Source organism: Sminthopsis crassicaudata, chromosome X (genome assembly GCF_048593235.1).
Source record: "Sminthopsis crassicaudata isolate SCR6 chromosome X, ASM4859323v1, whole genome shotgun sequence".
NCBI lineage: Eukaryota > Metazoa > Chordata > Mammalia > Dasyuromorphia > Dasyuridae > Sminthopsis > Sminthopsis crassicaudata.
In genome coordinates this window covers 21,566,721-21,812,396 of record NC_133623.1, presented here as the reverse complement: position 1 = coordinate 21,812,396, position 245,676 = coordinate 21,566,721, and the positions used below count along the sequence as shown (strand labels likewise).

At 42.3% G+C, this 245,676-nt stretch overlaps 3 protein-coding genes across 24 annotated transcripts; 2 read left to right on the top strand and 1 right to left on the bottom strand.

The window, feature by feature from the left end:
• The first annotated feature begins 23,075 nt into the window (after positions 1-23,075).
• On the top strand, positions 23,076-46,445 carry LOC141548477 (putative ATP-dependent RNA helicase DDX53). Of its 10 annotated transcripts, none has more exons than XM_074277389.1 (3): positions 23,076-23,109; positions 28,275-28,371; positions 42,869-46,445. In XM_074277389.1, the coding sequence occupies exon 3, from the start codon at positions 42,970-42,972 to the stop codon at positions 46,162-46,164; it is 3,195 nt and encodes a 1,064-aa protein (XP_074133490.1). In that variant the 5' UTR covers positions 23,076-23,109; positions 28,275-28,371; positions 42,869-42,969; the 3' UTR covers positions 46,165-46,445. The 10 variants fall into 10 exon arrangements, with proteins under 10 accessions (XP_074133490.1, XP_074133487.1, XP_074133492.1 ...); XM_074277386.1 differs by lacking the exon at positions 23,076-23,109 and adding an exon at positions 25,018-25,086; XM_074277391.1 differs by lacking the exon at positions 23,076-23,109 and adding an exon at positions 25,018-25,086 and having other exon boundaries at positions 42,866-46,445.
• Positions 46,446-53,019: 6,574 nt separating this feature from the next.
• ZNF711 (zinc finger protein 711) lies at positions 53,020-164,205 on the top strand. 13 transcript variants are annotated; one of them, XM_074277901.1, is made up of 15 exons: positions 53,020-53,172; positions 55,020-55,125; positions 63,328-63,516; positions 66,586-66,673; positions 97,897-97,979; positions 99,328-99,430; positions 132,285-132,390; positions 143,699-144,211; positions 151,829-151,987; positions 155,097-155,246; positions 157,359-157,414; positions 157,521-157,602; positions 158,799-158,843; positions 162,054-162,191; positions 162,825-164,205. In XM_074277901.1, exons 1-15 carry the CDS (start codon positions 53,082-53,084, stop codon positions 164,000-164,002), a joined length of 3,087 nt encoding a protein of 1,028 aa, XP_074134002.1. In that variant the 5' UTR covers positions 53,020-53,081; the 3' UTR covers positions 164,003-164,205. The 13 variants fall into 13 exon arrangements, with proteins under 13 accessions (XP_074134002.1, XP_074134001.1, XP_074133992.1 ...); XM_074277895.1 differs by lacking the exons at positions 53,020-53,172; positions 55,020-55,125; positions 63,328-63,516; ... (4 more) ...; positions 157,521-157,602; positions 158,799-158,843 and adding exons at positions 127,567-127,587; positions 141,894-142,164; positions 142,373-142,531; XM_074277896.1 differs by lacking the exons at positions 53,020-53,172; positions 55,020-55,125; positions 63,328-63,516; ... (4 more) ...; positions 157,521-157,602; positions 158,799-158,843 and adding exons at positions 127,917-127,935; positions 141,894-142,164; positions 142,373-142,531.
• A 2,677-nt stretch (positions 164,206-166,882) lies between these two features.
• Positions 166,883-220,197, bottom strand: POF1B (POF1B actin binding protein). The gene is made up of 17 exons (XM_074277902.1): positions 220,046-220,197; positions 219,549-219,909; positions 202,168-202,242; positions 199,536-199,616; positions 193,118-193,219; positions 187,969-188,151; positions 185,555-185,688; positions 183,703-183,730; positions 182,065-182,139; positions 181,057-181,149; positions 171,957-172,070; positions 171,173-171,325; positions 170,835-170,954; positions 170,405-170,533; positions 170,010-170,095; positions 169,443-169,560; positions 166,883-168,423 (listed from the first exon to the last, which is right to left on the bottom strand). Exons 2-17 carry the CDS (start codon positions 219,858-219,860, stop codon positions 168,418-168,420), a joined length of 1,809 nt encoding a protein of 602 aa, XP_074134003.1. The 5' UTR covers positions 219,861-219,909; positions 220,046-220,197; the 3' UTR covers positions 166,883-168,417.
• Positions 220,198-245,676: the final 25,479 nt, after the last annotated feature.

The following is a 245,676-nucleotide window of genomic DNA, read 5'->3' as shown; positions in this document are numbered from 1 at the left end:
TCTTTTCCGACTTGCAACCCATGAAAAGCATAATTCAGATGGATTTATAAAACCTTCAGCCACTACTAGTTTATAGGCTGGTGGGATAGAGGACTTGGGTTAAAATCCCAATTCTTCTGATGGTATCATTTGGTACACCCCTTAGGCTACCTAGGTATCATTCTGTGTCAAATCAGGAGGTTGGCATAGAGGTTTTGTAGTTTGTACTTCCATAGTTCAGAGGGTCCAATTGTCACCCTAGCCCCCTCCTGTGCTCCTCAGTAAGTAATTGATGCTTTCCATGGCATCATGGTGGTCTTGTACCACATAAATGGGGTAATTTCAGTGGCTTCCGAGGGCCTTCCCACCTCTGCTAGTCTAATGTTTGGTGGTAGAATATACTGGGGTTTGAGTTCCAGTTTTTCCAATAGTATCATTACATATGTACCTTAGATTGACTAGGTTTTCTCCTCTGTCAATTCAGCAGGTTGACCTACAGGAGAGATAATGTATTCTGAACCTCTGTAGTACAGAGAGCAAGGGTCCCAATCTCAGCCCACCCTTTTCCTGTGCTCTTGAGTAAATCAGTACCATTTTTCAGAGCCTCATTTCCATCCTTGATCCCATAAAAGGGATAACCCAGATGGCTTTACTCGGCCTTCCAAACTCTGCCAATCTACAGACTGCTGGTACAAAAGTCTCACTGAAATCCCAATACTTGCAAAGGTATCATTAGGTGGATTCCTTAGGTTTCCTAGGTTTTCTCCTCTGTCAAATCAGGAGGTTGGCACAGAGGACAGTTTTTTTGTAGTCTACAATTCAGTAGTTCACAAACAGAGGGTCCAATTTCCACCCTAGCTTCTGGCTCTGTTCTTTCCCTCCCATAACCAATAAAAGGGAAAACCCTGAGAGCTTCTGAGGGCTTTTCCACCTCTGCTAGTCCTAGGTTTGTGATATGGGGGACTGGGGTTCAAATCCCAGTTGTCCCAATATAATCATTATATGTCTCCTTTAAAGGACCCAAAGGAAACTTTTTGTAGTCTGTAGTTGTGTAGTACAGAGGCCGGGGTACCCAATGCCAGCCAGGAACTCCTGCTGTGCTCTTCAGTAACTGCCACATTTCAGGGGCCCACTTCCCTCTTGTACCCCATCAGAGGGATAACCCCACTGGCTTCCAAGGACCTTCCCTCCTCTGCTTAGCTACACTGTGGTGGGGTAGGGGAGTGAGGTTGAAATCCCAGCTTCTCCAAGGGTGTCATTAAGTCCTTCCTTTAGGCTAGCCTGGTTTCCTCCTCTGCCAAGGGCAGTGGGTGTAGGGCCCACCACGCTTAAATTTGACCCTTCTCGCTTCCCTGTCACCCTTCTTGGTGGGCAGTGTGGGTAGCGGCCATCACTCTTAGCCCTGAACCTTCTCCTCGCCCTGTTACTTTGACAGACTGCCAGTGGGGAACTGATTGGGCCCCTGCTCTTCTTCCCCGGGCCCTGCCTGACCCCCACCTTTACTGGGTGGCTTTGCTTTCACCCCCCATAGCGCCTGGGACCCGGTTTCCCTGGCAGCTGGCCGAGGAAGGGCTGGCTTTTGGGTACCCAGGGGGAGGAGGAAGATGGAGAGGAAGAAATGGAGAAAAGGAGGTGTAGAGGGAGGGAGAGGGAGAACTGCCTGAGTAGAGGAGGTGGGCGGGGCTAAGAGTTCTGGAGGATAGAACTCTGCAGTAGCCCCGCCTCAACGTCACCCCTCCCCACGTTCTATCCCTGCCTGCAGTCACAAAGGCCGTCGCTAGGAGGCGCCGTTTGTTTAGCTTGCCCCCAACAGAGCCAGGGGCAGAAAGGCTTGGTGCTGGGAGGGAGAAGGGGGCGCACAGCTCCTTCCGGGTCCACCACCGCTCCTACAAAGCCATTGTCAAGGTAATTTGGGGGCCCCCCTCAGGAACAGGTCCAGATTGTACACAGCCGCAGACTGTCTCTTCAGCTTGCAACTCGAATCCTGCCACTGGGGCTTTTCCACTTTAGTTTTCCTCCGCTCCAGTGTTGGTCTCAAGTTTTTGGTTCGCCTCAAAGGACTCATAAGTTCTAGGAGTTTGGGGGTTCCGAGGCAGGTTGCCCAAATCCCCACCAATCCCCCTGCTGTGCTCTTTAGGAAGTAACCAGCACTTTTCGGGATCTCATTTCCCTGTGGTACCCCATAAAAGGGATAACCCCGATGGTTCCTCAGACCCTTCCCACCTCTGCTAGTCTACAGTTTGTTTCAGGGGCTTCAGGTCCAAATCCAGTTTATCCAATGGTATCGTTAGATCCGTTCCTTAGTCTTCCTAGTTTTCCTCCTTTCTCAAGGCTACAGGGGCAGGGAGCTTGGGTGAAGGGGAGGGGAAACATCACTGTTTCCTCTGAACCCATTCCCGTCCTCCTAACTTCTTTCTCACTCTGAAAGATTGGCAGGTGGAAACTGATTGGTCCCTGTTCTTCTTCCCCGGGCCCTGCCTGACTCCCACCTTTACTGGGTGGCTTTGCTTTCACCCCCCATAGCGCCTGGGACCCGGTTTCCCTGGCAGCTGGCCGAGGAAGGGCTGGCTTTTGGGTACCCAGGGGGAGGAGGAAGATGGAGAGGAAGAAATGGAGAAAAGGAGGTGTAGAGGGAGGGAGAGGGTGAGGGAGAACTGCCTGAGTAGAGGAGGTGGGCGGGGCTAACAGTTCTGGAGGATAGAACTGCAGTAGCCCCGCCTCAACGTCACCCCTCCCCACGTTCTATCCCTGCCTGCAGTCACAAAGGCCGTCGCTAGGAGGCGCCGTTTGTTTAGCTTGCCCCCAACAGAGCCAGGGGCAGAAAGGCTTGGTGCTGGGAGGGAGAAGGGGGCGCACAGCTCCTTCCGGGTCCACCACCGCTCCTACAAAGCCATTGTCAAGGTAATTTGGGGGCCCCCCTCAGGAACAGGTCCAGATTGTACACAGCCGCAGACTGTCTCTTCAGCTTGCAACTCGAATCCTGCCACTGGGGCTTTTCCACTTTAGTTTTCCTCCGCTCCAGTGTTGGTCTCAAGTTTTTGGTTCGCCTCAAAGGACTCATAAGTTCTAGGAGTTTGGGGGTTCCGAGGCAGGTTGCCCAAATCCCCACCAATCCCCCTGCTGTGCTCTTTAGGAAGTAACCAGCACTTTTCAGGATCTCATTTCCCTGTGGTACCCCATAAAAGGCATAACCCCGATGGTTCCTCGGGCCCTTCCCACCTCTGCTAGTCTACACTTTCCTAGTCCGGGGCTTCAGGTCCAAATCCAGTTTATCCAATGGTATCGCTAGATCCGTTCCTTACAGTACTAAGGTTTCCTTCTTTCTCAAGGGCAGGGGGCCTGGGGGCCATCACTCTTAGGCCTGAACCTTCTCCTCGCCCTGTCACTTTGACAGACTGGCAGTGGGGAACTGATTGGGTCCCTGCTCTTCTTCCCCGGGCCCTGCCTGACCCCACCTTTACTGGGGTTGGCTTTGCTTTCACCCCCCATATCGCCTGGGACCCGGTTTCCCTGGCAGCTGGCAGAGGAAGGGGCTGGCTTTTGGGTACCCAGGGGGAGGAGGAAGAGGGATGGAAAACCCTAGTTAGAGGGAACCTGTAGTGGAGGGGGGCAGGGGGGAGTGAGTGTTCTATAGGGGAGGCAAACAGGGATGGAGGGAAGGAGGGGGAGGGGTAATGGAATGAGGTGGGGAACTGCCTGAGTAGAGGAGGTGGGCGGGGCTAACAGTTCTGGAGGACAGTACACTGATGTAGCCCCGCCTCAACGTCACCACTCCCCACGTTCTGTCCCTGCCTGCAGTCACAAAGGCCGTCGCTAGGAGGCGCCATTTGTTTAGCTTGCCCCCAACAGAGCCAGGGGCACAACTGTTTGGTGCTGGGAGGGAGAAGGGGGCGCTCAGCTCCTCCCCCCCCATCCTCGCTCTCAGAGAGCCATTGTTGAGGTAATTAGGGGCCCCCCTCAGGATCCTGAAAGGGAGGCCAGACAAGTTCCAAACACACGCACCTTCAGCTGGCACCTTCCACTCCCTTCCATTAGGGGCTTTTCCCCTCTACTTTTCCTCAGTCCCTGTGGTGGTCCAAAGGCCAGCCCAGTCTCCCCTGTGTGCTCTTGATTAAAGGCCTGGTGCTTTTCAGGGCCTCATTTCCCTCGGGTGCCCAATAAAGGGGATGACCCCAAGAGCTTCTGAGCCCTTCCAAACTTTGCTAGTCTACAGGGTGGTGGTACAGGGCCCCCTGGTTCCAGTCAAATCCCAGCTCCTCCGGTGGTATCATGAGGTATGTCCCAAGGTGTCATTAGGTGTGTCCCTTAGGCTACCTTGGTTGCCTCCTTTGTCATATCAGGAGGTTGGCCTAGAGGACAGTTTTTGTTGTCTGTACTTCTGTAAAACAGAGGCCAGCTCCAAATCCTCAGCCACCTGAGCAGTTTAGTAACTGGCGATTTTCAGAGCCTCATTTCCTTCTTGTACTCAATAAAAAGGATATCCCCAATGGCTTCTGTGGCCCTTGCAACCTCTGTCAGTCTACGGATTGGTGGTATGAAGACCTCAGACTGTGAAATCGCAGTACTTCTAATAGTATCAATAGGTACATCCCTTAGGTTTCCTGCGTTTACTCCTCTGTCAAATAGAGAAGTTTAGCTAGAAGAGTTTTTTAGGCTAGTTCTGTAATAAAGGGTCCAGGGATCCAAATCTCAGCCCACCCTCCTACTGTGCTCTTGAGAAAATAACTACCACTTTTCAGGGCCTTATTTCCCAATACCCAATAAAAGGAATAACTCTGATCTCTTCCTGAGGGCCAGTCCACCTCTACTAGTCAGTAAGTTTGTGGTATAGGGGATTGAAGTTCAAATCCTAGTTCTTCCAGTGGTATCATTAGATACTTCCTTTACGTTCCTAGGTTTCCTCTTCTGTCAAATCAGGAGATTGGCATAGAGGGCATTTGTATAGTCTGTAGTTCTGTAGTACACAGTCAAAAGGTCCAATTTCCACACTAGCCTCCTGCTGTGTTCCTGAGTTCGTAACTGGCCCTTTTCAGAGCCTCATTGCCCTCTTATTCCCCATAAAAAGGATAGACCTGAAGGCTTCTGTGGCCCTTCCATCATTGGTAGTTTAGAGCACTCAGTTTCAAATCCCAGGTCTTCCAATAGTATCATGAGCTATGTCCCTTACGCTTCCATGGTTTCTTCCTCTGTCAAATCAGGAGGTTGGTGGAGAGGGCAGTTCTTGTGGTATGTAATTCGGCAGTACACATTCAGAAGGCCCAGTTTCCACCCTAGCCTCCTGCTGTGCTCTTCTTGGTGCTTTTTAGAGCCTCATTTCCTCCTTGTACCCAATAGGGATATTCCTGATGTCTCCTGAGGGCCTTCCTGCCTCTGCTACTATACAGGTTGGTGATATATGGGCCCAGGTTCAGAGCCCAGCTATTCCAAGGGTGTCATAAAATATGTCCCTTAGGCTACCTAGGTATCATCCTGTGTCAAATCAGAAGGTTGGCGGAGTCCACTGGCCCAAATTCCAGGCCATCCTACTCCTATGCTCTTGAGTAAGTAACTGCCACTTTTCAGGGCCTCATTTCCCTCTTGAACCTCATAAAAGGAATAATCCTGATGACTTCTGTGGCCTTTCCAAACTCTGCCAGTCTATATATTGGTGGTATGGAGGCCTCGAATAGAAACCCTAGTACTTCCAATGGTATCTGTAAGAACATCCCTTAGGTTATCTAGCTTTCCTTCTCTGTGAAATAGGGAGGTTTAGCTGTGGGACATTTGTGTAACCTTGTTCTGCAATAGAGAGTCCGGGGGTCCCAATCCCAGCCTTCCTGCTGTGCTCTTAAGTAACTGCTGTTTTTCAAGGGCTCATTTCCCTCTCGTATCCCATAAAAGGTTAACCCAAAGGCCTCTGTGGCCCTTCCAACCACTGCCAGTCTATAGATTGATGGTACAGAGGCCTTGGATACAAATCCCACCTCCAGTGTTATCAATAGGGGCATCCCTTAGGTTGGTTACCTAGATTTCCTTTTCTATCAAATAGGGAGGTTTGGCTACAGGACATTTGTGTAGGCTTGTTCTGTAATAGGTCGGAGGTCCAAATCCCACCCCAGACCTCCTGCTGTGCTCTTTAAGTAAATAACTACCGTGTTTTCAGGGCCTCATTTCCCTCTTGTACCCATAAAAGGGATAACCCTGATGTCTCCCAAGGGCCTTCCCACCTCTGCTATTCTATAGGTTGGAGGTATGTGGGCCTCTAGTTAAAAGCCCAGCTGTTCCAAGGGTATCATAAAATAAGCTACCTAGGTATCATGGTGTCACATCAGGAAGTTGGTGTAGGGCACAGATTTTGTAGTCTATAGTTCTATTGTATAGAGACTGTGGACCCAAATTCCAGGCTGTCCTGCTCCTGTGCACTTAAGTAACTGCCACTTTTTAAGGCCTTATTTCCCTCTTGTTCCCCACAAAAGGGATAATATGCTGATAGCTTCTATGGCCCTTCCAAACTCTGCCAGTGTATAGATTGGTGGTACAGAGGCCTCGTATTCATTTCCCAGTAATTCTAGTGGTATCAATAGGTACATTCCTTAGGTAACCTAGGTTTCCTCCAATGTCAAATCAAGAGTTTGGCGTAGATGGCAGTTTTTGTCATCTGCAATACAGTAGTACACAGTCGGAGGGTTCAGTTTCCATACTAGTCTCCTGCTGTGATCTTCAGTAAGTAACTGGTGTTTTTCAGGGCCTCATTTCCCTTTTGGACTCTACAAAACGGGATAACCCTGAAGGATTCTGTGGCCTTTGCAACCATTGCCAGTCTACAAATTGGTGGTGCAGAGGCCTCGTATTCCAATCCCAGTACTTCCAGTAGTATCATCAGTTACTTCCCTTGGGTAATCTAGGTTTGCTCCTCTCAAATGGCGAGGTTTGACTAGAGAACAGTTTTGTAGGATAGTTCTGTAATAGAGAGGCCAGGGGTCCCAATCCCAGCCTGTCATCCTCCTGTGCTCTTGAATAAATTGTGAGTTTTCAGGACCTTATTTCCCTCCTGTATCAGATAAAAGGGATAACACTGTTAGGTCCTGAGGGCCTTTCCACTTCTGATAGGTTTGTCCATAGGTTTGTAGTATCAGACACTGGAGTTCAAATCTCAGCTTTTCTAATTGTATCATTAGGTACTTCCCTTAGATTTGTAGGTTTTCTGCTCTGTCAAATCAGGACGTTGGCATAGAGAGCATTTGTGTAGACTTGTACTATAATAAGAGAAGCCCAGGCCTCTTGCTGTGCTCTTGAGTAAATAACTACCACTTTTTTAGGACTTTATTTGCCTCCAACCCAATAAAAGAAATAACCCTGATAACTCCTGAGGGCCGTTCCATAGGTTTGTGGTATAAGGGACCGGGGTTCAAACCCCAGCTGTTCCAGTTGTATCGAAACTCTTTCATCCCTTAGGTTACCATGCTTTCCACCTCTGTCAAAGCAGGAGTTTGGCACAGAAGACAGTTTTTGTGCTCAGTAGTTCTGTAGTTCAGATGTCTAAGTCCCACCAGACCCCCTTACTATGGTCTTCAGTAGGAATGGGCAATTTTCAAGGCTTCTTTTCTAACTTTTAACTTGTGGAAGGGATCACCATAATGGGTTCTTAAAGCCTTTGACTGCTACTTGTCTACAGGCTGGTGGTAGAGAGAACTGATGGTCATGTCCCAGTTTTTGCAAGGGTCTCATAAGGTACATGCCTTAAGCTCCCTAGTTTACTCCTCAGTCAAAGCAGGAGGTTGGCCTAGAGGTTTTGTAGTCTCTAGTTATGAACTAGAGAGGCCAGGGGTCCAAATCCCAGCCCACCCTCCTGCTATGCTCTTCAGTATGCAACTGGTGCTTCTCAGGGCCTTTTTCCCTCCCATAACCAATAAAAGGGAAAACCCTGAGAGCTTCTGAGGGCTTTTCCACTTCTGCTAGTCCTAAGTTTGTGATATGGGGGACTGGGGTTCAAATCCCAGTTGTCCCAATATAATCATTATATGTCTCCTTTAAAGGACCCAAAGGAAACTTTTTGTAGTCTGTAGTTGTGTAGTACAGAGGCCGGGGTACCCAATGCCAGCCAGGAACTCCTGCTGTGCTCTTCAGTAACTGCCACATTTCAGGGGCCCACTTCCCTCTTGTACCCCATCAGAGGGATAACCCCACTGGCTTCCAAGGACCTTCCCTCCTCTGCTTAGCTACACTGTGGTGGGGTAGGGGAGTGAGGTTGAAATCCCAGCTTCTCCAAGGGTGTCATTAAGTCCTTCCTTTAGGCTAGCCAGGTTTCCTCCTCTGCCAAGGGCAGTGGGTGTAGGAGCCATCATGTTTCATCTGAACCTTTTCCCCTCTTCCTGACTTGGAAGAGTGGGCAATGGGGGTTAGCAGCCATCACTGTTGACTCTGGATCATCCCTCATCCTCTATTATGTTTAGTAGGGGCCATCAGCCTCAGCTCTGGATCTTCCCCCAACTTCTCTTGTTTGTTAGAGAGCAGTGAGGGCTGAGTGTCATTGTTACTCCTGAAGGTCCTTCCCTCATTGTCACTTTGTGGGGTGTGCAGTGGGGATAGCGGCCACCACGCTTAAATTTGACCCTTCTCGCTTCCCTGTCACCCTTCTTGGTGGGCAGTGTGGGTAGCGGCCATCACTCTTAGGCCTGAACCTTCTCCTTGCCCTGTCACTTTGACAGACTGGCAGTGGGGAACTGATTGGGCCCCTGCTCTTCTTCCCCGGGCCCTGCCTGACCCCCACCTTTACTGGGGTTAGCTTTGCTTTCACCCACTGTAGCACCTGGGACCCGGTTTCCCTGGCAGCTGGCCGAGGAAGGGCAGGCTTTAGGGTACCACAGGGGAGGGAAGAAGGATGGAGAAACCTGAGTCAGAGGGAACCTGTAGGGGAGGGGGAGGGGCAGTGTTGAGTATGGGAGGAGAAGAGGAGCCATGGAGGGAAGGAGGGGGAGGGGCAATGGATGAGGTGGGGGAGAACTGCCAGAGTAGAGGAGGTGGGCGGGGCTAAGAGTTCTGGAGGATAAAACACTGATGTAGCTCCGCCTCAACGTCACCCCTCCCCACGTTCTGTCGCTGCCTGCAGTCACAAAGGCCGTCGCTAGGAGGCGCCGTTTGTTTAGCTTGCCCCCAACAGAGCCAGGGGCAGAACTGCTTGGTGCTGGGAGGGAGAAGGGGGCGCACAGCTCCTTCCGGGTCCACCACCGCTCCTACAAAGCCATTGTCAAGGTAATTTGGGGGTCCCCTCAGGAACAGGTCCAGATTGTACACAGCCGCAGACTGTCTCTTCAGCTTGCCACTCGAATCCTGCCACTGGGGCTTGTCCACTTTAGTTTTCCTCCGCTCCAGTGTTGGTCTCAAGTTTTTAGTTTACCTTAAAGGAATGAGAAGTTCTAGGAGTTTGGGGGCTATGGTTCAGAGGCAGGGTGTCCAAATCCCTGCCAGGTCCCCTTCTGTGCTCTTTGGGTAGTAAGCGGCACTTTTCAGGATCTCATTTCCCTGTGGTACCCCATAAAAGGGATAACCCCGATGGTTCCTCGGGCCCTTCCCACCTCTGCTAGTCTACACTTTCATAGTCCGGGGCTTCAGGTCCAAATCCAGTTTATGCAATGGTATCGCTAGATCCATTCCTTACAGTACTAAGTTTTCCTTCTTTCTCAAGGGCAGGGGGCCTGGGGGACATCAGTGTTTCCTCTGAACCTATTCCCATCCTCCTAACTTCTTTTTCACTCTGAGAGATTGGCAGGTGGGAACTGATTGGGTCGCCCCTTGTGTTCCCCTGGGCCTGCCTGACCCCACCCCTTTACTGGGTTTGGTTTGCTTTCACCCAGGATAGTCTGGCATTTATTTTCCCTGGCAGCTGGCAGAGGAAGGGGCTGGCTTTTGGGTACCCAGGGGGGGGGGAGGAAGAGGGATGGAGAAACCCGAGTCAGAAGGAACTTTGTGTGAGGGGCGGCATCAGTATGGGAGGAAAGAAATGGAGAAAGGTAGGTCCTGAAAGAAGGGGGGAGAGGACCACTGCCTGACAACTGGAAATGGGCGGGGCTAACAGTTCTGGAGGATAGAACCCTGCAGTAGCCCCGCCTCAACGTAATCCCTCCCCACATTCTGTCCCTGCCTGCAGTCACAAAGGCCGTCGCTAGGAGGCGCCGTTTGTTTAGCTTGCCCCCAACAGAGCCAGGGGCAGAACTTTTTGATTCTGGCAGGGACAAGGGAGATGCGCAACTCCCTCCAGGTCCGCCATTACCCAAGAGCCATTTTCGAGGTAATTTGCCCCCCCCCCCCCCCGGAAGGAAAGAGTGAGGCTGACAGGTTGAAAAAGGCATGTAGACTGTGCCCCTTCAGCCTGCGCCTTTGCAATTCCCTTTCACTGGGGGCTTCTCCGCTCTAGTTTTCTTCTGCTCCAGTGATGGTACAAAGGGGAAGGTTCACCTTAAAGGCCTTACAATTTCTAGGATTTGGGCGGCTGTGGTTCAAAGGTCAGGGTCCAAAGGCCAGCCCAGTCTCCCCTGCTGTGCTCTTGATTAAAGGCCTGGTGCTTTTCAGGGCCTCATTTCCCTCGGGTGCCCAATAAAGGGGATGACCCCAAGGGCTTCTGAGCCCTTCCAAACTTTTCTAGTCTACAGGGTGGTGGTACAGGGCCCTCAGGTTCCAGTCAAATCCCAGCTCCTCCCGTGGTATCATGAGGTATATCCCTTATGCTACCGAGGGTTCTTCCTCTTTCAGATTAGGATGTTGGCCTAGAGGATAGTTTTTTGTAGTCTGTTATTCTGTAGTACCGAGACCAGGGGCCCACATCCCTGCCCTGCCTCCTGCTATACTGTTGAATAAGTGCTTTTTAGGCCATATTTACCTCTTTAATACACTAAAAGGGATAACGCAAGGGCTTCTGAGCCCTTCTGAACCTTGCTAGTCTACAGATTGGTGGCACAGGGCCCTCAGGTTCCAGTCAAGTCCCAGCTCCTCCCGTGGTATCATGACGTCCATCCCTTCAGCTTCCTAGGGTTCTTCCTCTGTCACATCAGGGGGTTTTTGTAATTGGTAATTCTGTGGAACACAGGTCCTTGGTCCACCTCCTGCCCTACCGTAAGGCATAACCGCTATGCCTTCTGAGGGCCTTCCCCTCTCTGCTAGGCTACAGTTGATGATATGCAGATGTCAAATTCAAATGAAATCAAAGTTTATCCACAGGTATCATTAGGTCTGTCCCTTGGGCTACCTTGGTTTCCTCCTCTGTCATATCAGGAGGTTGGCCTAGAGGATATTTTTGTTGCCTGTACTTCTGTAAAACAGAGGCCGGCTCCAAATCCTCAGCCACCTGTGCAATTTAGTAACTAACTGGCGCTTTTCAGAGCCTCATTTCCCTCTTGTATCTAATAGAAGAGATAATCCAAAGGCTTCTGATGGCCTTCCTTCTCCTGGTAGTGTATAAGTTCATGGTATAGGAACTGGGGTTCACATCCCAGTACTTCCAATGATGTAATTTTGTACATACCTTTGGCTTCCTAGGTATTATCTTATGTCACACCAGGAACTTGACATACAGGACAGGTTTTGTAGTTTGTAGCTCTGTAGTTTACTCAGGAGGTCTAATTGTCAATCTACCCCATCCTGTGCTCTTGAGTAAGTAACTGATGCTTTCCATGGTATAATTTTTATCTTGTACCACATCAAAGAGATAATTCCAATGGCTTCTGAGGGCCTTCCCACCTCTGCTAGTTTAATGTTTGGTGGTATAATATACTGTGGTTCAAATCCCAAATCTTCCAATGGTATCATTAGCTGTGTCCCTTATCCTGACTAGGTTTTGCCCCCTGTCAATTCAGCGGGTTGACCTAGAGGAGAGAGAATGTATTCTGAGCCTCTGTAGTACAGAGAGCAAGAGTCCGAATCCCAGCCCAGGCCTCCTGCGGTGCAGTTGGAGTAAGTAATTGGCTCTTTTCTGGGTCATGTTTCCTTTTATACAATAAAAGGGAGAACCCCATGACTTCTGAGAACCACCCAACCTGTGCCCATTTCTAGATTGCTGGTACACAGGCCTCGGATTGAAATCCCAGTTCTTCCAGTGGTATCATTAGGTACGTCCCATAGATTACCTCTTTCAAATCAGAAGGTTGGCAAAGTAGACGGTTTTGTAGTCTGTAGTTCTCTAATACAGAGTTGGAGGGCCCAGTTTCCACCCCAGTCTCCTGCTGTGTTCTTGAATTAGTAACTGGTGCTTTTCAGGGGCTCATTTCCTTCTTGTACCCCATAAAAGGAATAACCTGAAGGCTTCTGTGGCCCTTCCCACCTCTGCCAGTCTGTGGATTGGAGGTACTAAGGCCTCAGATTGGAATCCCACTACTTCTAAAGGTATCAATAGGTATGTCCCTTATGTTACTTAGGTTTTCTCCTCTGTCAGATTGGGAAGTTAGTGTAGAACACAGTTTTTGTAGTAATTAGTAGTAATTTTGTAGTAATACAGAGGCTGGGGGTCCAAATCCCAGCCTGGACCTCCTGCTGTGCTCTTCAGTAAGTAACTGCCACTTTTCAGTGGTTCATTTTCCTCTTGTACCCCATAAACATGTATAACCCCCATGGCTTTTGAGGCCCTTCACCTCTCTGCTAATCTACAGGTTAGTGGTACAGAGGCCTTGGATTGAAATCCTAGTACACCCAATGGTGGTATTAGGTCTGTCCCTCTGACTACCTTGTTTTCCTCCTCTGTCACATCAGGAGTTTGGTGTACAGTTTTTGTAGCATTTAGTTCTTTTATATAGAGGCTGGGGGTCCAAATCCCAGCACAACCTTCTACTGTGCTCTTCATTAAGCAAAAAAGTGGTGCTTTTCAGGGCCTCTTTTCAGACTTGTTTGTATGAAGGGGATAATCTGATGGGTTCTTGAGACCATCAACCATTCTTCAGACTGGTGGTCCAAATGATATCATTACATCTGTCCCTTAGTCTTCTTTGGTTTCCTCCACTATCACAATAGGAGATTGGCCAAGAGGACAGATTTTGTAGTCTGTAGTTCTTTAGTACAGAGACCAAGAGTCCCAATCCCAGCCCAGGCCTCCTGCTGTGTTCTTCAGTAACTGGTGATTTTCAGTGGTTCATTTCCCTCTTGTACCCAATAAAAGGGATAATGCCAATGGCTTCTGTGGGCCTCCAACCTCTGCCAGGCTACAGATTGGTAGTACAGTGGCCTCGGATTCAAATCCCACTTCGGCCAGTGGTAGCATTACATCTGTCCCTTAGGTTTCCTAGGTTTCTTCCTCTGTCAACTCAGGAGTTGGGTTTAAGGACAGTTTATGTAGCCTATAGTTCTGTAATACAGCAGCCGTTGGTCCAAATCCCAACCCAGGCCTCCTGTTGTGCCCTTAAGTGAGTGAGTGGTGCTATTCAGGGCCTCATTTCCCATTCCAAATAAAATGTATAATAACAATGGCTTCTGAGGGCTTTCCCACCTCTCATAGCCTATAAATTCTTGTTATAGGGCACTGGCATTTAAATCCCAGTATATCCAATGATATCATAAGTTACATTTCTTAGGCTACCTAGGTTTCTTCCTCTGTCAAATCAAGAGGTTGGCCTAGAGAACAGTCTGTAGTAAGGAGGCCAAGTGCCCAAATTCCAGGCCATGCTGCTCCTGTGCTCTTGAGTAAGTAAGTGCTGCTTTTCAGGGGCTCATTTCTCTCTTGGGATAACCCTGATGACTTTTGTGGGCCTTCTGACCTCTGCCAGTATATATATTGATGGTACAGAGGCCTCAGATAGAAATTCCACTACTTCCAATGGTATCAGTAGGTACATTCCTTAGGTTACCTAGGTTGTTCCTCTGTCTTATGGGAAGGTTGTGCAAAAATACAGTTTTTGTAGCCTATAATTCTGTAATACAGAGACCAAGGGTCCAAATCCCAGCTGTTCTTGAGTAAGTAACTGGTGTTTTTCAGGGTCTGAATTCCCTCTTGTGTCCCATAAAAAGGGATGACCCCTATGACTTCTAAGAGCCTTCCCCCCTCTGCTTGAATTCAGGTTGGTGGTATACAGACTTTGGGTTCAAATCAAATCCCAGTTTATCCAAAGGTATTGTTAAGTCTGTCTCTTAGACTACCTTAGTTTTCCTGCTCTGTCAAAGGAGGATGGCCTAATCCCTGTGCAGCTACCTGTGCAATTTAGTAACTAACTGGTACTTTCCAGAGCCTCTTTTACCCAATATATGTATATATGTGTGTGTGTGTGTGTATATACATATATGTATATACATATGTATATGTGTATATATATATATGTATTTGTATATGTACCCAATAAAATGGATAAACTTGATAGCTTCTGAGAGCCTTTCCACCTCTGCTAGTCCATAGCTTTGTGCTATAAGGAACTGATTCAAGTCCCAGTTTTTCCCATGGTCTCATTAGGTACCTCCTTTAAACTACATAAAGGACAGCTTTTGTGGCATGTGTTCTATAATAAAGAGGTCATGACATTCAAAGCTCAGCCCAGTATCCTGCTATCCCCTTGAATTAGAAAACTGGTTCTTTTCAGAGCTTTATTTCTGCTTTTTGCCTCATAAAAAGGTATAACCCCTATGGCTTCTGAGGGCCTTCCCCCCCCTCTACTAAGTTTGGTGGTACACAGACTTCGAGTTCAAATCCCAGTTTCTACACTGGTATCATTAGGTCTGTCCCTTAGGTTACCTTGGTTTTCTGCTCTGTCAAATCAAGAGGCTGGCCTACAGGACAGTTTTTTAGTTTGTAGTAAGGAGATGGGGAATCCAAATTCCAGGTCATCCTACTCCTATGCTCTTAAATAAGTATCATTTTTCAGGGGCTCATTTCCATCTTGAACTCTATAAAAGGGATAACAGATGGCTTTTATGGCCCTTCCAACTTCTGCCAGTCTATATGTTGGTGGTACAGAGGCCTCAGATTGAAATCCCAGTACTTCCCGTGGTATCAGTAGGTACACACCCCTTAGGTTACCAAGGTTTCTTCCTCTCTCAAGTAGGGAGGTTTGACTACAGGACAGTTTTTAGTCTAATTCTATAATAGAGAGTCCAGGGATCCCAATCATAGCCCACCCTCCTGCTGTGCTCTTGAGCCAATAACTACCCCTTTTTCAGGGCCTTATTTCCCTCCTATACCCAATAAAAGGGATAATCCTGATTTCTGAGGGCCTTGACATCATTGCTAGTCCATAGGTTTGTGGCATAGGGGACTGCAGTTCAAATCCCAGTTTTTCCCATGGTATCGTTATATACCTGCCTTAAACTATCTAAAGACTGCTTTTGTAGTATGTACTTGGGTAATAAAGAGGCCTTGGGTCCAGAGCTCGGCCCAGCCTCCTGCTGTGCTCTTGAATAAGTAAACTGGCCCTTTTCAGGGCCTTATTTCAGTCCTGTACTCCATAAAAGGGAAATTCCCAGTGGCTTCTCTGAGCCTTCTCACCTATGCAAGTCTACAAGTTGATGGATGGTACAGATCCATCCAGTTCAAATCAAATCCCAGTTCTGCCAGTGATATCATTAGGTCTGTCCCTTAGGCTACCTAGATTTCTTCCTTTCTCAAATCAGGAGGATCAGCTAATGTACAGTTTTTATAGTCTGTAGTTCTGTAGTAGAGAGACCCAAGGGTCCAAATCCCAGCCTGGGCCTCCTGCTATGCTCTTGAATAAGTAACTGGTGCTTTTTAGGGCTTCATTTCCTTCTTGTACCCCATAAAATGGGATAAGCCCTATATCTTCTGAGGGATTTCCCACCTCTGCTAGTCTGCAGGTTGGTGGTACACAGACCTAGGGTTCCAATCACATCCCAGTTTATTCAAAGGTATCATTAGGGCTGTCCCTTAGGCTACTTTGGTTTCCTGCTCTGTCAAATCGGTAGGGTGGCCTAGAGGATAGTTTTTGTTGTCTGTAATTCTATAAAACAGAGGTTGGGGGTTCCAAATCCTGAGCCACCTGTGCAATTTAGTAACTAACTGGCACTTTTCAAAGCCTCATTTCTCTCTTGTTCCCACTAAAAGGGAAAATCTGAAATCTTCTGAAGGCCTTCCTAATTCTACTCTTGTATAAGTTTGTGGTATAGGGGCCTGTGAGTCAAATCACAGTTCTTCCAATGGTATCCTTTGGTACATCTTCTTGGCTTCTTAAGTATCATCTCAAATCAGAAGGTTGGTGTAGAGGACAATTTTTGTAGTTTCTAGTTCTGTAGTTCAGAATCGGAGGGCCCAATTTCTACTCTACCCTCATGCTATGCTCTTCAGTTACTAACTGCCACTTTTCAAGGTCTCATTTCCCTCATGTATCCATAAAAGAGATAACCCTGATGTCTCCTTAGGACCTTCCCACCTCTGCTACTCTGCAGGTTGGTGGTATAGGGGACTCAGGTTCAAATCCCAGTACTTACAAAATTATCACTAGGTACATCACTTAGATTACCTAGGTTTCCTCCTCTGCCAAATATGGAGGTTTGACTAGAGGACATTTTTCTTAGCTCTGTAATGGAGCGACCTGGGTTCCCAATCACAGCCCACCCTCCTGCTGTGCTCTTGAGCAAATAACTACCACTTTTCAGGGCCTTATTTTCCTCCTATACTCAATAAAAGGGATAACCCAGATAATTTCTGAGATTCTTTCCACCTCTGCTAGTCCATAGATTTGTAGTATAGGGACCTCAGTTTCAAATACCAGCTCTTCCAATGGTATCATTAGGTAGTCCCTTAGGTATTATTGGTTTTCTCAAAAACTCTGTCAAATCAGGAGGATGGCAAAAAGGACAGTTTTTGTAGTCTGTAATTCAGTAATACAGAGCTGGAGGGTCCAATTTCCACACTAGCCTCCTACTGTGTTCTTGAATTAGTAACCAGCACTTTTCTCAGCCTCATTTCCTTCTTATACCTAATAAAAGGGATAACCCTGATGTATTCTGAGGGCCTTCCTATCTCTGCTACTCAGCAGGTTGGTGGTATAGGGACCTTGGGTTCCAATAGTATCATGAGGTATAACCGTTAGGCAACCTAGCTATCATCCTGTGTGAAATCAGGATATTGGCCAACAGGGCAGATTTTGTAATCTGCATTTCTATTTTACAGAGGGAAGGATCCAAATTCCAGGCCATCCTACTCCTTTGATATTGAGTTAAGTAATTGCCACTTTTCAGGGGCTCGTTTCCCTCTTTTACCCCATAAAAGGAATGGCTCTGATGACTTCTGTGGGCCTTCTGACATCTGCTAGTCTATAGGTTCACAGTATAGGAGAGTGCAGTTCAAATCCCATTTCTTCCAACGACATTATTAGGTATGTCACGGAGGCTACCTAGGTTTCCTCCTCTGTCAAATTGGGAGGTTGGCGAAGAGGACAGTTTTTTAGTCTACATGTGGTGAGGAGGCTGGGTGTCCAAATCCCCACCAAGCCCCCTGCTGTGCTCTTTGGGAAGTAACCGGCACTTTTTGGGATCTCATTTCCCTGTGGTACCCCATAAAAGGGATAACCCCGATGGTTCCTCGGGCCCTTCCCACCTCTGCTAGTCTACACTTTTGTAGTCCAGGGGCTTCAGGTCCAAATCCAGTTTATCCAATGGTATCGCTAGATCCATTCCTTACAGTACTGTTTTCCTTCTTTCTCAAGGGCAGGGGAACTGGGGGACATCACTGTTTCCTCTGAACCTTCCCCCTTCCATCTCACTTCTTCCTTTGACAGACTGGCAGAGGGGGAGCTGATTGGGTCCCTGCCCTTCTGCCCCTGTGCAACCCATTTTCCTTGCCCCCTTGCCAAGGCTTTTGGGTAACAGGAGGAGGAAGGAAGAAATAGATAAGCCAGAGTCAGATGGAACTTTGGTGGGGGCGGGGGGGGGGAGGCGTTTTAGTCGGGAGCAAAGGAAGAAATGGAGAGAGGGGGAAAAAGAACTGCCTGAGTAGAGGTGGCCGGGGCTAACAGTTCTGGAGGATAGAACCCTGCCTCAACGTCACCCCTCCCCAAGTTCTGTCCCTGCCTGCAGTCACAAAGGCCGTCACTAGGAGGCGCCGTTTGTTTAGCTTGCCCCCACCAGAGCCAGGGGCAGAAGTGTTTAGTGCTGGGAGGGAGAAGGGGGCGCACAGCTTCCTCCGGGTCCACCACCTCTCCTACAAAGCCATTGTCAAGGTAATTTGGGGTCCCCCCTCAGCAACCTGACAGGGAGGCCTGACAGATTGCACACAGGTGCAGACTCTGTCCCTTCAGCTTGCAACTCGAATTCCCTGCCACTCAGGGCTTTTCCTCTCTGGTTTTTCTTCAGCCCCAGAGGTGGTCCAAAGTCCTAGGTTCGCCTTAAAGTTTAACTTAAAATTTATTGGAGTTTGGGGGCTATGGTTCAGAGGCAGGGTGTCCAAATCCCTGCCAGGTCCCCTGCTGTGCTCTTTGGGAAGTAAGTGGCACTTTTCGGGATCTCATTTCCCTGTGGTACCCCATAAAAGGGATAACCCCGAAGGTTCCTCAGACCCTTCCCACCTCTGCTAGTCTACACTTTTGTAGTCCAGGGGCTTCAGGTCCAAATCCAGTTTATGCAATGGTATCGCTAGATCCATTCCTTACAGTACTAAGTTTTCCTTCTTTCTCAAGGGCAGGGGGCCTGGGGGACATCAGTGTTTCCTCTGAACCTGCCCCCTTCCATCTCACTTCCTTCTCCCTTTGACAGACTGGCAGAGGGGGAGCTGATTGGGTCCCTGCCCTTCTGCCCCTGTGTGACCGATTTTCCTTGTCCCCTTGCCAAGGCTTTTGGGTAACAGGAGGAGGAAGGAAGAAATAGATAAGCCAGAGTCAGATGGAACTTTGGTGGTGGTGGTGGTGGCGTTTTAGTAGGGAGCAAAGGAAGAAATGGAGAGAAGGGGAGAAAGAACTGCCTGAGTAGAGGGGGTGGGCGGGGCTAACAGTTCTGGAGGATAGAACTCTGCAGTAGCCCCGCCTCAACGTCACCACTCCCCACGTTCTGTCCCTGCCTGCAGTCACAAAGGCCGTCGCTAGGAGGCGCCGTTTGTTTAGCTTGCCCCCAACAGAGCCAGGGGAAGAACTGCTTGGTGCTGGGAGGGAGAAGGGGGCGCACAGCTCCTTCCGGGTCCACCACCGCTCCTACAAAGCCATTGTCAAGGTAATTTGGGGGCCCCCCTCAGGAACAGGTACAGATTGTACACAGCCACAGACTATGTCCCCTTTGCTTGCGCCTTGGCACTTAAGTCCATTGGGGACTTTGCTCCTCTAGTTTTTTGTTACTGTGTCGGTCCAAGTTTTAGGTTTACCTTAAAGGAATGAGAAGTTCTAGGAGTTTGGGGGGCTATGGTTCAGAGGCAGGGTGTCCAAATCCCTGCCAGGTCCCCTGCTGTGCTCTTTGGGAAGTAACCGGCACTTTTTGGGATCTCATTTCCCTGTGGTACCCCATAAAAGGGATAACCCCGATGGTTCCTCGGGCCCTTCCCACCTCTGCTAGTCTACACTTTCCTAGTCCGGGGTTTCAGGTCCAAATCCAGTTTATGCAACGGTATCGCTAGATCCGTTCCTTAGGCTTCCTAGTTTTTCTTCTTTCTCAAGGGCAGGGGACCTGGGGGACATCACTCTTAGGCCTGAACCTTCTCCTCGCCCTGTCACTTTGACAGACTGGCAGTGGGGAACTGATTGGGCCCCTGCTCTTCTTCCCCGGGCCCTACCTGACCCCACCTTTACTGGGGTTGGCTTTGCTTTCACCCCCCATAGCGCCTGGGACCCGGTTTCCCTGGCAGCTGGCAGAGGAAGGGGCTGGCTTTTGGGTACCCAGGGGGAGGAGGAAGAGGGATGGAAAACCCTAGTTAGAGGGAACCTGTAGTGGAGGGGGGCAGGGGGGAGTGAGTGTTCTATAGGGGAGGCAAACAGGGATGGAGGGAAGGAGGGGGAGGGGCAGTAGAATGAGGTGGGGGAGAACTGCCTGACAACTGGAAATGGGCGGGGCTAACAGTTCTGGAGGGTAGAACCCTGCAGTAGCCCCGCCTCAACGTAATCCCTCCCCACATTCTGTCCCTGCCTGCAGTCACAAAGGCCGTCGCTAGGAGGCGCCGTTTGTTTAGCTTGCCCCCAACAGAGCCAGGGGCAGAACTTTTTGATTCTGGCAGGGACAAGGGAGATGCGCAACTCCCTCCAGGTCCGCCATTACCCAAGAGCCATTTTCGAGGTAATTTGCCCCCCCCCCCCCAGGAAGGAAAGAGTGAGGCTGACAGGTTGAAAAAGGCATGTAGACTGTGCCCCTTCAGCCTGCGCCTTTGCAATTCCCTTTCACTGGGGGCTTCTCCGCTCTAGTTTTCTTCTGCTCCAGTGATGGTACAAAGGGGAAGGTTCACCTTAAAGGCCTTACAATTTCTAGGATTTGGGCGGCTGTGGTTCAAAGGTCAGGGTCCAAAGGCCAGCCCAGTCTCCCCTGCTGTGCTCTTGATTAAAGGCCTGGTGCTTTTCAGGGCCTCATTTCCCTCGGGTGCCCAATAAAGGGGATGACCCCAAGGGCTTCTGAGCCCTTCCAAACTTTTCTAGTCTACAGGGTGGTGGTACAGGGCCCTCAGGTTCCAGTCAAATCCCAGCTCCTCCCGTGGTATCATGAGGTATGTCCCTTATGCTACTGAGGGTTCTTCCTCTTTCAGATTAGGATGTTGGCCTAGAGGATAGTTTTTTGTAGTCTGTTATTCTGTAGTACCGAGACCAGGGGCCCACATCCCTGCCCTGCCTCCTGCTATACTGTTGAATAAGTGCTTTTTAGGCCATATTTACCTCTTTAATACACTAAAAGGGATAACGCAAGGGCTTCTGAGCCCTTCTGAACCTTGCTAGTCTACAGATTGGTGGCACAGGGGAGTGGGGTTCAAATCTAAATTCCTCCAATTGTTTCACTAGGTACATCACTTTGGTTACCTAGGTTTCCTCTGTCAAATCAGGAGGTTGGTGTAGACCACAGTTTTTGTAGTCTGTAGTTCTGTAATATAGAAGCTGTGGGTCCAAATCTCTGCACAGCCTCCTCCTGTGCTCTTTAGTAAGGAAATGGCTCTTTACAGGGCCTTTTTTTTTAAAACTTTTTGTCCCATAAAAGGGAATACCCCAATAGGTTCTTTGGACCTTAGACCACTGCTAGTCTAAAGGCTGATGGTACAGAGGACTGGCGTTCAAGTCCCAGTTCTTCAAATACCATCATTAGATCTGTCCCTTACGCTTCTTTGGTTTCCTCCACTATCAAATCACAAGGTTGGCTAAGAGAACAGATTTTGTAGTCTTGTAGGCCTGTAATACGGAGGCTGCGGGTCCAAATTCCAGGCCATCCTCCTCCTGTATTTGTAACTGCTGTTTACAGGGGACCGTTTCACTCTTGTTCCCATAAAAGGGATAGCCCTGTGGCTTCTGTAGTCCTTCCAACCTCTGCCAGTGTATAGATTGCTAGTACAGAAGCCTAAGATTGAAATCCCAGCACTTCCAATGATATCAACAGGTACATCCCTTAGGGTTACCCAGGTTTCCTCCTCTCAAAAGTCAGGAGGTTGGTGTAGAAGACAATTTTTGTAGTCTGTAGTTCTTTAATACAGAGGCTGGGGGTCCAAATACCAGAATAGACTCCTCCTGTGCTCTTCAATAAGAAACTTGTGCATTTCAAGGACTCTTTCCCATAAAAGTGATAATCTGATGGGTACTTCGGACCTTCAACCACTTGTAGACTACAGGCTGGTGCTGCAGGCGTTCCAGTCCCAGTTCTCTGAATGGAATCATATGATCTGTCTCTTAGGCTTCCTTGGTTTCCTCCTCTATCAAATAAGGATGTTGTGCTACAGAAAGTGGATACTGGGTTCCAAATTCAAGGTCATCTTGCTCCTGTACACTTAAGTAACTGCCACTTTTCAGGGGCTCATTTCCCTCTTGTTCCCTATAAAAGAGATAACCCCTGTGGCTTCTGTGGGCCTTCCAGCCTCTTTTAGTCTACAGATTGCTGGAATGGAGGCCTCGGATTGGAATCCCAGTACTTCCATCATTATAAATAGGTACATCCCCTGGGTTACCCAGTTTTTCTCCTCTCTCAAATAGGGAGATTCAGCTACAGTATCACTTTTGTAGGCCAGTTTTGTCACAGAGGCCACTGATGCAAGTCCCAGCACACCCACCTGCTATGCTTTTGATTAAAAACTTACTGATTTTTTAGGGCCTTATTTCCCTCTTGTAACCAATAAAAGGCATAACCTTGAGGATTTGAGGGATTTTCCACTTCTGCTAGTCTATAGGTTTGTAGTATAGGGAACTGAGGTTCAAATCCCAGTTTTTCCCATGGCCTCATTAGGTTCCTTCCTTAAACTACCTAAAGGACAGCTTTTGTGGTATGTAGCTCTGTATTAAAGAGGCCCTGGATCCAAAGCTCAGCCCAGTTTCCTGCTGTGCTATTGAACAAGGAAACTTCTGCTTTTAGAGACCTCATTTTCCTTTTTTACCTCATAAAAATGACAACCCTGATTGCTTATGAGAGCCTTCTTACCTCAGCTAGTCAGATTTGTAGTCCAAGTACAAATCCTAGTTCTTCCAATGTTGATATTAGATCCGTGCTTTAGGTGACCTAGGTTTCCTCCTTGGTGAAGGGCAGTGGGGCTGAAAGCCATCAGTGTTTCCTCTGAACCTCCTCATTTCTTTCTCACTCAGAGATTGGCAGTGGGGGAACCGATTGGGTGCCTCTTCTTCTTCCCCTGTGCCTGCCTTACCCACCCCTTTACTGGGTTTGATTTTGCTTTCACCCACCATTGAGCTGCTTTTGGGTAACCAAGAGGAGGAGTGGGAAGAGGAAGAGAGATGAAGCCAGAGTTAGAGGGAACTGCTGATGGGAAAGCCTTTGGGTAGGAAGGGAAAGGAAGAAATGGAGAAAGGGAGGTCTGGAAGGAGGGGGAGAACTGCCTGAGTAGAACAGGAAGGGGGGGCTAACAGTTGTGGAAGATAGAATACTGCTGTAGCTCCCCCTCAACATAACCCCTCCCTCATTATGAATCTGCCTGCAGTCACAAAGGCCATCGCTAGGAGATGCCATTTGTTTAGCTTGCCCCCAACAGAGGCAGGGGCAGAAGTGTTTAGTACTGGGAAGGAGAAGGGGGCACACAGCTCCCTTCGGGTCCACCACCGCTCCTACAAAGCCATTGTCAAGGTAATTTGGGGGCCCCCCTCAGGAACAGGTACAGATTGTACACAGCCGCAGACTATGTCCCCTTTGCTTGCGCCTTGGCACTTAAGTCCATTGGGGACTTTGCTCCTCTAGTTTTTTGTTACTGTGTCGGTCCAAGTTTTAGGTTTACCTTAAAGGAATGAGAAGTTCTAGGAGTTTGGGGGGCTATGGTTCAGAGGCAGGGTGTCCAAATCCCTGCCAGGTCCCCTGCTGTGCTCTTTGGGAAGTAAGCGGCACTTTTCGGGATCTCATTTCCCTGTGGTACCCCATAAAAGGGATAACCCCGATGGTTCCTCGGGCCCTTCCCACCTCTGCTAGTCTACACTTTCCTAGTCCGGGGCTTCAGGTCCAAATCCAGTTTATCCGATGGTATCGTTAAATCTCTTTCTTAGGCTGCTTAGTTTTTCTTCTTTCTCAAGGTAAGGTCTGGGGGCCTGGGGGAGATTATTTTACTGTGAACCTGATCCCTTCCATCTCACTTCCTTCTCACTTTAACAAATTGGCAGTGGAGGAACTGATTGGGTCCCTCCTCTTCTTCCTCTGGTCCTGCCTGACCAGTCCTTTATTCGGTTTGATTTTGATTTCACCCACCATAGAGCCTGGGACCCAATTTCCCTGCCCCCCTTGCTGAGGCTTTTGGGTAACTAGGAGGAGATGAAGCCCGAGTCAGGGAACTTTGGTTGAGGAGGGGTATTTCAGTAGGGAGGACAGGAAGAAGAGAGAAAAGTTCTGGAGGGAGAGCTGCCTTAATAGTCTGGTGGGCGGTGCTAAGAGTTCTGGAGGCTAGAACCCTGCTGTGGCTCCCCCTCAATGTAACCCCTCCCTTGTTATGTCACTGCCTGCAGTCACAAAGGCCGTCACTAGGAGGCGCCGTTTGTTTACCTTGCCCCCACCAGAGCCAGGGGCAGAAGTGTTTAGTACTGGGAGGGAGAAGGGGGCGCACAGCTTCCTCCGGGTCCACCACCTCTCCTACAAAGCCATTGTCAAGGTAATTTGGGGTCCCCCCTCAGCAACCTGACAGGGAGGCCTGACAGATTGCACACAGGTGCAGACTCTGTCCCTTCAGCTTGCAACTCGAATTCCCTGCCACCCAGGGCTTTTCCTCTCTGGTTTTTCTTCAGCCCCAGAGGTGGTCCAAAGTCCTAGGTTCGCCTTAAAGTTTAACTTAAAATTTATTGGAGTTTGGGGGCTATGGTTCAGAGGCAGGGTGTCCAAATCCCCACCAAACCCCCTGCTGTTCTCTTTAGGAAGTAAGCGGCACTTTTCGGGATCTCATTTCCCTGTGGTACCCCATAAAAGGGATAACCCCGAAGGTTCCTCAGACCCTTCCCACCTCTGCTAGTCTATACTTTCCTAGTCCGGGGTTTCAGGTCCAAATCCAGTTTATGCAATGGTATCGCTAGATCCATTCCTTACAGTACTGTTTTCCTTCTTTCTCAAGGGCAGGGGGCCTGGGGGACATCAGTGTTTCCTCTGAACCTGCCCCCTTCCATCTCACTTCTCCCTTTGACAGACTGGCAGAGGGGGAACTGTTGGGTCCCTGCCCTTCTGCCCCTGTGTGACCGATTTTCCTTGCCCCCTTGCCAAGGCTTTTGGGTAACAGGAGGAAGGAAGAAATAGATAAGCCAGAGTCAGATGGAACTTTGGTGGGGGCGGGGAGGGGGGCGTTTTAGTAGGGAGCAAAGGAAATGGAGAGAAGGGGAGAAAGAACTGCCTGAGTAGAGGGGGTGGGCGGGGCTAACAGTTCTGGAGGATAGAACACTGATGTAGCTCCGCCTCAACGTCACGCCTCCCCACGTTCTGTCCCTGCCTGCAGTCACAAAGGCCGTCGCTAGGAGGCGCCGTTTGTTTAGCTTGCCCCCAACAGAGCCAGGGGCAGAACTGCTTGGTGCTGGGAGGGAGAAGGGGGCGCACAGCTCCTTCCGGGTCCACCACCGCTCCTACAAAGCCATTGTCAAGGTAATTTGGGGGCCCCCCTCAGGAACAGGTACAGATTGTACACAGCCACAGACTATGTCCCCTTTGCTTGCGCCTTGGCACTTAAGTCCATTGGGGACTTTGCTCCTCTAGTTTTTTGTTACTGTGTCGGTCCAAGTTTTAGGTTTACCTTAAAGGAATGAGAAGTTCTAGGAGTTTGGGGGGCTATGGTTCAGAGGCAGGGTGTCCAAATCCCTGCCAGGTCCCCTGCTGTGCTCTTTGGGAAGTAAGCGGCACTTTTCGGGATCTCATTTCCCTGTGGTACCCCATAAAAGGGATAACCCCGATGGTTCCTCAGGCCCTTCCCACTTCTGCTAGTCTACACTTTGCTAGTCCGGGGTTTCAGGTCCAAATCCAGTTTATGCAATGGTATCACTAGATCCATTCCTTACAGTACTAAGTTTTCCTTCTTTCTCAAGGGCAGGGGGCCTGGGGGACATCAGTGTTTCCTCTGAACCTGCCCCCTTCCATCTCACTTCTTCCTTTGACAGACTGGCAGAGGGGGAGCTGATTGGGTCCCTGCCCTTCTGCCCCTGTGCAACCCATTTTCCTTGCCCCCTTGCCAAGGCTTTTGGGTAACAGGAGGAGGAAGGAAGAAATAGATAAGCCACAGTCAGATGGAACTTTGGTGGGGGCGGGGGGGGGCGTTTTAGTAGGGAGCAAAGGAAATGGAGAGAAGGGGAGAAAACTGCCTGAGTAGAGGAGGTGGGCGGGGCTAACAGTTCTGGAGGACAGAACACTGATGTAGCTCCGCCTCAACGTCACCCCTCCCCACATTCTGTCGCTGCCTGCAGTCACAAAGGCCGTCGCTAGGAGGCGCCGTTTGTTTAGCTTGCCCCCAACAGAGCCAGGGGCAGAACTGCTTGGTGCTGGGAGGGAGAAGGGGGCGCACAGCTCCTTCCGGGTCCACCACCGCTCCTAAAAAGCCATTGTCAAGGTAATTTGGGGGCCCCCCTCAGGAACAGGTACAGATTGTACACAGCCACAGACTATGTCCCCTTTGCTTGCGCCTTGGCACTTAAGTCCATTGGGGACTTTGCTCCTCTAGTTTTTTGTTACTGTGTCGGTCCAAGTCTTAGGTTTACCTTAAAGGAATGAGAAGTTCTAGGAGTTTGGGGGGCTATGGTTCAGAGGCAGGGTGTCCAAATCCCTGCCAGGTCCCCTGCTGTGCTCTTTGGGAAGTAACCGGCACTTTTTGGGATCTCATTTCCCTGTGGTACCCCATAAAAGGGATAACCCCGATGGTTCCTCGGGCCCTTCCCACCTCTGCTAGTCTACACTTTGCTAGTCCGGGGTTTCAGGTCCAAATCCAGTTTATGCAACGGTATCGCTAGATCCGTTCCTTAGGCTTCCTAGTTTTTCTTCTTTCTCAAGGGCAGGGGACCTGGGGGACATCACTCTTAGGCCTGAACCTTCTCCTCGCCCTGTCACTTTGACAGACTGGCAGTGGGGAACTGATTGGGCCCCTGCTCTTCTTCCCCGGGCCCTGCCTGACCCCACCTTTACTGGGGGTGGCTTTGCTTTCACCCCCCATAGCGCCTGGGACCCGGTTTCCCTGGCAGCTGGCAGAGGAAGGGCTGGCTTTTGGGTACCCAGAGGGAGGAGGAGAGAGAGGGATGGAGAAATCCAAGTCAGAGGGAACCTGTAGGGGAGGGGGAGGAGCAGTGTTGAGTATGGGAGGAGAAGAGGAGGGATGGGAGGGAAGGAGGGGGAGGGGCAGTAGAATGAGATGGGAGAGAACTGCCTGAGTAGAGGAGGTGGGCGGGACTAACAGTTCTGGAGGATAGAACTCTGCAGTAGCCCCGCCTCAACGTCACCCCTCCCCACGTTCTGTGGCTGCCTGCAGTCACAAAGGCCGTCGCTAGGAGGCGCCGTTTGTTTAGCTTGCCCCCAACAGAGCCAGGGGCAGAACTGTTTGGTGTTGGGAGGGAGAAGGGAGGGTCGCAGCTCTTCCCCCCCATCATTGCTCTCAGAGAGCCATTGTTGAGGTAATTAGGGGCTCCCCTCAGGATCCTGAAAGGGAGGCCAGACAAGTTCCAAACACTCGCACCTTCAGCTGGCACCTTCCACTCCCTTCCAAGGGTCTAAATCCCAGCTTGGGCCTCCTGCTGTGCCCTTGAGAAAGTCACTACTGTTTTTTTAGGGCTTTATTTGCCTTCAACCCAATAAAAGGGATAACTGTGATCTCTTCTGAGGACTGTTCCTCCTCTGCTTATTCTGTAGGTTTGTGACATAGGGGACTGGGGTTCAAACAGCAACTCTTGCAATGGTATCATTAGGTATCTCCCTTAGGCCACCTTGGTTTCCTCCTCTGACAAAGTTGGTGTAGAGGACAGTTGTCTGTAGTACTCTACAACAGAGGCCGGGGGTCCAAATCCCAACACAGCCTCCCACTGTGCTCTTGAGTAAGCAACTAGCATTTTTCCAGGACCTCCCTTTCCTCTTAACACCCCATAAAAGGGATAAACCCAATGGCTTCTAAAGACTTTCCCACCTCTGCTAGTCTACAAGTTGATGGGAAAGGGCCTCAGGTTCAAATCCCAGTTTGATCAACTGTGCATCCCTCAAACTGTCAAATCAGGAGGTTGGCCCAGAGCATAGTATTTGTAGTTAGTTATGTGGTTCTTTAATACAGAAGCTGGGGATCCAAATCCCAGAATAGCTGCCTCCTGTACTCTTCAGTAAGCAACTGATGCTTTGCAGGGCCTCTTTTCCGACTTGCAACCCATGAAAAGCATAATTCAGATGGATTTATAAAACCTTCAGCCACTACTAGTTTATAGGCTGGTGGGATAGAGGACTTGGGTTAAATTCCCAATTCTTCTGATGGTATCATTTGGTACACCCCTTAGGCTACCTAGGTATCATTCTGTGTCAAATCAGGAGGTTGGCATAGAGGTTTTGTAGTTTGTACTTCCATAGTTCAGAGGGTCCAATTGTCACCCTAGCCCCCTCCTGTGCTCCTCAGTAAGTAATTGATGCTTTCCATGGCATCATGGTGGTCTTGTACCACATAAATGGGGTAATTTCAGTGGCTTCCGAGGGCCTTCCCACCTCTGCTAGTCTAATGTTTGGTGGTAGAATATACTGGGGTTTGAGTTCCAGTTTTTCCAATAGTATCATTACATATGTACCTTAGATTGACTAGGTTTTCTCCTCTATCAATTCAGCAGGTTGACCTAGAGGAGAGATAATGTATTCTGAACCTCTGTAGTACAGAGAGCAAGGGTCCGAATCCCAGCCCAGGCCTCCTGCGGTGCAATTGGAGTAAGTAACTGGCCCTTTTCAGGGCCATATTTCCCTCTTTTATACAATAAAAGGGATAACTCCGATGGGTTCTGAAGGCCTTCCAACCTCTGCCACTACAAATTGGTGGTTTGGAGGCCTTGGAGTTAAATCCCAGTTCTTCCAGTGGTATCATTAGGTACATCCCTTAGGTTACCTAGTTTTCCTCCTCTGTCAAATAGGGAGGTTGGCGTAGAGGACAGTTTTTGTAGTCTTTAGTTCTGTAATACAGAGCCTGGGGGGTCCAAATCCCAGCATAGCCTCCTTCTATGCTCTTCAATAAGCAACTGGTATTGTTCAGGGCCTCTTTTCTGACTTATTTCCCATGAAAGGGATATCCCGGTGGGTGGTTAGGACCTTCAACCACTGCTAGTCTATGAGCTCATGGTACAGAGCGCTAGTGTTCAAGTCCCAATTGTTCAAATACCATCATTAAATCTGTCCCTTAGGCTTCCTTGGTTTCCTGCACTATCAAATCAGGAGGCTGGCCAAGATGATGAGATTTTGTACTATGTAGTTCTGTAGCACAGAGACCGAGTCCCAGCCCCAGCCTCCTGCTGTGCTCTTGAGTAAGTAACTGCTGCTTTTCAGGGCCTCATTTTCCCCTTGTACTCATAAAAGGGATAAAACACAAAGGCTTCTGTGGCCTTTGCAACCACTGCCAGTCTACAGATTAGTGGTACAGAGGCCTCGTATTCCAATCCAAATAACTTCCAGTAGTATCAGTAGGTACTTCCCTTGGGTAACCTAGGTATCCTCCTCTCTCAAATGGGGAGGCTTGACTAGAGAACATTTTTGTAGGCTAGTTCTGTAATAAAGAGGCCAGGGGTCCCAATCCCAGCCCTAGGCCTCATGCTGTGCTCTTTGAGTAAATCAGTAGTACTGCCTTTTCAGGGGCTCATTTCCCTCTTGTATCCCATAAAAGGGATAGCCCCGAAGGCTTCTGTGGCTCTTCCATTATCTGCCAGTCTACAGATTGGTGGTTTAGGGCACTCGTTATTTCAAATCCAAGTTCTTCCAAAAGTATCATTAGGTAGGTACCTTAGGTGACCTAGGTTTCCTCCTCTGTCAAATCAGGAGGTTGGTGGAGAGGGCAGTTTTTGTGGTCTGTAGTGCTGTACAGAGGCCGGCATCTAAATCCCTCCAGAGCTTCCTATCATGCCCTTTGGGAAATAAGTTCCTGCTTTTGAAACCTTCATTTCCCTCTTGTACCCCATAAAAACCCTTGGTAGTCTAAAAGTTTGTTGTACACAGATTTTGGCTTCAAATAAATCCCAATTTATACACTGGCATCATTAGGAATGTCCTTTGGGCTACCTTGGTTTCCTGCCCTGTCGAATCAGGAGGTTGGCCTAGAGGAGAGTTTTTGTAGTCTGTAGCTTTGTAAAACACGGGGGGGGGTCCAAATCCTTGTCCAGCCACCTGAGCAATTTAGTGACTAATTGACGCTTTTCAGAGCCTCATTTCCTTCTTAAACCCAATAAAAGGGATAACTAGAAGGCTTCTGAGGGCCTTCCTCAGGTTTTGTAGTTGGTATTACTGTAGTACACAGCCCAAGGGCCCGAATCCCAGGGATTGGGCCTCCTCCTGTGCTCTTGAATAAGTAACAGCTACTTTTCAGGGGCTCATTTTCCTCTCCTACCCCATAAAAGTTGTAAAACCCAAAGGCTTCTGTGGCTTTTCCAACCTCTGTCAGTCTACAGATTGTTGATACAGAGGCCTCAAATTCAAATCACAGTACTTCCAGTACACCAATAGGTACATCCCTTAGGTTTCCTCCTCTCTCAAATAGGGAGTTTTGTCTAGAGGACCACTTTTCTAGGATAGTTCTGTAATAGAGAGGCCGGGGGTCTGAATCTCAGCCCACCCTTTTCCTGTGCTCTTGAGTAAATCAGTACCATTTTTCAGAGCCTCATTTCCATCCTTGATCCCATAAAAGGGATAACCCAGATGGCTTTACTCGGCCTTCCAAACTCTGCCAATCTACAGACTGCTGGTACAAAAGTCTCACTGAAATCCCAATACTTGCAAAGGTATCATTAGGTGGATTCCTTAGGTTTCCTAGGTTTTCTCCTCTGTCAAATCAGGAGGTTGGCACAGAGGACAGTTTTTTTGTAGTCTACAATTCAGTAGTTCACAGAGGGTCCAATTTCCACCCTAGCTTCTGGCTCTGTTCTTTCCCTCCCATAACCAATAAAAGGGAAAACCCTGAGAGCTTCTGAGGGCTTTTCCACCTCTGCTAGTCCTAAGTTTGTGATATGGGGGACTGGGGTTCAAATCCCAGTTGTCCCAATATAATCATTATATGTCTCCTTTAAAGGACCCAAAGGAAACTTTTTGTAGTCTGTAGTTGTGTAGTACAGAGGCCGGGGTACCCAATGCCAGCCAGGAACTCCTGCTGTGCTCTTCAGTAACTGCCACATTTCAGGGGCCCACTTCCCTCTTGTACCCCATCAGAGGGATAACCCCACTGGCTTCCAAGGACCTTCCCTCCTCTGCTTAGCTACACTGTGGTGGGGTAGGGGAGTGAGGTTGAAAATCCCAGCTTCTCCAAGGGTGTCATTAAGTCCTTCCTTTAGGCTAGCCAGGTTTCCTCCTCTGCCAAGGGCAGTGGGTGTAGGAGCCATCATGTTTCATCTGAACCTTTTCCCCTCTTCCTGACTTGGAAGAGTGGGCAATGGGGGTTAGCAGCCATCACTGTTGGCTCTGGATCATCCCTCATCCTCTATTATGTTTAGTAGGGGCCATCAGCCTCAGCTCTGGATCTTCCCCCAACTTCTCTTGTTTGTTAGAGAGCAGTGAGGGCTGAGTGTCATTGTTACTCCTGAAGGTCCTTCCCTCATTGTCACTTTGTGGGGTGTGCAGTGGGGATAGCGGCCACCACGCTTAAATTTGACCCTTCTCGCTTCCCTGTCACCCTTCTTGGTGGGCAGTGTGGGTAGCGGCCATCACTCTTAGCCCTGAACCTTCTCCTCGCCCTGTTACTTTGACAGACTGCCAGTGGGGAACTGATTGGGCCCCTGCTCTTCTTCCCCGGGCCCTGCCTGACCCCCACCTTTACTGGGTGGCTTTGCTTTCACCCCCCATAGCGCCTGGGACCCGGTTTCCCTGGCAGCTGGCCGAGGAAGGGCTGGCTTTTGGGTACCCAGGGGGAGGAGGAAGATGGAGAGGAAGAAATGGAGAAAAGGAGGTGTAGAGGGAGGGAGAGGGAGAACTGCCAGAGTAGAGGAGGTGGGCGGGGCTAAGAGTTCTGGAGGATAGAACTCTGCAGTAGCCCCGCCTCAACGTCACCCCTCCCCACGTTCTATCCCTGCCTGCAGTCACAAAGGCCCTCACTAGGAGGCGCCGTTTGTTTAGCTTGCCCCCAAGAGAGCCAGGGGCAGAAGTGTTTAGTACTGGGAGGGAGAAGGGGGCGCTCAGCTCCCTCCGGGTCCACCGCCGCTCCTACAAAGCCATAGTCAAGGTAATTTGGGGGCCCCCCTCAGCAACCCGACAGGGAGGCCTGACATTGTACACAGGTGCAGACTCTGTCCCTTCAGCTTGCAACTCGAATCCTGCCACTGGGGCTTTTCCACTTTAGTTTTCCTCCGCTCCAGTGTTGGTCTCAAGTTTTTGGTTCGCCTCAAAGGACTCATAAGTTCTAGGAGTTTGGGGGTTCCGAGGCAGGTTGCCCAAATCCCCACCAATCCCCCTGCTGTGCTCTTTGGGAAGTAACCGGCACTTTTCGGGATCTCATTTCCCTGTGGTACCCCATAAAAGGGATGACCCCGATAGTTCCTCGGGCCCTTCCCACCTCTGCTAGTCTACAGTTTGTTTCAGGGGCTTCAGGTCCAAATCCAGTTTATCCAATGGTATCGTTAGATCCATTCCTTAGTCTTCCTAGTTTTCCTCCTTTCTCAAGGCTACAGGGGCAGGGAGCTTGGGTGAAGGGGAGGGGAAACATCACTGTTTCCTCTGAACCCATTCCCGTCCTCCTAACTTCTTTCTCACTCTGAAAGATTGGCAGGTGGAAACTGATTGGTCCCTGTTCTTCTTCCCCGGGCCCTGCCTGACCCCCACCTTTACTGGGGGTGGCTTTGCTTTTACCCCCCATAGCGTCTGGGACCCGGTTTCCCTGGCAGCTGGCCAAGGAAGGACTGGCTTTGGGTACCCAGGGGGAGGAGGAAGATGGAGAGGAAGAAATGGAGAGAGAAAAGGAGGTGTAGAGGGAGGGAGAGGGAGAACTGCCTGAGTAGAGGAGGTGGGCGGGGCTAACAGTTCTGGAGGATAGAACTGCAGTAGCTCCGCCTCAACGTCACCCCTCCCCACGTTCTGTCCCTGCCTGCAGTCACAAAGGCCGTCGCTAGGAGGCGCCGTTTGTTTAGCTTGCCCCCAACAGAGCCAGGGGCAGAAAGGCTTGGTGCTGGGAGGGAGAAGGGGGCGCACAGCTCCTTCCGGGTCCACCACCGCTCCTACAAAGCCATTGTCAAGGTAATTTGGGGGCCCCCCTCAGGAACAGGTCCAGATTGTACACAGCCGCAGACTGTCTCTTCAGCTTGCAACTCGAATCCTGCCACTGGGGCTTTTCCACTTTAGTTTTCCTCCGCTCCAGTGTTGGTCTCAAGTTTTTGGTTCGCCTCAAAGGACTCATAAGTTCTAGGAGTTTGGGGGTTCCGAGGCAGGTTGCCCAAATCCCCACCAATCCCCCTGCTGTGCTCTTTAGGAAGTAACCAGCACTTTTCGGGATCTCATTTCCCTGTGGTACCCCATAAAAAGCATAACCCCGATGGTTCCTCAGACCCTTCCCACCTCTGCTAGTCTACAGTTTGTTTCAGGGGCTTCAGGTCCAAATCCATTTTATCCAATGGTATCGCTAGATTCATTCCTTACAGTACTAAGTTTTCCTTCTTTCTCAAGGGCAGGGGGCCTGGGGGCCATCACTCTTAGGCCTGAACCTTCTCCTCGCCCTGTCACTTTCAGACTGGCAGTGGGGAACTGATTGGGCCCCTGCTCTTCTTCCCCGGGCCCTGCCTGACCCCACCTTTACTGGGGTTGGCTTTGCTTTCACCCCCCATAGCGCCTGGGACCCAGTTTCCCTGGCAGCTGACCCAGGAAGGAGCTGGCTTTTGGGTACCCCAGGGCAGGAGGAAGAAGGACGGAAAACCCGAGTTAGAGGGAACCTGTAGTGGAGGGGGGCAGGGGGGAGTGAGTGTTCTATAGGGGAGGCAAACAGGGATGGAGGGAAGGAGGGGGAGGGGTAATGGAATGAGGTGGGGAACTGCCTGAGTAGTTGAGGTGGGCGGGGCTAACAGTTCTGGAGGACAGAACACTGATGTAGCTCCGCCTCAACATAACCCCTCCCCACGTTCTGTCCCTGCCTGCAGTCACAAAGGCCGTCACTAGGAGGCGCCGTTTGTTTAGCTTGCCCCCAACAGAGCCAGGGGCAGAACTGCTTGGTGTGCTGGGAGGGAGAAGGGGGCGCACAGCTCCTTCCGGGTCCACCACCGCTCCTAAAAAGCCATTGTCAAGGTAATTTGGGGGCCCCCCTCAGGAACGGGTAGAGATTGTACACAGCCACAGACTATGTCCCTTTTGCTTGCGCGTTGGCACTTAAGTCCATTGGGGACTTTGCTCCTCTAGTTTTTTGTTACTGTGTCGGTCCAAGTCTTAGGTTTACCTTAAAGGAATGAGAAGTTCTAGGAGTTTGGGGGGCTATGGTTCAGAGGCAGGGTGTCCAAATCCCTGCCAGGTCCCCTGCTGTGCTCTTTGGGAAGTAAGTGGCACTTTTCGGGATCTCATTTCCCTGTGGTACCCCATAAAAGGGATAACCCCGATGGTTCCTCGGGCCCTTCCCACCTCTGCTAGTCTATACTTTGCTAGTCCGGGGTTTCAGGTCCAAATCCAGTTTATACAATGGTATCGCTAGATCCATTCCTTACAGTACTAAGTTTTCCTTCTTTCTCAAGGGCAGGGGGCCTGGGGGACATCACTGTTTCCTCTGAACCTTCCCCCTTCCATCTCACTTCTCCCTTTGACAGACTGGCAGAGGGGGAGCTGATTGGGTCCCTGCCCTTCTGCCCCTGTGTGACCGATTTTCCTTGCCCCCTTGCCAAGGCTTTTGGGTAACAGGAGGAGGAAGGAAGAAATAGATAAGCCAGAGTCAGATGGAACTTTGGTGGGGGCGGGGGGGGGGCGTTTTTGTAGGGAGCAAAGGAAATGGAGAGAAGGGGAGAAAGAACTGCCTGAGTAGAGGTGGGCGGGGCTTACAGTTCTGGAGGATAGAACTCTGCAGTAGCCCCGCCTCAACATAACCCCTCCCCACGTTCTGTCCCTGCCTGCAGTCACAAAGGCCGTCGCTAGGAGGCGCCGTTTGTTTAGCTTGCCCCCAACAGAGCCAGGGGCAGAACTGCTTGGTGCTGGGAGGGAGAAGGGGGCGCACAGCTCCCTCCGGGTCCACCACCGCTCCTACAAAGCCATTGTCAAGGTAATTTGGGGGCCCCCCTCAGCAACCCGACAAGGAGACCCCATAATTTGTACAGTACGCATTCTCTGTCCCTTCAGCTTGGGCCTTTGCATTCTCTTTGGAGGGGATTTTCTCATCAGTACCAGTGTTGATCCAAAGTTCTAAGTTCGTCTTAAAGGCCTTAAAATTTCTAGAAGTTTTGGATCCTTAGGTTCAGAAGCCATGAGTCCAAATCCCAGCCCACCATCTGCTGTGCTCTTGAGTAATTATTTGGAGCTTTTTCAAGCCCTTATTTACCTCTTGAATACCCCATGAAAAGGAATAATCCCCATGTCTTCTGAGAAACTTTCTACCTGTGCCAGTTTATGTATTGGTGGTATAAAGGCCTCATTTTCAAATCCCAGTTCTTCCCATAGTATCATTGGCTTCCTTTCTTAGTGTACCTAGACTTCCTCATTTATCAAATCAGGAGGTTTGCCTAGAGAGATTTTGTAGTGTTTAGTTCAGTACTATGGAATCCACAGAAGGTCCAAATCCTAGCCCAGCCTCCTCCTGTGCTCTTGGGCAGGTGACTGGTGCATTTTAAGAACCCTCTTCCTCTTGTACCCAATCAGAAGAATATCCCAGCTAGCTTTACAGACTTTCCCACCTCTGCTTAGTCTATAGGGAGTGGGGTTCAAATCCCAGTTCTTCCAATGGCATTATTTGTAGGTCCTATAGGCTACCTATGTTTCCTCTGTCAAATCAGGAGGTTGGCCTAGAAGACAGTTTTTGGAATAGTCTTTTGTTCTATAGTACAGATGGGTGGAAATCCCAGTCCGCTGTCCTAAGTAACTGATGCTTTTCAGGACCTCATTTCCTTCTTGTACACAAGAAAACAGATAACCTCTCTGGCTCTGAGGCCCTTCCCACATCTGTTAGTCTACTATTTGTGGTACAGGTGACTTGGGGTCAAATCCCATTTCTTCCGAAGGTATTGTTTGGTATGTCCTTTAGGTTTCCTAGGTTTCCTCCTCTTGTCAAATCAGCATTTGAACCTGGAGGAGAGGACAGTATTTGTATTCTGTATTTTTGTAGTACAGAGGCTGGGGGTTTAAATCCCAGCCCAGCTACTTACTGGCTAACTTTAAGTTAGTCACTCTTTGAACTCTGTAAAGTCTCCTTTGCAAAATTGGGACTGGGAGGGGGGAAGAGAAGAGGTGCTAAAAGCCTTCTAAAGGCCCTCTCAGCTCTATTACTTTGTGATTCTGTGGTACAAATAACTTGAGATGGCTTTCCATTGATACATAACTTGTCTCTGTAAATTAAGCATTAGTCTGGATTCCTTGTAGATCCTACCTAGTGTGTGATTCTGATGTACAGGAGATATGATTTCAGATCTGAGTTCTACTTAATGCCTTGTTTGAACTTGAATAAATCACCAAACCTCAGTGTAACCCCTTTGTAAACTGGGTGGTTGGGGCATGGAGCAGGGATGGCACAGATGATTTGTAAGAAACCTCCCAGATCTATTAATGATTCAGTGATTTCGAATTTGCATTAAATCTTAGCTTGATCATTCTCTACTTCACCTTGGGTAAATCATGTAACCTCTCATAACAGGATTAGTTTCCTCCTCTAGAACAGGATCAGGTTGCTTCTACAAAATCTCTACATCCCTTCTAGTTCTTTCATTCTAGGATCCTGCGAAAAAATATTTGTGTAGTCTCACAGGTGGTTTTATGAACCAGTACTGCCACTATTGTATCTTAAAACAAAAATTCATATAGGTCTGACAACTTGTAATTACTAATAGGGGTTGAGATGAACGGCTGAAACAGGCACACAGCTAGCTTTTCAGGATAGTACGTTAGTAAGGGGGATAGGTATTTGGGGTATGTTGCTTTCTAGCAGAAGAGCCTCATAAATATGATCTTTAAGAATAGTTGGAGGAGCTCAAGACTCATGGTCCTTGGTACTTCTTGGGAGCTTTGGGGAATACATTAGCCTCATTTGAGCAGGTTTTCAATTTCTTCCTGGGCTGTCATCAGAATCAAATCAGACAGTTTCTATAAGTACCAACTTAGAGCCCTTGAAATGATACTACATTATTTATTCTAACCACCTATTTAATAGTATTTATTTATATAGTATATAGCATATATTTAATATATTATACTTAGTTAATATATATGTTTAGTATAAATTAATATATTCAATTTAAGTATTTATATTTATCCCAAATATGTTTTTACCCTATCCATGTGAATTTAAATGTACTCTAGTAGAAGTGCACATTCATTCTTATAAGTACTTATTCTGGCAACTGGTCCTGATATTAGAAACTCTATGAAGCAGAAACATCATTTTCTGTGTTGTGTACATGCTCCCACTTTAACCCAACCATGTCATATATTGAAGCTGTTCAGTAACTGCAATGTTGTTTAATGGTGATAAATGCTCCTTAGATTTAAAGGGAAAAAAAAGAAAAAAGAAAACAGAAGATACCATTCTTGGCCACAAGATGGTGGCATTATTATGTGTTAGCTACTCAAATCTCCCTACTCATTAAAAAACAAAAACAAAAACAAAAAACTAAAGTTGAGTCTTCTATGCAGTGACATATATTCAGTTCTCTAGGCCTAAAGCTGAAAACTAAAGTTGAGACTACTCTGAAGTGACTTTCATATATATTCTCATTTCTCTGGACCCTAAAGCTGAACTCTGGTAATATCATGTCATTGAAGTAGAAGTTAGTGGCTAATTTGGCTGCAGAACACTAAGGAGCTTGAGATATGGATGCGAGCTAGTCTAGTTACTGACAGTCTACTAATTCTAGCTTCCATTTCAAGGGAAATGTTTCATTTCTTAGGTAACAATCCTTTTTACCTAAAGTGCTATCTATTCATAAGACTGTCTTGTTAATATTTCAGTCTCAGATCTCATACATGCAAAGCTGAGGATATGAATATACCCTTCAATCTGGGGAATATTGTAGTAAATAGAAGAAAATAAGCCTATTTTCATATAACCACATTAAATTACTGTATCTCCTGATTATTGATTTTTGTGGTTGATACTTCATCTAGAATATTAAAAACAAAATTCAGTATCACATTGATATTTTCTCATAGAGCTCCAGAACTTAGCAGAACCCAATTTGGGAAGAAGTTTATATGAGAAAATGTTTGGTTTGATTTCTAAATCTTACTCCTTTTCAGTCTCATTTTCCACAATAGTTATCATAACTAAAGATAAGATTTTTGTGTAAAATAGATGGTTATTGAATATAAACCAAGAACATATTCTAAAAACTATTGCTTCAAAAGTTTGTTATTCCTCTTCCTGCAGCTCTATCAGATTTAGCCACCACCAGGTAGGTACCACTTGTATGGGGCTGTTTGCTAAGGGGCTGAAGAGGTGGCCTGGGCCTAAACAGATGAAATCACAGCCCGTTGTGATACTGAAACATGGCTCCCAATACTGCTGACTTCAAGCCTGAAGCTACTGGGCCCAGAATCTGGTATCTTGAATTGTGATTTGAATTTGATTCCATTAAGTGAATACTAACATCATGAAAACTAGACAGCTCTCACCCCAGCTTTAAAATCAAGTATGTTTTTTTGGTAAAATCGTGAGCCAGGGTGGTGAGACCAAGGTCTGTGGGATGATCTTCCATATTTACCCTGGGTATATATATATATATATCTTGTATGTATTTTAATAGTTTGTATGCTGTTCCCCTCCCTGCCCCCCTCTCCCCCATTCGACTGTGAGCTGCTTAGAGAGGGACCTTGTTTTTGCCCTTTTTGGTATCATCCTAAGCTTAGCCTAGTGCCCACCACACAGTAAATATTTCATAAAGACTTACTGACTGACTGACCACTTGACACTGTTCAAAGAAACCTAACTTTTGAGTGTGTTGCATATTGATACTTGGGAAAAACTCTAACACACGTTTCTGCAAATACCTAGTGAGGAATGTAGGCTGAACCTTTCCTTCTGTTAAAAATGTCAATTACAACCTAATTCCATGCTTTTTCTTAACGAGGATCCAAGGAAATTGACAGGAAGCTGTTCTCAAAAGGGTCTTGGAGACCACTATGATGATTTGGCTAATTTTAAGATTTTGGCCATTTTACTTTCATTAATTTTTCATCACCTAAGCCAATTTTTTTTGCCCCTTACAAACTTTTCCTTTAACTCAAATAAATCAGATATTATAAGGAAAGTTTCATTGTTGAGAATTGATTATACATGTAAACCACCAGCAACAAACCAATTTCCCTTCCTCTCTTTACTTAAATTTGAACTGACTGTATGTGATTAAGCCCTAGAGATACAAAGAAAAAAATGCTAACAATCTCTGTGCTCGAACTTTAACCTGTTACTGAGAGAAGCTATATCCATAAAGATTGCACAAAGCAAACAGAAGTATATTAAGAGAGGGAAGCATTTAAGGAAGTGCTCATTGAAAGCAATCAGGGATGCCCAGAAATTAGAATAAGGGCATCAATTCCAGGAATGAGGAAGAGCCCAGGCAAATGTATTCAGAATCTGGAATGTGGCATGTCAGTTCACAAGCCTTTAGTGCCTGGCAGGTATTGCCATGAGTGATAGGCACAGAAACCTGCCCTCAAAGAGCTCACATTCTAACGGGGGAGACAATGGACACATACATTGGAATATACAAAACTGTAACCCTGGTGGGGGAGGCGTCAGATTCTGGTAGAACCAGGAAACGGCCCCATTGTTAAATGAGTCTTGAAGGAAACTTGGGATACTAAGAGGTAGAGGAGGAGGTGCATTCCCAGGCTAGCTCATACAAGGGTATGGAGATGGGAAATGAAGTGTCTTCTGTGAGGGAGAACTGTAAGCCAATGTTGCTGGGTAAAGTATAGGGAGGGAGAAGCAAAGTGAAAGAAAACTAGAAAGGAAAGGGATCAGGTTTTAGAGCTTTAAATGCCCAACATACATTATTAGATGCTGGTCATAAGCATCATTAGCATTTGAACTGGGGAAGGTGTAACATGAGACCCTTTTGGTGGCTGTCTAGCAGATAGATTAGTGTGGGGCGGGTCATGGGCTGGCAGCTATTTTGATGGTCTATGCCAGCAATGATGTCCTGGCCGGGAAGTTCGGGGGGGGGGGAGGGGGAAGAAGGGTGGAGAGAGATGAGTTGAAGAGGAGTCCCATACCCAAAATGGTCTAAAGGCCAAAATTAACATATGGTTCCTAATTGAACATGGAGATTAAGTACAAGTCAGGAGTCAAGGATGATTTAGGTTCTAAACTTGGGTGACTAGAAGGATGATGGTGGCCTCAACAATTATGGAGGTGTTCAGAATTGTGGGTTTAAGAGGAAGATAACAAGGAACAAGCATGTAGGCCATTTTGGTTGCAAAGGGGAGTGTATGAAGACTTAAGATGAAGTCAACCTAGAATGATAGACTGGAGTGCTGATCCAAATTCACTTCTCTTGGAGTCCCACTTGTGTGATTTTTCTACAGTGTAACACTGTCTTCTTTCTTTGATTATGATAGTCAGAAAACACAATCAGTTATCCCTACTGGTCATGCTTTTTAATAGAGTTGGAGAGGACCAGGAAGGTTGTCTAGTTTTACCCATTTTTGAATACACATCTTCTGTAAAATACCCATTAACTAGCTTCTGCTTGGAGATCTCCAATGAAATAGCATCCAGTGCCTCCTAAGGGACCTCATTCCACTCTTTATTCTAGTTCTTAGAAAGACTATATTTGCCTCTTTACAGTCTGCCTTCTGGGATCAAGCAGAAATCTAGTCCCTTTCCATATGGTAGACCTTCAGATATTTGGAGTCAGCTATCATGTCTTTTCCAAATAGGAAAGATTTTGGATGATTTTGATGTCTTTTCAATATTTAAGTGACACCAAAGTCATGAAGTAAACCATAACAATCTCCCTGGAGATCCCCTGTCTTGTCCCAGAGAGAACACCGACTTTGGGATCAGATTCCAGCCCTGTTATACCTGTTTGACCTTGGGCAAGTTATACAAGCTGGACCTCTGGACCTTAGTTATCAAACGAAGGGGTTGGGCTAGATGTTCAGTCTCACGCCTTCCAACTTGACCTTTGGGAGATAGACCTTTAGAGGCCAAATAATGAAGGGTGCTGTAGGAACAAATAAGTACATTTAGAGAAAAGCAATGTATTGTAAATTCAAAATGAGGGAAAATGCTCTTAACAAAATATGGCAGATAAGAATTGATTAATCCACCAATAGAATCTGAATCAGCAACACAGTTCTTGTAGCTTTGAAGTTATCTTATCATCACATATGTATATCGGGAAATCTGAGTAATAGTGTACTATGACATAACTGTCAGGACAGCTGATAATGGGCAATGTGCCCCACCTACACTAGTTGAGCTCTGATTGAAGTACCATATTCTGCACAGTTGGCAGACAGGGCTAAGAGGTTTTTAAATATCAGGCATTTAATGGGGAAAGGGAAAAAGGAATGTTAGCAAATTGTGTTCAAGCACAGAACAAGTTAAGGTAGTAAACATATGGTTCCTACATTCCCTAAAGACAGAACTATACCTTATGAGACTTCATAGATTTTTCTCAGTTGGAAGGAAAGTCAGAGTTCAACTAAGCTAGTCTGAACAAGCTGAGCTGAACAAGAGTTCCTCTCAAAAACTTCCTCATCCATTAGTCCATCAGCCTTTGCTTGAAGATCTCTAGGAATAGGAAACCTACTACTTTTCTTCTTGGACTGCCAAAGAGAGACACTCCTACTGAGCTTTGAAGTTCACTAAAACCCCTTTTTTCATAGACTGCTGGCTTAGCCATTCTTAACCCATCTTGCACTTGTCCAGTTAGCTTTTATAACTTAAGGGAAAGAAAGACTTTACATTGATCCAAGTTTCATCTACACTGATAATCAGTGATTTCTTCAAGCTTATCAAAATTTGATTGCAGACTTTTGGATGACAAATAACTGTTTTCTGCACATTTGACATGCATCAATATGTCTTTAATTCAAATCATTGATAAAAAATATTTAGCATTAAGTTCAAGGACAGATCTCTGGAGCACTCTTATTAGACACTACCTTCCAAGTTCATATCAGAACATTACTAATTGTTTATTTGGTTTTGGCAGTCCATCCAGTTGGAAAAGAAAAAACAAGGAAAATAAGAGTTGAACAGCTCCATACTTCCCTATATCAGGTTTCCTAGCCCTGTCCTTTCCTAAGTAGACTTGCCATTCTTTGATCTGTTTCTAAATTGTTAAAGTTTTTTGTTTTGCTTTTTCCCTGTCAGCCTCTGCTCATCTTGAGCTTTAGCAAACCTATACTTCAAGAATTTTGTCCTGCTAGAAGATTCATTGTGTTAGCTGCCCTTGCATCTTTAGTCCATACCTTTTCAAACTCTTTAGTTGCTTGATGAGTTCCCTGAGTAGCCTCATTGGCCTCTGTAGATAATGTCCTTTTTCTTATCAAAATAAGACCTTTTGGGACCTGCTCATCCCTCCTAAGTGACTTTCACTTCAGTGTGTGTTCATGGGATCCTATCTACCTTTTCTCTGAATGCTTTGAAATCTGTCCTTCTCAAATCTCAGGTGCTTAAGGGGTTATTCCCAGCTTTCCTATCCTCTATCAGAAATGGTTTCCATCATGTCACCTCCGCAACCAGTTCCTTTGCGTTGGGCTCCTCTTGGGTCATGCTGATGCTAAATTCAGTCATTATCAAGTTCTGGACTCGAGTTATGACACCAGCATCAAATAACTGTCAGAATAACTTTTTGTGTGAATATATTCAGATAAATCTAAAGTCAAATGCTTTGCCCTTATATTTTCTTGTGAAAATTATCTATGAATCACAAATATTTGACTGGTCTAAAAAGGTGCAATAATGTAATAGTGCTTTATGGGCTAAATATCTTTATGATATTTAGCTGCTAACTGAGGTTATCTTTGTTACTTTTAATTTTCAAGCAATTTTCTTTAGGGAAGTCATAGCTGGTTCTATCTGTCTCATCTTCCCTTTTTTACCTCTTTTACTTTTAAGCAGTTTTGCAATATGAAGATGCGAAGAGTTCACCACTGGATGGACCTCGTGCTGTCACCACTTATGAGTCCGTAACAGAGCATCCACGGCCTCAGGTGGCCACTATGGAATCCGATAGTGGCGGTGTCTCGCATCCTGTGCCAGCTCCAGGATCCCAGCCACCAGCAGAGAAGTCCAGGACATCCTCTTATCAGTTGCCTGATGTGGAAACACTCGGCAGCTGTGTTAACTGTAACAGTTGTCCTGCTTCTCTAAATCCAACTCTAACTGAACCATCACCATCGTTAGAAAAGTCCTTATCGCTCCCATTACTGCGTATCACAGAAACGGCTAGTACCTATGTCACTCACACTGTTGGGCCAACTTCCGAATTCAGGTCATCACTGAATAAGATGACATTACCACCTCAGCTGGCCACCATAGAAACAGATGGCAGCTCTCCTGCTCACCTTGCTACATCAGCTTATGCATCTGGACCACCAGTGAAGCCACAGATACCCTCTCATCAGTTGCCTGATGTGGAAACACTCGGCAGCTGTGCTACTAACTATAATAGCTGTCCTGCTTCTCCAGACCTGACTCCAGTAAGTGAGTCATTATCCTCCCTAGAGAAGTCCACATTGCTACCGGCTCAACTGCCCATCACAGAAACAGCTAGCACCTCTGCCACTCATCCTGCTGGGCCAAGTCCTGGATTCAGGCCATTGATGGAGAAGCTGACAAAGTTGCTACCTCAGCTACCCCCCACAGAAACAGACAGAAGCTGCCCTACTCACTTTGCTACATCATCTTGTGAGTCATGGTCACCAATGGAGAAGACTCCATTTTCATATAGTGTGCCAACCATGGAGATCTATAACAGCAGCTTTGTTTCTCCCGGGCTTGATGCATCCCCTTCTGGGTCCCAGGTACTGAAGGAGTCGTCAATGCTATTCCCACCTCAGATTTCTACTGAGGAATCACGTGACAGTTTTGCCACGTGCAATATCTGTCCTTCTTCCTGTCTTGATAAACTTACAGGTGAGCCTCAACCATTGCTGAACAACCTGAGGCCACCTCTTTCTCAATCATCCACCATAAAAAAATCTAATCGTCACACAATCTGGATTAATCCTCCCTCTCTGGGCTTGGCTATGGCCACCCCTGAGTCCCAGCAACCATCAAGGAACCTGATGTCATCACCATCTTCATTATCCACTGTGAGAAAACCTAGCAGTCATACCACCCAGAACATCAGCCCTGTTCCATCTGGCCTAGCCATGCCCACCACCGAGCTCCAGAGCTCACTTAAGAACGTGATAATACCATCTCCATTGTCCACCGTGAGAAAAACTTGCAGCTTCAACCTCTGTACCATCAGATCTGCCTCTGAATCGCAAGCGTCAACCAACCTGGTTTCACCATCTACCAGAGAAACATTGAGCAGCCATGCCACTTGTAACATCAGTCCTTCCCCTCTGGGCCCAACCAACAACATCGGTACAAAAGGGCAGGAAGAAGGCAACCTCCGGGTTTTGAGTGGCCCTGTGGCAAGCCAGGAGTACCAGGCCCAGAACTCCTGGGGCAAAGAACCACCTCTCTGTTTCACGATTAAAACCGACGCAGTGGGAGCGATATTAGGGCGAAGAGGATGCAAGATCAAGAAGCTGCAAGAATCCTCACGTTCTAAAATACAGGTCATCAAAGGAGAACGTGAGGCAGAAGTGAGGATCTATGGCAGCTTAGAGAACCAGCAATCAGCTAAATCAACAATTGAGGAAATAATCGTGAAAACAGAGAGGTTTTCAAAGGAGGAAGCACAAGGGAGTGACACCATGAAAATGTGTCATGATGAAACGGGCCCAGAAAGGAGGGTACCTGTGATTGATTGGGACGCAATCAGACAGAGTCACCTCCAATATGTACGAACCAAGTGGGAAGGCCTTCCTCCAATTAAGAAAGACTTCTATTTGGAATCTGCTAGGACCAAGTCAATGTCACAAGCAGAAGTAGATAAGTGGCGAAAAGAAGAAAATAATATAATATGTGAGGACCTTAAAAAAGATGAAAAACGAAATATTCCATACCCTGTTTGCAAATTTGAAGATGCATTCGAGTATTATCCTGAAGTTATGAATAACATGAAGAAAGTAGGTTTTACCAGACCTACACCAATTCAATCTCAGGCATGGCCAATAATATTAAAAGGAATCGACCTAATTGGCATTGCCCAGACAGGTACTGGGAAGACATTAGCATACCTAATGCCAGGTTTTATCCATCTTGATCTCCAGCCAGTAGCCCGAGAGAAAAGGGGTGGTCCTGGAATGTTAGTCCTCACACCAACAAGAGAATTAGCTATTCAAATCGAAAGCGAATGTAAAAAATACACATATAAGGAGATGACAAGTATTTGTATATATGGCAGCAGCGACAGAAGAGATCAAATTGAGCGTATTAGCAAAGGTGTGGATATTGTCATCGCCACCCCTGGCAGGCTCAGTGATCTTCAGTCGCATGATTTCATCACGCTTAACAGTATAACCTACTTGGTTCTAGATGAGGCAGATAAGATGCTAGACATGGGCTTCGAGTCTCAAATCTTGAAAATTTTATCAGATATACGGCCAGATAGACAGACGATAATGATCAGTGCCACGTGGCCTGATGCCGTTCGTCGTCTTTCTCAGAAGTATTTGAAAGATCCGATGATCGTTTATGTTGGTACCTTGGATTTGGCTGCAGTAAACACCGTGAAACAAAAAATAATCATAACTACAGAACAAGAGAAACGAGGCTTAGTTCATTCCTTTATTGACTCGATGAAACCCGAAGATAAAGTCATTATTTTTGTTGATAGAAAACTTATTGCTGATGATATATCCAGTGACTTGAGCATCCGGGGCATACCTGTGCAGTCACTACATGGTAGCAGAGAACAGAATGACCGGGAACAAGCATTAAATGAATTTAAAGAAGGGGTAGTGAAAATCTTAATAGCAACAGATCTGGCATCCCGTGGTCTTGATATATTGGACATCACCCATGTTTATAATTTTGATTTTCCTCAAAACATCGAAGCGTATATCCACAGGATCGGACGTACGGGACGAGCTGGAAAATCGGGAGAAGCAATCACCTTACTCACTAAAAACGACTGGAAAATTGCTGAGGAGTTAATTAACATCTTATATCGGGCTAACCAAGAAGTCCCCCCAGAGCTTGCTTTAATGGCTAGACAATATCGACAACACAGGCATCGAAAGAGGGAGGAAAAAAAGTTAGTCAGATATTATAAGGCAAGAAACGCTAATACTTAACATAAAAGTTTAATAGAATCAAAACAAAAACAGGAGAAGCAATCACCTTATTCACTAAAAAATGATTGGAAAATTGCTGAGGAGTTAACATCTTATATCTGGCTAACCAAGAAGTCCCCCCAGAGCTTGCTTTAATGGCTAGACAATATCAACAACACAGGCATCGAAAGAGGGAGGAAAAAAAGTTAAGCCAGATATTATAAGGCAAGAAACACTAATACTTAAGCTTTTAAAGCTTCTTGATGTTCATGTCAATAAAAATCAAAACACTGAAAAACCCACTGAGTCTGACATCCTCTTTTGTCCTGGTAATCATAAAACTGTAAGATTGTATGGGATTGGGGGTTGGGAAGGGTGTTTAAGAAAGTGGAAAGAAAAACACATCTGTCCCTGGAAATTCCAGTGCTTCAGTGGTCTGTCCTATGTGTGTGAAAGTGGAAAGGGGACTGATCCTAGGAGTTCAGATTGAATTTAAGCTCATCTCCCTGTACTGAGTTGACCCTGTGAGAATGTTGTTGAAGTAACTGCAGTATTACATGTAATTAAGAAAAGTAAAACCTAAAGCAAGGACTTCATACTATCCATTAGATGTACACAATTCCTCTTAATTAGATAAGGGAAGGAGCTTGCTCGAATAGACAAGGAATTAAAAATCTTTTATACTTTATTAACACTCCATCTGATAAGACTGCTATTAAATACCATAAAAACTTGCAATAACAAAACTGCCCTCCTGTGGTGGTCCTTGAATCATTCCATTGAATATCTCATCAAATAGATGATCTGTTACAGTGCCTTCTTTCATTCTCTACCTCTTAAAATACAGAACTCACTGCCAAATCAGGAAAATCCCTAAAGCAAAGAACACCCAATCTACATTTGAAAAATGGCAGCCCTTGGACTTTAGAATTGTCCAGTTCATTCATGATTCACTCCTTATCCAAAGAGCACTAAGATTTGCTCAGACCAATTCTGGAATGGAACTGTAATATGAGGTCTACCTCAGGTTATACCCCAAGATCAAGTTCAATTTGTGCTCCCTTGGGACAATTCTAGAAAAGATCCAAATGGATATGAATTTCCCAGAAGGTCTTAGAATCTATTCTCACATGTATAAATGGTAAAGATAATGCAAGGATTTGGACCAGACTTTCTGGATCTTTTTGGATCTGCGAACTTTAAATTCTCTGCTTCCCTTGATCCCCTGTTTCTATTCAGGTCCTGATTCCTTTGAATATCTCTGCCACCATCCTACTGCCCCCATTTGATTTTAGATCTTCATCACTTCCACCTAGATTGATTGCCCATTAATCCATATTGCATCCTATTTCCACACCAGTCTTTCTAATTACTACAGCAAGCCCTTATTAGAAGACTTAAAATAGACCAAGTGCTGTTGCGTAAGTATTGATGATGCAAAGACAAAAGTAAAACACTTCCTACCCTCAAGGAGTTTCCATTATAACAGAAACTGACAGATTCAGATACAGATCATATATACAAAGGAATACAGAGTAGTTTTGGAAGGATCAGTACTAGTACCTGGAGGGATCAGCAAAGGATTCATGTAGACAAGGGCATGTGTGGAGCTCTACTAGATGGTGGTGTAGGTGAGAACTAGCCCTAGGAGAACTGGAGTTCAAATCCAGCCTAAGAAACTTTAACACTCACTGTGTGATTCCAGGCAAGTCACTTAACCCCAGTTTCCCAAAGTGGCTTACAGGCTGGATTTAGAAGGAAATCTAGGATTCCAAGATATGGCGATAGGGGGGAAGTATTCCAAACATTGCAAAGATGTAGTAATAAGAGATGAAATGTCATGTGTAAAGAACAGCAAGTAAATCAATATGGCCAAACTGTAGAGTACACATGGAAGGGAGTACCAATAAGATCCAAAAAGTAAAAAGCAACCCTATTATGAAGAGCTTTAAGTACCAGGAAGAAGTTTGTTTTTGATCCAAGAGGGAATAGGACTTGAGGGGGGCCGGGGGGGGGGCGTTACATTTTAGGAAAATTACTTTCTAAGGCATAAATTGGAATGGGGAAAAACTTGAGGCAGGGAGACCAATTAGAATGCTATTACAGTAGTCCAAATGAGAGGTCATCAGGGCCCTGAACTAGGATGAGGGCTGTGTGAATGAAGAGAAGGTAATATCAAAAGGGGATGTAAAGACAGAAGTGACAAAATTTGGTAAATGATAGAATATGTGGATTGTAAGGCACTGAGGATGACATTGAGATCAGGAACCTGGGTGACTGGAAGCCTGGCAGTACCCTTAATAATGGGGAAATTAAAAAGAGCAGTATGTTCAGGGAGAAAAAATTCTATTTTGAACATGTTGAATTGGAGATGGCTACAAAACATTTAGATTAAAATGTCCAATAAGTAGTTGGTGATGCAGGATTGGGGAGGGGGAAAGAGGGGAGGAAGAAACCAAGGCTAAATAAACAGATTTGGAAGTCTTTTGTATAGATATGATAATTAAGCTCACCGAAGTCAAAGAGACCACTAATTGAGACAACCTAGAGAGTAAAAAGGATCCAGGACACAGCCTTGAGGAGAAAAAACAGCAGCTAATGAAGATGAAGCAAAGATGACATTCGAACCAGTTGGGCAAGTCAGAGGAGATCCAGAAGAGAACATCCAAGAGCAAAAGGTATTCAGTGGCATTAAGTCATGCAGATCAAAAAATCGTGCTTTACTTATCCAATTTAGTTTCCACTTGTGGTAGTCTGTATAACATACCTTGAAGCTGGAGTTAACAGTGGGCCTCCCATTCAGGATGAGGGACCTCTTGGAGACTGACCAGCACTATAATTACTATAAAGAGTGATCTATCTAGGTGATGTTGCATTCATAAACACTCCTTTCTTGAATGAGATCCTGACATTGCTTTCCAGCACTGCTCTCTACCACAGAACTGAACATCTTGGGGTCCAAGAATGGCTGAACAACTGATGGGGTCTTAGGCCTTGCAAATCCTTCCTCACTTGCTGTTATTAAGCACCCCATGTCTATGGTGAAGCTCGAGGTGGTAGTAGCTTTCCTTGCCAACTCCTTAAAGCCACTTGTCAGCAGAACCAAAGAAACATTCCTTCTCAACACAAACTTCTCTCCTACCAACAGGTCCCCTATCATTCCACTAACATACCATGTTCATTCCTTATGTGCTCAGAACACCGCCCACTCACACTCCTCTCTAAATTCTACCTATTCTCCAAAACCCAGCTGAAATCCCACTTCTTTCATCATTTTCATTTACACTACTCTAGTCCCCAGCTTCTTAAACTGTAGGTTGCTAACTAAACTGTGGGTTTAACAAAATTCTTCATAATGTCTCTCGCCTGTTGACCAAAATAGGAAGATATGCGCTGGATAACAGAGTACAATTAGGTGGACTCCAAAGATGAATGGCCACATCTAAAGAGTCATAATAAATGGCTCTATGTCAGTTTAGGAAAGGGGTCTTAACTAGTGGTCCATTAACTTTTTTTTTTTTAATATTTGAAAATTGCATTTTGAGATAATTGGTTTCCTTTGTAATCCTTTACTTCATTTTATGTATTTAAAAACATTGACCTTCTGATGGACGAGGCCTTCTCCAACAATGAGATGAGCCAAATCAGTTCCAATAGAGCAGTAATGAACTGAACCAGCTACACCCAGGGAAAGAACTCTGGGAGACGACTATGAACCACTACATAGAATTCCCAATCTCTATATTTTTTGTCTGCCTACATTTTTTATTTCCTTCACAGGCTAATTGTACACTGTTTCAAAGTCCGATTCTTTTTGTACAGCAAAATAACTGTATGGACATGTATACGTATATTGTATTTAACTTATACTTTCACATATTTAACATGTATTGGTCTACCTGCCATCTGGGGAAGGGGATGGGGGGAAGGAGGGGAAAAGTTGAAACAAAAGGTTTTGCAGTTGTCAATGCTGGAAAATTACCCATGCATAAAATTTTTGTAAAAATAAAAATTAAATTAAATTTAAAAGATAAAAATTAAAAAGCAACAACCCCCCCCAAAAAACAAAAACATTGACCAAAGAAGTCCAGGACACAAAAAAAGGTTGAGAACCTTTGACTTAGATTGTGGTAGAGTAGTACCTGAGACATCTATGCTTGGTCTGTGCTATTTCACATTTTTGTTGATTCCAAGACCAGCAGATGGCACAAAGCTGGAAGTGATAGCTAACAGAGAATAGATAGAATTTATTGGTCCAAATCGAAGATGATGATTTTTTTTTTTTTTTTTTTGGCAAAGCGATAGGGGTTAAGTGATTTACCCTGGATCACATAGTTAGGAAGTGTTGGAGATCAGATGTGAACTTGGGCAGGTCCTCTGGACTTCAGGGCCAGTGCTCTATCCACCTAACTGCCTCAGAAGATGAACTTTAATAAGGATAAAAACAAATTTTTTTTATCTAGGTTCAAAAAATAAACTTCAAAAATCCATGATCAGGGAATGGGGCCAAGAAGTTCATCTGAAAGAAAAAATCTGCCTATCTTAATGTACTATTAGTTCAATATAAGTATAATGTGGAAGCCTCCAAAGCTAATGCAGAGCTAAAATACAGACCTAAGGAGGTGACAGTCCCACTGTTGTGATTTGATTCTGGGTTCCATGTTTTAAGAAAAACATTGGTAAGTTAGTTTCCAGAGAAGGATAATCAGTGTGGTAAAGGGTCCCAAGAGCATGCCATGTGAAAATCAGTTGAAAAAACTGGGAATTTTTCATCTGTAGAAGTAAAGATTTAGAGGGGGAAACATGATAGCTACCTTCAAATCAGTTGAAAAAAAACTTATGCGGCTGTTCTGATGTTGCTTGGATGTTGTTCTGTTATTGTTGGAATATCCATTCTTGAAGCAAATAAATGATTTCTATTCTCCAGATTTCAGCAACATTATATTCCACTAATAAAACTTAGACTCTCTAGGCATGTCTAATTCTATTTTTGTATCAAGTCAGGATTATTTAATCCACAACCAAAAGACTGAGAGAAAAAAAATAGAAACAGCCTGATTGTGGAAAGTAGAAGGTAGAATTATAAGGCAATATTGAAGTTTGAAGGTGGGATGGGAGGACGATAGAGACAAAATGTTTGGTAAAGGTATGAAAACAGAAATAATTCCAATTTGGGTAGCAATGGCTGCTCAGTGGTATTCTAGAAAGAACACTAGATTTGGGAATCACCGGTCAAATCCTGGTTCCACTTGGGCAGGTCCTTGGACCTCCGTTTCCTCATGTATTAAAGAGAGTTTGGCCCAATATTCTCTAGGGTGATTTCCAGTTTTAAATCCTGTCATCTGGTGACAAGAAAATGGGGGGAGGGGAAGCCAAACATTAACTTTCAAAGATTAGCATGAGAATTTGAAAAACAAAAAACAAGGATAGATCAGGACGAAAAAGAATGGGAAATGTTAATAAAAAAAAAATAGGTGACCTATCTTCTGAGGAAGGAGGTGGGTCTACAAGGGCAAAATGTTGCAAATATCATCCACATTGGACATTTTATCAATTCTTTTTGCTTGACTCTTTTTCTTTGTTGCAAGAGAATGTTCAATTCTGCAGGGAGAGGATGTGATAAGGCCAGAAATCATTGTAATATAAAATCAAGAGGCTGATTTAACAGTACAAGTAGCCCTTAACTATCTCCATGTAGTAGATTTTCCATGCTGATTTAACAGTACAAGTAACCCTTAACTATCTCCATGTAGATTTTCCATTCTGGATTAGGTTTTTCTTTACCTTTTTTGTGTTACAGATCTTCCCCTCCCCATCCCCTCAACAATTTGGCAAAGCCCACGGACCCCTTTGCAGAGTCATGTCTTTATATGCATGAAATAAATAGGATTATAAAGAAAACCAGTTATATTAAATACAGTTTTCAGAATATTTTAAAGAAACAAGTTTGTGGATTTCAGGTTAAGAACCCCTCATAAGACAACTTTTCATCTCAGTCTGGCTTCCCTGACCCAGAACATTTCCAGGCCACATCCCCTGCCTTCACTAGATGGATATATCCAAAAAATGCAGATCATTTTAATAGCAGCCTAAGCTGGCATTTGGGGGTTTTCATTCCCTTGCCCCTTTCTGCCAATATAGAAGTAAATAATCATGAGTTGCAATAAACCACAGTGTATTGACGCGGTTTGAGAAAGTGTGGGGGGGGGGAAGGGGCATGTACAGTAAGAAATGTCTGTGCTTCCCCCGCAAATCAGATCCAAGACATGTCCCAGTTCAGCCGATTTGTCTCCAATGAGACAACGCCACATGAACATGAGGCCAGTGCTTCTGCATCCTTGTAATATAGCATGGGCTTGTAACTGGTCCCTGGCAAAGTATTTTAGGGTCTGCTCCAAGTGGCTCTCAAATTGCTAGCTCAGTCTTGAATAGAACAAGGATAAACCAAGTCAGCAAGCTTGCCACTCCCACACAAATCCCCTTTCCTATTCTTTTTTTTTTCCTCTGCATTCTCTATTCTTGCTTTCCCCACCTTTCCCTTTCTATTCCTTTTCTCCTCTTTTTTCTTTTCCTCTTCTGCCTTCCAGTGGCATTTAATCATACCAAGAAGTGTTGCTTAGATCCAGCAGTGGTACTGAGGAGTAAGGAGATGACTGAAATCTGAAAAGTTCTTGCTTGTGCAATAAGATGTACAAAGGTGAATAACTGAACCAATCATGGCCAGGGCTAAGCCAATTATAGCTGTTGCTTAGGGTCATATATGTACTATTTGTAGTAACTGGAACTATGAGGAATAAACTAAGAAGTTAACCAGTAATTATTTCTAGGAAGTACTAGTGGAGAACATTGAAAAGCTCACCCTTTAATTGTCTAAGTGTGATTTCAGTATTCTGCAGCGGTACTAAGTGGGGAAGATTCACTTTGGTTTTGTCTCCTAGATGCACGCCCTCAAAATGTTGGATGTTACCTCTATCCTGCCTCAGATTTTGTTGGTCTCCTGCAGTTTTCTGGCTGTTCATTGTTCTCAGCGTAAGAACTTTTTTTTTTTTTTTTTTTTTGATTACTCTCTGTTACCAGTGGGTAGGCAGGAAGTGTTAACAATTTTACTCTGAGAAAAGATTAAGGCAATGGTGGTTACAAAAATGAATACAGTAAGACTGGGGGTCTTTCCAATTGGGATTATTGTTGCTAAAAATAGCAATAGCTTCCTGGAGTTGCAATTGTCAGGAGAAAAAAAAGATCTTTATTTTCAAAAAGAAAGATTAAAAAAGTTTTTCTATGAAATGAACACCCTGTGTTGATGGCCAAATCAACAGAACATATAGCCTATCAGCAGAAATTAGCAACAGTTTTACTTGTACCCCTTGTATTCCAAGATTATTTTGGTTATTATTTTCTAATGATTTGTTTTTCAGATTCCAGATACAGGATGAAAGTAAAGGCCTTTTTTTTTTCTTTTTAACTTGGGGGAGGAGTGTGTGAACTGACAAAATGGAAATGGGTCTTAACAAAAAGAAAGCAGATGAGGCAATAAGTTATCTCAAGCCACTTATCTATAAAATATTGCTAAGTATGATGCTTTCTTTAAGAATTTGAATTTTGAAAGCAGCAGTTGTTCAAGTATGATCCACAGCTGGTCTGGGTACATAGAGTGTTCTCAATAAATACTCACAAATTGAATGTTACTTAGAATATGGCAGTGTTTTGACTGAGTTTCTAGAATGAATGAATGACACACTTATGATGTTTAATATAAAGTGGCTATGACCTCATTGGTGTCTCATGCAAAAACTCCACCACTTACCTGATTAATTAGCTCTGGTGCTGGTGGTTTGTAATGACTGGTGAAGGGAGGTGAACAATGGAGTCTTTCACTGGGCTAAAATGAGCCACACACCCAGCTTTGAGCCCCTCTGTTCTCAAGGACTGAACTCTCACCCAAAATACCATTGGTCGTGTCTGTTAGCTTTTTGCTTTAAAAAAAAAAAAACAACTTTCTTAATCTAATGCAATCAGTATGTGTCATGTTCTACATTCAGGGGAAAAAAAGTGCTATATGAAGGGAAAAAAAACTCTTCCTCTCATTTAGATGAAATATATTAAATCTGATTACCATCCCATTCTCTTCTCTCCAACTGGCTTGGAGTAAGGGCATGGGGGCAAAAGACCATAAGAAGAAGGTTTATATGGGTTTAGCTTGGGTCAGAATCAGCATGAGTTTCCCTTCTGTATGGCATATCTCTGTGCCTGTAAAATACACTTCAGTAGCAACAGACTACATAGTTCTCACAGGACTGTCCTGGCTAACTAGAACCAGTTGAAGGAAAAGCTCCAGTGCTCTTTTGGAGCTGTAGTTGAGTCTCCCCTTAGCCAAAGGGGAAGAATCAAGCCCTTAGTGGGGGAAAAAAGCCCCCTTGCAATTAAAACATGTGCGATATCTTTGTGGTTTGAAATCCTCTTTGGGCTGGTCTCATGGCATGCTGGTCACCTGTAAAATGATGGGATTGAATCTCATTTGGGGAAGGGGCTGCTTGAAATGAGGTACTCTAAATACTTCCTGTACTGCTCCAGACTTCTGTCTTTAAAGAGCACTGGAGTTAAGTCAGGAGACAGAAGTTCAAGGCTTATTAGCTGGATGAGTTTGGGCAGATGTCTTCAACTGTTTAGAGCCACAGTTTCCTCATCTGTAAAACAGGAATAATGACAGCAACTCTCACTGCCTCAAATAAGATATATGGGAAAGCATTTTGTATTATTATGATTGTGTTTTCAGATTCCCCAAAACAAGATATTTTTCTATTTACCCATATGTTTAATATTGTTGAGTGCTTTTTTGAGGTGGGTTGTTTTTGTTTTTTTTTTTTCCTCATTTACAGCAAATTGCACAGGTGTGGCTGATTTTAATGACTGCCTAAAAACCACAGATGATTTCTGTCCAAAAGGTATTGTATGTGCATGCAAAAATGGAGTGCCTTTTTGCAAGTAAGTTTTCCTCCAATCTACATGACCATGCGGCTACTGATGCATTGTAACTTATCATTTTCCATTACTTCATCTGCTCCCTCTTTTGAAAAAATACAGTCTAATGTCTCAGGATCTTATCTCCTAGTTATTTGGTAGAATTGAACTCCGTAGCAAATATCCATAACTATTGTGCCCAATATGGAAGCCCCAATGACTTTGACTTCTCTTGACCATCAAAGCATTGGCAGTGCATGGCTTCCCATAAACAATATTATGTGCTCTCCTGTTTTCTCTGGGCACAGTTTCCACCCATCCCAGATCTTCTGGGACTTAACCGGATTCCCAGAGAGGCTTTGTCAGGCTATGTATACTAATCATTGACTCCATTTTTCTCAGTTTGCAGTGCGGCACAATCAAAAGCATACTGAATTTGAGTTAGTGGTCCTGGGTTCAAGTCTTGCTTCTCTTACTTGAACTTTAATTTAATCTAACAAGGGGCTGGACTAGATGATGCCTAAGATCTGGTCAGGATCTGAGTCTTTGGATTGAGAAAAGACTAACATGATTACTGGTATACCTTGTTCTATTACATGTGTGTGTGTGTGTATGCATATTTATGCCTTGTATTTTTTTCAATCAACTGACATTTTGAATGTATCAAGAGATTTTGCTATTTAAAAGAAACACGGGGGGGGGGGGGGTGCAGCTAGGTGGTGCAGTGACTAGAGTACCAGCCCTGAAGTCAGGAAGACCTGAGTTCAAATGTGATCTCAGATACTTAATACTTCCTAGCTGTGTGATCCTGGGCAAGTCAGTTAACCCCGATTGTCTCAGCAAAAAAAGAAAAGAAAAGAAAAAGAAAAAAAAAGAAACATGTGGGGAACTGTTTTACAAATCAAAATTTCAATATCTAAATTTATAATTTTTTAAGTTTGTATTTTTGTATTTGAGCTAGTTGCACTTTTTGTATATGAATTAAAAGTAAGGCAAGTGTAGAATCAAAAAAAGTATAGAATCAAAGATTTCCAGAATCTCTACATTGGATGGACCCTTTCCAAGCCTACCTAGTGCATAGGCCTTCCCTGACCAGGAATTCCCGCTTGGTTGTCTAGACTCAACTTGAATACCTCCTGTAGGAAGGAATCCATTATTTGTTCGCTAAATCCATTTTGGGATCATTCCTTATACCCATGCCTCTTCAATGTGACATACTTTCAAATACTTCAACACAGCCGTCATATAGCCCTGCTAAGCTATTTGAGCAGGAAAGGACTTGTTGATATCTCTTGTTAAAACATGAATCTACTTTTTGTCTAGGTATTCCTCCTTGTTTTCAAGTCATAGGGTCATGTACCTAGAGCTAGAAAATATTTCAGAGGCCATCTAGACCAACCTTTTGATTTTACAAATGGGGAAACTGAGGCCTCTAGAGGCTAAGCAGTTTGCCCAAGGTTACAAGTTAGTGGAAGATCCAAGATTTGAATCCAAGTGTTCTGACTAGCACTCTTTCTCATGTAAAAACACAAAATATCTTTCATTTTAAAGTCATGTTAAATAGACTTAGAAAATACTTTTCATTCATCACAAAATTTGAGAAGACTGGGTCAGGGAATAGAAAAAGGATTGGCGATACACATTTAAAAAAAATTAGTAGTATTTTATTTTTCCAAATACATGGAAAGATAGTTTTCACATTCATTTTTGTGACATTTTGAGTTCCAGATTTTTTTCTCTCCCTTCTCCAAGACAGCAAGCAATCTGATATATGTTATACATGTATAATCATGTTAATCATATTTTCATATTAGTCATGCTGTGAAAGAAAAATCAGAACCATAGGGAAAAACCATGAGCAAGAACAAGCAAACAAACAAAAAGATGAAGATAGCTTCGATCTGCATTCAGTCTCCATATTTCTCTCTGGTTTCAGATGGCATTTTCCATCCCAAGTCTATTGGAATTGTCTTGGCTCATTGTATTGCTGAGAAGAGCTAACTCTGGCATAGCTGATGGGGTGATACACATTTGGAAAAAAAAAGTGACTTTTTGAAAGAAAAAGGGAATGAGTGAGGATCACTTACAAGGGAGAGTAGTTTGGTCTAAGGCTGACCCTGATTACCTTTCTCCCCCTTCTTTACCATCATTCCTAAAATGACTTTAATACACTTCAGGCCCTTCCCTTCACTGATACAGATGACAACCTCTTCCAGAATTAATGTGGGGAAAAATAATCATCCTATGACAGCCATCTCAATGATGATGAGCTTCTCTGAACCTATTTCAGCTGGTCTTTTTATGGCAGATCATCACAGGCAAATTCAATTAGGTGTTGAATACCCCTCCTCTTTGTTGGTACAATCATTGAGAAGCCTCCACCATGAGAAGGCATCGGAGGGGACATGATCCATACTGGCTCTTACTTAGTTTTCAAATTTTGGTGGCTGCTTATCCCCACAATATGCCTGTAGTTCCTTATCGAGTCTCTTTTAAAGCTCTTATCCTAAGAAATATACCAAATGTAATGCAAAGGTTCAACTTGACTCACTGCCTAGTTATGACCCATAACTTCTCTGTCTTACTGTGTCCCCATATGTGGATGAATCATATAGTGGTAAAGTACTTTGAGCCAGTATATTTAAGGAAAGATTTTATTACTACAGATATACTAATTCAACATTATTTGGAGTAATAAACTTTAATACATTTTACTGGAGTAATCAATTTGGTACTAGAAGAAATCATAAAATTCTGATATTGGAGTCTTAGAAAGTCACCTTATCTAATCTCAATTGTAGACTCTTTGCAACAAGGCAGTCCTTCTACTCATCCCTGAACTTTTTTCTGTCCCACCCACCACTCTAGCAGTTCCAAACTTCCTCTTCTGTTCCAGTCCCTCCCTCCCTCCTCTCCTACCCAGAGGCCATTTGCTGAATGCTTTTTCTCCAGCCTTTTCAGTCTGACATCATCCCTTAGACATCATCCCCTACCATCTCCTTCCCTCTTCTATCTCCCCAGAAGACTGGCCAGGTCAACTCCTTTAAATTATACCCTGGATTCCTTCACACCCAATGTTTTCCAATAGATTGTTCTCAGTCAACTGTACTCAATCTCAAGTCTCCAAACTCTCCTAATCTACTGGCTACAAACATACCCAAGTCTTCCCCAACCTTTCAAAAGCCTCACTAGATATACCATACTTCTGGCTATCATCCTATATCTGTAGCATCCCTTCCCTTCCTTCCCTTCCTTCCTTCTCTTCCTTCCTTCTCTTCTTCTTCTTCTTTTTATTTTTCCCCTGAGGCTGGGGTTAAGTGACTTGCCCAGGGTCACACAGCTAGGAAGTGTTAAATGTCTGAGATCACATTTGAACTCTGGTCCTCCTGAATTCAGGGCTGGTGCTCTATCCACTGCGCCACCTTGCTGCCCCCCTTCCTAACCTTCAAAAAGCCATCTAAAGTGCTTCCACTTCCTCTCTTCTCACTCTCTTCTAAACCCTGAACTGTGTGGCTGCCAACATCATTATTAGTCGGCGACTACCCCATTCACAGTTACCAATCATCTCTTAATTGCCAAGCCTAATGGAAATTTTCTCAACCTTCATCCTTTCTCATTGCCTCCTCTCAGCCCGGGGTTTTTAGGGGTTTTGTGATAATTGCTCTCTCAGTTCTTCTCCTTTTCTGATCACTTGTCCACATTCCCTTGGACTGGATCTTCATCCATGTGTGCTCATGAATTCTGGGTGACCCAGATCACCTCCTCTTTTCTCTTTATACTTTTGTACTATCTCTTTACATTTTTCATACTTTCTTTATACTGTCTTACTTGGTGATCAAATTGCCTCCCATCAAACCTATCTCTGTGTCGAGTTTTAATTTCTATGTCCTGATGATTCAGGATACAGGACTTCTCAAAAGTGCAGTCTGAAGCTTTAATGGCTTCATTTTCTTCCCTGTGCTCTAGTCCTGCATCACCAATTGCTTCCTGGATCTTCCAAGGTGATGCCTGTAAGCATCTCAATCTCAACATTTCTAAAGCAGAATAACATTATATCTCCTCTTAACGCACCCCTCTTTAGAACTATCCATTACCATTGCAGGTATCACTATCCAATCAGTGGCAAAATCTTAGTTTCTTTCTCTACTATAATGCTTATATACATTTATCTCTCCACCTCACAATATTTTCATTCTCGCTCTCATCACCTCTTTCCTGGACTATTTCTATTTTTCTTTTTTTTAATTTTTAAAATTAATTTTATAATTATAACATTTTTTGACAATACATATACATGGGTAATTTTTTACATTATCCCTTGCACTCACTTCTGTTCCGAATTTTCCCCTCCTTCCCTCCACCCCCTCCCCTAGATGGCAGGCAGTCCCATACATGTTAAATATGTTATAGTATGTCCTAGATACAATATATATGTTCAGAACCTAACAGTTCTCTTGTTGCACAGGAAGAATCTGATTCAGAAGGTAAAAATAACCGGGGAAGAAAAACAAAAAATGCAAGTAGTCCACACTCATTTCCCAATGTTACTTCTCTGGGTGTAGCTGCTTCTGTCCAACATTGATCAGTTGGAATTGGATTAGATCTTCTCTTTGTCAAAGATAGCCACTTCCATCAGAATACATCCTCATACAGTATCATTGTTGAAGTGTATAGTGATCTCCTGGTTCTGTTCATTTTACTCAGCATCAATTCATGTAAGTCTCTTTAAGCCTCTCTGTATTCCTCCTGCTGGTCATTTCTTACAGAACAATAATATTCCATCACATTCATATACCACAATTTACCCAACCATTCTCCAATTGATGGGCATCCGTTCATTTTCCAGTTTCTGGCCACTACAAAAATGGCTGCCACAAACATTTTGGCATATACAGGTCCCTTTCCCTTCTTTAGTATTTCCTTGGGATATAAGCCCAGTAGTAGTACTGCTGGATCAAAGGGTATGCACAGTTTGAAAGCCCTTTGAACATAGTTCCAAATTGCTCTCCAGAATGGTTGGATTCTTTCACAACTCCACCAACAATGTATCAGTGTCCCAGTTTTCCTGCATCCCTTCCAACATTCATCATTATTTTTTCTTGTCATCTTAGCCAATCTGACAGGTGTGTAGTGGTATCTCACTCAGAGTTGTCTTAATTTGCATTTCTCTGATCAATAGTGATTTGGAACTCTCTTTCATATGAGTGGAAATAGTTTCAATTTCATCATCTGAAAATTGTCTGTTCCTATTCTTTGACCATTTATCAATTGGAGAATTTGCCTGGGCTATTTCAATGAACTTCCTAATTGGCCTTCTTGTCTCCAGTTTCTTCTAACTTCAATCTATCCTCCACGTAACTGCCAAAGTGATTTGCCTAAAATGCAGTCTGTTCTTATTCCTCATTCCTCCATTGGCTTTTGAAAGTAGCTCAACTTAAGAGGGACAGGTTAACAAACTGTTCTTTGGAACTTCAGCCCACTACACTCCCAAGGGAAGCCAGAACCAGATAACAGTCTAATTGGGAAACATTTAACAAAATAAATAACAATAGGAGAGAGATAATGTTACAGTGTGGTTTTCTAAGTCAACATTTGCCCACAGAGGTCCTTATACATGGTTTCGTGGCCCGGTTTTCCATTTGACTTTGAAATCATTGTTCTGGACCACTTACCCACCTACTGAGTTGCAGTGTCAACATTTCCCAGTAACTAGATAGCAAGAAAAAAAATTGAAAATCTTTTTTTTCTTTAAAATATGATTTCCCCAGGGCAGCTAGGTAGCACAGTGGATAAAGCATCGGTCCTGAAGTCAGGAGGACCTGAGTTCAGATGTGACCTCAGATACTTAACACTTCCTAGCTGTTGTGAGCATGGGCAAGTCACTTAACCTCAATTTCCTCAGCAGAGGAAAAAAAACAAAATACAATAAAATATGATTTCCCATCAAAAACACAATTTACATTTTATCACTGATTTGTGAGATGCATGTACAGGGTTTTGGGAAACAATGGAAAATTCCTTCCTGCTACTTACCCAGGCTGAATAATAAAGATTATCCTGAAATGTGTGTGTACTACATATGTGTGTGTATGTTTGTTTATTTTATACACACACACACACACACACACACACACACACACACACACACACTTTTTTTCCATAAAAAATCTTTGAAATCTAATAAGAGCTGATTGAAACCTTCACTGACCTCCACAAATGGATTGGGTTTTATGAAGTATTATTACTTTGTCCATCTTGGATGCCTCACTGTGGCACAGAAATGTTTCTGGGTGCTCCAAAACTCTGTGAAGCACAGCCAGGGATGCATTGTTGTTTATCTGTCTATTGTTCAAGGACTAGGCCAAGCTCAGCCACATAGGCATTGCCATTTGCACTAGTAGAAGTACCCACCTCAGCAAAATGATTAAGTGTGTGTGTGTGTATGTGTGTGTGTGTGTGTGTGTGTGTGTGTGTGTGAGTGTGAGTGTGTGTGTGTGCTTTCAATTTCTATCTTGCCAAGTATATAGGTTATTTCTTGGTCCTTGGTGGAATTAGTTAATTCTTCTAGGCCATGACCATACTAGTGGAACAAAATCACAAAGAAATAGTTTATTCACTAAGAATCTGGCTTATTCCTTGCTCATTCCTTTCACTCTAACCCCCATCCTCACTTCCTCTCTGCTCTATAGGGCTTCAACCTTTAAAGTCACTTCAGAGAAAAACTCTCTACCAGCCATTCCTGTTGGAGGGCTGTCACTTTCCCACTCAGTTCAATCCAACATGTACTCAGCGCCTCATCTCAGAGAGTCCTTGTGCAAGAGGCTGGGAACATAAAGAGAGATAAAATACAGGCCCTGATCTCATGAAGCTTGTGATCTAATTTTGATGAGGGGGGGCACAAACACGTAAACAATTGTGATAGGAAGGGGTCCAGGCAAAGGCTTGTTAGGAGAAATTTGACAAGAGAAGAATGGGGGAGTGGGGGAGGGAGGAAACTTTATGGAGGAGGGAATATAATGTGTAAGGAAGGAGGACTCATGTTGAGCTAAGTCTGCCAAAAAAGCTCGGAGCCCGATAATGAAGGTTTGATGAAGGCCAAGAAGAGCTACCTTTATCCTAAGGGCAACAGAGGCAAACCACTGGCACTTTTTGAGCCAGGGAGGGTGACATGGTCAGACTTGTTTTAGACAATTTTGGCAGCTGTAAGGATGATGAACGAGAGGGAGCTAGCAAGACCTATTAGAAAGCTGTTGTGATACTCCTTGCACAAGGGTAGACATACATAGTTTGAGTGTCCCATTGTGGAGAACCTGAAGGCCACTTTTTAGGATAAACAGTAGAAAGCCACCCAAGTTTTTTAGTCAAGTAGTGATCTCCATGAGCCCGTGTACTTTCCTCTGTGAGCCCATTCTGCTCCAGTCTCCATTCTGTGAGTCAGAGACTTTGGCTGAGATTACTGAAGAATGTTCAAGGTTTGTTCAAAATACTAGGAGTGCACGTGTGCCATTTATTCCTACAAAATATTTTCCTTCTAGGCTGGGTGTGGGGCAGAAAGAAGAACCAGAGGTGGAGGAGGGGGAGAGGAGGAGGAAAAGGAGGGGGAGGAAAGGGAGAAAGAGGAACAAGAGGAGGAGAAGGAGGAAAAGGAGGGGGAGGAAGAAGGAAAGAAAAAGGAAGAGGAGGAGAAGGAGAATATGAATATGAAACCTTGAAAGATGTGGGGACAAGCAGCTCCCCTGGTTCTAGCTTTCCATGGTCCTCCCTGTGTATAGCCAGTATGGGTGCCAGAGTCAGTTGCCGGTTAGTTATCTTTTCTTCTCACTGAGGGAGGGAGAGGAAAGTTGGGAGTGTCTGCAGACCCAGAAGTCTCAGACCAGGCCCAGCTTACTTCTTCCTCCTTACAACATAGTCATTGTAAGAAAATGGACAAGGGGAAGGGGTGTCTGTGAGTGGTAGAGTTGGAGGTGGGGGGAATGATGGCTTCCTTTTTCCGCCATTGGCAGCATTCCCTGGCTGCTGTTTAGGAAACCTGGGAGGCAATTATGGAGCTGCCTCAATGTGTGGGCTTTCTGGAAAGTGTGACAACACCCATCTCTTGAGGGCTATAAAGTGAAACATCATAAACTTTGAGAAACAATGCAGTGTTTGATTTAGCTGGGGATGAAAATGTCTCTTTCCCCTTTACCTAATTAATGAGTCATTTCTATTTCTACTTTCTATCTCTAGATGCCCATATTTCAGAGGTCAGTGGGGAAATTACTGGTACATGGGTACCAAATGTGATCAACTCTGGAACACTCTAGACCTGATTTTAATAGCAGTGCTCCCTGGAATAGGGCTGACTTTAATAATTGCTGTAATAATGCAGACTGTGCACTACTGTCAAAAGAGATCAAAGCGGAATGATCCGGGCCGGTAAGATATCTCCAGATTTCTCTGAATGTGTGGATCAGCACATGGCTCAGGAACTAATAAGTGTGATGATGATGATGATGATGATGATGATGATTGATGATAAAAAAATAAGATTTTTCCATCTCTTCAGATGTTTGATCTTTTTGTACACTCATCCAAATAGAAACTAGCTTGAAAGGCTATGTGGGCCAAATTTGGATGGGAGAAAGTCCAGAGATTCTCTTCCCAGAACACCAATTCATTTCAATCATCCATAGCCTCGGGCACCTGAAGCAGGTTCTCTACCTATTCTAGCAATCTTCCTATGGTTGCCACACCACTTTGTCATAGCACCCCTGCAACAAGCCTTACCCCGTTGGGCTATGTGGGGGTCCACATAAGGTAATGGAAAGAACCCACAGATAGGGACCCGGAGGTTTGAACTCTAGCCCAAGTTTCAAGTCTCACTTTAGTCATGTTACCTTGCCCTAGTCATTCAACCCCTCTCTCACTTTGGCTTGTTCCTCTGTAAAATGGAGATGATGATGACGACATTGACAAGGACAGCTTACATTTCTATAGCATTGTAAGGTTTGCAGAGTTCTTTACGACACGCATTCCCTTATTTAATCCTTCTCACTAAGCCCTGTAAAGTAGATACTGTTAAATTTTACATTGGAGGGAACTGAAGTTTAGGGAGGTTAATTGAATTTGCCATGATCACATTGCTCCTAAGTGTCCAAGGTGAGATTCAAACCCAGGTGTCCCTGGCTCTGAGTCCAGCCATCTTGCCTCCTTTTCCCACAGGTTTGTGAAGATCAAATGAGATGAAGTATGTGAAAATGCTCTATGACCACAAGGTGGTACATGTAGAAATATGTGTTATTGAAACTCAACTCTGGGTGCTTAGAATAACCCAGCCTGGCCCTTCTTGGAAGAAGTAGGATGGGACCGGGAAGAGGGCAGAGGCAGACTATGGGTATATATACTATAAGACTCAGTTGATGTGCTTGGTTGACTTTGATGACCTCCTTTTGTATTCAATTTATTTACTATTTCAATTTATTTATTGTTAGGACGGATAGCTTGCTAGATATAGGAAGGGAGAGGGCCATATGTGGAAAAGGAGATCACGTATAAACAAAATACATCAATAAAAACTTAAAATTGAAAAAGCATGCAGTAAGTATGCTTAAGAAGCTGGCCATAATAAAGAATTAAAGTGGAGGCATCATGAGAGAGGAGACTGTGCTGGTGGCGTCAGTACAGATCGCTCCTACTCAGTAGTGACGCTAAACAGGTGATGGTTTCAGTACAGTAAATTTTATCCATTTGGTGGCTATTCATTCATCTTTAAATCTGCTTGGAGGTATCATACCCCACTGCTGAGATATGGATCATTTGAAATATAGAATTCTATGACACCCCCAATGCCATGTGTCTAAAAGCTACGAGTTCCTAATAAGCTATGTGCTCTCTTAAATTGAATTTACAGTTTTCTTAATTTTGCAAAATGAAATTTTAGACATTTTGCAGAATCATAATTGTAAACTTAGTATTTTCAATATTCCTATTTTTCCTTCAAGCCCTCCTTGCTATGTTATAGGATTTTGTTGTGGTGGTTGTTGTTTTTTAAGCACTGCATTAGGAGAAAGCTAGTTGGTGTAGTGTATAGAGCACCAACCCTGAAGACAGGAGGACCTGAGTTCAAATGTGGCCTCAGGCACTTAATACTTCCTATATATGTAACTCTGGGAAAGTCACTTAACCCCAATTGCCTCAACAAGAACAACAACAAAGCATTTCATTGGGCACCAGTAGTCCTCACTTGCAGTTTGAAGTCTTCCACTTAAACATTTGACTAAGACCCACAGTTCTAGCCTCAGTAGACCAAGTTCAATCTTGAAGGTTTCTCATGAATCAGTACTCAGTGCCATGGACTGTGCTAGGTGCTATAATTAACTCCCAAACTCCATCCCCTGCCCCGAGTAAATATCGGCATCTGACTCATGTCTCTATCCTCTTCCCAAAAGACAAGGGTCTTCAACTTCCATGCAAACAGTCAGGTCAACATAACATTGAATATGGAACAGATTTTCTTTAATATGAGAACAAACTTAAAGGACTTGTATCTGACTATCAAGAATGAAAACAACTATTATGCCCTAGCATTTCAGGCTTCGCTACTGACTTCTGCAATCTCTAGGTTCAGAGTGCCAGTGAAGGTATAGCTTCTGATTGCTCCTTCAGCCCCATTTCTCCTGGGAGGCTGTGCCGGTCTCTCTCCCCAGGGAACCTGGACCTTCCTAGCTTTATGTCTCACTTGCCAATGACCGGATCTGTTTCTGGGGTTGTATTTGCTTTTCTTCCTGCGGTCAGTGTTATCTGTTACCTTGAAAAGGCCTAGCCCAAGGATCATTTCAAGATTTCATCATCAATGAGACAACCCACTGAATCTCATTGCTCGTATAATCCTGTAGGTGTCAACTTCATCAATACCAGAACCAAGGCTCATAAGTACTAGAGATGGGCAAGACTGCAGTGGCTCAAAGAATTTATCTCCTTCATCGAATTTTACACACTGAATTGAATTGTTCAGGAGATGGGAGAGGATGTGTATCTCACTCTTCTGGGCCACGTCTGGGTACACACTACATATTGGATCCGTGATCCTCAATGGATGACTCCTTTCCACTTATTCTGTTTCTTCCTCTGTAACATGAATATAACAATAATTAGTCATTGAGATCAAATAAGGTAACAGATGTAAAAGTGCTTTGGAGAGCAAAAGGTTTTTTTAAAGGTCCTTGTAGATGTATTAGTCACAAGTCTGTGTATTCTTACACAGCACTGAACTGACCAACATTGCTCTAGGTCAGATGAGATATGGATTAGTAGGAAGCCTTGAATTTTGCACTTAACCAGTCTTATAATGTACACTCCCTCTTTCCACATTATTTATAGGCATCTTAAAAATGTGAAAATTCACTTTTTATTAACACCCTTGGGTTCATCAAAAAAGTGATTTGTAAGTCATAAGCAAAACATGATATCCTAATTTTATTTTCATGTTGTTTTTTTCTGTGCCAGCCAAGAAGAGAATGCCCCAAGACTTCAATCTCAGTGGAATCCTGCTTACGTATGTGATAAAGCACCTTCTCAACAGCTGCCGCGTCAGGTAAACATGAAACATCGAAACTCATCTGTTTGATTAACGTGGGGTCTACACATGACCCCAAACCTAGGAAGGCTTCTAATGAAAAACTCTTTTAAAGGAGATTCCTTAAATTAGAGGACTAGCTAGAGACTGGCAGTTTCCATATATTTTCAATATTGATTTTGATACTTGGCTACTTCTGAGCCAAGTTCTGCTTTTTCCTGCAGATTGACTCGTGATATTTTTCAGAAGCTTGTAGCAGGCCATTGTTCTTTCAGGAGTTGTCAGTAGTAATCTTTTAAAATTTTCTAGCAATCGGCTTGGAGTGGATGGAAGTGAGAGCCACATCTTGGCTTCCTTTTTACATTTAACTTGTGGTTTTCCAAGTTGTCCCACCTTGGCCATAAATTCAGTGTTTTTTCTGGGAACCGGATATGCGACAATGTTTTGTTTTCTGTTGAGGAATTCATCACTGCCCTTTTTTCCCTTGAAAAATTCTTGTGTTCTATATTTCAGGCTTATGTGGTTTTGCTGTTTCCATAGGACATAACCCTCTTGTATCAGTTTCAACTGGTAAATTCTCTAAAATAGGCAGGCAAAAAAACCAAAAAAAAAAAAAAAAAAAAAAAAAAAAAAAAACGAATATACTGGTGAGAGGCTCAAGTGATGGAAAAATTTTAAAAATCATATAAATGAATCCTGGAGTGCCTTAACCTCATAAAAAGGAGCTAACTATTTAGAAACAGCTGCTGAGAGAGAGCAAGAACTTTTTTTTTTTAATTTTGCAGTGATGATCAAAGATTATAAATATGTTGAGTTATTAACGAGGAGTAGGATGAGAGAATGTATAAAACTCTCTTCATTTCACAAAAACAGAGCAGTATTATTTTCTCTATAACATATAAGCTATTTAAGTTCTACTCAGTAAGCATTTATTAAGTGCCTACTATGGCTTAGGGGGAAATTTGTGTGAATGAATTCACAAAGGCAGGAAATAGATGTCTAGGGAACGGTTAGGAGTTTGGTTTGCCTGTAATAGAGAGAGAATGGAGAATTATGGAGCTGGAAAGGTAGCTGGGTGCCAGCTTGTAGAGGACCTCAAACACTGGGAGGAGGAGTTTGTATTTTATCCTGATGACAGTAGTGACAAATTGGAAGTTTCTAATCAGTAGAGTGGAGCGCTCAGATCTAGTCCTTCAAAAGGTTTTTTGGAACAACCTTGTGCAGGCTGGACTGGAGAGGAAAAAGAAACTCTAAGCCTGGAGACCAATTAAGAGGCCATTATGAGTAGCCTGGCTGAGAGCTGTGGAGGGCCTAAAATAGAACAGTGGTCCTGGCTGGGAGTAGAGGGGATGGACTAAATCTGCAGAGATATGGAGGTAAAATCCAGACTATGAACCTTTGTGACTGGAAGGAAGGAACCTGGGAAACTGAGAGGAGGGGTGAGTTCAGGAGAGAAGGATTTCTGTTGTGCACATGTTGAGTTTGATGTGTCCAGTGGACATTTAAGTGAAAATGTTGAGGCTAGGTGCGACCTTCTAAAGGGAGGCACCTTTAGGTGCTGCTAGGAGCACCCAGCACTATCTGAGTAGAGATCACCAACTCCATGGCAACTAATGAAGTAACCAAGGGAGAGAACACCGGAAGGAAAGAGAAGAGGGGCCAAGGACAAAGTCTAGGCAACACCACCTGCAGTGGGTGGGAGATGTACACAAGATGAAAAGCAATAGCAGAATATTTCTAAGTACAGTCCCAACCATGTTGAGAAACTAATTATCCAGGTGGAATGAAAAGTTCTTCTGTTTCTATTAAGAGAAAGTCTCTCTAGAACTCATAATCTGGGGCTGTGATTGTCAAAGAACTCTCACTTTACTTTATTGAGATCCGGTTCTTCTCTGGAAATCTTCCCTTCAGAGCTATTAGTAGGCAGTGCCAGGTAACTGAAAGAGTCATTTCTATTTACATCATTCAAGCGTTTAAAGTGTTGAGAACATATATCTCCCTCTCCCTTCTCATATCCAAACTACTCCCCAGCAAGAGATGATGTTTTCTTGTCTGTGGTCAGCTTCCTAAAGCTTGTGGAGAGAAAGAAGGGGTCAAAAGAAGCTTAAGTTCAGGAACATATGGTTGGGAAAGGTCACATAAAAAATGGAAAGGACAAAGGCACTAAAAGAAAGCCACGGGCCCAGCACCAAGCTATTAGCGGCAAACTGTTGTGTGGCTATGTCTAAAGATTTTCTAGTTTCTAATCTGCATCTTCAGAATGGGACAAACCATCTCCCCATTTCTATGTAAACAGTGGTGGTAAGCATTTGTTTTCAAGTATTTAGAGTAGACCTTTTTCTTTATTCCAGTCACCTTAGCTTACAATAGGGAAAAGCTCAGTTTATTTTATGGAAATCATGGGTTCCTTGATTTAGAGATGGAAAGAACTTCTGAGATCACCCGATCTGCTTATTTTATAGATGACGAATATGAGGCCCAGGAAAGTCAGTTGTCTTTGCCCATGGTCACATGGGTAGTAAGCAGCAGAATGAAAACTGAACTCACATCCACCAGTTCCAAATCCAGTTTGCTTTCCACTACGTTGAGGTGATTAAATATTTACAGTCATACAACATGGATATATGTGCCTACACATACACACACATACATATACACACATTCAATCATTTAACATACATTAAGTAACTACGGCATGCAGAACACATAGACAAAGAAGCTTTCGTTCTAGATTTTAGGGTCTTTATCTAGCTGTCCAGTATTTTTAGTATTGCTTCAATGATGAGGAAATTAGCAATTTCCCTTCTTTTCCATTTGAGTAGAGAGGAATTTGTAAGGGGCATAATGAGAGAAGTGTTATAAAGGATTATAAGGAAGAAGTAGCCATACCACTGCCGGGTAGGGAAGAGAAGGAAGAGACGATGGGGTACGGCATTACTACAGCTATGCTCAGTGAGATCGGATAGGCTCACTATGGAAGGGACATGCCCCAGGTTGTACATTTTTCTCTAAATAACTTGGCAAAATTTAATATTGGTATGTTGAGGGAGGTGGGTTATGCTTTGGGTTGGGTTTTACTAGATGACCTTTGAGGTATGGTTCCTTCCAATTCTAAGATTCTGTGATTCCTTGTGCTAGGGTACAGTATTATCACCATTTATACTTTTCAAAACACTTTCAGATATCATAAGTCAAACCTTATCATAAGAAGGTTTGATCACAGGAAGTTAGGTCACTATTATCTTTATATTCTAGATTAAAGAAATGAGTCCCAAAGAGGTTACCAACTTTAAGAGTAACATCGAAGTTAACAGAGAATCAGGATCAGCATTCAAATCTTCTAGATTTGAGGTCAAGGTACTAGCAACAGAGGAGAAGGGATCACTTTCCAGGATAAGACTGCCATTTTCAATTTCCTAAGATGGCAATCACTATATAATAACGAGCAGAACACATCACATTACCTCAGAGCATTTCCCACTCTCTCTTCTCCAGGTTGTCATGATGTAGTCCTTTCCCGGTTCTCTTCCTGTAGGACCCGTCCTTCTCATTCTCTTTTACTGGATCCTCATGTATGCCCCCTGAGTGGAAGGAATGTTTCCTAAGACTTTGACCTGAGTCCTCTTCTTTTTTTTTTTTTTTTTTTTTGATGTACTCTTACTTGGTGACCTCATAAGCTCCCATGTTTTTAATTATCATCTCTATGAAAATAACTTCTAGATCTGGCATATAAAAAGGTTTAACATATGTTGATTGATTAACTGAGTTCATAGGAGTGAGGGATGGTTAGTTTTTCAGTATAGAGACAAAGAACCATGAAAAGCCAAGAGGACCACTATGATATGATATATAATATATATTTAAATATATTCTATATATAAACATATATGTTTATATAATATATAGAAAATATTTAAATATATACACATTTTTATATGTAATATATAAAATATTAAAACTAGAAGGGAGTAATTCAGCCCTACGTTAACATACGAGGCACCTGAGATCCATCAAAGTAAAAAAAGTATTCAGGGTCACAGAAATATTGGTAGAACTGAGGCTAGATCCCACCACCAGACCATGTGACTAAAATTATTCCATTTTCGTGTCTCCTAGCTTCCTTTGCCTTTTACTCTTAATTTGTTCTCTTTGTACCAATTTCCCCCAAAACTGACTCTCTAATCTGACTCTTTAGAAATGTATTTTCATGATCATTATATCTCATCATTTGTCTCTCCCTTGAGAGAAGGTAGGGGGAACCTGATTAGAATTATTCTTCTCAATAGATGGCAGTGTCTCACCTCTCCTGTGGCCTTGAAAGCTTCTAACCTAGTTTACAATACTTTTTTTTTTTTTCCTGTTCCTGTAAAAAGTGACCTTTGTGAAAAGAGAGACAGCCTGCTTTTATTTCTCAAACTATAAGGGTAGTTTCACTGTCTGGCTATTTGGAGAAATATGTCACAGATGCTTGGGTCACTGGGAAGCTATTTCACCAGTGAGAAAGTCTCAATCCATGAGAGCATATTGAGCATCCGGTTCTGTGCTGCCCTGCCAGGGTAACAAAAGGGAAGAAGCTAGGGTGCTTAAACCCGGGGCCAGTTGGCCATCTAGTTGAGCCAATGTGAACAACACACTTTCAAACAGTAGCAGGAGATAGGGATGCCAAGGAATGGGGTCCAGATACTCGGTAAGGTAGGGGTTCCTAACAAAGGTGAGCCAACCGGGGAGCCATAGCTCTTTGTGTGAATAACTTCGTGGCAAAGTTGAAACTTGAGGCGGCCCATGGGAGGCAAAAGGATTTGGGTGAGGGAAGGGAAAGGTTACTCCAGGAATCAATCAGGGAATGTTAGAGCAACAAGAACCCTCAGAGATCAACGAGCCCATTCTAGTTTCAGAGAGGGCACTTTAGCCCAGACAGGGGAAGTCATTTGTCTAAGAAGGGGAGGAACTTTCAAGCTGTGGAGAACTTTAACCCTTTAAGGCAATGTCATTCCTAGGTATCTACCTGAAAGAAGCAAAAGATGAAAAGAAAGCTCTCTCTAGCACGAATTTTTATAGAAGCCTTTCCTGTGGTAACCAAAACAGTGAAAACAAACTGGGGGCCTGTCAGAATTCATAAGCATTTAGTAAGTGTCTGCTGTGTGCCAGGAACCCTGGTAGATAAAAAGACTCGGGATCAAAAGGCAGGAGTCAAACAGTACCTTGTCCTTAAAGAACAGCGAGGGCAGCTGGATAGTGCAGTGGCTAGAATAGCAGCCCTCCAGGGAGGAGCACCTGAGTTCAAATCTGACTTCAGAAAAAACTTCATATTTACTACTACCTTGACTGACTTCTTAACCCCAATTGCCTGGAGCGGCAAAAACCCCAACAACCCAATCTTTTTTTTTTCCCCTGAGGCAATCAGGGTTAAGTGACTTGCCCAGGATCACCCAGCTAGGAAATGTTAAATGTCTGAGATCAGATTTGAAATCAATCAGGTCCTCCTGACTTCAGGGCTGGTGCTCTTTCCACTAAGCCACTTAACTGCCCCTCAACAAACCAATCTTAAGAGGAAGAGGTATAGTAATAATGACAATGACACCAACTGACACCTGTGTAGCACTTTGACATTTTCAAACTTCTTTTACCAATATTATCTCATTTGCTCCTCATAACAACCCCTGTGGGAGTGGTGTTGTCATTATCCTCATTTTATAATTGAAGAACCTGAGGCAGACAGCAACAAACTGACTTGCTCAGGATCCCATGGCTAGTAAGGGTTTGAGGCTGGATTTGAACTCAATTTTAACTGACTCTATTCACTGCATCACTTAGCGGCTTTGAAGGTAGTGAGATATCTTGGTACAGTACAGAACAGGAGATGTCTGAGAAACAGAGAGATGTGAACTGATGCAAAACGCCTGCACAGAAATCATCAGAATGCTATCCGAAATGATAACATTTCCTTTTGGAACACGTTGTCCATCTCTGGTAAAATCTGTTCTGTACCCACCACCTCTCCTTCGCAGTTGGCTCTCTGCTGAGCAGGTCTCTGATTCGTTTCAAGGATGTCTTCCTTTGTTTGTGATTATCACATCAGTTGCTCTTGTCCTTCACTTTGCAGACAGTCCCACAGGCCTTTAGGACTTTTTGTGAATCTTTCAGATCAGCCATTTCCTACAGTGTAATATGGACATCGCACATTATTATTTGTTCAGCCATTTTGGGCATCCCCTTTATTTTCAAGGAAAGGTCTTATAGACAAATTATTTCGAGCAGCACTTTTTGTACTAGCGAGATAACTGAAAACAAAGGGGTTGTTATCTTTTTTTCCCCATAGAGTGGGTCCAGCATGAAAAATGAATTCCTGCTTGCTTCTAGCTAGGGAAGCTTAGTTGGAGGAGGTTCCCAGGTCCTACTACTTCTTTGCCCCACATTTCTGGAAAGGCCTGGCAGAGTGGCCCCACAATGACTTGGGGAAAGTCATTTTATACCAGGGAGGGCTTAGATTTCTCTTGTGTTGCTGACTTTGGGGGCAGTAGCACAATCCTACTGGCAATGTCTTTAATGTCCTGTTGACACTCGCATTCATTTGCTGACTTGTACCCAATAGCTTGGTGCTTGTTTTCCCATATATATCTCCTTTTGGTCCTGTGATATCATTGGTGTAGAGACACTCAATTAAGGAACTCTCTTTATCAAGATAGATTAGCATCTGCTCTGTCTTTTAACAGTCTTAGCTAGTTGTGAGCACTGAGAGAGGTTAAATGACTGGCTCTGGGCCGTCTATTCTGGCCAGCATGGGAAAATGTAGGAGGAGGAAGGGGAGAAGAAGGGAAGGCTCAGTCCCAGAACTTCATGCTTAGTCTGGTTCCTTAAACACTTGACCGCCTTGCCTTTCTTCTGAATAAAGTTCAGGCTATTTCTTCTTAATTACAGACATTACACTTGCCCACGTTGAAACTTCTGTGCCCCTTGGGAGATTATCATGCATTTTATTGCCATGATCTTTGTATTTCATAGAAGTGCCGGAGACTTAGAAATCCAACAGTCCAACTTTGTCATTTTATTTTTTAAATTTTTTTAAGCCTTATATTTTCAAAACCTATGCATGGGTAATTTTTCAACACTGACCCTTGCAAAAACCTGTTCCAAAATTTCCCCTCCTTCCCCCCCACCCCTCCCCTAGATGGAAAGTAATCCAATATATGTTAAACATGTTAAAATATATGTTAAATCCAATATATGTAGACATACTAATACAATGAACTTGCTGCACAAGAAAATCAGATCAAAAAGGAAAAAAAAATGAGAAAGCAAACAAAATGCAAAGAAACAGCAACAAAAAGAATGAGAATGCTATGTTGTGTTCCACATTCGTTTCCCACAGTTCCCTCTCTCTGGGTGCAGACGTCTCTACATTACAAGATCATTGGAACTGGCGTCATCTCATTGTCATCTCTTTCCAAGAGCCACATCCATCAGAATGGATCTTTGTATAATCCTCTTGTTGCCATATACAATGTGTCCTGGTTCTGCTCATTTCACTCAGCATCAGTTCCTCTAAGTCTCTCCAGGCCTCTCTAAAACCATCCTGTTGGTCATTTCTTACAGAACAGTAATATTCCATAACATTCATTAACCACAACTTATTCAGCCATTCTCCAGCTGATGGGCATCCACTAAGTTTCAGTGTTCTGCCACTACAGAAAGGGCTGCCACAAACAGTTTTGCACATGAGGGTCCCTTTCCCTCCTTTAAGATCTCTTTGGGATATAAGCCCAGGAGTTTGATAACTTTTTGAGCATAGTTCCAAACCACTCTCCAGAATGGTTGGGTCCATTCACAGTTCCACCAACTGTGTCCCAGTTTCCCCACATCCCGTCCAACATTTGTCATCTTTTCCTGTCATTTTGGCTAGGCTGAGAGGTGTGTCAGTTCTGTCATTTTAAAGAGGGAGAAAGTGAGGCCTCAAATCATTGAGCTAGAGTAACTGAAGCTGGGGCTCTGGCCATTGAAGATTTCCCTCGTTCCTTGTGTCCTCACCACAGATCATCTAGATCATCCTTGACATATTCAATTAGACCAGCAGGCACCTCTCTCCCACGGGCTCCACGCTTGGTATTTCTTCATTGAGAGAAGGGCCTATCCCATTTCCATCTCTAACCCAATTCTCCAACACTGCCTTCCCAGTTGCCTGTTCATCGATTTTTAACAGTTTTTGGTACAAACCTTGCGTGACAAACGGTCTCTCTGCTGCCAATCACGGGGGACCGGATGTTGTCTCCCTGATGGCAACGTAAATCCATTGAGGGCAGGGGCTTCTTTTTTTGTTGTTGTTCTGGTGTCCCTAGGCTCAGCACAGTGCCTCAAACATACTAAGCATTTAATAAACACCTATGGCTTGCCCGCTTGACAGTAGAAGAGGAAAGATATTGACACAGATCGGACACAGCAAGCATTCTAGAGGATCTGCCAGACGGGAAGTCTGCTAACCTGTGTTCTGCCTACTTCAGGGGTTGTTGTGAGGTGCTGAAGTCCAAGGGACCCAACCCCAAACAAACAAACAAACAAAAAAACCCAGATCCCAAACCCAGAGAGATCTGCCCCTCTGACTGCTTAGACTCGGGTACGATGGGCCGATGTAGCACTAGAGAAATTCAGGGCAAGGATTGATCAGCGAAGGATCCGAAGGAAAAGCTTGCATCCCAGCCCAGTCGAGTAGGATCTCAGTAAGTGGGCACTGGGTAGGTGGGGGTGGGAGGAGCCGAGCCAAGCGTTTGTTGAGAGAGAAAGGTAGGAGAGCTAGCTAAGAACAAGCGGCGGCTGCTGTTGCTCGAGCAAGGGGGGAGCGGCTCCCCTTGCTCTGCTGTATTAAGGTCTGCCAAACGTTCCCCCTCCGACCGCCTTGCGGGGGGGGGGGGGGGAGTCCAAATGTCATCTCCCCCATTTTGTGGATGAGAAGGGCTGCGTTTCTATCGAGTTAAATGGATTCCTCTCCATCCAACCGCTGAGTCTGGAGAGCAGTCTGCAACAAAGTTTCCAGGCTCGGGCCCAGGCCCCCCGGCCCCCCATCGAGTGGAGTCGGCTCGTTTGGCAGGATTCTGACTAAGGGAATAGTTGCTGAGGAAGCGTGGCGAGCAGCGGCCTAGCGCCACGTTACAAACACCTGAAAACACATTGTGCTAAGTGGCTTGGGGAGGGAGTAAGAGGGATAGCGGAGCTTGGTTCTTTGGGGGGGTTCCCCTCCCCCCCAGAATGGGGATCCTAGCTACCCATGTCGTTGGTAAGAATCTTCTGGACCAACCGATTTCTATACTTGCTCTTTTCCCTTTTTGGGAAGGGGGGGGGCCGTGGAGGGGAGATGGTTGGGAAGAATTCATTGGTACAGAAACTGCGTGGATGCGATTTAGCGGCTCCCATTCTTGCCCGGGGACCGCGGAAGGGTTAAGCGCCTAGTGAGCGCGACCGGTGGACATCGAGGCAGGATTCGAAGCCGGTCCTCAGACTGGTCTGGCATCCTTCACGGCCAGCCGTCTCTCATTGCCATTTTCCTCAGCGATGCTAATCGGCCCCCGTTCTAGAACGGCTTCTACCGCTCTGGTGGTTTTCAACTTCCCCCCCCCCCCCCCCCCCCCCCGGCATCCCTAGGATGGGCGGGATCTTCCGGGTTGGCGCAGCCCACGAGGCAGCGTAGAGCCGAGCTTGAGCCCCGGGGCGTTCTGGCCCTCCCTCCCCTTCGGCGGTAATCTCATAAAGAGTACCCGGTTTGGTTTTCGGACCGGATGGGGCCCGCGGAAGCTCGGTCTTGTTCCCGTGGCAGGTCCTTCTGCCTCAAGCCCAGCGCCGCGCTTGGAGACTTTCTCCAAAAAGCTGCCGGGAATTGGGTCAATCCTTCTCTGCTCTCGGGGTTGTTGGGTGTAGTATTTAGTGGCGAGATCGCAGCTGGGGCCGCCCGAGCTCGTAAAAAGCGCTAAGCGGGAGTGAGCCGTGGCCCTCTGGTGGACGGGCCGCCCTAGGAGGGAGAAACCGTCGAGGATAAGATAGCTCGACGGCTTGGCCCTCTCGGAGCCCGGCACCCTCTCCCCTCCTCCCCCCCTCCCCCCGCGCAAGTGTCCTGGTTCCCGAGGCCAGGCCGGGATGGCACAGGCCTGGGAGAAACCGGCACGAGGGTGGCCCGGGATGCTCAGCCGCCCAGAAATCCGCCCACGCCCCCGAGAAGGGCACCCCACGTCCCCTCACGAACTCCCCCTAATTCTCCTCTGCCGGGGATTCCAAATGGAAAGGATGACTAAACCCGGCAGCGTGGAGGAGTTTGGGGAGAGGGTGTGCGTCGACCGCGCCGTCGGCCGTCGGCCCCGACGGCCCCGCCCCAGTACGAGCCAAGGTCGGATGTCGGCGAGAAGTCGCCTCCTTAGTTGAGGGGGGCAGAGAACGCGGAGCAGGCGGTTAAAAGGCACGAGCGCTCCTCTGCCCCGTGGCCACGGGCAAACGGCTTAATCGTTGCGCGTGCCGTTTGTTCCCCTGTTTAGCGGGGAAAACCATGTGTTCCACCTGCTTGGGGAAGAGCTGGTGGTGAGGAGGCTTGGGCGGACGGGGGGAGGAGACGCCGGAAAGGACCTTTCAAAGCCGACCTCGGCGAGTTGGCCAGCGGGGGGAGGGAGGTCAACACAGGGGTCAAAACTCGGGGGCTTCGGACTCCAGAAATCCAGGAAGCGCAGGCCCGAGGAATGCGGGGCAGCAGCGGTGGGAAGTAGCGTGCCCTCCAGATGCTTCCCCTCCTCCGGGAGGAGGGAGCAGGTCCACTGACCCAATCTTTGCGAATGGGCGGCCCGATTGGAGGAGGGAGGGGCGGGGTCCCGGAAGGCCGCCCCCAGCGGCCCAGAGCGGAGCTGAACCTGCGGGGAAGGAGGCAGGCCTGAGGAGGGAGTCAATTCCAGGCAGCCCGGCAACCAGTGCGAGACATGGAGGTAAGAGGCATTAACCTGTAGCTACGGCTGGACGGTAAAAACGAGTGGGCAGCTGAAACTGGGCTCCTAGCCCTTCCGCGTCTTGTCAGGGGGACTGCTCCCTTAGCGTGCGCGGCTTTTATCCCTTACGTCGGAGGTGAAAAAAAGCGAAGGCCGAACGGCTCCTTCCCCACATCCCCTCCGGAGCCCCTAGTCAGCGGCCTTAAAGACGCCCGCCTTTCCAATTTCCTACATTACTGCTACAGAGCTTTTGACGAGTATTTTGACCTCGCTCCCTTTTCGGTCTCGGTGTCCTTGATTACATCCTTTTGTCACTCAAGGAGTAGAGATTACCGTTGCTAACCCTGCAACTTACTGAGAGCCAAGATGCACTTTTCCCAACACCTTTGGGTCTTTTGACATCAATGCTCCATAAGGCATCATCAGGAAAATGTGGGAGCTAAGCAAAATGGAGTTTCGAAGCAGGCAGAAGTTTGGGATCAATAACAGTTCCACGTGATATCCCAAGGGGAGTCCAGCCTCTCCTCTCTCCTCCCCCTCCTCTTTCTCCTTCCCTCTTCGTGTGTATGTATGTGTGTGTGTGTATATGTGTGAGTATGTATGTGCATGTCTGCCTCCCCCCTCCCTCTCTCCACTGCCCTCCTTCCCTCCCTCCCTCCCTCTCCACTTCCTTGTTTTCTTCTTCCCCCTCCCTGTCTCTGCTTCATTTCCCTCTGCCTCCAAGCCAGTTGTCCCTTTTCCTCTCCCTCCCCCTCCCTCTATCTCCCTCCCCCTACCTCTCCCTCTCTCCCCTTCCCTCTTCCTGTCTCTTTCTCTGCGTGCCTTGTCTCCCTCTCTCTGCGCCCCTTGTCTCCCTCTCTCTGCACCCCTTGTCTCCTTCTCTGCACCCCTTGTCTCCCTCTCTCTGCGCCCCTTGTCTCCCTCTCTCTGCGCCCCTTGTCTCCCTCTCTCTGCGCCCCTTGTCTCCCTCTCCCTCCACGTGCTTTGTCTCCCTCTCTGCGCCCCTTGTCTCCCTCCCTCTGTGCCTTGTCTCCCTCTCCCTCCACGCCCCTTGTCTCCCTCTCCCTCCACGCCCCTTGTCTCCCTCTCTCTGCGGCCCTTGTCTCCCTCTCCCTCCACGCGCCTTGTCTCCCTCTCTGTGTGCCTTGTTTCCCTCCCTCTGTGCCTTGTCTCCCTCTCCCTCTGTGCCTTGTCTCCCTCTCCCTCTCCCTCCATGCCCCTTGTCTCCCTCCCTCTGTGCCTTGTCTCCCTCTCCCTCCACGCCCCTTGTCTCCCTCTCCCTCCACGCCCCTTGTCTCCCTCTCTCTGCGCCCCTTGTCTCCCTCTCTGCACATCTTGTCTCCCTCTCTGCACGTCTTGTCTCCCTCTCCCTCCACGCCCCTTGTCTCCCTCTCCCTCCACGCCCCTTGTCTCACTCTCTGTGCTCCTTGTGTCCCTCCCTCTGTGCCTTGTCTCCCTCTCCCTCCACGCCCCTTGTCTCCCTCTCTGCGCCCCTTGTCTCCCTCTCTCTGCGGCCCTTGTCTCCCTCTCCCTCCAAGCCCCTTGTCTCCCTCTCTCTGCGCCCCTTGTCTCCCTCTCTGCACATCTTGTCTCCCTCTCTGCACGTCTTGTCTCCCTCTCCCTCCACGCCCCTTGTCTCCCTCTCCTTCCACGCCCCTTGTCTCCCTCTCCCTCCACGCCCCTTGTCTCACTCTCTGTGCGCCTTGTTTCCCTCCCTCTGTGCCTTGTCTCCCTCTCCCTCTGTGCCTTGTCTCCCTCTCCCTCTCCCTCCACGCCCCTTGTCTCCCTCCCTCTGTGCCTTGTCTCCCTCTCCCTCCACGCCCCTTGTCTCCCTCTCCCTCCACGCCCCTTGTCTCCCTCTCTCTGCGCCCCTTGTCTCCCTCTCTGCACATCTTGTCTCCCTCTCTGCACGTCTTGTCTCCCTCTCCCTCCACGCCCCTTGTCTCCCTCTCCCTCCACGCCCCTTGTCTCACTCTCTGTGCTCCTTGTGTCCCTCCCTCTGTGCCTTGTCTCCCTCTCCCTCCACGCCCCTTGTCTCCCTCTCTGCGCCCCTTGTCTCCCTCTCTCTGCGGCCCTTGTCTCCCTCTCCCTCCAAGCCCCTTGTCTCCCTCTCTCTGCGCCCCTTGTCTCCCTCTCTGCACATCTTGTCTCCCTCTCTGCACGTCTTGTCTCCCTCTCCCTCCACGCCCCTTGTCTCCCTCTCCTTCCACGCCCCTTGTCTCCCTCTCCCTCCACGCCCCTTGTCTCACTCTCTGTGCGCCTTGTGTCCCTCCCTCTGTGCCTTGTCTCCCTCTCCCTCCACGCCCCTTGTCTCCCTCTCTGCGCCCCTTGTCTCCCTCTCTCTGCGGCCCTTGTCTCCCTCTCCCTCCATGCCCCTTGTCTCCCTCCCTCTGTGCCTTGTCTCCCTCTCCCTCCACGCCCCTTGTCTCCCTCTCCCTCCACGCCCCTTGTCTCCCTCTCCCTCCACGCCCCTTGTCTCCCTCTCTGTGCCCCTTGTCTCCCTCTCCCTCCACGCCCCTTGTCTCCCTCTCTGTGTGCCTTGTGTCCCTCCCTCTGTGCCTTGTCTCCCTCTCCCTCCACGCCCCTTGTCTCCCTCTCTGCGCCCCTTGTCTCCCTCTCTCTGCGGCCCTTGTCTCCCTCTCCCTCCATGCCCCTTGTCTCCCTCCCTCTGTGCCTTGTCTCCCTCTCCCTCCACGCCCCTTGTCTCCCTCTCCCTCCACGCCCCTTGTCTCCCTCTCTGCGCCCCTTGTCTCCCTCTCTCTGCGGCCCTTGTCTCCCTCTCCCTCCACGTGCTTTGTCTCCCTCTCTGCGCCCCTTGTCTCCCTCCCTCTGTGCCTTGTCTCCCTCTCCCTCCACGCCCCTTGTCTCCCTCTCCCTCCACTCCCCTTGTCTCCCTCCCTCTGTGCCTTGTCTCCCTCTCCCTCCACGCCCCTTGTCTCCCTCTCCCTCCACGCCCCTTGTCTCCCTCTCCCTCCACGCCCCTTGTCTCCCTCTCTCTGCGGCCCTTGTCTCCCTCTCCCTCCACGCGCCTTGTCTCCCTCTCTGTGTGCCTTGTTTCCCTCCCTCTGTGCCTTGTCTCCCTCTCCCTCTCCCTCCACGCCCCTTGTCTCCCTCCCTCTGTGCCTTGTCTCCCTCTCCCTCCACGCCCCTTGTCTCCCTCTCCCTCCACGCCCCTTGTCTCCCTCTCTCTGCGCCCCTTGTCTCCCTCTCTGCACATCTTGTCTCCCTCTCTGCACGTCTTGTCTCCCTCTCCCTCCACGCCCCTTGTCTCCCTCTCCCTCCACGCCCCTTGTCTCACTCTCTGTGCGCCTTGTGTCCCTCCCTCTGTGCCTTGTCTCCCTCTCCCTCCACGCCCCTTGTCTCCCTCTCTGCGCCCCTTGTCTCCCTCTCTCTGCGGCCCTTGTCTCCCTCTCCCTCCAAGCCCCTTGTCTCCCTCTCTCTGCGCCCCTTGTCTCCCTCTCTGCACATCTTGTCTCCCTCTCTGCACGTCTTGTCTCCCTCTCCCTCCACGCCCCTTGTCTCCCTCTCCTTCCACGCCCCTTGTCTCCCTCTCCCTCCACGCCCCTTGTCTCACTCTCTGTGCGCCTTGTGTCCCTCCCTCTGTGCCTTGTCTCCCTCTCCCTCCACGCCCCTTGTCTCCCTCTCTGCGCCCCTTGTCTCCCTCTCTCTGCGGCCCTTGTCTCCCTCTCCCTCCATGCCCCTTGTCTCCCTCCCTCTGTGCCTTGTCTCCCTCTCCCTCCACGCCCCTTGTCTCCCTCTCCCTCCACGCCCCTTGTCTCCCTCTCTGTGCCCCTTGTCTCCCTCTCCCTCCACGCCCCTTGTCTCCCTCTCTGTGTGCCTTGTGTCCCTCCCTCTGTGCCTTGTCTCCCTCTCCCTCCACGCCCCTTGTCTCCCTCTCTGCGCCCCTTGTCTCCCTCTCTCTGCGGCCCTTGTCTCCCTCTCCCTCCATGCCCCTTGTCTCCCTCCCTCTGTGCCTTGTCTCCCTCTCCCTCCACGCCCCTTGTCTCCCTCTCCCTCCACGCCCCTTGTCTCCCTCTCTGCGCCCCTTGTCTCCCTCTCTCTGCGGCCCTTGTCTCCCTCTCCCTCCATGCCCCTTGTCTCCCTCCCTCTGTGCCTTGTCTCCCTCTCCCTCCACGCCCCTTGTCTCCCTCTCCCTCCACGTCCCTTGTCTCCCTCTCCCTCCACGCCCCTTGTCTCCCTCTCTGCGCCCCTTGTCTCCCTCTCTCTGCGGCCCTTGTCTCCCTCTCCCTCCATGCCCCTTGTCTCCCTCCCTCTGTGCCTTGTCTCCCTCTCCCTCCACGCCCCTTGTCTCCCTCTCCCTCCACGCCCCTTGTCTCCCTCTCCCTCCACGCCCCTTGTCTCCCTCTCTGTGCCCCTTGTCTCCCTCTCCCTCCACGCCCCTTGTCTCCCTCTCTGTGTGCCTTGTGTCCCTCCCTCTGTGCCTTGTCTCCCTCTCCCTCCACGCCCCTTGTCTCCCTCTCTGCGCCCCTTGTCTCCCTCTCTCTGCGGCCCTTGTCTCCCTCTCCCTCCATGCCCCTTGTCTCCCTCCCTCTGTGCCTTGTCTCCCTCTCCCTCCACGCCCCTTGTCTCCCTCTCCCTCCACGCCCCTTGTCTCCCTCTCTGCGCCCCTTGTCTCCCTCTCTCTGCGGCCCTTGTCTCCCTCTCCCTCCATGCCCCTTGTCTCCCTCCCTCTGTGCCTTGTCTCCCTCTCCCTCCACGCCCCTTGTCTCCCTCTCCCTCCACGCCCCTTGTCTCCCTCTCTGTGTGCCTTGTGTCCCTCCCTCTGTGCCTTGTCTCCCTCTCCCTCCACGCCCCTTGTCTCCCTCTCTGCGCCCCTTGTCTCCCTCTCTCTGCGGCCCTTGTCTCCCTCTCCCTCCATGCCCCTTGTCTCCCTCCCTCTGTGCCTTGTCTCCCTCTCCCTCCACGCCCCTTGTCTCCCTCTCCCTCCACGCCCCTTGTCTCCCTCTCTGCGCCCCTTGTCTCCCTCTCTCTGCGGCCCTTGTCTCCCTCTCCCTCCATGCCCCTTGTCTCCCTCCCTCTGTGCCTTGTCTCCCTCTCCCTCCACGCCCCTTGTCTCCCTCTCCCTCCACGCCCCTTGTCTCCCTCTCCCTCCACGCCCCTTGTCTCCCTCTCTGTGCCCCTTGTCTCCCTCTCCCTCCACGCCCCTTGTCTCCCTCTCTGTGTGCCTTGTGTCCCTCCCTCTGTGCCTTGTCTCCCTCTCCCTCCACGCCCCTTGTCTCCCTCTCTGCGCCCCTTGTCTCCCTCTCTCTGCGGCCCTTGTCTCCCTCTCCCTCCATGCCCCTTGTCTCCCTCCCTCTGTGCCTTGTCTCCCTCTCCCTCCACGCCCCTTGTCTCCCTCTCCCTCCACGCCCCTTGTCTCCCTCTCTGCGCCCCTTGTCTCCCTCTCTCTGCGGCCCTTGTCTCCCTCTCCCTCCATGCCCCTTGTCTCCCTCCCTCTGTGCCTTGTCTCCCTCTCCCTCCACGCCCCTTGTCTCCCTCTCCCTCCACGCCCCTTGTCTCCCTCTCTGCGCCCCTTGTCTCCCTCTCTCTGCGGCCCTTGTCTCCCTCTCCCTCCATGCCCCTTGTCTCCCTCCCTCTGTGCCTTGTCTCCCTCTCCCTCCACGCCCCTTGTCTCCCTCTCCCTCCACGCCCCTTGTCTCCCTCTCCCTCCACGCCCCTTGTCTCCCTCTCTGTGCCCCTTGTCTCCCTCTCCCTCCACGCCCCTTGTCTCCCTCTCTGTGTGCCTTGTGTCCCTCCCTCTGTGCCTTGTCTCCCTCTCCACGCCCCTTGTCTCCCTCTCTGCGCCCCTTGTCTCCCTCCCTCTGTGCCTTGTCTCCCTCTCCCTCCACGCCCCTTGTCTCCCTCTCCCTCCACGCCCCTTGTCTCCCTCTCCCTCCACGCCCCTTGTCTCCCTCTCTGTGAGCCTTGTGTCCCTCCCTCTGTGCCTTGTCTCCCTCTCCCTCCACGCCCCTTGTCTCCCTCTCTGCGCCCCTTGTCTCCCTCTCTGTGCCCCTTGTCTCCCTCTCTGCGCCCCTTGTCTCCCTCTCTCTGCGGCCCTTGTCTCCCTCTCCCTCCACGCCCCTTGTCTCCCTCTCTGTGTGCCTTGTTTCCCTCCCTCTGTGCCTTGTTTCCCTCTCCCTCCACGCCCCTTGTCTCCCTCTCTGCGCCCCTTGTCTCCCTCTCTCTGCGGCCCTTGTCTCCCTCTCCCTCCACGCCCCTTGTCTCCCTCTCCCTCCACGCCCCTTGTCTCCCTCTCTGTGTGCCTTGTGTCCCTCCCTCTGTGCCTTGTCTCCCTCTCCACGCCCCTTGTCTCCCTCTCTGCACATCTTGTCTCCCTCTCTGCACGTCTTGTCTCCCTCTCCCTCCACGCCCCTTGTCTCCCTCTCCCTCCACGCCCCTTGTCTCACTCTCTGTGCGCCTTGTGTCCCTCCCTCTGTGCCTTGTCTCCCTCTCCCTCCACGCCCCTTGTCTCCCTCTCTGCGCCCCTTGTCTCCCTCTCTCTGCGGCCCTTGTCTCCCTCTCCCTCCAAGCCCCTTGTCTCCCTCTCTCTGCGCCCCTTGTCTCCCTCTCTGCACATCTTGTCTCCCTCTCTGCACGTCTTGTCTCCCTCTCCCTCCACGCCCCTTGTCTCCCTCTCCTTCCACGCCCCTTGTCTCCCTCTCCCTCCACGCCCCTTGTCTCACTCTCTGTGCGCCTTGTGTCCCTCCCTCTGTGCCTTGTCTCCCTCTCCCTCCACGCCCCTTGTCTCCCTCTCTGCGCCCCTTGTCTCCCTCTCTCTGCGGCCCTTGTCTCCCTCTCCCTCCATGCCCCTTGTCTCCCTCCCTCTGTGCCTTGTCTCCCTCTCCCTCCACGCCCCTTGTCTCCCTCTCCCTCCACGCCCCTTGTCTCCCTCTCCCTCCACGCCCCTTGTCTCCCTCTCTGTGCCCCTTGTCTCCCTCTCCCTCCACGCCCCTTGTCTCCCTCTCTGTGTGCCTTGTGTCCCTCCCTCTGTGCCTTGTCTCCCTCTCCCTCCACGCCCCTTGTCTCCCTCTCTGCGCCCCTTGTCTCCCTCTCTCTGCGGCCCTTGTCTCCCTCTCCCTCCATGCCCCTTGTCTCCCTCCCTCTGTGCCTTGTCTCCCTCTCCCTCCACGCCCCTTGTCTCCCTCTCCCTCCACGCCCCTTGTCTCCCTCTCTGCGCCCCTTGTCTCCCTCTCTCTGCGGCCCTTGTCTCCCTCTCCCTCCATGCCCCTTGTCTCCCTCCCTCTGTGCCTTGTCTCCCTCTCCCTCCACGCCCCTTGTCTCCCTCTCCCTCCACGCCCCTTGTCTCCCTCTCCCTCCACGCCCCTTGTCTCCCTCTCTGCGCCCCTTGTCTCCCTCTCTCTGCGGCCCTTGTCTCCCTCTCCCTCCATGCCCCTTGTCTCCCTCCCTCTGTGCCTTGTCTCCCTCTCCCTCCACGCCCCTTGTCTCCCTCTCCCTCCACGCCCCTTGTCTCCCTCTCCCTCCACGCCCCTTGTCTCCCTCTCTGTGCCCCTTGTCTCCCTCTCCCTCCACGCCCCTTGTCTCCCTCTCTGTGTGCCTTGTGTCCCTCCCTCTGTGCCTTGTCTCCCTCTCCCTCCACGCCCCTTGTCTCCCTCTCTGCGCCCCTTGTCTCCCTCTCTCTGCGGCCCTTGTCTCCCTCTCCCTCCATGCCCCTTGTCTCCCTCCCTCTGTGCCTTGTCTCCCTCTCCCTCCACGCCCCTTGTCTCCCTCTCCCTCCACGCCCCTTGTCTCCCTCTCTGCGCCCCTTGTCTCCCTCTCTCTGCGGCCCTTGTCTCCCTCTCCCTCCATGCCCCTTGTCTCCCTCCCTCTGTGCCTTGTCTCCCTCTCCCTCCACGCCCCTTGTCTCCCTCTCCCTCCACGCCCCTTGTCTCCCTCTCTGTGTGCCTTGTGTCCCTCCCTCTGTGCCTTGTCTCCCTCTCCCTCCACGCCCCTTGTCTCCCTCTCTGCGCCCCTTGTCTCCCTCTCTCTGCGGCCCTTGTCTCCCTCTCCCTCCATGCCCCTTGTCTCCCTCCCTCTGTGCCTTGTCTCCCTCTCCCTCCACGCCCCTTGTCTCCCTCTCCCTCCACGCCCCTTGTCTCCCTCTCTGCGCCCCTTGTCTCCCTCTCTCTGCGGCCCTTGTCTCCCTCTCCCTCCATGCCCCTTGTCTCCCTCCCTCTGTGCCTTGTCTCCCTCTCCCTCCACGCCCCTTGTCTCCCTCTCCCTCCACGCCCCTTGTCTCCCTCTCCCTCCACGCCCCTTGTCTCCCTCTCTGTGCCCCTTGTCTCCCTCTCCCTCCACGCCCCTTGTCTCCCTCTCTGTGTGCCTTGTGTCCCTCCCTCTGTGCCTTGTCTCCCTCTCCCTCCACGCCCCTTGTCTCCCTCTCTGCGCCCCTTGTCTCCCTCTCTCTGCGGCCCTTGTCTCCCTCTCCCTCCATGCCCCTTGTCTCCCTCCCTCTGTGCCTTGTCTCCCTCTCCCTCCACGCCCCTTGTCTCCCTCTCCCTCCACGCCCCTTGTCTCCCTCTCTGCGCCCCTTGTCTCCCTCTCTCTGCGGCCCTTGTCTCCCTCTCCCTCCATGCCCCTTGTCTCCCTCCCTCTGTGCCTTGTCTCCCTCTCCCTCCACGCCCCTTGTCTCCCTCTCCCTCCACGCCCCTTGTCTCCCTCTCCCTCCACGCCCCTTGTCTCCCTCTCTGTGCCCCTTGTCTCCCTCTCCCTCCACGCCCCTTGTCTCCCTCTCTGTGTGCCTTGTGTCCCTCCCTCTGTGCCTTGTCTCCCTCTCCCTCCACGCCCCTTGTCTCCCTCTCTGCGCCCCTTGTCTCCCTCTCTCTGCGGCCCTTGTCTCCCTCTCCCTCCATGCCCCTTGTCTCCCTCCCTCTGTGCCTTGTCTCCCTCTCCCTCCACGCCCCTTGTCTCCCTCTCCCTCCACGCCCCTTGTCTCCCTCTCTGCGCCCCTTGTCTCCCTCTCTCTGCGGCCCTTGTCTCCCTCTCCCTCCATGCCCCTTGTCTCCCTCCCTCTGTGCCTTGTCTCCCTCTCCCTCCACGCCCCTTGTCTCCCTCTCCCTCCACGCCCCTTGTCTCCCTCTCTGCGCCCCTTGTCTCCCTCTCTCTGCGGCCCTTGTCTCCCTCTCCCTCCATGCCCCTTGTCTCCCTCCCTCTGTGCCTTGTCTCCCTCTCCCTCCACGCCCCTTGTCTCCCTCTCCCTCCACGCCCCTTGTCTCCCTCTCCCTCCACGCCCCTTGTCTCCCTCTCTGCGCCCCTTGTCTCCCTCTCTCTGCGGCCCTTGTCTCCCTCTCCCTCCATGCCCCTTGTCTCCCTCCCTCTGTGCCTTGTCTCCCTCTCCCTCCACGCCCCTTGTCTCCCTCTCCCTCCACGCCCCTTGTCTCCCTCTCCCTCCACGCCCCTTGTCTCCCTCTCTGTGCCCCTTGTCTCCCTCTCCCTCCACGCCCCTTGTCTCCCTCTCTGTGTGCCTTGTTTCCCTCCCTCTGTGCCTTGTTTCCCTCTCCCTCCACGCCCCTTGTCTCCCTCTCCCTCCACGCGCCTTGTCTCCCTCTCCCTCCAAGCCCCTTGTCTCCCTCTCTGTGCCCCTTGTCTCCCTCTCCCTCCACGCCCCTTGTCTCCCTCTCTCTGCGCCCCTTGTCTCCCTCTCTGCACGTCTTGTCTCCCTCTCTGAACGTCTTGTCTCCCTCTCCCTCCACGCCCCTTTGTCTCCCTCTCTGTGCCCCTTGTCTCCCTCTCTGTGCGCCTTGTCTCCCTCTCTGTGCGCCTTGTCTCCCTCTCTGTGCCCCTTGTCTCCCTCTCTGTGTGCCTTGTTTCCCTCCCTCTGTGCCTTGTTTCCCTCTCCCTCCACGCCCCTTGTCTCCCTCTCTGTGAGCCTTGTGTCCCTCCCTCTGTGCCTTGTCTCCCTCTCCCTCCACGCCCCTTGTCTCCCTCTCTGCGCCCCTTGTCTCCCTCCCTCTGTGCCCCTTGTCTCCCTCTCCCTCCACGCCCCTTGTCTCCCTCTCTCTGCGCCCCTTGTCTCCCTCTCTGCACGTCTTGTCTCCCTCTCTGAACGTCTTGTCTCCCTCTCCCTCCACGCCCCTTTGTCTCCCTCTCTGTGCCCCTTGTCTCCCTCTCTGTGCGCCTTGTCTCCCTCTCTGTGCTCCTTGTCTCCCTCTCTGTGCCCCTTGTCTCCCTCTCTGTGCGCCTTGTCTCCCTCTCTGTGCTCCTTGTCTCCCTCTCTGTGCTCCTTGTCTCCCTCTCTGTGCCCCTTGTCTCCCTCTCTGTGTGCCTTGTCTCCCTCTCTATGCGCCTTGTCTCCCTCTCTGTGCGCCTTGTCTCCCTCTCTGTGCCCCTTGTCTCCCTCTCTCTGCGCCCCTTGTCTCCCTCTCTCTGCGCCCCTTGTATCCCTCTCTCTGCGCCCCTGGTCTCCCTCTCTGTGCCCCTGGTCTCCCTCTCTGTGCCCCTTGTCTCCCTCTCTGTGCCCCTTGTCTCCCTCTCTGTGCGCCTTGTCTCCCTCTCTGTGCCCCTTGTCTCCCTCTCTGTGCCCCTTGTCTCCCTCTCTGTGCCCCTTGTCTCCCTCTCTCTGCGCCCCTTGTATCCCTCTCTCTGCGCCCCTGGTCTCCCTCTCTGCGCCCCTGGTCTCCCTCTCTCTGTGTCCTTGTCTCCCTCTCCCTCCCTCTATCTCTCTCTGCGTGTGTCTCTGTGAGTGTGTCCATGTGCGTGTTTCTGTGCATGTGTGTGTATCTGTGTGTTTTTTGTGCCCCCCCGCCCCCCCTCTCCTCTCCCTGTCTCCTTTCCCCACTCCCACACTCCCCCTCTCCCAGTGGATGTGCCCATCTCCCCTCTCCCTGTGGGCGGATCCCATCCCCCCTCCCTCTCTTTCCCTGTGGGCGGATCCCATCCCCCCCCCTTTTCCCTCCCAGTGGCCGGGTCCCATCCCCCTCCTTCTTCCAGTGGCCGGGTCCTATCCCCCCTCCTTTTCCCTCCCAGTGGGCGGGTCCCATCCCCCTTCCCTCTCTTTCCCAGTGGGCGGATCCTATCCCTCCTCCCTCTCTTTTCCAGTGGGTGGGTCCCATCCCCCCTCTTTCCCAGTGGGCGGGTCTCGTCCCCCCTTCCCTCTCTTTCCCAGTGGGTAAGTCCCATCCCTCTCCCTCTCCCAGTGGGTGGGTCCCTTCCCTCCTCCCTTTCTTTCTCTGTCCTCCCTCCTTCTCAGTGGGCGTGTCCTGAGGTTGTGTCTGTTCCCCCTTCCCATGGTCCTGACCATTGTTCCCGCCCCCTTCTTTGTGTGCCCGTCCACCCCCCCCTTTTCCATTCTGCACTCATGTCCAAGATATATTTCCCATCATACTAACTCGGCCACCTGGACACATGTCCGACTTAGTCATGACTCAGACCATGTGCATATGTGCATCCTTCAGCCATTTGTTTGAGATCCATTACAATTTAAAATTGATGGCAAATTTGGTTCCCACCCTCAACTAAATCAAATTGCTATTTCCAACTTTCTAACCCTCAGAATTCTTCTGAAAACTACCAGACTGCAAGTTTCAAAACTGTAAAAACGGAAAGAAAGTAACCTGGAATTTGAGGAGTGTCTAGCTTGCTCCCCTTAAAAGTATTGGGAGGAAGCAAAGTTCTCTGCTGGGTTTTCAGCATATCTTACCATTTATTGTCTTTGCAAATATTAGTGGGTACCTTTCTTGCTCACAAAATGTGGTGCACCAGAAAACATTTGGACAAAGCATACTCACATGAGTGCCAAAAATATGTTCCAATTTTGGAGTATAGTAGCCTATTTTTCTTGCTTTTCACAGAAAATGTAACTACTGTTTTTTCTGTTGATGGAGCAATATGTGTGTGTGTGTGTGTGTGTGTGTGTGTGTGTGTATATATATATATATATATATATATATATATATATATTTTTTTTTTTTTTTTTTTTTTTTTTTTTAAATAAGAGTATATAAATACACATTGTAGGGAGGTAGGGTTGGAAAATGGGAGGAGGTATACATCTGCTTTATTGCCAGGGGTAAAAATAGTGAGATTAATGCAGTTGGCTATCTGAATCAAGAGACAGTAATTAACTATGGCAAGAAACTTGTTTTGTGCACTTATTTTTCTAGAAGTTGCACATTTTCCTTCCTCCTGTAGGTCTCAGCCCTTAAGTGCAAGGGAAAGCATTATGTTACTGTAATTTCCCCCCACCCCCATCATGCCTAGGACAGTGTGGTCTGTCTGAGTCCATTTTGGTAACTAGGAGTTGGTGAATGAAGAGAGGAGGTAAACATGACCCAGGAAGCCTGAGCATTGATGTGCTCATCCCATCTCCATCACCTCCCTTCTTTTCTAGGTTATGGCTCCTGCAGGGTGTTTAAAGCTACCATCTTGGTCAGATCACTTTTGATTCTAAATTTTTTCAGTCATATAGAATTAAAATGCAATCCATCAGCTCAGTCCTGTTAAAATGTACATCAGCCATTAAGATAAACTGAAGCCAGACTGTTCCAGGCTGGGTTTCCAGGGATTTCCCATTTCTTTCCTTCTTGAAATACCTGCTTCCAGCCTACTGAGGCAGCAGTACAGACAATAGCTAGTGTTGTACCACAGGGTCACCATCCTATTCTAGCCTTCAGACCCGAGTCTGAACAATTAAAGGCTAGACTTTAAATATAAATTTGCCCTGCAGAAGGGAAACTTAATAGGAACATCTTAGCACATCCTGCCCTTAACCCACCTCATAAGAGCTTCTGGGATAGTAGTGCTAACATGCAGATCATCCCCTGAACCATATCCAAGGCCATTCAGAAATCAAGTACGAGTAGATTATTTACCTGAGGTTATGAGATCCTCCCACTGGTTTGTCTCCCTCTATTCCGGATGTTGTGTAGGTTGGAGTGCTTAATGGCACCCTGCAGGTTCCACATTCTGGAAAGTGAGATGCAAACAGAAGTCGACCTTTGTCTCTCTGTTTTGATCCTTTCCTGTTAATGGAGTCCCATTTCTATTCCCCAGTAATCTAGTCTGAAACTGACCAATAGGAATTTTAGCAGGTTCCTTTTCAAATGTTGGATGCTTCTTGTACACAGATGCATTACTAGAGAGTAGAGCTCATCCAAGTATCGGAATATTGACCAGAATATCTCATATATTTCCTTCAGGTAAAAATATGTCATCTCCAGCCCCAGCCTTTATCTTTCTTCTTCAAATCAGTGTAGAGGTCAGATTTCTAAGCTTAAAATAATCAAGACGTAGTACTTTTGCTCTTTTTTTTTTTTTTTCTTTCTCATGGTTTTTCCCCCTTTGGTCTGATTTTTGTTACACAACTTGACAAATATGGGAATATATTTAAAAGAATTTCACATGTTTAATCTACTTCAGATTGCTTGCTATCTTGGGGAGGGGGGAGATGAGGAAGGGAGGGAGAAAACTTTGGAGCATAACAATGTTTTCTGAAGATGAATGTTGAAAACCAATTTTTGCATGTATTTGGAAAATAAAATACTTTTGAAGATTAAAAGAAAGAAAGAAATGATAAATATAATTAGAATAAAATTAGAATGATTATCTGTAGCTGGATTATCCACAGATGTTGGTATCCAACTCTGTGGGATCAGGGCATGAGGCCTGTTTTTCATGAGAATTAATTTCTGGCAGCATACCATCACTGAGTATTGGACTAAGAAGTATGACAATGTTGCTAGGAGGATTCACTAGCACTTGAGCCTCTGAATGTAAGTTGTATATAATGTATATATATAATGTAGATGTATATATAAATGTATATAATGTAGAATTGAAGGACGTGTTTAGAAAGTAGCTGTCATATCTGCAACTAGAGTAAAAACTAAGTGAACAAATTCTTGTTAGTTGACCAGATTTTTTCATGAAATTACTATAGCATTGGACTTCACTGAGTTAGCTTTCTCATTCAGTAAAGCACAAGAACCTATAGAGAAAAGAAAAATAAGTATTCATTGGGATTATAAAACCAGGAGGTAGTTTTTCCTAAACCTCAAATCCAGCAAACTAAGCTCTTTACACATACTAAACCCAAATGGTGTGGTGGAAGACATGAATGTAGCATGTCTGGGCACTTGTTGGAGTGACAGGGATACCCAATCCACTAGATGGCAACTACCATCTCTAAGGAGTTTGTCGGGTTTTTTTTTGGCTGAGGTGGTTGGGGTTAAGTGACTTGCCCAGGGTCACACAGCTAGGAAGTGTCCGAGGCCACATTTGAACTCAGGTCCTTCTGACTTCAAGGCTGGTGCTCTGTCCACTGCACCACCTAGCTGCCCCTCTATGGAGTTTGTCAGGGAATAATGGTACAATAAGTGGAAAGAGAACCAATTTAGTAGGGGGAAATTCTTAAACTTGAGTTCCAAAGAATCATCATTGCAAATAAGAGATGGAAAAGGCTTTGTTAGGTCATTTCAGTCATCTCTGAATCTTGGTGACCCCATTTGGGATTTCTTGGCAGAAATTCTTTGGAAGGGCAAATTTATGAGATTAAAGTCTAGGCTGGATTTGTTCAGATTTTGGTCTGTTAAGGCTAGAATAGGATGTTGACGTTGTGGTACTACACTAGCTATAAATATTGTCATTTCCTTCTCTGGCTCCTTTTACACATGAGGAAATGGAGGCAAACAGGGTAAAGGGACTTGCCAGGAATCACTCAGCAGGTGTCTGAGACTGGATTTGAACTTGGGAAATTGGAGTCTTCCTGACTGCAAACCTTGTACTCTTGTCTACTGTACTACCTAGGTGCCCTGGGGCAGATTCAGCTAAACAGTAATTTATGTGCAAAAGTGTGATAACAAAGTAAAATAGTTAATGTGTTGTGAGTTGTAGTGAGAGAAACCTGTTGTCCATTGTGAAGGAAGTGATGGTCCTGTGTGATCAGGCCACTTTTAGACCCTTAGGTTCATTTGTAGGCGTCCAGTTTAAGGGAAGGTTGATAAACTGGAGGGTACATGTAGAAGGAAGACCCTCAGGATAATGCAGATCATGATGTGTGATTGTGAAGGAATTGGGACTACTTAATCTGGAGAAGAAAAAATGTAAGGGGACACACCTAGATTTGAAGCATTGTCTTATGGACAAGGGATTAGACTAGTCTAGTTTGTTTCCGGAGGGCAGAATGCAGTAGGACTGGCAAATGCAGATTTAGACTGGCTGTCTGGAAAAGCACACCAACCATTAGAGCTCTCCCACATTGCAGTGGGCACTTTTGCAGGGACTACCTTTTTGGGGATTTGCTGAATGATCCCTTGTTGGGGAATTCAAATAGGGGATTCTTAAGGCCTAGGTTTAACCAGACGGTTGCTGAAGCCTTGGCTGACTCAACATTTGAAAACTCTGGGATATGCCTTAGTTTTCCTAAGTGGCTGTACCAGAATGGTCTTGGAGAAGGAAATTTTTAGACTGAGAGGATTACGGGCTAGCCAATAGAATGAAGCTATTATTCCAAAGAAATTAGAACTCTGTGTAAACCATGTGCCAGGTGTTAACATCTGGTTGAGTGCTTTTCTGTTACTCAGGGTCGCTATTACAGGCATAGCCTAAGCTGTTATCACAATTCCTTCAGCAAGGACATAAGCTTCTTCAGGCTCAGCTGTGGCCATATGTTTCTTCTCAAATAAGAAAAAAAAAAAATCCAAAGCACAGTGGCATGCTGACCTCCAGAAGCCAAGCTTATGATCTTGGTGCGATACCGTGCAATCGCTGGGTAACTGAGCCTTGGCAGCAGTTGAGAGTTGTTATAGATATCCCTGTGCTGTTCTCAGGCTGGTATGAGCTGTCAGGGATGCAGCTGGGCCCTATCCCCATTGTTCTAGAAAACCTTGGAGTGCATAGGTCAGGGCTCCAAAGGCCCAGCTCTTGGGGACCCATTCAAAATTGGGGACAGAATTTAAGAGGAACAATAGAGTCTTGGGGCTTTTCTATCTTCTCTCCTTTTACCCAAAATGGGCCAAAGATATTGTTGTTCTTCCCCCTGTCTTCCAGTTAATGGCTGTTTTTCCTAGTTAGAAGTGGACCCAAACCATGTAATAAATATGCTATCCAGGAAGGGGAGAGGCAGTAGTTCCAGCTAAGATCCCTTGGCACAAAGGCATTGCTAAAGACATTCAATTGCTTGTCATGATGTCCTCAGCAAGAACATTGAATGCCTGGGAAGACCAGTGGTCTAGAATCGGGAACTTGTTGGCAGTTTAGGGATGAACATTGAGGTAAGAGTCTGTAAGCTTCTGTGTTTCCCAGAGAAAAAGAGGTAAGGGTCTTAATTGTTCTGCAAGGCAATATCCCAGAGCTCTCCACTCAAAAAGTAGAACTGAAAGGCACCTTAGAGAACAACTAATCCAACCCCTCTATTTTATAAATGAGATCCTGAAAGGTAGTACCGTGGCCAAGGTCACAACATGAAATAAGTTGCAAAACAGCCATTGGAACCCTACCCGAAATGATGTGTTCTTTGCACTCCACTGCTTCCTTCCAAACCTCTTGAGCCAAAAGAGATATTGTCACAAGAAAGGCCAATTCCGATAGAGAATGGTAATACTGTCATTTACTTAGTATTTGAAGTTTCCCCAAATTGTTTTGTATACTTTATTTTATCTTTTTAACAACCCTGTGAAGTACATTTCAGACACGGAAAGTGCCAATGAGAGACATGGAGTGCTTTGTCCCAAGTCCCAGCCAGCCACTTTCAGAGCAAGGGTTGAGCCATACACTTCTTGACTTCCCATCCAAAGCCTGGTCCTGGAGAGTTCAATACTTCTCACCTACTATGGAATCTTATTGGCAGAAATGGTGCGTGAACTAACGGGATAACTGCCAACTGAAAAACTGTGGGAAATGGGACTCAGATTCTCTCCCAGCTTAAATTATTCCCTGATTGTAAAGGAGACACATTTGGCAGCTGGATTTCTTCTTGCAGGCCTTCCAGATACCCCAGTGCCTCGGGGTACTGTTTCAGGATACCAAATAGTACCCAAGAGAGATAAAGCGTTTTGATGAAATTTTATGCAGTCACTCATTCACTCACTCACTTGCTTGTTCCTTTACTTGAGATGGGAGTATGAATTGGTACCCACTGTTTTAAAATGCCTAATCTCATTATGCTTCTGGACTTAGTAGCTACAAAGAATTGAAAAACATAGCTTTCAGGAAGAATGCTAATAAACATGGATTTAGTAAGAGAATTTTAGCTCAATTTGCCTGGTTTTAACTACCCATTTTAAGGTTTTATTGCCCTGGTGTTTTTTCAGTTATACCCATAGTGGGTGGTTTTAAGTTTCTTACATTGTTTTACTATAGATTTATGGGTATGTTTTCCCATTGTGGATACCATCCTTGCCCAGAAGCCTCATCGACCAGTGAAGGAAATATATATTTTTTTAAGTCTAAAAAGGGGAGGGAAGACGAGGACTATATTGTCCAACTTGGTCACAAAATTCAAGGACATCGATGTGCACTGGTTTAGACACCTAAAATCACATTTGTGTTGGCCAGCACAGATGAAAAAAGCCTTCTTGTGACTGACATAATAGTTCTAGAACAGAGAATTACATTACCTTTTTTTCCTTTGATCCCACTTCGTTTCTATACATGGATACCATATGGAGTAGGTAGATGGTATAGTAGTGCTGCTGGTCCAGGAGTCAAGAGGACTGGACCCATTAGCCATGTGACTTTGTGTTGTTGTTATGACTTGTTCAAACTCCCATGATTGTGATGAGGATAAAATGAGATGATACTTGAAAAGTGCTTAGCGTAGATGTTACATAAATAATATCATCATGTTACGTGGGGATGGAGGGAGAAAGGGGTGATTATAAACATATTCAATCAATTTAATTCCTTTAGTGCATAAATTAATAAATAAGCATTTATTAAATGTCTACTATGTGCCAGCCTTAGGTGTATGAGGACAAAACAGCCTCTGCTGTCAAGGAGGTTTATGTTTTTTCTAAGGCAAAACAATATGCTCCTATATAAACAGTACAAAGTAAAATTTGTACTTGGGGGAAGGAGGCCCTGCAGCTGGAAGGAATGATTTCGTGGGGAGCTGCCTCTCATACAAGTAGATGATCTCTTCAAAAGTATAGGTTTGTGGCCCAACTATGCCTTTGAGTACTTTGAGGCTATATGGCCTTAGGAACATGGCTTCCTCAATGTGGTGTCCAACCACAGCTAACATGACAGACTGTGATCCCCGTGAGCTGGTGATGAGATCTCTACTGTGAGGGTTTAGACTTCAGGAATGGGGGAGGGAGGGAGAATGCTCCAAATCAGCAATTGATTTAGTTTTTTGTTGATTGTCTAGACTTAAAGTATGAAAATCTTAATAATGTGATTAAACTTAAACATATATTCCAAGTACATTCTTTCCAGCTTTTAACTATTTACCAGCATATCCCTGGGTTCACAGAACATGCTGGGCCTTCCTCTAGATCTCTTGACATTACAAGAAAACTAAAAACAAAGCTGGGCGACTGGTGAACCTCTTACTTTGGTTTCTAGCTTGGCTTGCATCTCCTGTACCGATGTGAAATTCTCTGTGGTTATTCACACACTCTTGTGTCTCCGTTGCCCTTTGAGAAAACCACAAATAACTCTTGAGAAATGCCGGCATTATCCAGAGAGAGAGAGAACTATGGAGACAGGATGTAATCAAAGTATAGTATTTTCATCTTTTTTTTTCTATCTTGTGACTTCCCCCCCCCCCCCCCCGATCTGATTTTTTCTTGCACAACATGACAAATATAAGAAATAGGATTTTTTTTCAGGTTACTTTTTTATTTTCTAAAACACTGCCATATGCCCAGCAGAACATCAAGGTAATTCAAAATATATAACAATTTGGAAATGTGTCTTAAAGAATGGCATCTGGGGGACTAAAAATAAATAACAATAAATTGAATATATGATAAAGGATATAAACTTCTATATCATATTGCTTGCTGTCTTGGGGAAGGGAGAGGGACATAAGAGAAGGAAGGGGGAAATTTTAGGACACAGTTTTGTAAAAATGAAATTTTGAAAACTTTGTGTATTTGGAAAAATAAAATGCTATTAGAAAATCAAGAAATAGTGGTATTCCATAATTAGCAGCCCTGTAGCATTACTAAGCCACTAAATATGTGTATGTAGTACATTGGGCCCAAAGACAAAAAGACATGAATTTGGCTTCCCTTTTACTCTCACTAGCTGTGTGATTCTGGGCAATTGGCCTCAGTTGCCTTACCTGTAAAATGAGTGCATTAGCTTAATGGCCTCTAAGTCTCTTGTATAGGTGAATTTAGGATCCTATGTGTATTAAAAGACAGACCCCTGTTTCAGGAAGAAGCATAGAATCATTAAAAGTACTGGCATAATAAGTGCCGCACAGCCTGCTTTCTTCTTGTTCACTTCTGGTCTTAGTTCACTTTTCATCTTCAGTCATCTATCCCGTTGCATATCTTAGTATAGTCTAACATCTTGGTATTCTTCATCTCCTTGGTTCTTAAGTGAAGCTTCCTGAAGTGATTATGGATGTCATTTAGGAGGTTCTCCAGAGACATTTGATATAATCAACATATGGTCACCTAAAAAACAAGAGTATCTGGTGGCTCCTGTGTGTGTCTGTAAGAAATCCTTCTGCCTTCTGACCCTTTGCAGGATAACCTCCGTGACAGGATGAAACACTTTAGACCAACTTACTCCTGGTTTTTTGCCTCACTTGACACTGACAATCAAAGAACCTTTGAACAAAGGAAGTTCTTTTGTCATTGCCTTCTAGGATCCTAGGTATGATTTGAACCTCAGTGTGGCAGACATTTTATCAGAGAAGTTTAATTAGGGCAGCATTCAACTTAAGCAAATCAAAAGTTTTAAAAAGTCAAATGATAAGAAACGCAGTAGAATCTTTTATTTGTGATGCCTTTCATTCGGTTGTGTGCCCATAAATGTATGAGCTTCTCCAGTGCTTAGCACAGAATCTAGCACATAATAATAGTATATAATAAATGTATAATTGAGACTTCTCATTTGAAGATTCACTCTATGTATGGAAATAGGCAAATATATATTGTAGGGGTAGAAAGGTAAACAGAATAGAAAGATGAGTAATTATTGATACTGTCAACTAACATTTTTGGGGTAGTAAAAAAAAAGAGTTGGGATTTTTCCAGTGTTTGGTATTCATTTTGTATATATCTCAGGAACCAAACCCTCATTTCCCTAACAACTGCACCATATCTAACCTCCTCTGTACATACTTGTTAATTCAGCTCTTTTTTTCTTTTTCTTTCTTTTTTTTAACACAACTGTGTACAGGATAACTGGAATTTACCGTTCCATAATGACTTTGCAAGAAGTCCTCCTTCACCACAAATGGAGTTTTCTCCAAGAAACTTTAGGTAAGCCATCTCTTAATGGAAAATTAAAGATTGGAACCTTTAAGGAAGATAGATATGTTATCGACAAAGCTTTGGCAAAGTTTCTTATTCTGTATCACCATTGACAAGATAGAGCTATGTGGACTAAGTGATAGGTGTATCTGGAACTGGTTATATGACCAGACCCAGAGTACAGTAGGTTGATATCAACTTGGAGAGGGGCCTCCAGAAGAGTCTCCAGGGTCTGTGTTTGGCCTTTGCTATTCAGATGGCAAGCTTATTACTTGTGCAAATGATATAAAGCCAAGAAGAATAGCTAATATATTAGATGACAAAGTCACATATACACCAAGATTTCTCCAGGGTAGAATGATGAGCTGAATCTAATAAAATGAAATTTTATAAAGATAAATGTAAAGTCTTATACTTTTGTGTTAATGATAACAATCATAATTATACCTGGCATTTGTTTATTTGCTTTGTTTTGCAAAAAAATATATGTGCATATGTATCACCTCACTTGGGTACAAAAAAATCAATTTCACAAATATGAGATGGGGGCAAAACAAAACAGAGAAAAAAAATTCATGTGGAAAAAAATTGGGCTTCATTTGACCACAAATTGACTAAGAATATGACACAGCAGCCAATGAAAGCAACATGATTTTAAATTGTTTTGAGGCCCAGTGTCTAAAATGAGGAATATTGAGTGAGATAGTGAGATGATAAAAATCCCATTATACTCTGCTCATATCGAAGAAAATTTACAAAAGGGCATTCAATTCTTGGTACTACATTTTAGGAGCTAGTTGTCACATGAGTAATGAGTGCCTGAGGCCAGATTTGAACTCATAAAGAAGAATCTTCCTAACTCTAGGCCCAACACTCTATTCACTGCACCACCTAGTTGCCCATAGGTTTTGAATCATATGCTCTTAAATTTTTTTCCCTTTATGACTAAAGTGGTATATTAGCATAAAGTAGTGGTATGTAGATATTATTTCCCACAGTTCTTAACAGATCATCAGTGACCAATATAGTTATACATACACTAGTGTTTAAGTGGCCTTTTCTTTGCCTTTCTTCCTTTCAGCCTCCTCCCCCACTGCTATAGAGAACCCTCAGTCATTCTGAGAATACCTAAGATCTCCAGACAGGCACCCTTATTTTTTATTATTTCTATATATTTTTATATATTTTATTTATTTCTAGGAAGAGGTTGTTACTTAATTACCACTATTTGTCAAAAGAAGAATATGATAATAATCTTATTGATCCTAATTCTATAGCATGATGTGATTGTTTTATTTTCTTCAAGCACTTGCAATTTATTTATTATGTTTTTCCTTCTTTTCTTTTATGATTTTAGAGAAGACAACCATTATATGCATCTATCTTCAGACAATTTTGTATTTCCTGAAATGGGACCAATGGATATCCCTTTTTCAGATTTGAGCATGGATCTTCCACCCGTATGTATCATTCTTCTCAATATTTTGATTATAATAGTTTGGGTGTCTTTTACACCCTGTGTTACGGGGCCATGGATCTGGACAAAAGGCACTATAGATCTGACTTTGATAACAGGTAGCTGTGGTAAATCTGTGGTGGCAAGTTAAACCCACTAAATCTTTTGACCAGATCAATTCTGCACACGCGTGTGTGTGTGGGGGGTGGGGGAGGGTATGGAATTATTCCCTCCTTTTCCTAAAAGAGCTCAATAATGATTAGAGATCATTTTCTGCTTCAGTTTGTAACCATTATAAAACAGATTTGGGGTCAAGGGAAGTACTACATCAGAGCTTTTGGTAATGCTATTCTTAAGGATTTATGCCATGAGACCACCTTATAGGTCAGATTAGCTTAGAACAAAGTTGGTTAGTGTCACAGTAGTTTAGCTTATTTGAATGCTACCCAAGATGAACATACTAAATTATACTGAATTCTCATCTATTTATGATGATTCTGTGAGTAGGATAATAGTGTGTTTTTGGTGTATTTGTTTGAATTCCACTAAATCAATATCAGTTGGAGAACAAAGGTATGTTATTGATGAACTCTTAGATTTATTCTAAAAATATCAAATATGATAAGAGGAGATTCCATATGTTCACCACATCCACAGCTTATTTTCAAAACATTCAGGATGCAGCTCCAGCCCATAGTCCATTTTCTAGAGCATCTTGAGTTCCTCATAAGATCCTAGCTCTTAAACTGAAAGGGAACTTAAAGACCATCTAGTCTAACTGCTTCAGGAAGGCTCTGAGGTCCAGCAAAGCTATATGACATCACTCATCATGTGAACCACCCACCTCTTTTTTCAATCATACAGTTCTTTGAGAGCATCCTTTACATGACTTTTTCTGTATTGCTTGTTTAAAATGTCTTCAAGCCTGCTCACACATACCATTCATCTAACCTTTTGGTTGATCTGCACTTTATTTCCATGGAGACTATACTGTACATGACATACTCATAAAATGTCACACAAATATTTGGTCAAGAAAAGGACATTTATTTCAGGGAGAATCTTGGGATCATTAAAAAAAAAACTTGTAATTTCCGAGAGGCAAACCAGTCTGCTCTTCTTACAGTTCCTATCTGGGGCTAGATCCCAGTGTCTGTCCAAGACGCATACCCTGATGGATGAACTCAATAAGCTGTCTATCCAGTTATATTTTCTCATTTTACAGACCTTTTTTTTTTAAGCTTAGACGGGGCTACCATTATTCTGGTAGTTTGTTCCTTAGACATTCACCAGCTTAGCTAATGATGACTGCACATAAGTCCCTGCAAGCTTGTACTTTTAATGACTAAATCTCCAATATAATTGTTGAACTAACCAACACAAATGCAAAATTCAGGTGAACCATAGTATGTCAGATTATATCTGAAGAACTTTAGTACTATCTAATCCAAAGTCCTCGTATTTTAGAGCAGAGCACGCAGAAACCCAGCCAGGTTACATGATTTTTCCAAAGGCACCTAGTAGCAGAGCCAGGTTGAATCTAGGTCTGCCAAGTTCAAGTTTAGCATTTTTTCTACTATGTGAGAAGGATTCTGTCTTTTCATGTGGGAATGACATTTTTCTATCCTTCTCTAATATCTTAAGATGTAAATGTGATGTCACTGACCTACCACTGATAGTATCTGAACTTTGAAGTAGTTTTCTTTTCGGTATACAGAAAGAATGTCCTGATACATTTACCAGCTTTCCCATGTGGATGAGAGAATGCAAATGCGGGGCATTTGATTATGGAAAAAAAATGTTCTCCTTGTTACTGCGTTCTGACATTTAGATTAAATTACAGATGACCATGGCATTGATGACGAATTTTTTTGATTGAAATTTTAATTATTTAGTGCTGATTTTAATCAACCTATGGGGTTCCAATATTCCCAGATGCTCTGAGCCTTAGAATTGATTCAGCTAAATGGGTGCCTAGTCCATGTCAATCTTTGTAAACTGTCTTTTCAACAGTCATTTTTTAATCTTGATCCATTTTTTTATTTTAAAAGTTTTTTATTTCTTCAAATACTTGCAAGAGTTTTCAACATTCACTTTTGCAAAACATGCTGTTCCAAATTTTTCTCCCTCCTTCCCCACTCTGCCTCCCATAGACAGTAAGCAATACAGTATAAATTAAACATGTGCAATTGTTGTAAACATACTTCTATATTTGTCATTGCACAAGAAGAACCACATTTAAAAGTGAGGGGAATAGCATGAGAGAAAAAAAAATACAAAAAGGTAAAAATACTATGCTTTGATCCATATTCAGTCTACATCATGCTCTGGATGTGGATGGCTCTTTCCATCCTAAATCTATCATACTAGTCTTGAATCACCTCATCTTGTAAAGCAACAGTATCTGATATTCATAGAACACTGGGACCATGAAGATAACATAGCTTGTTGTTTGTTTATTATTGTACAATACAATATGATATTATCGTATTAGATTATAGAATCTAAATGCGTGGCTCAGTATCTGTATGTTGCTTTGAGTTTTCTTTTTTTTTTTTTTTTTAATCTCATACTCAAGTTAAAACATTCAGCAAAGACAGAACTTTGGATTTATGATTTTGTTATCTTGATCTTGCTAAGAAAAACCCTGAAATTTATTTCAGACCAGTAGGATACAATGTCCATAACTGAATGATGATCATTTTGTCCAAGCTTTCTAAAGTTTGGATAGGATAATTTAGAAAGGTCAAGGTCATCCGCTGCATCCTGACTGGTCATCCTCACTTCTTTCTCTGCCATTGTTAGACTTGGATTGCTCTAAAGGAGAAAATGAAGCTGATGACTCTGTGTAGTTTTATTTCACTTAAATCCAGTTCATGTGCATATTGGGATGTCACCCTGAAAATGGCTTTGATTGTCTTTGAAAACAAGGAATCAACAACAGTATAACAACAAAACGTGGACTTCATCCACTTTGGTTTTCATATATGAATAGTTAGGCCTAACTCTTTTGAGTGATTTTTTTCATAATTTGCTTTCTTTTTAATATTTTATTTATCCAATTACATGCAAAATATCTTTTGACATTTTAAAAATTTTTTGAGTTGGAAATTCTCTCCCTGAGAAGATCAATAATTTTATATAGATTATACATGTGCAGACATGAGAAACATTTCCACATTAGTCATGTTGTGAAAGAAAACACAGACCAAAAAAACCCCCCAAAAATAAAGAAAAAAAAATTGTGCTTTGATCTGCATCCTTACTCCAACAGTTTTCCTCTGAAAGTGGATGGCTTTTTTTTTTTTTTAATAAATCCTTTAGAATGACTTGGATCACTGTAGTGCTGAAATAGCCAAGTCATTCACAGTTGATCATTGTATACTATTGCTATTGTTGTATACACTCTTCTCCTGGTTCTGCTTATTTTAGTTTGTATCAGTTTATATAAGTCCAGGTTTTCCTGAAAGCCTCCTGCTCATAATTTCTTATAAGAAATATAATAATATTATATTTAATATTACAATAGTATTCTATCCCAATCACATTTTCAGTCATTTTTTCAGTCATTCCCCAATTGATGGGCATCCCCTCAATTTCCAATTTTTAGCCACCACAGAAAGAGCTGCTAGAAATATTTTTGTATGTAAAGGTCTTTTTCCTTTTTTTAAGTCTTTTTGGCATACAGACCTAATGCTGGGATTGTTGAATCAAAGGGTATACATGATTTTATAGCCCTTTGGTCATAGTTTCAAATTGATCTCCAGAATGAGTGTTCTCAATTTTGATTAACAGTGCTTTAGTGTCCACATTTTCCCACATCCCCTCCAACATTTGTCATTTTCCATTTCTGTCACTGTTATTCAGCCTTCATTTTTTTCCATTCCTTCATTTATTCTTTTTTTATTAAGCATTTTTTAAATTAATTTTTATAATTATAACATTTTCTTTAGCAGTACATATGCATAGGTAATTTTTTTTTACAACATTATCCCTTGTATTCCCTTCTGTTCCAAATATTTCCCCTCCTTCCCTCCACCCCCTCCCCTAGATGGCAGGCATTTCCATACATATTAAATATCTTATAGTATATCCTAGGTACAATATATATGTGCAGAACCGAATTTTGTTGTTGTTGTTGCAAAGGAAGGATTGTATTCACAAGGTAAAAATAATCTGGGAAGAGAAACAAAACAAAAACAAAAACAAAAACAAAAAAAACAATGCTCACAGTTTACAGTCATTTCCCAGTGTTCCTTTTCTGGATGTAGCTGATTCTGTCCATCATTGATCAGTTGGAACTGGATTAGCTCTTCTCTATGTTGAAGATATCCACTTCCATCAGCATACATCCTCATACAGTATCGTTGTTGAAGTGTATAATGATCTCCTGGTTCTGCTCGTTTCACCCAGCATCAGTTGATGTAAGTCTCTCCAAACCTCTCTGTATTCCTCCTGTTGGTCATTTCTTACAGAGCAATAATATTCCATCACATTCATATACCATAATTTACCCAACCATTCTCCAATTGATGGACATCCATTCATCTTCCAGCTTCTAGCCACTATGAAAAGGGCTGCCACAAATATTTTTCAGCCTTCATTTTCAAAGAGGACTAATATCATCAGGGCTGATGCCTTGACTTGCATGTGAAATGAATTTGAGGCAGTCTTCAGCCTCGCTCATTTTTCCTGACTCCAGTGACAGAATAAATGCCCAGGATCCAGTGGCTAAAAGGTCCTTGGGTCTTTGTAGAACCTCATTCCCCAATTAAGTGAAATGTAGTTCAGGTCTTCAGGAGAGTGGGAGTGAGGGAAATTGCTCCAAATATAATGGACCCCTTACATCATTACAGTGTTACACTTAGAAATCTTGAATTTGGATTTTCTCTCGAATTCAAGTTATATAACCACCAGAAGCATTTGTAAAGGCTAAGCATTATCATCTATAAAATGGATAGAATAGCCCTTGCACACTCTCCCATACTGATAGTAATATGGACAAATGGGACTTTTTCTTTGGGATTCTGAGGTACGGGTGAGTGAGTCTTACTCTTCCCCGATTCTTCTTCATGGCAACTCTCATTCCCATACATTGTTTAGAATCATCTCATGATCCTCTGAGGACCTACCTTGCTGAAAGGCAAAACCATTGTTGGCTGCTCCCTTCAAGGTCTTCTCATCATTGTGCCCTTCTCCCAGACCTAACTGCCCCTCTTCATCTTCAAGAGTCTAAATGTCTGACCCTGTTTGGGTCATTTCTTTGATTGTATTGACAAAGGGAAAAGGCGTTCTATAAACCTGAAAGAGATTGTCATGATAAAATTTACAATGTTCTGCAAAGGAAAATCTCTGCTAGAAAGGTATATTAACAATAATAGTTCCCTTATCAAAATTTACTTGGTTGCCCATCTGAAGAGCATAACTCCAATTTTTACTAAGAATGTATAATTTAAAATATCAACTTTCATTTGTTAGGGGGAAAAACCCAAATTAGCATTATATTATATTATTATAAGGAGAGGGAAGGAGGAAGGAAGGATGAAAGAAAAGAAAGTAGGAAAGAAGCTTTTATTAAACACCCGTTATGTGCCAGGTACAGTGCTAAGTTTTAAAATATTTTCTCACATAATCTTCATAACAAACTTGGGAAGTGTAGGGATTGTCTCAACTTTATAGTTAAAAAAAACTGGGATATGTTATGTGATCTGCCCAAGGTCATACAGCTAGTAAGTGTGTGAAGCTCAGTTGGAATTCATGTCTTCCTGACTCCAGACCCAATACATTAGCTACTGGGCTGTGACTGTTGCCATTCATGATATCTTTTTTTCCCCTTTCAAAGAAAAGATCCTTATACTACCTAACATATGACTCTATCTGAGAAACTATTTGTATTATTCCCTGCAAAATAATTTTCTTCTCAGTCAAACTTAAGCATAGCAAAGAGGGCTTTTCTGTTGTTCTTTGAGTATTGGTTTAGTGAATACATGCTGAGTTTGGGCGTTGGGGCACTTTGCAGCCAAACGGCAGGACCGTGCTGAAGCCAGACTTGGCTCCGGCTGGTCTGATGAGCTCATGACCCAGAGCAGGGCGCCCAGCACTATCCAGAGATGTAATTCTGAAATAAGGATGGGCTCTTGTATGTGGCCCCTAAGGAGCGAAGGAGGAAGAGCCTTGACAGTGTGGTAGAAAACAGGGAGAAGTCTCTTCATTTCCGTCTCCATCAAGAGATCCTGAAGACTTTCGGTCACCCCCTCTGCAGCTCTCACTGAAAGGCCTCAGAGTGCTGACAACCCCAAAGTTTCTATAAACCCACAATGGGGCCCATTGTGGGGCCCCAAGCTCTCCAGAGCTCCCATCCACCAGATCAGTTCCACACTGGCCCCATTCCAGATTCTGTTGCCATTTCCTTTGATGTACTTGGGCAGCCATGAGCAAGGGATGAGAATGAGAGTATATCCCCTGTCACAGACTTTCAGAGCAGTAAAGGACATTGATGGTCTATTCAAAGCCACACCAGTCCTAGGTAATAGGAGTGGTATTTTAGCATGGACTTGTCGAGTACTGGACGATCCTCACCCCGTGATGGAGAATTCAGGCTTTACTCTGCTATTTTGGCTCTTTGTACTCTTTTGAATGATTATTAATCTCCTTTTGGAAGGTCTGCAGTCTTCCAGGGCTTAACAGCCATCAGCACGATGTCACAACAAAAGAAACTCCCCTTTATTGGGAATCCCTCTTTGTCTTGAATTCTGTGCTGGAATACTTCATGATAAGACTCCTTTGGGCCTAGCACCTCCCAGTTCTCGCCTTAAAGAAAGTGTAAATGACATGTATGTGTGTGGTTTCTGTGATCTTTCTCAATATTTTCTTCTGAACTTGATTTTCCAGCATATTTTTTCACTCTTAGCATCTCTTTGCAGTGAAGTCACTGTGCATCTGTTTATATTTCAACACAATTTGGGAGCCTATTGAGCTTTTCTCAGATTTTCTCTATCTACACATCTTTTGCAACTTCATTTTTTCCCTACGCATAGGCTTCTTGTACAGATTTATCATGAGCTTTGCAATATGAGACAGTCAAATGGTCAATGAAATAATGTTCTTATTGCTTTTGGATGCATGAGAAATCCCATTCCGCCATTTCCTTTATTTCCATTTTTTTCCTATTTAGCTGCATCTTCATTTTTTATTTTGATTTCATTTCTATCAAGAATATGAAGATGAACATAATTCTCTTCCTTAGTCACTGGGCACACTTGCATATAGAGTAACAACGATGGTTCAAATTTCTATACAAGCTAAAAACTGATTTTTCACATCCTTTGCCACGTTTTTTTCCCCCCTACCATTCTGCCTACTCCACTGCTAAAGTAGAACTGGGTCACACGAACCATTCCTATGCTGCATGGGTTACCATGGCTAAGAATTCATTACCAAGTGGCCAATCTCTTCACACTTGGCTAGGTTGGTCCCCAGAAAGCAATTTGGTCTGTTGCTGGTACCAGGCGTCAAGCTTTTTGGCCCTCTGGTCTTGGGCTTTACCACCACCAAAGCTTTTGAAATCTCAAGGTCCTGCCATGTCAGGAGAAGGCATTGGTGGAGTCCTCTTTAAGGAGAGAAAAAGGTTGGCCAACTTCACTGTGACTAGCAGCCTTAGGCTACTAATTGAATGAGCTTCCTGAGAGATCAGGTACTACAGGTACAACTTGAAACTAAGGTAATGAACTTAGCTCGTCTCTCATGGCCAGGATGTGTAAGAGGAAGGACCTGATGGGGTTTTTTGACTTGTTGTATAGTAATATATGTATATTATATGTATAATATAATATATCAATCCTTTTTAACCCATGTGAAGGCAAATGGTTGATGTGAACCTTTATGCATATCTGAGCTGGTCTATAAATAGACAAAGTATTTATCTATGACAAGTTAAATAAAAATACAGGAGTTAAATAATAGTATAAGAGATGTTATTCAGTCATTTTTATTCATATTCATTTCTTAGTGACCCAATTTTGGGTTTTCTTGGCAAAGACATTAGAGTGGTATGCCATTTCTTTCTCCAGTCCATTTTACAGATGAGGAATGTGAGGCAGACAAGGTTAAGTGACTTGCCCAGAGTCACACAGCTTAGAAATATCTGAGGCTAGATTTGAACTCGGTAGGAGGAATCTTCCTGACTCTAAGCCTGGCACTCTGTCCACTGCAGCACCATCTAGCACCATAAGAGATATTAAGGCAGCATATAATTGTTTCAAGTAAGTTGTACATTCAATAAATGGAGGAAGGAGATTGGTCAGATATTTGAGAAGGGCTTTCAAGTAAAAGATATATTTTGGATGATTAAAAGTTGGGGGAGGCAAAGAGATCATAAAAGAGGGGAAAAAGGACCCTCGTGTGTAAAAATGTTTGCGGCAGCCCTTTTTGTAGTGGCAAGGAACTGGATATTGAGTGGATGTCCATCAGCTGGAGAACAACTGAATAAGTTAAGGTATATGATTGTTCTGTAAGAAACAATCAGGAGGATGCTTTTAGAGAGGCCTGGAGAGACTTACAGGAACTGATGCTGAGTGAAATGAGCAGAACCAGAACATCATCGTACACAGCAACAGCAAGATTATGTGATGATCAATTCTGATGGACATGGCTCTCTTCAACAACAAGATGATTCAAGACAATTCCAATAATCTGGTGATGGAGAGAACCATCTACATCCAGAGAGAATTGTGGAGACCGAATGTGGATCAAAACATACTATCTTCACTTTTTTTCTTTGTTTGATTTTTTTCTTCTTGTGTTTTTTTTTTCATCCATCTTTTGATCTGATTTTTCTTGTGCAGCATGATGAATATGGAAATATGTTTAGAAGAAGAGCACATGTTTGGTTTATATTGGATTGCTTGCTGTCTATGGGATGGGGTGGGAGAGGGAGGGAGGGAGATTTGGAGCACAGGACTTTGCAGGAGTGAATGTTGAGGGCTATTTTTGCATGTATTTAGAAAAATAAAAGGTTATTTTTAAAAAGTTGGAAGGGGGAGATGGTATTCTCAGCAGAGGCAATGAGGAGGAGGAAGGTCTGCAAACGGGGTGTATGGCATGTTTTGACGACAGTAATTTGGACCATAAAGCTCAAAATAGAAAAATAGATGGGACCTTAGGAACAGATCATCTCATCAAATTCTCTCATTTTTACAGGTAGATAAAGTGAGGTCCAGAGGGATTAAACAAGTTGTTTGGGTCTCACAGGTAGTAAGTACAGAGACAAGATATAAACTCATGTTCTCTGACTTCCCAACAAACCTATAATCCAATTTCCTCTATAGCAGTGACCTCCCACAGACTTTTTTTTTTTTTTATCCCTCACAATAGTGAGTGATAGAGTCATAGGAAAAGTATATGCTTAAGAAACGCAAATACTCAGTCTGATTTGGATTTGATTAATCTGGCAAAGTTTCATGAGGTCTCAATAACCACATAATGACCTTTCCCTAGAAAGGGCTGTCTCCATTGACAGTTGCTCCATTGGTGTTTCCACAGAAAGATTGTCTGCTTCTATTTCCTTAGCTCCCATTCTCTTGTCATTTCTTTCCATTCTACCTCCCAAACCCACCTCTTGACTGAAACTGCTTCCTCTAAGATTAAAGGCAAAATTTTCCCCACTATTATTTTTCCCCACTTTTAATATTATTAATATTTTACTTTTCCAATTACAAAGAGTTTTCAGTATTCACTTTTATAAGATTTTGTGTTCCCAATTTTTTCTGCTTTCCCCTTCCCAAGACAACAAGCAATCTGATATAGGTTACACTTGTACAATTGTATTAACTATCTCCACATTAGTCATGTTGTGAAAGAAGCCTCAGAACAAAAGGGAAAAACCATAAGAGAAAAAAAAATTGAAAATACTCTGTTTTGATCTGCATTCACCCACCATAGGTTTTCCTCTTTATGTAGATAGCATTTTCCAACATGAATCTTTTGAAATTGTCTTAGATCATCATATTGCTAAGGAGAACAAAGTCTGTCAAAGCTGATCGTTGCACAGTCTTGGTAATACTGTGTACAATATTCTCCTGTTTCTGCTCGCCTCAATCGGCATCAGTTTATGTAAGTCTTCCCAGATTTTTCTGAAATCCTCCTATTCGTTGTTTCCTATAGTATAATAGTATCCCATTACATTCATTTACCACAATTTGTTCAGCCGTTCCCTAACTGATGGGCATCCTCTCAATTTCCAGTTATTTCCCACCACAAAAAAGAGTGCGCTACAAACATTTTTGTACATGTAGGGCTTTATCCTTTTCATTTTATCTCTTTGGGATACAGATCTAGTAATGTTTTTGCTGGGTCAATGGGACAGTAATCTTGTAAGTGGTCCCCTGGCGTCCCATTTTTTCTTTTCTACTACATGTAGTCAAATCCCTTCATTTGATAGATCATGAAACTGAGACATAACAAGTTGAAGTGACTTTCTGAAGGTCACCCCATACCAGAACCAAGATGTAAGAACCCATCATCTTTGGATTCTAAATCCAGTGTTCTTTCCTCTACCATACTGCCTCATACCATGTGGCTTTAGCAAAGGATTTATGTAGGGGATTATAGGGAAAGAAAGTTCAAGGATGGAAGATTGTAGGAGACTCTTGAATACCAGGTTCGGAAGTTTTACTTTTATTTTGTAGGGTAATCAAAGCCAACAAAACTTTTTAAGCCCAGCAGTGATATATTGAAAGTGTAACCATGTGCTAGTTTGAATGGGTAGAGATCAAAGGCAGGGAAACTTAGAAAACAATTGCAATGGAGTGCATATGATGCCTTTGTAGCCAGCAAGTTAAGTTGTGTGTATGACTTTGTCTATTTCATTGAAAATGCAGTAAGTGTGATGGCTTAGCAAGTTGTTTTGTAGAAGTTTGTGAAAGGTGGTAGACACATAGGAGCAAAAACATATATCATATTGGGACAAATCTTGCAGATAAAATTGTTGTTTTCTTCAAATGTTGTTTTTAAGATATAAAGCGAAAAGCAGCATGAATATTGCCTGAAAATTTACCAGTGTATGTATGTAGCACAGGAGGTGATCCCCTCCCTTAAACACCTGCAATTTCAGTTTTTAAAATATTGGTAGTGTGTGATGCATCAACTCATGCTTTGAGAGCATTATGATGATGAGAGCTTGTTGCTCCCATCATGTCTTGTACTCTCAAAATGTATAGTGTATACTTCAGCATTACTCTTCACCATGGTGTCCAAGAAGAAAACTGATAGTGGAGCAGGTGGGTGAACAGATCAAAAGGAAGCCAAAGGCCCAAGAGCCTTGGGCAGATTCCTCTATCAAAATGAGTCCACAGAACAGGAACAAGATTGGTAGTGGAAGTGGGAAGAAGGAAGGGACAAAGTCACTTAGCAGAAATGGGCCCACAACACCTCAAGGCGTGGCCAAACCAATGCTCTCTCCTCCAGAAGTCTTACTTCATCATAATAATAATCTGTCTTGGGACAGGTGGTGGCATGGGGTGGGGGTGGGGGAAGAGGTTGCAGAGAGGAGGAAGGTAAACCTTATTGTATTACGGGAAACTCTTGGCCTGCAAACTCTTTAAACATCTCAACAACCAGCCAGCACTTTCCAATAGGGAGTTGCCTGGGCAATGAGAGTGACTTGCTCATAATCACATGTCTAAGAGGTGGGACTTGAATCTGGATCTTCCCAGTTCCAAGGTCTACCTTCTGCCTACTATTTTGTCGTGCTACTTCTCAAGAATAATAATGACATTTACATGACTTATAATAGCTTGCAAAGTATTTTGCATACAGTATCTCATTTGAACCTCATGACACTTGTGTTGGGTAGGTACCATGGGCTGTATTTTATAGCTAAGAAAGCTGAGGATTAAGTGATTTCCAGAGAGATCTGTGCTGCCTTGTTTTAAGAATGCATGGGTCCCTTTCCTTGCTGTGCAGATTCACAATGGCCCAGGGTTTGTGAAAATTTATTTTTGGGGAAAACTTGAGGATTCGTCCCCCAAGGATGGAGGGAATGATTGATTAAATTGTTTTCAAGAAAATACAGACATCTTAAAATGAGAACCTAATGGAACCACACTTTATTAAATTTTCTTTTAAAGTAGTAAACTCTACACATTTAAAAGGTTTCTTTTTTTGTGAAACTTAAATTCGTTATAAGATTTATGATTTGCAGAAGCCAGTACATATGACATCCAATAAAGTTTTAGCATAGAAGGAGGTAAAAATAAAGTTTTGGTTAGTGAAATATGTAAGTAAGAGTGTTATAAGAGTCTGAAGAAAATTCATATTGTGATATAATTGTACATGCAAATACATGATTATAAAACAAACAAAACAACAAATACAAAGTGTGGTCTAGGAACCAAGAGTAAAAGCATAGTCTTTTTACAGCTTGGACAAATGTTTACATTAAGGTACAAGTAGACAGTGTGAACATTCATTGAAGTACACACCTTCATTCCATAATGCCGGAAAAAGTTTAACTTAGGAGTCTCCTGAAGGGTTTGCATTGTGCTTCTTAATACAAACACTTTTAGTTGTGCATGTTATCTGAATTTGTGTGCCACTCTTGGTATTTAATACTGTAAGTACAAGGTGGCTTGCACATAGTAACCACTCAGTAAATATTTGTTGAATGGATGAATGGATGGATGGATGAATAGATAGATGAATGGAGCAACAAGCAATTCATCGGCTAGGAGACCATTTTTTTCTGTGACTCGAATCTCCCCACAGTAGTACTTTGAACCTGGTTATTTTTGACAGAATCGCATCTAAATATAAACAAGAGTTTTGTCAAGTGGTGCCTACTTATGTTTGATACTTTTAACTTCTTTGCAGAGATTTTCCTCATCAAGAGTTCCAATGTCAAACTACGTGCCAAGGGAGAAACAACAAACTGGATATTTAAATGCCGAGAGGTCACAAATGCCTTTTAAAATAGGACGAGCCCAAATCCGTCCTAACTATTAGAGAATTTGCTATGGAAGAGAAATTGGGGAGGGGTTGTAAAAATCACTTTGGGGGACTTTAAAAAGTACAACTTTATTTTACCTCATGTATACTTTGCATCTCATGACTGAGAGATGCTAATTGATATTACTAAATGTGATTATTAATCAAAATGGCTCTCTTAAATTTAAAGACATTCATCAGCTTAGCTTGTTCCATTTCTAGAATCATTTTCATAATACCGCTTCCGATCAAATCATTCTGCATGGGTTTTAATTTTTAACTAAGATTTGAGTATGAATGGAGCAGTTTAAGGACATACAAGCAGTTCTGTGATTCTAAGACTCTGGATGATTCTTAATCTTTCAAATTTGAGAACTATAGTGTAACGTGCTCTCCCGGCAGTTACAATTACTAGTCTGTCCTAGACCCACCAGAGTACCTTTGACCACTGTCCTTTGCAGTGTGAGCTCTACCCGGCTCGCCTCCTCTGAGGCCTTCTAAGGTCTCTGGCCACAATCTCTTGAATCTATAGCTTAATAACCGGTAGCGCACTCAAGAACAGCCACGTGTAATCTTAAAAGCCTTTATTATACCTACTCACATAATGCCCTAGCTGATGCCCTGACTTGTTGGTTCCCTAGTGAACACCTGGTCAGAAGACCCATGTGTTCACTACCAAAACCCTTACCTCTTTCGGCTATCCATCTTGGCTTGGCCACCCAGGCTAGGAAGCCAAGGTGAAGAACGCCAGATTAAAGAGGGCGGTTGCTGCCTGCAGTGGGCTTACATAGGGCCTGTGAGGTCACACACACAGCCAATCAGCGAGAGAGTCACCCATTACAAAACTATCTCAATATGGCCAGGATCCCGCCCAAGGGCAGTCCTAATATCCACAGAAATTACTTCTGGGCCTCAATCTCCCGATGCACTGTGTCCGCCCATTTAAAGGGCCCTTACACTATAGACTGCTATCTTACCTTGTGCAAATTGAGCTGACTTTGTACTTCAACTTTGTACTTATCAAAATGATATTCAGATTTTCAACTCTTCAATTATACTTTGCATTTCTTTGTACACCCATGTTACTTCTCTCATCTCATGGTATCTTTCCATTTTCCCTTCTTTCTATTCTGTGCTGTCCGTTTATTCCTAATATCCATCTCCACTAATCTATAAGAAAGAAGAAAAAGCTGCTATTGCCAAAGTTTATGGGAACTCTTCATTCCTAAGTTATGTAAAACAAGGTTTCTTAAACTCTTCTACTTTTTCGTTCAAAAAATTTTTATCCACTCCCAGGTATGTAAAATAAGTATGCAAATCAAACATTTATTGATAAAAAAACACACACACACACTTTCACGACTCCCACATTCAGTGACAAGACCTCAGTATGGACTCATGACCCACAGTGAAAATGAAACAGATCTTTCCAGTTTACTTGAAAATAGTGCTTTTATTAATTGGGGAAATTATATTAAACAAAATTGTAGGTATTGTCAACTTCATCAGGTTAAATGATAGAATTTTTGTATTAAGTTAATGATTAGTGAATGACAAAGGTGTATAAAGAGCTCTGTTCCAGGGAGAAAGTGTTTTGGTTTGGTTCCTGTTCTTTGGTCACTCCACTGCATTATCTGTAAAATCAGCATAACTGTTTCCTTCTCAAAGCAATGGGCCAGGCTGTCTTGAAGTCCTCTTTACTTTTAAGGTCTGTGAGCTGTGGACAAAAGCCAACCAATCACCAGTGCCTGGAAGAGGAAAAAGCGAGATCTTTTCCATTTAAATAAAGTTCTGGTAGCATAATCATTTGCTGTGACTTTAAACTAGAATGAGGCCGTATGTTGGCTGACCTTATTCCTTTAAGAACTATTTGTACTTTTTGTTCACATAAAGCTAAATTAAAGCCTACTAGTTTTGTTCTCTCGGGCAAAAACTTTTTGGCATGTGCCGAGGGGCACCTTATTTTCCATATAGTTGGCATCTTCATCACCACCTCCTCTCCACATCAAGGAATGTTTATTGTGCATATTGATGTCTGAGGCTCAGGGAGGTTTCCACAGTATTAAGAACAAATTGAACATGGCCCTTCTCCTTGGCAATCTATGATTGTTCAGATAGTGGGGGTTAGAGAATTGACTTGGGAATTCAGTTATGGGGAGCTTCTGGTGAGGAACTCCCTCTCCCAAAGCCTTGTCAGTGACCTCTCTCTCTAATCCTGCGACTTCATGAGCTGACTAGAGCAATGAGAGGTTAAGGAATTTGAGCAAGATCACACAGCCAATATGTGTGAGGCAGAATTTGAGGCCAGGTTTTGCTGGTTTTGAGGTTAGTGCTTTATCCATTGTGAGCAGTGCCCGGCACATAGTTATACTTTAATGAATACTTACTGGCCAACTGACGGAGTCTGTGCTGTCTTTTATTCAGCCCGTAAAACTGTTTAAAAACAGGGTGCTTGGGAAAAATATGTGCTTTTCCTTATATGCAGATCATGCTTAATGCAACCATTTGAAAAAAGGAAGAAGTGCTTTTTTCCAACACAGTTTGGTTTTGAATTAGTCACTATTGTCCAAACAGGCAGTTTGAGTCTTCTTTCATATTTTGGCTAATGGCAAAGAGCAGTAGCTGCAGAGCTCCTCAAAGCTCCCCTTTACCTCTTCACATCCATTCCTTTGTTCAGGCTTAACCCTGGAAAAAGAGTAGAATTAACTCCCTTTTGGTGGGAAAGGAATCTCCGAATCATGGAATGTCACATCTGGAAGACACGCTTTACGGTACTTGAAAAATGACGTTACGGTAACTTCCAGTAGGAGGCACATGTTCCCACCGAGGACTTCTAGGATATGTTCAAAATTCTAATTACAGTTAGGTGATATCAATTAAAAGAGGACAGAGTAAATGAACACACACACTCGCACTCTCACTCTCTCTTCTCATGATGTTCCCTGAAACAAACTGTTAGTATTCCAGATTGCAATCAGGACCTGATATTTTGTGTTAGAATACACAATGACTATTTCATGGCTGTTTATTGAGCATGTACTAAGTGGGGAACACTCTGAGGCATCAGGAGAAAACAACAAGCCAACCAACTTGGTCTTCCTTTGTTTTGATTGAACAAAAAAAATCAGGAAGTACCTTTTTCAGTATAGTGGCTCAGTGAGAAGGGCACCTAAATTTGGAACCAGATTACCTGGGATCAAGCCTCGGTTTGCCTCTTAGTTCCTGTGTCATCTCTCTGGGATTCATTGTCTTCCATGGTAAAATGGGGGGGGGTTGTTCTCGATGACCTCAATAGTCCATCCCTTCAAGCTCTGAATCTATGATCTTGTGAGCTCCCAATTGTCATTAACTACATAGAAATCCTTCACCTCCATGTTCTCAACTTTAAATTCTCCCTCTTTGATCTCAGCCCCCCTTTCCAGTGATCACATTTCCTACTTCTCCATACTCACTGAATCTGCTTCTTGACCTGGTTTGTGGTTCTGTAGTTACTTCATTGCCCAAGTCACCCGATTCATTAGCTCTCACCTAATTTATAATTCCCTATTCATGTTAAATTCCCTATCAGCCACTTCATGGTTATGTTCATTCTCCCTCTCCCTCCTCTCTCCTCTGCCCCTCTCCTCTCTCTCCCTCTTCCCCCCCCCCCAATGCCTGTAAATGCCACTATCCCAGCCAACATCACTTGCTCTTTGAACCCCAGATTGTATACAGCCGGATATTGGTGAGGTGTGCAGACCTAAGCCCATTACAATTCTGCTTGTCGCTTCAAAGAGACTTTTGCTGGTACTTTCAGTCCTTCACTGTGGCTGTTCTGAGCCTGTACAGGGTCATTAAACCCCCCAATGCTACCTCAATCTTGGAGTTAGCAGAATGTACCTTATTATGCTTGACTGAGAAGAGTTATCACATGTGAACTCCCACATCCACCTCCATGTTCACCTCAAAGTATTTCTGTGTTCCTGCACTCCCAACCATGCCTCTGGCTTCACATCAGACGTTTTCCATTCTATCCTCTCCCACCTTTCTGAGTCTTTGCTTCATTAGTTAATGTCTTTAATCTCTGATTTCTCAACTGCCTCTTTCCTCTATCTTCATAAAGAGCCAGCTCTTCTCATCCCACTCAACACAAAAACAACCTGCTGGGACACTTGGATCTGCTCATCCTTAAAATCACTCTGTTTTGTCTTTCTTTTGATAAGTTTCCAAAAAGAAATTTTACAAAGAATGACTTAGTCCATTCAGAACTCTTTCATCTCCTGAAATCTGGCTTTCATCTACCCCATTCTGCTCACAGCACCAGAGGGTGCTCATCTTTGCCAAATAGCTCTATTCAAGTTTTCATAGTACTGATCAGCCTTTTTGAAGCTTTCTTCTCTTGGCCTCCATGACACTTTTAATTCTCCTGGTCCCTTTGCCCTTCTGATTTTTGCTCCATGAATAATCATTTACTTTCTCTCCTTACGCCCCCCCCCCCCTTACCAGGTAAATAAACATGTGTAGTCAAGCAAAACCAATTTCCACTCATTGGCCTTGTTCAAAAATGTGTCTCATTCTCTGTCTTTAGGCTTATCACTTCCCTCCTTCATCAGTCTTCTAAAATGGGAGTTGATCATTACATTAGTTAAGTCTTTCAAAATTTGTTTTGCCAATTTTTCTTTTTTTTTTTCTTTTCTAATTTTTTTATTAATTTTTATAATTATAACATTTTTTGACAGTACATATGCATAGGTAATTTTTTTTTTACAACATTATCCCTTGTACTCCCTTCTGCTCCAAATTTTTCCCCTCCTTCCCTCCACCCCCTCCCCTAGATGGCAGGCATTCCCATACATATTAAATATCTTATGGTATATCCTAGATACAATATATGTGTGCAGAACCGAATTTTGTTGTTGTTGTTGCACAGGAAGAATTGCATTCACAAGGTAAAAATAATCTGGGAAGAGAAACAAAACAAAAACAAAAACAAAAGAAACCAATGCTCACAGTTTACACTCATTTCCCAGTGTTCCTTCTCTGGGTGTAGCTGATTCTGTCTATCACTGATCAATTGGAATTGGATTAGCTCTTCTCTTTGTCGAAGATATCCACTTCCATCAGCATACATCCTCATACAGTATCATTGTTGAAGTGTATAATGATCTCCCGGTTCTGTTAATTTCACTCAGCATCAGTTGATGTAAGTCTCTCCAAGCTTCTCTGTATTCCTCCTGTTGGTCATTTCTTACAGAACAATAATATTCCATAACATTCATATACCATAATTTACCCAACCATTCTCCAATGGATGGACATCCATTCATCTTCCAGTTTCTAGCCACTACAAAAAGGGCTGCCACAAACATTTTTGTTTTGCCAATTTTTCAGTCATTGCTCTACCAAAAGGTCTACCTCCCTTAGTTTCCAGTTCTTTACTGCGACAAAAAAAAGTATTGGACACGTGGATTCTGTTCTTTAATCTTGAGTCTGTCTCAGAGACAGTATTACCAAAGAATATACAGAGTTTAGTAACTTTTGGGGCTGAGTTCCAAATTGTTTTCTAGAAACACAGGACCAATTTATATCTACACCAAAAGTCTATTAGTACTTTAACATATTTAACAAGTGTTGATCAACCTGCCATGGGAAGGGGAGGAGGGAAGGAGGGGAAAAATTAGAACAAAAGGTTTGGCAATTGTCAATGTTGTGAAATTACCCATGCATATATCTGGTAAATAAAAACTATTAAATAAAAATAAAAAATTTAAAAAAAGTCTATTAGTGAACCTCTTTTCCTGCCATTTCCAACATTTGTCATTTTCCTTTTTTGTCGGCCTCACCAATATGAAGGGTGTGAAATGGACCCATGGAATTGCTTTAATTTGCATGTTGAATGATTAATGATTTGAAACCTTTTTTTCTCTATAACTATGGTAGCTTGAATTTCTTTCTTTGACTCTTGCCTGTTCTTATCCTTTAACCATTTATCAACAGAGCATGTTTGATGCAGATTTTCTTTTCTGTCTTCCTCCTTACTATCTGGCCTTCAGATGGCGCTTCTCATACCATTCATCATGTCTTTCCCTAGCCCAACTTTAGAAAGTTAATTGGAGAAGAATGGGCTGTGACCAGGGAAACCAGATTAAGTCTGTTGTAACTGTATATAAAATAAGTGTGGCAATGAAGTCATGGGGCATTTCTTTTTTTCCTCCTGGTTTACCCCTTGGCAGCTATTGAGCAGGTTGATGCTAATTGAACTCTCCTAATTAGGGAGCTGTGAATGAAGCTGGGGAGAGGGTTACCACTGAGAAATTCACACACAGGGTTGGGAAGGAGTATTATAGCTGGATGGTGAACAAACCAAAATCAAGAACTAAGGAAACAGGTTGTGGGGGTCGAAAGGACCAAAAGGATTTGTCTTGAACCTGGATCCCACAAGGTTTTGAGGAGGAACAGGTGACAGATGAGGTCTAGGATTCAACCTGTGCTTGAATAACCAGTTAAGCCCAGAGTGGTCTGTTTACTGCTTTCACTTGATTTGTGCAGCTTTTTGTGTTTTGCTAGTGTTGTTTCCCCTTTCCTTTTCTTCTGAAGTCCCCTCAGTGGGAAAGTGCCTACTGCCCCCGTTATTTTCCTTGGCAGCTGTTTTTTTTTCTTGGTTCCCAACTGTTAGCCAGATTATTAGTAAGGTGTTTAGATAAGTGAGGTATTACTATTTGCAAATTCTGAGTTACTCTAGTTGTCTGGAAATAAATAAGCAAAACTGTTAATCATCTCTGCTCTATAGCAGCGTATACCTTAGTTGGAGAATCAAGACATACAGATATTAAAAATGGCACATGATCAAATAAAAGTTTAGGTGTCCATCTACTTCAGAAGCAGAAGTCTTATGAGATGCTAAGAGAGGCAGTGAGATTTGAGTTCTCTAGAAGCAGATAAAGAATTTTTTTTAGTAGAGAAAAAGAAAGGAGGGCATTCTAGATGAAAGACATAAACACAAGAAAAGTACAGTCTCAAGAATTAAAAGGCGGGTTTGAAAGGTGACTAGAACAGCCTGGCTAAAGTAGAGCTTTTAAACTCCAGTTAGTTTTTTAGTTAGTGAGGGGTTTTAGTTAGTAGGGGTCCAAATTGCAGAGACTTAAATGACAGGCCAAAGAGTTTAGGTGTCATCTTCTTTTTTTTTTTTTTTATTATTCATTTTTCCATATTATCCCCTCCCTCCACTCCCTTCCCCCAGTGACAGGTAATCCCATACATTTTACATGTGTTACAATATAACCTAGATACAATATATGTGTGTAAATACCATTTTCTTGTTGCACATTAATTATTAGCTTCCGAAGGTATAAGTAACCTGGGTAGATAGAGAGTAGTGCTAACAATTTACATTCGCTTCCCAGTGTTCCTTCTCTGGGTGTAGTTGTTTCTGTCCATCATTGATCAACTGGAAGTGAGTTGGATCTTCTTTATGTTGAAGATTTCCACTTCCATCAGAATACATCCTCATACAACATTGAAGTGTACAGTGATCTTCTGGTTCTGCTCATTTCACTCAGCATCAGTGGATGTAAGTCTCTCCAGGCCTCTCTGTATTCCTCCTGCTGGTCATTTCTTATAGAGCAATAATATTCCATAACCTTCATATACCACAATTTACCCAACCATTCTCCAATTGATGGACATCCATTCATCTTCCAGCTTCTAGCTACAACAAAAAGAGCTGCCACAAACATTTTGGCACATACAGGTCCCTTTCCGCTCTTTAGTATTTCTTTGGGATATAATCCTAATAACAGCAATGCTGGGTCAAAGGGTATGCACAGTTTGATAACTTTTTGGGCATAATTCCAGATTGCTCTCCAGAATGGTTGGATATGCTCACTGTTCCACCAACAATGTATCAGTGTCCCAGTTTTCCCACATCCCCTCCAACATTCATCATTATTTGTTCCTGTCATCTTAGCCAATCTGAGGTGTCATCTTCTTAGCAATGGAGAGTCCCTAAAACTTTCCGAGCATGAGTGTAGCATGATGAAAGCAGCATCTTGGAAGACTGCTCTGGTAATGGGAAGAGGTAACACAGAATAGAGAGAAGGTTCTCAAGACCTGCACCACTCCCAAACAGGCCCAAAATACATTCAAGTATTGAACAAAATAAAAATGATAAAACAGATAAAATTACATTTTTAAATGAAATCAATATATAGCCCATAGGAATCCTTATGTATGGATTAATGAATCCCATTTTAGTTTAAGTATGACAACACTGGTCTAGATGATCTTCTGATCCTTCATTCTGTGACCGCTTCTCCTCTCCTCTGACTGCTTCAATCTCTGAGTGAAGGATTAGAGATAATGGACCTGTGAGTTCAATGACATACGGAACTCCCCTGTAAGTTCTCCAGGTTGACACCTTCTCCACAACTCAAGAGTCTAAGACTTCTCTAGAGTATCAAGAGGTTGAAGGACTTGTCCAGTCTCATAGTTTAAGTGACAGGTATGATTTCAACTCAAGTCTAATTAACTTTTTGCCTGTGATCCAACTTCAAATTAACAATTTCTACTTGTCCAAAACAGCTTATCATCTTCCCTGCCTCCCCAAAACAAAACCTCACCCTTTATTCCTGCCTTGATTATTCTATTTATCAATCTCCTATCATTGAGCCATCTTCTTTGATTCTTCCTTCTCCAGTATCTTTCATATTACAGTTACTAAATCCTGTTGATTCTTTTCATCCCCATCGCCACAATTCTAATTCAGGCCTCTTTTTAATTTCATAGCAGGATTGTTGGGTTGACATTCTAACTTATCTTCCTGTTTCATTTTTTCAAGTGACTTTTCAAAGCATGATTTAATTTTCTGGGGGTGGGGAGGTTTAGATCTGTGATGTTCTTTGTGCAGAGACCTTCCTGGTGATGAAAGTCCATCATGGGCACAGATTTTCAACTTGCCTATCCATCATCCCAGTAGTGTCAAACTCAAAAAAAACTTCAAAATAAAAACAAAGACTGCTAAAGTCCAAACAGGATCCTAGGATCTTGCATGCTGACTTAGTTTTAAAATGTGATAGTGTGATATGTGATGTTATATTTTTATTTATTTTGTGAAATATATCCTCATTACATTTTGATCTGGATCAGACTGTACTGGAGAGCGTTATCTGCTCTATCCAATGTCCTCACTTTATAGATGAGGAGATTGAGGTCAAGAGAATAGATTAAGAAATAGTGTGGCCTTGAATAAGTTATTTAATCTCCATATATTACTGTCATAATTCTAGCATTCAATATAAAGAGCCAGGAAAGATTTTTTTTTCCCAATGAAAGAACTATTCAGATCCTATTATTTATCAGGAAAGATTTCTTTTTAAAACATTCCTCTTTGTAGTACTTTTGACTTTGTCTCTATCAATTAGAAAAAGGAAATACAATCGACTATGCTTGTGTATATGTCCTTTATCTTTTCTTTCCCTTAGAAGATGCTGTGGCATACCCTTAGAAAAGGAGAAATTTTAGCAACCTGAGCACTCCTCTTAGGAAAAGAGCAATATCTCCTTCCCCAGTGCCGCACAGTAATGATGCTTTACTTTTCTTTGAAGCCTCCCAGTTTTCCTCATCACTTTCATATATACATTATCACATTTGATCCCCACAACTCACCTATGAAATGAGCAGAGCAAAGTATCAGATCAGGAAAACAAGGTTCTGAGAACCTAAAGTATTTTCCTACTATCTCACAGCAGCTTCTGTGAGGGGAAGGAACCTCTTCAAGAAAAGAAACATCTTGAGAGTGTATTCATTTTGAGAAGGGATTGGAGCAGCTGCCCCACAAGATATTCTGTGATATAGGCCCGATTATCAGCCCAGTTGGGACCAACTCAAGGCATGTATCTGCAGTGTTTTCCAGGAAGAAAGTAGTTTAGTTTAAGCTTCAGATCAGCAGAGAAGTTAGATTTATGTATTGGGGTTTTTTTTCCCCAAGAATGATACCAAATATATATAGGTCAGGGGTTCTTAACCCTGTTGTTGGCATTCTTAAAGATGCTTTTCTCTGAACGGTGCTTTAAAATAATTGAAGGAAATGCTGACTTTCAATCAGAGGAGGTTAGTGAACATAAAGACATATTTTTCCCCACCCAAGTATTAAACCACAGAAAGAGGACTATAAAGTTAGCCATCTTAATAGCTAGCATTTTTATAGCTTTTAACGTTTGCAAAACAATTTATGTATGTTCTCATTTGATCCTCACAACAACCATGATGGTTATCCCCATTTTAAAGATGAGGAGAGAGTTACAGGTTAAGGGACTTGTCAAGGACCACACAGCTAGTAAGTCCCTGATACATTTGAACTCCAGACTTCTTGACTCCAAGAGCAGCACCCTGTTCCCTGTGCTACCTTTCAGATCTTTTGCACTTAAAAAAAAAAAAAGCATCATTCCCTGATACAGGAATCAGCAAAGGTCTGGCTCAGGAAAGTCATCTGAATGCAATGTGGAGCCAGGAACAGAGTTTAAAGTGTGGAGAACAAGGATGCAGCAGTGCTTTCCATTACGAAGGCAGATGAGGTGTTTTGATAGTTACAGAGCCGACCTGGGAAACCTGAAATGAGGTCCTTTCTCTGACACATATTGAATTTTTCTTTTTCTGGGTAGAGTAGGTGCTAATCTTCATCAGTAAAGGGAGTCTTCTTATTTGGGAGTTCTCTGTTTTAGGCAGGGAAGATAAGCCTGGGGGGAGTGAATTGTGTTTAACCCCTACTGACAGGCATGTATCTGTGTAAACAAATGGAAATCTTGCCATAAAAAAGATAGAATTTAGTCCTGCCAAACCATCATGAAGAATTACACAGAAATACGGAAAAATAAAATATCTGACCTGGTAACATTTGTCTGAAGGAATACAACTAAGCTACTTGGAACTTTAGAGAAAAAGAAAATAACAGACTTGAGCAGTGAAATGGATAGTTGAGGGGAGAGCCAATATTTCATATGTTAAGGGCAGAGGGGTAAGGAAATAGGTAGATATACCCAGGGGTAAGGAAGAGGGACAGACAGAAAACATAAGAGAACCCCTGAGAGGAAGACAGGGTAGATTTGTTTCCTAGAAAAGAAGCCCATCAGAGATCTACAGAGATGGGAAGGAAGGGGTGGACAAAGAATCTTTTTAGAAATTTAATAGGAGAGAGAAAGAAATTTAATCAGAGAAAAGCTCATGAAAATGAAGTCTGTCACCAAACATTAGTTAAACGTACATTGTGTGTCAGGCCTGGGCTGGGTTCAAAAGAAATATGACTAGAGGAGAGAAAAGTAATGTTAGAACTTGAGGAAAGGAGTAGTAGTCAGATGTCAAAGGAAAAGAAGGAAATATGTTTGGACTAGGACTAAAGGAAAGCAAGAGTATAATAATAATAAAAAATCCTTAAAAAACTGTCGAAGGAGCAGCTAGATGGTGCAGTGGATAGAGTGCTGGCTCTGGAGTCAAAAGGATCTGAATTCAAATCAAGTCTCAGACTCTTATTAGACTTCATCATTTAACCCAGATTGCTTCAAAAAAAAAAAAAACACACAAAAAGTTAAAACCAAAAAACCCAAACTGACAAGCTAGAAAGTGCAGCCTTCAAAAATCGAAAGAATATAAATGATAAAGAATTGTAGTAAAAGAAAGCAGTTTAGAAAGAGGGAAGTTTCTTTGTATGCAAAAGGCTATTCCTAATAAATTGGGAAAAATCACTGAGTGGCATATTTGTTTACAACAGAAAGCAGATGTATAGATAAGAGTTTAACTAGTTTTTTAATACATGACCATGGATATAAATTAGAGTGTCAAAAAGTGGTATTAGTTGATCATTTTAGGGAATGTGGTGATAACAGCCAAAGTTAACTTCTCAAAGTTGTGGAAATTTGGCAGACACATTCGGAAGTTGCCTTCTTGCTTCTTCTGATGACTTGTTTTGTCTATCAGTAGAGCCCAAGCTCTGACAAATCTTAGATTTATCTGAGGACTCCACTTGCTGTGTTCTGAAAAGCTTACCATGAGGTTGATGGTAAAGGTTTTGGCCATCATGTCACAAAGACCACATACTGAGGCATTGGAGATGATCTGAAGAGGTGTTGCAAGTACCCACACCCACGGTCCATGAAGTATTTAAAAATATGTAGATGAACAATTTTCTATTAGAACAGAGGGGGTAAAATGCAGATGAAGTTATAAAGAAGGAAGCTCTATTCCTTCTTTAGGATGACAGTTTGATGAGATGTGAGTTTTTTAAAAAGATTAATTTCTGGTAGCAGCACTAGATAGTGAAGTGGATAGAGCACACTGGTCTTGAAATCAGGAGTTCAAAACCAGCCTCAAACAGTTAACGTTGTCTAGTTGTGTAAGGCCAGGGAAGTCACTTAATACCAAGTGTCCAAAAGAAAAATTAATACACACACACACACACACACACACACACACACTTTTTTTCCTAGGAAAATCCTAGGCATAGATTTGATTTCATTGGTATTAAAGATTTCATCTCATATTTAAATTGGTGGATCTCATCCACCATTAGAGATAATACATGGTAAGATGTCTACACAGCAACAAGAGTTACAAACTGTTGAAAAGAGCCATGAGAGGTTGTGACTTCGAGGATTACATGGCTATAATGTGTTTGGGTAGGGTCATGGGACCCACAATTTTCCTGATTTCATGCTCAGAATGCTGTCACTGTGACTGAATCAGTATCTATTATTACTGCAGTAGAGTTCACAGTAGGCACCAAGAGGTCTGGGGTCATAACTTGTGTTTATTCAAAATAAGTTATGAATTCAGATCTCCCTCATTTTTCACCAAACTATTTTTGTTGTTGTTGTTGTTTTTGTTTTTGCTAAAATGTATAAGGACGTTTTAGATCACTGACCAACAAATTCACAGTGGCCAGGTAAAGGAACGAAATCCAAGTGAAAAAGGTTTGGCGGCCTCAGTCATAAGATTTAGAGCCAGAAAGGATTTTGGAGATCATTTTACAAATGAGGAAACTAGGGGCCACTAAGTGGTGCAGTGGATAGAGTACCAGCTTGAAGTCAGGAGGACCTGAATTCAAATGTGACTCAGACACACAACTTCCTAGCGGTGTGACCCTGGGCAAGTCACTTAATCCCAAATGGCTCAGCAAAAAAAAAAAAAAAAAAAAATGAGGAAACAGAGGCCCAAAAGAGTGTGTTGATTGTCCAAGGTAGTGAGTGTGAAGAGGAAACCCCAAAACTCTGAAAAATCCTTAAAGGAGAAAACCTCTTTTGACTCTGCCTCAGGGAGGGGACTTCACCCTAAGCACAAACAGCTTCATCTTTGTTATCTGGATGGGCTGGCTCAATCCCCAAACCCATTGAATTCAATTCAAATTCTAACCTTGGCTGAAACCCAGACTGGAGCCAACCTGGGACTCCATCCACAGCCCCCTTCAGCTTGTAGCCAAAGCTGAAGCCCTCTTTTTGCAGAGGTCTCAAACATGGCAGCCTTTCGGCTGGCATGCCAAGGATCTCTGTCTACTGGAACTATGGTTCCGGTGCCTTTTATCTCTACCTTCAACTTTACTAACTAGACTTTACTTCCAAACCCCATAATAAACCTCTTTTATCAATCTAGGTTTTGGGGTCTGTAAATTCCTTTACAGAGGACTCTTACGCTGCTGCTACTAGACCTCATTTAACTCCCTCTCCTTGCCCGAATCCAAAGGGGTTGCAGGGGAGCTCTATTTGACTCCCCGTGCCCCCCTACCTGCAACTAGATCTCAATTAAACCTAGTTTCATTTAGGTACCCTAATTCTAAACCTCATCAAGTGGACCGCTAGAACTCAAATCTAGGTCCTCTAACTCTAAGCCAATATAATAAACTCTAGAAGATAGAGCCATCATGCAGAATTTTTGTCTTCTAAAACTATGCTTTAGTTTAGTCTTAATTGCAAACAAAGGTATTGGACTCAAATAAAATAAACTTCAAAGCTTTCCCGTCAAAAAGAAGCCTTGTGCATCTAGTAAGATCATAAAAGATTCCTCAATAAATATAACTAGAGAGAAATCTGTAAAATGTCTTATTGTAAATGTGGCATAGAATGAAATGATCTCACTAAAGGTGTTTGTCGAGGTTCAAATGGAAGAGGAATTCTGGTCATGTATATGAAGCAGGGTAAAGAGCTGGAATATATTCAGTTTTTTTCCTCTCCACAGATATTTTAAGGGTGTTGTTGATTAAGTAGGATCTATATTGTAGACTTAAAGTTTGGGGGAGACTTTAGTGGGCATCTTGTATTATATAGATAAAGAAGGTGAGAGATCTGGCAAAGTTAAGTGACTTGTTTAGGTGCTGCTGGTCTTGAGTCGTAGAACTGGGAGCTGAAAAGCAGGCTCTCTTAATCCCAGATCTAGTGTGTGTTATTCTTTTGGGTGGGGTTCACTTTACTGTACCACGGATAACAATTCACAAAAATCTGTTGTACATCACATCGGGCACCTATGAGGCCTTTTAGTATTAAAAACGTGTTTTGTTCCGGTTCGTCAGTGGGGAGTTTGGCTTTTTTCCAAGACCGACCCGTTTCCCCCTGTTTGCGTGACCACACTAGGAAATCACTCCCCGTGTGTCGGGGAGAAAGGGATGCAAACCACTGCTTGCCCACTTGGTTGTTTGAATTGTGCCTAGCTTGGAAACTTGTCCAGAAGATAGAGAGCACTGTTTATACTTAGGGAATTAAGGCAAAGATCTGGATAATTCAGATAAATCATTTGCCGCTGGAAGAGTCAAATAATTCCGGGAAATGGTATAGGGGGAAGAGGTTCCTTCGTTTTGTCCCAGGCACTTTGGAGGTAGTGGGACTTGGTTGACTGGGGGTGGGGTGGGGAGGGGGGAGGAGCCACTGCGTTCCACTGGATCGAGATTCAAGTGTATCGTTACCTTTTGGCTGTTTGACCCCGGCGAGTTGCTTAACCTCTCGGTACTCTAGGCAACCGGGACTCTAAGTTACTAAACTGTTGCCGACCGGCTGGGGTACAGGGAGTCTCCTCATTGGGAGTTCCCTACGCCAATGAAATCTCGCGTCCGGGCGGGGAAAAAAAAAAAAGAAAAAAAAAAAAAGAGGAAAAATCCAGACGGATTCCTCGATTCTTAATCGAGCGTCGCAGGTGCACGGACGTGCCCTCCAGGTGGGACTCCCTGAGGTAAGGCCCTTTGGTTCCGATGGAACTTGCCGATGGCCAGTCTTGCTACTTCATCCCCTCGCTATTCCGTGGCCTTCTCCCCCATCATTAATTTGTACTCGCCTTTGGCTTTTCTGAGGAAAAAAACAAAATGTGAGGGACTGGGGAGGAGAGGGGGAGGTGCGCGCGCGCGTGTTTGTATGTATGCGTGTTTTGTGCGCGTGTACGTGTGAGGGAGTGTGTGTGAGGGAGGGAGTGAAGGGGGGGAGAGAGAAAAAGAGGGGAGGTGTGTACGTGAAAGGAGGCGGGGACCCCAAGGGGCGCGTCGATTTGTGTGGAACTTGTGTCCCGGCGTGCCTCCCTGGCAGGGTAAGCTCCTAGAGGGTAACGGCTTAGGTTCTGTATGGCGGCTAACAGCGCGCGCTTAGTAACCAAAACTGTTTAATCGATGACTCTCAGGTTCGCTCGTTCTCGTGCTCGCTCTTCTAGCTCTTTCTCTCCTCTCCCCACCTCCCTCCGCCCCTCGGGAAACCCTCCAAAAAGAGATCCTTTTTCGGCGCGCCAAGCTTTGGACGGCGCTTGCGCACTAACGCTTAGCCCAGCGCTGCAAGCTTGCTAGCTAGGAGTCAGCGGTGCATTGTAGCCCAAACCTGGCGCCTCTTTTGCTGCTTCGCGCGCGCGCGCTTTCCCTCTCGGTCCCTACCCTGCAGCGGGGAGTGACGTAATGCGGCCCGAGCTCCTCTACGGCGGGGGGAAGGAGGCCGCGGCGGCGCGCGCTCCGGGCCCAGGGTAGCCTGTGATTGGTCCAGGTCCTTAGAACTAGACAACTCGAATGCAAGGCCTCAGTGTTTCCCGGCCACGGCCCCCCCCCTTAGAAACGCCGAGAGCTGCCGCGTCTCAGAACCACCCGCGGCAGGTAAGGCGGCTACAGAGGGCGGCCGCTAGGAACCTCAGTCCCTAGTGTCCGTTGCAAAGGTAGTGGGGCGGAGGGGGAGCGCGGGCTCAGAGACTTGAATGAGGGGGTGGGGAACAATGGAGGAGGCGGAGGCGGTGGCTAGGCCTTACGCAGACCGCGCTGAGGGGGTTGTCCTAGCCACCACCACCGGAAGGCTCCGAGAGTTGAGGGAAGCTAGCAGCTCTCCTCGCCACTCGGTCCTGAAGGCGGAGCCAGAAATTCCGCGGAGCCCGAACCGCCGTCGCGGGTGTCTAGGGGCGCCGGGAAAATGGCGGAGAACAAAGCTGTGAAGAAGCTGCGGCCCCGTGGCAAGGCGTGGCGTGGCGGCCCGGCCCCAGGCGAAGGCGCCGCCTCCTTCTCCCCCCCATCCCCGCCCCCGCCGGCGGCGGCAGCGGCGGTCCCGCCGCTCTTTCTACCGCGGGTGAGGGTGGCGCGGCCAGGCGAGGGCGCCGCCGGGCACCTCCGCATGCTCTGGGGAGGCCCTTTGGGGTCCTGTGCGGCCGTGGCCGCCGCCGCCGCCGCCTCCGCCTCCGCCTCCATCTTGGCTCCTGATGCGGTCTAGGGGAGGAGGGAGGAAGGAGGAGGGGGGCGGAGGCTGAGGGTTGGCCCGCGCCGGGCGAACGGCGGCGGCTCCGGGAGGTGGGAGGGAGAGAGGGCGGGGCGGGCCGTGGGAGTGCGAGTGGGTGTGCGTGTGCTGGGGCGTGGGCGAGCTTCCCCCCTGCCCGTAAGCGACTTGGCGGTCGGGGTCGGAGCCCGAGCGAGTGGGGAATAAACAAAGAGACACGTGGCGTGCTTTCTGCCTCGAAGGGAACTTAGGATTTGACTGAGTGGAAGAAATGGTCCTGGTGCGGGCGGCTGCGGGTGGGACCTCAGCCTGCCTGGGTTTTCGAGTGTGTGGCTCGGTCCCTCCCTGTTCCTTCCCTCCCGCTCTCCTTCCACTTGATACCCTCCCCCTGCTCTCATCCCGCTGCCTTGACTCTTGCTTGCTCTGCCCGTTTAGTCGTTTTAGAGGGTGAAAGAAAAGCGGTGGCTTGCAGTCCAACTTGCTGCTTGGGTTCCGTGAGATGGACGAATGAGAGAGCCCCTTTGGGAAGCTTTTTCTCGCCTTAAACGTAACTACTACCACCCTCACATCTCGTGTCTGGACTTAGTGTCTTCCTTTTCAAAAAGTGCTCCAGTTTATGTATTAGTTGCCCTGATATTTACACTGGGCTTCTGGCAAAGATGAAGTTTGTTCTTGGTTCTCTTTTATTTGTAAAGAGAATATGGTTCCCAAATGTGCCTGCAGCACTTGCTTTAATTATGAATCAGGTGGTTAAATCCTAAGTGATCTGGTACGGTATTTTTGTTGGAATACTAGAATGTTTCTGTACAAAACTTCCGTTGCTAAAAACTGAGTGAGTTTTAAAGACACTCAAGTCTCCTTCCACAGCCCCCCCCCCCCCTTACCCAAATTGGCCGTTTAGGTTTTATTGGAATGGATTCTGAAAGAACTTTGGTTTTCAAGTATAAAGATGATTTTCAAAAATAATACTCGGTGTACTGATATTTTCCCAAGAAAATAACTGAATTGGCGCCGAATTAGCAAAAATTAAATTCCTGCAGGATGTGTGTTTAAAAACCCACTACCATATCATGCTTATGAAAAAGCTCTTATGAAGGTAGCCAATGTTTCATCGCTTATTTTAAAAAATTGGGTTTCGATTTTTTTATTGTAATCTTGAGTCATTTTGAATATCGAAGTCGGGAACAAAGCAGCAATTATGATTTGCAAAACTTAGATGATATACTGATGCAGAGGGTTTGTTTGTTTTTTAATGGCATCCAACTGTGTTTTAATTTATTCTGATGCCAGTGACTTTTGCACTGTCCTGGTCTTAATTTGCATGGGAGCATAACTGAAAACAGGAATACAGTGTTTGAGGAAGGGGTGTGGAGGGAACTGCTTACTAGAGCTTTTGAATTTCGTTTTCTCGTACGTAGTCATTTTTACTGGTCTGTTCACTTTGTATAACTTCTAGCATGTGTATCCTCATAGTATTGTTTATACAGATCACCTGGGGAGCCTCTTTATTTTCCGTGTTTTAAAGAATTGGAGAATGGGCACGGATTTCCATTGAATAGGATGAATTTTAAAAACAGTTTTGTACTCTTGGGATTTTAAAGTACAGCCCATTCTAATTAAGCACATGTGGTAAGAGTAAGAACAAGTCCTACTTAACAAATTTTTCTTACCCGATTTACTTAATAAATTCTTACAAGGAGAGGGGGAAATAGTCAAAATAGAATAACTGTTGTATTTGAGTATTGTTTTCACTTTTCAATAGTTGATTGTGAATTTTAGGTATATAAGTAAAACTTTTAAATTAGATTGAATTTCTCAGTACTGATCGTTCAACATCAGTAACTTTTGTGACCGGGTGTTTTGACTAATGTTAAAATCAGTTAAAGACTTTGAAGTATAAAGGTAAAGTGCTAGAACAAAAGAACTGCTTGCTTAAATGTTTGTGGTATATCTAATAACATTCTCAAGTGTAGGAAGCAGTCAGGTTTCATGAGATTTTTAAGCCTTTTGAGAGGAGAGAAAGAATATAGTGGAATTAAACCAGAAGTGTTACTGGTTCACAGAACCCAAGGAAGCTAGAATAGTTCTGGGACCAAATCCAAAGTTCTCAAACCCTGGGCCCCTGTGGTAAGGGAAAGGTAGAATACAGTAGAAGGCTAGAAGTCTTCTCTGACACACAGAGAGCCCCATGTTTTTAAGAATTATGCCAGGGAGCCTTTTGCCTTTGTTCTGTTACAATTTCTTGAAATGAAGCCTATGCATTTGTTTCCTTATACCCATGAAACATCTTTCTTTCTTTCTTTTTAAGTTATTTATAACTTATAGCTAATAGTAGCTTTTTATTTTCAAAATACATGCAAAGATAGTTTTCCACATTCACCCTTACAAAACATTGTGTTCCAAATTTTTCTCTTTCCCCTAGACAGCAAGTAATCCAATATAGGTTAAATGTACCATTCTGCTAAACATATTTCCACATTTATCATGCTGCACAAGAAAAATCAGATCAAAAAGGGACAAAATGAGAAACAACATAGCTTTTTATATTTCAAAATACATGCAAAAATAATTTTTAATGTTCATCTTTGCAAAACTTTTGGTTCCCAAGAACTCACTTCTTTATAGTTAAGGACTCAAGAGTCCAGACTTGTGCCTCATGAGGCTGTCTGTTGCTATTTTGTCTATTGAAAATGCTAGTTTGGGTCTTGCCAGTTTGTCCTTTGAGAAGCCTTTATATTTTGGGATTAAACTCATATATTTCACCAAAAGCTGGACACTGGAAAATGAGGCTCCTTTGTGCTCTGAAACTATTTACCATTGTGCCTCCTCATCCTTATTTAAGTTGCCTCACAGAGATCTCATGTAATTACTTATTGTTTTCTGTGATTTGCATAGTTGGTTGAGACACTTCTAAATCGAAATCTTTTTTAATTAGTATTTCATTTTTCCAAATACACGTAAAGATAGTTTTCATCATTCATTTTTTTGTAAAATTTTGTGTTCTAAATTTTTCTGTTTACTTCTCCCCTTTCCTTCTCCTTCCTTCCTCTCTCCAAGACAGCAAGTAATCTGATATAGGTTCAATGTGTATGATCCTTTTGAACATATTTTTATATAGTAAATTGAAATCTCTTATACAACTCAGATTAACTAGTGTGATATTTACATTTATTTTAAATATCGTATTTAATTTTACAGATATTCGCGAATGAACTTGGCCCCAGTATGGATCCAGGTGGTGGAGGTCTTGGATTGCAGACGCAAGAATCCAAAGTGCCCCATACTATGATAATGCAGGATTTTGGTAAAACATTTTCATTTTTTGAATTTGGTTAATAATTCTGGGTTTAAAAGTGTTTTGAGCAATGGTTCTTTCTCTAAACCAAAGGCACTGTTTTATTTCTTTAAGCAGAACTTACTGTTTTGCTAATGCCTCTTTTCCTGTATTTCTGTGTTAAGTCTTTAGGGGAAATTCTTCAAATGTTGTGCTCTATATTTGCTTAGAAAATGAAATATTCAACTGAATCAATAACTGCCTAATGGGGTTACATTTTGACGTTTATGTATATGCTTGTATACATGAAATGCTTGATGAATTCTTTTTTCTAGAATACCCTTAAGAGGGTACGTTGCTTAATAAAATTAGGAGGTACCTCCACCAGGTCAAAGAAACTGAATGATCCCTGAGAGAGGAGAAAGTAGGAGAAATGGTTTTCCACATGGCTGCTACATTTTCTGACAATTTCTTCCATTGTGAAATACTGGGGGGAATGGGAAAAAAAAGTCTTTCACTTATGTCCTTAATAAGAATTCAATTTAACAAGCATTTATTAAGTGCTTACTACATACTGGGCACTTTTTAACAGACTCCTTAGCTATGATCATTTCAATGTTGAGTGTTAGGAAAGGATGCCACAGGTCTTAGAAGACCTAGTTCAAGTCTCATCTCTGATACCAGTTATGTGACTTCAAGCGAGTCACTTACTTTGAGCCTCAGTTTCTTCATATGTGTAGTAGGGAGTAACAGTGCTTATGTTACTTTACTTTTGAGGCTTTTTATGAGCAATGTGTCTTTTTAAAAGGGAAAATGACATAACATTGGAAGCTCATACAATAGAATTACCTATAACCCACTGGAAATCAGTAGAATAGCCATGTTGAGCTGTATGAATTTTGACTAAGTAAAAGCAACAGATCAGTGACTCTTCAATTTTCAGCTGGAAAAGATCTTACTTGTCTAACCTCCTCTCTCCTTCCCCACCCCCCATTCTACAAATGAGGAATTAGATCCAGAGAGCAGGAATGACTTAGCTGAGGTTCTGAGTAGTGAGCATGTAGCCAGGGTTTTCAACTCCAATTCCAGCACTTTTTTCCTTCTGTCAGTTATAGGAAAGCACATCTCCATTGGGAAGGGTGACATGGATTTATGTGTAAGGGCAGGTGATTTTGAGACTGGACAGACAAACTCAAAATGAGATGGGGATGTTACAACCTAGGAAGCAGGAAGGATGAGGCTCTGGAGAGAGTTGGGGTTGTCAAATCAGAATTGGAATATGAGAGGCCATTTGAAGAGATTGAAGTTTGGGGGAGCATTGGCTCTATAAGCAGAGGGAGAGAGTCTGGTCTGTTAGAGATCCCTTCCTGCTAGAGATCTCTAATCCTTTGAATGGGAAGTGAAGAGAACATAACTAAGTGGTAGTTTGGCATGGAGAAAAACTCAAAACCGCTCCTAGAGGCAGAGGAGAATTGTGGAGATTCAGGGAGGGATGATGTAGGAAGAGGTTGGGCCCTAGAGGATCAGGCAGTCATTGCTGTAATTAGGGGACTGGGCTTGGAGTCAGGAAAACTGACTCCAAGTTCTTGTTCAAGTACTTGTTATTGTGACCCTGGGCAAGTCACTTAACTACTCTGGGCCTGAGTTTCCTCATCTGTAAAAAGAGGTATGGGACAGACTGACTGGCTTTTAAGTCCCTTTCAGCTGTGAATTTGTGAACCTGACTTATGGAAGACTTGGTGCTAAAAAAGACAAAGGACTGAAAAATCCATTGTAGGTGGTGTTTCTTGTGCCCGTAAGAGACTTGAACTAGTAGTTTTCGAAACTCTTTATATTAGTGAATCAGTAGGTCAGAGTATTTTCAGCTTTTACTCTCTTACCTTGTAAAAGTGGGAGAGTAAAGAACAAAATAAATTATTATTATGGTTTCACAAATGTTCCTAAAGACCACCTCCCAGCTTGTGTCTAGAACCTTGGCAGAGAATTTGTGTGTGCCTAAATTGTTTGACTGAATTAATCTAATTCCTTCACTTTATTGTAGAAGTTAACCTTTCTTGGTGTTTATAATATATAGATTATTTTTTTCTTTATAGGAGCAAAAAATCCAATGTTAATGATCATTTCTCTTCAGAGTTCCTTTTAACCATCTTTCTTCCCTTTTATCCTCTTTCACATCTTCAGGTTTAATCCCAGTATTAAATCCTGTGATTTCTTTCTTTTTGGCTGCCAGAGAAATTAAAAACTTTTACCTTGATATCTTTTTGTGGCACCAGAAATGGTCGAGTTTGCTCAAAGTCCTAACTCCAGATTTGGCTAGGAGTTCTTAGATTTCCAAATGGCTAATTTTATGGTATCATTAAAATCTTCTTTAAAAGAGTTGGAGAATATATGCTAACTGTAAACTTCTCTTGCTGTATATATACCAGAATTTTGTTTTTGTTATTTGTAGTGTGGATTTCTTTTGTCCTATATCGCCGGTAAATTGATCCCATATTTGTAGAAGCAGGGCTATTTTGTGTTAATTTTCCAATTAAACTTGAGGTGGCTAGTATTTATTCATGGGACTTTGAAGAGGAAGTATTCAATAAAACTTGGATTTTAACTTGTTCTAAATTCTCTGGTCTTGGAGGACAGGGACAGTGTGTTTTAAAGGTTATCAATGTGCCTAGCACAGTAGAAAATTAGTGCCTTCTTTTTGTTGTTGGGAAGGGTGATGATGAAAGGCTAGAATGTTTGGTAGCTGAAACTCTGGTAGATAGAGGTAGTGTGGAATCAAAAATAAGACTATTTTTGAAAACCGTTGGTATTCGAAATTTTAGCCCTGTCATAAAAATAAACAATAAATATGAAATATGTGAGGAAATATGAAAAGACCTATATATGATGATACAATGTGAAATCAACAATCTGAACTGTATATATACACACTGACTACAGCTATATAAGGGGGGAAAAAAGAGAGAAGAAAGAGCTCCAGGGTTACTGATTTTTTTTTTTCCAGGACTAGAGGGCCTCAGACTAGAGCATCTCATTTCTTTGTTTTATTGTTAATTCTTTTTCCTTCTGCCTTGTCATAGCTAGGGTGCCTTGGGTAAGAGTTTTCATATATATGTATGTTTGATTGTTTTTGTTAATGGTTACTATGTTTATTGTTTAAATTTAACTCTGCTAGCTTTTTCCCAGGCTTCCTCTGAAAATTTTTGCCTCTGATGGTAATTTTTTTTTTTTTTTTCTTTTTAAACCTTACTGTAAAGATGTTGTACTGATTTGTTTTTGGGTTGAGTTCCTGGACAGTAACTTCAAGTTGTTTTGTTTGCATTGGTAATGTTGAGTTCCTTTCTAATATGTTTCAGCATTTTATATTGTTTTAAATTCCATTTATAAATTTCAGTTAGGGAGTAGGTAGACTGGCAATGAGCAAAAAGGGCAATTTTCATTTTAGTCTTAACTTTTGTAAGGGCAAGTGAAAGAGTGATACAGTTAAGGAAAAGAGTCTTACAGGATAGAGAAGCCAGTTCTGGTTAATCATGGGTCATCCCAAATTGTTTCCTTTTAGGTGGCTGTGTTCAATTAAATCAGAGGTATTCCTTATTAACATTCAATATTACATAGACAGAGCATAATAATTTGCTCTAAAATGCCTTTTGGTAATTAATTTGATTTTCTCCATTGATTTCCATTGTAAATTTGAAGACATGCTATGCCAGAAAGCTGTCCCTTGGAAACTAAAAAGAGAAAGATAGTAGATCGTTAAAAAAAAATAAAATAAAATAAAATAAAAGGATTCTCTTTCTGCTAAAATCAATAGTAATACTTACAATTAACAGAATACTGGAACTTTAGAAAGTGGTTTGGCATGAGACATTCTGGCAGTATTATCTCACACTACTGTTCTTACCATAAAGGTTACAGTTTTGAACATCTACCACCTTTCTTAACATTTGTAATTTTAAGCTACAACATAGGAATACAACTTGATCTGCCTGGATCTATTTAAGACTATACTTTATTTACATATGCAAATTTCCATCCAGATAACTGAAATGTCCCAAATTCAGTTCAACAAACATTAAGAGCCTGCAGAGTCACTAGGAAAGCAGTGCTGGCCTGCTGGGAGCATATGTGGTGTTAGAGAAAAAAATTCTTCCCTGGTCCTTATATGTGGAGAATAGTTCCAGGCTGTTGAAGGGTCAGTGGGAGAGATGCCTGCCTTGTAAGCCACTGCACTCCAGCCTTCTAGCCAGCCCTTTTATGAAAGATATGGGAGGGGGTGAACCAGAGGGTGCAGCCTTAATCTGGGGGAGATAGAAGCAAGGTAATAGGAATATTAATAACTGATGTGTTTATAGTGCTTGGAGGTTTGCAAAGCCCTTTACAGGCACTATCTCATTTGATCTTTCACAACCCTATGAGGTGGAGCTCCTGCAGATGTTACTCCCCACTTTCCGGAGGCTCAGAGAGGTGAGTGACTTAGTTATAGTCACACAGCTAGGAAGCAGTGGAGGCAGGATTTGAGCCCAGGTGTTCCTGAGTCCACATCTGGCACTCTCTCCACTATGCCGTGCTGCTTCTTGAGATCAATGTGGTTGTGCTCTATTTTCATTTGCACTTTACCCACATTCACATTATCTAGTTAGGACTGTCTGGAAGTGGTTTTTACACTGATGACAAGTGTAACTTCACTGGTGGCACAATGACATTGTAATAATAAAGCCTGTAAAGTTAACTACAGTACCAGAGAACTTAGAATTCTAGTTAAGCCTTAAACTTAACCCTTGTAGGAAATATCTATTATACAGCATGCTCACTTGACAAACATTCATCCAGCTCCTGCGTGAACACTTAAAAGTGATAGGAAGCTCATGACCACACAAGGCAGCCTATTTTGTTTAGTGAGCACCAAATCCTAGGGCCAGGCACACAGCAGGGGTCTAGAAAACTGGATGAGTCATCTCCTTTTTTCCCATCTAAGATTCAGGGAACACAAGTTTCAGTTCTCCCTTCTGGAATTTCATTAACATCTTCAATCCCAAATGCACAAACTGTTCACATGGCATAATATTCTCCTGCTGCTTAGCTCCATCCCAGGGAATTTTCTCCACTTGTTTTTCATCTCTACAGCCTCCATCCTCACTCCTGCCCTCCTTGCTATCTCAACAAAGCACCTTGTTTTCTACTTGGGTAGGAGCTCAGGATATACAAATTTAGCTGTCTCAACCTACTTTGGCCATATTAAAAACCCCATATCCTTCCTTACAAAGAAGGATTAAAAGTGTCCTGTGGAGGCCATCATCCATTCTTAAAGACTATACCAACAGAATGCCTGCTGGAAGGCTTTGTATGTAGTCTGAGGACTTTATCTGATTCGGATTGCTGAGGCATCTTGACACCTCACACATCACCTGCCCCATAACCTATTTGGGGGCTGGTGGTGGCAGTCTCCATCAGTGGAAGGAACATAGAGAAGGTCATTCTGGTTTAGGTTTGGGAGTACAAAGTTTGTGGTTACAGTACTAAACGTGTGGGCCTGGAGCACTTCTGTTAAATATTCTGCCAAAAAAAAAAATTGTGATTTCATCTGTATGAGAAATCCCTTCACTAACCAACCAATCCATCCATGAGATCAGCCCTTTGGAGTTTCCTGATGCATTTGGGGATTAAGTAACCAGTTTGGGGTCATATAACTAAGGTGGGAGAAGAGATTGAAGCAGGAGGCTTCCTGACTAAGCTCAGCACTTCACCTTCAACGTTTTACCTCCAAGGAGAGGACAGCTCTAAACAAATTTATAGACGTAGTAAACAATTCAACATGCCCTCAGAATTCAATATGACACTATCCTTGGAGTCTACTACATGGATGGCCTAAGACATTGTGCCTTTGGTACCAAAGTTATCTAAGCTTCCTACAATGAGGTCTGAAAACATATCTACCTGATGCCAGATTCCAATCCCTAGGGATGAGCTGCTGGCACATCTGATCTGATCTGATGATCAATCATCTGTTTCAGTTTAGTGGATCCAGTTAATTAACCTCTTGGTATCTATCAGAAACAACTCCTTAGGGGTTAGCTCCTGAGTCTAAGACTCCTGGTAATTTGTCTGGAGGGTAGCCTTCACTCTGCATATCATTCATTTCAGTTTCTCAAACTGTTATCTTTCAGAATACCACTTAATTCCTAAGTGAATTCCTTGGGTTTTCTTGTCCTTTACAGAAGTGGTCATCCCACTTGTTTTCTAGAGAAAACACCTGAATTCAGGAGAGTTGAAGCTGGGCAGATAAGGAAAAGAAACCTGTGAGCACAGACTTTTGGGATCCAGAGGGACTAGGTAGTTTAGTGAGTACAGATTTCTTTTGGGTGGCTCTGAGGAGTCTGCTCTTGCCCAGCTGGTGTTTGCTGATTTGTGGCTAACCTTAGCTGGAGAAGAGTTCCTAATCTTTTTAAGTCATGGACTCCTTTGGTAGAGTTGCTAAATCCCTTCTGAAAATTGTTTTAAGTGCATAAAGTACATAGGATTGCAAAGGAAACTATCTTGAAATACAACTGTCAGAATATTTAAAAAGCAAGTTCATAGGTCTCATTTTAAGAGCTATTGGTCCAAGAGAATCCCAGATAGCCAATAAGGATATTTGAGTTGGCTCAAAGGGGCATCTATGGACATTTAGATTGATTTAGAACCTAGACATGTAGATTGGAGTTGCACCTTAAAAAGGGTTTGATCCTGTAGCCCAGCTCTTTTTTTTTTTCTGGCAGATCACTTAGGAAATGAAATTGACCTCCAGGGGCATGAGCATGGAGGAAGGGACCTCTGATGTTCAAGTACTTACTCTTATTCCCCTCAAGCCATTAAGTGTTGTAAGAGGAAAAAAATTAGAAATGGGTAAGAATAACCAACAAAATAGATAAACCTTTGGTAAAGTTGATTAGAAAAAGAAAAGAGGAAAATCAAATTGTTAGTCTTAAAAATGAAAAGGGAGAACTCTCCACTAATGAAGAGGAAATAGAGCAATAATTAGGAGTTACTTTGCCCAACTTTATGCCAATAAATTTGATAACCTAAATGAGATGGATGGCTACCTTCAAAAATATAGGCTTCCCAGATTAACAGAGGAGGAAGTAAATTGCTTAAATAGTCCCATTTTAGAAAAAGAAATAGAACAAGCTATTAATCCACTCCCTAAAAAAAAAAAATCCCCATGACCAGATGGATTTACATGTGAATTCTACCAAACATTTAAAGAACAGTTAACTCCAATGTTAAATAAACATAAAGAATTAGAGTAGGTAATGAGGAAACCAAATTATTACTCTTTGCAGATGATATGATGGTATACTTAGAGAACCTCAGAGATTCTACTAAAAAGCTATTAGAAATAATTCACAACTTTAGCAAAGTTTCAGGATACAAAATAAATCCATACAAATCCTCAGCATTCTTATATATCACTAACAAAATCCAACAGCAAGAGATACAAATATAAATTCCATTTAAAATAACTGCTGTATAAAATATTTGGGAATCTATCTGCCAAGGGAAAGTCAGGAACTCTGAGCAAAACTACAAAACAGTTTCCACACAAATAAAGTCAGATCTAACCAATTGGAATATTAAATGCTCTTGGATAGGGTGAGCAAATATAATAAAGATGACAATACTACCTAAATTAATCGATTTATTTAGTGATAGACCAATCAGACTCCCAAAAAACTATTTTAATGACCTAGAAAAAATAACAGAATTCATCTAGAAGAACAAAAGGTTAAGACTTTCAAGGGAACTAATGAAGGTTTTGCCTTTGTGCCTACCTTTATATAAAGACTTATTTTGTTTTGTAAGAGACGTGTTTCTAAAAAGTTAGAGAATATTGTCAAGTTAGATTTGGAGATGAATTTTCTTCACTTTCTTCCTAACATTTTAGCTTGCCTTTTTTTTCCTGCCTGGTCTATAAACAAATACTTCCATGTAAGGGAGGCTTACACCTCTGACAATTCAGCAGGTTGATCCCTGAGCAAGTCCCTTAAATTGTTTAGTGCCTCAGGCTTAGACAAAAAGTTTCTGAGTAGCCAGTTGGCCAGTGAAAAGAAGTACTTTGTCCTTGGTGGGTTTTGCACTTAGGCTTTTTTAGTTACACGTAACCCTTTCCTCTAAAGCTCCTGGACCTGTTTCTGTTGGGGGACTAGTTGGAGAATTAGGTGGAAGTATGACATGTTAGGAAGGAGAAAAGGAAAGTCAGTATTGAATTCTTTAGTAGAAAAACCACTGGACAAGATTCTCTTAATTGTTAAACCTAGCTGGCTTTTTCTCCATCTTCAGCCTTCTTGATCTCTGTAAGCTTTTGACCCTTATTGATTCTTCTTTTGAAGAAGAAAGCCTCCTTTTCTGGCTCATCATTCTTTCTCACCCAAAGTGTTTCCCAGAGTTCTTTCCTGGGCCTTTTTTTTTTTTTTAATCTCTATATTTTGTGGGTCTTGTATTCAACCCCCATAATTTCTAAATCCATGTATCTAAGCCACCTTGCTGTAAGCAATTGGTTAAATGGGCCTCTCCTGTGAGATTTCCCATAAGCATCTCAAATTCAACCTGTCAAAACTTAATTCATTTTCTTTCCTCCAAATATTTTTTTTTCTAACTTTTTTTTTTAATAAGGGGTACCACTGTTCTTCTAGTCTCCCAACTTTTCAACCTCGTAGTGATTTCCACTGTGTTTTTTCCCTTCCTTACCCTTCCTGTCCAATCAATTGCTCAGTTTTGTCCTTTGTATCCCCACCATTTCCCGTGTAGCCTGCCCCTTCTCCTCATTCACGTAGCTATTACCTGAATTCATATCGTCATCATTCCTGGCCTACACTATTCCAGTAGCTTCCTGATGGGTTTCTTGCCTCTTATTTGTGTCCTTCACAGCTATGACAAGAATTTTTGTGAAGTCCAAGTGTCTTGGTCCCCATCTCTCCCCCCCCCCTCCCCAGAACCCTCCTTTTAGAGTAAAACATTGCCTCCGGGTTAGCATTAAAAACCCTTCACAGTCTGATTGGAGCCTCCTTCTTCACATTGTTTCCACATTTGCTTTCTGATTCCAGGTTCTCTTGCTAACTTAAACTGGTGCACCCTGGCCTTGGCCTTCTCTTTCCTCTCCCTGTGGCTCTGCATGAACTTGAAACACAGGCGTCATTGTTAATCCACTCCCTCCCAGGATCCTTATTTTTCCAGGGTCAAATGAGATAATGTATGTAAAAGCAAGCACTATAAAAATAAAAGGTCCAGGAAGGGTTTGGCTGGGGGGGGGGGTCCCCTTTTCCCAAACTACTTTGATTTTTAGTGGTTTTAGCTAAGCTAAGAGTGGTTTTTTTCTTTGAAAATTCAGAGAGAAGAAAAAAACCTAAAACCAACTTTTTCAGGCCATAAGGCTCAAGAAATGAAATATGCTTTCAGCTTTGGGGTCCAACGAGTCTTGTATGTTGAAAGACCTGCATTTTTAGGATTAAATAATGTAATTTACAAAAACTAAACTCCTCCCCCCACCTTTGTCATAACAGGATTTTACCTGCATCTAGTTATTCCACCTTGCCACTGAAGTCCTCTTCTGCTTCCTCCTCCTGGCAAGGATTTGCTCGACCCGCCCCCTCTGCCCCCACTCCCCCCAAAGTAGAAACTCTGGCAGCTCCTACCAAATTGTCAAGACTTCCGGTTCGACCCCTCATGACTGTTGTTCCAGTACCAGTCTAGCTAAGCCTGGAGAGGTTCCACATTGGCCACGGCAACTCTAGAAGACCTACTAAGTCTTGGAGTTGAGATCTTCATCTTTCTGTAAGTGCAGGACAATCCTTACACTGATGAAATTATCGAATTGTGAAAAAGCATTGGATTATAGTGATTACACTGCCAACTGTGAGGAAAAGGGGGTGTTTCTTATGTTATTTAAAAGACAATTAAAAATTTCATTAATACAGATTCACTAATGATGAAATGTGTGTGTGTGTATGTGTGTGTAATTCTTATTGTTGGTCTCTTCTAGAAATGTATAGAAACACTAAAGGCCTACAGGAGCACTAGTGCTTTGGAGCGGTCCACTGTTTGGAAGAAGGGGCTAGAAATTGAAAAGAGATTTTGGGAGTTAGGTGTTCAAAGTGCCATTGGTGGCCACTAGCCACTTCCTAACTTGTTAAATTAAACAGTAAGTTACCATTTTGGTCTGAACCTAGGCCATACTTCCCTCCCCACCCCATCCCCAATTTTCTTCCCTTCCCCTAATCTGGCTTGTATAAAACCTGAGTGTGGCCTATGATCTGTATTATTTTTCAATGTATACCTCTATATATTTTTCCATTTAAAGAACATTTTAGGAGGGTGTCCTATAGTCGGACCAATATGGTAGTAATAATAAATATTAGGAAATAGCACTCAATAAGCTACTTTTTGTTTTGGAAAATGATGCATATGGGAAAGGATTTGGGAGAAACTTTTAATCCATTAGATTTTTCTGTGTTTAAAAAAAATGTAACTAGCTGAGCGAAGGCAGCCTTCTCCTCCTCACCCCAGGTGCCTCAGGGATATATCTTTGTTATACAGAGTCCTTTGTTGTAAGTTGTATTTATTTAGGATTTTAATAGTAAAAAGGGGTGTTGACTATGCTGCTCAAAAAACAAATCATTTAAAACCAAAGCTCATTAAAGCTGATTCACAAATTCACTTTTGATGTGGACATGAAAGAATTGCCAGACCTAGATGGTAAAGGCATTTTTTATTTCTTGATCATCTTGGTCATTTTATCAAGGTCAAACTTAAGATTATAAAGTTCAAAATGCTTCCTTTGAATTTTGAGTGTTATTTGAAATGGAAGGCTTTAAAATAATTAGGGTTGTATTGTTTTGTTTGTTTGGTAACCAGGGACTCCAGAAATGAAAGATGCCTTTAATTTCTGGGTCCAGCAATTCTTGTATGTTAAAAAGTACTTCCTATTTAGGATACATTATATAACGAAGACCTATTGTAAATAGCACTTTCTTCATCAAATTGCTGCGTTGTGTTTGTTAGCATTCATATGTTTTATACTGCTATGTTTGGAAAATAATGTAATTGCATTTAAAAAATAAATCTTTTGATTCAACCTTCACTAACTCTTGCTACTCCTCGCCTGCCCCCCCCCCTTGCCAATTTCAAATTAGTGAGATTTTATTTTATCTTGTCAGTAATTTCTTTTTAAAGGTAGAAACTTTATGCTTGGCCAATTCAAGTTACTTTCTTATTTTTATTTTTTTGCATTTTCTATCTTTTGTGAGATTTAAGTATAGTACCTGTAATTGAGTAAATAACCTTTTTTTCATTCACAATTGTTTGATAGTGTCTGGAATGGCTGGTACTGCTCGTATCGACGGAGACCATATTTTTGTATCAGTTCCTGAAGCTCTATTAGTTTCTGATGTTGTCACGGATGATGGGATAAATCTTGATCATGGCCTTGCATCTGAAGTTATCCAAGGGCCTGATATCGTCACAGAAAATGATTTTGTAACAGAAGGTGTGTTTGTTCCTGAATCTGTTCTGGAAGCTGATATTGCCATTGAAGAAATTTTAGATATTAGCGATCACATTTTGACTTCTGACTTAATAACAGAAACTGTTAGATTACCTGACCAGATTTTTGTGGCTGACCTTGTTACTGGTCCTGAAGGCCATTTGGAACATGTGGTCCAGGATTCTGTGTCAGGAGCTGATTCTCCCACAATAGTCTCAGAGGAAGTTCTTGTAACCAATTCAGATACAGAAGCTGTGATTCCTGGTTCTGCAGTTGCTATAAAAACTGAAGATGATGATGATGGCAAGAGCACTTCTGAAGACTACTTAATGATATCTTGTAAGTGAAATCAAAGGTAGATAAGTGACTGGGAGACTATTTGAACTAGAAGAGGGTTGGGGAGGGAGGGACTGCATACAGTACAAAGCGTGCTAGACGGCCTTTTGAAAAACAGTTTGTCAAAGTTATATTTTTGTGAGATGCTCTTGGATTTGCTTGGTGAAAGCCATGCTCCCAAATGTCATCCCAGAGCAGAGTAGTAGTATTTCTTTTTTCTTCCATTTTTTCACACATTTCAGTCTGAAGAATTTCTCACATTTTGATATCTCAGAAAACAAAAAAAAATGAAGGCATGGAAGAGGGAGTATATAAGAAAATTGTAATGGTAAAAATGTGTAAATGTGTGTATGTGTGTGTGTGTATACACACACACACACACACACACACACACACACACACAAACATGTATATATATCTATCCATACATGCATACATGCACATTTTTTTCCAAGACAGGAGGAAGAAGGTCTCTCAGTCACTAATTTTTCATCAGTACTGTCAGAAAAAGAGATTGTGAGTTCAAATTTATTTAGAGATTTAAGTCTGATCTGCTATTTTAAGGTAACATTGCAGATTTCATATGTTCTCTTTTCTTTTCAATAAAGACTTGGTTACAGAATTGGATTATGGATTAAGACCAGATTTTCAATTTAGATGTGGGAGCTAGCTCTCCCTCTATTTAGATTGACCTATATTAAGTAAGGGTTTTGTATTTGATTATTGTTTTTTTAAAGTGCTTTCTGAGATCTTCTCACCTCCTTTCAGGATGATGCCATAAAAATATCTTAAGTGATGGTTTAATCTGAGCAACCAACAATGCTGAGCTTTGGGAGACTAAGGTCAATTGATCTTTAAGGAGACATTGTCACCCATGTAGTTTGGCAGGGGCTGTGCTGAGGGTTTTGTAGGCTTCTGGAATTGTTACTTGCCTGCCTAGAGAGTATGAATATGAGATTATAAATGCATTCTGGGGAATATGTTAAATGTATATTGTATGTAAGTATGGATTGTTTCCAATGACTTTTCATCTGTAAGAAAAAGCATATTCTGTAAATGCACCTTAATTTTTTTTTTCAACCAGGAAATTTATGACATGAAATGTTTATGTATACCAGGTGTTCGAAGAGCACACCTTAGTGACTGTGCTTTTTAAAAAATTATATTTGTGTAAATGTACAGCTTCTTTAGATGTAAACTGTTTTGAACCAATTACCTGTCCTCTACTCTCAAGAGGGGTCTTTTGAATGAATAAGCTTTGTTTGTGACATTGTCATGTCTAAGAACAGCCTGATTTCAAAGGGGCATTAGTTTGGGTATCCAAATAATTATTAAAATTTTCAAGTGAAAGGTAAAAATAAATGCCTATAAGGAAAGTCCGAATTAAAAAGTAGGGGCATTCATATTTGTTCACCTGTGGTATATTTGATGTCACTACTTCACATTTTCCTGTTCATTGTTTTCTAGAGGTATTGAGAGCTGTATTCTGATAAATATTCTTTTAATATACGTTATATAAATAATCACCATCAGAGGAAAAGCATTTCAATTCTCCCAGCATATTGTTGTAATGCTGTGTTATTGCCTGTGTTTTGTTGGAGGTTAGGTGTCTCTTTTTATTAGTGATATTTAAATTGAGATTTTATAAATGCTTTTTGTTGCCTCTTCCTATTTTTGTTTTGAATTTGGATCTGGCTTTTCTCCTTCTCTCTTCCTGCCTTCACTTGACTTCCTTTTCTTCTTGGGCCATGTTGGCTTCTACTGGCTCTTGAGTCTTTCAGGGGATAGAGAATGAACTGCCTTAAAAGGCCTCAGAGCTAAGACAAGAAGGCCCCTTGTATGCTTTTCCTGAGAGGAGAAGATTCCAGAGTAGCCTAATGATGGAGTTCCGCAACTAAAAGAGAAGGCCCTACTTAGCTTCTTGGATTCCTGCTTATCAGTGGAATAAAGAAACCTTCAGTAGCTGGATTTTGGGAGCTAGGGAATATTATACTTCTCCCAGTCCCAGAGCTACACATAAGGTTTATCATTTTAACTAAACTGAATGGAAGACTTAATTCCTCATAGAATGTTGGATCTGGGTAAATGACATTTAGTAGGAATCAACTTCAGAAACATTACTTCTCTGGAGCTCTTTTGTGGCTGATTTTCTTTTATTTGAAAGGATTCCTATATTTTCCATGAATTGCTAAAGTGGAAGATTATTGCATTATTCCCTCCTTTGGTTTTTAGGTACAGAACTAGAGCTGGCAACTTTTTCCTCCAGGAAATGACTAGGAGTTTGGTTGCATGATGATCCTTTTCTGGGTGGATAGGTGTAAGGAACCCAGCTGTGAGGGACAGCCAGCACAGTGTATTGGAAAAAATGGTGATAGGTGAGGAATAGAATGAAGTAGGTTTTAGTTCAGCTCACTCTTAGCAAGTAGGAGTCTTTGGGCAAATCACAACTTCTCTGCTGAAGTGTTATCAACTGCAAAATGCAGGTAATATCTGCCTGGCTGACATCCAAGGATTGTTGTGAGGCTTCAGTGAAATAATGTCTAGGAAGGTTGTAAGACACTTCATAGTTGTAATGCTCTGCCTTCCTTTGTCGGATTGTATGTGGGTTAGGTGTCTTATAATAAGTATTGGTTTAACAAGCAGACTAAGGGAAGAGTTGTCTTGATCCTTGTTTTTATTGCCAAGCAACTAAACTTTCTTCTATAGCTAATATAGATTTAGATGAATAGAGGGATTTGATGGTGGCTGTGGATAAATCCTATTTTGAGGGGCTAATTTTCCTTCAAAATGAAGACAGATTTGGCAGGCGTGTTATTCATTAGAGCCACGTTCTGAGAACATATGATTAAAAAGGAATATTTTGAATACAGATTCTTGATCAGTGACTTGCACAATGGGAATCTGCTGTGTCCTTTGGAAATTTGAGTTAGGGGAAGAAATTTTGACTTCATTGGTAAAAGTATGACTGTCCACATATTTGTCCTGTGCTAAATATAGCAACTGAATGTTTTCTGGGGAAGTTGAGAAGGGATAAGAAATAGTAATCCCACCTACATGTCAGTTTTTTGTTTTGTTTTTTGCAGGAAACTGTGGACCCTGCACTGTGTATGAGCTTGTCAGTTAAACATTTTTTTTTATTAACAGCCCTTGACTTTAAAAGAGCCTACTGTGTGTGTGTGTGTGTGTGTGTGTGTGTGTGTGTGTGTGTGTGTGTGTGTGTGTGTACACATACATACATGTGTGTTTGTGTGTGTGTTGTGTGGTAAAATGGGGTAAAAAACCCTTTGGTTTTCAGGATAGTGATGTCCAGACCTATTGCAAATTAATAGCTCCTGATCAGTGTGGCACCCTAATGTATACTGTTGAAAATTAAATACTCGCTATGGCCTTTTTTGGGAGCCATTCTGATAGGGTTTAGTAAAACTATTCTTCCACTTTTTAAAAAGTTCTGTTGCTACATCTTTTTCAAAAATGTTTTTCTTTAAAAAAAAAAAAACAAAACAAAAACATTATTCCTATAACCCAATGGAATATAAGAAATATTAAACTTTAGCAAACCATGCAATATTACAGAATAGGATTTTATCTTATTCTACCTAATTGTCTTATATTTAGCTTCTGGGACAGGTCTGTGGTTATTACAAGGTGGGTGGGATGTCATATAGGTTGGGAAGGAGCATTACACAATGGGTCTGGACATTCCATTGCTCGCCTTAGAACAAAAAGGTGACTTTCAATTCAGATAACATAAATGCCATTTGACCTAGGAGGGTTTAGGATTCATTTCTCAAGTCATTACTATTTTAAAAACAGCTTTGAGTTTTTATCTACAACAAAGAATTCTAAACAAGTGTTACTTTTGATAAAAAATTGATGGGATTTTTCCTTAAAAATGGCTTGTACAGCCATTCAAAATAGTGGTGATATTTTATCTTTCATAGGCACCTACAAACACCCCCCCACACACACACACGCACACAGTAAATTGTAATTTATCTTTAGATTCTTTATTTGAAAATGTTCTATTAAAATAAAAATTAATGAAATCATAGGACATCTTTGAGGTCTGAAGAAAGGAGAGCAATGTAATCTGACAGAAAAGTATATACTTAATGATTTTAAGTCAAGATTGAAATCGTGATATAGAGCTGGTGGATTGTAAAAAAAAAAAAGAAAGAAAAGAAAAGTATACTTGTCTCATGAATGTAATTTTGTGCATCATACTTTTAATATTTTAGTTTTAGGATATGTGCTTTTTCTTAAGTAAACTAATTTGTTTTACAGTTGAGGCTTTTATTCATTTTCTATATGTTCTTAGTCTGACTTCTTTTCTCATTTTGTATGATCTACCAAAATACCTTAAAGCTTTATTTTGTGGAACTTTGAAGTACTTTTTTACTTATCCCTGTTGAAAGTGACCCTTGAATCTATTAAGGAAATTGGTTATTTTGTAAAAGAGAATGAAATATTTTGGTTTCATAGGTAAGCAGTTCATATAATTGATGCTTTGCTTCAGATTATTTAAAAAAGAAAAATAAAGTAGTATTCCTTAGATTAAAAAAAGATTTTACAAATTCTTGTATACAAACATATGTATATGCATACACATACATACATAGAAAGAGATATGTCTCTATGCATATACTAATACAAACTAATTGCTTGTGAAGTATTGACAAGTGTATGTCCTTCCAGTTCCACTTTAATAAAGAGGTGCTCACATTACACAAGTTTTAATTAATAATGTAAATAAGTGCTACTGCAATTCCTTCAGCAGCCACTTGATTAAATCCTTGATATGTGCTGAATATTGTGCTGGGATAGAAAGAACTGACATTCCATGGAGGAGACATGTGAACATGTAGCTAAATAAATGTTAAATATGAACAAATCAAATACAAAGCAGCCTGGGGAGAAGGGTAAACCTTCTGTAGGAAGGAGCCACTTGAGCTAGCCTTTGAAGGAAGCTTAACATTCTCAGACCTACAGAGGAAGGAAGGCATTTCCGACATGGAGAAGGACATGGAATTTTGGAACATGAGAAAGTAAAGAGATGTCATGTTGAAGCTGGAGAAGCTAGATTGAAGCCTAATTGGGAAAGGCTTTGGATGCCAAACTATTTCCATTGAGAAGGATAAGGTCAAAAGATGGTTAGAAGGGATTGAGAAGTGTGGCCACATTGACAGCATTTTCTAGGCGTTGGGCTAGTGGAGAGAGAGTATAGAATGGTGGATGGAGAGCCAGGAAGATCAGAGTGAAGGATGTGAGATGGAACAAGACAGTTCTCTTAAGATTCTTAAGTAGCAGAAGAGATGCCAACCTGTATCAGTAAAGGGAATTTCCTAGTCTAAAAATTGGCTGTCCCATTGATACTGCCTTTGTAGCTGTCCTGATCTTTTAGCTGTGGAAGAGTAGAGGACAAGAGTTGTAGGAGGGATGCCAGTCTTCAGGGAAGGTGGCTTTGTTGATTTGTTTTGAGCATAGGGGAGACTTGTGCATGTTTGTAGGCAATACAAAAGGATCCCCAGAAGAGAGAGAGAGAGAATGTAACTTAGAAGGGTTGATTTGGGTACATGCCACACATAGAGGTCCTAGCCTTGATAGGAAAGGCTTGCTTTATCAGGGCATGGAACAAAGACAGGAAAAATGAACAGCGGGGTTAGCAAAATGGCTTTGAGAGAGAGTGCTTGGCTAATGGCCTCTATTTGGGGGGTAAAGTTTGAAGGGATGTCCTTTGCTAACAAGGGATGGGATGGAAGGGAGGCTTCAAAATGTTGTTCTGGGAAGATAATTACATTTCCCCCATAATTTTATGTGTACTATTAATTAGCCTAGCCAATTGCTCTTTTATATAAAATATGATGCTATACTAGTTGGGTTTTTTGTTTTTTTTTTTTTGCTTGTTTGTTTGTTTTTATCAGTGTGGTCAGAATTCAGACTCTCTTGTAATGTGTTACAAAGTAGAATGTTGTCACTTGGAAGATCTCTTAAGTACTGTGTGTCTCTCTCCCCATACCTTTATTTTCTCGTCACTACTAAATGAACCAAACTGGAATGCCCAAATGTGAATTTCAGATTGAAAGATCATGTAAATGTTTTCTATTGATTCACCAGCTGCCTAGATGACCTAGATGTCTCCAACCCAACATGGGCAACAGAGAATTCATGCATTTTCTTTGCTCTTTCTGTCAAGGGTACCACTAAACTTCCAGTCACCCAGGGATCACACTCATCACGGATATCACGGTCTCTGAGCAGAGCAGCTTCCCCCCACTCACTCTGCATATTCAGTCATTGAAATTTGGTCTTTTCTACCTCCAAAATCTCCTGTTACCTTCTCTTTATAGCTTCTTCCCCTCCCCAGCTGAGGCCCTCAGCACCTTTCTCCTTGATTATTGCAATGGCTGCCTACCTGGTCTCCCTGGCTCCTGGCTCCTCTGTCCAGTCCATCCTCTGCTATGCTGTCAAAGTGATATTCCTAAACCACAAGTCTGACTCTGTTTCTCTACTCCTCTAAAATCTCTGCCCATCCATGTAGTTGATTCCAGACCAGAAAATTCTCTGGTGGTGTCCAAGAAGTTAACAGTCATTTAAAAAGAGATAGTAGTAATTAGCTTTCCAGCAAGCTTTTGTCTTTCATTTTTATATAAAATGGCGAGAGCCCGTATTTTCTGTCAACTTGCCGTATTTAAATTTAAATCAAGACTCTTTGGTGTTGATTTTCTGAAGCATGTGTAGTATCTGGGAGGGGTGAGGTATTTTCTGTAATATAAAAAGATTCTGTTTTCAGTGGCTGACTAGTGTTCATTTAAAAAAAAATCTCAAAGATCAATCAGCAGAATTGAAATTTATATTGGGGGGCCCTCTAGCAAGTCTTTTTAGAATATTTTCTGAACTAATCCTAGACAGTATATCATTGACATGTTTGTTTTATTGTTGAAAGGGGCCACTTTTGGTATTTGAAATTAAAAGTCTTTTTATAATAGACTAAAAGATCTGAAGTAGTGTAATTGGATTTTTTTTTTCCCCCACGTTAATGCCTTTGAAAGCGTTCTGCTTTGGATTTTTAAATATTGCTGTTGAAGCCTCACAATATTTAAAATGCAAGTATAGTTATTAGTTTGAAGTAAAATATGCATTCCTAAATTTGGAATTATCCTAAGTATAATTCAAGTTGTCAGTTAAGTATAGAACATATATTAATTTCATTTGTAATAATTTTTGAACAAACATCTCTTTATTCTTTAGCTATTACTTCTTTTTTGTTAGACTTACCTTTCATAACTTCTTTGGCTTTTAGGGCTGGCTGTGCTCTGTATAAATGGAAAGTCTTTATCACTGTGGCTCCTATAGTATTGATTTCATAGCCTACTTTAATTTTGCATTGTGTATATCTTATTTTTCATTTTGGTGGTAGAATTTATCTTCAAATTTTGAACGTAACAAAAGGTAAAAGTTATGGTTGAGGGTTTGGGGTTTTTATCTTTTTTTAATAACCTAGTGCTTATTGAATATTTTTGTCAGTGAGAAAGAAACTTTTGTCACACTAGACCTCGCTTGTGACCCCTAAATGTGAATGGTTCTTGAACTCAACACTTGCATCCTCTTTGTTTTTTACAGTGGATGAAGATGCAGAGAAACTAGACCAAATTGCAAACCCACCAGTAAAAATCAACACTGAAGCTTCCAATGATGATGTCACTAAAGAAGATGGGTTTGATTCAGAAGTTATAAAAGTGTATATTTTTAAAGCTGAAGCTGAAGATGATGTGGAAATAGGTATAAATACACCTTGGATTTATTCTTTTAATAGAAGCAACCGATTTTCTCTTTGAGTGATATGACAGTTGTGTTAGCAAAGATTATGCTTTTTCTCTTGGAATTGAGAACAATATATATGAAAAATAACTATTTCTGGGTGATTGTGAGCCTTTATATTTGATAATATAATTGATATAGAGAGTTTACCATCGTGATATGCATAGCATATATGTGAGTAGTGTTTTGCAACTGAATCTGTCAAACAGGTGAGTAGAGGGATTTGGTTTGAACTGTATGGAGAATGCCTGCTAATGGTGAGTTTCTCTTGAGGATTTCTTGGTTTTAGGATTTGACCTAATACTGAATATATTCTTACAGGAAAAGATTTAATTGAGTTATAGCTCTTCACAATTCTTGCTCATTGACAATTTTGACAATTCTCTTGCTCATTGCTTCTGTGGATTTGTATTATTGCATCTTTTCCTTGCTGTGTTATCTTGTGAGATTCTTGTTCACATCTTCCCATAAATCTTTCCAAGAGATTCACTCAGTGTTCTGGAGGCCACTTTCTAAATATCTTGACACATTATGTTGATACCACTAAAACATGTGTTATCTCTAATTCTTGCTACATTATGTGTTCTTTCTTTATTCTGTCATAGATCTCGTCATGATATCTTTTATGTAGCTTCTCCTGGACAATTACTTCTTGTTTGCAGCCTGTTTGTTTCCTGCCTTGTGTTCCTTTAGGGTAACAGTAATTCTTTGGAGGAGAAGGTATATTCCATGTTTCAAGGCCTTGAAGCATTATGAAATCGTAAGCTTATTAGTTTATAACTAGAAGCCACCTCAGAGTCCATCTAGTCCAACTCTGTTACACTTATACATATATGCACACAGACACACACATACCAACCCCACCTCAATGACCTCTTATAGAGAAGTATGGGGATAATTATAAGTACAGTACAATTTCCCCAAGGCAGTCTGGCCTGCTTGCTCTCCTCTTCTTGAACTGTGATGTATATGTGGCAACGAATGGAATAAGTTGTCCACCCAATAGGTAGGTATTCCTCTTAGGTTTTTCCTAAGTGTAGTCATTAAGGGTCTCATTTTAGAAGGCTTTGTAGTATTGCACAGGTGGTGTAACCAACCCAATTTCATCTGCAAACATGAGTACATAGACAAACATTGCTATCTCCAAGGAACTCCTTTTCTTCAATGTAGATTCTGTATTGGATGTCATGAGTGACAGTGGGGAACACCATTAGCAAACATATAACTCCATTTTCTAACTTATTCCATAATAAAGACTCATTGATTCTCTGATGATTCCCATTTGGCAAGACATCTTGTGTGGCTTTTAAGTTAATTCATGAGAATATTTGGAGGAGCCTACTTAAGGTGACACTTCGCTCTGTCTCATTAAATGTTTTTTTTTTAGTCAACCTGCAAGCACACTGGGATCTTCTATTTTCTACATTTTATAGTCAGTTGTGTGACTGAAAAGATGTGGTCTGCTCTAGCTTATTGGTTTCCTTCCTTTCCTTGAAAGCCCATTTCTTTCTCCTACCTTCTTAAAGAATGTCATTGGTGAGTATAGTTTTCTCATAAACAAATTTGTATGATTGGTAAAGGCATTTAGGACCATAGTTGCTGATAGTTTTTTTGGTTGATTTTTTTTCCCCAGACTGATATTTTCTCCTGGTTTGTTTCTTTGGTTTTTTTGTTTTGTTTTGTTTTTTCCTAGCACCTTAAGAACTAATTTCTTTTATCTCCAGCATGGGCCACATCTGTGCGTACTTAGGCTTTTTCGTTTGACTGTTTTTCCCATCTTTGTTTGCTTTCTTGTGCCGTGTTTATCTTGTCATAGAGCATTTGGGGGTAGATGGTAGCTTTGATGCCATTAATGGAGGAATGTATAATTCTGTACCTTTTGTTTGTTTTGCCTTTGCTTTTCCTTTTTCTTATTGTTTCTTTAAATGTCCTCAGGATCTATTGCCTTTTGATTTTGCTTACTTTTGTGTCTTGCCAAATCTTTTGGTAAGTTTCTTTTCCTTTCAACTCCTTATCACTGTTTTATATGAAGTGATGGCTCCTAATCTTGTACCATCTTCATCTGTTAAGATTTCACAAATGAGTTTATAGCATAACTCAGTGTTCCCCTTGACTGTTCCATCCCTCTACTTAGTACTAAGCGCAGTCAACTCTTTGCTGACTGAGGCAGTTTGTAGACTTTTTTGCCTCCTGGTTTTGGTGTTATTCAGTTAGATTTAAGTACCTGGTGATACACTTGTTGTGTTCTTTTCTCTGTACTTATTTTTCTGCCTCAAGAGCTTGCCTAAAAAGGAACAAGTTGGAGTTAATTTAGTTACCTATAGTGCCTTCTCATCGTTCTTTTTAATTGAGATTGATTACTCTACCAAATCTTCAGTCTGCTTTTATACACAAAGCTGATTTGGAAATGACAGTCACTTTGGTAACCAGTCACTTCCTGGAAGTTAAAATATGATTAATTTGATTTTTGTGAGTTGAAATTTCACAAATGTTCAGTAGTGCCACTGACCTCTATTATGAGAAAGTACTCGTGCTATACAGCCACAAAATTTTTATGTAATCTGCAAGATTATTTATCCTTCACCACATCTTAGTCCTAAGGAATTTTTACAAATTCACTTTGGGCTGTCTTGGAGGACATTAATCAAGTTCTTCATAGTCTTTCTTTACCTCCTGCAAGAAATGTTGGCACCAAAAAAAAAAAAATGGCCCTTTTGCCAAATGCTCATCATGAGCCCTGAAATGAAAAGTGGCTGAGTGGCCCATTTACTGCTGTTTCTTGGTGTCTTTGGACTCAATAAAAAGAAGTCCAGCCACTCCATTGTTTCGTGGGCTTCCATAACTAGTTGAATATTGTCGAATCTTCCCATATTTACTTAGCCTAGCCTAAAGGAAGCCCAAGTAGTCTGTTGCTGGAGCCTTGGCTATACTCGAAGCCTTGCTGGTGTGGCAGAAGGTGCATTTCTTGGCACAGCCATTAAAAACCCAGCACATCCATGCTCCGTGAAAAGGACTTGATGAGTAGCGGATAACTGCTTTTCTTAGAAAATGTCTGTTTTTAATTTTTGAGGTGGAACAGAAGTTGTTACAGAAAGTGATTTCCACAATGGACATTCTGTCCCTGGAGTACTTGAACAACAGGGATGTGTTGGCCGAATGCAGCAAGAGAAGATGGTTTACATGGCAGTTAAAGACCCCTCTCGTGAGGGTGAAGATCTCAGTAAGAATCAAAATCAATTTTTAAAAACTGTGCGACTAGAGCATTATGTAGCATACACACACAATCTTTATCGAATAATGTCCATAATCTGAGATACAAATACATGACCTCACACGTTGCGTTAAATAATTAAAATGACATACTAAAAATGAACGTTGCAAGATCGTATGTAAATTTATCAGCGAAGAAATCAAGTGCAGTTACCTTCCTATAGCCACTTGGAAAGGCAAGTGTGTCTCCTCATTTCTTCACCTTTACCCTATTTGTTGTTGAACTGGGCCCCCTTTAGCTAGCACTCTGTCAAATGAAGATATTGGCCTAGTCCTTGGCATATAGCAGATACTTAATAAATGCTTGTTCCCTTTCCCCAGAGAAGCTTGGGTTAAGAAGGCAGAAATTCTGCAAGTTACTGTGCTTCCCCTTATCCTTTATACTGTGCCCCATCCAGTGTTAATGACCATCAAAGTGGGCTAGTTCTTACTCCTTAGCTTGTTCTGTGGATCTTTTTTAAAGGGGTCTTTTTTTTACAAAAGTGATTTTAAAATTCTGAATGGGTGTTTATAGACCAAAGTAGAAAAATAGGATTGTGCGTGAAACTGCAAGTGTCTATTATGTGCTACTTGCGTTTCTGTCTCAAACTTTTTAGCTCCCAAAGGTATCTTGTTCATGTGCTTTTTTCTTCTCTTCCTTCTTTTCTTTTGTCTATATTTCCAAAAAATAAATCTTAATTCCTTTTCCTTCCCATCCCTTTCCCCCCTACCCCCCCTCCATGGCACTGGAGAAGGAGTCAAAACAAAGCCATTAAAAGAAATAAGTATGATGAAGCAAAATAACTAAATGTGTGTGTGTTTATGCGCCACACACACACACACACACACACACACACACACACACACACACACACACACACACACACACACACACCCTTCTTGCCTGAGGGTTCTATAAGTAATTATAATAATAATAATTTAAAAAAGGAGAGGGGAATAGAGAGTAGGTACTAAGCTATTTCATCATCTTCCCAGAAACAAATCATCAATCTTTTGCCATGGCAGTCTTTCTTCTCTCTTTCGGGGGAGTAAGAGTGAGGGAAGGTTTTCTCAACTAACTCTTCATTCCTTCTCCCAAATTGATAAATTTGCTTACTGAGGCATTTATAATTGATCTAACTGGTCCTTTGTATTCCTTGACCAAAGTGAGGTCAGCTTGGAGTGAATGATGTGCTATTAGCACTATAGTTGGCACTTGCAAGAAGGCTTTAACTTTTCCCCTTGGTGGTTTGAGGAGGAAGGACCCCAACTTGGTGGTGTGGACCTAGGAAACAGGAGCAGGAGCAGAGCCCCCAGCAGGGAGGGTAGTGTGGATCAAAGCAAAAGTTTTAAGGGCTTAGGCAAATGTGAACCAGTTACTTGGACTGCCAGGAGAAAGACTTGGTCAAGTTGGAATCTTGTCATCAAGCACCAGCATTCAAGAGGAACTAGCACATTCATTTTGTTAACGTTTTCATTTGATTCAACTTGGCTTTGACTAATTAGGTCTTTCTGACATGTATGTGTGTGTGTGCGCACGCACACGCGCGCTTTTGTAGAGGAAAGTAGCCAGTTATCATTAGTTCCTAGAGAACAGTCTTTTCTTTGTCTCCCCAGTTCTTACTGAGGTACCTGTAGCCCTAGCACACAGCAGACACTTCAAGAACTAGATGTTCTTGTGGAAAAATAAATTTGAATTTTTAGTCATTATTTCAAAAGGGAGCTTCTTGTGGTACCTAGTCTCTGTATGACTACTAGTATGAATGACTACTGAATTTTTTTCAAGTCTAAGTTTAGAAAATCACAAAGAGCTGTTTTCCTAGCATCAGGTCTTACCATGGAGTAAGGGGACTTGTTTTGTTTTGTTTTGTTTTTTGTAAGGGAAGGACTGAAAAAGTCAGTGCACCTCTTTCTGAAGTATCTGGATATCACTTAGAAATATGCCATCCTAAGCCACCATAGTTGTAAAAAAACAAAACAAAACCAAACCCTTAAAAAGGTGAATTATTTAAGTTGTTTGGAAAGTTGTCCCCAGCTCATCAGCGTATATATCATCTTATAATTTAGACTTTGTCCTGTTCAGAATGTGCCGAGATAGTTGATGAAGTTTACATGGAAGTCATTGTAGGGGATGAGGAAACACACACACACACACACACACACACACACACACACACACACACACACACACACACACACACCCACCACCACCACCACCACCACCACCACCACCACCACCACCACCACCCCCGCTCTTCCTGAGACTCAGCTGGAAGACTCTGATGTGAATAAAACATTTGTTCCTGTGGTCTGGGCTGCAGCATATGGTAGGATACCCTTCTTTTTTATGCTGAAGTCAGAAATGTGCATCAAGCCCATTGTATTTATGCCATCCTGAATGCATCAACTTCGTGAAGTGATTCATCATATTTCCTCTCCTTCAACCAAATTAGTGATTTCATAGTAACTTCCAATATTGCTGTGGCACCTTTCTGTTGGTACTTTAGTCATCCCGCTCCTTTGGATGGAGTCCAAGGTGGACCCCTCCTTCTTTACTGTCTTCACTCTTGAAGTAGCTCATATGTTGTATGGCAGTTTGGGAAAAGCCAGTTTTTTTATTCTGTAGGTTATACCTAGGGATGCTTGGCTCAACATAAGCAGGTCATTTCACATCAAAGACATTAAGTGGATGAATTGATCTTTATTTCTCTTTGCCAACAGCCTACCACTTTTCAATTGATTCTCACTAATTTCATTGTGTCTTTAAAAAAAAAAATTTACCTTCTATAGGTAAGGGCCATAAAAGCAAAAATATTACACATTTACTCTTCCCAAATAGCAAATGTTTTTTGAAAATAAATATAGGGGAAAACCCCTTTTGTCAGGTTAGTTACTTTTGTATTTAAATAAGAAATAGAGCTGTTGTTTTTTATGAACACTAGAATACCAATTTTGGGGTAAAAAATATGTGATGGGAAATAGATTTATGTTGAGATTACCATAGGATTATAGCTTTAGAAATGGAATGCTTGACCTCAAGGGCCAATCCAAGGCTTGTGGTTTTACATAGGATGTAACTAAGTGACTTAACTCCAAGACCACACAGCAGATGCCCAGAACCATGATACAAAGCTCAGGTTTCTGAATCCAAATCCCCTTCCTTCCATTGTATCCTTTCCCCTCTCTTTTTGTCTTAATTTTCAAGATGGCCCAGGCATATGTTAGTTTTTAAAAATTAAGTTCAAATTACTTTCTGTTCATTTGGCTTTAAAAGTATGCAGGAATGACTCCCTAATTTGGAATAACAGTTTGAATTCTTTTTCTGGCTGATATGATCAGAGGTGCTGGTTTTCTCTCCCTTCCTCCTTCTCCCCCCCCCCAATTACTTTTCTAACATGTGAAATAAAAAGAGAGAGAATTTTTAATTCTGAAACATGCAGAATGTAACCTTTAGTAGTTGAGTAAATGAGTTGCCTGTCATCACTGGAATCTGTTAGTGTTGTTTTTCAATTATTCTTTTTAGGAGATGACAGTCTACCCCAGAGGTATGAAGAATGTGAGGCATCTGGTGAGAATGTAGTTTGACAATGAACTAGTAGGTATAAGATACATTTTTATTATATACAATAAATAGAAATTTTAGTTACAGGGTTGGGGATTTAGGTAGCACTTATTCACACAAACTAGTTGGAACTGAAGAAACTTGCCGGAGTCAACAAACCAACCAAGTAAAACTCTCGAATTGCTCATTTAGATAAGTGTTTAGGGAGTCATTTTATATGTGGAAAAATCCCTGGATTTGGAATTGAAAGATCATGGGTTTAAATCCATATGTGCCAATTATTTGAGAGGTCACTTTCTATCTCCTTCTATGAAGTGAAAAGTACCTGTTTAAAAGGACAATTTTCAAGCAGCAGTTTTGTTTAAATGGCAGGCATTTTTTAATACGGATCCACTCCCATAACGTGCACCTGGATAGTGTTTGTTGAGAAGGCAGATACTGAAGAGTTGCTTAGAGCTCTTCCACCTCCGTGTGTCAGCCGTGGCCAAGTCAGAGCTCATGGTTTCATGCCATCCTCCTTGTCCTGCTCTCCCTTCAGAGTTGCCCGTTTTCACTGAGCGCTTTACTCTCTTACTAGCCCAGCAGAACTGAAAGCCTCTGTCGTTTTTGACTCCACCTCTTCCCCAGTCAGTTGCCAAATTTTTACCTCCACAACATGGCTCAGTCTACCCTCTTCTCTCTGCTCATGGAGCTTGGACCCCATCCAGGATGTAGGTTATTTCTCTCCTGAATTCTTCCATCTTGACTACATTTATCCTCCTCTCTGATCAGGTATGCATACAGTTGCTTAAATTGTTATTTCTGAAGCACTGATCTGACATTGCTGCATACTTCAGTGGTTCCCAAGGAGAATATAAAACAATCCACAGCCTGGCTGTATCTGCTTTTTTATTGTCCTTTTCTATCCACTTCCTCTCAGGTAGTCTTTTTCAGGCAAATCGGCCTCTTCCCACACACTTGCCTTTGTTTTAGGGATGAAGTGTCTAGAATGCATTCATTCCTCACATTTGCTTCTTAGATTCTCTAGTTGTCTGACTTTTTTTTATATGTTTAAAAAATTATCTTGTATTTTTGCGTTTCATTTCTTTCTCAATATATTTCTCTTCTACTCTAAGGGGCCATCTTTTTTTTTTATGGAAGCCCTTGTAACGTTTCCTGTACTTGTATTTGTAGCTCTAGGGCCTGGTACTTAAGAGAAACATAATACATGGTTGTTGATTGATTAGTTAAGAAAGAATTAAAAAGGAGGAAGGGAGGCAGGTAAACAAAACTAATGGAACCTCACATGATGCTGCACAGCACTGGACATTCATGAACCCAATCCCTGCAAAAAGGCAGGACTTATAGGCTTATTCTTCTTGAGGGACTGGTGTGGTCTTTCTCATTCTCTACTTTTAGTTTTAGTGTTTTTTATTGCTCTTTCCATTTGCATTGATGTCCTGTTTCCATTTTACCGTGGGTGGGGCAGCCTTGGGGATCAGCTGTTGAATGTGGATTTAACTGAAATTGTGCATCTGGCACATAATTCCTTTTGGTGTGCTTGAGCCGGGGCTTGAAAGAGAAATGTTTGAATGAGATTGCCGGAAGCCTGAGGCTTTCTGGTCACGTGAGTCCTTGGTTCTACCTCCTAAATTGCTGCTTCCTAAAGGAGACTTTGTGTAAGCCTTTCAAGTGTAAGTGTTCTCTCCCTCCTGATACTTAATTTGTGTGCATAATGTTTTGTATTTATACAGTGTACCTAGTACACTCCTCCAGTAGAATAGAGGCTCTTTGAGGCCAGGATGGCTTTAGGATCGTATCCCCTGTATCTGGCACTTAGATGTTTTTATGTTTGCCATAATTGTCACCACTGATGGTCGTGTTCACTTCAGTGAGATAACAGATCCAAGTATTGCTACTTGGAAGTATTAACTACAACTCTAGAGAGTGAAGAAGGTGGCTCAACATCCTCGCTGATCTTGGATTTACTGTGTAAGTGCTGAATATTATTAACTGGGAGGGATTAAAATGAAAATGCTGAGATTTTTAAAAAAATTATAAATGTAAACACCTGCTAAAGGTTGAATGGAGACAGACTTGTGGAATGCGGGGTTTTCGGGATAGCATTGTATTGTTTTTTTTTTTTTTTTGTTTTTTTTTTAAATTATGGTATTTGGCAATCAAGCTGATTTGAAAATGAGGTGGAAACTGATTATTGGATTGATCATCTCTTAAATTTTAGATTCTTGTTATTTGTATATTGTTGTATTTCTGTGGTAACCAGCACATTTACTGGGAGCGATTGGTTTGTTTTATTAAAAGCCTCATAAGGGATGGTTTTGGGAGAAATGTCTTTTGGCTTTGGGGCCCCACAGGTGATGGTTGTTTTTCATTTTTTATTTTTCTTTTAAGCTAAGGAATTTTCCCAACATGACAGAACTATGCGCACATGCCATCTCTATCCTTGGCACTTGATTAACAATGATGATTTAGCTGTAGGTTGCAGGAGTCATTGAGAGAAGGCCGAGTCAATCTGACATACGGTAGAATTTAAATTTGTTTCAGCCCCAAATGAAAGCTGCCGCCTGTGCTCCACATATTAATTTGCTTCTTCAGCCAGATTCCAAACACTGACAAAACTGCCTGCTAGTGGGAAGACAGGCATCAATGAGTTAGTGTGTTCAGGTGGACTCTATAAAAAGTTCCAAGTAAAAGAGAGCCTTTTTCTGTGTGGGGCAGAGACAGACTTTTACAAAACCAGGGCTGCTGGCAAGAGTAAAATCAGGAAGCACAGCCAAAAAGCCACCCAGCTTTAATTTTTTTGACAACTTTTGAATTTTTTTTTTTTTTTTTTTTTTTTTTTTGGAAACTTTTGCAGTCATTCTGAGCACTTTGGCACCTAGACACTGTTTCATTGCCTCTTCTTCCTTTCTGATTTTTTTCTTGTTCTTTACTGGTAGGTAGTTGGATTGAGATTTGGGCCTGGCTTTGGGGGTGTTACAGAGGCGGGGAGAGAGGGCTTTGATTCGGGATTTTTTCATTTTACCTTCATTTTACCTTCATTGTACAGGCAGGCTCCATTTCAGGGTGGGATGGAGTAATTTGAGGTTGACTTTAAACACTGTGTATGATACTTTTGTTCAGTTTAACTAGAGGGCCATCTGCTAATTATCCATTTGCCCAAAATATGATAGAAAATCACCATATATAACTTAACTGTCTTTTTTATTTTTGCAGGAAATAATGACACCAGATTAGAAAATAAAGATGGTACCTCAGGACAGTTCCTTCAGATTTGTGATAGCGTTAACACAAATAAGGCACTTAAGCAGAAGTCCAAGAGAAGGAAACGGGGAGACAGGCTATGGCAAACAGGTAAAATACTGGGTATTGTAAATCAGAAAATTGCTCCAAGTCAGGGAAAAACTCCATCCCACCTCCAGCACTTTCTTAGCCTTGTGGCTGTGAGCAAATCAGCCAGTGTCCATGACTCATTTCAGCGTCTCTCACAAGATCCCTTCGCTAGCATTGTGAGGTTATTGAGGAAACGCAAATTAACTGTGAAGTGCTTTGGAAGACAAAGCAGAATCTATATAGCAGTTGTTATTTGAATAATATCTTACCCAAAAAAAGTCAGTTGAGTAGCCATTTGCTGCTTATTTAATTTCATATGGTAGAAGTCACTGGGTTTTTTTTCTTCTTGGTTTTTGTTTTTGTTTTTTGTTTTTGTTTTTCTTTCCCATTATGTTACTGGTAGCGCTTGCTTGCACTTCACTATCCAGTTGGTGATCCTCCTGTGTGGTGGATGTGATGTGGCTGGCCTACACATCACGTTAGTTAGAAACTCCTTTAAAAATAGCCATTTTTCTGAAGGAAGGATTTCCCCACTGGGCCTCTTCCACCATCCCTGATAACCCAAGTGTAGAGGGAACTTGAGCCAATATTTGCAGTGCTACTTACCTGAAGATCCTTTGTTGAACTGTTGTCACAACTTTGTTTTTAATTCAGCTATTATAATTGGTCCTGATGGGCAGCCCTTGACCGTATACCCTTGCTATATTTGTGGGAAGAAGTTTAAATCCAGAGGATTCTTGAAAAGACACATGAAGAATCATCCTGATCACATAATCAAGAAAAAATATCAGTGCACTGATTGCGATTTCACAACTAGTAAGAAAGTAAGTTTTCATAATCATTTAGAAAGCCATAAGCTCATGAATAAAGTTGATAAGAACCTCGAGCTGACGGAATATACGAAAAGATACAAAGAAGCTAGTCCGTTGAGTTCCAATAAGCTTATATTAAGAGATAAAGAACCTAAAATTTATAAATGTAAGTATTGTGACTATGAGACTGCAGAACAAGGGCTGCTAAACAGACACATGCTTGCTGTTCACAGCAAAAGTTTTGCTCATGTTTGTGTTGAGTGTGGGAAGGGGTTCCGGCACCCCTCCGAGCTTAAGAAGCATATGAGGACCCATACGGGGGAAAAGCCATACCATTGTCACCATTGCATATTCCGCTGTGCCGATCAGTCAAATCTGAAAACTCACATGAAAGCCAAACATGGCACTGTTTTACCATATAAGTGTGAGCAATGTCCCCAAGCTTTCCCTGATGAAGCCGAGCTTCAACAGCACCTGGACTTATTCCAAGGACATAAAACACACCAGTGCCCTCATTGTGATCATAAGAGTACCAATTCAAGTGACCTTAAGAGACATATCATTTCTGTCCATACTAAAGATTTCCCTCACAAATGTGAAGTGTGTGAAAAGGGCTTTCATCGTCCTTCTGAGCTCAAAAAACATGGTGAAAGTCATAAAAGTAAAAAAGTCCACCAGTGTAGACACTGTGACTTTAAAACATGCGACCCATTTGTGCTCAGTGGCCATATCCTCTCTGTTCATACCCGAGAGCCTCCTTTAAAGTGTAAAAAGTGCAAGAGAGGATTTAGGCAGCAAGCTGAACTTAAGAAGCACATGAAGACCCATAGCGGAAGGAAAATTTATCAGTGTCAGTACTGCGAGTACAATACTACAGATGCCTCTGGCTTTAAGCGACATGTTATCTCCATACACACGAAAGACTATCCACACAGATGTGACTACTGCAAAAAGGGCTTCCGTAGGCCATCGGAAAAAAATCAACATATAATGAGACACCATAAAGAGACCGTAATATAAAATGATATATATACATATACATGTGCATATATATATAATATATATATATATTAAAAAAAAATAAGAAAAGAGTTTAGAAACTGGGATACATTAATTGGAGAAAAAGAAAATCTCATGAACTATTTCTCCTGGTTCCAAAGATATGAAATCATAACCTTACATCCTTTGTATTAAAAGTCTTTAAAAAAAAAAAAAAAAAAAAAGTATTAGGATTGACAGTGGTCTGATGGCCCCGAGTGTTGCTCACGACGGCTCGAGCGCCATACCATAGCCCGTGGTTAGGGAGCTTCCACAGAATGGTTACGGAAAGACCGCTGAATGTTTCTTAGTGTTATATGCATTGGTTAGGCAAGAGCAGAGAGGAGAGATGAGAGAACTCATTGTGCTGTTTGGTTGATTAGAAACATTGCTCACCCCCATTGGTGTTATGATGGGAAATCTAATGCTTTTTGAAAACGACCAAGCTTCACTTTTTATGCAATTGGGGGGGGGGGGGGGGAGGGAGGTGGAGGTAGAAAAGATGGCGGTTGATCAGCGATCATTTAGTCATTGAGTTTTTTCTGCAATATCTGGAATGGGTTTCCAGAAATGGTTGAAGTTTTGTTTGTCCAGTTTTTAAAACATTTCATTCAGAAGCTTTTTAGGTTCATTCAGTACTTTTAAAAGCTGAATTTCAGAGCTGCTAACCTATTTTGTTATTAGGTAGGTTGTTTAAAAGCTAGCATTAAGTTAAGAGGTCAGGGGCAATATTCCATTGCTGAGAGTAAAGGCGGGGTGTATATAATTTCCCTTTTGCCTGATGCTACCATTGAGTGTTCCAGATGGCACAGTTTGCAAAAATATATTTGCATCTACTATGGATCTGGAAGAAAATGGATGCAGCAATAGTGTTGCAATTCAGCACTATTTTTCCTTAATGTTTTAGGAGCTTCTTTAAAAGTTAAAAAAAAAATGGTTCAAAGAACACAACTTCCTTAAAATGACAGTAAATATTTAGACGTTCTCTAGGACAGTTTTAGCAGATATGATTATTCTAGTCCTACTTGACTAACGTTAATTAAAAGGTGCAATTTTATGCCATTGTTGAAAATACCAATTTTATAATGTAAAGATGCATTTTCATTCTGAGGCAGTATTTATGCAGTATTTAACCACAATATGCTGCCATTAGAAATAACTCAAAGATGGAACTTCGTATACATTTAAAATATGCATCCTTTAAAATGATGCTTTGTGTTAGCATGCTGCAAATCAAAATGGCATTTAATATAACAAGCTGATCTAGAGCTATTTAATGAATACATAAATGTTATGCATATAATGTGTATGTTTTACCTTTTTTAAAGTTGCTTCATGTTTGCACACAGGTATTGTCCACATGATTAAAAAATGGAAATTTTACTTCATTCCTATAGCGTGGCTTTGTAATTCAGACAACCTTCATCCTTTTGGTTTTGTTCCAGATGAGAATCGGTTCTTTGAGAATAATTTTTTTAACCTTTTTGAAACTTCAAAAGGTTAAATTTGAAACAAAAAAAAAATGGGTTTTATGTGTCTGTAAATGATACTCACGCTGTAACATAAAATTGTCACTGTTATGTGGGACTGTTATTTCTAAATGTTATTGTTAATGGGCATACAATAAAAAGTATCTCTTGCACTTGATGCTTTTATGAAGTCTTTCTTGATTAATCTCTGATGCCTGAAAAATATTTGCATTCAGTTTATTGGAATAATTCTTTTGGAAATGGCTTTGTTTATAATTGCTCTTCAGTCATTTTTTTAAAAAGTTTTGTTTTCTAATTTTATTGATTTCAAAACATGATGTAAATTGTCAATAATGTGGGTCACAGTCATCTCGCCAACTCTTGTTTCTAATGCTTAGTCGATGTGGCACCTGATTGAAAAACCAAAGGATCTAGAGTTCTGTGACTAAGTACTCTTGAACCGATTTTATGCTAATCAAATGGGGGGGGGGGGCGGGGAGGAATTCAACTTTGTTCAAATAAGAATTTAGAAACCTAGTTCTCTGGTTTTACAGATGAGACCACAGGCTCATTGGGAATATTTTTTACCAAGTATCCAGACCTGAAGCACAGGCTAGATGACTTAATGTATTTGTCTAAAGGCAATATGATGTAGCAGGAAAAACCCCAACATTAGACTAGGAGACCGGGGTTCCCATCTTGGCTCTGTCCTTGTCATTCTGTGTGATCTGAGGGTAAGTGACTTGATCTTTGTGGACCTCCTCAACTTGGGGTGGGGGAATGGAGAACGGTATGAATCATGTCTTGAGGCCTTCCAGAGAAAGAATTGGTTCCCCAGAGCTTTGCACAGACTTGGAAGGGTGGAGGGGTCCCCGGTGGCGGGTAGGTGCATGGATGGCATTGTGTGACTTTCTGATGAGTTTACTTCCAGTTCAGAGATCCCTTTACATCATAATGTTTGTTTGCTTAAAAATTGTATAGTTCACTTAGCCTATTCTAGAACGAATATGAATTGCTTGCTTCTCTTTTGAGGAAATCCTGGAAGCTAGGCAACTTCTCACGTTTCATTCTCTTCTCTTATTCCAAGTAGATCGGCTATTTAACAATAGTTCAGAGTCGAAGAACTTCAAAGTTTGTGTAGTTAACATATGAAAGTTTTGGAATTAGGAGTCTGCAGAAATTGTCACCCAGAAGCATAAACCATTTCACTTTGCTGGTTATGTTCTGCCCAAGCAGAGGTACCAAATAACCCCACGTTTGGGGGTAGTTTTCTTTTTTCCAAAGGTAAGTGTGGATGTGGACTTGGAAGAGCATCACCCCCAGGACACACATTTTCTGTAAACTGGCGCTACTACTTTCCTTTTAAGGGGCAGGATTTCAATAAAGACCACTCACGCTGTACTTTTTTTTTTTTCCCCATATGCCATTTTCCACTTTATTAAATTTGAAGAGGTTAACAGATAATCAAATCCCATTTAATCTTGACACTATCTTTGCAATTTGCAGAGATTTAGCTTGTGAAGAGAAAAGGCCTCTTCAGGCAGATTCGTTATTCTTCATCAAGAACCACAGACCTTTAAATGGTAACACACATACCATGGAATTTCGGAAAGTAGGTCCACCTTAGACTGTCTCAGGTGGGTTTGTTCTTTTGGGGGGTGGGGAGGGAAGGGGAGGCCGTTTTCTTAACTTTGCAGCAGTTGAAAGGCCTTGATTCTAACAGCATCAATGCTGTCTTGTGGCATCCCCTCAGCTGGTAGGTATGGTGACACCCTGAAACTGAGGGGCTGCTCTATTTCTTGTCTCAAGGTAAGGAAAATGACATGGGTTAGAATTTTCAAACACCGAGCTCACTTCATAGCATCTACTTTGCTTCCTTCTAAGGCTTTGATTATTTGTAATATAGAGGGATTACCTATGGGGGCCCGTAACCTCTTTACACCTAAACTATTAGAAAGAAATCCAGACAGCTTCTCTCAAGAAAACCTGCTTTTGCTACAATTCCCAAGTTTTACACTGAAGCGAAAACCATAAACTTTACTATGTCTCCAATAATATTTCCTTATACACTGTGCCACATTGAAAATGCATATAGCAGGACGGGATGTGAAGTATGTTGCTTTTTCCAATCATCTGAAATCTTTCATGAACTGGAAAGTTAAAAGCAGATTTATGTAAACAGTAAAATTGATTTTTGCCAGAAATGGATGTTTTTGGGTACATGAGTAGGTTGGGTATGTTCTACTCTACCTTTTAGTTAAAAAAACAGGAATGAGTTGCTTCTGCCATATCCATTTTTGTACAATGAAGTGAAGTTATTTATAAGCCGGGGAACTATCATAGCATAGTCTCTGAATCAGATGTTGAATCGCTTCTCGGAAAAGGGGGGGGGTATATCATTACTTAAGTTCTTGAAGTTATGTGACATTACCTGACTAGTTAAGTACTTGAGAACTTCCAGCCTTGTTCTTTGAGAACTAAAGCAAACCATCACCTGAGTTGTCTTCAAGAGATACATACGTAAAGGGAGGGGAAAAAAAAAGATCCAAGCTATAAAATACAGCTACTAATTAAATTGTATGCCCTCCACCTCTCTTTCATTAAAAAGTGTATCTGAAGTGAAGATGCATGCTGTTTATCATCTGGGGGAAAATGACAGAATAGAATAAAGTCCTTGTCCCAAAAAGTGTCTTAGTTTAAGGAGAGCATGTTCTTGGTTTGTCTGCAGTAAAAACTTTGGCAAACCTTCCCTTTTCCCATTGTAAAGACATGAGGAAAAAACTGCCATTTTACACAGCTTCCTATTTTCATTAGGCAGACTAGGTGTTGTCATGGTATGGAATGCGGAAAGACCTTAGCTTCTTCCATTTTCCATAACGTGAGTGCTGGCACGGTCACTGGATGAATTTTGGACGGCTGCCGCTAAATTCATGGCTGGAAAAGAACCAAACGCAACAATTAGGACTAAAAACCAAGCCCATTGCCATAGTCCGTTAGAGAGCCAAATTACGGGTTTCTCCTATAGATCCAATAATAAATTGGTGGTAGTATCTGCTATGCAACTGGTGCCTTAATTGTTTGGACTTGGATCAAAGGACACTAGTTTGAAGGCTGGGATCGATCTGTGAGCTTTGTGGAGGGTTCTTCCTAAGGCATTGCAGTCAAGACCACAAGACAGTCCTACTTAATAACATCCTTGGTAACTGCTATGTTGATGTAGCTCTATTCTGTGAAAGAAGCCAAGCATGCTGCCTTGGAGCGGAGAGGGGGGTAAGAACAGCAGAGGTCTGTCTTTCTTGGGCACCTAAACATGGGAAAGGCATGGGAAAGTTGGTGTGAACATGGCAGACTCCAGGTAAACGATTTCTGAAACTTTAGTCAATGGTGATTTCCCCTGGAACAGGTTGGTTCTAGAGGAGCCAGAGGGTGAGATTCCTGAAAGCAGGACTCTAGTTCCAGAACAACTTAAACACTGTGCTCTCTGAACAACATCATCTGGGGAAACAAAAGCTACTGCTTGCTATGTAGTTGATAGTTTTCTCTTGGAAAGTGTGTGATAATGTCTTTACCCATGAGTTGCTGTTTTTACCATGTCCAATGGCGAAAGTCCAAAGGTAAGTCCAATTGCTCGTGATTCTTTTAGAATCCTAAAATTTGAGGTCCCTGGTAATTTTTATGTCACATTTGAGATGGCAAGACAGATTAAAGGGGTGGGGTGTACCAAAACTTGAGTCTCTACCTCTTTCTGGAGAAAGAAAATATTTTCAATATTTACATAGTAAATTCCCAATTTGGAGCAATGCATATATTCTATGTTAGAACACTATTTGTAATGCAGATATTATGCGTGTTTAAAATCCAATTTGGAAAAGTGTTTTTGCTGTTTGCTGATGGAGAAAATTCCCCTGGCTGCTCTGCTGCTTTGCTTTTTGTTCTAAGAGGAGAGAACTTACACTACTAGTCCATTTGTCTTCTGTCTTTTCGATGACAATGGTCTGGGTGTCGCTGCTTGGGGGGATATATTCATAGTCGTCATAAAGGAGCCCCAGAATTGGATATTGGGTTCTGTATCTAGTGAAAGGAAGGCATTTTTACAAACCAGCATTTTCTACTTTCTCTCTCTTAGACACAGCTCGGCCAAGACTTCCTCCCATTTTGGCGGTTTTCTGGTTCAGCCCTCACACCCCTGGAACATCTTTAACTCAATGGGTACTACCATTCGCTAGCCACCAAATGCCCCCCCCCCCCAAACAATTCCAAGAGCATATTGCTGACAATTAAGAGACAGTGATGGGCATTTCCAAAGCCACTACTTCAAAGGCGATTAGAGAGCGCCATCTGACATGACATTGGACAGGAGGTGCTTCTATATAAAGAGCCAGGAAAGACTAATTAAGTAAAGTGCTTTTTATTCTCTATTCATTAACAGGGTTTGGGGAAAAGGGGAGAATCATTGGACCTTGACCCGGGAATAAGTTATTAGAACAGTCTGTTTGGGGCCTAGTAGGAAAACGCCTTACTTTTTAGTGGTGGTGATAGTGGTCCTTCCAGTGCCAGAGGTCTGATTATGGGATGAATATTTTTCTTGCCTCAATTTGGAGAGTTCCTTCCAAATAAAAGAGATTATGATCACATCTGCCACCACATTCAGTGCTTTTGATAAGTATTAGAAGTGTTTGCTAAGGAGCATTTAGGTAGGTACAATCTAAAAACACTTTTCAGAGTTACTATCTGATTAGCCATCTCAGAAGATTGCATGTGCCTCGATTTGAAATTTTAACTTTTTCTCATTTCAAGTTGCTTGTTTTAACCCTTGAAATCTAGGTCAAAAGCTTGGTATTTAGGTACCTGAATTCTAACTCCCTCTAAATACAACTTTGGAAGGAGGGGAAGTATTTCTGTTAAGACCACTTACCTCTGACTGCCTCTTTATAAGGCAATCCTTTTCTTCTAGCAAACTTGTCAGTTCATGAAGCTTAAGCTGGTAGTCGCTGCAACTTCCTTCCCTTCTAGAAACATCCTTTTGGAATTGGTTCAGTTGTGCCTAAAATTGGGGGGGGGGGAAGGCCAACAGGATAGCATGAGCCCTCCAGCAGTGTGCCCAAACGCATGCTTTCTTGAAGCAGTGATCGCTCACCGCCTCGGGAGGCCGCGCACACCTGGTGCCAGAAATTCCTTATCCTCTGGCCAGCGCATTATTGAGCCATGTTGTCCGGCTAGGAGGGGACCAGAATTGGAAAGTTGCTAAGAGCAGAGACCCAGAGGACACCTGATGAGGCATCCCATGTAGACTACAGAATGAAAGGATTCCCTCTGTCCTTTCCAAAGCTACCCTTTGAACATACCCTCAGCTTGCAGATTTCTCGATCCTTGTCCATTCTCAAGTTTTTCACCATTTCCATATAATGGCTTCCAATCTCGTCCATTTTAGCCTGCAGCACAGGGCCTGTACAGGTCTCAGATACCTACATAGGACAGAATTGTTCCCCTTAGTATTTTATTTAATAAAATATATAAAATACTGTGTATCTAACCCTTTGAGGATGCCTCATGCCTGGCCTATTTGATAAATAAGGAAAGTGAGGTTCTGATCTAAAGCGTCAGTGTCGGGAAATAGGACAAGGACAAGGCTGATAGAGGGTGTACCTTCTTCTCTACCCCTGCAACAGCAGTCTGACTGTACCTGTAGTCGAAGGTTTTTATTCTCTTGTTCCAGATTTCTTTTACAGTATTCTAATTCCTTTAGTCGGTATTCCATATCCGACTGGCCGTGGCGGAGAGAGAGAATGGTTTCTTCCAAGGTCCGACATTTTGAGTTAGAGTCCTGTAGTCCTTGCTGTAAGGGAAAATCAGATTTGTGAGACAAAGTTACTAAAACTAGTCAGATCTTCTTACTCTTATCAATTGATAGCTCGAAGTTAACCAATTTAAATGTTTTGATACAGCCACTTTGATGTTTTTCACTGTTTTTGCTATCAACAGTCGTTTCTCAGATAAGAGTGTGCTGGGCAGGAATACTGACAAAATAGAGCAACGGCTCTTCGTGATGAAGTAGTTCTCTAAGATTAATTTTTTTCCACAAGAGAAATCTCCAGTACTTGTCCAGTTAGTCACATCATTTGAAGATGACAGTTCCAGATAAAATGAAAATTTTGTAAAGCATTTTCTTCACATCAATCAGGGAAAGAAGGTGCTATTTATTACCCCATTTTACCAAGAAGGAAATGGAATCAGGTTAAATATTGACTTGTACTTTTTTGTCTTTGTATTATCTAGAACTCAGTTATTGATGATGTGCTCTCCGATTACGTAAGTTCATTAAGGGCTCCTGGGATTTGATTTCCCCCAGTAGCTTCCACTCCCTGCAAATAATTTTATCTCGATCACAAGTCATTCCCAGATTTCAACTTTGTACCAGTAACTAGATCTCGAAAAGGGTTTTCTTCTCAGCAGAAGCCTCGGCCCACCTGCTGCTGGCGGTTATTGGCTCTCACTGATGCCAAGAGTGCTTCATACTCCTTTATCTGAGTCTCTTTAAATGCCAGGTCTTTCTCAAGTCTTAATTTGTCGTTTTCCAGGGACTGTGGGAATAAGAGATTGGTTGACAGTCACAGAGATGATACTTTAAAGATTTCTCAAAGAGTAACTATTCAATTGTACTTGAAATCCATTTGTTAAAGATCCTGAATGTGACAGCATTTACAACTTACAAAACTTGCATCTCTCAGAAGTTCACTAACAGAATAAAATATGGCAGTGGTTTCCCCTTCCTTCCCCCAACTGACACTTGGAAAGATGTCACCTTCGTGATTCCCCATGGTGGTAACTTTTCAATTTACCCCTCCACAATGATGCCTAAAGTCTTCTGGAAATTACTGGTTAGACAAAAGGCATTTCAGGAAGCAATTAGTTAATTATTAGAATGATAGTAAAAGAATACTTCTAGGGGCTACACATGGGGGAGAGAATATGCCCACATAGAGATACATAAAGCACAAAGATGGACACATGGTGGATTAGGAAGGACAGCAGTGGGGAGGCGGGGGGGGGGGGAGAAAAATTAGAACAAAAGGTTTGGCAATTGTCAACGTTGTAAAATTACCCATGCATATATCTGGTAAATAAAAACTATTAATAAAAAAAAAAAGGAAGGGCAGCAGTGGTGGGGGTAAGAGATATGGTGTTTGACTTGTATCTTGGAGGGGACTTGTACATCTGAAAACATTCTAGGAGACAGGTGAGGAGGAGGAGGGAGTATGTTCCAAGAAAAACAGATCAGTTGGGAAGATGTGAGGGACAGCTACAACACTGAAGATATAGTGTGAGAGAGGTAGAGAGTGTTACAGAGAGGGAGACAGTGTTAGAGAGAGAGGAGAGTTAGTGAAAGAGGTAGCGTATTAGAGGTTGAATATTAGAGATAGAGAGAAGAGGAAGAGTTAAGAGAGAGACAGATGGAGTGTTAAGAGTTAGATATGGAGAGTTTTAGAGAAGATGGAGAATGTTAGGGAAAAGACAGTGTTAGAGAGATGTTGAGTGTTAGAGATGGAGAGAAGAGGGAGAGTATTAGAGATGTTGAGTGTTAGTGACTAGATAGAGAGATGAAGAATGTTGGAGGGAAGAGGAAGCGTGTTAGAAGATAGTGTTAGAAAGAGATGTTGAGTGTTAGAGAGTGAGAGAGTGTTAGAGAGATGTGTGTGTTAGAGACTATTACAAAAAAGAGTGTTAGAGACAGAAGTGGGAGAGTGTTAGAGATGGACAGTGTTAGGGAAAAGATAGTGTTAGAGAGAGGTTGAATATTAGAGACAGAAGAGGGAGAAAGATGTTCACTGTTAGAGTGAAGATAGAAACTTAGAAAAAGAGAGAGAGTGTGTTAGAGAAGATGGAGAGTGTTAGAAAGACATGTTGAGTATTAGAGATCTTGAGTGTTAGAGAAAGAGGAGAGGGAGAATATTAGAGAGATGCAGAGTGTTAGAAAAGGGAGTGTGTCAGGAGACAGAGAAGAGGGAGAGTATTAGAGATGTTGAGTGTTAGAGAGAAAGACATGTTAAGTATTAGAGACAGAAAAGATGGAGAGTGTTAGAAAGAAAGGTAGAGTATTAGAGGGAGAGTTTTAGAAGATAGAGTGTTAGAGAAAGGAGAGGGAGAACATTAGAGAGGTGGTGAGTGTTAGAGAAGTGCAGAGTGTTAGAAAGATGGAGAGAGAGAGATGCAGAGTATTAGAGATGTTGAGTGTTAGTGAGAAGATAGTCTTAGATGACACATAGACTGAGACAGATGGAGAGTGTTAGAAAGAGAAAGGGAGAGTTTTAGAAGATAGAGTGTTAGAGAAAGGAGAGGGAGAATATTAGAGAGATGGTGAGTGTTACAGAGAAGATAGTCTTAGATGACACAGACTGAGACAGATGGAGAGTGTTAGAAGATAACTGTCACAGAGTTAGATATGGAGAGTGTTACAAGATAGATGTTGAGTGTGAGAGAAGAGGGAGAATATTAGATGGAGAGGATTAGAGAAGTGCAGAGTGTTAGAGATATTGAGTGTTAGTAGAGAATGTTAGAGAGAGATGGAGAGTATTAGAGATGTTGAGTATTAGAGAGGTGGAGAGTGTTAAGAGGGAAGGGAGAATGATAGTGTTAGAGATAAAACAGTATTATAGAGAAAGAGATGGAGAGGGATAGTGTCAGAGAGAGATTGAGAGTGTTAGAGACAGGGATAGTAGAGATATATATGATAGAGTATTAGAAATGTTACGTGTTAGAGAGTTGGAGAGTGTTAGAGATGGAGAGTGTAAGACAGAAGATAGATGTTGAGTATTAGCGTTGGAGAGTGTTACAGGGAGAGAGCGGGATAGTGTGAGAGAGAAGATAGAGAGTATTAGAGAGAGAGAGAGATCTTGTATTAAAGAGAGATGTTGAATGTTAGAAAGAGAGAGGTGGAGTGTTACAGGGAGAGAGAGCAGGAGAGTGTTAGAGAGAGATGTTTAGTGTTATAGAGAGAGATGTTGAGTATTAGAGGTGGAGAGTGTTAGAGAAAGGGATAGAGAGTTTTAGAGAGATGACAGTGTCTCTCTAACACTATCTTCTAACACTATCCATTTCTTACCACTCTCTCTCTCTAACTATCTTCTCTCTACCACTCTCTTTCTATAACATTCTCTATCTCTCACTACTTGCTGGAAGATTCAATACGGCTTTCTTTTCTATTACCTCTGTAGGAGCTGATGAGAGAAAAATCCTTTCACTGGCCCATGAGAGTTTTGGGAAACTGAGGCAGCAGTTTCATATCTTTCAGGAGGTGTCACTTCAAAAGCTAAGTATATGGTATTGGTCTCTATCTCGCTAACACTCTCCATCTCTCTCTCTCACTCTCTATCTTCTCTCGAACACTATCCTCTCTAAAACTTTGCATTTCTCTAACACTTTCCATCTCTCTAATACTCTTGATCTTCTCTATAACACTATCCCTCTCTCTTCTAACACTCTCCGTCTCTCTAATATTCTCTATCTTCTGTGTAACACTATCCCTCCTTCTCTGAGACCTATCTCTCTCTATAATACTATCTATCTTCAATCTATGACTCCAACTCTCTCTCTAATGCTCTCAATCTTCTCTCTAACACTATCCCTCCTCTCTATCTCTAATATTCAACATCTCATCTCGAACACTATTCCTGTCTCTAACACTGTATCTTCTCTCTAGCACTCTCCATTTCCTTCTCTAACACACTCTCTCTAATATTCTCTATCTTCTCTCCACCTCTCTTTCTAATACTCTCCATCTCTCTCTCTCTCTCTAAAATACTCTCTATCTTTTCTCTAACACTCTCCGACTCTATCTTCTCTCTACCTCCTCTCTAACTCTCCATATCTTTCTCTAAAATTTTCTGTCTTCTAACACTCTCCAACACTTTCTATCTCCTCTAACACTATCTTCTTCTAACACTCTGCATCACTTTCTTACACTCTCTAATCCTCTCCATCTCTCTTTCTCTCTACCACTCCGTCTCTATAACACTCTCCATCTCTTTGTCTATTATACTCTATATCTTATCTCTACCACTATCCCTATCTATCTTCTAACACTCTCCAACTCTTTAATACTCAATATCTCTTTATAATTCTCTCTCTAACACTCCATCTCTCTAAAACTCTCTATCTCTTTCTCTCTAACATGCTCCATCTTTCTCTAACACTATCTTCCCTCTAACACTCTCCATCTCTCTATAATACTCCCTTGTCTTCGCTCTAACACTCTCCATCTGTCTTTCTCTCTTAACACTATCTTCTCTCTAACACTATGCCCCTCTCTCTTCTAACACTCTCCAACTCTCTCTCCAATACTCAACATCTCTCTATAATACTCTTGACCTTCTCTCTACCACTATCCCTCTCTGTCTCTCTAACACATAACATCTCTCTCTATATAATACTCTCTATCTTGTCTAACACTATCCCACTCTCTCTCCACCTAACACTATCTTCTGTTACCCTCTCCATCTCTTTCTAACACTATCTTCTCTAACACTCTCAATCTCTTTCTAAAACTCTCCATCTCTCTCTAACACTTTCCAACTCTCTCTTGCTCTAATACTCAACATCTCTCTCTCTCTCTCTCTCTCTCTCTCTCTCTCTCTCTCTCTCTCTCTCTCTCTCTCTCTCTCTCTCTCTCTAATACTTTCTGTCTTATCTCTAACAGTATCTCTGTCTCTAAACTCTCCATCTCTCTAACACTCTACTTCTCTGTCTCTATCTTCTCTCTAACAATACTCAACATCGCTCTATCTCTCTCACAGTTTCTATATTATTTCTAACACTATCCCTGCCTCTTGCAGTCTCTATCTTCTAACACTTTCCAACTCTCTCCAATACTCAATATCTCTCTTTCTATAATATTCTGTAACTTATCTCTAACACTATCCCACTGTCTCTCCATCTCTCTATCTCTCTAACACTCAACATTTCTCTTTCTGTAATACTCTTTATCTTATCTCTAACACTCTCCAACTCTGTCTAAACTCTTTAACACTTTCTAACTTCACTCTAACGCTTTCCATCTCTCTCTCTCTCCAACACTCTCTCTAATAATCTCCATCTGTCTATTTCTACCCTTCTCTCTCTAACTCGCCATCTCTCTCTAACACTTTCCAACTCTCTTTAATACTCTATCTTATCTCTAACACTATCCCTGTCTCTATCTCTCTAACACTCTATCTCTTTCTCTCTAATCCTCTCTACCTTCTCTAACACTATCCCTCTCTCTTCTAACACTCTCCTTCACTCTCTCTCTCTCTCTCTTCTCTCTCACTAATATTCAATATCTCTAACACTCTCATTTTCTCTCTACCACTATCCCTTTCTTTCTCCTCTAACATTCTCCATCTCTCTCTCTCTCTTCTACACTCCACATCTCTCTCTGTATAATACTATCTTATCTCTAACACTGTCCCTGTCTCTAACACTCTCCATCTCTCTCTATAATCCTCTGTATCTTCTCTGTAACACTATCCCTCTCTCTTCTAACACTTTCCATCTCTCTAACAGTCTCTATGTCTCTCTAATAATACTCAACATCTCTCTCTCTGACATTCTCTATCTTATCTCTAACACCATCCCTTTTTCTCTCCCTCTAATACTATTTTTTCTCTCTAATAATCTCTATCTTCTCTCTAACACTTTCCATCTCTCTATAACACTATCTTCTAACACTATATCTCTCTCTAACAATCTCAATTTTCTCTCTATAATCCTATCTTATCTCTAACCCTCTAACACTATCTTCTAACACTCCAATACTCCTCCATCTATTTTTCTCTCTACCACTCTCTATCTTCTCTCTAACATTCTCCATCTCTCCATCACCTCTCTGTCATCTTTCAAGTCTGGCTGTGCTTCTCTATCTCTATATTTCTATCATTCTGTTTCATCTATTTATTTGTCTCTCTTTCCTGTCCTTTTATCTCTCTGTCTCTTTAGCTATCTCCACCTCTATGTCTCCTCTTGTCTATCCATCTCTCTATCTCTTCTCTGTCTCTATTTAGGGGGAGGAGGGAGTTGGGAGGGACTTAGGAAGGGAGGTGGGAGGGGAGTTGTGAGGAAGGGAGGTGGAGGGGAGTTGGGAGGAAGGGAGGTGGGAGGGGAGTTGGGAGGTGGGAGGGGAGGGAGGTGGGAGGGGGAGGGAGGGGGGAGGTGGGGGGGGAGGGGAGGGAGGGGAGGGGAGGTGGGAGGGGAGGTGGGAGGGGAAGGGAGGTGGGGAGGGGAGAGTGGGAGGTGGGAGGGGAGGGAGGTGGGGGGGAGGGAGGTGGGGGGAGGTGGGAGGGGAGGTGGTGAGGAGGGGAGGGGGTGGGAGGGGGGAGGTGGGGGGGAGGGAGGTGGGGGAGGGAGGGGAGGGAAGGGGGAGGGAGGTGGGAGGGGAGAGGAGGGGAGGTGGGAGGGGGAGGGAGGGGAGGTGGGAGGGAGGGGAGGTGGGAGGTAAAGAATATAGTAAACAGGAAAAGAAATATATTTTACATGTTTTGATATATACATATGCTCTTTCCTCCCTCCCCTCTCTCTCCCCCTCCCCTCTCCCTCCCCTCCCCTCCCTCTCCCCTCCCCTCCCCACTCCCTCCCTCCCTTCCCCCCTCCCCACTCCCTCCCTCCCCTCCCCTCCCAACTCCCTCCCTCCCCTCCCCTCCCAACTCCCCTCCCTCCCCTCCCCTCCCAACTCCCTCCCTCCCCTCCCAAACTCCCTCCCTCCCCTCCCCTCCCAACTCCCTCCCTCCCCTCCCAACTCCCTCCCTCCCCTCCCCTCCCAACTCCCATCCCTCCCCTCCCAACTCCCTCCCTTCCCAACTCCCTCCCCTCCCCTCCCAACTCCCCTCCCCTCCCAACTCCCTCCCTCCCCTCCCCTCCCAACTCCCTCCCTTCCCTCCCCTCCCAACTCCCTCCCCTCCCAACTCCCTCCCCCTCCCCAAGTCCCTCCCTTCCTAACTCCCTCCTCCCCTAGATAGAGACAGAGAAGAGATAGAGAGATGGATAGACTAGAGGAGACATAGAGGTGGAGATAGCTAAAGAGACAGAGAGATAAAAGGACGGGAAAGAGAGACACATGAACAGATGAAACAAAAAGATAGAGAAGTGCAGCCTGACTTGAAAGATGAGAGACGTGATAGAGAGAGATGCAGAGTATTAGAAGATAGTGTTAGAGAGAGAGATAGAGAGGGTTAGAGATAAGATAGAGGATTGTAGAGAGAGAGTTGGAAAGTGTTAGAGAGATGGAGAGTGTTAGAGTTTCAGAGAAAGAGAGATGCAGAGTGTTAGAAAAGATAGTTTTAGAGAGGAGATGGAGAGTGTTAGAGATAAGAGAGATATTGAGTGTTAGAGAGAGATGTTGAGTGTGAGTAGATAGACAGTGTTAGAGAGAAAAAGATGTTGACTGCTAGAAAGAGATGGAGATTATTAGAGAGAAATGTTGAGTGCTAGTGAATAGATAGTCTTAGATGACAGAGAGAGAGTGTTAGAGAAAGAAAAATGGAGAGTATTAGAGAGAGAAGATAGAGAATATTAGAAGAGGGAGAGTAGTAAAGATGTTGAGTGTTAGAATGTGAGAGAGAAGAGAGATGGAGAGTATTACAGAGAGGGAGATAGAGAAAGATTTGGATATGTGCAGTGTTAGAGAGAGATGAATATTAATGAGTACATAGAGAATGTTAGAAAGAGAGATGGAGAGTGTTAGAAGATAGAGAAGACGGAGAGTATTAGAGAGAAAGATGTTGACTATTAGAATGAAGATAGAGACTGGTAGAGAGACAGAAATGGAGAGTATTAGAGACAGAAGAGGGAGAGTATTAAAGAGAGAGGGAGAGTGTTAGGGAAAAGATAGTATTAGAGAGAAGAGAGAGAGAGTGTTAGTGACAGGAGAGGGAGAATATTAGAGAGATGTTGAGTTAGAGAGAGAGGTTCAGAGTGTTAGAAGAGGGAGAGTGTTAGAGAAAGAAAAGACAAAGAGCGTTAGAGGGAGAGAGATGTGTGTTAGAGAACATTAGAGAGAGATGCAGAGTGTTAGGGAAAAGATAGTGTCAGAGAGAGAGAGGTTGAATAATAGAGACAGAGAAGAGAGAGAGAGTGTTAGAGGGAGATCTTGAGTATTAGTGAGTAGATAGAGAGTATTACAAGATAGTGTTAGAGAAAGGGAAGAGGAAGAGTGGTGAAGAGAGATGTTGACTGTTAGAGTGAAGATAGAGACTGTTAGAGAGAGAGAAGTGGGAGAATGTTAGAAAGACATGGAGAGTGTTATGTTAGAAAGAGAGATGGGGAGTGTTCGTGAGAAGATAGTGTTAGAGAGGGAGATGTTGAGTATTAGAGACAGAGAGAAGAGGGAGAGTACGAGAGAGAGATGTTGAGTGTTAGAGAAAGTGAAGAGAGAGAGTATTAGAGAAGATGGATAGTGTTAGAAGATAGAGTCTGAAAAAGAGAGAGTGTTAGAAAGAGATGTTGAGTATTAGAGACAGAGAGAAGAGGGAGAGTACGAGAGAGATGTTGAGTGTTAGAGAAAGTGAAGAGAGAGAGTATTAGAGAAGATGGATAGTGTTAGAAGATAGAGTCTGAAAAAGAGAGAGTGTTAGAAAGAGATGTTGAGTATTAGAGACAGAGAGAAGAGGGAGGGTATTAGAGATGTTGAGTTTGAGTGTTAGAGAGAGGGAAATAGTATTAGAGAGAGATTTAGACTTGTAGAGTGTTAGAAAGAGAAAGAGAAGGGAGAGAGTGTTGGAACGAGAAGAGGGAGATTATTGGAGAGAGACAGTGTTAGAGGGTTAGAGAGAGAAGAGGGAGAGTGTTACAGAGATGGAGAGTATTACAGAGAGGGAGATTTAGATTTGTAGAGTGTTAGAAAGAGAAAGAGAGATGTTGAGTGTTAGAGAAAAAGAAGAGGGAGAATATTAGAGAGATGGAGACTGTTATGTTAGAGACAGAGAGAAGAGGGAGAGTACTAGAGAGAGACGTTGAGTGTTAGAGAGAGGGAGAGTATTCGAAGATAGAGTCTGAGAAAGATGTTGAGTATTAGAGAGAAGAGGGAGGGTATTAGAGATGCTGAGTTTGAGTGTTAGAGAGAGGGAGATAGTGTTAGAGAGAGATTTAGACTTGTAGAGTGTTAGAAAGAGAAAGAGAAATGGAGAATATTAGAGAGAGATTTTGAGTGTCAGAGAAAGAGAAGGGAGAGAGTGTAGGAATGAGAAGAGGGAGATTATTGGAGAGAGAGTGTTAGAGGGTTAGAGAGAGAGAAAATGGAGAGTCTTAGAGAGAGAGATGTTGAGCATTAGAGACAGGAGATGGAGAGTGTTATAAGGCGAGAGATAGTGTTAGAGGGTTAGAGAGAGAAGAGGGAGAGTGTTAGAGAGTTATATCTGGAGAGTATTAGAAAGAGAAAGAGAGGGACAGTGTTAGAGAGAGAGAGAGACATTGAGTATTAGAGAGATTTAGAGAGAGGGAGAGATGTTGCGTATTAGAGACAGAGAGAAGAGAGGGAGAGTGAGAGAGTAAGAGATGTTGAGTATTAGAGAGAATATTGGGAGAGATGGAGAGCATTCCTACCGCCAAGTCGTTTTGGAGATGACCGAGTTCTTCCCGTATGTTGCTGAAGGTGGACAGCACCAGCCGGAGAGACTTGTTGGAGATCTCTCTCATCTGGAAAAGAAGAATGTATTTAATTTTCAGATCTGTCTCTCTGTGTACCTCCCCCAATCTCCAGGGGCTTTCTTTCCTTGCCAAATAAATGTCAAAATTAATTTCCTTTATGGAAAGGGGGCAGGGGTCATTCTGAGCAATCTGAAATCAATAATGCAGTCACTGCATTCTCAGGCAAAGAACCTCTGCTTTTCTTTCTTCAGAAGCTGTTTCTTGGATTGTTTATTTATTAAACTATTGCAAACATTCACCCTCAGAAAAGTAAAATGCATTTTATGTTTCTCTGCAATTGCAACTGTCAGAAAGCCCCTCCACCAGAACAAGTGTAGTCCGAGTCGCCTGCGGCCCCAAAAGGGGAAGTGACTCACTGAGGTCACAGAGCCAGGCTAAATCAGAAAGGTAAGTTTGAACCCAGAGCCTCCCAATTTGAGGGTAGTAGCCTTGTTCACTAGTCCACCCTAGAAGAGAGAAAATAGCACCAGATTTAAGTCTGACTCCATTATAAGTGGCATTATTTCCCATTTCAAATTAATGGAAATTCTCCCTTTGGTATTTCAAACTCATTTATTTTAAAAAAGAGAAGGCGAGTGGATTAGAGTCAGGGACAGCAAACTAGGGGAAGAAGCCTGCCCAATCACCAGGGAACGCAAGTTTTGGAAATCTCAGTCTCCAAGTGGGGGAGGCACAGCCTTTACCTTCACTCCCAGCATGGCTCACTGAAAGCCAACTTAGAGACTCTGAATTCCTGGTCCCAAGGATTCAGGAAACACAGTAGCTCAGAGATGCATAATTAGTAATAGAGCAAGGGGAATCCAGCACCAGAGACAATGCAGTGTCTAGTGGCCACTGCTCTGGACTCGGGTCTGCTGACCGCAATTTCTTCTAGAGTAGCTGACTTCCCCCGATTCAGCTCACCTGCAGTATGTAGCGGATTTGCTGTTTTGTGAACTCTGACAGCCCTTTAGGAATCAAAGCTTCTATGTCTTCTGACTGTAAAAGAAGAAAAAAAAACTACAATGATTATTTTACTACTAATGTTATTTTTATTTTCACTCACCTGAAACTTAGCATTTCCCTCTTTCTCTCTTTTTTTTCCCCCCTGAGGCTGGGGTTAAGTGACTTGCCCAGGGTCACACAGCCAGGAAGTGTTAAGTGTCTGAGACCAGATTTGAACTCACGTCCTCCTGAATTCAGGGCTGGTGCTCTATCCACTGTGCCACCTAGCTGCCCCCATTTCCCTCAATTATTTAAAGACATAATTCTGGGAGGGGTTAGAGTCCACGGACTTCACCAAGGGGTCCAGGACACACAAAAATGTTAAGAAGCCCTGATCTAATCTTAGTTCTTTTTTGTTTTCCAGTTGTCTTCTTTCCCAGTTTAAGTCTAAAAGAGGTTGTAAACCTCATATACAACCCAACAGATGAGCACAATCAAAATGAAGGAAATTTAAACTGGGAAGGAAGACAAAATGGATTTTCGGTCATTTGGCACCTACTGGCTGAGGGTCCACGGCTACAGTCCTGCTAAATATCTGAAAGAGAGTGATCTGAGGATGAAAGGATTCTATGGCATCGCATGCCTTCAACAAGTACATGCTTTCACTGGATGGTAAATCAAATTGGATCTTTTCCAACAGAATGAAAACCCTGGGGAAATTGGACAAGTTACAGAATCACTGCCAACATGGAGGGAGACGCAGGCCAGTGTGTTATGTTCTGAGTGATAGATCTCAGAGATGGTCGTTAAGGCCTCTTGGCTAGCAATCCCAACTTTACAAAGCTCTTTCTTCATCACAACCTTGTGGGTTAATGTTTATGCCCACTTGGCACTTGGAAGGCAGAGAAGTTGGGTTACTAGTACAACTCATGGTTGTACAGATTTTGAGTCAAAATTGAAATCCCGGGCTTGCCAAGGCTGGCACTACCATACCGCCTCAGTCCTCATTTTTAGGTAATTTAGGAATTAGTGAATAACAGTAATTAAGATATCTTCCGTTTAGAAACAGATGGGGATTTAGACAAAAGAAGCAATTATATTTTGTATCACGTTAAAATCAACATTCCCTCCCCTTAATCATTTCTGCCATTCAAGATGATTGTTAACAATATTTGCACTGGGGAAAGAATTCACTTGCTACAAAGTTTACTCAAAGATGTACGTGATTTGGGATGACAGTTATTCAGATCATTCCTGTTAAAACACCACTTGCCATCTCTTTAGTTGCTAATAACTTAAGATTGCAATTTTCTAAAGCAGATGCTGTGAGGTAATGAAATTCTGGATGCTGAGCTGATGTGGCCTAACTGGCTATACGTGACGTACAATCAGAAAGAACAGCTGTTAGAATGGTTTATATTTTCAGCAAATGACGATTAGAAGCAGTACAAAGTAATCAATGCTTAGACTGCTTTTTATAGACCAAATGTCCATTATGAACTCACATCCTAGAAAGAAAATGGGAGGGGGGTGATGCCCAATGTTGGGCTAAAGAACATCCTTAAGGATTTTCTAGATATAGAATACATAGTGTAAGTACCAGGCAACAGACCTTACCTCATCTGTAGCGTCAAAGTCCCGTTTGCTGCAATATTGAAGAGAAATTGGATTGTCAGTACAAAAGTTCTCATTGTTAGTTACCATTTCAGCTTGATTTCGGTGTCCATCTCCTGACAAAAGAAGCACTTCCCGAAGGAACCCGGTACTTAACCAAGTGAGAGCTTCGTCCTGGCTCTGGCTAACAAATAGTGGAGCCGCTGAATGCTTCACACTTGATAATAGCTCAAGGTCCAAACTCACCTTGTTCAAAGCTAGATGAGAGCTTGCTTTCCCCACCTTTGTGAGGTAGGTGAATCTGCCTCAGCCAGCCCTTCCACTCACGCAGCAGGGGCACAGTGACTCAAAGTCACCGACACAGTAATGTCTTGGGCTGCTGAACCTTGTGGTTCCATTGGAGAATGGGGAGAAGCTTCATTCATTGACTTTCTAGGTTACTGCATTTAGAAGAATCACAAACTTCTCTCTGTCCTCACTCAAGTGTTCTCCCTAAGCTAGTCCCCACCAGGGATGTTAAATAAACTCTGTTCTCAGAACATCCTAAGTAAAAGCTAAGGCGTCCTAAAGCATGCCCTCACAAGTATTTACGGTCCTTCGGTGAGGAATAGTCTCCGGCTAAAGCTTTAGTGGCTGGCATTTAAAAGATCAAGAGGGCAAACCTTAAAGCACATCCGGTAAGGCGGCCTCACTTGGTGTGCAAGGTCATCTCCGAGTGAAACAACTGCAATTAGAAACTAGTACCCATCACATACTTCACTAACTTTGCTTGCTGGTTGTGGAAATCTCTTGCCACCAAAAAACATGATGGAGAATAGTCTTTAACGCAGAAAAAGACCCACTCTCTCTGAGTTCTTTGCAAAACCTAAAAAGAGCTCCAGAGAAGTACTAGAGATGCTGGTGAGCTCTCTGTACCTCCAGCTCTGTAACCCCAATATTATATGACCAGCACATAACAGGTATTCAGTAAATGTACTAGATATTCGTGTCACCCAGTGATTTTTTGCAGCAAGAAATCTCCACAAATACCTAAAAAAACCAGTGCCCCCCATACTCCCTTCTTTCCAAATAGTCTCTTTCCTCTAATTCCCAAAACCCAATTCTCCAGCCACCTGCAAGCTGGAAGAGTCACCTACTTCACTCGAATTTCCCAATGTAACATACAGTCATCTAGCCTTACTTTGAAGACTTCCAGTAAGAGGGAACCTCTTGCTTCAGAAGGCTTTCTAGTCCACTTCTGGATAGCTCTAATGAGGAGGAAGTCTTCCTTTATGCCAAGGTAACATTAGCATCTTTCCAACTTCTCCGCACTAGTCCAAGCCCTGCCTTCTGAAGCAAAAAAGGACCACTGTGGGGCTGCCTTTTTCTAACACTTGTACCCAGGTATCTCTTACCTGCCAAGTCTCATCCAGGTTAGATATCCCTAATTCTTTGTGTTTGGATGTGTTGCTCCAAATAGGAAACAGTTTTCCAACTGTGATTTGACCAGGGAAAAGTATATCGGGAATATCATCTTATTCCTGGAGGCTCTATGCCTTTCAATGCCACCTATTAACATAGCTCTGGCACTGGCAAGTCATTTACAGATGAACAGAGGCCCAGAGAAATGAAATGACTTGCCCCATGTCACACAGGTAGAATCAAAAGCAGATTATATGACTCCAAAGCCAGGGTTTTTTCCTATATCACACTTCTTCAAATTTCTCTGTCCCAGTATTCACAAACAGTATTTAAAAACTTATGAAATGGGGGGGGGGGGACCGGGTCTTCATGGATAGTGGGAGAGAGCCCTATTCCCACAACATCACAGTATCTAATGGAACAAGTAGGCTTAGACATGACATGTTTACAATACCTTCCTCCTATTTTTTGCAAATGCTCCAATAAGCACTGATACAGGTCTGTGTTCTTGCGGCTCAAGTCAGCAAGCAGTTCACCAAAATACTTAGGGTCCAGTTTTTCGGGGCTATCCTCCTGAACAATGGTCACCTGAGGAAAAAAAAACCATTGTAAGAGATTGGCTTTCCACCGCCCCGCCCCCCCGTATTTTACTTTTCCAAATACATGAAAAGAGAGTTCTCAACATATAGTTTTGTAAAACTTCATGGTTTAAAATCCTGACAACAAGCAATTTGACAGTAAACATGTGCCTAGAGCTAAGCCCATGTTAGACCAAACTACGTGTTGATGTATTTAAGACTCACTGATCTTGTGGATACAAAATCAGAGTGATTTCTTAAATTCTAGAATGAATGATTCTGAATGGACCGACTTCAATAAAAATCTATAAACTGACCACTGTTGTTAGTTGACTTAGTTACCCTTTGGAGGAAAAATTAAGGTCTAACTTCTCTGAGTTCTACCCTATGGCCTGGCCTGAGACACTGGGGAATGACGTGGCTGTGCTACAATGTGCACAACAGCAGGAAGAGAGGCCACTGGTAACTGGGATCTCCTACACAGGTCTGAGTTAAGTCTTGAGGGATCGATGAAAGACGGCTTTCTAGGTCAGGCAAATTCAGAGGACAAACCCTACTTTTTGTTTCATTGTTTTCTTCTATTCGAGGAAGAGGAAAAGGAAAATAGGAATGAGTTAAAAACAATTACATCGGAAAGAGAGTATATAATAAAAGGACCTGAATTTACTCAGGTTCAGCCAAAGAATCCACATCTCGTTCTAAAAGGCGGCACTGTTTAGGTGGGATGCACAGACATTGAACAAAAGACAGTAGGTACGTATAGGTGGAGTAAGACATGCTGCCTGACCTACCTCCAAAAGATGAGCCTTGAACCCTTTTCCCATAAGTCCAAAGTATATAATTATTAGCATATGGTCAGCTAATCCATTCATATGCTTTTGCTTGCTCATGTTATTCTGCTCCCCCCCCCAATGACTGATGGCACCCCTTTATTGGACAAGCCACAGAACCCAGCAAACTGAACTGGAAAACAACTTTAGTCTTATTAGTGCCCTGAATGACTGACCTAAGTGGTTTAAGTGAGAATATGTTTCATACTTATTTGGGGTTAGGGTTTAAATATCCAGTATTTAAAACAGTAATTTTAAAGTCTCTCCTTTAAGTAATTTGACACAAGTTCTTCATGGCCTGCTCTAGAGAAAGTGGACAAGTTAATTCAAGTCAACAAATAGTTTTCAAGGGCCAATTTGGCAAACACAAGGATGTGACATTATGGGTCTAAATTCAGTTAAACAAGGTGATGGTGCACAATACGAGAAAAAAGTGAGAGAAGGATGTTGTGCTTTAGTGGATGAAGAAGGTCACTACGTGAATGGTTTTGCTTATATTTAGTGCCTCTAGTCACTCTACAACTCATTCACAGCCTCGGTACTCCAGGATTGCTTATTCACTAACCGTCCCAATAAAAACACTTTAGGTACACTTTTCTAACGAAGCTGCGGCCAAAGAACATGATGTCACTTGTCCTAGTTTCCAACACAAATAGAATGGACACAAATGTGGAATTGGAGAAATCATCCTGTTTAGACCATCACAGCAAGTTGGCTCATTCGTGTAGCTCCTTAGGTAATGAAAACAAGTACTAAACATGGTGATATTTTCCTAACACTCTGAGACACCCAACTTCAAAGTACCCTCCTCGAAACTATTGTCACCCTTGAGGCTTACTGCAACGTCTGGCACTCTGATGTCCGTAGAGGTGGTCCTGAGTTTGCAAAGGTTAGGCCAGTAAGGTCTTAGTGCCCATATAAGAATATCTTCTTACCACTTGCCAAAAATGTGTGTGTATCCATATTTTAGATTATAGTACATTATATATATACACACACATACACAAATATGTATATTCTGTAAGATCTTGAAAGACATCTCAATAGGCAACGCATATCACATATCAGAGCTACTAAAAGTTCACTAACTAACTCAGGTGCAACTGAAAGTGATCAGAACATTAAAGAATGAGCCGTGCCGGTTTGCTCAGGAGAACATCTCAAGTAGTGCTTGCCGGATCTTCTCTCGTTTCCGATTTCATCTCACATGCCACATAATGGAGCAGAGGAGTAGACATTGGAAGCACGCTATCTGGCTACAGCACGGCAGGGTTCCATTTTGTATTCTCTCTGACTCTCAGCTGCACCTGAGTCTGGTCATCTATTTCTACTGCAGCCTGTGAGGCCCTTGCAAAGGGTGACCAGTCAGTAAGTATTAAGCTTCTGCTTTGTGCCCAGCACTGTGTTATGCTCTGTATGTGAAAGGTGAAAGGGTGACATTTTAGCTTGATTCATCTTACCTGCTCATGTGTTTGGTGTGACCCACCGTAGCACAGTTCATTGCCAGTGGTCATAGCGATCGAATTGCTTCCTGTGATGACTTGGGTTTGCTGGGTAGAATGGGATGGTGGGCAGAGCTGAGCCTGTACAATCTGGGGCTGCTGCACAACGTGATGTTGACACTGAATCTGAGGGTAGCATTCCTAAGGCACACCCCAAAATCACCACCGAGAAAAAAACATTACTAAATCACAATGAATCCTGACAAGCCTCTCTCATTCTTGTTCATTCTCTCTCTCCACACATGAAAATAACCTAGATTTGTATATGTTAATCAAATGACACAATATTGTTCAAATTACTTCACAGAGAAGCCACACTGCACCAGAATGGTGAGGGAATTTGGCATTTACTAAACTTAATATCTTATTTAAGTAAGAGTTAGCGGCTATATAGATATATATCGGTCAGTTTTCAAAACCAGAAAGCAATAACATGTTTCTGACAGAGGTTACAGTGAACATAATTTATCATTCAATCATCACAAATATCACGTCTTCCTGTACGGTAATGGATGACAATGTTGGAGACTCTCTGAAGTTTAGGGTTAGAGATCGTTTAGCTCCAGCTTCTCATCTCACTGAGGAAGAAACTAAAGTCCAAGAAGGTCCTCCCAAAGCTCAGAGTCGAGTTGGGAGTAGAGGTTAGTCTAAGGCCCGGGCCACATGAGGTCTAGCTGAAGGAACCAAAGCTACTGAGCCTGGAGTAGAGAAGCCATGAATACAAAAAAATGGAGTCACAGGCATACATATGAGAGGGTGCCAGGCGAATGAGGGCTTGGCCTCGCTCCGCTCTAACAACGGTAGGATCATATTGGCCAAACGATTAGAACTCTCCAGAGAATGGCCACTGCAGGGGAAGGTGGGGCAGTGGCTTCCCCACCACAGGGAGTATGTGAGATGAGGCCAGATAAAGCACATGTTGGAGGTGCTATGTTTCTCCCCGGGTTGAACTCAGGACCTCTTCCACCATGCCTCCCTCTGGCCCTGGCATTCACACACTGGAAGTACCCTGCCCATGCCATGTCTCTCCCTGGCACCGGATGGCTCCTTTGGGATCTCATGCCTTGCCAAACTTCAGTTTGGGCTTCCACTACCATTCCCCCAGGCTATCCTTTGTCTCCCTGCTCCCACCACTGCCTCATACTAATCTCTTAGTTCCCAAGCTTCATTCGCCTTGACCTCTACTGTCTTGGACACTGCTGATCACCCTCTCCTCCTTGATACTCTCTTCTCACCGGGTTTGAGGGTCACCTCTCTCCTCCTACCTATCCAATCGGTCCTTCATCTCCTTTGCCACCTCCTTCTCCAGATCAGACCTGCTAAGTGTAGGTGTCCCTCAACAGTCTGGCCCAGGCTTTTCTCTTTTCCTTTCATACAATTTCAAATAATGATCTAGCTCATCAGCCCCCAAGAATTCTAGGCCATGTGAGGAAAAGCCTGTGATTTTATATTTGATCCGCAGGTTATAGGAAATCAGGAGTTTACTGAATCATCACTGGAAGGCCTACAACTGAGGAAAATCTCTGTGACAGCTAGGTGGAAGAAGGACCAGAGCAGGAAGACCCATGAAAAAGAAGGCCTCTCTAACAGTCCAAGTGTGAGGGGACAAAGGCCTACCCCAGGGAAGAGGCAGTGGCAGAGGAAAAAAAAAGACAAAAGATGTTACGAAGGAGGGAACACTGGGACTTGATGAGCTCCTGGAGATAAGAATCGAAGAAGAGAAGTCAAGGCCAACAGAAGCAGAGAGCCCAGCTGACTGAGGATACTGGCACACCCGACAATGATAGGGAATTTCGGAAGTGGGCTAAGGTCGGGGGCTGGGAGAGGGGAATAATGAGTTCAGTTTGGGACATACCGAGACAGTTAATTATCTAATATGGGACATTCGGTCCAAAATGTCCAACAGGAGATGTGAGGCTGGAGGTCGGGACAGAGACACAAAGGGATCTGAGAATCATCTGCCGAGAAATGCTTGTTAAATCCAAAGCAGGTCACAACGAGATCACTGTGGGAATCAGACAAAGAAGAGATCCCACATCACAGCCTCGGGACACGCCCTGCGTCTTCCAGAATGCCTTTGGACACAATATCATACAAAGAAACATTGTGCTGATCAGAAAGGGCCCTCAATCCATGGTGAGGTCGGACCCCAAGATGCTGTTTTTCCAGAACAAACCACGTGTATGCCTTAATCGGGAAGCAAATAAGGTAACACTTGGAGTCATTAGAATAAAAGAAGGCAATGCACAAGACAGCACACTTCTCAACAGTCTCTCTGCTTCTGTGTTCATACATATTATCCTTGACCAGATGGTAGTTTCGGCAGCACCCTAACAGAGCCACCATCTGGAGCGGCACAGGGACTCCCTCAGCTTCCTTGGCCTCTGAACCATTGGCTCGCCCCTCAATCTGAACCAGCTTTTCAGTCTTAAGTCTCACATTAGGATACTAAAAGCTTGGCTGGAGAAGTGAAATTTTAACAGATATTTGGAGTTCACCACCAAACCGATTTTCAAAGCAGAAGTTGCCACAGTTGCTCTTTAATAGTAGTAAGGACCAGGGCAGCTAGGGGGCACAGTGGCCGGAGCACAGGCCCAGCAATCAGCAGGACTCGAGTTCAAACTCAACCTCAGCCACTATAACTAGCTATGTGACACTGGGTGAGTCACTTAACCATTGCCTTGTCCTCCCCCTCAAAAAAAAAAATGATAGCCAGAGACAGAGATCCCCACATTAGGTGCTTTTGTTTTTGTTTTGCAGCTGGCCCTGGCAGTATGTAGATTACTTTCTGAGCCTGTTCTCCTGTCCCACAGGGTAGACCTGTTTGAACAGCTCTAATCTGACTACAAAGAGATTCACGTTCTCTGCTCATCAGCATCTTCTACTTCGAGATCTTTCTCCCAGGAATTAGGACTAGAGTAAGCCATTCATAGCTACTTATAGTCATTACCACTAAATTATCTCTTAGCTTATTTATCTAATCTCCTAGGAAAATCCTAAATCTCCAAAAGCCAATTAAATTATGAATAAGGAAAAAATGGCATACAATCGGCTACAACCCAGCTGTCATGTTCTTCTTACGCCATAACAATAATACCTCTGCATGCATGTGCGATCTTGTCTTTAAAACAGGGCAAGGAAAAATGTGTGTGCATGCAGCAAGTCTTAGTAAAGAAGGTGGCGGAAATGGGGCCCCATCTGGGTCTTCCCATTTTAAATGGGTGAGGATAATAAGGCTCACTCTTCTATGGGGCCAGAAGGGACATTGGGGATCACATTTTACAAGTGAGGAAAACTCAAGTCTACCAGGCTAAATAACATGGCCAAGTTCACATAAGTACAAGATTAAGCTCACATCGGACCCAACCGCACTACTGTGTCAAGTGATGTGAAGTGATGTTGGCCAGAGTGGCTGAGATTTCCATGGTCACACAGCTACTAAGCAGCAAGAACAGCACTCCTGACTCAAGCTCAGCACTCTTCCAATTACACTACGGACTGGGAATTCTGTCCTCTGATGAGATTTTCTTTCACCTCCTAATGTGGCGAGCAGATATTCATTTCATTTTTGCTTTGCTTACTCGCGACATTTCGTACACTTTAGAAATGACCTGGAGAAAGGCGGTCAGCACATTGGGTAAGCTACAAGCCATGGCCTAAGGGGGAGGACTTTCACAAGAGCTGCACTACTAACAGGGCACAGATGACTAGAGACCAGCACTCATGGAGGGAACTCCCACAGTGATGAGATCGCAGACCTACTTGTGTATAGTTCAGAGTGGAGAGGGGAACCTAAGGAACTTGGCTGTCTAAAGAGAGAAGAATCTGAAGGATGCGGATGTATCCAAAGAACACAGGTCTATCACCAAGTGACTGCGCTGACCCTATGCGCTGAACCTAGCAACTCAGAAGGGTTTGTATATCTCATATTCTTCCTGCCAAAAAGATGGAGAAACCAGCTCAGTGATAGTCCAATTTCAGGGATTTGGAAGTGGAGAACAGTTCTCAGAAAAAGGCCACAGGGATACTCCTAGGCTCTCCAAACTTTTAGAAAAGCAGGAGGAGGCACACACAGCATTCTTCGTTTTCAGATAAGCCAAAATGAGAAGGCATCAGTAAGATGCTGACAAAGTCAGGAGTCAAAAAAGATCAGCAAGCAAGAATACTGAGCTCAAAGTACTAAGATGAAAATGAATGGGAATCCAAGTTGAAATCGGGCATGGGCTCAATCTTTTAAGCTTTAGAAGTAGGAGATGGGGCAGCAGAGTCAGCAATTAGGTTGAAAAAGCTCTGGGCATTCTGACAGATCACAAATTCAATCTGAGTCGACAGGGTCACACAAGCAATCCAGATGCCAACGCGACCTTTGGCTATCTTCGGGTCTAGATGCCACAATTCGGAAAGGAATCTAGCAAGATGAAGAACATCTGCAGGAAGGCAATCGGAATGGTGAAGCGCACAGAGCTTCTGCAAAAGGAAACTGGCCAAAAGATCTGGGAATGGTTAGCAGAGAGAAGGCTCAAAGGGGCCAAGAGAGCAATCTCAAAGTATCTCAAGGGCCATCATGCAAAAAGATGGGAATTCCCATAATGACTGGATGGCAGAATATGAGTCTGATGGCACTTCAGCACCATCTAATCCAACCTGCTGCTGAAATGAATCCCCAGAATACCTAATAAGTAGTATCCTCCAAGGTGGGAGAAGATCTGGTGGGGGAACTTGATCTACCTGGCACCAGAGGGCAACACTGGAAGCAATGGGGGTGGGGCAGCAGGAAAGAAGGAAAATCAGGTTCGGTCTCTGGCGAGAAAAAAAAACACCTTCCAACGATCAGCAGCATGCCAAATGAGAGCGGTCAGCCTCAAGAACGGCGGGGTTGGCGCCCCTGAAAGGCTGTCTTCAAGCACAGGCTGGATGACCATTTATTGGTTCTGTTAAAATGGAGATTCTCTTTTGTTCAGGAGTTAGATTAGACAGCCGTTGAGGCTAAAACTCGGTGATTCTATTCCATTGGATATCATTTTAACCCAGAACAATAAATTGACTCTCATCTCCCTGAAGCGGTTTATAATTCTAAAGTCTTAGTCAGAAATACAAAACCACCTACCTGGTCAGGATTTAACTTCTCAACTTTTCTTACTGTCTTTTCATAAATGACATTATTTCCTGGGAAAAAATGTCCTCCTCTTAGAAACGGAGACAGTGGTTCCTATAAAGAGAGAACATGATTTCCTTTAGAAAGTCGTTTCCACAAGTACTTGGGGTAAGCCTAAATTGCTAGCATTTGAAGGTAAGAGCCGAAAGAAGTCCCACCAAGACCTAGAGAGCAGTGAGAAAATTGCAGCAAAGCCCAAGCTGGGGAGCTGGATATCTCTTTCATCATGTAGGATGAGAGTTCTTTCTAAATGGATGGTATTTATTTCTCTCCTGAAGGCAAGATATAATGAGTTTCCTTTGAGGTGGAGCAGCTTAAGGTCAGCCTCATTTAAAATGGATTCCCTGCAAGGTTTCTATGCAAACAATCTACAGAGAAAGGCAAAAGAAATGTAATTCACCAGCACCTGGCAGCCCTTCTCTAGATTTGGGTGCCCTCTAAAGATCCTCTGATATTATACTTCTCAGCAGAGCCCATGTTTCCGATTCTGAGGCTAGAAATAAGCCTCTGGAGCTCCAAACTAAATTGCTGTGGGATTAGTGAAGTCCTTACATGCCAAGCTCTGAAAGAACCCTTGACTTACATGGCCAGGGTGAACTGAATGAGAATCTACCAGCAGAGAGACAAGAAATGCGACGTTCTGTCGTTGGATAGCTTTTCATGGGAATCTGTACTTGGGGTACATGGGGGAGTGGTGGTGATGGGAAGCTCACAGTTGTGCTTTTCATTTTTCAAGATGGGTCAAGAAAATCGAGGGTAGCAAGAGATGGAAAAAGTTTAACACCGGTTAATGTAGAATTCAGCATCATTTACAACCCAACTCCAAGAGATAGTAGCAATGCAATTTTAGCAAATGTTTAGGAGGGCAAATTCGATTGATGCAGTGGAAAGGACCCCGGGGTTGTGGCCCCAAGTTCAAATCCCAGCTCTACTGCGCTGCCTATGTGACCTTACCAAGTCACTTCTCATCTCTGGGTGTTGAGGGCAGTATACAAATCAAAAGTTCTCAGTAAAACTTAACAATACTGACAAATTAAGGGAGTTGACCTAGAGCTGGGGTTCTTAATCTTTAATCTTCTAGATCTTCAAGAAGGCTATAGATGGGTTTCAGAGAATCACTGAATTTAGAAGGGGGAGAAATGACAGCTTTATTTCAATATAATTGCTTTTCCTCTGTTAAAGCAAAAATAATAATATTGTACCCAATTTTAAGAATAAGTGGACCAGAAACTAATTTTTTTTACTTATTTTAACGTTAATCTAACATCCAAACATTTCTAGCTTAGAAAGATGTCCGGCATTGCTTCCCCTAACCCTCAGATGGTTTGAATTGGCATTCATGGGAATCTTGAATAAAGAAAGGTTATACTATGTTAAAATGCATTTGTGAATGAATTTTCCAGAGTAATAGCTGGTACTCCATTCTTCCTTTGACCACTTTCCCAAAGGACTGAAACATTCTCCTCCCAGAGAGGAATATATCAATCCTTCCTAAACAGAAAAGGATGACTCACAGTCCAATTGCTTTAGGGGGATGGGGAAGGCAGGCATTTTTTAAAGATCAGATTAGGAAAGGCCTTGACCCACCTTTAACAGCATTTTATTTTTCTGATTACATATAAAGATAGCTTTCAACATTTATTTTTGTAAGACTTCGAGTTCTACATTTATCTCTACTTTTCCCAAGACAGCAAGCAATGTGATATAGAATATACCCGTACAACCATTTTAAGCAAATTTCCACATTAGTCATGATGTGAAAGAAAAATCAGAACAAAAGGGGGGAAAAAAAATCACCGGAACAAAATGCAAAGAGCAGCAACAAAAAAGGTGAAAACAGCATTCTGCCATCAGGATTCAGTGAGTGTCAAAAGTAGGAATTGAATGCAGAGCTTCAGCAAGCCAAGGGCACCTCTGCATCCACTATGCAGATCACACACACTGACACAGTACAGGATGACTATGGCTTGGGGCATGAAATTGTAACAACAGAGAAATACAGGAATTTGGAGTCAAAGTCCACTCTCAATAGGTCCATGAAGTAATTTTGAAGTAGTTTAAATATCACAGAAAAGAACAAAATGATAACCAACACTACTCCCTCACCCCAAGCAATCGGTAATTCTTCCTAATGAGTTGACCAGCTGCTCCAGAGAGGCGGTATTGGTGGCAGAAAATATGTGAATGCTGCCACTTTAAGAGGCCTGCATCCCAGTGCAGGCTGTAACCAAGTTGTTTTGTGATCTTGGACCTATCATTTCCCATTCTCAGTTCATAAAGCCAGAGGGTCAAATGAAAAGGGAGGAAAAGTTTCTCCCAGCTTGAATATTCTTTGATGACAGTGTGGTATGAGGACACACTTCTAGGCAAAACAATCTAAGCAGAAGTCTTCCATTTCTCAAGGGCAGGTCCTTTTTTCGATGTATATATTTGAATTGGTGCCAGGTCCATCCTGAAAATGAACAGGTATTCTCTCTGACTGTAGATTATTATTACTTTAATTGCTAGCTGGAAGAATTCTAGCAGAGGTTCCCAAAGTACCATATCTAAGTACCATATCTAAGAAGATAAAACTGGTTCTTTTCATCCTTAAGTACTCTCCAGTGGAAGGGCCAAAACATTTCCTTGCTTTTTGCCTGAAATCAAACTGAAATTTGGAATTTCCTCGAACAAAACGAATACAAATGGTCAGAAAGGGAAGAGCAGGAGCAAAATATGAATCACTAGTGGGGAAAATATAACCAGGAGAATGAAAAGCTGCTTTAATGGCAGGAAGAAGAAATAAAGAGTAGAAAAGTTGAAAACGACAAAGCAGAGAGTTACATTTTGGAGGGTCGACATCTTCTGTTGTTATTCAACTAGAACATTCTCCCAAGGACCCTAAAAAAAGCAAGCCCAAAAGGAATCGATTTGAACAAATAAAATGGAGAATATCTCTAGCCTGGACTTTCAAGTTGTCTTGCAAAGCCAGTTGTATCATTTTTACCTACAAAATATGCAACTTGCCATTTGTATCATCCTCCATGAAGAAGAGAGAGTTGAGAGCTAAAAAATGGTTTGTTTCCCTTAGCCCGCAGTTCTGTGTCTCCCTCCCCATTGCCACTACCCTTACCTGGGAGTTTAACAGACACATTTGAAATGGCGGCCTTTTGTTGAAAGGGATGGACTTTTCTAATACACTTCTTATACACACACCTCAATTCCTGGGAAAATGACACTGTAACATGGGGATGGGGGTAGGAAAGGAAGAGAGAATGAATTACTTGCACGTCTTCCTCCACCACCATCCTCGTCCTGCATTGACGTTTCTGAATCTCTTCATCATTTACTCAACAGTAGGAACTATGTAAGACTAAGTCCTAGAAACAAGTGGAATCCAGATTGCTCACTAATTCTGCCACCCCCTTCTTTCTATCAATGAAACAACTGCCCAACTTCTTAAAAATTAATACAAAGAAGCTGAAAAATAAGCAATCATATGGAACACCATGTAAGAGAGGCAAGGTGCGAGCTAACAAGACTCAGGCTCAAATCCCAATCTGTCATCAGGCACTGACTCTCCCCGTGTGATCTTGGACATGTCACTTAACCACTCTGGGCCCTAATTCACTTGTCTCCAAGGCTGCTGAGGCCTCTTTTAACTCCAGGTCTGTGGGCCTATGATTTACAAGATCTCAACAGTCTTGTTGGCAAAGAACCCTCAGAGTCCCACTGTCCAGTTCCCATCAAGACACAGATGCTGACCCCTACAGAGCCCCTCTCCACTTTTCTAACACTGGAACCGACTGTCCTTCTGGAAAGAGTGCCTCTGCCCTGCTATCACTCCCCAGGCCTTCATCAGCTCTCCGGCTCCTTTCCCTGCCAAAGTCCAACCTGGCCTCACCATCTCACGAACTGACCATGAACGAGAGTCCTACTTTCGGTGTCACCTCCCCTAGTCAGAAGAGGACCTCTTCTTGAAGCTTCTCAAAGGCAGGGACCATCTTGTTTTTGATTTGTATTTCCACAGCTCAGCACACACACTTCATACAGAAGGCATTTTCATTCTGTATTGTGTTCGGCTCTGAGCACATTTTAAGAAAGCCCTTCTAGGAAATTTAGAAAAACATCCTTCAAGGCATAACACATCGACAGGAGAATGAGAGGAGTAGAAACCATGCCACACAAAGATCCCTTGAAAGAACCTGAGTTGTACAAGCTGGGGTAGAGTGGATGTAACCGGTCCATCTCCTGAAGTTCAATTTCACCAACTTTGGATGGCTCTCCCGCCTCATCTCTACCTCCTCGGTTCCCTGAGCTCCTCCCTTCAAATACCAGTGTAAATCTCCCCTTCTACGTGAAGTCTTGCCTGCTCAGAGCCCCCCTCTTAAGGCCAGTGCCTCCCCTCTGAAATTACCCCCAGCTTCTCTTATGAATCTCACATGTACACATTTCTTCTCATATTGTCACTGTTGGAGATCCTTTGCCTCATTTCTCACCTAGCCTTAATCACTGTTTGGGCATTGCTTCAGTCAAACTGAGACCTGTTAAAAGCCTTAACTTAAAAAAGCCCAGGTGTCCCATTGTATCCAGGGCCATCTCTCGTCATCTTGATCTCTATCTGGCCACTGGCCCCAGATGGCTCTGGAAGGGAAAGTGAGGCACGTGACTTTACACAGCCCTCTCTCACTGCAATCCAACTCACTTGCACATCAAGGCCTCACCTCCCTGATGTCCTGGTCGTCTTCAAGAACGAGGGACAAACAACAACCATCTCTGTAACTGCACCCCCAACCCCACCTAGACTGTGAGCTTCTTGAGGGCAGGGATTGTTTTGCCTTTCTTTACATCCACAGCACTTAGTAGAGTGTCTAGCACACAGTGGGTGCTTGGTGACTTGACCTGAACTTTGAGTGGAGACCCCTGAGTTCAAATTCCTGGGAACAATTAGCAGAAGCCATGGGGAGCAAGCTTTCAGCTTAATTCGAGGAGAAAGTTCCTAACAATGAGAGCTAGACAAGAGAAGAAAGGCGTGCTTCAGCAGTGAGCAGGAAGTCCTCAAGCAGGCACTGACTGACCACTTGATCGGGGCCCTACAGATATGACTTGGCTAATTCTGATTCCACAATGAAGAAAAAGGAGAGCCGGGAAAGGGGGGGGTGGGGGAAGAAATCCCAGAATCTCAGACGGAAGGAACCAGTCCAATCTAATTCCCCAACAAGAGTCTCCAATGAGAAAAGGCCCAGTATTTCCTAAGGTGGCCCAATCACATTAAGCCTTAACTTGCCTCTTTGTAATGTTTTACCCCATTATGTGAGACAATGAGACAGAGGTACTATCTCCCGAACCAAGTTTCAGGTTTGGCACTGGCATGCCCATGACTAAGGAGAAGGAACCTGAAAACTAGGGCAAGCACGTTTTCCTGAAGAACTGGAGTTGTTTATGAAAGCTGAACCAAGATCCAAAATAGCCGATGGCTATTGTCAAGCTTGCTGAAGTGTAGTTATCAGTGTTGGCCAACCCCAATTAACATTCAAAGCTGTGGCTTCCACCACACAAACAGTGCATGGACCCTGGAAGCCTCCAATTCCAGGGTGCCCTGGAGCAAAAAAAGAGAAGAAACTGGAAGGCAGGAGTAAAGTGGTAGGCCCTGGTCCCAGCTAGGGCCACTGTTCTCTTTTTAACCCTTTGTATACTTTTGCAGGAAAAAAAATTGCATTGGCTTGGGGGGGGGCATTTTTTTTTCATACAACAGCAGAACCCAGTGAAATACAGTACAAAGCAAAGATGGGTTTCTTCTCATATAGATCACCTCTTTCCTCAGCACATGTAACTGATGTCTCAAAAAATATATAGAAAAATCTGAAGATACATATCAATGTCACTATTTTAGAGTTTTTGTTGGGAGAGGAAGGTTGATACAGAAGAATGAGAGAAGAGAATATTGTATTAGGCAAGGAAACAATGGGAGGTCTAAAGTTTTAAGCTGGGCAGCAAACGTAATGAGATACTTTGAACATTTTTTTTTTTTTTCTTTTGTAGATCAAATCTGAACTGCCAACTGGGATGGACTCCAAAAACAACCTGGACTCTTGATGGAATGACAGAGTTTTTATTGTAAGGTGTGTGTTCCTCTGTCCTCCTCCACTAGTTCGGTGTCTGAAATGGTTTCTGTCACAGCTGGGTGGGGCGTGACTTGAAACCTTTATAACTCAAGCATTTCTGTGCGGCTGGAAACTACCTCTGAGTCACAATATGGCTGGAATTAAGGATGGAAGAAGGTAGTGACTCTGATTAGAAGTTCATTTCAAATGGAGCAAGAAATCTGGTTGCTAATTCATTTGTTTTTGCTCATGTTATCAATAATACACTTGTATGTGTTTCGCCTCACCTGATCAGGATTTTGCACGATGTATCTCCTGATGGTGGTCTGTGGATAAGTGGTCACTTTCACTGTTGGAGAATGAAGTTCCTGGAAACAGGGAAGGGCAGAGGAGAGAAAAAGATAAAAAGGCACATAAAATCATAAAATGATTCAATGGACTAGAGTCACCAGTAATCATAACTTGAACTTTGGAGCACTTAGGAGGGACAGCAAGCAAGCCTATAATTGAGTCTCCATGACTGACTTTAATTCAAATCAGTTGAATAAGCACTTATTGAAGGTGTGACCAATATTTCACCAGGGACTGGTACAATGTTACTCTTAGTTTGATTCTGTAAACTTTTTCCTCAAAAGAATTTGCTCCCATTTTCAAGAGGCATGATGGGTTTAAATACATACACACACACACACACACACACACACACACACACACACATTGTAGAAGCATTTTGACAACCAAATATTATTTTGTAAGTATTCACCAGAGCAACAGGGACTTTTGGGATAGGGGACCTGGACTAACTAGGAAGTGAATAATATCTGTGATGAGGAAGTTCTGTCTTTGTCAGTGCCCTTTCTACAATACTGGGTTGTCCTGCTAGCCTCTGGCTGTCCAGGATTAACCTCATGAGGTCATGGACCCATACTTGTTTTAATATTTCAAGGATGAGTGATTTTCTTGGAGTGAATACTCACTCATCATTCCTCCATACCTTATACCAGTGGTGATTAACTCAAATACAAAATGATCCCCATAGATCATGGTAACTAATTTAGTAAACTACAAATTAACACTGCCTATATTGTATTGGATTTTGATTTATTCTGTTTAACACTTCCCTTGTTCAGTTGTCTTCACTTATGTCTGAGTCTTCATAACTCCCTTTTGGGGCTTTTTTTCTTGGCAAAGACACTGGAGTGCTTTGCCATTTCCTTCTCCAGTTCATTTTACAGATGAGGAAACTGAGGCAAACAGGGTCAAGTGACTTGCCCGGGGTCACACAGCTAGGAAGTGTCTGAGGTCAGATTGAACTCATGAAGAAGAGTCTTCCTGACTCCAGGCCTGGCACTTACTTTTTTCACTGTGCCACCTAGCTTCCCCAAACATTTCCCAGTGATATTTTAAGCTAGTTTTGGCTTTACTCTGGAGTTCTGCAGTGGCCTGCAATGCAAGTGTGAGAGCTCTACCTTATGAGTTGCTTGGACTTCAAAAATTGAGCATCTGGAAGACAAGCCACCAGTTGTGATGAGCTTGGAAACTCAGCAAAATTGGTCTAGAGATGACGGACATAGGATCCGTCACCATATCTATTCTTGATTTTTCAGCTCAAAATATTGCATCACATTGTGTTTCCCCCTACCTGCTAAAAATGAAAGTAAAAAAATTATGTTCTAGGTCTCATTCTCATGGCTCCAACTTGTTAACAGCTGCTAGACTAAGTGAATAAAGTGATCCACGCTAATGTTTTAACTTTATTCCAGATAACACAGATTTTAGAGAGGCAGAATGGCATAATAGACTGAAAGGCACAATGAGCCGGAACCCAGCCCTGCCACTTCTTAGAGGTGATCTTGGGCAAGCCACTTAATCTAACTTCTCCAGGCCCCAAGTGTCTCATGTGTAAAGTAATATCTGGGCCTGACTACCTTGCAAGATTGGAAAGCTCAAATAAAATAATGAATATAATCTGTCATTATAAATTGACATGGCAGTGTAAATTATTATTAATTACAGACTTTGGGAGGAGACACAACACTTTAAATCATGGCATTCTTAATCCCTCTGAATAAGTACATTCAAGGCCAGGAAAGGGAGGATCCTTACGTATGTCTCACAGCATAGGACCTTGGCAGCATGCACCTCTGGCTTGGGTTCACCCTTGCCCTCTAATGTAGTCTTCAAAATTAGAACGTTTTACTACAATGCTGTGGCTTTCAAAGTGTTTTGCTTCCTCATTGAGCATCACTTTTCAGTTTTCAGAGATTAACATTTGGTTTATGTATGCTCAAAGTAAAAATATCTGAACAAAATTAAGGGGCCCAGAACCTAAAATAAATATGATTCTGCGTAAGAAATATCAAATTGTACTTTAGTCCACATTTTAATGCAGATTTAAGATCCTGTTCATAGCACTAATACTTCAAATGAAAACTCCTGTGGACCACGGATGATTTCATTCTTTGTATTTGACTCCCTGGCACCTAGCACAGGACCTGGCACAAGATAAGTGCTTAATAAATGCTTGTTGATTGATTGTTCCTTTAGGCTGTTAATACTAACACAAGCAAAAACCACAATTCCAGAAGACTAATGACGTAACATGCTACCTATCACTTCTTATGAGAGGTGAAGGCCTTGGAATAAAGAATGAGACAAATGGCTTTTGAACATTAACAACGTAGAAATTGTTTTCATTTGATACATGGTTATAATGGGTTTTATTTTCTTGTGTTCTCAATTAAGGGAAGGGGAATTGAAAGTGAGAGTGAGGAGGAGGATTCTGACTGATTAAAACAAAGAATATATTTTTTTAAATACTAAATTAGGTAGGCTGCATCCACCTAGGCTACTAAGCTTTTAGGGATGAGAGAAAATATTTTGTGGACTAAGAGGAGATAAAAAGATGACTTAGTTTACCTGTTCAATATTATGGGTTACATGCAGAGTATTCGGGGCACAAGTAGCTACTTTCAGAGTTGGAGAATGGAGCTCCTGTGGAGAGAAACAAAAAGAAATCAGGCATCCCTTCTGGCATGCTTCTTTAATTGGGATTCATTTTTCCCCACTGGGAAAAATGTTATGTTTATTCCGATAGCTTTGCGAGCAAACATGTGTATGCCCTAATGATAAAATAGCACTGGTTTTGTGATGGCTATCATGGAAATATCATTTTCTCGGGCTGTAAGAGACCGTCCAGTTTGTTATTGTTGTTTTTGTCTTTAGGGTTTTTGCTAATATTGCCCAAGTCACTAGAGATCATCAAATAAAGGCAGGATGACTACCTATCATGCTATATTAAAGGGGATTCTTCTTCAGGTCCCGACTGGCCTCTGCCAATCCTTCCAACTCAAACCCAAGGAATTCTTGTGCATCACACTTCAGCCCAACTCTCCCATGTGCTTGGCATTGTGGGATGCAGAAGGACAAGAGCTTGTCCTTGAAAGCAGCCTTGGATAAGTAGGAACCATATGACTTTGCCTAATTATCTTTCTTCCCTAACTTGCAGTTTTCTCCTCCACATAATAATAATACAATAATACTTGCATTCCACCTCACTCCCAGGCTTGTGCTAAAGAAACCTTGCTCTGCTTTACATTGTAGGTCCTGGGACTCTAATGTCACACATAAAAGTGATGGAGAAATGCTGATTTTCAAACAATCATCAGAGAAATAAGGCTAATATCCCCGAAAACTGGAGGAGAGAGGCTTTATGGTGAGACTGAAATTCGACATGTATCATTCCCATTTGTAATCAACTCCAGGAGAATTGTCCTTAACCATAAAACCATTTTTTCTTCTATAGCAAGAGGTTATCTCCAGACATAATCAGGGATTTATCCAGGAAACCATGAACAAGAGGAAAGTTATTCTATAGGCACGACAAGTTTTTCTTACAATTAAAAACTTCCATGTACTTAGATTGCAGCACAGACAATCTCTCCTCTGTGCCTTTTTCTTTCTTTTCTTTTGATTTGGTTTGTCAGCATCTTCCTTTTGTTTTCTTTTCCCTAGCAATCAGCAGCAATACCCTGGGCTTACCATTTCAGGAAGTTTTGTGGTACAGACCCAGATTTTCAACTAGGAACTAGGAGAAATCCCCAAACAAACACATTTAATGAACCGTATACTATAGGCAAAAGAGAGGCAGCTTAAGGAAAACATTTTGCGTTCTGGACATAGGAGAAAGTATAGGACCTGGAAGTAAAAGCCCTGGATTCAAATCTAGCCTCTAGCACAGACTATAGCTGATACCTTGAGCCAAGCCAATGAATCCCCAGAAAGTACATTTTCTCTACCATAAAATGGGAACACTCCCTGATGCCACTGATTGACCTCAGCTCCCATTCATGGAGGACCCTGAGGATTTACCAAGGCTTTCCACCAAACAACCCCTTTTGCCCACACCTCATTACACTGAGCGCTATTCACCACGAAAACTTAAAATGAACCTCCAGAAGGAAAAACATTTGCTGGAGAGAAAGGTTTCTTAAATTGAATTTTGTGAAATTGTTTTTTTTTTTTCTTAAATACTTTAAAATGATATCCCCATATAATTGCCTACTTAAGTATTTGAGTTTTATGCATTAAATTTTATTCTGAAAAGGGGTCCATAGGTTTTACCAGATGGTCAAAGTTTCACAGAAGTTTCAGCACCTCTGCTCTATAGGGAATATAGCAAAGTTTCTTCAACTGTCGCTTGTGACCCGACTGAATATAGGGTGGTAAAATTAGGATTACCAGTAAAGGTTTGAGCTGCATGCCCATTTTATACACCTATATAACCATGGTCATGTAAAAAGTTATCAAGCAAAAAGGGGTGATGAGTGGGGAAAAATATAACAAGCCACACAATGAAGGACTTGGTGAAGCCTGACAAACTTTGCTAAGATTTATCTAAGTGCTATTTAGGACCCTTTCTTTTTTTTTTTTTAAACATACACACACACACACACACACACACACTATTATGATGCACAGTGTAGGCAAAACCAGGTTTTTCATATATCAAGGTATTGGACATTTAGTTGACAAAGTGACCTTCAAAAGAAAAAGTCCAAATTGAGGAGAATCTTTCAGTTTTTGTTTTGGAGTACCTAGAATGTTTATACCTTAGGAAAAGGCAGTGTAGTATAATGGAGCAAGCACTGCACTCCAGCCTCAGATCCTTTATTAGGTATATAACCTACAACAAGTCACTTAGCCTATCTGAGCTGCATTTTTCTCATCTGCAAAACGAGTATAATAATTTCTGTACACCTTATCTCAGAGGGCTACTGTTAGGGAAGATGGTTTATAAATCTTCAAATACCACATAAATGCGAATTATTATTAAGGATACATTATATATACACAAGTATTTTCAGGCTACCATAGAATCTTAATTCACAAATTCACACATGTTGTCAAAGCATAGGAAATATTGATTACGCCTTACTAAATCCATATTGGAATATCTAGAAATAAATTTTGAAAGGAAATAGTCATTTTAAAAAGTAATATTCAATGAGCTAGTTTAATATCAGCCAAGAAATGGCATCAGAGAAAGTTGAGAAAATGTTTCTTCCTTCCTTTGTGGCAGAAGTGTGGGACAAAAGGATATGGGATATTCTGGCATATGTGACTGAGGTGTTCATTGGTATTGATGAATTGTTCCCTTAAAACAAAACAAAACAAAAAAACACCTCTTTTTAACAAGAGATGGTTCACTGAGTTAGAGGCAAGTGAGAAAGAGAAATCTGTCAATGAAAGCAATATGACAATTTTTAAATACCATTAAAATGATTTTTTTTTAAAACAAGCAGGTCAATAGGCAAAGAGATAGAAGGTATGAGTTGAACTCAAAGGGGTGTAACTTTGTAAATACAGTTTTTGTCTTGTTTATCTGGTACCAAATAGTTTTGCTAATGATTGCTTTGTAATATAGTTTGGGATCTGGAAGCACTAAGCAATCCTTCCTCATTTCCTTTTTTCTTCATTTATCTCTCTCTAGATTCTTATCAAATGATTTTTGCTACTTTAATTTTGTAGCATCTTTTCTGGCAATTTCACTGGCAAGCCACAAAATCCATAGAGTAATTTAGGTATTATCTATCACATGACTGATCCATGCAGCAAGATCCATGGATTATTCTTTAAGGTATCAAAGAAAATGAAGCGGTAATAATACTGCATACTCAATAGTATCCATAGCACAATATCCAGAGACTGATAGCAAAGTTAGTAGAATTGCAAGGAGAAATGGATAGCACAATTATAATGGTAAGGGATCTAGATTTATCCCTCTTAGATCTAGATAAATCTACTCAAAAGGTAAACAGGAAAAAACCAAAATGCCCAATTAGATTTTTGGAAATATGAGTGACGACCGATCTCTTGAAACTAACAAACAGAGTAGAAAAGGTTATATATTTCTTAGCTATGCACATTACCTGTACAAAAATTGATTGTGAAGTCAGCCATTAAAAACTTCATAATGTAGAAAAGCAAAAACAGGTAACATATTCTTTATTAACCACAATGCAAGAAAAACTAAATTGAACAAAGGACATTTGAAGAAAGAATTTTTTAAAAGTTGGAGACCAAATAACAAACCAAAAGAATTGGTGGGTCGAAGAACAAACAATAGAAATTTTAACAAAGAATATAAAAGCAATAAGACGGTGTACAAAAACTTGTAAGATACAGATAAAGCAGTCCTTATGGAAAATTTTATATATCAAACTGCTTTTATCAGCCAAAAGAGAAAGAAAAAGTACATAAATTCAGCATGCAACTAAAAAAAAATCCAGCAAAAAAGAAATCAATATCTGTCTAATCTAATGCCAAAGTAGAGAATCTGAAAATCAAGGAAGAAATTAATCAAAATTGAAAGAAAAAACCTATTGGAATCGACAAATAAATTAGTAGATTTTTATTTTAAGTAGATCAATGGAAAAAGAGAAATAAACAATGCCTAAAAACTTGTGCAAAGGCCCTAGTATTCTGTGAACTAAAGGGAAAAGATTTCTTCAATCAACAGCTGCTGGGAAAATAGCAAAATAGATTCAATGAAAATAGGTTTAAACTATATCAACTCTGAGGACCCACATTATGTGGATGACAAAATGACAAAAGAAGAAATCAGTGATAATTAGAAAGGCTATAGAAAAACATGTATACTAGTCCCCTGTTGGTTCTATCATGGGTTAGTCTAATAATCATTGTGGAAAGCAATGTGGAACTATGGCTGGAAAGTTATCAAACTATCCATATTTTTGATCCCACTATATCACAACTATATACTCCCCCCCAAAGAAATTTTTAAAGAAGAAATTATCTATATGTATAGCAGCTCTTTTTAAAAATTAGAAACTAAGAAGTTGTCTTCCTTTTGGTGAATGGCTAAATAACTGTGGCATATGAATGAAATGGAATATTATATCACAAAAATGACAGAATGGACAATATCAGAAGAAACTGGGTAGAACTTCAGGAACTGATACAAAGTAAGCATGACTAGAAGAATGATTTATACAACAACATTAAAGAGGAAAAACAATTATGAAAGAATTTAATAGCCAGCATTTATATAATGCTCTTTACATATTTTAACTCATTTGATCCTCACAAAAACCCTGTGAAGTAGGTGCTGTTATTATATATATATATATATATATATATATATATATATATATATATATATATGCATATATATATATATATATATGCATACATATATATGTATGTATGTATACATGTATATGTATGTATGTGTGTGTGTATGTATATATGGAAACCAAGACACAGGTCAAATAGCCAGTGTCTGATATAGGATCTGAATTCAAATCTTCCTGACTCTAAAACCCATACTTTATCCACTGCTCTGTGTGACTGCATTTCGATCTCTGATCAATTTCACAATAAATCCTGAGTACAAAAAAATGAATGTGAAACAGATCACTAACAATCTTTAGAAAAGGTAATGAACTTAAGATACAGAAAGAGTTTAAAATTTTTGGACATGGCTTATCTAAGAATTTGTTCTACCAGAACTGGTAGACTTGCATGGAGGGATTTGTTTTTTTCAGGTTAAAAAAAAAAACCAAAAAACAAACAAAACCCTGTTCATTTATAAGGAGATAGGGTAGTGGAAGTAAATATTTGAACTTGAAAAATAAAGTTTAAATTTTTAAAAATAAGTTTAAATCAACAACTCACTCTACATATGAAAATAAATTTTTATAGCTTAAGGACAATTGCCCCATAGACAAGTGATCAAAGGTTAAGAATTGAGTTTTCAAAAGAAGCCATATAACTATTAAAAGCCATTTAAAAATACCATTAATCAGAGAAATATAAATTAAAACTGAGGCATGTCACCTTATACCCATCAAATTAGAAAAGATGGGCAAATTCTATGTTGGAAAACCTTTGGGAGAACAGACATGTAAATTAACTGCTGATAGAAATGTCAATTGGTTTAACCATTCTGAAAAACAATTTGGCATTATACAAGAAAAGTTCATAAATTATTCATATTCATAGTGAACGCAGAGCTTCCATTATAGGTACTATATACTCCCAAGGAGCTTTACAGACAGTAAGAAAAGACTCAAATATATAAAAATAATCAAGGTCACATTATTTATGAAAACCAAATGCTAGAAATAAATATGCTCAATAATTAAGGGATGGTAGAAGAAACTGTGGTATAATAATGCAAGAGAATAATGACATGCTAAAAGAAGTATTCAATATGAAGAATTCAGAAAAACCTAGGAAGATAGGAAATAATACAAAGGGGAGAAAGCAGAGCTGCAAGAATAACACATAGAATGACTATAAAGTCATCCCTAAGTGGCAACAGCCCTCAAGTCAAGGACAGTGTTGGTCTTCTATTTCTTTAAGTTAGAAAATGCACTCTTCCTTTATATGAAACCCAGACCAGGCTAGTCCTGAAGCACTCATCAGACTGATCACGTGGGACAAACTTTTTAGCTATAACTCTCAAAGGCCTTCTGCTCAGATGTGTAGGAGTAGCAATCTGTGTTAATGGAAGAAATGTCCAAATTGATGAAATCACAAGAGTTTAAGTATCAGATAGTGAATTTTGCAGACCTGATAAATGGATAAAGTGAAAATTAAGAGGCAGCACAGTATATGATTATACAAACAACACTGGCTTAGTTACTTAATATCTTGGTGTAACCTTTAGTTAACATTCTTTTGAGTCTTCCCATACCTAAAATGAGGAGATTCTACTTCCAGTTTTGAATCTACAGATAACATACCAGAGAAAATGGGATGACGGGATGACATACCAATTATGGTAGTCAATCCAATTTAACAAATGTTTTTTTAAGTGCCTCCCATATGTATACAGCACTGTGTTGACAGTTAAGTAAAAGACTCAACATGAGAAAGCAATAGATAGCAGATTTGGGAAGGGAAACCTAGAAACTGATTCTCTACCTGTTGAGGTATGTAAATCATCCAGGGTGAGAAAATCTACCAAGCTAGAATGTGAACTGAGTTATGTTGTCATTTCAGGCCAAGACCCCCGACAACTGGAAAAGCAACAATTACTGGCATCTCTTTGGTATGCTCCACAAAGGTGTAGAATATGAATGAGTTATATTCTTAGAGGAATATAGGAATAATAGGAAACTAAGAATTCAATACAGGAAGGGCCACTGAGGGATGTTTTGCTCATAAGAAAACATCTCAATTTGGAATATTAAAGTTAATTTATAAAGAAACAAAAGGCAACTAAAAAAAGATAACCGAGGGAGGCATTATGGCAAGAACACTAGAATGGGAATCATAAAATCTTTACTCTAGCCTTAGTTCTGTCATTAAGTTGGGAGAGTCACTTCATCCCTCACAAAAAGGGGATAATCACCTCTGCCTTGTGAATCTCACAGGAGCAACTAAAGGGATGGGTTTTGAAAACTGTAAAATGCTTTCCAGAGATGAGAAATTATCATCATTATATATGGTTGTTCATCCTCACATCACCCATATAAATAATCAAGACAAAAATGAACCCAATGTAAGCAAAGATATAGGAACAGCAAACCATCTACTTTGGTTAAAGAGTAAAGTGAGAAAAGATCAAGGGAGAATAGGGCTAGAAAAATAAGCCATTGCCAGCTTACAGCTTTTACGTGATAGGCAGTGGAGAACAATTAAAGATCTTTGGGTAAGATAATACATTTGCACAAAAATGTGGAGATATACTCCTTTGATAATATATGTGAACTACTTTAGGCAGAATCTAAGCACACACTGAAAAGAAATATCAATGAAGAAAATTCTCCCTGGAATGTTTCTGAAATGTGCAAGACTACGTAGAAGAACCCCACATGAGCAGTAGCAACTTTTTGTCGCACTGTCTTCACTCCCCCCCCAAAAAAAAGGAAGTAAAGAAGGGATGACAGTATTTCTGGAACACATTAAGGTTTATTTTTAAAACTGTTCTTCCACAATGATACTTGTACAAGCTGAGTGATTTACCTATGGTCTCCTAGCTAACAAGGTTTAGAGCCAGGATTCCATACCCAGTATCCTTTCTACTCGAGGGAGGAAGGGAAAGTCCAGAAAAAATTGTTTTAGGGGTTGTTTGCTTCATTTGACAAACTTTTATTCGAAGGGAAAAACCTACCAAAAACAAAAAAGTAAAATCCAACACTTGATACAGTGAGACTCACTGGTCATTCAAAAGAAGTAATTCCTAGAAACTCAAAAAATAAATGGCTCTCAACTTCATTACCCACCCACTTCCTTCTCCCTGCCTTAGGAACAAAAAAAAAAAAAAAAAAAAAAAAAACTTACAATTTGGCAAGTGTATCTATCTTGTGCAGCTATAGAAATGAAAAATGATATATAAGGAGTAAGAAAGCTAAATATGATTGTCAATCAAAATATCATACAAGGCGACTATTTATCATGCTCAGTGTGAAAGCTACATGTTGACTGTGTGATTTCCATAGTAAACGAACCTATTCCTGCTTCTCCCCCCTCACCCCCCCCCCGCCCCGGCCCCCCAAGAAAGCAAGTCAGTGAATAAGGCATCCTTCAAAGAACCTAAACCAATGTGACCCACTACAGAACATAGCATTCTGTCAACAAACTGGGCTAACTGCTCAAGCTACAAACAAAGGAGGAGAACATGAGATTACTAGGAAATGATATGATGAAATATGAGAAATATTACCTTTTTACTAATGTTTTCGAGTAATGAGTCAAAATACAAAATTTCTCATTGAAGTAAAAAACAAGGATAAATATCTCAAACCCTGATATTTGATAGAGGTGAAGAATTAAACTAGAAAAATAACTGACTTGGGAAATGGGTTTCTTACATTTCTTTCATATGGGATTCTTTCAAGCAGCAGAGCTTTCTATTTTCTGTTCAAAGAGAAAGCAATGAAGTATAAAATCCACAAATACTGGCAATTTAGTGATGCCATGATCACAGTGTCTGTCCAGTTTTTACAAGAAAAGCTGTTAAGTAGCCACATGTATAGGTGATTTAAGATTCCAGTACAGCAGAATGACCCCAGAAGGAAGAGAAGATGCCCTTGTAGCTAACCTGCTGTTATCATTTCTCTCCTCTCCGCAGGTCTGTGCAATCTGGACAAAAGTACACAGTGGCAATTTGTCCTCCACATATGTAAATAGGATTCAAGTCACAGGCAAGAGAATCTGGCTCACTATTTTATGCTCACATATTCAATTCTTCTTGCACTGAAGCATTAAGGCATGGCATTATACTTTGAGAGGATTTGGAGCCCCTTCTTTCTCTATTAGGAATCTGATTTAAATAACAATGAAAACCGTGTTTCAACAACATAACATCTTCCGTTTATTTCTATGTGATTACTCTTGGGGATAATTTTAATGTTTCATTCAGAAATAGCTATAAAGACACAGGTAAGAGGCAGACCACCAAGTGTAATTTTAAAAACCAAACCAAACCAAAAACAAAAAAAGCTGCTTAAATTCTTTCTTCATTAGTCATTTTGGGTTACCATATTCCTTCTCAATGAACCTTTCAAAAACATGTACTTGATTCCTTGAAGTATCACAAGAAATTATTTTATTCCTTCCATTTAGTCTTGTTTTCACTTTGCCTACGAATTTAAAGGCTTTTGTGGAGTACATTTTTATAATTCAAAAGACAATTTACTTATCCTTCGTAATTTTCCCAGAAGCATTTCATAGGTGTATGTACACATCCGGCCATTTTCTTTCTTTTCAGAATGTCTCCTATAATTCAAATTAGAAGTCTAAACTTGCACAGCTTTCTTTCTCCCACACCCCCGAGATACTAAGAAAACTGATGAGAATGAGAACTGAGATCTAGATCTCCAAACAATGTCTTTGCTTTCATTTGTTCAATTAGATACTGGCAAACTTGCTCAGTTATAAAATATGTTGAAACAAACAAGGTTATGTGGTCAAATGGAAACTACATTACATTATATCACGACTTGTTCTGTCAACATAGACAAGACAGAGTGTCATGGGAACATTTGGATGCCAATAAAATTTTCATGCTGATCTTCTGGATGTTTGAGAATTACCCCCAATTACAGGCAGGCACAAAAAAATCAAAATTTGGCTAGGTACTAGCTTTCTGCAGAAGAGAAAATGATCTTTAATAGCCACAAAACATCAATGCCTAAAGAATCTGCCAAGGTAAGTTTCCATTTGAATAAACTCTTTTCATAGCACAGGAGATGTTTTTTGTTAAAATGTTTTATTACATGAAAGAGAAACACATCCCCGAGGTTAGTGCTGAAAAGCTAAGCTCTACTGAGCATCAGGGCTAACACAACTCTCTCCTGGTTTTCTTCCTTCCTTTCTAACTTTCCTTCTCAGTGTCAGCTCTTCATTCAAGTCACTCTCAGTAAACATCACCCTCCTAATGTTATCAGACTCTTCCAGAAAGAAGGCACTTCCAGGTGGAAACCCCTCCTCTTCCTCTTCTAATTTATTCCATCATTTCCCACCTCCCCCCCCCCAAAAAAAAAAAACTGGGAAAAATCAGCTTTTTTGTCTCATATAGCTTTCATTTCTGATTTCTTGAAATACAGTTATGAAAAACCAGGCTTTGATAAAGCCCACTGGGATTCAAATGGAGCTACTGGACTAAGCCTTTTGAACACAAACCACTCAGGATTCAACGATTGGCCAATAATAGGTTCCAGGTCAAGTCCCATTTGCTCTCAGAGTGAATGTAAATAGCAATCCTCTCATTTCCGGTGAGAAGCTTACCAGGCTATTCCCCTCCCAGATTCTTTTCCGGCAAGCTTATCTTTTGACTCAATTTTTACCTAGTCTAATTTCTGAATGGATGTTGCTTCAGACACACTGAGAGCTGAGAAAGAACAGATCGAAAAGACCTGGGCCTCCCACTGCAAACTGGCCATCTCCACTCCACCTGATCTCTGTCTAGTCACTGGTCTCTGCTGCTGCCTTTGCACAGTTCTGCCAAGTAAATTGGATTTAAGCGAGGCAATCAAGACATCACCTTCCTGACATCATAGGTCCTCTTCAAAGAATGAACAAGGACTCAATATGACTCCGCAGGAGTCTCTGGTCCTGGGCCAGCTTCTCTCTTCTCTATAAGGTTTCACTTGGTGATCTCACTCTCTGTGGATTTAATTGTCATCTCTTAGCTGAGGGTTCTCAGATCTTATCTAGGCCTAACCTTTGCGCTGACCTACAGTCCCATCTCCAATTACCTATTGGAAATCTCAAACTAGATGTCCTGTAACCATTATAAATTCAACATTTCTACAACTGAACGCATGATCTTTCTTGCCCAAGTCCTCTCCCCTTGAAATTTCCCTAGTACCATCATGGACACTGCCACACACCCCTCACTCAGCCACAACCGAGGTGTCATTCTCTATTCTCGACTCTCTTTCACCCCTCCTATCTAATCTGCGGCCAGGGCCCATTAATTTTATCTTCACAAGATTTCTTGAATGAGCTTTCTTCTCTCCTCTGACACTGCTATTCTCCTACTCCTCAGGTATCTCCCAAGTCTAGTCTGTACTGTCAAAGTAATCTTCCTGGGCAACTAGGTGTCTCAGTGGTTAGAGCACCAGCCCTGAAGTCAGAAGGACCTAAGTTCAAATCTAGCCTCAGACACACTTCCTGACTGTGTGACCCTGGGCAAATCACTTAACCCCAATTGCCTCAGTAAAAACAAACAAAAAGTAATCTTCCCGAGGTGCAGCTCTGACCATGTCACTTTATTACCCAATAAACTCAAAGCACTCTCCATCACCACCAGGATCAAATATGAAATCCCCTGGTTTAGCATTCAAAACTCTTCATAATTGTGTCCTTCCTTTTCAGTCTTCTTACACCTTACAATCCCTCCCAGACTCTCTGATCCAATGTCACAGGGCTCCAAGCTGTTCTAACTTTTCCTCAAACAAGATATTAGGCCTTGGCTCTGGGCATTTTCATTGAATGCCACCCCCCCCCAACACATTTCTTTTTCATCTCCAATTTTTGGTTTCCTTCGATTCCCAGTTACATTCGCTAGTGACCCTTACTCTCATCAGAATTAGCTCAAAGACAGAATAATATACACACTCAATTGAGTGTAAAATCTTTTCCTACAGGAAAATAGGAGAGAAAGCTGATAGAAAGGAGGGCAGAACGGAAGAGTTTTATGTAAAAGCAAAATCCTTTTGAGGATGGACAGGATAAAAGGAGAAAAACAGGATGACGAAAAATACATAGTAATCATCAAAGTGAAAAAAACAATTTACAGCAAGTTTTTCTGATTAAAAACCTCATTTCTCAAATATATGGAGAACTGAGTCAAATTAATGAAAATAAGAGCCATCCTTCAACTGATAAATGATCAAAAGATATGAAAGATATTTTCAAAATAGTCAAAGTTATCTACATTCATTTGAAAAAATGCTCTAAATCAGTACTGATTAAAGAAATGCAAGTTAAACAAGTCTGAATTACCACCCCACACCTTTCAAATGGCCTAATATCACAGGTAAGGAAAATGACAAATGTTGGAGTGGATGCGGTAAAGTTGAGACACTAATGCACTACTGGTGAAGTTGTAGAATGATTCAACCGTGCTGTAGAGCAATCTAGAACTATTCTCAAAGGCATATAAAACCATGCATACCCTTTGACCAAGTAATAATATTATCCCAAAGAGACTTTAAAAAAAAGGAAAAGGACCTATATATATATACAAAATATGTATAGTAGTGCTTTTAAGGGTGGCAAAGAATTGGAAGTTGAGGGGATGTCCATCACTTGGAGAATGGCTGAACAAGTTGCTGTATCCGATTTGGATGGATAACAAATGATGAGCAGGATGCTTACGGGATGCGATACAAAGTGAAATGAACAAAACGAGGAAAACACTGTATATGGTAAAAGCAAAACTGTATGATGATCAACTGTGAATGACAAGTTATATTCTCAGCAATACAATGATACAAGTCAAAAGTACTTATGATGAAAAATGTTATTCATCTCCAGAGAAAGAATGGAGTCTGAATACAGATCAAAACATACTTTGTCTTTGCTTTATCTTTTTTTTTTTTTTTTGGTCTGTTTTCTTTCACAATATGACTAACATGGAAATCTGTTTTGCATGAGTGTACATGTATAAACTATATCAAATTGCTTTCCTTCTCAATGAGGGAGGAAGGGAAAGAAGGAGAGAATTTGAAACTCAGAATTTTTAAAGAAAAAAATGTTGAAGATTATTTTTGGCGATGTAAAAATGTTAATTGGGGAGAAATAAAATAGTAAATCATTTAAAGAAATAAAATAATGTAAAAAAAAGAAGCCTTTCCAGATCCCTCTTAATTTTAATGTCTTCTCCAGGCTGTCTTCTCCCTGGTCATTATTTCTAATTTACCCCGTATATGGTTTGTTGGTCATAGTTGTTTGCATGTTGTCTTCCCCATTAGACTGTGAGGTCCTGGAGAGGAGTGACTGCCTCATTTATATCTTTTGTGGTAATCCTCAGCACTTTGCATACTTCCTAACACATACTAGCTGCTTAATAAATGTTTATCAACAGACATATCTTTTTATGAGATTTTATTTATTTATGATTTATGAAACTTTAATTATGCTAATTGTTTTCTCATGCTAAGGGAGCAATAGAGTGTTCAAATATACATACCCAGCTCCTCATTTGAGAATAATTTCCTTTCTATCATATAGAAAAGTAGAAGAAACAAAGTCCTGTAATATATAGGCATGCCATCTCTGTCTTGAAAAAAAAAAAATCAACAATGACTGGATCACTGCTATTGTCAAGAAAAAATTGACCCAAATATTTTTGTTGAGAAAAGCGTACACTTTAAATAGGGTTGAATTACTTTGCAACTCTCATAGTTTTCTGTTTGTTGCCAAGAATTGTCAGGAAAAAAAAAAAAAGCTGAATGAGCAAAATCGGATCCTGACAAATTTATCTCCAAAATATATACCAACAACTATTTATGAAAATGAAGGACTGAAAGTAGATCTAATGATATATCTTGTCTCCCCCCAAGAGGTAAAAAGTGCTGGTGTTACTATGAACTATCAGTTAAGTACAATTAAGTACACTGAGGATTTCTAGGGAAAAAAAAAAAAGACTGGATAAAGCAGAAACTACTGACTACAGTATCCAAAGACTTCACCTTTTTTCAAATAGTCTACTCCAAGAACAAAATTTCACCTAAATGACCACGCCTTTGAACAATAATTGATCAAAGCAACACACCCCTGGATGTCATTTCAAAGGGGGAAAAAAAAAGCCATCCCCGAAAACACATTGAAACCTAGTTTGCAAAGGCAGATGAGTCTTCTTCTATCAGTTAAACAGGAAAAAAAAGAGTATGAAAACACACATACACACACACACACACACCCATGTAAGCACACATCTACTAATTGGCTACATAAACGTTTCTATAGCCGAATAACAAACACCCGGGAAACAAAGGTAAGGCAGTCCCAAGATCAAAGAGCCCAGATACCTCCTTAGGGTGATAGCCTCAAGGCAACTTTAATGTCAACACTATAATTCAGAAGCACCGCAGAAACTTAGGTATAAGTGCTTTTATCCAGCAGTTACTGCGAGGCAAACTGCAAAAGCCATTTTTAAATGAAAAAAAAAAAAAAAAAAAAAAAAAAAAAAAAGTTTGCCAGTACTCTAAGAATCCCTCCTCAAAAATGAACTTGCTCAAGATGATAGGAAAATAATTGGCGCCCCTAAAACAAAGTTTTCTACATAAACACAATAAACACTAAGAAATACCGGATGTCATAATGACCTCCAATAAAGACTATTTTGGGCACACTTTTCTATGCCCAGTGCTACTCTCCTGTACTCGGTTATGAACTCATCCACATAAATACAATACCTGGGATAGCTATGAGAGCATTTTTACTTCTATTAATGGTATTTATGGGGAGCCAATATTTGGATTATTTTTAAAGTAAGGTACAACGCTCTCATTTAGTGAAATGCATTCTGTTCTAAAACTCCATTTCAACTCAGCACTTAGCACAGTGCCGGACACGTTAGGTGCAGCCGAAGGGCCGGCTAGCCCAACAAAAATGTATCCCTCCTCCTGGATAGTTCGGTTAATCCTGATGAATCTAGGAGCTTGAATGCTACTGTTGACTTACATTTGAACAAGAACTTGTTTCTATGCTTAAGTAAATTTTAATCATTTTAATCATCCCTAAACCGAGCCAGAAGATGAAACTACTGAGTAATTTTGTCCTCCACACTGCATCAGGCAGATCAAATGGAAGCTCAGATAACCACAAACCACAGACAAGAAGGATGCATATCTCGAGAATTTGTATGTATAAATGCTATTTTTAATCACACTGTAAGGAAGCAGCATAAAAAACGACGGAAATAGCTGATTTAAAAGTCAGTTTAAATCTAGACTTTTTTCTTATTCCAAGGGGGAATGCTCTAATTACAAATTAAGACAAGTACAACAGTTCAAGATTCAATTGATAAAGGCTTTATCACTTCAAAGTTAATTCGGTTCTTAAGAGTTATGGAAACATCAAGCATCCAAAACCTTTTAAAGAAAAATTATATTGAAAATTGAATTGAATTTCTATGGACCAGAAATAGGCAGTCCATTCTCTTGGCCTTGAATGCCCTATCTCTTCTGGAGCAAAGGATGGACAACAAGAAAAAGAACAGACTAAACACACACACACACACACACCCTTGTTGGAAACTAATTCCAAATGTCTCAGAGAAAGGGATATCAAAGAGATGACAAATCTGAAACTATACTGTAAATAGGATATGTGTGAAATATGTGGTTAAATACAAAGCCTAAGCCCTCTGAAACCCAGCACGTATCACGCTATAATATTTAAACAAACAAACAAATGTTTGTGTCTTCCAGAAGCACAGAAATCACAAGAGAAGAAAACCAGACAAAAGATGGAACTCCCAACTTCAATTCGGCCCATTTGTGAACTTCTGGCCTGGCTAAAGTCCTTTTCAATCTGGTCCCCACTTTTCCTTCTCTCAAACCTTCATGCCTTGGGGTTGGGGGGAGGGGCTGTAGTCTTCCCCAGCAACACATCAAAGACTTCTCCCAGCACAGATAGCTAATCTTTCTACCCCGCTTCCTACGGCCACAATTCCTGGGCTCCAAACTCTTCAGAATCCACAATTGAGGCATATTTTCAGCAAGGAAACCTTGTCCTAAGATCACCCTGGGGTGGGTCCGGGACAAAAACCAAAGACTGAATCCTAAAGAAAAAATCGCTCAGTTTGGTTCCGAGAACACCAAAAAGGAAAAGACTTCTCAGGTGAAGACAAGCCCCATAGAAACTCATCATCCAGGCCTAGGATTGGTCAAAAGTCTCATTTTTCGAGTTGCATCTATTTCCCACTAGTTAAGGTGGGGCCTGGGGACCAGCCAGAGGTGGAGAAATCCGACAATTTGACACAGCGCTGATTTTATTTCATCTTGCCAGGGGTGGGGGCGGGGTGGGAGGTGTCTGTGACTTTGTGGGCAGAATCAAATTCCAAAGAAACTCATTCTACCAGAGCAGAATGGAGACCAGCTCCATCACCACTTAGCCACATTTTAGAGAATTAACAGCCCAGACCACAGATAAAAGGATTTCCGGGAAGGGGGGGAGGGTCCCTAGCTAGTAGGATGCTCACCCGACCAGTCTCTCGGGGTCTCTCTACATTCTTAAACTTGCATTTTGCTTACCATGCAAAAGAGGCGGCTCCGAGGCGCCAAGAGGAAGAACTGGGAAATTAGCTTGTGATTTGGGGTGTTACTATTTGTGCAGGACTGGCTCAGGGTTAGGGTGGGTGACCCGGATTCTAGCCTTTTGACTGAATCATCGGGAAGGCCGCAAAGTGCCCGAAATGAACTCGGGAGATGGGGCTTTTCCTGGCTGAGCCTGTCCTTCTATTGGGCCGGGCTAAGAGAGCCAAACAAATGTGTCCCTGACTCGGTCTCCACACTAATCCTGCCCCACAGACAAGGGGCACCTCTTCTATTCCACCCCCCCCCCCCCAGGCCTTTTCTTCGAAAACCCATCTCCAGGCTCGCCCGCTGAGGGCGAGTGGCCCGGGACCTCTCCTCCCCCTCCCCCCACCCCCGCCCCGCGGGGCTGCGGCAAGGAATGCGATTCTAGGACTCCACGGAAGCGGGAGGGAGACGGCCCGGCCCGATGTGGCGCTCCCTGCCCCCTCCCGCCTCGGGGCCCCCTTTCCTTTTCCTCCCCGGCAGACCCCCCACCTCGGCTCCCTCCGCTCGCCCGCTCCGGGATCCCCGCGTAACTCATTGCCCTCGGCGGGCACCCTGTGGGGGTCGGTTTTCTGCCACTTCAAACGCTGGCACCTGTCGCCGAGCTCGCGGGCTCCGAAGGAGGCAAAGTGCACCCCAACGCGAGGTCCGCGGGGCCGCGCCGAACCCAAAGGGACCCAAAGGGGGAGCGGGGACCCTTTCTAAGGAGCGAGCTCAAGGGAAGAGGCCGTGGCAAGAGCCGCATTTCGGGCTCTCGGCCCGAGCCCTCCATCGGCGGGGAAGGTAAACGCGCCCCAGGAAGGGCCGCGAACCCGGCACCTGAGCAAGAGCGGGAAGCGGCCGGCTTCCAGGGCAAATTCGGGCGCAAAGCGGCCCACGCGGAGCTTATGCGCGAGCCCCAAGATCTGGCAGGTGGAGAAAGCTACGCCCCAGAAAAGAAAGAAGAGCTACAAGAGAAATAAGGCAACGAGCTGCTTCCCGTCCACGGGACACACGCCGGGGCGCTCGTACCTGAGAATGGTCGCTGCTCCACACCAAGTTTTGGTAAGATGAGGAAGTTCGGAGAGGGGACAGCACTTCCGAAGGAGAGCCAATGGGGTCCAGGGCCTGGACCACCTTGTTCACGGGGCCGCTGTAGGTCCGCACTCGCTCGAACACCACGTTCTTTTCCGGCTGTTGTGGGATTTGGCTCGCTTGGTGGTGGCAGTGGTACTGCTGGGGCGGGCACTGCGGGCCGCCGGGTATCTGCAGGGGCTCCGGCCGCTGCGGGGGGGCCCGGCCGCTGCCGCTGCTGCTCTCACTCCAGTAGCTCGAGGTCATCATCTTTCTCTCTCTCTCGGTGGGCAGCAAGGGGATTTCCCAGTTACTTTCCCTGGGGAACCGGGGGAACAAAAACAATGGGATAAGGCAGCCTGTGGAAACGGGGGGGGGGCGAGGGGAGGAAGGGGAGCTGTAGGGAGAAGAACAAGAGAGGGCCACAAAGGAAGAGACCGAGGGCCAGAAGCTACCTGAGCAGCAGCAGCAGCACTTCTGGCTGGGGCTTAAGCCGCAACCAAGCATTTGAGGCCAAACGGAAAGCAGGAGCAGCCTGGGAGATTGATTGCTCCAGGGAGCCGAGGGCCACGCCCCTGAGAGGCGGATTCCGTCAGCTGGGCTACCTGAGAGAGGAACCACCTCCGGGCTTGGGAGTTCGCGGCTGGGCCTCTTAAAGGGGTGGGGAAAAGACCGGGAGGAAAGGAGAAGGGGGGAGGGGAGAGAAAAGGGGGGGAGCCTCTCCCTGGTACCAAGCCCAAAGTGTCACCTGGCGCGCGTGTGTGTGTGTGCACCTACACGCCAAACAAAACTTGCTACCAAAAAAAAATCAGCCTTCTGAGGAACTTCTCATTGTTCCCTACATCTACAAGGAGAGTTCCAAGGCAGCATTTGAATCATCCCAGAAGAATGTTCCAATCCAAAGCCTGGGGTGGAAAAGGTGGGCCAATTTAACTTGGAAGGCAGGAAAGAACACGGTCTCCTGTTCGCTGCAATTTGGTTGATCTCTAATTCAGATCCCTGATTGATCTTAGCCTGTTCTAGCACCCGCTTTCCTAATTTTCCAAATGCTCTTCCCCCAAAGACTGAAGTGCTAGCGGAAAAGAAAGGAGAAGGGTGAGTTGTTCATTTTTGGGGGCACGTCCCACTCCACGTGACTTTTTTGGGGTTTTCTTGGCAAAGATACCACAATGGTTTGCCATTTCCTTCTCTGATCTCATTTCCAGCTGGGGAAACTGAGGCAAAACAAGGGGAAGCGACTCGCCCACGGTCACACAGCCGGTAAGTATCTGAGGCTAGGTTTGAACTCAGGAGGAACTCAAGCAAAAAATCAGACAGAATTTGCAAATACAATCTATACTGAATTTATGTCATAGTAAAGAAACCTTGTGATCTGCATCTCTGGAAGAAGAAGCGATCTCGGAGAAGTGAAGAGTCTGGGATTTCAGATTATTCACTACAGCATTTTGAAGTATCCAAGGCCTCATTGTTGCCCGCATCCTACAAGTTTCAAATCCTACTACACAAAAGTGGGTGTCTTCACAGCAGTATACACTGGAATCTTATTCATCATTACATTTCCCACAGGGTCAAGCCTAGTGCTTTACACATAATTGTGTGCAATCTATACATGTTAAATAGAGATGTTTAGAAAGTGTGCAAGCATGCATTTGGCAAGTCAAGAATCCCTTTCCGAAGATGAGCAGCAATGCATAATAATGATAATCATATAAAACTTAGCCATCTATAAGTTTGCAAAATTCTTTATAAATATCATTGCATTTTATCCTCATAACCACCCAGGGAAGTATGTGCTATTACTATCTTCTCTGTGTAGATGGGGAAACTGAAACAGATGTTGGCTAAGTGACTTGCCAAGAGTAACACAACTGGTCAGCTTCTGAATCTAGATTTGAATACAAGTCTTTTGCCCAGCACTCTATCACCGTACCATCTAGATGCTTGTCTGGCAAGAGTAAGCTAACAGGCCCAGTTGAATCACTCATCCCTATGGATTTTTGGAAGGGGGGCCAAAGTTGGCCTTAACAAAGCTTTTTAAAATATTTCAAGTGTTTATGTACGTTCATTTCTGTATGTAGTATCCTTTACAATTTTACCAGTTTTATTTATTACATATTTCATTCATTAAGTTGTGTGTAATATCCTCTAAATTATTCTAGAAGACTGGCCTTTTTCCTTTGATCATTTTAATATTATATTTCAAGAGTCAAAATAACATCTAATTAGAAATATCAGTTGACTAGTGGATTTATCTTTTGTGGACGAGATATTATAAGTAAGGTGAATAAGTAATATCAGCATCTGAAAAGTTTTCTGCAAGAACTAAGAATTGTTAAATGGTGTTTAGTCAAAAAATTGACTAAATATTGTAACTTGCCTTTCACTTAGAAATAAACCATTCAAAGAGACAGAAACACTAGGTAATTTGCTGAGAAGGAACTAGTAACAGGCATGAGTAAATAGAAAGACAGTGAGTTTCTTGATAGGTTCACTTTGTAAGTAAAAAAAAATGACTTCTAATACTTAGTAAATTCTTTGACCAAAATACACAAATGCACCACTTCTACTACCAATTGTAGCAGAAAGAGGACTCCACTGGAAATCCTAGCACATGGGTTCATACTCAGGCTTTAACACAGAGGCACGGTAACCTCTCCAGTTGAATTTCTCCTCTTTCCTCTTCACAAATTCTAGGAATGGAGCCAGATTGTCTTATCTGCTGTTCCCCAGATCTGGCATTCAATCTCCAGTCAGGTTGCTTTGTTCAATCCGAGGCTCCTACCTCCAATGCTCTCCCATGCTTACTTCTGCCTCTAAAAGGTCCAAACTTTGTTGAAGGCTCAGGTCTTTAGCTAGTTCCTATGTAACCTCCCTAAGCTTCAGTTTCTTCATTTGTAAGTGAAGTTAATAACACTTGCAATAAGGCTGTCATATGGCAAGATCTTGATAATAAATCTTAAAGCACTATAAGAATGCTGACTAAAAAACATTACTTTGTTATTTCAAATTTAATAAGTCAACCAAGTTTTAGTTCATGTTATCTTTTGGGGGTGAGGAGGGCTTTTCTGATACACAAAGTTGTGAGCACTTTTCCTCTCAAATTATCATATATGTACTTATTGGTTTACATATTCTCCTGGGGTTAGGGACTATTTGTTTAACTATCTTTGAATCCATCGTGCCTAGCACAATGCCTTCCATAGAAACACTTCTTTCTTAGTTTGCTTCGGATCTGACGCTTTTCTTGCCCTTTATCATCAACAAATCCTATTATTTCCTCCATCCCCATGTGTTTCATAAAAACTCCTTCCTTTCCATTCCAAATACCATCACCCTACTTCAGAATATTAACATTTCCTTCCTGAGCTACTGCAGGAATTGTTTTCCTGTTTGTCTAGACCCTTCTCCCTCTAATTTATCCTGCACAAAATTGTCAGATTATTCTTCCATAAAAATTCTTCCTTTCATCAAGCTACTCCCCCATGCCTACAGGATAAAATCCAAATTTATTAGCTAGCATGTAATATCTTCCACAATCTGGCTCCAAGATTATCTTTCTTGGGGAAAAAAAAAAAACCTTTCAGCTACTACCTGATTGGTTCACTTACTGTCTTCCCTCATCAGTGCTTGCCCATTCTTGCCTCCTTCATCCTGTCACATTTTTTGCTTGATTTTTGTTATCCATTGTAGGTGCCCTCATTTCCCCTTCTCTGGGCCCTTCCACTTCCTTCAGGTCCTTCATGCCGCAGCTCAAGGCCTATTTCTTCAAGAAAGCACTGCCGGATTACTTTCAGACTCCAGTGCTTTCTCCTTACTCTGTATTTACTTAACACTTACTAACATTTACTATCAGTTTCCTAGAGCACTTAATCATATACTAACTTGTACTGTTCTTTCTGTTAGGTTAATTTGCAAGTGTGTGTAGGGCTAGCCTTGGCCCTCTTCTCAGCTGTACTCAGATTCATGTTATCACTATACTAACACCTCAGTTTGAGAATAAATCATACATGATCATTTGAGGGGAAAAGGGAAATGAATATGATATGAAAACCTCTTTGTCTCGTTACCAAATGAACTGCTATCTCCAAATGCATTGTCCAGGAAATACTTAACTCCATTTTTAATTAAGGACATTATTCCTCAAATATCAGTCACTTAGCAAATAAAAAAACTCAAACAGATTTTCAAAACGTAGGCTTCTCTGTCCAGGAACTAGATAGGTTATTATAGCCCATGATATAGGTGCTATTTTTTTCCTCTTTCTTCCTAGTACTTTACAAATATTATCTCATTTGATCCTCAGAACAACCCTATTACTATCTCCACTTAACTGTTGAGGAAATTGAGGAAGACAGAGATTAAGTGACTTGCCAAAAGTCACACTGGTAGTACATAGCTAAAGCCAAATTTGAAACCAAGTCCTCTTAACTCCAGTCCCAGTACCCTAGCCACTGCCACCACCTAGCACCTTGTAATGGAAAAGAGCGGATAACTAAGGAGGTACTCATCAATTCCAGAGTGGCTGAACAAATTAGAGTATATGATTATAATGAAATATTACTGTACCATAAGAAATCATGATAGGGACCGCTTCAGACAAACCTGGGAAAATCTATATAAATGGATGGATGCAGAATGAAGTGAGGAAAATGGAGGCAATTTATACCACAACACTCAAGAAAAGTGATTTTTACAGAATTAAAAATTCTGATCAGTGCAATGATCAACCCAGACCAAGGGCTGAGGATAAAACAAGCTAAATACATCTTGACATCTTGACATAGAAATCAACTCAAAGTTCAGAATGAAACACAAAATTTCCAAACTTGACCAAGATAAAGAGTGGATTTTCTTCATTATACATAAAACAAGGATTTTCCTTTTCTTTCTTTCAATGGGGGGGTATGTGATGGGGAGGAGGTTAATTACAGGCTTACCAAAAATGAGGGAAAAAAGAAAAGAAAAAATAGTTGGAAAAGAGGGTCACTGAAGTGTTTTTTAATAGAATGGTCAGTAGGAAACAGACAAGATGAATTTACCACAAAAATGGAACAAAAAAAAGGAAAGAAAGAAAAGTAAGAAAAGAGGGTCACTGAAATGTTTTTAAATTAGTATAGAAGAAGAAAATGAAGGTCGGTAGGAAAAAGACAAGTAGAGGAACTGAAAATAACATGATGAATTTATTAGATACTTAAGATAACAATACAAATTAGCAGGTTCCTATACCACCTCTTTTCTGTTCTACTTTGTATAAAAAATACTCATCTGATATTAAGTTTGGAATGAAAAAACAAACCTCAGAATGAAAAAATCAACACCCCAGCAACCATGCCTGGTCCTGGATATCTTGAAGTCTTCTCTTCTCCGCTAGGTTTAAACCTCTTTATGTAGATTCTGAACTATATCTTACTCTTATGCTTTTAAAAAAATACACCTACAACATGGAGAACCAAACGAATCCAACAAAGACCGATCAATTTTCAGATTAGAAGAGTCCCAGAAAGCCAGGCTAGTTAAAAGGGCAATTTATGGGTTTGGGAAAGCTTCAGTCTGGCCCTGTAGTAGCTGAGCTATAACAAAATTAAACTGGTCTCCAGGGGTCTGTGGATAAGAAAGGCTCCACTTGAGCATCTAAACAGGTGTGTTAAAAAAGGAAATTTGGCTAAGAGAAAGACCCTGGCAACAGTTCCAGGAACAGCCTCCAACTGAAATACTCAGAAAGGAATTAAGTATCCAAAATATCCTTCTTCTCAGGGGTCCTATCAAAAGCCAAATAACATTTGAGGTATTAACACATTAAGAACAAATCAGCTATTAATACATAGCTAGAGTTAATCAGATTAACCCTAACAGACATAGATAAAGAACAGGGAGGAGTTGTTGGGGGAAGGATGGGGTTAAAACAGTTAGCAAAAAGACAGAATGGAGAGTAATGGAAGGCAAAAAAAAAATGCTCTTATTCCCTCTCCTCTCTGCTTATCCAAGTCCAAATGTGGTGGACCTAGGTAGCAAGGGGCCATTTAGAGAGCTGGGTGTCTGAAAATAAGATGGGCTATAGAAAAAGAGAACACCAAAGTTCAATAATGCAGCCTTCACAATAATGCAGGGAATGGTCTATGTGAAAATGAAGCAAGCACAATGAATAAAGACAACTCCAGGGATCTCTCAGCTGTACTCTGAGCAAGACGACTTTCTAGTACAATGACCACTACAATTCTTCCCCAAATACTTTATCATGGTATGGTGACCTTGGGTGCTCCAAGAGTAATCCAGCAAAGCACAAACTCTTGCCATTTCTATCAAGCGGGCCCAATGGTGGTCTGTATATCCATCATCTGAAAACCAATCTAGTTGAACTCAGAGAGAGACACACTTGGAGAGAGACTACAGGCTGATAAGAATTTTGAGCAAAACACAGCATATCACATAAGGGAAAGAGCATCAACTTGGGGAACAAAGACTTAAGAGGTGAATAATGATAGGTAAGCCATTTCATTTTTCCTAACTTCAATTTCTTCAGGTGTGAGACACTGGAACACCAAGATGGACCCTTGTCTCACAGGGTGTGTGAATCAAATAAAACAATTAGAAGGGGCTCTATAGACAGAAAGTTTTATTGTCACAGGGGTGTTCTTCCCTGATGTCGGAAGGTAGGTAGTTATACTTTTCTACTTTGGCTTTTATGGCAAGAATTTGTCTTGAAAGAAAAGTATTTTTTGCAGATAAAGTTTTTTCCCCACTGAAAATTATGAAAACTTTCAAGCCCACAGCAAAACTTATTCTCTAATTTTATTGTTGTTACATATGTGTGTGTGTGTGTGTGTGTGTGTGTGTGTATATACACACACACACACCATCAATGAAGGAAGCACTGAATAAATTGTTGAATGAATAATAAATGACAAGGAATAGAACCCACATCTGCCATCTTCTACATTCCCCTACAGTAACTAGCACAACTCTGGGCAAAGAACAGCTACTTAATACTTGTTAGTTTATTTATTCACTTTCAAAGTGAAGAGCAGTGATCATCTTCCTTAGCCTTTCCCATCTACTTCAGCTGTATCTCTCATCCATGGGCCAGGTCCCTGTTGTGGCTAATGCTGAATGGAAAGTGGGCAGGAGGTCAGCAGAGCAGGCTCCTGTAGAATCTGATACTAAATTAGCTGCGGATGTTTTAATGCTTGGTTTCCACTTGCCATAGGGAATATTATGATTACATCCATTTCTCTAGCTTTGTAAGGCTTATAAAGTACCTTCTTTACAATAACTGTGAGAGTACAAATACAATTATAATTTGAATCTTGCCTCTGAAACTTACTGTGACTTGGGGCAAAACTTGTAAGCATTCTAAGGCTCAGTTTCTTTATCTGCAAGATGATAATAATTGTACTATTGACCTCACAGGGTTGTTGTGATAAGATGATAAAAAGTACTTGGCAAACCTTAAAATTTTGCCCCAAAATCTGATGTTATTTGCATTTTACAGAAGAAACCCATTACATGATTTGCCAAGAGACATGCTTCTTGCCACAATGACCATTCCACCATAGCATGCTGCCTCTTCATAGACTCCCTCAAGCATTTTAAAAATTTTAACATTTTTGTTTATCAATTTGAGTTCTAAATTCTATCCCTCCCTCCCCTAAGATGGTAAGCAAACAGATATAGATTATTCGTGTGCAATTATGTAAAACACTTCCATATTAGTCATGTAGTACAAGACTCAAAGAAAAGAAAAAAATTAAAGAAAATGAAAATAGCATCCTTCAGTTTCTATTCAAACAATACCAGTTTTTTCTCTGGAGGTAGATATGCTGCATCATTAGTCCACAAGGATTGTCTTGAAACACTGTGTTGCTGAGAATAGCTAGGTCATTCGTGATTCTAATGCTGTTACTATGTACAACATTGTCCTGGTTCTGTTCACTTCATTATACATAACTCATGTAAGCTTTTCCAGTTTTTTCCCTGAAATTATCCTGCTTGTAATTTCTTATAGCACAATAATATTCCATTAAAATCATATACCACACCTTATTTAACCATTCCCCAGTTGATGGGCCTTCCCTCAATTTCTAGTTCTTTGCCACCACAAAGAGAGCTGCTATAAATATTTTTGTACAAACAGGTATTTCCCACCCCACCCCCCTTTTTGTATATCTCTGGGACAAAGATGGCATTGCTAGGTCAAAGGGTATGTATAGTTTCATAGTCCCTTTAGGCACAGTTCCAAATTGCTCTTCAGAATAGATTCAGTTCATATTAATGATGCATCAGTATCCCAGTTTCCCTATATGCTCTTCCACATCCAACATTTTTTTGGTGATATTAGCCATTTTGAGGTGATATCTCAGAGCTGTTTTGGCATTTCTCTAATCAATAGTAATTTAGAGAATTTTTTCATATGACTACAGATAACTTTGATTTCTTTGTCTGAAAACTGTTTATATCCTTTGACCATTTATCAATTGGACCCCAAGTATTTTTTACAAAGGAACTTGCTTGTCCTCTTACCCCCTGCTGGGGACCACCAAGTGGGTAAGTAAACACACCAGAAATTCCTAATATCCTACAATAGTATGAAAAAATGGTACCAGACAAAGAGAGACAATAAAAGGAAAATCCTGGTAGGGTATTGCACAAACCACAATGCACAATATTAAAGAATAAAAATGATGTTAAGTAAGTCAAGACAACAAAGTAAAGGTCTACATGATACTGAGATGAGTAATACCAAGTTATGAAAAGTAACGCTATGCCTAGAGAAATTACTGTTAGAGCACAAAGTATTTTGATTAGTTAGAAGCAACAAGCAAGCCATGTGCACTTGAATGATAATGGCAAGAATATATAATTTTTAAAATATAATAAAAATTGGTAGAGGAAAAATGAGGAAAGTGATAAAAACTACCACTAGATCCTAGAAAAAGAGATGTATTGTGTGAATATGCGTTCATAGTTATAAATGCTCTACATCAAATGACAAGTGCCCAGCATCATCACAAAGCATTTAGAAGTGGTCAGGTTCCCCTTATCAAAATGCAAATGAAGTATCTTTCTCTACTTTTCCTTTGGGCCTTGTCAAGTGATAATCTTTTTGAATTTTTCTTCTTGTCTCTAACCTTGTCTCTCTGATACATGCTGCCAGATCAATTTTTTTAGAACACCACTTTCATTGAGGAGCCAGTATGGTGCAGTATAAAGAATGAGAAATGTTAAACCGATTGTCAAACATCATGAGCTCTGAGTTCAAATCCAACCTCTGCTATTGACGCAACACCTTGCATGTGCAATCTGGGACAAGCCCCTAAACTTTTCAGATCCTCAGTTTCCTCATTCGTAAACTGAGAAAGTTGAAATCACCTCTAAAGCTTCCAGTTCTAGACCTATGATCATCATGCAACTTCACATTCAAAAAAGTACTGATAGCTCCCCAATGCCTATGGATTAAAGTCAAAACAAGTTAGCCTGGCACTCAAAACTGGTCTGGTCCAACCTGTCCTACCAATCTTATTTCCTACTACTCCCACAGAGGAGCTCATATCCCCAGATATATAAATCTACTCGCTGTTTCCCCAAGTGTGCCTTGGATCTGGTGGGGGGGGTATATTGGCATTTTATCTTTATTTTCTTTTCCTCCGAAAAAGAGTTCTTTTTAAATTATTTACTTATCATTTTTTTTCCTTTTTGAGTATATAATTCTCTCCCTCCCACCCACTGGGAAAGTCAACAAATATGATATCAATTATACATGTGAAATCATGCAAAATCTATTTCCATATCATATGTTAGTCATATTGGGAAAGAGAGGATGGGGGAAGAGGAATAGAGAGAGGATGAGAGAGGAAAGGAGGAGGAGAGCGGAAAGGAAAAGAAAAGAGGGAAAGAGAAAGAAAATTATCCTTCAATTTGTACCCAGAGTTCATCAGTTTTTGGGAGGGTTTGGGTTTTGTATATGTGTTTTTTTGTTTGTTTTGTTTTGTTTTGTTTTTGTTAAGGTGGATAGCATTTTCCCCCATGAGTCCTCTGGAACTCCCTGGATCACTATATTGATTGATCAGAATAACCAAATTTTTCATATTGATAAAAATTACAGCATGGCTATTACTGTGCACAATGATATCCAGATTCTTCTCACTTTATTTTGCAACTAGTTCTTTCAGAGCTTTTTTCCCCTGAAACTACACCATTCCATTATAATCATATGCCACAACCTGTTCAACCATTCCCCAATCGATAGGCAAATCCTCAATTTCCAATTCTTTGCTACCACATCAAGTTGCCATTAATTTTTTATACATCTAGGTAATTTTCCTTTCTTTCCACTATCTTTGGGGCACAGACCTAGTAGTGGTATTGCTGGATCAAAAGATATATAAACTTTTACAGCCCTCGGGACAGTTCTAAATAGTTTTCCAGAAGAGTTGGACCAGTTCACTATTCCAACATTCACCAATGTACCTATTTTTCCTCCACTTCTCCAACATTTGTCATTTCTGAGAGATGTGAGGAGGTACCTCAGAGTTCTTTTAATTTGCCTTTCTCTAATCAATAGTGACAGAGCATTTTTCCATATGAATCTAAATAGCTTTGATTTTTTTTCCCCTGAAAAATGCCATTTCATTTCCTTGGATCATTTAACAATTGTGGAATTGATCTTTTTTTTATATAAATTCATAAACTTCAAATGGAGTTGTGGAGAGTTGGACCTGACAATTGAACAACAACACCTCTCCCTCCCTTTTTCTCCCAGTGTATCACTTTCTCACTCCCTCTCCTCCTCTTCTTCCTCTTCCTCCTCCTCCTACTCTTTCTTCTTTTTTCCCTTGAGGCAATTCGGGTTAAGTGACTTGCCCGGGGTCACACAGCCAGGAAGTGTTAAGTGTCTGAGGTCATATTTGAACTCAGGTCCTCCTGACTTCAGGGCTGGTGCTCTATCCATTGTGCCACCTAGCTGTCCCAATCAATTCTGTTTTTTAAAGGTGCTTTTTTCTTAGTTTTTTTCCCTTTTTTTTTAAACCAGGTTGTTAGTTCTCTTTTCATAATTTTCTTGTATCACTATAATTTCTTTTTCCAATTTTTCTTCTACTATTTTTATCTCTTTCTTTTAAGTCTTCCAGGAATTCTTATTGTGATTGGATCCAATTTGTTTGTAGCTGTTTTCACATTGTTATCTCCTTCTGAGTTTGGGTCTTGATCCTCACAAAAAAAGCTTTTTTGATGGTCAAATTCTTTTTGTTGTTGTTAGCACATTTTCCAGTATATCTCTTGATTCAGAACTTTATAAAGCTGAGCTCTGTTCACCTGGGGTGGAGAAGCACTGTGCCATTCTTCAGCCTTTTTTGGTGCTGCTGTTTTCAGAACTAGTTTAAGGGATTTGGAAATTTTCAATGCTTCCAAGATGGTATTATCCTGGGAGAGATGTGGTCCCTGCTTTCCTGGTATTCGGTCTGGTCTTTGCCCAAGAAGGGCCCCTATTCCCTTGAAGTTAGCCTTGGAACTGTGACCAGGGCCACTCCTCCTTTGAGACCAAAGTTCTCCCCATCCTGAAGCTGCAACCCAGTTCTGCTTATAGGTAATAGAGTTGTCATTCAGCATCAGCCATACCCAGTATAAGCAAAAGAAAGCAAAGGATCCCCTGTAATCTCTTTATGTCTAGCTGGTCTAATCCTCTTACTGTCTTTGGGCTGAGAGCTTCCAAAGAAAATGTGGCTGCTCCTGCTGCTATTGTGGTACCTTAAGCTGCAAAGTCCAGACCTGTGTCTAACTTAATGGTACAGACCTCTCCTTCAGACCTCTTAAGTTGGCTTAGGCTGGTAAATATCTTATTCAGACTTTTTGTTGGCTCTGCCACTCCAAAATTTGATTTAAGGCCTTCTTTTAAAGTTGTTTGAAAGGGAATATTCAGATAGTTACCTAGGTCCTAGCCTATACTGTGTCATCTTGGATCTCTTCTCTATTTTCAACCACATGACAAACATCCCTCTCTGTATGTCATCCCTAATTGGTATTTTAAAAGAACATTACAATGAAAGGATATAGGCTGATTATGATAAAAAAGACCAAAAATATTTGTTGGGAGGAAACAAATTAGAAACAAAAGAAAAAACACTCTCTTCCCTTTGAACAGAGGTCTATAGAGAAACAACCAGTTTGTCTTGGAGGATATCATTTTTTAAGTCTGTCAACTTTTCCTTCAAAATTTTTCCAATGAGGGACTTCCTGCCTGCCTGCCTTCATGCCTGCCTTCCTCTTTTTCTGTCTCTTCTAGTGGGGAGAAGGGATTTTGTTGTAAGGGGAAGGCTTCTTCCCAGAAGCCTCCAGGGTAACTTTTGATGTTACTTCAAAAACTGTTTAATACAATTATGTTACTAACTATCCTAAGACATTACTAATAACACATTCAAAGAGAAAGAATATTTTTGTCCTTCACATTTATGACCTAAAGAGGAATATTTTTTTAAAAATTTCAACTTATATCCCTTGTCTTTCATACAATTTAACTGCTCCCTAATGGTTTCATGCATGTTCATTTTCTCTCCCCACCTAAGTTTGGTGAACACAAGATCTGTCTCTTGAACTTTGTAAGAGACTTATTGAGTAGGATAGTGGAGTGGTGAGTGTACCACCACTTGTACAAGTTACAAAAAGACTTATTCTCTTTGATTCCAACCACACTTCCTTCTTCAATGGCTTTGTGCCCTTGGACAAGGAAGGCATTAACCTCTTCTGGTCCTCAATTTACTTGGCTGAAAAAATGGTCCTTTATTGTCCCCTCATACCTCAGGTCCTGTTCATGCTTCACTAGCTGACCACCATTCTTGAAGGTGTATGAATCAGACAGAAGCAATGAGGACAAAACAAGTGAGTGCCCAAGAGATGGTAGATGCCTGCACACAGAAGCAATAAGCTCATGGTAATTAAGTTTACTGGGGTGGATGGAAGAGGTTCCAAGTTCTGTCTGTGTGCTTGCCATTGGTCTGTTTTCCTCAGGAAAAGTTTCTAAGTTAAGCTATGATCTTCACTCTCATCAGCACTACCTGAGGACATTTCCAGGCACATGGCACTGAATAAGGTGTTTCATGTGCTTTATTTAACAAGAAAAAAATTGATTGCCTAATCATTTTTCCTCATCAAGATAGATGCATTGTACTTTGGAAGAACTAGAAAAAATTCAATTTAAAAGAAAGTTTTATCTAACCTTCCCTTTTTCCTAGTGATGTATCAGCTTCTGAACACCATAGCAAAAGCAAATATGTGGAAATAGGTCAAAGACTTCTTTCTTTCATTTTATCACTTGACAAGGGGACTAAAGACACTAATGTATTCAATTGTTGTAAGGTAGCCATAGTTGGCAAGGAAAAATTCCATTTTCCAAAAATATCAGCTTCACAGACATTTGAATGATGTTTTATTTTTAATTAGTGCTTCTGTTTAGTTTGAAGATGCAAGATAGCTACAAGCTATAACGTAGTGATTCTTCTCTATCATAATAGCAACAGTTTGAACTGAATGGGTGCCTATTCGGACAGCAGACTGAATACTGAGCGACTATCTTTGGCCAAGACATTATTAAAGTTAACACTAGAAACACATTCAATTTCTTCTGAATGTCTGTATATTTCTATAGTTTGAGATAAAAAACCCAGTATCTTTTTGAAGCTCTGAACAACTCCCAGGACATAGTTCCTTATAGTTCATTTAAATGACACACTCACATTACTTAGGTTAGCATAGGTCTTGTCTACACAACCAAAATGATGTTTTAGGGAGGAATGAGCTGAAGCATATGACCTCAAAAGGTCATATTTCTTAAGACTTACATGAACTGATGCTAGTAAAGTGAGCAGAACCAAAAGAACCACAATAATAGCAAAACTATGCAATGATCAACTATGAGAGACTTTGCTCTTCTTAGTAACACAATGATCCAAGGCAATTCTAAAAGACTCAAAATAGAAAATGCCAATCACATCCAGATAAACAATTATGGAGTCTGAATGCAGATCAAAGCACAGCATTTTCATTTTTATTTGTTTTTTTCTTTCTCATGGTTTCCCCCTTTTTTCTTATTCTACTTTGAAAACATGACTAAAATGGAAATATGTTTAACAAATTTGCACATAAGTGCATAACTTATATTAGACTGTTTGCTGTCTTGGGGAAGGGAGGGAATACAGTTACCCAGGTTCACAGCAAGTGTCATCCTCAACTCCTCATTTGTACATGTTCCAATTAGTTGACAAATCTTGTCCTTTCTATCTCACAACATCTCTCACATCTGTCCCCTTCCATTCATTCATACAGCCAACACTCCCATCAGGACCCTTTTCATCTCTTTGTTTTCCCTGTCTTATTCCAAGCCATTCTCCACATGGATGTCACAGCCACTTCCTGAAGTACAGATAGATCTCCCTTCCTTCTCTACTCTGCTGGCCAGTCTTCCTGACTCTGTGCTGTTCTTCACACAGGATGTTCCATCTTCCATGAGTGCTTTATATCATTTTGGTCCCCTGTTGCTGGAATGCACTTTCTCTTCCCCACTGTCTATTGGAATAGCTAGTTTGCAATAAGTCCTGGCTTGGATCACCTTCCAGACAAAGCCTTTCCTCAGTGTTGGCATGTGCCTTCCCGAACCTGTTCCTATTTATCTTGTATATAGTTTGCATATATTCTGTATACTTGTTTCTCCCACTAGAATACAAACTCCTTAACAATTCATACAGTGACAACAACATATAGAGAAAAACAATTTTGAAAGTCTTTAGAACTCAGAGCAGTTCAATGACAAATCAGGAATATACTTTTTTTTTCAGGAATGGCCAATGTGGCCAGTTATTTTGCTGGTCTATGTATATTTATGATGAAGACTTTGGTTTTTGTGTTATTGTGATTCAGTTGAAGGGGTAAGAGAAGAGTGAATTATAAACGCATGTAAAAATAAATAAATTTTAAAAAAAATAAAACTATAGACGCTCAGAGAACTGTGTAACTTCTGTGTTTGTATTTTCAGTGTTTAGCATAATGCATGGCACATAGCAGATGATTCATAAATGTTTTCTGATTGGCTGAATCTGCAATTTGTCCTAAAGGCAAGGAGGGGACATCACTAGAACTTTTTCATTAGTGGAGTGACATGGCCAGGTTGTTGCATTAGGAAGATCACTTTGGCAGTCATATGGAAGATGGACTACAGAGCTGAGAGGCTAACTGGGAAGCTATTCAAATATTTCAGACAGGAAGGCCTGAATTAGGATGGAGGCCATCTAAGGTCAGAGAAGAGGATAAATATTATGAGAGATATCATGAAGGGAGAATAGACAAAAACTTGTTAACTAATTCAATTAGAGAGTTGAGGGAGAGTAAGAAGTGAAAGATGACTCTTGCAGTAACTGGAGGAAGTTAGGAAGATGGCCAAGTTTTGAAGAAAATAGAATGAATTGTGATCTGGGAATGCTGAACTAGAGATACCTATGGTGCATCTCTATTGTGATTATCAACTGATAATGTAAGATTAGTGTGCAGGAGAGACATACGGATGGGACAGATAGATCTTAGTTGTCACATAGAGAGAATAATTGGACCCACAGAAGGAGATGAAATCATCTACAGAAAGCAGGTCGAGAGAAAAAAAGAGAGCACAGGAAAGAGCCTGGGAAATATTGCCACTTAGGGGGTAGGACATGGGTGATGATCCATAAAAGAAAACCAAGAAAGAGCAATGAGGAGGAGAAGAAGGAGTGTCAAGAGACAGTTATGTTATGGAAAGACAGAGAGGGAGGCCATGGGATTTGGTCATGAAGAGATCCTTGGTAACTTTGAAGAGAACAGTTTGAGGTGGGTGATGAGGCTGGGGTTGATACAAGTTTGCAGTTACACTCAGGCTTTAGTAGAAAGATTATTCTAAAAAGTGACACTTCTCAACACAAAGCCTCTAAGAACAACCTTAGATGGCAGGAGACGAGGATAAGTTTTCATTTTAAAACTGTACTCAGCTCTGATGGAAGGGAAAATGATGAAGATAATAAAAACTGCAGGTGATACACTACTCTCTATTAGGGTAGCTACCTCGAGGGAGAAAAGGCTCTGGAGACTATTCCTGTGGATGGAAAGGATATTAATCCAAGTCAATAGTGTGGAATTTCCTGGTAAGCTAGAAACAAGTATCACATTAACATATCATGTGTTGACAAGATTAAGCATCCAGACTGTAAGATCATGAGAGAAAGCAGCAGCATGGTATAGTGAGCAGAGGTGTAGCCTCAGAAGTAGAAAGCTCTGGGTTCAAGTCCCACCTCTGACATCTGCTGACTGTGTGTGTGACCATATGTAAGTCACTTAATTGTTCAATGCTCTAGACCATTCTCTACGTCTCAAAGTTGCAGAGAAGCCCCCCCCCCCCCCCCGCCTCCCGCATGGATAGAGAGGGTTCCCACTTCTAGGGATGATTAAAACCAATGAAACCCCAGGCCCAACTTCTATTCCCATTATAGATTACCTATTGATGGTCTGGTGTCATTTGCAACACATCTTCCTGTTGTCCAGTTAAATGTGGGCCACTTTTCTACCAGCCCACTGCTCGATACTCTCAGCACCTAGACACCATGCAGATCATCTCTAGTAGAGCTAGATCATTGCCACTTCAAAATTTCAGCTTAATTGGGAATATGTTTTAGAAAGGTAAAGGACTTTGTCCAAGACTGATCATCAAATTGTAAAGAAAGTGGATTTTCTTTAGCATCTCAGACCAACTCGACTGACACGAAGAAGAATTCTCACTTGCAGGTATTAAATAAATTACTCCTGCTTCTCCCTCAATGTCATCCAAATTCTATCACCACTATTCCCAAACCTATCATTTTGCTTCTGAAAAGGCCAGTACTACAATGATTTCTGTCTCTTTAATTTATTTGTGAACTCTTCCTCCTAATCTTTCTTCATTACCCAACTGCCAGATCGGTATCTCCATTGTTTTGTAGTCTTGGCTTTCCTACGAAAATCCCTTCTTTCCAGTGGTTTATACAGTTGGAGTTGCTCACTCTTTTCTGAGTGGAAATTTTTCTCCACTGATCATCTATCCCGTAAACTAACCAAAATCTGTCTCTTTCAACTCATTAAGGGATTAGACGGCAATAACTTTATGCCATGTTGGCTATAATTAAAAATGAAAGGCTGCAGTTTAAATATGCAGTCAGACAGGTAGGAGGAGAACCAAGGGAGAGAAATGCCATAAAAAACTCAGAGAAAAGAGAATACACAGTACTGAGATATGCTGTGGAAGCAAAACCAGTAGTCTCACAAGTGATTAACTAAGTGGGGTGAGAGAGCATGAGGAATCAAGGGGAATGCCGAGAACTGGGTAACTGAGAAAGATGGTGCTGCCCTAGATAGAAACAGGAAAGCTCAGAAGACACGAGAGTTAGAGGAAAAGATACCAACTTCTGTTTTGAAGACATTGAGTCTGATGTGTTTTTAGGATAAGCAGTGCATCCAGTAGGCAGATGGTGATGTGGGACTGTCCGGCAAGAAAGAAACTTGGGATGGCTAGCAGACCTAGAAGTCATCTGTACAGAGATGACATTCAACCCATGGGAGCTGACACAGTCACCAAGTGAGAAAGTATAGACAGAGGGGAGGGGAGGAGAAAAAGAAGAGAAGAGAGGAGAGAGAAGGAGAAGAGAAGACAGATGACAGAGGAGAAAAAATAGGGCCCAGCACAGCAACTTTGGTAACAACCACCATTACAGGGTATGCTGGGGATAATGATAATGATGCCCCCAAAACAAGCAACTAGGTGGCACTGCAGTAGATTGAGTATGAGGACTGGTTTCAGGAAGACTTGTGTTCAAATCTAGCCTAAGACACTCACTAACTATGTGACCCTTTTGTAAGTTATTTAACCTATATGTGCCTTAATCCACTGGAGGAGGAAATGACAAAATACTTTGTTATCTTTGCCAAGAAAAACCCATGGATGGCAATAACATGTTGGGTCACTAGACACAACAGCACGAGTGAATGACATCAAAGAAAGGTGAGGGGAAACCCGAGAGCAAGATCACAAAAATGAGAGAGGAGAATACATTCAGGAAGAAAGAGCGGCTGTCAAACGCCGCAGTGAAGTCAAAGAAGGGGAGGATTGAGAAAAGGCTATCAGATTTAGCATTTAAGAAACTTTCTAAACCATTTAGGCTTGAGGTAAGAGAAAACATCATAATGATGAAAGTGCAGAAAAAGGGAATGAGAGACATCTGTGAGCAATGCTGGATTCTTATGTTTCACAGGGGTAATTCTTGTTCAGGTATAGGTAGCACAAGGTGGGCCTTTGGGACCTTTTTTTCACTGAGATTCTAACTATTTAGCATATTGAATGAGGTGCCTATAGTATCTTCATGCCTGATTGGTGGGTGGGGAGGAAGGAGATACAAATGATTCAGTCCTGATATAGTGGCTGAATAGCAGTCTTTGTATTGGTAATCTCTCCAATCTTTAGTTCAAGTTTAGGCATAGCCTTATTAAATTAAAAAAAAAAAGGCCCCAAACAGCAAGAGACCTCTTGAAATACTCTACTCCATGTTGTCACCCCTACTTTGTCACAGTATGGATATGTAAATACATTTTGTTGTAGTTTCTCTCTCTACTTTTGCCCATTGTCTTGACTTCATTATGAACTTGTTTCTCTCTTTTTTTTTTCCTGCCTGGCTTTACAAACTTTTCCATATCTCTGTCACAGGACCCTTATTCACTATTGATTCATTTGGTTATATATTACAAGCTCTCTATTCTGTTATTTTTCTATGTCAGTTAATATGCTATTCAGGGACCATGATTTGTTTGAGAAAGGTGTGGAAGGGACACTTTGGGGACCTTACTCTGCCAAGTTGTAGTTAGTGAACAGATTAACCTTGTACTGAGGCTGTTGGATTGCTTTAGTCCTTCAGAAATCCTGGAGCATTCTGTCTAGCTCACATGCCTAGTTGCTTTTACAATCCAAGCATTCACACTGTCTCACATTTACCTACCTTGACAACTTTCTCTTCATTTGGCATGTACACTTGTTGAAATCCTGCTCATTATTCAAGGTACAGCTTAAATGTTACTTCTTCCATGAAGTTACTTTCTCCTTTTACCCTATGTGGAAGTTTTATTCTTTTTTGCATGTTGCACTTCTCTTACAGTTTTTCTCAGATGTTGCTTTGTAGTATATTTGGATGAATACATTTCTTACTTCTTCCAGCCAAATCCTATTCCAGTGGCATCAGAGCACAGAGGTGACACTGGGATCTCAAATGATAAGTTAGTGGCATATAAACCCTGGTATGTCCTAAGTTGGAAAGGCTTCAAGTAGAAAGGACCTTGTGATGAACTATGGTCGGCTACCCAGGACCAACCCAGCTAAGATTTGACCACAGGGTAATGAATTATTTTGGCCACAGTAACTCAAGAAGCTCTAATTAATAAGACATGGAGGGTCTGCATATAATAAATGCTCAATGAATATTTGTTGAATGAATAAATGAATGGATAGGTCACTTAAACAATCATAACCACCACCACAAGGGGCCTTCAAGAACATATAGTTCCAGCCTAATGCCTGAAACCAGAGTACATTATACTTGGCAAGTGATCAAGCTTTTGTTTGACAACTTTGAGTAGTGGGGGACTCAACATCATCCTAAGGCAGCTCATTCCATTTTGAGACAACTTTGATCGCTACATTTTCCTTAAATAAACCCTCTTTACAACTTCTCTACAACTACATGAAAATATCTATCAACAACACACTAGAAGATGGGAAAATCAGAAGTAAAATAGGCTAAATTACACATAAGAAGACCTCAAAGACATTTTTTAGTGAAAGGAAAAATGATGGAAGTGAGGAAGGAGCCACACGAACCTTACTCTTAGTAGAATTGGCTCAAAGAGGGAATAATATACATTCTTAGGTGTATACATTTATCTTCTTGTATAAGGAAGTAAGAAGGGAAAGGATATCAGAGAAAGGAGGTGGGGGAGGGCAGTTTAAAGGAGGTAAAAGTCCAAAGTAGGACACTTTTGAGAACAAACAAGGTAATAGATGAGAGAGTAAGATGAATGGGGAAAAAAGGAATGGTGGAGAAATACATAAACACATTCAGAAAAATTTTTTTTACAATGACTTCCTCTGATAAGTACTTCTCAAACAAATTTATAGAAATAAAATTCATTTCTCAATTGATAAATGGTTAAAGGATATGAACAATATGAACAAGCCAATTTTTCAGATGAAGTAATCAAAACTATGGTTCCATGAAAAACTGCTCTAAAGCACTATTGATGAAAGAAACGCAAATTAAAACTCTGAACTATTACCTCACACCTCTCAGATTGGCAAATATGACAGAAAAAAAATGACAAATGTTGGAGAGAATGTTGTAAACTTAAAACACTAAAGAACTATTGGTGAAGTTGAATACTGAATCAACCATTCTGGAAAGCAATTTGGAACTATATCTGAAAACCCATAAATTAATGCATACCCTTTCACAAAGCAAGTACCATTACTAGGTCTGTATCCCAAAAGAAAAAAAACAAAAAGGAAAAAGACCTATGTGTAATTTTTTTAATGATGGCAAAGAATTAGAAATTGAGACGTCCATTAACTGGGCAATGGCTGAACAAATTGATGTATATGATTGTGATGGAAAGAAATGACGAGTTGGATGCTCCCAGGACATCATGGAAAGGCATACATAAACTGATGCAAAGTTAAACGAGCAGAACCAGAAAATTATATATAGAAACAGCAATACTGTAAGATGATCTACTATGAATAACTATTATTTTCAGCAATACAATGTTCCAAGAAAACTGTAGGACTTATGATGAAAAGTGTTATCCATCTCCAGAGAAAGAAATGGTAGAGCCTGAGTGCAGACAAAAGATATTTTCTTTTTATTTGTTTTTTTCCCCTAATTTCTTTCACAGAATCTATGTAGAAATGTGTTTTGCATGTGTATACATGTATAATCTATGTTAAATTGCTTGCTTCTGAGTGGTGGGAAAGAGGAGAGGGAGAGAATTTGAAATAAAAATTTGAAAAAAAAAAAGTTTAGAGAAAGAGTAGGCATTATTCCAAAGCTGGACACTATGAAAAGGGACTATTAGGAAAAGTAAGTGAAGAAAGAGTCCTACCAAATTTGTTTTATGACACAAATATGATTCTGATATCTTAACCAGGAAGAGTCAAAACAGAAAAAGAAAATTATAGACCAATTTTTCTAATAAATATTGCTGCAAATTTTTTAAAGAAAATGTTAAATAAAATTTAAAAAAACAAACAAAAAATAATCTATCATGCTGTCTCCTCTTCCTATTTGCCTTTTTTCTCCAGGTTAAATATCTAATCCTCATATGGCTTTTCATCTAATCCTCTCCAGCCTCTTTACTATAATGACTTCCCTGCTAGGTGACACAATAGATATACTGAGTCAGAAAGACCCGCGTTCAAAATTCTACCTCCAACACTTACTAGATATCTGACCCACAGCAAGTCACTCAACCTCTCACTGCCTCTCAGTTTCTGCATCTGTAAAATGGGAACCATAATATCACCTAACTCCCAGGGCTACTGTGAGGATAAAATATTTATAAAACACTTTGCAAACCTTAAAGTAATATATCAATGCTAACTTTTATTATTACTGGCACTGAGAAATGAACAAAACTCCAATGAGGTGTGACCAGGGCTGAATACAGTAGGGATACCTTGTTATTCCAGGCTTCTAGGCATGCTTCTCTTCATGCAGCCTGGAATTAACATACCTCATTACATTAATGTTAATTTTGAAAATCATTTTATTAAATATATCTCATTATATTAATGTTCATATCCTATGTTACATTTGAAACCTACCTTATAAATCTGAGATTGATCAATTTAAATATGAAAAGAAAATTCATTCAAATTTGCATTTATCCTAAAAGTAAAAAGTAGAATCTGTATTTTAGTACCAATATACTTAGGGCCAATTTCACTATTATATATTACAGACTTCAGAGTAAAATCAATGGGAATGTTACTTAACAACTCCTACTGGTTGACTTTCATCCATGACCATTATTCCACATGTTGTGCATTAAATAACTATCACTAGGGGTACCATCTGTAGCAGTGTAACTCATACCTTCTCTACAACTTAATAAAGGGCCTTCAAGAGTTGATGTAAGCAAAACTAACTGACTGATGATGTTAAAGTTATAGAAATTCAAGGATATAATCACATTCTAATGACCAAGAAAGGGAATACATGGATAATATTTTAGGGAAAAAATAATGAGATAATACTTTAGGAAAATTAAAAAAAAGTTTAGAGAAAGGGTAGGCATTATTCCAAAGCTGGACACTATGAAAAGGGACTATTAGGAAAAGTAAGTAAAGAAAGAGTCCTACCAAATTTGTTTTATGACACAAATATGATTCTGATATCTTAACCAGGAAGAGTCAAAACAGAAAAAGAAAATTATAGACCAATTTTTCTAATAAATATTGCTGCAAATTTTTTAAATAAAATATTAACAAAGAGATTACAGCAATGTACCATGAGGATAACATACTATGACCAGATAGGATTTATAGCAAGAATGCAGACTGGTTCAATATTAGGAAAAATAATCACTATAATTGAACCTATTAATAACAAAACTAACCGAAATCACCTGAACCATTACAAAAACTTCCTGTCTTTCATTTCTCCCCTCTACAGTAACCCCCTACCTAGCCACCAAACAAATATTACTAGAATACTGATCTGATCATATTATTCCCCTACAACTACTCAAAACTTTTCAGTTGTTCCATCTTAGTCTTAGGATAAAATATATAATCCTCAGCTTGGCATTTAAAGCCCACTAGCATCTGGCTGCTAGCCACTTTTGCAATCTTTTATTTTCCATGAATCCCCTTTCCATATTTAGCTCTTTAGACAAAATAACTCACTTGCTCTTTTTCCCACGTGCCATTTCATCTCCTGCCTCTGTGTATATAAGAAGAGATACTAGATGAAACCTTGAGGGAATGGCAGAGTCAAGTGAAAGTTTTTTAAAAGATTAGGGAAATCTGAGAACATTTGTATAAGCAGCTAGTAGATAGGAAGAAATTTAAGATGAGAGAAAAAGGAATAACCAAGGATGTAAGATCTTAGATGACACTTGAGGGGGTTGAGATCAAGAATATGAGTAGTACAGAGAACATTCAACTTTTCATCCGACATTGAGGAGAAAAGTGGAAAAACACAAATTTTAAAAATTTGGTCTTTATCTTTAGTGAGATCGTAGAGAGAATTATTATATCAACTGTGAGCACTTATAAAGTAAAGATATATACTTTTGAGCTAGGTCAGCATCACTAATACAATCATATGTATCCAAAAAATAAAATATCAATCAATAAGCATTTATAAAATGTCTACTATGTGCTTAGGCAGTAGGTAAATAAAGAAAAAAAATTTACAGCCTATCCTTTAGGTGTTGTTTTTTTTTTCCATCTATTCAGGGAAATAACATGTAATGTACATGTAGATAAAAAAAAAGTTGAGGGGAAGGCACTAGCAGGTGGGGAGAGCAGGAGACAGACTTTATGGTGAAGGATTTAATTTTTCATTTTTCAATTTTTTAACTATTTTCTGTAGTGAGCTTTTTGCACTTTCTTTTCCATTCTACTCTTTTAAACAGTTCATTTTCTCTGAATTTTTGCAATTCCTTTTCCTTTTGGCCAATTCTGCTTTTTAAGAAGTTCTTCTCTTATAAAAAAGGAAAAGGACTCACATGTGCAAAAATGTTTTTATCAGTTCTTTTTGCTGTGGCAAGGAACTGGAAATTGAGTGGACATCCAGCTGGGGAATGGCTGAATAAGTTATGATATATGAATGTAATGGAATACTATTGTTCTATAAGAAGAAATGATCAGGCTGATTTCAGAAGAGCTTGGAAAGACATATGAATTGATGCTAAATGAAGTGATTAGAACCAAGAGATCATTGTACACAGCAGCAACAAGATTACTGTGATGGACTTGGCTCTTTTGAACAATGAAGTTATTTAAGGCAATTCCAATAGACTAGTGATGGAAAGAGAGAGACATCCAGAGAGAGACCTATGGAGACTGAATGTGGACCAAAGCATAGTATTTTCACTTTTGTTGCTGCTGCTGTTTGTTTGCTTTTTTCTTGGGTATTTTTCTTTTACCTTTTGATCTGATTTTTCTTGTGCACTATGATGAATGTGGAAATATGTTTATAAGAATTTACATGTTTAACCTATACTATCTATAAACTATAAACTATACTATACTAATGGTTCCCCAATATTCTGTCCCATTTGGAGTATGATGTTCAATACAGAACATCACACTTTAAGAGGGATAATGAAAAATTAGATTGCAGCCAAAGGCAGAAAACCAAGATAGAGTTTTTGAAATTATGCCATATGATCCGTAGTTAAAGGAATTTGAGAGAATTAGCTTGTAGAAGTAAAAATTTAAGGGGGGACATGATGACTGTTCTCCAGGGCTTGGAAGGCTACCTTTTCTAAAAAGAAAAAAAAAAAGAAGAGACTTGCCGTGAATTAGCATTTAAGCTAATAAATAGCTAGCCAATTTAGCTATTTATAACAACTAACCAATTCAGAGGGAAAGTTGGTATTTGCCAACTCTATCCCCATGACATGAATTAGACTTAAATACCTCATGAATCACTTCAAATAGAGGGCTGCACTTTATTAGCAGTAAAACGTAATTTCTTAGCCCAGCTGCTAAACATAAGGGGAAGCTTATACTTTTTCTGCTGTCAGATACTACTCCATGTTTATACAGTTAGTTCATTTTCAGCATAGACATTTCTATAAATGACATCAGGAGATTTTAGTGTAACAAACAAACTGGAATGTATATCCCTGGTCTACTGAGAGTTTTTGGGAAATGGAAATAGACACAAAGAAATACCATCCTGGTAAAGGTACACAGGGTATAAAGTCAAGCCAAAGGGATTCTCACCCAGATGATAGACTTTTACTGATGCTATCAGAAACAGATGCTGTCAAATCCACCAACTTCCCCAGACTGAGCCTAAGGGGTATAAAAACATAATCCTTTATGCTCCAGTCACATCTAACCAGGCTTTATTAATGGAAAAAAACCAAACATATACCTATTATGATCATTCCCCCAAGGCATCCTCCTGGATCAAAATGGTACAATGTGTTCATTCACAAAACCAATTATCTACATTTTCCTGAACAAAAGGATCAAAGAATACAAGTACCAGGTGAGCAGCAACATCAGACTGAAGGAGAGCAGCAACCTTTTATCCCAGAGCTGAGATTATAACAATGATACAGTATAAGTTGTCCTCAACAGAGGATGGACTACCCTCAATGAAGTTTCTCTTTCAAGTGAAGGGTAATGAAAGAAAAGGCTCTATGTCTAGCCACATTGGGGATTTTTGTGAGCTCTAGAGTAGAGAAAATGTGAATGATTAAAAAGAGTAAAATGTAGCAGGAAATGTTCTTTGGAGATCAGAAGGATTTTTTTCTTGTACAAATATTGTGGAATAAAGCCATTTATTTTGGAGCTTTTTGCCTTTTAAAGTACCCATGTAACAAATATCTATTTGATGTTCTACTCCCTTTGGTTTAACATCAGTATCTCTCCTAATGTTCAGACTATTATCTCTAACTGCACATCTTGAAATGAATTTTCCAGAGATATCCTAAACTCATCATGTCACAAAATGAATTCCTTCTGCCTCTTCCCACTAAAATCTTCCCCTCTTCCTAACTTTCCCACTATGAATGAAGATACCCTTTATCCTCCTTTTCATCAGGGTCTAAAAATCTGGGTTTTGGTATCCAAAGTCTTAGCTTTACAGAACTACAGAATAAAATTTTCAAAGCCCCATATTAACTTTTGAGATATTTTATATAGTCAAGAAGGCATCTAGATGCATAGTTTTATACGGATAAGGAAATAGGCATATAGGTCCACAGTTAATATTCTTTTGATCACATTCTTTTTAACATAATGTAGTCAAATATTTCCCCTCCAAGT

Excerpts from the sequence above, each read along its gene's own strand:
- LOC141548477 (XM_074277389.1), top strand. The coding sequence starts at position 42,970 with ATGGAATCCGATAGTGGCGGTGTCTCGCATCCTGTGCCAGCTCCAGGA.
- ZNF711 (XM_074277901.1), top strand. The coding sequence starts at position 53,082 with ATGCACGCCCTCAAAATGTTGGATGTTACCTCTATCCTGCCTCAGATT. Across the intron at positions 53,173-55,019 it reads GGCTGTTCATTGTTCTCAGC|CAAATTGCACAGGTGTGGCT; the intron begins GTAAGAACTTTT and ends CCTCATTTACAG. Across the intron at positions 55,126-63,327 it reads AATGGAGTGCCTTTTTGCAA|ATGCCCATATTTCAGAGGTC; the intron begins GTAAGTTTTCCT and ends TTCTATCTCTAG.
- POF1B (XM_074277902.1), bottom strand. The coding sequence starts at position 219,860 with ATGATGACCTCGAGCTACTGGAGTGAGAGCAGCAGCGGCAGCGGCCGG. Across the intron at positions 202,243-219,548 it reads GGAGCAGCGACCATTCTCAG|GAGCTCCATTCTCCAACTCT; the intron begins GTACGAGCGCCC and ends TTCTCTCCACAG. Across the intron at positions 193,220-199,535 it reads TCGTGCAAAATCCTGATCAG|GAACCACTGTCTCCGTTTCT; the intron begins GTGAGGCGAAAC and ends CTCTCTTTATAG.